General features: G+C 47.8%; 1 protein-coding gene across 2 annotated transcripts; it reads right to left on the bottom strand.

Moving 5' to 3' along the window:
• Positions 1 to 61118: 61118 nt before the first annotated feature.
• Positions 61119 to 202418, bottom strand: LOC134948755 (tumor necrosis factor ligand superfamily member 10-like). Of its 2 annotated transcripts, none has more exons than XM_063936955.1 (5): positions 201927 to 202418; positions 150002 to 150163; positions 98685 to 98721; positions 95178 to 95279; positions 61119 to 65531 (listed from the first exon to the last, which is right to left on the bottom strand). In XM_063936955.1, exons 1-5 carry the CDS (start codon positions 202155 to 202157, stop codon positions 65074 to 65076), a joined length of 990 nt encoding a protein of 329 aa, XP_063793025.1. In that variant the 5' UTR covers positions 202158 to 202418; the 3' UTR covers positions 61119 to 65073. The 2 variants fall into 2 exon arrangements, with proteins under 2 accessions (XP_063793025.1, XP_063793026.1); XM_063936956.1 differs by having other exon boundaries at positions 61119 to 65528.
• Between the last annotated feature and the right edge of the window lie 85940 nt (positions 202419 to 288358).

Here is a 288358-nt window from a genome sequence, read left to right as displayed (position 1 = left end):
CGTCTCAAACCTGGACGACGCGACTCGCCCTACTGCCTCGATGACGGCCGGCAAACACGCCGCATCGATGGGCCGCCTCCTATCTGGTGGCGACGGCGCAACTCGCGCCCACCCTTTCATTGCTTTCCGCAGAACATCGCTTTTTGTTACGTCAGGGACGCCTCGCAGCTTGCAGAAAAACGAAATGCCTGCTAAATACCGCGAAACCACTGCTCGTGACCTACCGGAGACGTAAAGCTGCCACATAAAAGAAAGCATCAGCCGATGCCTGCTCTTACCTTGATGCCGACGCCCCCGGACAAACTCCTCCCATTCACTCCAAGCTTGTCCGTACGCCTTGAGCGTGGCCGGCGCGATTGACCGCAACGCTAAACCCTCCAGTCCGGTCCGATCACCTGCCAAACATAACCGGGACAGTGAAAACCTTGTTCTTCGGCCTCAGGTGCCAAACCCCAAAATCTCTCCCACTGTCCACGCGACAACGCGTCTGCGATTTCGTTTTCCAACCCGGGCACGTGCTGCGCCCGGAATCAAAGGTTCCTACGCAAGCAAGTCAAAAGCAATTGTCCAAGAACCCGTAGTACCACCAGCGATTTCGCCCTTTGGTTATTAATCGCATGTACCACGCCCAGATTATCGCACCTGAACACTATGCTGCGGTTAGCCAACCGATCGCCCCAAACTTCCAGCGCTACCATAATGGGAAAAAGCTCCAGCAGCACCAGATCCCTTGTAAGACCCTCGCTATGCCAACTCGCCGGCCAAGATGCCGCACACCACGATCCCTCCAGAAAACAGCCGAATCCAGAGGAACCTGCAGCATCGGTAAAAAGCTGCAAACTCTCGCTGTCAACGGCTGGCGCTTGCCATATGCTCACCCCGTTGAAATCCTCCAGGAATGAAGCCCAGACGGCCAAATCCCTTTTTAACTCAGAGGACAATCGAACGAAATGATGCGGCCTGGCACACCCCGCTGTTGCCCTTTCGAGCTTCCGGCAGAAAACCCTGCCCATCGGTATCACCCGACAAGCAAAGTTCAGCATGCCCAGCAAGGACTGAGCCTGCCGCAGCGTGACTTTACGCGAGCCGTTGAAACGGCAAATAGTTTCGCGGAGCTTTGACACTTTGTCCTGGGGCAGGCGACACTCTCCCGCCACGGTGTCAATTTCAATCCCCAAAAATGATAGACAGGAGGCCGGACCCTCCGTTTTATCCCTGGCTACCGGAACACCGAAGTGGTAAAAAAGGGCTCGCGTGCTAAACAGCAAGTCGCCGCATCTTGTGCCAGTAGCCGGCCCCGCGCACAGGAAATCATCGAGGTAATGCGCAACCCCGTGGCCGCCTGACGCAGACTCCACGCACCAATGAAGAAAAGTGCTAAAGCGCTCGAAAAACGAGCATGAAACGGAACATCCCATCGGCAGACATTTGTCGATGAAATACTCCGCCCCAATCCGGAAACCCATAAAACGAAATGAGTCCGGATGCAATGGCAGTAATCTAAAAGCTGACTCAACATCAATCTTAGCCATGAGGGCCCCGCTCCCGTAGCTGCGGACCATCCCTAGCGCCTCGTCAAATGACTGATACACCACCGAGCAATGAGCCGGTGGTATTGCGTCGTTGACCGATGCCCCTGGCGGGTAAGAAAGATGCTGAATGAGCCGGAAGGCGCCCGGAGTCTTCTTTGGTACCACCCCAACCGGGGAGATGACCAAGTCATCCACCGGGGGTGACTTAAACGGCCCCTCCATCCTGCCCAACCTGACCTCCTTATCTACTTTTTCCCGTAACACAGTCGGCAAGGCTCGGGCGGATTGAAGGTTCTTGTGCGCACACACGGACACTTCGCTTGCAACAGGCAAGCGGAAACCGAACTTAAAACCGTCTAACAAAAACTTTGCATCCCTTTTATTAGGATAAAGACTCAACCATTTACCCATAGTTTCCAACTTAACTGGCGTTGGTGCCCTGCTGAGCGGTCCCGCTCGCGGCCTGCTTAGGGTAGGGTTGTTTCCCCCGATTGCCTTGTCGTCCCCCTTTGAAACAAGAGGAGGCTGGGTGGGTTCCACCGCACTGCTGGCAAGAGTGGGTTTCCCCCGCGAAAACGGCACTGTTTGCCAAATGAACATGTTCCGCTGTTAAAAGCGAAGCATTTCCCCCGAGGGGCAGACCGCCCGCCCATGCGAACGGCCAATCCGCCTGTCTTGGCGAATCCCCCGTCCGCGCCCGTTCCCTGCGCTGACGACCCCCCGCGGCGCCCCCCCGTTCCCTGTTTCAGGGTCTCATCCTCCCGCTGGGATGCCCGGGTCACTTTGAGCCAGACCTCCACGTCTTTGAACCCAAAGTCCATGACCCGTAACCCGTCCTGCTTCTCCCGAAACTCCTGGTCATATCACCGCCATTCCGAACCCGAGGATGTGCGCTGCATGTCGTGCACGAGATGAAGGTACCGGATGATATTCATGTGCTCTTCCGGCCTGTCCTCCAAATAGCAAGCCGCAAACACCCAAAATCCGGCCAGCCAGTTATCAAAAGACCTGAAAGCTTCCGCCCCCATGCCCTTCGTAGCGGCCGCCGCTTTGTAATCCTTCTTCATGGCCTTAGTCAAACCAAATAAGTCTACAAAGTCACCCCTACGTATCTTTTTGCGGCAGCTATCTCGCAGGCCCCGCATCACTGCGGTGTACTCGCAGCGCACTACCCCCGGAAGATCTCGCCTCTTCTTAGCCCTACGCTCCTCTTCACTAATTCGCCTGCGCCGCTTACGCCTCTTCTGCTGCTTTGCCGCCCTTTTGGCAAGTTTCTCGGCCTCCTTCCTTGCCCTAGCAGTACTATCAGCGTCGGACGCTTGCGACGCGAAAGAGGAGGATGAGGAGGAGGACGAAGAGCTACGCGAACTCGAGCTCGCGGTGGAATTTGATAAAGACTGCACCAACTCACCGGATGCCGTCGACCTCTCCGACTCGGATTGTTCGTCGTCTTCATTCCAATCATCGTCCACCGCGAAGTCTGCCGAGTCCCTTTCACCTTGTTCCTCTGTGGAAGACAAAACAAAAGAGGGCCCGGCCCGCGCATGCGGCGCACACCGGGCACCCCGTGTGGAATGCGCAGTGGCCGAGTCTCCCTGCCGCTCACGGTCTGATCCTAGCTCCAGCTCCGCCGCGGCAGCCCCCAGCTCTCGGCAGGCTCGTGCCACTCGCTGCGCCGCTGATGCCCTGACATTGCCTGACCCCCTGCGTCCCGCAGCTTGGCCGGAATCCGCCGTTGCCCTGGGGGAGGCCACTGCAGCCAATGGCCCAAGAGCCTGCACCACCGTGGCCAGCGCCGACGCTATGGCCCCAGGAGGATCCCATGCGGCACGACCCCCGGAAGCGCCGCCCAAAGGACGACCGGTCCTTGGTTGGGCGCGAGCCCGCGCCCCCTGACCGCCCGACGCGCCCCGGGGGTCCCGCCCTTCATGCTCCAACCCGAAGGCAAGAGCCCCCCGGCCGGCCCAGTGGCTCTCCCTCTCCGATCCTTCCCCTTCCCTATCCAGGGAAGGAGAAGAATCCCCTGATCCTGGGGAGGACCTGCTGACGCGCGCATCGGCCCGGGCCGCGGCCCTGCGGCCGCTGACCCATTCTCTGTCACCCCTCCTGCCGCGGGCCCCGCTGCGTCCTGCGACGGTGCCAGGGACCTGCTGCCCCCCCGCGCGTGCTCCCCCGCGCGTCACCTGACCAGCGGAGGGTGCACCCGCATGCTGCTGGCTGCCACCCCTTGCCGGTCCTGCTGTGCCCCCGTCATTTATATTGCTGACCATGCTCCCAGCGCTGCCTCCTTGAGGCACACGCTGCACCCCCCTCAACCTGTCTCTCCCCCTGCCGAACTCCGGCATCCGGGGAGAAGAAGAGGTTGATCTCTGCCCCCGTTGATCCTGCAATGCTGGCGCCGCTGCGCGCGCACGTGCGCGGCCAGCGGCGCCCGGAGCGAGCGTGGGCGCGCGCGCACCTCGAGCGCGCGCCCCACGTCCACCCGCCAACGGCCTCCCGGACTGCTCCTCCTGTTCGGCCGCCGCGCGAGGCTCCTGAATAGTCCCCGCGCGGCGACCGCCAGCTCCCTGCAACGTCCTCTCCCCCCGCCCGGCCCGAACAGCCGACCGCGGCGGGGAAGGAGAGACTGTGCCTGCTGCACACTGGCGCCCCCCGCGGCGCGCACGCGCGCGCCCGCGGGCGCCCGCCATGAACCCGGGCTCGGCGGCTCCCGGCGGGGACGGCCGCCGCCCGCCGACACTCGAGCGGCCTGCAGGGACCCCTGGTCCCCCACGCCGCCCTCGTCTGGCCGGAGTGCCCGACTCGGCACCCGGCGGCGAGTCCGCCCGGGCCCCGCCAGCGCTGCCTGTGGGCGCATCTGATGAGGCCCTAGGGGACGGAGCCCCGTCCCCCACACCGCCCACCGCCGCCTCAGGGCCCGCTCGGCCGTCCGACCCACGGAACCGAGCCGGGGCCCTTAGCACGCGCTGGGGGCGAGCGGCCATACCAGCAGCCACAAATACTTTAGTTATAATTAAAATAGTAAGGGACCCCTGGGATACTGGAGAGGAGAGTACCAAAGAGAGGGGGCAGTATATCCTAGTGACACAGCAAGCGTACCACAATAACAAGATTTGCTGGCACTGCAGCACTCACCAAAACCAGATCACCAAGAGACTTAAGATGGCTTCACCTTCCCTATATATATCAAGCCCTACCCTTAAAGAAGGCTGTACTTTCCTCACAGCTAGGTCCACCCCTCCCCAGATGTTTAACTCTTTTCTCTCCTATGCAGTCAATACTCTCTTCTTCTGTGTCTACTGACACTGCTGTCATGCCTTTAATCTACTTCTGATTTTATTGATTTTTCATTCTACTAACCCCTTTTAACCTTATATGTAAAAGGAGGGGTAGCACACACTACATACAGCACAGTACAGGGAGGGAGCACACACTACATACAGCACAGTACAGGGAGGGAGCACACACTACATACAGCACAGTACAGGGAGGGGGAGCACACACTGCATACAGCACAGTACAGGGAGGGGGAGCACACACTGCATACAGCACAGTACAGGGAGGGGGAGCACACACTACATACAGTACAGGGAGGGGGAGCACACACTACATACAGTATAGGTGTGATAGCCCACTAGTATTAGGTATGCAAGATCTGCAGTCACTGTGTATAGTACATCACCCTTACCTTGCCCCGGCTGGTCATGGGTTCAGGCACAGTTACCAGAGTGTCCCCTGAAGAATCAGGTCTTTAACTACAAGTACATTGTGGGTGTGGACTACAGGTGTCGGTGCAGCGCATAAAGAATTGGGCGCCATCCCATCTCAGATAAACAGCATAAAGTTTATTCAAACATCAAACAGGGAGATTGCAGGGATAACTTGTGAACACTCCTCCAGCACAAAGCATAAGTTACAGTGGATCACACATCAGGGCACCTCCTCCAGCGCATCGCTTAGTCGCAGCGCCATATACATGGCAAACAGCATTACGTACCAGGGCATTCTGTGACCAGTAGTGCTACACATCAGGTGACCGTCTCTCTCTCTCTCTTACTTAGCGAGGATTCTTTTCCTTGGGGGCGCTTACTCACGCCGCGTGGCTTTCCGACCACTGCACCCAGATACCTCTCGAGATACTTTTCCATGGGGGCGCTTACTCACGCCGCGTGGCTTCCGACCACTTCACCTAGATACCTCTTGAGACTCACACCATTAGCACACTTTTCTCCTGGCATCACCCTTTCGCTGGATTCTGCATACTGCTGCTCTCACACTGCGATGTCTCCCTCTGTCATCAAGTGCTTTGCTGTGGCTGGCATCACTCCCCACCTAAACATGTGGAGAGCCCTCACTGGGGCTACATCTTTCTTTCTAAATCCACCTCACTGTCTGCTCACTCTCCTCATTGACTGTCCTCCTCCTAGGCTGCTGCAGGACAACCTTTTTATAACCCTGCATTCCCAGGTACACATTCTATCTGGGATTTCCCGCTCTGTGTTTCCCGCTCTCAGTTTCCCGCTCTGAGTCTGCAAATGAGTGAGTCATGTCCTTTGCATTTTGCAGACTAATCTGTATAGCTATGAGCTGTGCTGTTAACTCCTTCTGTGCTGCAAGCCGTAGGCTGCTGGCACAGTGCTATGCAACTCCAGCAAACATTTTACTTTTATTAAAGTCATGCTGGCACCTGTAGTGCCACAGTTGATTTGGGCTGCAGTTTCAGGGTATCACATGCACCCCTGCTGAAATCTTGCGTGTCCTCACGCAACAGCAGTTTTCAACATAACATATAATGACAGTACATGTGACAAAAAAACAACAATCACATATTCAGGAAAACATGGCATGTCAAACATCACATTACATACACATCACATATTCTGTTGCGGTTTTCAAACGAGTTACAGTCCAGAGTCACATGTGATAGTAAAATGTTCCAGACATCTTGTGGCAATTGCGCCAAACACAGAGAACCTGCCCTCGCCTGCCCTTGTCTCCCCCCACGTCTGGGTCAAAAGAGACAGGTGGCTCTCGTGGGCCCCTCCCATTAAACAAGTTTCTCCAACTTTAGGAAAATAGATATAGGGGACTACATTCCCCTTGCGATCCTTGGCTCTTTCGGACACTCAGAAATGGCCAAACACAGTGCCCCCAAGGGTGTTGCTCCGACCGGGTGCACTGCATAGTCCCGATGTCCTGTTACATGAGTTCCACCTCCACAAATATTGCCCTTAGAGCCCCACGTTGGTAACCATGGTTGCTCGTATCCTGTTCGCGGACGCCAAATGTGATAGCCCACTAGTATTAGGTATGCAAGATCTACAGTCACTGTGTATAGTACATCACCCTTACCTTGCCCCGGCTGGTCATGGGTTCAGGCACAGTTACCAGAGGGTCCCCTGAAGAATCAGGTCTTTAACTACAAGTACATTGTGGGTGTGGACTACTGGTGTCGGTGCAGCGCATAAAGAATTGGGCGCCATCCCATCTCAGATAAACAGCATAAAGTTTATTCAAACATCAAACAGGGAGATTGCAGGGATAACTTGTGAACACTCCTCCAGCACAAAGCATAAGTTACAGTGGATCACACATCAGGGCACCTCCTCCAGCGCATCGCTTAGTCGCAGCGCCATATACATGGCAAACAGCATTACGTACCAGGGCATTCTGTGACCAGTAGTGCTACACATCAGGTGACCGTCTCTCTCTCTCTCTTACTTAGCGAGGATTCTTTTCCTTGGGGGCGCTTACTCACGCCGCGTGGCTTTCCGCCCACTGCACCCAGATACCTCTCGAGATACTTTTCCATGGGGGCGCTTACTCACACCGCGTGGCTTCCGACCACTTCACCCAGATACCTCTTGAGACTCACACCATTAGCACACTTTTCTCCTGGCATCACCCTTTCGCTGGATTCTGCATACTGCTGCTCTCACACTGCGATGTCTCCCTCTGTCATCAAGTGCTTTGCTGTGGCTGGCATCACTCCCCACCTAAACATGTGGAGAGCCCTCACTGGGGCTACATCTTCTTTCTAAATCCACCTCACTGTCTGCTCACTCTCCTCATTGACTGTCCTCCTCCTAGGCTGCTGCAGGACAACCTTTTTATAACCCTGCATTCCCAGGTACACATTCTATCTGGGATTTCCCGCTCTGTGTTTCCCGCTCTCAGTTTCCCGCTCTGAGTCTGCAAATGAGTGAGTCATGTCCTTTGTATTTTGCAGACTAATCTGTATAGCTATGAGCTGTGCTGTTAACTCCTTCTGTGCTGCAAGCCGTAGGCTGCTGGCACAGTGCTATGCAACTCCAGCAAACATTTTACTTTTATTAAAGTCATGCTGGCACCTGTAGTGCCACAGTTGATTTGGGCTGCAGTTTCAGGGTATCACATAGGGAGGGAGCACACACTACATACAGTACAGGGAGGGAGCACACACTACATACAGCACAGTACAGGGAGGGAGCACACACTACATACTGCACAGTACAGGGAGGGAGCACACACTACATACAGTACAGGGAGGGAGCACACACTACATACAGCACAGTACAGGGAGGGAGCACACACTACATACAGCACAGTACAGGGAAGGAGCACACACTACATACAGCACAGTACAGGGAGGGAGCACACACTACATACTGCACATTACAGGGAGGGGAAGCGCACACTACATACAGCACAGTACAGGGAGGGAGCACACACTACATACAGCACAGTACAGGGAGGGAGCATACACTACATACAGCACAGTACAAGGAGAGAGCACACGCTACATACAGCACAGTACAGTACAGAGAGGGAGCACACACTACATACAGCACAGTACAGGGAGGGAGCACACACTACATACAGCACAGTACAGGGAGGGAGCATACACTACATACAGCACAGTACAGGGAGGGAGCACACACTACATACAGCACAGTACAGGGAGGGAGCACACACTACATACAGCACAGTACAGGGAGGGAGCACACACTACATACAGCACAGTACAGGGAGGGAGCACACACTACATACAGCACAGGGAGGGAGCACACACTACCTACAGCACAGTACAGGGAGGGTGCACACACTACCTACAGCACTGTACAGGGAGGGAGCACACACTACCTACAGCACAGTACAGGGAGGGAGCGCACACTACCTACAGCACAGTACAGGGAGGGGGAGCACACTACATACAGCACAGTACAGGGAGGGGGAGCACACTACATACAGCACAGTACAGGGAGGGAGCACACACTACATACAGCACAGCCACGGAAGGAACACACACTACATACAGCACAGTACAGGGAGGGAGCACACACTACATACAGTACAGGGAGGGGGAGCACACTACATACAGCACAGAGAGGGAGCACAGACTACATACAGCACAGCATAGGTAGGGAGCACACACTACATACTGCACAGTACAGAGAGGGGGAGCACACACTACATACAGCACAGTACAGGGAGGGAGCACACACTACATACAGCACAGTACAGGGAGGGAGCACACACTACATACAGTACAGTACAGGGAGGGAGCACACACTACATACAGCACAGTACAGGGAGGGAGCACACACTACATACAGCACAGTACAGGGAGGGAGCACACACTACATACAGCACAGTACAGGGAGGGAGCACACACTACATACAGCACAGTACAGGGAGGGAGCGCACACTACATACAGTACAGTACAGGGAGGGAGCACACACACTACATACAGCACAGTACAGGGAGGGAGCACACACTACATACTGCACAGTACAGGGAGGGAGCACACACTACATACAGTACAGGGAGGGAGCACACACTACATAGTCCCGATGTCCTGTTACATGAGTTCCACCTCCACAAATATTGCCCTTAGAGCCCCACGTTGGTAACCATGGTTGCTCGTATCCTGTTCGCGGACGCCAAATGTGATAGCCCACTAGTATTAGGTATGCAAGATCTGCAGTCACTGTGTATAGTACATCACCCTTACCTTGCCCCGGCTGGTCATGGGTTCAGGCACAGTTACCAGAGGGACCCCTGAAGAATCAGGTCTTTAACTACAAGTACATTGTGGGTGTGGACTACAGGTGTCGGTGCAGCGCATAAAGAATTGGGCGCCATCCCATCTCAGATAAACAGCATAAAGTTTATTCAAACATCAAACAAGGAGATTGCAGGGATAACTTGTGAACACTCCTCCAGCACAAAGCATAAGTTACAGTGGATCACACATCAGGGCACCTCCTCCAGCGCATCGCTTAGTCGCAGCGGTATATACATGGCAAACAGCATTACGTACCAGGGCATTCTGTGACCAGTAGTGCTACACATCAGGTGACCGTCTCTCTCTCTCTCTTACTTAGCGAGGATTCTTTTCCTTGGGGGCGCTTACTCACGCCGCGTGGCTTTCCGCCCACTGCACCCAGATACCTCTTGAGACTCACACCATTAGCACACTTTTCTCCTGGCATCACCCTTTCGCTGGATTCTGCATACTGCTGCTCTCACACTGCGATGTCTCCCTCTGTCATCAAGTGCTTTGCTGTGGCTGGCATCACTCCCCACCTAAACATGTGGAGAGCCCTCACTGGGGCTACATCTTCTTTCTAAATCCACCTCACTGTCTGCTCACTCTCCTCATTGACTGTCGTCCTCCTCCTAGGCTGCTGCAGGACAACCTTTTTATAACCCTGCATTCCCAGGTACACATTCTATCTGGGATTTCCCGCTCTGTGTTTCCCGCTCTCAGTTTCCCGCTCTGAGTCTGCAAATGAGTGAGTCATGTCCTTTGTATTTTGCAGACTAATCTGTATAGCTATGAGCTGTGCTGTTAACTCCTTCTGTGCTGCAAGCCGTAGGCTGCTGGCACAGTGCTATGCAACTCCAGCAAACATTTTACTTTTATTAAAGTCATGCTGGCACCTGTAGTGCCACAGTTGATTTGGGCTGCAGTTTCAGGGTATCACATAGGGAGGGAGCACACACTACATACAGTACAGGGAGGGAGCACACACTACATACAGCACAGTACAGGGAGGGAGCACACACTACATACTGCACAGTACAGGGAGGGAGCACACACTACATACAGTACAGGGAGGGAGCACACACTACATACAGCACAGTACAGGGAGGGAGCACACACTACATACAGCACAGTACAGGGAAGGAGCACACACTACATACAGCACAGTACAGGGAGGGAGCACACACTACATACTGCACATTACAGGGAGGGGAAGCGCACACTACATACAGCACAGTACAGGGAGGGAGCACACACTACATACAGCACAGTACAGGGAGGGAGCATACACTACATACAGCACAGTACAAGGAGAGAGCACACGCTACATACAGCACAGTACAGTACAGAGAGGGAGCACACACTACATACAGCACAGTACAGGGAGGGAGCACACACTACATACAGCACAGTACAGGGAGGGAGCATACACTACATACAGCACAGTACAGGGAGGGAGCACACACTACATACAGCACAGTACAGGGAGGGAGCACACACTACATACAGCACAGTACAGGGAGGGAGCACACACTACATACAGCACAGTACAGGGAGGGAGCACACACTACATACAGCACAGGGAGGGAGCACACACTACCTACAGCACAGTACAGGGAGGGAGCACACACTACCTACAGCACAGTACAGGGAGGGAGCACACACTACCTACAGCACAGTACAGGGAGGGAGCGCACACTACCTACAGCACAGTACAGGGAGGGGGAGCACACTACATACAGCACAGTACAGGGAGGGGGAGCACACTACATACAGCACAGTACAGGGAGGGAGCACACACTACATACAGCACAGCCACGGAAGGAACACACACTACATACAGCACAGTACAGGGAGGGAGCACACACTACATACAGTACAGGGAGGGGGAGCACACTACATACAGCACAGAGAGGGAGCACAGACTACATACAGCACAGCATAGGTAGGGAGCACACACTACATACTGCACAGTACAGGGAGGGGGAGCACACACTACATACAGCACAGTACAGGGAGGGAGCACACACTACATACAGCACAGTACAGGGAGGGAGCACACACTACATACAGTACAGTACAGGGAGGGAGCACACACTACATACAGCACAGTACAGGGAGGGAGCACACACTACATACAGCACAGTACAGGGAGGGAGCACACACTACATACAGCACAGTACAGGGAGGGAGCACACACTACATACAGCACAGTACAGGGAGGGAGCGCACACTACATACAGTACAGTACAGGGAGGGAGCACACACTACATACAGCACAGTACAGGGAGGGAGCACACACTACATACTGCACAGTACAGGGAGGGAGCACACACTACATACAGTACAGGGAGGGAGCACACACTACATAGTCCCGATGTCCTGTTACATGAGTTCCACCTCCACAAATATTGCCCTTAGAGCCCCACGTTGGTAACCATGGTTGCTCGTATCCTGTTCGCGGACGCCAAATGTGATAGCCCACTAGTATTAGGTATGCAAGATCTACAGTCACTGTGTATAGTACATCACCCTTACCTTGCCCCGGCTGGTCATGGGTTCAGGCACAGTTACCAGAGGGTCCCCTGAAGAATCAGGTCTTTAACTACAAGTACATTGTGGGTGTGGACTACAGGTGTCGGTGCAGCGCATAAAGAATTGGGCGCCATCCCATCTCAGATAAACAGCATAAAGTTTATTCAAACATCAAACAGGGAGATTGCAGGGATAACTTGTGAACACTCCTCCAGCACAAAGCATAAGTTACAGTGGATCACACATCAGGGCACCTCCTCCAGCGCATCGCTTAGTCGCAGCGGCATATACATGGCAAACAGCATTACGTACCAGGGCATTCTGTGACCAGTAGTGCTACACATCAGGTGACCGTCTCTCTCTCTCTCTTACTTAGCGAGGATTCTTTTCCTTGGGGGCGCTTACTCACGCCGCGTGGCTTTCCGCCCACTGCACCCAGATACCTCTCGAGATACTTTTCCATGGGGGGCGCTTACTCACGCCGCGTGGCTTCCGACCACTTCACCCAGATACCTCTTGAGACTCACACCATTAGCACACTTTTCTCCTGGCATCACCCTTTCGCTGGATTCTGCATACTGCTGCTCTCACACTGCGATGTCTCCCTCTGTCATCAAGTGCTTTGCTGTGGCTGGCATCACTCCCCACCTAAACATGTGGAGAGCCCTCACTGGGGCTACATCTTCTTTCTAAATCCACCTCACTGTCTGCTCACTCTCCTCATTGACTGTCCTCCTCCTAGGCTGCTGCAGGACAACCTTTTTATAACCCTGCATTCCCAGGTACACATTCTATCTGGGATTTCCCGCTCTGTGTTTCCCGCTCTCAGTTTCCCGCTCTGAGTCTGCAAATGAGTGAGTCATGTCCTTTGTATTTTGCAGACTAATCTGTATAGCTATGAGCTGTGCTGTTAACTCCTTCTGTGCTGCAAGCCGTAGGCTGCTGGCACAGTGCTATGCAACTCCAGCAAACATTTTACTTTTATTAAAGTCATGCTGGCACCTGTAGTGCCACAGTTGATTTGGGCTGCAGTTTCAGGGTATCACATAGGGAGGGAGCACACACTACATACAGTACAGGGAGGGAGCACACACTACATACAGCACAGTACAGGGAGGGAGCACACACTACATACTGCACAGTACAGGGAGGGAGCACACACTACATACAGTACAGGGAGGGAGCACACACTACATACAGCACAGTACAGGGAGGGAGCACACACTACATACAGCACAGTACAGGGAAGGAGCACACACTACATACAGCACAGTACAGGGAGGGAGCACACACTACATACTGCACATTACAGGGAGGGGAAGCGCACACTACATACAGCACAGTACAGGGAGGGAGCACACACTACATACAGCACAGTACAGGGAGGGAGCATACACTACATACAGCACAGTACAAGGAGAGAGCACACGCTACATACAGCACAGTACAGTACAGAGAGGGAGCACACACTACATACAGCACAGTACAGGGAGGGAGCACACACTACATACAGCACAGTACAGGGAGGGAGCATACACTACATACAGCACAGTACAGGGAGGGAGCACACACTACATACAGCACAGTACAGGGAGGGAGCACACACTACATACAGCACAGTACAGGGAGGGAGCACACACTACATACAGCACAGTACAGGGAGGGAGCACACACTACATACAGCACAGGGAGGGAGCACACACTACCTACAGCACAGTACAGGGAGGGAGCACACACTACCTACAGCACAGTACAGGGAGGGAGCACACACTACCTACAGCACAGTACAGGGAGGGAGCGCACACTACCTACAGCACAGTACAGGGAGGGGGAGCACACTACATACAGCACAGTACAGGGAGGGGGAGCACACTACATACAGCACAGTACAGGGAGGGAGCACACACTACATACAGCACAGCCACGGAAGGAACACACACTACATACAGCACAGTACAGGGAGGGAGCACACACTACATACAGTACAGGGAGGGGGAGCACACTACATACAGCACAGAGAGGGAGCACAGACTACATACAGCACAGCATAGGTAGGGAGCACACACTACATACTGCACAGTACAGGGAGGGGGAGCACACACTACATACAGCACAGTACAGGGAGGGAGCACACACTACATACAGCACAGTACAGGGAGGGAGCACACACTACATACAGTACAGTACAGGGAGGGAGCACACACTACATACAGCACAGTACAGGGAGGGAGCACACACTACATACAGCACAGTACAGGGAGGGAGCACACACTACATACAGCACAGTACAGGGAGGGAGCACACACTACATACAGCACAGTACAGGGAGGGAGCGCACACTACATACAGTACAGTACAGGGAGGGAGCACACACTACATACAGCACAGTACAGGGAGGGAGCACACACTACATACTGCACAGTACAGGGAGGGAGCACACACTACATACAGTACAGGGAGGGAGCACACACTACATACAGCACAGTACAGGGAGGGAGCACACACTACATACAGCACAGTACAGGGAAGGAGCACACACTACATACAGCACAGTACAGGGAGGGAGCACACACTACATACTGCACAGTACAGGGAGGGGAAGCGCACACTACATACAGCACAGTACAGGGAGGGAGCACACACTACATACAGCACAGTACAGGGAGGGAGCATACACTACATTCAGCACAGTACAGGGAGGGAGCACACACTACATACAGCACAGTACAGTACAGAGAGGGAGCACACACTACATACAGTACAGTACAGGGAGGGAGCATAAACTACATACAGCACAGTACAGGGAGGGAGCACACACTACATACAGTACAGTACAGGGAGGGAGCACACACTACATACAGCACAGTACATGGAGGCAGCACACACTACATACAGCACAGTATAGGGAGGGAGCAACATGCAGCACAGTACAGGGAGGGGGAGCACACTACACACACAGCACAATACAGGGAGGGAGCACACACTACATACAGCACAGTACAGGGAGGGAGCACATACTACATACAGCACAGTACAGAGAGGGAGCACACACAAGTAGTGAAACACAGACACGGGACCAGTGCAGCAGAATCTGTCCCAATGGCCAATCCTCCCCTGATTACATACATAGCCACCATATTATTACACGAATAGCACCACATTACACGTATAGCACCGCATTATGGTGGTCATTCCGAGTTGTTCGCTCGCTAGCAGTTTTTAGCAGCTGTGCAAACGCTAAGCCGCCTCCCACTGGGAGTGTATTTTAGCTTAGCAGAAGTGCGAACGAAAGGATCGCAGAGTGGCGGCAAACTTTTTTTGTGCAGTTTTAGAGTTGCTCAATACCTACTCAGCGCTTGCGATCACTTCAGACTGTTCAGTTCCTGTTTTGACGTCACGAACACGCCCTGCGTTCGCCCAGCCATGTCTGCATTTTTCCTGGCACGCCTGCCTTTTTCCGAACACTCCCTGAAAACGGTCAATTGACACCCAGAAACGCCCACTTCTTGTCAATCACTCTGCGGCCAGCAGTGCGACTGAAAAGCTTCGCTAGACCTTGTGTGAAACTACATCGTTTGTTGCAATTGTACGGCGCGCGTGCGCATTGCGCCGCATACGCATGCGCATAAGTGCCATTTTTTTGCCTCATCACTGCACAGCGAACGAATGCAGCTAGCGATCAACTCGGAATGACCACCTACATATATAGCACGCCCCTTAAACGTATAGCATTGCATTACACAAATAACACCACATAACACAAATAGCACTGTATTATGCAAATAGCACCACATTACACATATAGCACCACATTACATGTATAGCACAGCACTACACATATAGCTCCGCATTATACAAATAACACCACATAACACGAATAGCACCACATTACACATATAGTACCTCACTACATGTATAGCACATCATTACATGTATAGCACCACACTACACGTATAGCACCGCATTATACAAATAACACCACATAACACAAATAGCACCACATTACATGTATAGCACCAAATTATACAATTAACACCACATAACACAAATAGCACCACATTACACGTATAGCACCAACTTATACAAATAACAACACATAACATGAATAGCACCACATTACACGAATAGCACCACATTACATGTATAGCACCAAATTATACAAATAGCACCACATTACACGAATAGCACCACATTACACGTATAGCACCGCATTATACAAATAGCACCACATTACATATGTAGCCACTGCATTACATAAATAGGCTCATCATCATGGACAGACATTGGGCAGCTATAGGGCTGAAGGACTTTGCATTAGAGATTGTCCCAGGGCTGGCTGTGACTTAGTGCAGCCTGATCAGCTGACATCCTGAGAACAAGATACACCCTGCTCCTGTCCAGTCCCCAAACCATACACTGTGACCCTAACTCTTACACCATAATGATAATGCAAATAATGTAATTAAAAATACCCTCTCTGACGGGTCCCCTTCAGTGCTCGGATGCCACTCTGGCCAGTCCAGTGAGAGTGTGGAAGCTAAGGTGGCGGCGGGTATAGAAAACCCTTCTCCGACCATCGCTAAGCTGCTGCTCCCGGGCTCATTGAAGAGACCTTTGGCCTGGGCCAGAGAGAGGATGCTGCTGGGCTGGTTAACTTTCTCCAAGTCCCCCGTTGGTAGAACAGCTTCACCACTTTTCACGGCTAGTGGCACCCGGAAGTCCTTTCTAGCCTAACTTCCGGATTGCATTCCAATGAACCGCAAGTACTGGAAATAGTGTGAGCTAGCCCAGCCTGAGTGTGAAACAGCCTGGCTGAGGGGGATATGGGACCGGCCCATCGGAATCTGTCATGATGTCCTGGTGGGCCAATCCGCCCCTGCCATGGAGCCACAGGAGGGACATAGGGAGGCTGAATCCATAAGACACCCTGAGTGAATGTATGAATGTCAGGTATAGACCCAAATTTTCTCTGAAACCATACTGACAAGGCAGATATGTGAACCTTGATGGAGGCCAGAAAAAGGCCTAAGTCCAGGCCTCTTTGCAAAAAAGTTAGGATTCTGGAAGTTCTGAATCTGTATGCTTCATAATTCTTATCAGCATGCCAGGTGAAGTAAGAATTCCATACCCTGTAATAAACAGATGCCAGTTTGCAGGCTTTTAACATAGTTTGGATGACCGCCTCAGAGAATCCTTTGGCTCTCAGGAGTGATGCCTCAAGAGCCACGCCGTCAAAGCCAAAGAGTGTTGCTCCAACACCGCACCCCATCCCATCAGACTGGCGTCCGTTGACAGCAGGACCCAGTCGGAGATCCAGAAGGGATGGCCCCTGCTCAATTGCTGGTCCTGTAGCCACCAGGTCAGCAACAGACGAACCTCCAGAGTCAAAATGATCATGTGAGATCTGATCCGATGAGGTAAGCCGTCCAACTTGGAAAGGATTAACTTTGCAGAGGACGAGAATGAAATTGAGCGTACTGTACTATGTCGAAAGCTGACACCATCAGGCCAAGTACTTGCCAAGTACTTACCGACTGTGTCGACACTCTTGGGTGACAAAGGAAGCATCTTATCCTGTCTTGAAGTCTCAGGACTTTTTCTGGAGACAAAAACAGTCGTTGACTGTGTGTATCCAGGAGTGCCCCCAGGTGCACCATGTTCTGAGCTGACCAGCGAGGATTTCTTCCAATTGATGAGCCACCCGTGGGCTTGTAGGAAGCTTACCGTCAGTTGTAGATGACTGAAGAGGACATTGTGGGAATTTGCCAGAATCAGCACGTCGGCCAGATGTGGCAGGATCCAGACTCCCTGGCAACGGAGATGGGCCGTTATTACGGCCATGATCTTGGCGAAGATCCAAAGAGCAATAGCCAGTCCAAATAGCAGATCCTATTAAATATTTGGGCAAAAAGCGAGCGCTTAATAAAAGCTCTTAGTGGCACCTGAAAAGAAATTGGGTTAAAACCATGATGTTTACAGCTATTTCTAGGAGCTTGTTTGCAGTGTTGCAGATGGAGCTTTGCCTGTGAACCTAACTTTCCCTACCTTCACGTTAGCCACGGGATTCCTCAGCCGGGCGGCTGTCCGTGGCTGTTTGTTGTAGCCGCATCTCACCACCGCTGCGTCCAGCGGGGGAGCGATGAGGCAGGGGAGCCAGAAGATAACGTCATGCAAGGTCCGCTGGGTTCACTGGGCAGCAGTTGTAGTTTGTCCTCTGTAGAGAAACCTCTTATCCACCAACGCGTTTTGTGCTATACAAAGCACTTTTTCAAGGTTGGATTGTTTTAAAAAATTGTGTCTATTTATACCTAAACTTTATTGTTCATTACGAAAAAAATAGAAGTTCTAATGCGGAAGTGAACTCAAAATAGCGGGAATCACATGTAGATCCCTAATTATTCCTTCTTTATTTAGAAATGGTCAATATAAAAATATATAAAAATTATATATATATATATATATATATATATATATATATATATATATAGCAAACAAAACAGGTGCCACATTCTACATGATACAAGTTTGTTATAAGTGAAAAAAGTGTAAAAAAGTGTTCTTCATAAAAAAATGTTGTTCATAAAAAAACCATTCAGTTCTATGTCAATATTAATGTCCCAGTGGTTGCAATGTTTTCAACTCGAATATCCATCTACTTTAATTTTTCTTCAATTCTGTCGTTAATCTCCTCCTCTCCAATTTTTTCTTATTTTCTGATAGTGGAGGTTGCCAATAGCAAACCACAGATACTGCAATACGTATATGCAGGTACGCATCCTGTATATCAAGGGATACCGTATAGTCTACGGGTTCCATTGCCAGTTTAATTGAGCGCAGTGTTTCTATACGGAACTTGGAAACTCTCACAAACAGTGATTTGAGTTTGAGTATAAGCCGGAAAGACCCATTGGGTTTCGGAACTAAAAACAGGGACGAGCAGTAACCTCTTCCTTTCTGGGCCAGAGGAACCGGCACTACCACTGCTGTATTCAGTAGAGAACGCACAATCTTTTGCAAAGCTTGGTGTAGGGGACGTCTCTTGAAGGAGACTGTGTACCCGTGAGAGACAACTTCTCGCACCCATGCGTCCGAAGTGGTCATTAACCAGACCTGGGTGAACTTCAGAAGTCGGGCTCCCACCCTGGGGTCCCCCAGGGGGAGGCCCGCACCGTCATGCGGCAGGCTTGTCTTGTTTAGAAGCAGGCTGACGGGCCGCTCAGTACTGCTTTGCCTTGTGCTTAGTGGTTTTGGGAGTCTCGGGTATGCCTGACCTTTTGCTTTCCCTTGAGGCCAAAGAGAACGAAAAGTGGTACCTTTAGCCTCCTGCGCAGAAGGATTAGTATTTAGGAGAAAGCCAGTGTTAGCAGCCGCCAATTCAGACACAATTTTATTTAGGTCTTCCACAAACAAAATGTCCCCCTTAAAGGGGAGTACCGGCAAGGTCTTTTTGGAGTCTAGGTCCACCTTCCATGACCCCAACCACAGAATACGGTGAGCCAGGACAGACATAGTCGATGCCTTGGCTGCCAACAAACCCGCCTTAGAGGACGCCTCTTGAATGTAATAGGCGGCGGTGGTAATGTGAGACAGGTATTGTCTGGCATTGTCAGCTATATCCTCGGGCAGCTCTTCTGCTAATGCCTGAACCCATGCTTCAATTCCTTTTGCAGCACAAGAGGCCGCAATAGTGGGTCTATGTACGGCACCTGGTTATAATGGCACAGGTGGTCCCATAGGGGGCGTAAGGCGTTCCACCAGAGTACCCAGTAGGTTTGTGAATGCAGCCCAGGGTTGCTCCTGGTTGGTTACAGGAGCTGCGACCTGACTGGGAGAAGTATGATACATAGTACACAGATCATCATACACAGCTTCCCTCTCTGGTAAATCTTTGGCGCATACTCTGCATGATGCAGGAGCGTCCACAAACTTACTGCCCTTCTTATTAGACACTGTACACAAATGCAACAACAGAGCTAATTAGTACGATAAAGCAAGACAGAGTACAATACCTGCGAATAAATCCTTTAGTATGTGACTGTAGACACAGTACACAACACCAGCAAATAAATCCAGTATTATGTGACTGAGTACACAGTAGAATACACGTAATAGGTAAATACTGTGACAAACTATATATATGACCCTGACGCACCAAGGGGTAAATTTACTAAGATGTGAGTTCTATTTAAGATGGGATGTTGCCCATAGCAACCAAACAGATTTCAGGTATTATCTTCTAGAAGGTGCTAGATAAATGAGAAGTAGAATGTGATTGGTTGCTAAGGGCAACATCCCATCTTAAACAGAACTCCCATCTTAGTAAATTTACCCCCTAGTCCCTTAGGGTACAAAATATAGTGATAGATATGGGGGTAATTCCAAGTTGATCGCAGCAGGATTTTTGATAGCAACTGGGCAAAACCATGTGCACTACAGGGGGGGCAGATATAACATGTGCAGAAAGAGTTAGATTTGGGTGGGTTATTTTTATTTCTGTGCAGGGTAAATACTGGCTGCTTTATTTTTACACTGCAAATTAGATTGCAGATTGAACACACCACACCCAAATCTAACTCTCTCTGCACATGTTATATCTGCCTCCCCTGCAGTGCACATGGTTTTGCCCAGTTGCTATCAAAAATCCTGCTGCGATCAACTTGGAATTACCCCCAGATATATCTGGGAAACACTGAAAGTGAAACCACACAGCAGATACAGGCATATATAGTCACAGGCACTGCAGATAATTATTATGACAATAAAACTGCACTGGACTAGTATATATATATATATATATATATATATATATATATATATAACACAACATGGTCCTGGGCCAGAGGTATATATCAGGATAATTGTACAATATATCCTGTAATAGGTACACTTTTTCTTAACTAATGCTGTCTGTATAAAGACATATAGAATACTCAAGTGTTTGTAAAGTCACAGCGCTGTATACAGGCGGCTTTACAAGGGAGACCTTACCCTGCAGTCCCAGAGACTAGCCGCAACTATGCTTATAAGATTGGGCTCAGTGTCTCAGTCAGGGAGTGAGGGAGAGTGTGAGGCAGCTCCAGGGCGGGAAAATCTGCAGTAGATGTTGCCCTGGGCCGGGGAGAGGCTACATGTCAAGCGCCAGCTCCCTTATGCTGGACTTCCACCCCAGGTACTAGCGAGCCTTATTAAATGGGGCATTAGTACACCCAACCTGGTGGTCTAGTGGGATCCCTGCTTGGTGACAGTGTTTATGCCAGCACCGCGACCCGTCTGCCTAGGTCGCGGCTGGAACGCGATTTAATGGCAGGTCCCACCTGGGGGACCCTCTTACCTCCTCCCCGTAGCAGCCACGTGAACCAGGAGAGTGACTGCGACCATGTGCCTAAAGCTGGAGCCAAAGGTGTATCTAGGGCTCCGGGCGCCCCTGGAAAAGTAAGGGACTGGCGCCCCCCATATTTGAAATAGGGAAGGTGCATGTGCAAAAAAGGGACATGATCTTGTGGGAAAGGGGCATGACCATACAATAGCTCCCCCAATTCAAATTATGCTACACAGTAGTAACCCTTATACACGTCATGCCCACACAGTAGCAGTTCCCTTTACACATTATGCCCACACAGTAATTCTTATAACACTGAGGAGACATCAGCAGTGCCTGGCCTGGCTGAGAAGACAATGCCACCCAAGGCCAGATAGTATAATCAAATCGTAGTGCAAAGAAGTGCAGTGCAGCGCACTACCAAGTGGTGCAAGTAAAAAAAAATTCTTACTGGTACTGTATGCGCACCCCAAAAAATGGGTGTGGCCACATGGGACGTGGCCAATGAAAATGGGGGCGTGATACACATGTGACCCAAATAGTGCAGTGCCAGATACACATATGCCCCCACAGTGCCAGATATGACCCCACATTGCTAGATATGCCCCCACAGTGCCAGATATGCCCTTACATTGCCAGATACACATGCCCCCACGGTGCCAGATATGCCCTCATAGTGCCAGATATGCCCCCACAGTGCCAGATATGCCCCCAGCAGCGCAACTCACCATTGTTGATGCTGCTGCTGCCTGGGGCCGGCACTGTCTGCTGCTGCTGTCGGGGAGAAGAGAGAGCAGCACAGGCCCTCTCCTCCCTCAGTCTGGTCTCCTCCTGCGGCGGCGGCATCCTGTAGCTCAGATTCTGGTACCGGTCCGCGAGCCAATCAGAGCTTGTGGTCCGGCAGCGGTGGCTCCTGATTGGCTGCTGGTCCGCAAGCTCTGATTGGCTCATGAACGGGCGTTTTAGTACATGCCGCCGCAGCCGCCGGACTCAAAGGGGGGAGAAACCGCTGGTCTACGGACTGAAGGGGGCAGGAGAGGAGAGGCGCATGCTGCGCTCTCCTCTCCCCGACAGCAGCAGCAGACAGTGCCTGCAAGGTGGCGTACCAGCTGGGAATTTCCTACTGGTACGCAGTACCGCCATACTTGCAGCACTGGCACTACCTAACTCTCCTATTCAAATGTACATAGCTGTAGTCTCCCCTCAGCCATAGCTCCCACTAGAACACAGCACATAGGGGGTCATTCCGAGCTGATCGCACGTAGCAACTTTTCGTGCTCGTGCGATCAACCTGACACCGTGTATGGGGGAGTGTATTTTAGCATAGCAGGGCTGCGAACGCTTGTGTAGTCCTGCTATGCTAAAAATTTTCAAGTAAAACAAGACCAGGGCTGCAGTTACTCACCCAGTGCGACGGATCCAGCTATGAAGGTCCCGGTCCTGACGTCAGACATCCGCCTTCCAAACACCTCGTCACGCCTGCGTTGGACTCCCCACGCCTGGAAAATGGTGAGTATCCGCCCCGAAATGCCTCCCGCCTGTCCGTCTTCTTGCGATCGCTGCTGCGATCACATTTCTCGCTGGCGGCGGCGTTGCCCGGCCGAGATCGTCGCCAGCCAACGACGCGCGTGCACAATGCATCCGCCGCGCATGCGCATTTCCGACCCGTTCGCACCACAGCGAAGAACCGATGCGTGCGAACGGGTCAGAATGACCCCCATAGTTATTTCCCACTCCCAGCACATAGCCATAGTCCCCTCCCAGTAAATAACGATAGCCTCCCCACCTCTCCAAGCAATAGCCATAGTCCCACCAGCACATAGCCGTAGTCTCCACCTCTCCCAACACAGTCATACAGTAGTCCCCACCCCCCTCCCATCACATAACAATAGTTCCCTGCCAGCATAGATAGCCATAGTCCCCCTCCCTGCACATAGCCCCTCACCTCCCCAAGTACATAGCCATAGTCCCCATCCCCCTCCCAGCACATAGCTGTAGTCCACCCTTAGCACATAGTAGTAGTCTCCCCCACTCCCAGTACATACATAGACTCCCCACACAGCACATAGCCCTAGTCCCCACCCCACTACATCCGAGCAGATAACCGTAGTGTCTGGCAATACCTGCTGTGCCGAGCTGCCTGGGATGGAGTGTGGAGGATCGCCCAGCAGGCAGGAGCTGGTGCCGGTGTCCGGCACCGCACCAAAATACGTGAAGACACTGAAAATAAACTACAGCTCCCAGCAGCCCTTGCCACCGGGATCTCCCGACAACAAGGGTTGCTGGGAGTTGTAGTTTATTTTCAGTTTCTTCCCTGTAGTGCATTGCGGTGCCGGACACCGGCGCCAGCTCCTGCCTGCTGGGCGATCCTCCACACTCCATCCCAGGCAGCTCGGCACAGCAGGTATTGCCAGACACTGCAGCTGAAGGGATTCCACCCGTTGGCCGAGTGTGGCACCGTCGGGCGGCGCCCCCTGCTCGGCTGGCACCCCTGGCGAGTGCCATCCTGGCCAATGGGTAGATACGCCCCTGGCTGGAGCGTCTCTGCCGCAAGTACCCGGGAGCAGGCCGCAGGTTTATGCAATGCCATTTGGGAGGTGATGGAGCTGCAGTGCTGAAGTGTCACCATGACATACAGTGCCGATAGACCATTTTTGAAGAAATTTTCTGTCAGAATAAGCTTTTTCAGGGTTGCCCAGTGCAGCCCACCTGTTAAGTGACCTGGTGCTGCAGACACCAACTGAAAACTGAGCTCACACTCACAGTGCCTGGAGACAGGGTTATAGAAGAGGCCCCAATGCATCCTGGGACAGCCTAAAGCTTTAGCCTGTTGGTGCCTCTGGATCAAGATCCACTCTACACTCCGATGTTTCCCTGTGGAAACCAATGTAACCTGCTGCAGAAATATAAATGTACTAGGTGCTTCATCGCGCCCTACGGGCGCTCTTCACACCGTTGCAAGGGGCTACGCCCCGTTAACCCCTGCATGCCTTTCTGGGGTTCAATATTTGTATTATATGGAGTATTACCTGCATTCCTTTGTTAGTGGGTAAATATTGCACAATGAAAGGGCGTGCGATGGTGAAGAAGGCGCAGCCCCTTGCGACGGCGTGAACAGCACCTGCAGGGAACGATGTACAGAATGTAGTGGGTGCGGGGGGGACTGCGGATGGCGGAGGGTGTCTGTAGATGCTGCGGGTGGAGGGGGGCGGAAGCGGGGGGGAGGCCGGATGGGGAAGGGTCGGGAGGTGCTGAGGGTGGGGGAGAGGCAGAGGAGTGGGGGCTGCAGATGGGGGAGGGTTCCGGAGGCACTGCAGGTGGGGGAGGGGCAGGGGTGCCACGGGTGGGGGAGGGGCAGGTGCAGGGATGTTGCGGATGGGTGAAGGGTTCCGGAGGTGCTGTGGGATGGGAAGGGGCGGGGGTGACGGGGGTGGGGTATTGGGTCCGGAGGCGCCATGGGTGGGGGAGGGGCAGGTGCAGGTGGTGCGGCAGATGGGGAAGGGGGTCCGGAGGTGCTGCAGGTGGTGGAGGGGCAGGTGCAGGGGTGGGGTAGAGTGGGTGAGGGGGGACCGTGGATGGAGGAGGGTGTCTGCGGGTGGAGGGGGGGCAGGTGTGGGGGGCGACATATATGGGGGGTGGATGGTGGAGGGGGTCTGGAGGTGCTGTGGGTGGTGGAGGGGTGGCATAGTGGGAGCCGCCGGTGGTGGAGGGGGTCTGGAGACACAGCATGTGGGGGAGGGGTGGAGTGCCGCATGTGGTGGTGGGGAAGGTGCGGTGCATTGGGGAGGGGTCTGGAGGCGCTGCGGGTACTATACCTGGCAAAAAGGTAGTTGGAGGGTATGCAGTAACAGGGCCAGGACAGGGGTGACAGGGTCAGAACAGGGGTGACGGGGCCAGGACAGGGGTGACAGGGTCAGAACAGGGGTGACGGGGCCAGGACAAGGGTGACGGGGCAAGGACAGGGGTGACGGGGCAAGGACAGGGGCGACGGGACCAGGACAGAAATGACAGGGACAGGATAGGGGTGACAGGGCTAGGGTAGGAGCGGCAGGACAAGGACAGGGGTGACAGGGCCGAGATAGGGTTGACAGGGCAAGCACAGGGGTGACAGGGCCAGGATAAGGGTGACAGGGCCAGGATAAGGGTGAAAGGGCCAGGATAAGGGTGACAGGGCAAGGCCAGGGGTAACAGGGCAAGGCCAGGGGTGACAGGGACATGACAGAACACAGGGCACGGGAGAGATTGGTATCAGGGACAAAACAGTGGTGACAGACAGATGTGTCTTACCGGAGTCACTGCTGCTGGCTGCTGCTGTTCCACTCCAACCTGTTGGGATCTGCTGCTGGTGGAGACTTGGCATGGCTGACTCTCTCAGGCTGGAGTCCTGCTTCCTCTGCCCATCCGCATCCCTCCCCCCCCCACCTCAGTCACACACCGCGGACCTCGCGCGGCTGCCGGGCACTGTGGTAAGGGGAGACTGGGAGTGACTGATTAGCCCCCAGGAGGCGCTGCGGCTGGAGGAAGGAGGGGGTCATAGCATGCACGCGGCGCGTACCTCGCGGCTGCCGGGCACTGTGGTAAGGGGAGACTGGGAGTGACTGGTTAGCCCCCAGGAGACGCTGCCGCTGGAGGGAGAAGGGGGTCGGAGCCTGCAAGCAGCGCGGACTTCTGCAGCACTGCCCGCCGGCTAAAGTGTGAGGAGCTGGGTGCACTTCACTGCAGGCGGCAGCACTGCAGGTAGCGGTGGGGTTGCTGGGGCTGGAGATAACAGAGGCGGTACGGAACCTGCACAGCGGCAGGTGCCCCACAAAACTGCAGCTAAGAAGCGTGGAGTGTGCCAGAAAGTGACGCTCCTCCGCACCAGAGAGCCCTTGCTGAGTATGCTGATGTGGGGGGTCAAGCACACAGTGAGCCGGTGCCCGTCTGTCTGTACGGCTTACCCCCTCACACACCCCCATACCTCCCAACTGTCCCGATTTTTGCGGGACAGTCCCATTTTTTTGGGACTGTCCCGCTGTCCCACCCGCGGGCCGCAGTATCCCACGGTGGGGAGGGGGCAGTTGGGAAGCTCCTGTACTCGCTGTTCTGCTTAGTAGAGCAGCGGTGAATAGACGCTGTGCGCATGCGCACAGCGTCTATTTAGTGGAGACAGGGAGAGGGGACATCAAGGGGTACGGATTAAGAGGGGGTTCCGGCAGCAGAGCCGTATTAAGGAGGGGGCCCAGAGCCGGCCTTAGGCATAGGCAAACTAGGCAATTGCCTAGGGCATCTGGTATGCCTAGGGGCACAAGCAGCTTCTGCTGATTAAAATGATGGAGGTCATTCCGAGTTGTTCGCTCGGTAAAAATCTTCGCATCGCAGCGATTTTCCGCTTAATGCGCATGCGCAATGTCCGCACTGCGACTGCGCCAAGTAAATTTGCTATGCAGTTAGGATTTTTACTCACGGCTTTTTCATCGTTCTGGCGATCGTAATGTGATTGACAGGAAATGGGTGTTACTGGGCGGAAACAGGACGTTTTATGGGCGTGTGGGAAAAAACGCTACCGTTTCCGGAAAAAACGCAGGAGTGGCTGGAGAAACAGAGGAGTGTCTGGGCGAACGCTGGGTGTGTTTGTGACGTCAAACCAGGAACGACAAGCACTGAACTGATCGCAGATGCCGAGTAAGTCTGGAGCTACTCAGAAACTGCTACGAGGTGTGTAATTGCAACATTGCGAATACATCGTTCGCATTTTTAAGATGCTAAGATTCACTCCCAGTAGGCGGCGGCTTAGCATGAGCAAATCTGCTAAAATCCGCTTGCGAGCGAACAACTCGGAATGAGGGCCGATATGCGGCATGCCTATATTCTGTGTGCAGCATTTCGTATGCAATTACAGACACAGTCGCACACAATATATAGGCATGCTGCATATCATTTTAATCAGCAGAAGCTGCTTGTGCATCCTAGCCACATAGCAATGGAAATAAGCATTTTCATAAAAAAATAGGCACCCGACGTTAGCAGAGCTGCCAGTTGACTCACTCCAGGAACTATGGGGGTCATTCCGAGTTGTTCGCTCGCAAGCCGTTTTTAGCAGCTTTGCACACGCTAAGCCTACGCCTACTGGGAGTGAATCTTAGCATAGTAAAATTGCGAACGATGTATTCGCAATATTGCGATTACACACCTCGTAGCAGTTTCTGAGTAGCTTCAGACTTACTCGGCATCTGCGATCAGTTCAGTGCTTGTCGTTCCTGGTTTGACGTCACAAACACTCCCAGCGTTCGCCCAGACACTCCTCCGTTTCTCCGGCCACTCCTGCGTTTTTTCCGGAAACGGTAGCGTTTTTTCCCACACGCCCATAAAACGGCCTGTTTCCGCCCAGAAACACCCATTTCCTGTCAATCACATTACGATCGCCAGACCGATGAAAAAGCCGTGAGTAAAATTACTAAGTGCATAGCAAATTTACTTGGCGCAGTCGCAGTGCGGACATTGCGCATGCGCATTAAGCGGAAAATCGCTGCGATGCGAAGATTTTTACCGAGCGAACAACTCGGAATGAGGGCCTATATGTGTCATTATTTGTATAAGGGCATTAATAATGTGTAACATAAGTGTAAGGGGAACTATGCGTGTCATTATGTGCATAAGGGCACTAATAATGTGCAGCATATGTGTAAGGGACATTATGTGTGTCATTATGTGTATAAGGGCATTAACAATGTGAGGTATATGTGTAAGCGAAATTATGTGTATAAGGGCATTAATAAGGGTTGGCATAATGTGTAAGCCGCACTATATAAGGACATTATAAGGACATTAATAATGTGTGTCATGTGTAAGGGGCATTACTGTGTGGTATTATGTGTATAAATGCATTACCAATGTGTGGCATTGTGCGTATAAGGTGCTCTACTGTGTGGCGTAACGTATAGAAAGGGCACTACTGTGTGGTCTAATGTGAAAAAGGAGCAATATGGTGTGGTGTAATGAGAATAAAGAGCAATATGGTGCAATTCAGTATGATGTTATGTGAATGAGGGGCACTGCTGTGAGAAGTAACGTATACAAAGGTAAATTGGTACTACTGTGTGATGTAATGTGAATAAGGGACACTATCATATGGTAAATTGTGAATAAAGTTGCACTACTGTGAGGCATAATTTGAACTGGGGGTACTATTGTGTGGCCATGCCCCTTGCCAGCAAAAACACATACCTTCTTGGGCTGTGCGCCGAATGTGCGCACTGTTCTTATTTAAATTACAGGGGGTAGGAAAACAAAAAAAGGACTGCTATGGTTGGGGGGTGATGGTGCTGGGAAAGGGGTGCAGGGTCAGAGGCGGAACTAGCGGTGGTGCTAGGGGGCACCAGCCAAAATCTTGCCTAGGGCATCATATTGGTTAGGGCCGGCTCTGAGGGGGCCCAGGGGGCCCCACAATTTTAGCACCACCCCACCCCCCACCCCGGCTGGAGTAGCTCTGTCCCAGCTCTGAAGCTCCCCCGTCCTGCCAGTAACAGCAGCAGCATTGTCCTACAGTCAGCACACGCTGCTGCGTGTTGGCAGGTCTGTGGTGTTGCAGGGAGGCAGAAGCCTCCCTGCTTTCTTCTGCCTGTGCGGGTATGTAGGGGGGGTGTCTGGATTTACCCCTAGCTGAAGGGACAAAATCCCATGTAAAAAATAAAATAAAAAAATCATGGAATTTGCATAAGAGGGCGTGGCCACACGGGCCGCGATTAGACCACGCCCCCAACCCCACAGCAGGCACAGCAATGAGATGACTCAAGTGCCCTGAGCCCCCCAGACTCATAATCTGCCCCTGGGGGCATGCCAGCAGCTCACAGAGCGCTGGGCATGCCCCCTCACTGACGAAAACGGGGGCGTGGCTCATGATTGTGGGTCCTCCCGCGAAGCCACCCCCCTTTTCGTTGACCACGCCCCCTTTTTGGTGTGTGTGTGTGTGTGTGTCCCTCATTCTGCCTAAAGAAAGCTGGGAGGTATGCACCCCTGTCTGCCTGAAGAAAGCTGGAAGGTATGCACCCCTGCCTGTGCCATGCCCATACCATCTGCTTCTGCTCCTAGTCTCCTATAGATTTGCCCAGATCTGTGACTCATTTGACTAACTCCGCCCAGTGTTGTGACTCCGCCCAGCGTTAGCAAATGAAGTACAAAGTCACAGATCTGGGCTATTATATAGGAGATTTGCTCCCCTTCCATTGCAACACGGTTTGTTCCAGACACAAAGGGGGTCATTCCGAGTTGATCGCACGTAGTAACTTTTTGCTGCTCGTGCGATCAATTAGACGCCGCCTATGGGGGAGTGTATTTTAGCATAGCAAGGCTGCGATCGCTTGTGCAGCCCTGCTATGCTAAAAAAAGTTTTGTGCAGAACAAGACTAGCCCTGCAGTTACTTACCCTGTGCGATTAATCCAGCAATGAAGGTCCCGCAATTGACGTCAGACATCCGCCCTCCAAACACCTCGACACACCTGCATTCGGATCTCCATGCCCGGAAAACGGTGAGTAGACGCCCCGATCCGCCTCCCGCCTGTCAATCTTCTTGCGATCCACGCTGCGACTGCTTTCTTCGTTCCCGGCATCGTTGCCCAGTGAATGCCGTCGCTGAGCAACAACACACCTGCGCATTGCGTCCGCCGCACATGCGCAGAACCAACCCGTTGTTGCCTTATAGGTAATTGTCTGCACTTAGTATAATATTAGGGCAATGGATATTGTCTGAATCAAAATATAATTCATTATAAATAGGCGATGTTACCATAGTGGACAGTATACTGGATATATATAGTAAGGAATAGATATGAAATAAGTTTGAATATATGAGGTAATGTTTAGCTGATTTAAGAGATTAGGTTTGTGTATGTGTTTATATAGATATACTGTATATTTGTGTTTTACAGCAAGATGGTAAAAAATAGTGTAGGGAACAGGTTTATTCTGCTCTAGTCATAAATAAGGCCAGAGAGGTTACAGTAAGATCAAGAGTCATTGTAGAGAAAAGGTATTAGGCCATAAATGATAATAGGTATGTGACAGAGCTCTGTTGGTCATTGGAATTCACAGGTGTGCTTACAGTAGATCAGAATCTACTGGTTTGTCTATTGTCCAGTGAAGGTTAAAAGCTAGGGAGTATAAATTAACTACTATGAAAAGAGATCACATCCATTGATAAAACATTGTGTAACCGACCCCAGGAAAACTTGTCAATACAACAGAACTTTGGATGAAAAGACATTCCAGATTTTACAATACTATACTTGCTTAAGGCAGTGTGGACACCACACTTTTATGACACCATGCCTCCGTGAACAGGACACGACAGCCCAGTTCAATGTTTGTTTTATTACACCTTGGAATCTGACAAACCTATAATTACCTATTCCATTGGAAACTATGAGAATATGATAGTTTGAATTGGTAAAATATGAGATAAAAGGACCAGACTTGTAGTTAGGAGTTAGAAGGAAGAGGGAGAGGGAGAAGAAGAAGGAGAAGGAAGGAAGTCAGTCAGGAGGAGAAGTCATGGAGAACATGCAGAAGGAATGATTCTTGGGATGGCAATCTTTAACTTGCAAGTATACATTTTATGTTAGCAATTGAAACTGTTTGTGAAACTTATGTCATGTTGTTTTATGTTATGTAACGAAGGAAGCATATATAATTATAATTAGTATATATATCACTACTGTGTATATCTTATTCTGTACGATTTGATCTGCCTGTAAATAAAGAATCATATAAAAAGAGCGGTAATATTCAAGCTTGAACTCTCTTTAAGGAATCTTAACTTAATAACTTCATAAGTCATATGTATAAGGACTGCATATATGTATCAGCCAATTAGTTTGTAAGCCTGACATAATATATTTGCAGATATATATGATAAATGCATATTAATTGAAATATATCCATATATTAAATACCATATATGATATATTAAATATTAATATTCATAAATATGATTCCATAAATCAATATTGGCGACCACGAATTGGACTTGTTATTACTGAATCTGATTATCTGATTTATAATATTTATGAGGAGTAGCAAATGCTATAAGCTGGCTACCAAATCTGCAGAATCACGGTGGGGATGTATCTATGAAAATTTATTACCATTGTGTAATGTCAATTTTGTATTCTGTATAACCTAGGATAAATGTGTTAGTGCAATATACGTTATTTTAACTAACATAATATCTATTAGGAAGCAGCACCAAAGGCTATAAGCCTGCTGGCAAAATACAAGATCACAGTGGAATAGGTTACAAATGAGAATAAAGAATTTAAAGGCCTAGAATAGAAAATGTGCACAGTGGAAAAGAGTATTTCCAAATAAATGTATAAATGTACCAGGTATTAGAGTTTAACCTTAAGACACCGGTCAATCTTAAGGAGAGGATACCTTCAGTACTAAAAACAAAGAATATATAAATTTAGCATTGAAATGTTAAAAATGCAAAAGTTTTCTGTAGCATTTAGAAAAATGCGCAGAACTGCGGCTCTAGAAGCCAAACAGAAATGTAAAGAAGAATCAGGTTCACGTCTTCGTAAGGCGTGCCTGACCATTAATGCAAAAATGCATTCGTTATTTAAGTCCCTTAAACAGAAAAATAAACAGAAAAAGTTTGGGGCAGAAGCGAAAAGCCTGACAGTTTGTAATCAAATTGTCAAGATCTCTGATGAAGAGATAACATCCAGCAAGCAAGCTGAGATAGAAACACCAAACAGGAATAGTGTTGAGGTATGTGAAACTCTGTACACAGAGTCTACAGGAGTCAGAAATGACTTAATCAGTCAAGATCCTAAAATTAAGGAAAGTTACATGTTGCAGGACTGCATCAATGTGCAGCGCATGGAGTCTGCTATGGTCACACAGACCACCAGCAGAACAGCCTCTGTGGTAAAGGAAGAAAGTAGCAATGTGCCGGATGTGTCTATCATCAGACAGCACATTAATGTAAAGGAGGTAGCAGCAATAGGAGATGTCCCCTATACTGTGTCTAGTAAGGGGGAAGATCATTGTAACTCAGATTATGAGTATTCTGCTGAATACACTCTCAGAGTTCCCAATGTAAATGAAGAATTTGTTATGCCCTTAGGCAAAGGTGAATTGTCAGCAGATTTAAACACTGATAGCAGCAGTACAGTGCACACAGGGGTGGGGAAGTTCCCCATGGTGAAAACTCCCATGGCAACCAGAGTTGCAAACCTTGAAATGTATTCACCTGGAAACATGTTTAAAGGGAAAATCCATGAAATTAATTCAGGAATGCATGTTTACAAACAAAGTTCCCAAACTTATGTAACCCCCACAGAGCACTCAGAGACTTCTAGTGATGGTGCAAATGTTTGCATGCTCTCAGAGAGACCACATGCAGAGTGTCATTCTGCAAACCACACACCAATTAACAATGACAAAAAGGATCACCAGGATGAAAATGTTTTTATGCCCTGGTGCCATAACCATTTTATTACAGGTGTGGAAAGACAGAAAGCCCTGGGACCTGCAATACATATTTGGCAAAGTTTAACAAGTTTCTCTCCCCACAAAAGTAGGTTTTTTCAGAAGCTCCAAGATTCTTCCAAACTAAGGAGCCACACCAAGCAGCAAACGCTATGGTTAAAGACAGTCTGGGACCAGGCTGCATCACAAGGGAGTATGGTCACAAGTGAATACGGTAGTATCATTCCTTTACTTGTTAGATCCAATGAAGCCATTGTTTGCTTTGATGTTCAAACAGCCACAGTTTCCAAATTAAACCTGCATCATATCTGCAGCGACAATTGTGCTGTCATTGACACACAATGTGACAGGAAAGATTGGCACAGGCCAGAAACAATTGTTTGTTTGTTATTCAATCGTTAAAAGACACATTTGTAAATTCTGTACCTGATAACATGCAGCAGATAGGACAGAATGCATAGCAAGCTATGTTAAATCACTGTATAAATATCTGTGATAGTCATTGTCTGTATTTTTGTTTGATTCATAGTAATCCTGGCAACCTGTATACAGAATGGTGCAAGACTCCAAAAAGACTCCAATTTACAAGGGAAAAGGTCTTCATTAACCCTTTCATCGCTGCTATCCAGCAAAATCTACATAGCATCCCTAAAGACTGATATATGGACAAATCCTCAAGGAGTTTTCTAGTTTCACAAGAAAGGGGAATGTTTTCATTAACCTTTTCATCACAAGTAATCATTACTTGTCTTTCAAACTACATGTACACTCCCAAAACAGTGTACAGCACATCTCATCACTGTGATTATACAGAACTGTCTCATCCCTTCATATACCTTAATCACATATATGTAAACATTTGTCTGATATATATATATATATTATGTAATTGTATTATATACCTTGTAAATATTTTATGTTTTTTTAATATTACACAGTAGATACTACCTATGCTTCCTTCGTAAAAGCTTCAAAAGTAATTAAATATCTAATACAGGATGGTATACCGCGTTATAACAAATTGGGCCGAGATTATTAAGTGGGATGAATAATTCTCTTAATAAAGACTGTCACAAGTCTAAGATAATTATTTGTAGCATAACAGGGTCACTGTATATGCACATGGCTGCATATAAAATAATATTGGATGGAATTAGATATATTTAAAGCCATTCCTAAATGATATTTAATATCTGTTTGAAGCAAAATTATATTCATTTATTGTATTGATAGGATGTTACTATATACACATCAAAAGCATTTTAAATAATTATTAGTCAAAATATAGGTAGGATAGAAAACGCCTTTATATGGGTTAAACTGGTATAAGTTTATGTAAGATTGAGATGTATAAATAGGTACAAGGTAGAATAAGGAGATTTAAGACTGCATGGTAATTTATTCAGTGAGGAAATACAGAACAGAGTAGGTGTACTACTCACAGCCATTTGTGGTACTATTGCCCGAAGACAATTAAGACCTACTATTAACAAGCAAGGAAAGAAAGAAAGAAAGAAAAAAAAAAAAAAAGACTGTTTCATATATGCCTGTTCTATTCAAAATCACAACCTGTTTGTGCAAAAGCAATATGGACACTGGTCACAACTGCGGCATTGGATAAACGCAAAGGAAACAGAACTGCTAAAGACTGTATAAAGACTATTACTATTACTGAGGGTCGTCACAAGTACTGAATGTTCAAGACACAGCACTCGACGTACACAGCCCTCTGCCTCAAACAGCGAAATGGCAAGCAAAGGAGCAGCTGCTACGAAGAATTCTACTTCTAGTAATGGTGCAAATGTTGCAAACGCAAGGCCATAATGCAAACGCAAGGCATCTCCAATTGCAAGCAAACCACGCAGATGACAGTCTTATCCCAGTAAATTGCTACATACAAGAACAGCAAAAATGTCCAAACGTACTGATCCAGATACAGAAAAAAGGTCTACAATTGGGCTATGGTATTCCAAATGTCTGTAGAAATTAGTTTTCCTCATGAATACTGAATAAAAACCTCAGTTTTGTCTGCTTTAGTTAAAAAGTAGAATAAGGTTAGGTAAGCTAAGAATTTTTATAGATTTTTAAAATCACAATGGTTATTATTATTACACTTATGGTATATATTATGGTTACAACGAAAGTTATGTTTGAAGGAATATTTTGAAATGTATTTGGAAGCAATTACGCTAGTTTAATGTGTGGCCAATCAAAAGAATTTCTCATGGCCACAAGGGGGCGACTGTTGCCTTATAGGTAATTGTCTGCACTTAGTATAATATTAGGGCAATGGATATTGTCTGAATCAAAATATAATTCATTATAAATAGGCGATGTTACCATAGTGGACAGTATACTGGATATATATAGTAAGGAATAGATATGAAATAAGTTTGAATATATGAGGTAATGTTTAGCTGATTTAAGAGATTAGGTTTGTGTATGTGTTTATATAGATATACTGTATATTTGTGTTTTACAGCAAGATGGTAAAAAATAGTGTAGGGAACAGGTTTATTCTGCTCTAGTCATAAATAAGGCCAGAGAGGTTACAGTAAGATCAAGAGTCATTGTAGAGAAAAGGTATTAGGCCATAAATGATAATAGGTATGTGACAGAGCTCTGTTGGTCATTGGAATTCACAGGTGTGCTTACAGTAGATCAGAATCTACTGGTTTGTCTATTGTCCAGTGAAGGTTAAAAGCTAGGGAGTATAAATTAACTACTATGAAAAGAGATCACATCCATTGATAAAACATTGTGTAACCGACCCCAGGAAAACTTGTCAATACAACAGAACTTTGGATGAAAAGACATTCCAGATTTTACAATACTATACTTGCTTAAGGCAGTGTGGACACCACACTTTTATGACACCATGCCTCCGTGAACAGGACACGACAGCCCAGTTCAATGTTTGTTTTATTACACCTTGGAATCTGACAAACCTATAATTACCTATTCCATTGGAAACTATGAGAATATGATAGTTTGAATTGGTAAAATATGAGATAAAAGGACCAGACTTGTAGTTAGGAGTTAGAAGGAAGAGGGAGAGGGAGAAGAAGAAGGAGAAGGAAGGAAGTCAGTCAGGAGGAGAAGTCATGGAGAACATGCAGAAGGAATGATTCTTGGGATGGCAATCTTTAACTTGCAAGTATACATTTTATGTTAGCAATTGAAACTGTTTGTGAAACTTATGTCATGTTGTTTTATGTTATGTAACGAAGGAAGCATATATAATTATAATTAGTATATATATCACTACTGTGTATATCTTATTCTGTACGATTTGATCTGCCTGTAAATAAAGAATCATATAAAAAGAGCGGTAATATTCAAGCTTGAACTCTCTTTAAGGAATCTTAACTTAATAACTTCATAAGTCATATGTATAAGGACTGCATATATGTATCAGCCAATTAGTTTGTAAGCCTGACATAATATATTTGCAGATATATATGATAAATGCATATTAATTGAAATATATCCATATATTAAATACCATATATGATATATTAAATATTAATATTCATAAATATGATTCCATAAATCAATACCGTTTGCACCGCTGCTATGAACCGCAGTGTGCGAACGGGTCGAAATGACCCCCAAAGTTACTTGCTTTTTTTTTTTTTTTTGTTTTACTTACAAACATGAATTAGGCCCCAAGTAGGCTTTGTAAGATGAAGACAAGCCACAGACAACACCCAAAGGGTCTTTAACTTTATTGAATACATACAGAAAAGTATACAATGCTTTTTGCTTCTATCGTTAGATGGCGAAAAGGCCAGTGGCGTAACTACTGCCCCCGCAGTCCTCGCGGTGGCTTGGGGGCGAGGGGCTGCGGGGGCGCCACTGACTTAGAACAGATTGACATGCGGACGAGCGTCCGCATGTCAATCTGCGGTCTCCTCTCCCTCCCTGCTGTGTTGGAGGGACACGGAACGCACATCGCGCGTCTCTCCTGTGTCCCTCCCTGGCCCTCCCCCGGCCGGTCTAAGGAAGTGCCGTTCGTGAGGCCTGATTGGCTCACGAACCGGCACTTCTTTTATTAGACCAGCCGGGGGGAGAGCCAGGAGGGACGCAGGAGAGACGCGCGATGCGCTCCGTGTCCCTCCAACACGGGGGGGGGGGGGGGGAGCAGGGAGCAGGCACTTGGGGCATATACCTGGCACTGTGGGGGGAAGATCTGGCACTTGGGGCATATACCTGGCACTGTGGGAGGAAGATCTGGCACTTGGGGCATATACCTGGCACTGTGGGGGGCAGATCTGGCACTGGGGGCATATACCTGGCACTGTGGGGGGGAAGATCTGGCACTGGGGGCATATACCTGGCACTGTGGGGGGAAGATCTGGCACTGGGGGCATATACCTGGCACTGTGGGGGGAAGATCTGGCACTGGGGGCATATACCTGGCACTGTGGGGGCAGATCTGGCACTGGGGGCATATACCTGGCACTGTGGGGGCAGATCTGGCACTGGGGGCATATACCTGGCACTGTGGGGGGGAGATCTGGCACTGGAGGCATATACCTGGCACTCTGGGGGAATATCTAGCACTGGGGGCATATACCTGGCACTGTGGGGGAATATTTGGCACTGGGGGGAGCAGGCACTGAGGGGGCATATGTGGCACTGTGGGGGAATATTTGGCACTGGGGGGAGCAGGCACTGAGGGGGCATATGTGGCACAGGGGGGGGGGGTATATGTGGCACTTGGGGCATGTACCTGGCACTGTGGGGGAATATCTGGCACTAGGGGCATATACCTGGCACTGTGGGGGAATATCTGGCACTGGGGGCATATGTGGCACTAGGAGCATGGCCCTAGCAACAAGCACTACCCCCTAGCAACGAGCATGACACCCAGTGCATGAAACCCCTGGCAACGAGCATGACACCCTGAGCATGAAAACCCCTGGCACCGTGCATGGAACCAAGAGCATGAAACCCCTGGCAACGAGCAGGTAATTTAAAAGTAATTAGAAGCCTTACTGTAGAACTTAATGTGTAATGGGCATTACGGTGTGTGTCATAATGTATCAGGCATTACGGTGTGTTGTATACTATATCACGGGCATTGTGGTATGTGGTATAATGTCTCAGGATCATTGTGGTGTGTGTCATACTGTGTCACAGACATTGTATGTGCTATAATGTATCAGGGGCATTGCAGTGTGTAGCATAATGTATAACGGGCATTGCGATTCCTGTCATAATGTGTCACAGGCATTACGGTGTGTGGCATAATGTGTCTGGGGCATTACAGTGTGTGCATATTGTGTCATGTGCATTATTGTGTGTGGAATAATGTCTAAGGGCCATTGCAGTATGTGGAATAATGTATACTGGGCATTACTATAAGGAGGAAAAATGACAAATAATGTAAGGGGCATGAATCAGGATTATTTTTCTTTCCTGTGGTGGCCAACGTCTGGGCGTGCAGGTTGCAAAACTGGGGTATAAGGTAGTCTTTTCCTGCAATGCCACGCCCTCCACGCAAAGCCACGCCCATTTCAACAAAGCCACACACCCTTTTTCTACCTTTGCTAGTGCCAATTACGGGGGGTATGGGGGGGGGGGGGGGGGGGGGCGCCGAAGGATTTTTTGGCTTGGGGGAGAAAAATTTCTAGTTACGCCACTGGAAAAGGCATTTGACTGCCTTCACTGGCTGTATCTTCAAACAACATTACTGACATTTGGCTTTACTATAAATATACTGAACTCAGTTCTTGCCCTACTGTATGTACAAATACCACAGCCAGGGTGGATTCATATTGGGTGTTTTCCCCCATATCAAATGGTACTAGACAGGGATGTCCCCTTTCTATTGATGTATTTACTAGAAATAGAACCATTTGCTTGTATGGTTAGAATTTCTACTTTAATTCTAGGTGTTTCAATATCTTCTTCCATGCACAAAATATGTTTATTCACAGATGATGTATGACCCTGAATCTTCACACCCGGTGTTACATGATATCATAGGTTCAGTGCAGCTTTTTTATATAACCTTAACACCTCAAACATAAAGGCACTGGCCTTTAATATTGGGGAGACAAACTAAAACTACATACAATTATAATTGGAAAATGCATCATCCTTTGTATCTGGATATCAACATTACTAAACATAAGGCTGACTTGGCCAAAGAGAATTTTCAATCCACTTCTTAGGCAGGTGTATGTTCTGGCGAAAGCGTTGGTCAGGTTTCAGAGCTATTGGTTAGGAAGACTGTTCTTCCAAAACTGATGTACTTATAATAATTTAGGGAGGGCATTCATTTTTATTGCATTAAGCCTTCCAATCCAAGATATATATATATATATATATATATATATATATAGATAATGATTTCCAGGCCGATATGTCGTGTTGAAGCCGCCTAAGAAGGGGAGTGTCATTGGCCCGGTATAAGTGAGAGTATTGCTTGGTGACATGAATTCCGAAGTAACGGATCTGGTTGGGCCGCCATTGGAAATTATAAGTGGATTCTAAACTCAGTCATATTTGGCGTGGGATGTGGAGGGATAATGTCTCGGATTTCCCCTTGTTGATTTTGTAACCTGAAAGGGCACCGAATCTGCTTAGTTCTTGCATCATGGGAGGAAGAGAGATTGTAGGATCGGTTATAGTAAAAAGTACATCATCTGCAAATAATGATATTTTGTATTGTTGATTACTCAGGGAGACACCGGAAATGTCACTGTTGGCTCTAATTCGTGCTGCTAATGGTTCAATGCAGAGTGCAAAAAGTAAAGGTAAAAGGGGGCATCCCTGCCTAGTTCCGTTTCTCAATGTGAAACTCGCAGAGCAAATGCCATTGGACCACTGAGGAGGTGTTGTGATATAGGGGATGGATAGCATGAAGAAAACGGCCACCAAGGCCAAAAGCTTAAAGGGTGTGGAACAGAAATGACCAAGAAACTCGGTCAAATGCTTTCTCTACATCCATCGCCATGATCACCGAAGATAGTTGAGACCGGTTAATGTAGTGGATCAGATTGATGGTCCTACTGGTGTTGTCTAGCCCTTGGCGATAAACAGATGTACTTATTTTGTACAATACCTTACATCAACATGCTATCTAGATTCTGTTCATAAGTCGATCTTAAAATATATATGAAAAAGTAAGTCCCTAAAACTGGCATTTTCAAGATTGTTTAGGTCCAAAAAACATGGGGGCCTGGTGGTCCCAAGCTTGCCAGACTATCAAGTGGCTCGTTTAGTGACTCAACTCAGCGACTGTTCGGTAGCACCTGGCATAAAATCATGAGTTGATCTAGAAAAAGTGTTTGTTATGGACCCCCAGACAGATACGTCCTTTAACTACTAACACTCCTCAAGCTATTCTTGATTACCTTAAAACGTGGGATAAATAAGTGTCTTTGAGCAACGGGTTAGGGCTCTTGTTAGGTTGAATCCCGATAGTAACCACAACTCATGGTGCAATAAGGGAATATATCAAATTGCAGACATATTGCAGGGATATTCAGTTATTTTGTTTGCCACATTACAGGCACTGTTTAATCTGCCGACAGGCGAATATTTCACATAAAATGCATATCCATCATTTGATATCTGGAAGCTTAGGACATAGGTCTCTAGTGAACCTCCGCCACCAGATTTAACACTTTTAGTGGAGGGTTTTTGGAATTTGGTCACACCTCCCAGGGCAGGTTTTTATTTTTTTTTAACTGCGCGTTGCCAGGGGTTTCATGCGCATTGCCAGGGTTTTCATGCGCGTTGCCAGGGGTTTCACGCGCTGTGTCATGCTTTTTGACAGGGGTTTTATGCTCTGGGATCCATGCTTGTTGCCACGGGGATTGCTCGTTGCCTTAGGGAATGCTTGTTGCCTAGGGGTAGCTAGGGATGGCCATCCAGGCTTGGACTGGCCCACAGGGGTACAGGGGAAACCACCGGTAGGCCCCACTGCCTGGCGGCCCACTTCCTGTTCTAAGGATCAGGTTCCAGACTGTGCACTTGAATTATACATTATACATATGTTACCTTATACTGTACTATAGTGCATTTTCTAGAGTGCATTGCTGATAAGTTATCTGGTACATTATCATGCATGCAGCAGCTGAATTTACTGTGTATATTTATGAAAGGCCCAGACATTGCACGCTCTGATCATTGGTCAAACCAATGAGGCGGCAGGCTACACCCCCTCTGCAGACTGGCTACACCTCTAAACATGGGCCCCTACCACTGCATTCCCCCGGTGGGCCCTACATGCACCAGTCCGACACTGTGGCCATCGACCATTGATGATTTAAAATCATCGTATGTCTATGACTGATGTCGAATACTTTTACTATCGATGGGGGAGAACCAGATGGTTTCCCACCATCAATGGTTCAGTGCTACCGAATTGATTTTTTTTCTTCTAAAAGTGTCAGGGCACTGAGCTTAGCTCAGGGCACTGAGCTTAGGTGGGCAAAACTATGTGCACTACAGGTGGGGCAGATATAACATTTGCAGAGAGAGTTAGATTTGGGTGGCTTATTTTGTCTTTGTGCAGGGTAATTACTGGCTGCTTTATTTTTACACTGCAATTTAGATTTCAGATTGAACACACCCCTCCCAAATCTAACTCTCTCTGCACATGTTATATCTGCCCCCCCCCCCCCTGCAGTGCACATGGTTTTGCCCAACTGCTAACAAACTTGCTGCTGCGGTCAGATCTGAATTAGGCCCACAGTCTTTAACACGGGGCCTAATTCAAAACTGACCGCTGCTGTGCATTTTCGCAGAGCAGCCGATCAGGTCTGAACTGCGTCGGCGCCGCACTGTGCCGGCGCATGCCAGACAACCCATGGCCATCTCAGCCCAGCGATTGCCTCTGCCTGATTGACAGTTTGGCAGGGATTTTGGGGGCGCGGTCCGGGCAACGCAAATGGGTCCGGACCATGCGGGGCGAGCCGCGGCGGCTGCATGAGATCACACGCAGCCGCTACGACCTGGACAGCAACGGGTAGCTCCCTGCCAGCGCGCATGAGCTGCGCAGGTAGGGAGCTACTCATCAAGTACAAAAACATCGCCACTGTGCGATGCTTTAGTACTTGTGTGGGGGAGGGGGGAGGGCCAGACATGCGAGGCGGACTAGCCCTGTGCTGGGCGTCCCCCCGCATGTCTTAGTAACTGATCTTAGCCGTTCAATCAGGTCTGAATTAGGCCCACTATCTGCAATAATCTGTATTCCAGATATACAGAACTGCTACTACGGACTGAGTCCAATTGTTCAGCACAAATAGCAGATAAACATGTCCCTAGTGTGTATGTAGATTGATTCTATTCAGTGTGTTAATAGTACATCTCAAGCACTCACGTTTCATACGCTCCAGTTCAAGGCAGTTCTACCCAACAAACTCAGAACCTGACATCTATATTCTGTTTCCTCATTCTCCCCCAGGCCTTCTCTTCCCTGTTCTCCCTTAGTCCTCCTCTTTTTCATTCTCCCATATCTTCTGCTTCCTCATTCTCATCCATTGTTCTCTTCTTCATTATCCCCTTAGTCACAGATTTGACTAATGAACTTTTCACACTTAGGGCTTTGAAAATGTCAGCGACACATTCACAAGAAATAGGTTTTCATTATTAGGACATTGTTTAACAGCTGTGATGGCCAATTCAGAACATAAAAACTGATCATTGCTATTGTTCCACATTGTAGAGTGATAGAATGCCAGTTATGCAACAGTAAGTAATTAGATCAGTGGTTCTCAAACTTGGACCACAAACAGTTCATGTGGATCACCTGTGGATCTTGAAATGTAACAGTTGGTCGTACACCTGTACCCAGCTAGGTGACCTGGAAAACGTGAACTGTTTGGGGTCTTGAGGACCAAGTTTGAGAACTTGTGACTTAGATCATAGAGCCATGCTTACCTTCTCAATAAAGTAGAACATCACCTGGAACATGTCAGACTGCCTAAAGGGTCACTTTATTGATGCAATATGGGGTTTCTCTCTGCTGAACGGAGTTGCTGTTGTTGTCAAACAATATTACAGTAATCATCGTTGAAATTTAAATAATTATCAAAGCAAAGTAAAATCATTGTGTGTTTCTTTAATTCTTACCATACCTGCAAATGTTGAATAAACGGTACTGTGGCCTGAGCCCTGGTGTCCCAAAAATTATTTTCGGGATGACCAAGATTTCCAGATTTGTAGGGGGAGGCTGGAGAAGTGGCCATGATGTGTGGGTGGAAGACACCAGTCATGTCGTCAATAACAGAGGACAGAAGACAGGAAGTACTGGGCTGGGTCATGTGACGCAAGTCAGGTCAGGCTGGAATGTAGTATCCAACGAATGGGTTTGAGCGGAGGTGGCAGAGGCCACTGACGAAAGAAGATGTGGAGGAAGGATATAGGGGGTAATTCAGATCTGATTGCTGGGCTGTGTATTTTGCTGTACTGCGATCAGATAGCCGCCGCCTACAGGGGGAGGGGAAAAGCCTGTGCAAGTGTGCGTTTGTTTCTGTAGCAGAGCTGTACAAAAATCAGTTTGTGCAGTCTCTGCGCAGCCCAGGACTCACTCAGCCGTTGTGATAGAATTCTACTGATCGCGGCCGGAGCTGACATCAGACACCCTCCCTCAAAACGCCTGAGCCTGTCTGCGTTTTTCCGGACACTCCTGGAAAACGGTCAGTTGAAACCCACTAACGGCCATTTCCGTGCGTTCATTTTTTTGCTCCATCTCGTCACTGGGCACCAATGCCCGTTGCTGTTGTGTGACGCACCGGCGCATTGCGGCTTAGGCGCATGCGCAGTTCGGATCTGATCGCACGCTGTGCGAAAATGCACAACAGTGATCAGATCTGAATTACCCCCATAGTTCCTCCTCATGGACTTCCAGGGTAGAACGATAGGCACACTATGACACTGGAAAGAAATAACTGTTGCTGTGAAGTTAGGGAGCGTGCTTACTGTAGCAAGAAGATAATAATTGCAAAGGCTGGTACTAGATTACTGCAGCTTGGAGATAATATTTATGAAGACTGAGAGTTGGATAACTGTGACTAGAGGGCTATAATCGTGAAGACTGGACACTGGATGACTATGACTTGGACACTGGAACTGTAAAGACAGGTTACTTGATAGCTGGGAGTTATAGACTACAACTGTGAAGACTGGGTACTTGATGACTGGGACTTGGAGACAATATCTGTGTAGACTGTAGTTGCTGCAGGTCAAAGACAAGAATTAAGAGAACTGGATACTTGGAAAACGTGACTTAAGAACTCAGACTTTGAAATTGTAATCTTTGAAGACATGACTGAAGAACTCAGACTTTGAAACTGGATTCTTGGAAGACGTGACTGAAGAACTCAGACTATGAAAACTGAACTTTTGGCAACTGGGCAGAGATCCCAAGGAACCACCAACAGCACCGGATTACCGGCAGATTCCACCTGGCAAGCTAGTAGCCGCGGGAAGCGGCGCCGGACTCTGGATCAGACTACGGAGAGAAGCGGAGAAGCGGAATGACGAGCAGATGACCAAGGCAGGAGACTTCCAGGGACTCAAAGCACTGAGCAACCTAATGCCCACAGGAGCACAGAGCAGAAGCACCTTTCAGGAAGAGCAACAGTGTTTGATTCAAAGCCAACCCCTTTTAAAAGGGGAAGCACTGCTATTGGCTACACTGCATGCACTAGTCTCCAACATGGCAGCTCCCATAACTGCAGACATATAAGAGAAAGCTCCTTTTCCCTGCTGAATCCCTGCTCACTGAGCTCCAATGCCCACTCCAGCAGCCTCCATCAGTCTTGTTGCTGCCCCTCACACAGAGCAGCAACTGGCTGCCTGCAGCCCATGCACTGCCAAGACCCGGACAGGGAGACCACGGAACCCAGCATTGACGGTAAGACCCCGAAACCTGACAACGCATCACCGACACCCATGGTCCCTGGTGCCATGACGTCAGCTGCAGTGATTTTCTTGCCGCCCACAAGGAAAATTAAGTATTTGAAGTATAATAAACAAGCCACGAGCAAGTGAATGTTGGGAGTTTTCTTTCAGGAATGCTGTGTTTTTATTCTTTCCATTTATTTATACAGGTTGAGTATCCCTTATCCAAAATGCTTGGGACCAGAGGTATTTTGGATATCGGATTTTTCCGCATTTTGGAATAATTGCATACTATAATGAGATATCATGGCGATGGGACCCAAGTCTAAGCACAGAATGCATTTATGTTACATATACACCTTATACACACAGCCTGAAGGTAATTTTAGCCAATATTTTTTATGACTTTGTGCATTCAAATATTTTGTGTGCATACACACAATTCATTTATGTTTCATATACACCTTATACACACAGCCTGAAGGTCATTTAAAACTATAATTTTAATAACTTTGTGTATTAAATAAAGTTTGTGTTCACTGAGCCATCAGAAAACAAAATTTTCACTATCTCAGTCTCACTCAAAAAGTTCTGTATTTCGGAATATTCCGTATTTCGGAATATTTGGATATGGGATACTCAACCTGTATTTATGTAGAGACTTAAAGCAGCCTTCTGATTATTTTAATCTTCAGTGTAATTGTTTGTTATCAGGAAAAGTCTTTTACACATAAGGGCCATACTCACGTGGGAGATGTGGGGGGAGATGTGTGCTGAGCGAACCGCCAATCTAGCATCAGCAATAGCGACGCGCGGGGCAGCGCATCGCTATCGCTGTGGGGGGTACACACGGAGAGATCAGTGCTTAACTTCTAAGCAATATAGCCAGATTGCTTAGATTTTAAGCATGGATCTCTCCGTGAGTACCCCCCTGAACGGGTTGCCTTTGACCAGAAGCTGACAGTAGCTGTTCCAGGAGGGACAAAATGCTTTGTTCATGGACTTCCCTTAATTTCTGATTGCCATCACCTGTGGTGAAAAACCTTTCTTATCAATTAATTCATTCAACACAGGTGAGAGCCATCATAAATTAAGATTGAAGTTCAGGACCAGAGCATTTTGTCCCTTCTGGAAAGGGTCATGTTCGGACTCAGAGGTACGCAAAGGCGCCATAAGCAGCCAATCTGTCTCATACAGTATATAACATACAATGGGGGGAATTTAAATGTTTGAAAAGTCGGTTGGGTGTCTGTTTTTTTCCTGTCTATTAGATAGGAAAAAAACAGACACCCCACTGACTTTTCAAACAATTGAATCTCCCCCAATGTATCTCTCCTGCAATTACCTAAATTAATCTAAATGATTACAGATATCACTATAGACAATAATCAGAAACTACTTGACTGAAAGAGAATGGTCAACAGGATGACATTTATTTTTCTTCTACGCTACTCCATGGCAGCCATTACTCTGGGATTTATCCCTACTCCTAGATTTTAGACAGGAAGTTTTTTCTATTTTAGGCTCCGCCCCTCTGGGAATATAGGTCCGACCGCCCCTGGCTTCCCCAGTCTTTTTCCTGTCTCCTTAGATAGTGACAGTGTAGTTGTTTGTTATTTTTCAAATATGAGGCTTACCAGGATTTTTCCCGGCCTAATGCGCCTCTGTGAGCCGCGGCTGGAAGGGGTTTGGCACCCGGGACCCATGGAGGAGCATTGTATTACTGCCTGTGGCAGTACAAATAATGGATGGAACATATATAATTACTGCCTGTGGCAGTACAAATGTGAATGCTGCTACTTTAATGAAAAACTATAATTACTGCCTGTGGTAGTAGAAATAGTTGGCACCGCTATATACCTGTGGCCTGTGAGGTGAAAACGTTGCCGCCCGGATGATGAGCCCTGTGTCTCCGCTCCCATGGCCGCTGGTGACCGCCGAGGTGCTGGAGCTGGAGGGCGGAAGCAGCTCTGAGCCTGGAGGGCGGATGCAGCGCTGGATGCGGCGGGCGGAAGTGCGCGGCCGAAATCCCGGAAGTGCCGCGATTCAGTCTGCGCATGCGCCGCCCGGAGGCTGAGAGTCAGAGAGGAATAAAGATGGCGCGGTCCACCGCTGAGAGTGAGAGAGAAGCAGAGGTTAGTGTTCCCAGATATAAGGGAATAAATAAGAATTGGGAAAGAATTACTGAAGATTTTGTCAGCATGGATAAAGAGATGTCTCCCTCCACGCCTACATGTGCCCAGGAATGGTAAGCAGTCTCATTTAGGGCACTTATTATGTTATGTAGTTAGGGTGTTTAGGATATTATTTGCTTTGGTTGCAGTGTGTCTGAAGTTCCTAGGAAAAGAACATGTAAAAAGAAGCATCATTTGGCTTGTTCTGGATGTAGAAAAAGCTTTTCTGGAGATAAACATAGCAAGTTATGTGATGATTGTGAAGCATCCCAGGGCCAATCTAAGCAAATTCAGGATCTGATGGAATGGATGAAAAAGTCATTTGTAACAAAGGATGAATTAAAGGAGCTTCAGGGGGCTAAAAGGTCCAGGTCGCAGACAAGTTTAGATGTTGCAGAGGATTCGGATAGTCTCGTTGTATTGGATTATGCTGATAGTCCCTCTCCGGCAGAGTCGGAGGAGGCTCAGGAGCCAGATAGGTTGTTTAATTTGGATATAGTGGATAGCTTACTCAAGCATATGTACTATAGAGCTTTAAATATTAAGGATGAAGCACAGGAGGATGATGCTCAGGATCCTTTATTTGAGGATAGGATTAAGAGAAGCCAATGTTTTCCGGTGCATAAAGTGCTGAAGGAGATTATGTCAGTGCAGTGGCAGACTGCGGACAAGCGTCTCAATTATATGAAAAGGTTGGAGCGTATGTTTCCGGTACATGATGAGGAATTTATTAAATGGTGCGATTTGCCTAAAGTGGATGCTGCAGTAGCAGAAGTTGTTTCCAAAACCACCATCCTGTTGGAAGACGGTGCGGTGCTTAAGGATGCAATGGACAAGAAGGTTGAGAGTTCCTTGAAAAAAGTCCACAAAGCATCAGCAGTGACGCTAAAGGCTGGGGTAGCGATGGCGTCAACAACCAGAACCCTGAGACTGTGGGGGAACAACCTGAATCGTGATTTGGAGGATCAGGTATCCAGACATCACCTGCAGAAAGACCTGGCCGTGATACTGAAGGCGGTGGAATATCTGTGTGAGGCCTCTCTTGAGGTAGTAGAGTATGCGGCAAAATCATTAGCAGCAGGTGTAGCGGCTAGAAGGTCACTGTGGCTGAGTACCTGGACAGCAGACGTCCACTCAAAAAATAGATTGGTAGCTCTTCCTTATGAAGGATCTCGCCTCTTCGGAAGTAAGCTGGAGTCCATAATCAATGTCATGTCAGGCGGTAAATCCGCGAAGCTGCCATATGATAGAAAGGCAAGGTTTAGGGCTTCTTCACCTAAGCAGCAGTTTAAGGAAGCCAGATCATACAGGCCAGGTAGGCAGTATGGTAGATACACTCCAACGACTACCAGGCAGTCCTTTCGTCAGTCTGGCAGAAGAGGAAATAGAAAATTCTGACTATATGATGCCCCGGAGTGCTGTGCCAGTAGGAGGCAGATTAATGAAATTTGCGGATCAGTGGCAGGAGTAAACTCAGGAAGCCTGGGTATTAAAAGTAATCTCCCAGGGTTATCGCATAGAATTTATAAAGAAGCCGACGGGGCGGAATTTTGTAAAGTAAAAAATTCTAACGTCAAAAGAACAGATAATAGCCTTTCAGGATATTCTAAAAAACCTCATCAAAACACATGCAGTTGTAAAGGTACCAGTGGCAGAGGAGAGAAGAGGTTTTTATTCCAGGATGTTCTTGATTCAGAAACCATCAGGGGAATTCAGGGCAATTCTGGATTTAAGAAGTTTAAACAAATTTCTTATAAAGAAACGGTTTCACATGGAAACATTGAAGACCATATTATTAGGGATAAAGCAGGAAGACTTTATGGCCTCTATAGATCTGAAAGACGCCTACTTTCATGTGCCAATTCACAGGGACGACCAGAGGTTTCTAAGGTTTTACGTCCTTGGAAAACATCTTCAATTCACCTGCCTGCCGTTCGGCCTGTCTTCCTCACCAAGAGTTTTCACGAAAGTGCTTCTAGCTCTAGTGGCACATATGAGAGTGACGGGCATAGCATTGTGGCCGTACCTGGACGATTTGCTGATTTGTGCAAGTGCGAAAGCGATTCTAATAGCAACGGTACAGAAGACTCTTCAGATTCTTCAGGCTCATGGTTGGCTAGTGAACTGGAAGAAGAGCAAGCTAGATCCAACACAAGGTCTTCAGTTCCTAGGAGTTTGGATAGATTCAAAGAAGTACACGGTAGCATTGTCAGAAGACCGATGCAAAAAGATTCAAGATCTCTCATCCCTGGTTCAGGTAGAGCACAGCATTTCACTCCATCTGGGCCTGCGTCTTGTGGGGATGTTGTTTTCTACGATAGAAGTAGTACCCTGGGCCAGGTGGAAAATGAGAACGTTCCAGTGGGACATAATCAGAGCGGTCCGTATAGGCAGAGACCTAGACCACAAGATAATCCTCACTCAAGGAGCAAAGTAGTCCCTGGATTGGTGGATAGACCAGAGTCTAAGTCAGAGGTCAGTGTCTTTAGCGCAACCCAAGTACGCTGTCTTGACAACAGATGCAAGTGCCACAGGTTGGGGAGGTCATCTGTTAAGTCACACATGCCAGGGGTCATGGTCCACCCAAGAAAAACTCATATCTTCCAACAAGCGAGAAATGAGGGCAGTGTGGAATTCGATACGTTGTTTTCAGACGTTGCTGGTGCAGTCTCATCTGAGAGTGTTCTCGGACAATATGACAGTCGTGGCATATTTAAACCGACAAGGAGGTACCAGAAGTCGAGATCTATGGGTGGAAGTAGCAAAGATTTTGGATTGGGCAGTACAAAATCTAAAGTCCATAACAGCCCTTCATGTGCCAGGAGAGTCCAACTTAGTGGCGGATTACCTGAGCAGACACGATGTATTACCAGGAGAATGGGAGCTGAATCCTCAAGTGTTCCACTTAATAACACAGAGGTTTGGGTACCCTCAGATAGACCTGATGGCCACCTCCCAGAATACGAAAGTGGAACATTTCTTTTCAAGGTACCGGTCCCCAAAATCCAGCGGGACAGATGCTCTCTCCCAGAGGTGGAACTTCAGTCTCAGTTATGTGTTCCCTCCACTACCAATGATACCTCGAGTTCTACGGAAAATCAGAGAGGAGAAAGCGGTAGTTATAATAGTTCTACCCCATTGGCCAAACAGAGTGTGGTTTCCCACAGTCCTCAGAATGGCGATACAGGGTCCATGGATCTTACCGGTAGAACCAGAGTTACTACGACAAGGACCAGTCTGTCATCCGAACCCACAGAGTCTTCATTTGATGGCGTGGAAGTTGAGAGGTCAATCCTGAAAAGTAAAGGCCTTTCAGAACAGGTTGTCACCTTACTTATGAAAGCAAGGAAGAACATCTCTTCAAAATCCTATTATAGAGTGTGGAGAAAGTTTGGCGATTGGTTGGGAGATGACGCCGAAATCGCTAAGGTTGAAGTTCCGCAGGTACTGCAGTTTCTAAGCGAAGGTTTTCAGATGGGACTTGCAGTATCAACCATCAAGGTGCAAATATCAGCCTTAAGTATATTGCTGGATAGGAAGTTGTCGGAGGATAACCTGGTACAGAGATTCTGTCAAGCCATCAAGAGGGAACGTCCTAGAGTCAGATCAGTTATGCCAACCTGGGATCTGAACCTTGTTCTGAATACGCTGATGGATTCACCTTTCGAACCTCTGCGGGAAATCTCTTTAAAAATGCTTACCTGGAAAGTAGTTTTCCTCACAGCAATAACCTCGGCGAGAAAGGTTGGAGAACTACAGGCTCTCTGGGCTGAGGAGCCCTACCTGAATATTCTTCCAGACAGAATAATATTAAGGAATAATCCTGATTTTCTGCCAAAAGTAGTATCAAACTTCCATATGAGTCAAGAGATCATTCTACCATCTTTCTTTCCGTACCCAACGGATGATTTCGAAGAAAGACTGCATATGCTGGATGTCTTGCGGGCAGTCTCTATATACTTAGAGAGAGTGAAAGACTTCCGGAAAGTTAAGAATCTGTTCGTTCTACACTCTGGTGTCAAAAAAGGTGAATCACCTTCTAAAAACACGATTGCTAGGTGGATCACGGAATTGATTGCATTCACCTATCAAGAAAATGGTCGACCAGTTCCAGACCACATTAAGGCACACTCTACGAGGGCTGTGGCTACATCCTGGGCAAGAAGAGCGCAGGTGTCGATAAAAGAGATATGTACGGCAGCGACATGGTCGTCCATCCATACATTCACCAGACACTATGGCTTAGATGTCTCTGGTGGTCACTTTGGAGAAGCAGTACTGAAGGAGGCAACTGCATAAAAATTTACTTTAAGCATTATTTGGGCTCTGTGTGGTTTATTTCCCTCCCTACTAGGATGCTTTGGTATATCCCAGAGTAATGGCTGCCATGGAGTAGCGTAGAAGAAAGTAGCAAATTATACTTACCGATAATTTCATTTCTTCGAGATACTCCATGGCAGCCTAGTTTTTCCCACCTCAATATATCTTTGTTTTTTTTTTTTTCTTAGGCTCCGTTAAGGAGACACTCAAAGACTGGGGAAGCCAGGGGCGGTCGGACCTATATTCCCAGAGGGGCGGAGCCTAAAATAGAAAAAACTTCCTGTCTAAAATCTAGGAGTAGGGATAAATCCCAGAGTAATGGCTGCCATGGAGTATCTCGAAGAAATGAAATTATCGGTAAGTATAATTTGCTACTATCCACATCAGCATCTTCATACATATGTCCTTTGCAGATAAGGCTTATATCATGAGTAAAGAATGAGATGAATTGTCCAGGGAGAAGGGTGGTGTTCTCTAGCTTTGATAAACTGTGAACTTTAAATTCTCCAACAATGTCCAAAATCTATGTACAGCATGCATTTTGCATACACAGCAATATAATTCACATATTATGGTGTTTATGTAATAGGGGGGCAGATGTATTAACCTGGAGAAGGCATAAGGAAGTGATAGACCAGTGATATGTGCAAGGTGATAAAGGCACCAGCCAATCAGCTCCTAACTGTTAATTTACATATTGGAGCTGATTGGCTGGTGCCTTTATCACCTTGCACATATCAATGGTTTATCACTTCCTTATGCCTTCTCCAGGTTAATACATCTGCCCCAGGGTGTGGTGCGGGTTGACTGCACTGGTGGAATTCCCGCAGATGTGACCCAGTTTTTTTATTTTTCAAATATAGCAACCCTAGTGCAGACTCACTAGAATCTCATCGGAGCTTGCATTTCACAGGTCCCATAGTATTATTCATTTGGCCTGTACACTGTCAATCAAGCTTATATTAATGATTTACTGCTTACAGTTAGGCTATTACCACTGCAATCACAGCCACATAACATATGATACATTGAATAGAAAATCTTTGGAACACTTCTCAGCGGGCACAGCTTTAACATTTACCATTACATGACCATTGAGGATGTTCACGACTTACATTTGTTATTTCAGACAGGGTTCGGTCATCTTGAGCAAGTAGGGAATTGACTGATTTCACTTGTAATGATAAGTGATTTATGTGGTCTATGTTTCAAATGTAGCCCAATGACACCAATATCCCTTGTCATAAATGTTGACACAGACCATTCCGGTCACTGATCCACCATGAGTCCAAGATGATGTGGTCCTTGGCCTGCTAAAAAGATGGGATGCGGTTAGCTGACCGGCGCTCAGGATCCCGACGGTCAGCATGCCGACGCCGAGAACCTGAGTGCTTGAGAATCCGGCACACCTATAGAGTGGGAATAGAACCTGTGGCGAGCGCAGTGAGCCCAGCAGGGGCTTAGTTGTGCCCCCCACAGGCATTCTGTAGCCGGGATCCCAGGGTTGGTATGCTGACCGCTGGGATCCCAGCAGCCAGTTATGCAGCCCCAACCCCAGAAGACGCAGTGCTTACAACTCATGGAGAGAAAGGATAGTACAGTAAGAGGTACATTTACTAAGTAGTGATAAGAGCTGAGAAGTGAGCCAGTGGAGAAATTTCCCCATCAACCAATCAGCAGCTCTGTATCATTTTATAGTATGCAAATTATAGATGTTACTTCAGTGCTGATTGGTTGCCATGGGCAACTTCTCCACTGGCTCACTTCTCCACTCTTATCACTGATTAGTAAATGTACCTCTAAGTATGGTATGGCATAAACACAGTCAGGGACTGTAACCAAGTAGCGACTGTCCAATCTGTGGGTCCGGGGAGGTCCTGGATGTGATAAGTGTGTGGCTGGGTAGTGCAGGAAGGAGTAGGGTAGAATCTTGTCTAAGCGAATAATGTTTTTTGTGTTTTTTGGTAATTGTTAATTATATGTGGCCACTGATAACAATAAGGAGAGAGTATTGACTGCATAGGAGAGAAAAGAGTTAAACATCTGGGGAGGGGTGGACCTAGCTGTGAGGAAAGTACAGCCTTCTTTAGGGGGAGGGCTTGATATATATAGGGAAGGTGAAGCCATCTTAAGTCTCTTGGTGATTTGGTTTAGGTAAGTGCTGCAGTGCCAGCTAATCTTACTATTGGGTGACTCTTGCTGTTCACTGGTGTATAGTGTGCCCTGTCTTTGGTACTCTCCTCTCCAGTATCCCCTTGTTATTTAATTCAGATAGGCTTCTGTGGCTCATGCACTAAGCACCTGGACTGCAGTGCACACAGTCACAAGATCAAGTCACACCACAGCCTACAGTTATTCAGCCACCTTTATTCACTTAACCCTCCCGGTATTTGTGTCTGCGGGCATGTCCGCTCGCCCCCAGCGCGTGCTAAGGGCCCCGGCTCGTTACCGTGGGTCGGACGGCAGAGCGGGCCCTGAGGCGGCGGTGGGCGGCGTGAGGGACGGGGCTCCGTCCCCTAGGGCCTCATCAAATGCGGCCGCAGGCAGCGCTGGCGGGGCCCGGGCGGACTCGCCGCCGGGTGCCGAGTCGGGCACTCCGGCCAGACGGGGGCGGCGTGGGGGACCAGGGGTCCCTGCAGGCCGCTCGAGCATCGGCGGGCGGCGGCCGTCCCCGCCGGGAGCTGATGAGCCCGGGATCATGGCGGGCGCCCGCGGGCGCGCGCATACGCGCCGCGGGGGGCGCCCAAGAGCGGCAGACACTGTCTCTCCTTCCTCGCCGCGGTCGGCCGTTCGGGCCGGGCGGGGGGAGAGGACGTTGGAGGGAGCTGGCGGTCGCCGCGCGGGGACTATTCAGGAGCCTCGCGTGGCGGCCGGGGAAGAGGAGCAGTCCGGGAGGTTGTTGGCGGGAGGACGTGGGACGCGCGCTCGAGGTGCGCGCGCGCCCACGCTCGCTCCGGACGCCGCTGGCCGCGCACGTGCGCGCGCAGCGGCGCCAGCTTTACTCAGGTCACCCTCTTCTTCTCCCTAGCTGCCGGAGTTCGGCAGGGGGAGAGGCCATATTAGGGGGGTGCAGCGGATGCCTCGGGGAGGCAGCGCTGGGCACATGGACAGGGCATTAAGTGATGGGGGCACAACAAGACCGGCAAGGGGTGGCCGCCAGCAGCATGCGGGTGCACTCTCCGCTGGTCAGGTGACACGCGGGGGAGCTCGCGCGGGGGGGCAGCAGGTCCCTGTGACCGTCGCAGGACGCAGCGGGTCCCGCGGCAGGAGGGTAGATAGGGAATGGGTCAGCGGCCGCAGGGCCGCGGCCCGGGCCGCTGCGCACGACAGCGGGTCCTCCCCGGGACCGGGGGATTCTTCTGCTTCCCTGGATAGGGAAGGGGAAGGATCGGAGAGGGAGAGCGGCTGGGCCGGCCGGGGGGCTCTTGCCTTCGGGTTGGAGCATGAGGGGCAGGGTCCCCTGGGCGCGTCGGGCGGTCGGTGGGCGCGGGCTCGCGCCCAATCAAGGACCGGTCGTCCTTCGGGCGGCGTCTCCGGGGGTCGCGCCGCATGGGATCCTCCTGGGGCCATGGCGTCGGCACTGGCCACGGTGGTGGAGGCTCTTGGGCCATTAGCTGCAGTGGCCTCCCCTAGGGCGACGGCGGATTTCGGCCAGGCAACGGGACGCAGGCGGTCAGGCAATGGCAGGGCATCAGCGGCGCAGCGAGTGGCACGAGCCTGCCGAGAGCTGGGGGCTGCCGCGGCGGAACTGGAGCTAGGATCAGACCGTGAGAGGCAGGGGAACACGGTCACTGCGCATTCCACACGGGGTGCCCGGCGTGCGCCGCATGCGCGGGCCGGGCCCTCTTTTGTTTTGTCTTCCACAGAGGACCAAGGTGAAAGGGATTCGGCAGACTTCGCGGATGACGACGATTGGAATGAAGACGACGAACAATCCGGGTCGGAGAGGTCGACGGCATCCGGTGAGTTGGTACAGTCTATTTCAATTTCCACCGCAAGCTCGAGTTCGCGTAGCTCTTCGTCCTCCTCCTCATCCTCCTCATTGGCGTCGCAAGCGTCCGACGCTGATAGTGCTGCTAGGGCAAGGAAGGAGGCCGAGAAACTTGCCAAAAGGGCAGCAAAACAGCAGAAAAGGCGTAAGCGGCGCAGGCGAATTAGTGAAGAGGAGCGTAGGGCAAAGAAGAGGCGAGACCTGCCGGGGGTAGTGCGCTGCGAGTACACCGCAGTTATGCGGGGGCTGCGAGACAGCTGCCGCAAAAAGATACGTAGGGGTGACTTTGTGGACTTATTCGGTTTGACTAAGGCCATGAAGAAGGATTACAAAGCGGCGGCCGCTGCGAAGGGCATGGGGGCAGAAGCTTTCAGGTCTTTTGATAACTGGCTGGCCGGATTTTGGGTGTTTGCGGCTTGCTATTTGGAGGATAGGCCGGAAGAACACATGAATATCATCCGGTACCTTCATCTCGTGCACGACATGCAGCGCACATCCTCGGGCTCGGAATGGCGGCGATATGACCAAGAGTTTCGGGAGAAGCAGGACGGGTTACGGGTCATGGACTTTGGGTTCAAAGACGTGGAGGTCTGGCTCAAAGTGACCCGGGCATCCCAGCGGGAGGAAGAGACCCAGAAGCAGGGAACGGGTGGGCGCCGCGGGGGGTCGTCAGCGCAGGGAACGGGCGCGGACGGGGGATTTACCAAGACAGGCGGGTTGGCCGTTCGCCTGGGCGGGCGGTCTGCCCCTCGGGGGAAATGTTTCGCTTTTAACAGCGGAACATGTTCATTTGGCAAACAGTGTCGTTTTCGCCACTCTTGCCAGCAGTGCGGTGGAACCCACCCAGCCTCCTCTTGTTTCAAAGGGGGACGACAAGGCAATCGGGGGAAACAACCCTACCCTAAGCAGGCCGCGAGCGGGACCGCTCAGCAGAGCACCAACGCCAGTTAAGTTGGAAACTATGGGTAAATGGTTGGGTCTGTATCCTAATAAAAGGGATGCAAAGTTTTTGTTAGACGGTTTTAAGTTCGGTTTTCTCTTGCCTGTTGCAAGCGAAGTGTCAGTGCGCGCGCACAGGAACCTTCAGTCCGCCCGAGCCTTGCCGTCTGTGTTACGGGAGAAAGTGGATAAGGAGGTCAGGTTGGGCAGGATGGAGGGGCCGTTTAAGTCACCCCCGGTGGATGACTTGGTCATCTCCCCGGTCGGGGTGGTTCCAAAGAAGACTCCGGGCGCTTTTCGGCTCATTCAGCATCTTTCTTACCCGCCAGGGGCATCGGTCAACGACGCAATACCACCGGCTCATTGCTCGGTGGTGTATCAGTCATTTGACGAGGCGCTGGAGATGGTCCGCAGCTGGGGAGCGGGGCCCTCATGGCTAAGATTGATGTTGAGTCAGCCTTTAGATTAATGCCATTGCATCCGGACTCATTTCGCTTTATGGGTTTTCGGATTGGGGCGGAGTATTTCATCGACAAATGTCTGCCGATGGGATGTTCCGTTTCATGCTCGTTTTTCGAGCGCTTTAGCACTTTTCTTCATTGGTGCGTGGAGTCTGCGTCAGGCGGTCACGGGATGGCACATTACCTCGATGATTTCCTGTGTGCGGGGCCGGCTACTGACACAAGATGCGGCGACTTGCTGTTTAGCACACGAGCCCTTTTTTACCACTTCGGTGTCCCGGTAGCCAGGGATAAAACGGAGGGTCCGGCCTCCTGTCTATCATTTTTGGGGATTGAAATTGACACCGTGGCGGGAGAGTGTCGCCTGCCCCAAGACAAAGTGTCAAAGCTCCGCGAAACTATTTGCCGTTTCAGCGGCTCGCGTAAAGTCACGCTGCGGCAGGCGCAGTCCTTGCTGGGCATGCTGAATTTTGCTTGTCGGGTGATACCGATGGGCAGGGTTTTCTGCCGGAAGCTCGAAAGGGCAACAGCGGGGTGTGCCAGGCCGCATCATTTCGTTCGATTGTCCTCGGAATTAAAAAGGGATTTGGCCGTCTGGGCTTCGTTCCTGGAGGATTTCAACGGGGTGAGCATATGGCAAGCGCCAGCCGTGGACAGCGAGAGTTTGCAGCTTTTTACTGATGCTGCAGGTGCCTCTGGATTCGGTTGTTTTCTGGAGGGATCGTGGTGCGCGGCATCTTGGCCGGCAAACTGGCATAGCGAGGGTCTTACAAGAGATCTGGTGCTGCTGGAGCTTTTTCCCATTATGGTAGCGTTGGAAGTTTGGGGCGATCGGTTAGCTAACCGCAGCATAGTGTTCAGGTGCGATAATCTGGGCGTGGTACATGCGATTAATAACCAGAGGGCGAAATCGCTAGTGGTACTGCGGGTACTTGGGCAATTGCTTTTGACATGCTTGCGTAGGAACCTATGGTTCCGAGCGCAGCACGTGCCCGGTTTGGAAAACGGAATCGCAGACGCGTTGTCGCGTGGACAGTGGGAGAGATTTTGGGATTTGGCACCTGAGGCCGAAGAGCAAGGTTTTCACTGTCCTGGTTATGTTTGGCAGGTGATCGGGCCGGACTGGAGGGTCTAGCGTTGCGGTCAATCGCGCCGGCCACGCTCAAGGTGTACGGACAAGCTTGGAGTGAATGGGAGGAGTTTGTCCAGGGGCGTCAGCATCAAGGTAAGAGCAGGCATAGGCTGATGCTTTCTTTTATGTGGGAGCTGTACGTCTCCGGTAGGTCACGAGCAGTGGTTTCGCGGTATTTGGCAGGCATATCGTTTTTCTGCAAGCTGCGAGGCGTCCCTGACGTAACAAAAAGCGAGGTTCTGCGGAAGGCAATGAAAGGGTGGGCGCGAGTCGCGCCGTCGCCACCGGATAGGAGGCGGCCCATCGATGCGGCGTTGTTGCCGGCCGTCATCGAGGCAGTTGGGCGAGTCGCGTCGTCCAAGTTTGAGACGCTTTTGTTTAGTTTGGCGTTCTCTATGGCTTACCACGGGGCCTTTCGAGTTTCTGAGTTGGTAGCGCCTTCCAAGAGAGCAGATTCGCGCATGCTGGTCGGAGACGTAGTAGTGGGTGAGAGGTCCTTGCTGTGCAGGTTGCGACGCTCCAAGACGGATCAAGTGGGGAGAGGACGCTGGGTTACAATGGTCCCAGCGCTGGAGGAGAGCGTTTGCCCGGTGGGGCTGGCAAGGCAATACGTGGTGGTGCGACCCGTTAAGGAGGGGTCTTGGCTGTTGCATTATGATGGGCTGCCAGTCACGAAATACCAGTTTCGATGGATGCTGAGTCGCTGTTTGGCGGGCTTGGGCCTCCCACCCACTGCTTTCGGTACCCATTCCTTTCGCATTGGCGCAGCGACGTCGGCTGCTGCGGCGGGTTGCTCCAGAACTGAAATACAGGCGGTGGGGCGATGGAAGTCGTCAAGCTATAGACGATATATTCGCCCCGTCACATGAGCGGTCGGTTTGCGCTTGGTGCTTTGTTTAAATTTGCAATGTATTATGTTGTTACAGTTCTGTGAATTTATGGTTGTGCGCCTGTTGATGTTACCCCTTTTGTTTTGTTTTATCCTACTCAGGGATTAGCTACTCGCCGTTGCTGGCATGAGTCGGCAGCGGGGGTCTGGAGTTATTTGCGATTTTTTGCCTGACTTGACGGACTGAATTCTAATCTACAATTCGGCTAATTTGGTCTAATCAGAGTCCCTCAGCAGGTCTTTACGTTTCACCTCCAGCTGAGTTATTACATGTGTTTCCCATTTTATACCCCCCCCCCCCTGTTTTTTTATTTTGTTTGTTTTATTTGATCTTTCCCCTTTGTGTCTTTAATTGCGCTTTTAAATTGGCTACGAAACATGGTGCAGTCGGCTAGGCCGTGACTGCTACAATAGCGAGATCTAAAGTTTTCTTTTTTGGCAGATCCTTCAGTATAAACAATTAATAAGCCTCTTAGTAATCAATTCTACCCCTCTTTTTCCCTTCAGGATGGTTTGACGACAATTTGACCATTTGGGTGGTTGGCCACTCTTACATTTATTGGGCGGCCAGGTTTGTGGCCTCGGAAGGGTCTCAGGCATTGCTTGGAGTACAGGGTGTCAGATGGCTTGGCTGGCGAGGAATGATGTGGGGTGAGCTGAGGAGTAGGTTAGTGAGTCAGGCCAGCAAGCATGGAGTCCCTAAGGTGTTGGTTGTCCATCTAGGTGGCAACGACTTGGGGAAGAGGACATCCTTGGATCTGCGGTGGGCCATGATACAGGATCTGGCAAGGGTGACCGCGGCATGGACCAATTGTGTGTTGGTTTTTTCCATGATGGTGCCAAGATTGTGTTGGAGGGGTGTGGCGGATGGTCGCCAGATTGATGAGGCCCGGAAAAAGGTGAACGGAGCGGTGGCAAAGTGGGTGCTGTCCCACGGTGGGAGGGTGGTTCGCCACCCGAGGATACGGTTCAGAGACAGCCACCTTTTCCGGCGCGATGGAGTACATCTATCCAATGAGGGGATGATGTTTTTTCTGGAGGATCTAGGTTTCGCTTTGCAGGAGTTAGGGTAGGTTTATGGTGGCGGTGCGAAAGACTGTTGGGGATGAGTCTTTCGCTGTTGGCGGAAAAGAACGGCAGTTTGGTATTGTAGGGAAAACTGTAGTGTTTTACAGTTTGTTGTGGTTTAGGTGCACTCACCTCCATCGACTTATGGCCGCTTGACCACCCGTCCGGGAAGGCAGCGGCAGGGCACCCAGGAGCGGTGGGTAGTCACTGTGGGGGTTGAGTTGTCACCTATTACCGGTTTATGGTAAGTTTTTAGTAAATTTATAGGGTTAAGTTATTTAAGGTTAATTTAGATTAATTGAGCCGTTCTTTTGGGCCGCCACCATATGCCAGCTGGAGCGGCATATTAAATTAATCTCTTTATTTACAGGTTTCCTAATGGTTAGGGACAAATAAATAGCTAGCAATTTTCTGCCAAAATTCAAGTCTCAGTGTCGTTATTTCTGGTTCTTGGTTATGAATGCTTTACTTTCAAAGAAAGGGGTCCACCAAATATCACTAAGATGTTTAGGAGAGAGTATTGACTGCATAGGAGAGAAAAGAGTTAAACATCTGGGGAGGGGTGGACCTAGCTGTGAGGAAAGTACAGCCTTCTTTAGGGGGAGGGCTTGATATATATAGGGAAGGTGAAGCCATCTTAAGTCTCTTGGTGATTTGGTTTCCCACCCTCCCGCCCTGGTAGTTGGAAATTTTGGCACGTGGTGCTTTGGCTTTAAAGTTGTTGGCTGTTTTCGTTGGCTATTTATTGGCGGAAAAGAACGGCAGTTTGGTATTGTAGGGAAAACTGTAGTGTTTTACAGTTTGTTGTGGTTTAGGTGCACTCACCTCCATCGACTTATGGCCGCTTGACCACCCGTCCGGGAAGGCAGCGGCAGGGCACCCAGGAGCGGTGGGTAGTCACTGTGGGGGTTGAGTTGTCACCTATTACCGGTTTATGGTAAGTTTTTAGTAAATTTATAGGGTTAAGTTATTTAAGGTTAATTTAGATTAATTGAGCCGTTCTTTTGGGCCGCCACCATATGCCAGCTGGAGCGGCATATTAAATTAATCTCTTTATTTACAGGTTTCCTAATGGTTAGGGACAAATAAATAGCTAGCAATTTTCTGCCAAAATTCAAGTCTCAGTGTCGTTATTTCTGGTTCTTGGTTATGAATGCTTTACTTTCAAAGAAAGGGGTCCACCAAATATCACTAAGATGTTTATGACAGGTGAGTGAAGTCCATGTTTGGAGTGGCACACGTATATTCACCAAGAACCCTTTTATGCTGTTCTTACTCTGCTCCAATTTCTTCCTTTTTTTCTAGCATCCATCCTGTTTCATAAGCGTAACTGTAATGATACAAACTAAATAACTCACAAAATACAGTATATTACAAATAAATCACATAATACAGTATATAAGGTTTATTCACAAAATACAAAATCCTTCATATATGAGCGCAGAAAAACTGCAAACAATGCAAAAAGTTTCATGTTTTTTTTTTCCAAACATAACCTGCAGATGGCACCACAATTATTGAAATTACAGTATTATATGAATCAAAGTGATTATAGAGAATAAAAAATTCAAATATGAAGCAATAACAGATTCATGTAAAATTAGTGACAGCTTCAAAAGTAATGTGCATGATATGCATCTACATGCAGGAGAAATGATGGTGCCTTGGAAGGAAATTAATCACTGTGATTACAGAGATTGCACATTCAACATGTTTATCTAAATGCCAATCATTACGAGGCCTTAACCTAAGGCTGGATACACACCTGGCCGACGGATCCACCAACCAATGCAGTGATTGGCAAGGTATATGTACAAACGATCCTGTGCATACACACTTACCAATCTCGGAGATGCTGGGCACGCCCCCAAGCACTCCCTGCACTGTGAATAGATGCAACGGTGGGTGTTCCCCCTAACTCCCCCCCCCCCCCCCCCCCTTCCCTTTCCATCGTAGGACACTGCAGCCCGCAGGTGGTACAGTTGGGAGGTATGATATTGGGTGTATATACCTGCCAATCCGCTAATTGTATATCATTCATAGATCAATTGAATTATACATCGACCATTGTGTACCTAGCTTTAGGTATTCCATAAGGTAAGGTACAGTATGAAGCAATTTGTGCATAAAAGATCATTCAATCATAAATCTAAACAATAACAATGACACTTGTACATAAACATTTAATAGCTGAAAAAAATAGCCTGCTTACTTCAGGACTCTCATTGTTTTTTATTGTTTTTATTGACAGCGTGAATAGGAAGTTTGCACAATGGGGGTCCGCCCCGCATGTCAGTGCCGCCCCCCCCCCCTCCCCAGAAATGCAAAAGCATTTGAGGAGTAACTCCCGGTCAGCGCAGCTCCTGCGGCTGGCCAGGAGAACCTCTTTGCTGCCCGGGTCGCAGCGGCTGCGTGTGACGTCACGCAGCCGCTGCGGCCCGCCCCCTCAACGGTCCGGCCACACCTGCGTTGGCCGGACTGTGCCCCCTAAACGGCGGCTCAATGCTGTCGTCCAGCCCCCTCCCACCCAGCGACCGCCTCTGCCTGTCAATCAGGCAGAGGCAATCGCTAGGCAACGACGGCCTTCGGCCGTCTGGCATATGCGGACGCACTGCGGCATCAGCGCACTGCGGCGCTGGTGCATGCGCAATTCCGACCCGACCGCTGCGATAAACTGCAGCGAGCGATCGGGTCGGAATGACCCCCAATAACCTTATTTTTATTTTATTTTTTTACTCCATTAAGAAAATCACTTGCATAAAAAAACAAAATCAGATTTACAATGTTCAGCATAGAATCATGGACAGATTTAGGAGCCAGGTTAAAAAAGCTCAATCTGGGTTTCTTCCAGAGAGGAGACAAAATAAGTATGTAAAGTGTAATAGGGTTACACCCACAGGTCAAAACGTTATTGAAGTATTGAGCAGGCACTGAAATAATCCATACACTACAGCTACACTATTGTTATCATACTTATCTCTTATATCTTATTTACTCTACTCTACTCAGTATTTAGGTATATCCATGGCTCAGCACAGATGGTTAAATCAAATTGACTTAGGTGCTAATTAAGTCACCAGTGGCCAAGCATGGATACATTTATAACCTGGACCATTGGGGTGCCTTGAGGATTGCGTTTGGGAACCTCTATCTTAAGGCCTCCTCTCCAAACTCTACTGGCCACTTCACGGGGAAGAGGCCGGGCTGTCATGTCACCAGGTCCTGCATCAAAATGACGCAATTTATGGGGCTATGGGTAGGGGGCGTGGCTGAATGATGTGAGTCACATAGGCATCTTAATCATAGGTGCAATGTGTGCGGTGCACATGGGCCCCTGGGTCCAGGGGGCCCCACAACGCACACATTGCAACCATATTGTTTTAATACTCACCTTTCCGGGGTCCTGCAATTGGCGCTACAGCTGCACCAATGACAGTAAAAAATCGCTCCCAAAATGTCCACCGTGCATGCGCAGTAGATAATTTGTCTCCAGACCATGACGTGCGTAGAATACTCCGCCATTGTGCCAGAGCCTATGGAGCCGTTGAGAGGAGGGGGCCCACCCGGAGTCAGCACATGGGTTCCTTCCTCTCTTAAAACGCCCCTGGGGAGTCGCATCATTTAGTGCACCTGCTCCATAATAACTGCAAATCCTGGATATAGGGGTTTATTTACTAAGCCTTGGATGGAGATATAGTCACCGGAGATAAAGTATCAGCCAATCACCTCCTGTCATTTTTCAAACACAGCCTGTGGTATAGCAGTTAGGAGCCGATTGGCTGGTACTTTATCTCCAGCAACTTTATCTCTATCCAAGGCTTAGTAAATAGACCCCATAGTCTCCTCGTCCTGTCCGCTTCACTAGGAAGCGGTCGGGATGTGGGAGATCTGGCTACTTTTCCGTGAGTGTGGAAGATACCTTAAAAATCTGAAGTCTCCCGCAATTTGTGGGAGAGTAGGCAAGTATGTTGTTATTAATGCTACTAGAGCAAAGGAAAACAAACTGTGGTTTTGGAGATAGGCAGATAAAGCCATACATGTTTAGAAACACATGCTATTACATGCCGAACGCTTTGGAAATACATGGTAATAAGGGAGGCGGTCAAGATCCCACTGGACGGGATCCCGGCGGTTGAAATACCGACACCGGAATCCCGACCAGTACAATCCCGACATATTCTCCCTCCGTGGATGTCCACGACACCCATAGAGGGAGAATATAATAGTGTGCCGAGTGTGGTGAGCGAAGCGAGCTCGCAAGGGGCCGCGTTCCGCTCGCCACCCCTGTCGGGATTGTGTGGTCGGGATTCCGGCGTTGGGATTTCGACCGCCGGGATCCCGTCCAGCGGGATTTAGTACTGATCCCGGTAATAAGGCTTACCTCCCACCTGTCCCGATTATCGCAGGACAGTCCCGTTTTTTACAGGCACTGTCCCACCTGCGGACTACAGTGTTCTGCAGTGGGGGGTGGGCAGTTGGGAGACCCCCCTGTCACTTGTGCTCTGCTCAGCGGTGAATAGACGATGTGCGCATGCACACAGTGTCTATTCACGGGCAATAGGGACTTGGGGCACATCAGGCAGCTCACAGAGCACTGGGCATGCCCCCACAATGACAAAATGGGGGCGTAACTTGCAATCGTGGCACTTACCACAAGGCCACACATTCTAGCTGCAAGGCCATGCCCCCTCATTTCAGGCACACATCCGCGGCATGCGCAGGTGTCCCTCTCCAACACTGGCAGAAGTTGGGAGGTATGATAATGCATTATTTTAAAATCAGGATATATACTTTGTTCTGCAATGGGGGTTACACCTGTGAACTTACCATTCAGAGAAGGCATTTGCTTAGCCCTTCGGATTGGACTAAAAAGGTTTTTATATATTCCCTAAATCTGGTTCCTTAACAGGCTTAAAGTTTGATCATGTTACATCTTGTAAAATAAACCCCCCAATGTTATACACATGAAATTCAAGTGATGTGAATGGCCATGCTACATATTTTTGCTTTAGCAGTGATTGCAGAAATGCTGATTATCTTCATCCAACTCTCATATTCACAGTGTAAGCTGTACAAGGAAGTCACGAACAGTATGACAGTAGCTCAACCATGTACACTATTTTGTTTCACTGACAGCCAGGTATGTTTATAGAAGTACTTGTCATCTATTTCCCTTTAGTGACTAAACCAGTGAATTAATATGAAGTCACCAGTATGAAGCTTTGCAATATTCAGTAATGTTGGAAGATTCTTCATGACTCAAAAATCTACATATATCAATCAACAATAAAAGTGATTTCCTTCCTGTAGACTTTAAACTTTGTATTTTGCTTCCTGTGGGAGTATCATGCATCCAGTCTGAAAGCCCCAAAAAAGCTGGATGTTTCATCACCATGGAGCATATCAAGAGAGGAAACAGTCACAAACAGCTCATCCCCAAACCTCAATTCAAAAATGCCTGCCTGGTGCACAGAGTGGAGTCCATATTGTGCATTGGGTGCCCAGCACTTTGTTCCGACTCCTTTGAGAAGCAGAAGTGGTGTGGCATAGGCTGTTTTCTTATTTACACATTGTACCAGCTGCTGTCCCAGGTTAGTACTGGTCTTTTGGTTCTGAGGGTAACGGAAATAAATTTGAGAATATACATAGTATTTTCCATCCTGGAGTATTTTGAGGCGACCATCTTGATAACTCATATTTTGCATATGGGCCAAGGGGCTATTAGAATGTTTAAATTCCCACTGACGGATGGGGTTGCGGCAGGATTGGGAAGTGGCTTCATCAATTTTAGTGTTTTGTGCTGCTGAGAAAAAGCAAAACAATAATATATCTTATGAGCATTGATTTGATAATGTAGAAATTTTTTTTTACCCCATCATAACATTCCAGTTAAAATAACAGATCTAAGCATCTACCTTCTGTTTTGCTAGAAGTTTGTGAACCCTTTCTAATTTTCTGAATTTCTGCTTAAATGTGACTATTAACCTAAATCTTAACTAACAAGAAGACTTTAGCATAACTCTAGATATACAGTTGTATGAGAACATTTCTATATATGAAAATATTTTACCAATTTACCATATAGCTGCTCCAAAAATAGGAGAGGGCAAACCTCCTAGGAAAAAGACAACCAAAACATAGAACACTGATATACCAGGGACGTGCGGTGAGATAAATGGCTCAGGAGGCACTGGCTAGTTAGTACCAAAGCCAGATTTACACACAATATATGTGCCAAAGGGTTCATGTGGGCATTATACACAGGTGCAGCAGTATATACTGCTGGATATTTGGTGAGTTTTGATCAGAGATGTGCAGAAAAGGTAGGCGCCATAGACTTTTTACTCCAGAGTTTTGACTATAAAAATGATTGGAATAATACAAAGAAGATATTTCCAACATATTCTTTTTATTCTACTTGTACTTTATATAGTCAAAACTCTGGCTTATACCATACGTTAGTATGACAGGAAAGGCTCTGCCTCCCCCCACAGCATGTCACTGTGATATTATTTATTTATTTATTACCAGTTATTTCTGCTGCAGTGGTCTCCACAAGTCTGGACAATGGGGTGTAGAGTAGGATCTTGATCCGAGGCACCAACAGGCTCAAAGCTTTGACTGTTCCCAGAATGCACAGCGCCGCCTCCTCTATAACCCCGCCTCCCAGCACAGGAGCTCAATTTGTCAGTTGGTGCTGAAGAAAGCAGGCACTTAACAGGTGTTATTTAATATAGGATTTTCATAAAGATATACTGTATTACGTATTTTTCTCTGTGATTTAGTCACCATATCTCTCCTTTATCTCTGCTGGTGCTGACTACACTACCCAGGGGTTTGGGTTTAGTGATATAGTGCTGCTAATAATTGTACTGTGTTACCTCATATTGCAAGTTATATCATGTCTGCTTCTGAGGGTAACGGTTCTGGGGCGGAACACACTGCTGGTGTTGCTGAAGCCACAGGCACATATGGGGAGAATATAGCAGCTGTGGGCTCTGGTTCTGGGGGCTCCTTGCCCCCCAGTGGGACTGTGGCAACGGAGGCACATACTGACCCTCCGTGGGCCGCTTTTTCTACGCTTCTGCATACGCTAGTTCATAAACTAACACGCCCTATGGGACCCCCAATGCCGGTACAACCGTATGTGGTCCCTGCAGCTAACCCGCCGTGGGCGGACGATTTATCTGCTCAATTAAAGAAGTTGAACCAGTCCCTGACTACTAAAAAGTCTGACCAACGCTCGCCTAGGTCCAAGAGGTCCTCTAAGCGAGCGCTCGTCTCCTCACAATCCACTGCTGTCACTGACACCTCGTCTGATGAAGACAGCACATACACTGACCCCACAGGTTCTGACTCAGATACGGCTGATGGGGAGGGTAGTTCACATGTGGATGTTCCTGATCTTTTGGAGGCTATTAAGTCAATTCTGCAGATTACGGATGATCCCGAGCCTTCCGTTCCTCCTAAGAAACCAGATAGGTTCAAGCGTCAGAAGGTGATTAAACAAGTTTTACCTCACTCTGACCACCTAGTGGATATATACGTCAGGAACCCCTGGCAAAGCCCGGGTACGAAGTTTGTGCCTCAAAAGAAGATGCTGGCTCGCTATCCCCTCGCGCCAGAGCTGTCTAAGAATTGGGAAACGCCTCCTCCAGTAGACTCACATGTGGCTAGGATGGTGGTTTCCTCAACTCTACCTGTCACTACCGTCACGTCTCTAAAAGAGCCTACGGATAAACGTGTCGAGTGTTGTCTAAAAGCGATTTACACCCTTACGGGTGCTGCACAAAGGCCCACTATTGCAGCTACATGGGCGGCAGAGGCTATTGAAGCATGGGCCTTGGAGTTAGAGGCTGAAATCTCCTCTGACCATGCTAGACAATGCTTGTCATATATTGTCACAGCTTCTCGCTATATTAAAGAGGCGGCTTCTGATGCCGGTATCCTAGCAGCCAAGGCCTCTACTACATCAGTCCTGGCTCGCAGGATATTGTGGCTGAGATCCTGGTCTGTGGATCTGGACTCTAGAAAAACCCTGGAGGTACTCCCTTTCAAGGGGGATATTCTGTTTGGGGAGGACTTTAATAAGATAGTGGCTGACTTGGCTACTGCCAAAACTGCCTGTCTGCCTAATACAGCTCCTTCTGTTTCGAAGGCCAAAGGCACGTCCTTTCGTCCTTCAGGTAAAGCAAAAGGTCAGGCGTACCACAAGCAGGCCCGCACTTCCAAACCTGGTAAGCCGAAGCCAAAAAGCCTGGGCTGCCCGTCAGCCAGCAGCCAAGACCGATAAGCCTGCCGCATGACGGGGCGGGCCTCCCTCTGGGGGATCCCAGGGTGGGGGGCCGGCTTCTAGGGTATACCCAGGAATGGTTGTAGACCACTTCAGATGCCTGGGTACGGGAAGTCGTCACTCGAGGTTACGCCATAGCCTTCAAAAACCGACCCCCTCATCGATTTTGCCAGACAGACGTCCCATCGGTCCAGACAAAAGCAAACACTCTGCATTTGGTGGTACAGACCCTCCTGGATACAGGAGTCGTAGTACAGGTGCCTCTTGCTCTGCGGGGCCGGGGGTACTATTCTCCGCTGTTTCTAGCCCCGAAACCGAATAGGTCTTCCCGGCCCATTCTCAACCTCAAGGCACTGAACAAATTTGTGAAGGTTTCCAAGTTCCGTATGGAAACCCTTCACTCTATAGTTCTGGCCTTGGAACCTGGGGACTACAAGGTCTCCCTGGACATACAGGATGCTTACCTGTATATTCCTATAGCAGTGTCACATCAACAATACCTGAGGTTCGCTATTGGCAAACTCCATTACCAGTTTCGGGCGTTACCTTTTGGTTTAACAACTGCTCCGCGAGTCTTCACCAAAGTTATGGCGGTGATGACGGTGGTACTCCGTCGTCAAGGGGTCAGGATCCTGCCGTATCTGGATGACTTGTTAATCCTGGCAAATTCCCCAGATCTTCTCCTGCGTCATCTGGATATGACGGTCCGGTTTCTACAAGCCCACGGGTGGCTCATCAACTGGAAGAAATCCTCCCTGGTCCCTGCTCAAAGCATGGTGCATCTGGGAGCGCTGTTGGACACTCACAACCAGAGGTTGTTCTTGTCTCAGGAGAAAGTCCTGAAACTTCAGGACAGGATTCGTTGCTTCCTTTCTTGTCCGCAAGTGTCGATACATTTGGCAATGCAGGTGCTGTGTTAGGCGCCGGGGTCCGCTCGTCGGTGCGGCCCGGCGCCTAGCAACCAGGGACGCCGTGCGCGTACAGCCGCCGGCTCCCTGGCAACGCTAGACGCCGGGCGCACGGAGCCGCACGGACCCTAGCAACGGGGACGCCACTTACGGACTGCGTTTCCCCGTTGCTGGGTTCAATTTAATTAATAGGTATCTGTTTTCCTGGCCATGCAGCTTGGCAGCTGTATGGCATCTAATCCAATCAGCCTCCAAACAGCTGATTGGAGGACTCCCTGTTAAATACACTTCCTGGGCTTCTCACAGAGGCCGGTAATAGCTTCCTGCATGCTGAATCTGTTTGCTGTGAGTGTTTCCAGTCCTGCTGTATCCGGTCGTTCCTGTTCTCAGTTGTCCTGTACTCGGAAGTCGTCATCTGTTCCTGGAGTCCTGACTGAGCACCTTTTGAACATCCAGTGGTGTTCGTGAGTCACGGCGTAGCCGTGCGTTGCGGCTTGGGCCGCTTTATTATTTGTCATTTATTATTTGTGTTTCGGAGCTTTTGCGGAGGATTCCGCTCCCACAGATCCACTCTGGTATCCAGCGGTGCTGGGTAGGAGTACGGACTAGTGGATTTTGGTTGTCCTTTTCCCTGGCGGGTTACCGCACATACCTCAGGTTTAGTCAGTTAGCTTGTAGCCCCTGGCCTGGTTGTTTAGTCAGAGGGCCCCTTGTTATCACCCTGTCTCGGATTTCCCTTTGTCTCCCATTAAGACCTGAGGGGGCATCGGAGTTGGGCAGACATAATCCGCCCTTCAGACGCGGCTGCCATGGGCTCAAGCAACCATAGTCTCGCAGGGGATTTCTGACAACACGGGCGAGACAACGGAGTTAGGGCGCCAGGGGCTACTTTCTATTCCCGCTCCCTTCCCCAGCATTCCGTTCCAGTACTCCGGTCCTTGCAATAGGACCACCTCAGACCAGAGTGCTGGAATCATAACATGCTGGGCCTCATGGTGTCAGCATTCGACATGGTGGAGTATGCTCAATTCCATTCTCGCCCCCTCCAGAAGCTGATTCTAGCCAAGTGGGATGGCCTGCCTCACCGGATCAGGTCTCACATGATCTCTTTGACTCCGGAGGTCCGTCTGTCGCTGCTCTGGTGGCTCCTGGACCGACAATTGTGCAGAGGCCGTCCCTTCTGGATATCCAACTGGGTCCTGTTGATGACAGATGCCAGTCTAAGAGGTTGGGGCGCGGTGCTGGAGCAGCACTCCTTGCAGGGTCGGTGGACCAAGGAGGAATCTCTCCTCTCGATCAACATTCTGGAATTGCGGGCGGCCTTCAATGCGTTGAACCTAGCCCAGCATTTGATTCAGAACCGTCCTGTTCAAGTACAGTCAGACAACGCCACCATAGTGGCTTACATAAATCATCAAGACGGCACTCGAAGCCGTTTGGCAATGAAGTAAGCCTCACGGATTCTACGTTGGGCAGAACGCCATCTATCGGCAATATCGGCAATATTCATTCCGGGAGTCCTGAATTGGGAAGCGGACTTTCTCAGTCGTCAGGACGTGCATGCCGGCGAGTGGGGCCTCCATCCAGAAGTGTTTCAACTCCTCGTGGAAAGGTGGGGTCTTCCAGATGTGGATCTGATGGCGTCTCGACACAATCACAAGGTTCCGGTCTTCGGAGCAAGGACAAGGGATCCTCAAGCAGCATTCGTGGATGCGCTGGCAGTGCCGTGAAGGTTTCGGCTGCCATACATGTTCCCTCGGGTGTCACTCCTGCCCAGGGTAATTCGGAAGTTCAAGCAAGAAAAAGGAAATCTGCTTCTCATAGCTCCGGCGTGGCCCAGATGGCACTGGTTCTCAGATCTGCAAGGCATATCGTCAGAGCGTCCACTTCTACTTCCACAACGCCCAGACCTCCTCGTTCAGGGCCCCTGTGTCTACCAGGACCTAGCCCGGCTGTCTTTGACGGCGTGGCTCTTGAAGCTTCCGTCTTAAGAGCTAGGGGTTTTTCTGAAGAGGTCATTAAAACTATGTTGCGGGCCCGGAAACCGGCCTCTGCTCGGATTTACCATCAGGTCTGGCATTCCTACTTTGTTTGGTGCGCATTTAACCATTATGACGCTTCCAAGTTTAGTACAGCCAAACTTTTGGCTTTTCTACAGCAGGGCCTAGATTTAGGCCTGCGTCTGGCCTCCCTCAAGGTTCATATTTCTACCTTGTCGGTGTGGTTTCAGAGAAAAATTGCGACTTTACCTGATGTTCATATTTTCACTCAGGGTGTGTTGCGTATCCAACTTCCCTATGTCCCCCCTGTGGCTCCTTGGGACTTGTCGGTGGTTCTGGAGGCGTTACAGGAGCCTCCATTTGAACCTCTTGGTTCAAGCTGACCCTTAAGGTTGTGTTCTTGCTGGCTATTGCCTCTGCTAGAAGAGTGTCGGATTTGGGTGCCTTGTCTTGTAGTTCCCCATATCTGGTTTTTCACCGTGACCGGGCGGTTCTTAGAACTCGTCCCGGATATTTACCTAAGGTGGTTTCTTCGTTCCACCTTAATAAGGAGATTGTGGTTCCAGCTTTTGTTTCTCCTGATTTGTCTCCCAAAGAGTGGTCTTTGGATGTAGTACGGGCTCTCCGTATCTATGTGAAGAGAACTGCTTCTATTCGAAAGTCTGATTCTCTCTTTGTTTTGTTTGGATTTCACAAACATGGCTGGCCTGCTCACAAGCAGACCCTGGCGAGGTGGATTAGAATGGTGATTGCGCATGCTTATGTGAAGGCTGGTCTGTCAGCTCCTGTTCACATTACGGCCCATTCTACTCGGTCTGTTGGACCTTCTTGGGCGGCCCAACGTGGTGCAACCCTTGACCAATTGTGCTAGGCGGCTACGTGGTCCTCCGGTAACACGTTCATAAGGTTCTATGCCTTCGATACTGCCGTTTCCCAGGATGCTTCCTTTGGACGCCGGGTTCTTGTGCCCGCGACAGTGCTTTACCTCCCATAAGGAACTGCTTTAGGACATCCCCATTGTCCAGACTTGTGGAGCCCAGTGTACCCCGCAGCAGAAAACAAGTTTGATGGTAAGAACTTACCCTTGTTAAAGCTCTTTCTGCGAGGTACACTGGGCTCCACAAGGCGCCCACCCTGACGCACTTAGCTTCTTTGGGTTGATATGGCATTAGCCGCTGACACTTCTCTTGTCGTGAGAGTGTGGTGTATGTGGCTACTAAGCGTTGTCGTCTCTTTTCCTGCTACTGCATTGGGCTGGTCAACTAAACTGAGCTCCTGTGCTGGGAGGCGGGGTTATAGAGGAGGCGGCGCTGTGCATTCTGGGAACAGTCAAAGCTTTTAGCCTGTTGGTGCCTCGGATCAAGATCCTACTCTACACCCCATTGTCCAGACTTGTGGAGCCCAGTGTACCTCGCAGAAAGAGTTTTAACAAGGGTAAGTTCTTACCATAAAACTTGTTTTATATAGCGCACACATATTCCGCAGTGCTGTACAGAGAATATTTGCCCATTCACATCAGTCCCTGCCACAGTGGAACTTACAATCTATATTCCTTATTACATGTACACACAGACACATTCACACTAGGGTTAATTTTGTTGGGAGCCAATTAACCTACCAGTATATTTTTGGATTGTGGGTGGAAACCGGGGTACCTGGAGGAAACCCATGCAATATATATACAGTACAGTAGTCACAAATAATCACTGGTGAACCAATTTATAAATGACACATAAAATGTATGTCCTGCTAAGGATTTTTTGGATTACTGATCTGTCTTTAATCCTTCTATGATCCCTGATCACTATATAAACGTTAATATTGCTATGTTTATATGTGATGTCTATGTGTATGGTGTGAATATCATGTTTTTATTGTTTTTACTGAGTCAAATTGCTGTTACATATGAGTTTGTTCATCAGTGATTATTTTAGACTATATCAGTGCTCCATATGTTCTGTTGGTTTGGTTGTTTAAATCATAACAAGAGATAAAGAAAATTGTACATAAATAATAACACACAAAAGCATATACTTTTCCATTCCCTAATTGGTCAAAATGACCAAGCATTACATTTCTCTGTCAGAAAAAAGTAAACTGGTGTGACCACTTTGAGCAGTGACAACTTTAATCAAACGTTTATGGTAATTGTCAATTAGTCCCGCACAAGACCCTGGAGAAGTTTTGGCCCATTCCACCTTACAGGACTGTTTCAATTTATGGATATTTGTGGTCTTTCTTGTATGAACACTCCACTTTAGGTCATGTCACCACATTTTTGTTGGATTAAGGTCTGGCTATGACTCAATCATTCTAAAACATGTAAATCATGTAAAACATTGACTCAATCATTCTAAAACATGTAAATCATGTAAAACATTTTTGTTCCACCATTTTTTGTAGAATGAATTGTGCGTATGCGGTTGTTGTCTTGCTGCAAGACCCACCTTTGGTTTAGCTTCAGTTCATGGATGAACACCCTGGCATTCACCTGTAGAATTTGCCGGCACAATCCAGAATTCATAGTTCCAGTAAATATAGCAAACTGTCCTGGTCCTGTGTCAGCAAAATAGCCCCAAACCTTGTATAACATTTGGGATGAGCAGTGGCGTAAGTTCATCCCAGACGCCCGGAGGCATGATAAATGTTGGTGCCCCCCTACATATACACACACTTACCATATGTAACATAGTAACATAGTATCTGAGGTTGAAAAAATAAGAATTTACTCACCGGTAATTCTATTTCTCGTAGTCCGTAGTGGATGCTGGGGACTCCGTAAGGACCATGGGGAATAGACGGGCTCCGCAGGAGACTGGGCACTCTAAAGAAAGATTCAGGACTATCTGGTGTGCAGTGGCTCCTCCCCCTATGACCCTCCTCCAAGCCTCAGGAACTGTGCCCGGAAGAGCTGACACAATAAGGAAGGATTTTTGAATCCCGGGTAAGACTCATACCAGCCACACCAATCACACCATATAACTCGTGATAGGAACCCCGGTTAACAGTATGATAACAATGGAGCCTCTGAACAGATGGCTCGCAATAACAACCCGATTATAGTAACAATAACTATTTACAAGTATTGCAGACAATCCGCACTTGGGATGGGCGCCCAGCATCCACTACGGACTACGAGAAATAGAATTACCGGTGAGTAAATTCTTATTTTCTCTGACGTCCTAGTGGATGCTGGGGACTCCGTAAGGACCATGGGGATTATACCAAAGCTCCCAAACGGGCGGGAGAGTGCGGATGACTCTGCAGCACCGAATGAGAGAACTCCAGGTCCTCCTCAGCCAGGGTATCAAATTTGTAGAATTTTGCAAACGTGGTTGCCCCTGAGCAAGTAGCAGCTCGGCAAAGTTGTAAAGCCGAGACCCCTCGGGCAGCCGCCCAAGATGAGCCCACCTTCCTTGTGGAATGGGCTTTTACTGATTTAGGCTGCGGTAATCCCACCGCAGAATGCGCCAGCTGAATAGTGCTACAAATCCAGCGCGCGATAGACTGCTTAGAAGCAGGAGCACCCAGCTTGTTGGGTGCATACAGGATAAACAGCGAGTCAGTCTTCCTGACTCCAGCCGTCCTGGAAACATACATTTTCAGGGCCCTGACTACGTCTAGTAACTTGGAATCCTCCAAGTCCCTAGTAGCCGCAGGCACCACAATAGGTTGGTTCAAGTGAAAAGCCGAGACCACCTTCGGGAGCAACTGAGGACGAGTCCTCAACTCTGCCCTATCCATATGGAAAATCAGATAAGGACTTTTACAAGACAAAGCCGCCAATTCTGATACTCGCCTGGCCGAAGCCAGGGCCAACAACATGACCACTTTCCACGTGAGATATTTCAAATCCACAGTCTTAAGTGGCTCGAACCAATGTGATTTCAGGAATTCCAAAACCACATTGAGATCCCAAGGTGCCACTGGGGGCACAAAAGGAGGCTGAATATGCAGAACTCCTTTGACAAACGTCTGAACTTCAGGCAGTGAAGCCAGTTCTTTTTGGAAGAAAATCGACAGAGCCGAAATCTGGACCTTAATGGACCCCAATTTGAGGCCCAACGTCACCCCTGCTTGCAAGAAATGCAGGAATCGACCCAGCTGAAATTCCTCCGTCGGGGCCTTCTTGGCCTCACACCACGCAACATATTTTCGCCAAATGCGGTGATAACGTTTTGCGGTGACATTCTTCCTGGCTTTGATCAGGGTAGGGATGACCTCCTCCGGAATGCCCTTTTCCTTTAGGATCCGGTGTTCAACCGCCATGCCGTCAAACGTAGCCGCGGTAAGTCTTGGAACAGACAGGGTCCCTGCTGCAGCAGGTCTTGTCTGAGCGGCAGAGGCCAAGGGTCCTCTGCAAGCATCTCTTGAAGTTCCGGGTACCAAGCTCTTCTTGGCCAATCCGGAACCACGAGTATAGTTTTCACTCCTCGCTTTCTTATTATTCTCAGTACCTTGGGGATGAGAGGCAGAGGAGGAAACACATAAACCGACTGGTACATCCACGGTGTCACTAGAGCGTCCACAGCGATCGCCTGAGGGTCCCTTGACCTGGCGCAATATCTTTTCAACTTTTTGTTGAGGCGGGACGCCATCATGTCCACCTTTTGGTCTTTCCCAACGGTCTACCAGCATTTGGAAGACTTCTGGATGAAGTCCCCATTCTCCCGGGTGGAGGTCGTGCCTGCTGAGGAAGTCTGCTTCCCAGTTGTCCACTCCCGGAATGAACACTGCTGTCAGTGCCAACACATGATTCTCTGCCCATCGGAGAATCCTTGTGGCTTCTGCCATCGCCATCCTGCTTCTTGTGCCGCCCTGTCTGTTTACATGGGCGACCGCCGTGATGTTGTCTGATTGGATCAGTACCGGCTGGTTCTGAAGCAGGGGCCTTGCTTGGCTTAGGGCATTGTAAATGGCCCTTAGCTCCAGAATATTTATGTGAAGCGAAATCTCCCGATTTGACCACAGTCCTTGGAAATTTCTTCCCTGTGTGACTGCACCCCAGCCCCGAAGGCTGGCATCCGTGGTCACCAGGACCCAGTCCTGTATTCCGAATCTGCGGCCCTCTAGTAGATGAGCCCCCTGCAGCCACCACAGCAGCGACACCCTGGTCCTTGCCGACAGGGTTAATCACTGTTGCATCTGGAGATGGGACCCGGACCATTTGTCCAACAGGTCCCACTGGAACGTCCTTGCGTGGAACCTTCCGAATGGGATTGCTTCGTACGAAGCTACCATTTTTCCCAGGACTCGTGTGCATTGATGTACCGACACCTGTCCTGGTTTTAGGGTGTCTTTGACTAGAGATGACAACTCCTCTGCTTTTTCCACTGGAAGAAACACTCTTTTCTGGTCTGTGTCCAGAATCATTCCCAGGAACAGAAGACGTGTCGTCGGGACCAGCTGTGACTTTGGAATATTGAGAATCCAGCCGTGCTGTTGTAGCACTTCCCGAGAAAGTGCTACCCCCACTACCAACTGTTCTTTGGACCTCGCCTTTATCAGGAGATCGTCCAAGTATGGGATAATTAAAACTCCCTTCTTGCGAAGGAGTATCATCATTTCGGCCATTACCTTGGTAAAGACCCTCGGTGCCGTGGATAACCCAAACGGCAGCGTCTGGAACTGATAGTGACAGTCCTGTACCACAAATCTGAGGTACTCCTGGTGCGGAGGGTAAATAGGGACATGCAGGTAGGCATCCTTGATGTCCAGGGAGACCATGTAATCCCCCTCGTCCAGGCTCGCAATAACCGCCCTGAGCGATTCCATCTTGAACTTGAACCTTTTGATATAAGTGTTCAAGGCTTTTAAATTTAAGATGGGTCTCACCGAACCGTCCGGTTTCGGTACCACAAACATTGTGGAATAGTAACCCTTTCCCTGTTGAAGGAGGGGTACCTTGACAATCACTTGCTGTGAATATAGTTTTTGAATAGCCACCAACACTGCCTCCCTGGCAGAGGGAGTTGCCGGTAAGGCAGATTTTAGGAAACGGCAGGGGGGAGACGTCTCGAATTCCAGCCTGTACCCCTGAGACACTACTTGAAGGACCCAGGGATCCACCTGTGAGAGAGCCCACTGTGTGCTGAAATTCCTGAGACGGGCCCCCACCGTACCCGGGTCCGCCTGAGCAGCCCCAGCGTCATGCTGTGGACTTACCGGACGCAGGGGAGGACTTCTGCTCTTGGGAACTAGCTGTGTGCTGCAGCTTTTTCCCCCTACCTCTGCCCCTCGGCAGAAAGGATGAGCCTCTAGCCCTCTTATTTTTCTGGGGCCGAAAGGACTGTACCTGATAATACGGTGCTTTCTTTTGCTGTGGGGTAGCCTGTGGCAAAAAGGTCGATTTCCCAGCAGTAGCTGTGGAAACAAGGTCTGACAGACCATCCCCAAAAAGTTCCACCCCTTTATAGGGCAAAACTTCCATGTGCCGCTTCGAGTCGGCATCGCCTGACCATTGCCGAGTCCATAACCCCCTTCTGGCGGCAATGGACATAGCGCTTATTTTTGATGCCAGCCGGCAAATATCCCTCTGTGCATCACGCATGTATAAGACGGCGTCTTTTATATGCTCTATCGTCAGCAAAATATTGTCCCTATCCATGGTATCAATGTTATCCGACAGGGAATCTGACCACGCAGCTGCAGCACTGCACTTCCAAGCCGATGCAATAGCGGGTCTCAATATAATGCCGGTGTGTGTGTATATAGCTTTAAGGGTATTTTCCTGCTTTCTATCAGCAGGTTCCTTTAGGGCGGCCGTATCCGGAGACGGTAGTGCCACCTTTTTTGATAAGCGTGTCAGCGCTTTATCTACCCTAGGGGGTGTTTCCCAACGTGACCTATCCTCTGGCAGGAAAGGGTACGCTGCCAATAACCGTTTAGAAACTATTAATTTCTTATCTGGGGAAGACCACGCTTCCTCACACACCTCATTTAATTCCTCAGATGCAGGAAAAACTACTGGTAGTTTTTTCTCACCAAACATAATACCCTTTTTTGTGGTACCTGGGGTATTATCAGAAATGTGTAATACATTTTTCATTGCCTCAATCATGTAACGGGTGGACCTATTGGAGGGTACACTAGTCTCATCGTCGTCGACACTGGAGTCGGTATCCGTGTCGACATCTGTATCTGTCATCTGAGGTAGCGGGCGTTTTACAGCCCCTGATGACATTTGAGACGCTTGGACAGGCACAAGCTGAGAAGCCGGCTGTCCTATGTCGTCAAACCTTTTATGTAAGGAGCTGACACTGTCACGTAATTCCTTCCATAAGTCCATCCACACAGGTGTCGACCCCGCAGGGGGTGACATCACATTCACAGGCATTTGCTCTGCCTCCACATCATTATCCTCATCATACATGTCGATACAGCAGTACCGACACACAGCACACACACAGGGAATGCTCTGACAGAGGACAGGACCCCACAAAGCCCTTTGGGGAGACAGAGGGAGAGTATGCCAGCACACACCAGAGCGCTATATATCACAGGGATATCACCTTATAAAAAAGTGTTTTCCCTTATAGCTGCATATATATTGTATACTGCGCCTAAATTGTGCCCCCCCTCTCTTTTTTACCCTTTCTGTAGTGCAGGACTGCAGGGAAGAGCCAGGGAGCGATCCTTCCAGCGAAGCTGTGAGGGAAAATGGCGCCAGTGTGCTGAGGGAGAAGGCCCCGCCCCTTTTTCGGCGGGCTTTCTCCCGCTATTTTAAAACGTCTGGCAGGGGTTAATTTACACCTATATAGCCCCTGGGGCTATATATGGTGTTAGTTTGCCAGCCAAGGTGTATATTATTGCTGCTCAGGGCGCCCCCCCCAGCGCCCTGCACCCATTAGTGACCGAAGTGTGTGGTGTGCATGAGGAGCAATGGCGCACAGCTGCAGTGCTGTGCGCTACCTTGGAGGAAGACAGAAGTCTTCAGCCGCCGATTTTCCGGACCTTCTTGCTTCTGGCTCTGTAAGGGGGACGGCGGCGTGGCTCCGGGAACGGACGACGAGGTCGGGTCCTGTGTTCGATCCCTCTGGAGCTAATGGTGTCCAGTAGCCTAAGAAGCCCAAGCTACCACCAGTTAGGTAGGTTCGCTTCTTCTCCCCTTAGTCCCTCGCTGCAGTGAGCCTGTTGCCAGCAGGTCTCACTGTAAAATAAAAAACCTAAACTATACTTTCTTTCTAGGAGCTAAGGAGAGCCCCTAGTGTGCATCCAGCTCGGCCGGGCACAGAAATCTAACTGAGGCTTGGAGGAGGGTCATAGGGGGAGGAGCCAGTGCACACCAGATAGTCCTGAATCTTTCTTTAGAGTGCCCAGTCTCCTGCGGAGCCCGTCTATTCCCCATGGTCCTTACGGAGTCCCCAGCATCCACTAGGACGTCAGAGAAAAGACAATTGTCCATCGAGTTCAACCTATTTGTGGTCTCCTATGCATGATGATTTGACAAAAATTTCTGACTGATGCTGCTGTCAGCCGTTCCGTTTTATCCCTATTTATAGTAACTATAATGCATGACTATGCACCATACCCCTGGATATCCTTATCCATTAGGAATTTATCTAACCCATTCTTAAAGGTGTTGACAGATTCCGCCATTACAACTCCCTCGGGCAGGGAATTCCAAACACGTATTGTCCTTACCGTGAAAAAGCCTTTACGCCGTATTGTGCGGAATCTCCTCTCCTCTAACCTGAGCGAGTGTCCACGAGTCCTCTGTGTTGATCTAACCAAAAACAGGTCCCGCGCAAGCTCTGTGTATTGTCCCCTTATATATTTGTAGATGTTGATCATATCCCCTCTTAGTCTCCGCTTTTCCAATGTAAACATGCCTAGTCTTTCAAGCCTTTCCTTGTATTCCATCGTCTCCATGCCCTTAATTAGTTTGGTCGCCCTCCTCTGTACCTTTTCAAGCTCCAGGATATCCTTTTTGTAGTACGGTGCCCAGAATTGTACACAGTATTCAAGGTGTGGCCTCACAAGTGATTTATATAACGGGAGTATAATACTGTCGTCCCTAGCATCAATACCCCGTTTTATGCATGCTAATATCTTATTAGCCTTCTTTGCTGCAGTCCTACTTTGGGTACTACTGCTTAGCTTGCTATCTATGAGGACACCTAAGTCCTTTTCCAGTACAGAATCCCCTAATTTTACTCCATTTAGTAGGTAGGTGTAATTTTTGTTCTTGTTACCACAGTGCATTACCTTACACTTGTCTGTGTTGAAGCGCATTCGGCTGCCCATGCTTCTAATTTAACTAAGTCATTCTGAAGAGACTCGGCATCCTCCTCTGTATTTATAGCCTTACACAATTTGGTATCATCTGCAAAAATTGACACCATGCTCTCTAGACCTTCTGTTAGGTTGTTAATGAAAATATTGAACAATAGCGGACCTAATACTGAGCCTTGCGGCACACCACTTAGCACTTCAGTCCAAGTTGAAAAAGATCCATTAACCACAACGCGCTGCTCCCTGTTATCTAACCAGTTTTTGACCCAAGTGCATATTGTGCTTCCTAGCCCTGATTCTTGTAGCTTGTAGATAAGTCTCATGTGTGGTACAGTATCGAACGCTTTGGCAAAGTCTAAAAAGATTACATCCACGTCTTTACCCTGATCTAGGTTTGCGCTTACTGTTTCATAAAAGCCAAGTAAGTTGGTTTGACAGGATCTGTCCTTCATAAACCCATGTTGATTCCTTTTAATGACCTTATTGACTTCAAGGAACTTCTGAATACTATCTCTTAGAATACCTTCCAATACTTTCCCCACTATAGATGTAAGACTAACTGGACTATAATTACCTGGTTCAGCTTTACTTCCCTTTTTGAATATAGGCACTACTTCCGCTATACGCCAGTCTTTGGGAACCATACCTGATATAACTGAATCCTTAAAGATCAAAGATAGCGGTTTTGCCAGTTCAGAGTGAAGCTCCATTAGAACCCTTGGGTGAATACCATCGGGCCCTGGTGATTTATTAATCTTTAAATGTTTTAATCGGTCACAGACTACTTCCTCGCTTAAATAAGTACCTATCAGTGGGATATTCTCATTATTGAGATTGTGTGTCAGTCCCTGAAATGGGTCCTCTCTAGTGAATACTGTTGAAAAAAACTCATTTAGTGTGTCCGCTATGTCATTATCATTTTTGCTTAAGACTCCCAACTTGTCTTTTAAAGGGCCTATACTCTCCTTCTTTAATCTCTTGCTATTAATGTATTTAAAGAATTTTTTGGGATTCGCTTTGCTTTCCTTTGTAACTATCCAGCACTCAGAGTGAACAGTAGTAGCGTGCTCAGGTACCTTTCCCAATAGTAATATAGATACACATACAAAGTGGACGCACTCCAAGTCAGTCATTACAATAAAACAGACACCAGCAGACCTTTATAGTACACCTACATTGCTCCCTCACCCGCCAAACACCTCATTCACTTAAAAACAAACACACGCCTCTTTCACTTAAACATACACATGCCGCTTTCACTTTAACACACAAACGCCTTTCACTTAAACACACACAAGCCTCTTTCACTTAAAAACACACATATGCCTCTCACACACACATGCCTCCTTCACTTAAAAACACACACCCATGCCTCCTTCACTCAAAAAAAAAAAAAAACACACACACACACGCCGCTTTCACTTAAACACACACACATGCCTCTCACTTACACACACACACATGCCTCTCACACACACAAAGACACATTCAGAAACAGACACCCCTCCATATATTTGTAAGGTAGCGTGTACCCAGACCAGGTGTGTGCTCTGTACATAGTCCTGTAGAAATGCTCAAATGCCTCCTTTAATCCTTGCCTCTCACACACATGCCTCTCACTTACACACACACATGCTTCACACACACACACACACACACACACACACACACACACACACACACACACACATGCCTCTTGCTTACACACACACACACACACACACACACACACACATATGACTCACACGCACACACAAATGCCTCTCATTTACACACACACCACCTCTCACACACATGCCTCTCTCTATGACACGCACACACACACGCATGCCTCTCACTTACACACACACGCCTCTCACTTACACACACATGCCTCGCACACACACACACACACACACATGCCTCTCACTTATACACACACATGCCTCACACACACACTCAACACAGTGCTTTCAACATTTATTAAAGCCCCCCCAGCACAGCCAACTACACCTTCCAACACACAGTGCAGCTTGAGGCAAGTGCTGCCAGTGCCTACCTTTGGCTATCAACAATCTGACAGAGGAACAGAGAGCTTCACTCGGCTGGCTTGCTTAACTGGAAGGTCCCGGGAGGAGCTGTGCTCTGGAGCTCCCCCTAGCTGCAGCCAGTGCCAGCTGTCTGTATATACAGGAGGCAGCTTCCATGTCACTGACACAGCTCCTCCGTCTGCAAGAATGATAAAAAAAAAAAAAGTAGCAACGAGCAATCGTTAGGCAGCGGGAGACAATGGAGGAGCAGTGCCAACTTGAGGTCAGGAGCCCGGCGGCAGCCAACTCCACTGCCTCCCACAGTTCCGCCACTGGGGATGAGGTTCTTTTGCAGCAATGCAGTATTTGGTCTCCGCTGCCGCATGCTGTCTCACCTGTCCCATTGCTCCGGTCCCTGATGCCATTGTGGTTTCTCCATTCTGGCAGGCCGCATCTTTCCAGCTACGATCACGTCCCTTCTGCCCCCAGACATCAGCAGAGATCCCAGCTTCCATGGGCGGCATTTCCTATCGATGCTGGCCTCTGGAAGCCACCATGTTGAAGCCGGTCAGCTGACTGCTGTACCACCAATGGAGGCTCAGGATTCTTCCCAGAGCAATCACATCCAATCATAGGGAAGCCGGGGGGTATAAAGGGATCATTCATGCATACAGCACAGGCCAGTGCAATGTTGTTTTCAGCCTAGCAGGGTGTATTCTGCATTAAGACTCCAAGTGTGGCTTTTATCTCTCATTACTCCTGGCTCCAGTATTCCAGTTCAATCCGGTATCTCTAGAGTTCCAGTTCAATCCCGATGACTCCAGCATTCCGATTCAATCCCGATGACCCCAGTATTCCGGTTCAATCTCAGTGTCTGCAGTATTCTAGTTCAATCCCAGTGACTTCAGTATTCTGGTTCAGTCCCAGTGACTTCAGTATTCCGGTTCAGTCCCAGTGACTCTAGTATTCGGGTTCAATCCCGGTGTTTCCAGTATTCGGGTTCAATCCCAGTGACTCTAGTATTCTGGTTTAGTCCAGGTATTTCCAGTATTCGGGTTCAATCCCAGTGACTCTAGTATTCTGGGTCAATCCCGGTGTTTCCAGTATTCGGGTTCAATCCCAGTGGCTCTAGTATTCTGGTTCAGTCCCGATGACTCTAGTATTCCAGTTCAATGCCGGTGTTTCCAGTATTCAGGTTCAATCCCAGTGACTACAGTATGCTGGTACATAACAGGTATCAGTACCACTTGAGATCTGGACTCTCATGACTATGTCTTCATTGTGAGTGACTGCTCCAAGATCAGTCCAATATCAGTTATAGTAATTTCTATTGATCCACTATCTTGCTCTAGCGCATGAGTAGAAATTAAACCGACCTCACAGTTTCTGTCCAGACTCTGTTCCAGCCAAAACCTTATGTCTGGTTCCAAAGATAAACACAGTCATGACAGTTTGCACTGGGGCCAAGGATCCAGCAGGCAGTGCAGGAATGGGAACAGACCTTCTGCAGAACATTTTAGCTCATCTAAAGGGTCTAGAGTCGACACAATGGCAGCTGGCTCAAGGTCTATAAGGAATTTCTGCTAATCAAGATAACCTCCAAGTTACTATGTCAGGACCTGGGTCTCCATCGCATCCTAACCATTCTGCCAATAGATCTCTGACTTCTCAGCATCTACAAGCTGTTTCAAAACACATGATCCCCTATGTACGTTGGCTTCCTTCTGAGGAATGTTTTGCCAGTTCAGAGAGAGAGAGCTAGCCATGGTTCAAGCTTTCCAAAGCTGAACACCAGCAATGCAGGGAGTCCCATCTCTGCCTTTACTGTGTAAATTTTGACCACTTCATTAAAGATTATACACTTTGCAAGCCAAGGCTCAAGTCTTAGTATCATAGTATTTCGGTCTCCAAACCACCTCAGGGAGAGAGGGGATGTGGTTGACGTGCAAAAGGTTGATAGGGTCAAAAGGTCGACATGGAAAAGGTAGACAGCAGAGAATGTTGACAGGTACAAAAGGTCGACATGAAAATGGTTGAGACAAAAAAGGTCCACACAAGCTTTTTTTTTTTTTAGTGGCATGTTATATGCTTCACCATATCTGAGCCAAATTACTGGAAACGTGTACCCTCGCTTGCTTGCTTCACTCGTCCCGCTTTGGCAAAGATTATTATTCCCAATCGTAGTTCACGTGGATGGTAAATTATGAAAAAGTGAGGGGAAAAATGAAAGAACTTACCATACAGTATGTGTCGACAATTGTCCTGTCGACATTTAGAACCTGTCGACCTTTTGCATGTAGACCTATTGACTGTCTTTTTACTGTAGATCTATCAACTGGGAGGCAGAGCGAAAGAGAGTGATGGGGGGTTGTCAAAGAGAGAGAAAGGGTGTCAGGGAGAGAGGGGAGTGAGAAGAGAGGTAGACAGTGGGTATCAGGAGGAGAGAGTGGGAGGGGTCAGGGAGAGAGAAAGGGTGTTGGAGCAAGAAAGAGAGAGATGAGCAAGAGAGAGTGGGTGTCAGGGAGAGAGAAAAGCTGTTGGAACGAGAGAAAGAGAGAGAGAAGCAAGAGAGTGGGTGTCAGGGTGGAAAGGAAAGAGGGATGAGAGAGGGTAGAAAGAGAGAGGAGGTGTTGGACTGAGTGAGAGAGAGAGAGTATCAGGGACAGAGAGGGGATAGAAAGAAGTAGAGAGTGGAGAAAAAGAGAGAAGGGAGCAAGAGGGAGATAGACAGGGTGTCAGGTAGAGAAGGAGGGTGAGCAAGTGAGAGGGGATCAAGAAAGATAGTGCATCTGGGAAAGAGAGAGAGAAAGACAGAGAGGTATATTTACTAAAAGTGCAGGTTTTTAGAAGTGGAGATTCTAGCTATTAATTTCTAGCAGGTGCTAAATAAATGATAAGTAGAATCTGATTGGTTGCTATGGGCAACATGTCCACTTCTAAAAACTCAAACTTTAGTAAATATACCCCAGAGAGAGGGAGGGGGAGTGAGCAGTAGAGAGAGAGAAAGTGTGTCAGGAAGAGAGACAGAGAGGGAGAGGGAGCGAACAGGAGAGAAGGTCAAGGGGAGAAAGAGAAGGAGAGAGAGAGAGAGGGGAGAGAGAGGCGCAAGAGAGAAGGAGGGAGGGAGAGCGAGCAGGAGAGACATTACCTGTTACAGGCTACAGCACAGTTGGGTCTCTGATGGGGTGGGGGCAGGCACTTCATCGCACTAGGCTCGGCCCCCTTCTCAATACACCCACGAATTGCAGCAATGCACTGCTGCCGGGAGCCAGCCAGGTAGGGTCAGAGTGGGCCAGGTCAGGGCAATGTTTGGCGTAGTGTGGAGTGCCCAAATGTGTGGGGGCCCTTGGGCAACTGCCCCATCCACTCCGCCTGTAATCTGACACTGAAGTGACTAGTGTAATATCAGACCTCCAACCCTGGTGACAAATGTGTAAAACAGATCTCTAGCCCTGGTGATGAATATAGAAAACAGACCCTCAATCCCAGTGACTTGTAACACAGTGTCTACAGTATCTCTGCCTAAAATAAATGTTCATTACATTCGATGGATGATAAAACAGAACTTGAAGATACATGCTGTTCTGTGTATAATGTTTAGATTAATAAGCATTTGTATTATATCATATCTGTCAAAGAGGTAAACACATAATATTACTTAATCAAGACACATACATTTAGTTTCTTTAAATGAAGAGCCTACTGTAGATGTAGCAAATTTTCCAGAAGGACTCAGTCATTTGCATGTCCTCATAATGTTATTACAACAATTCTTGATTTGAATGATGCAGCTCTAGATACCGCTCTTATCAAGGGCCCCATACACTAGGACGATAATGTCCGATTTCATCCAATTTTGGGCATTCGGACCGAAATATTGGGTGAAATCGGGCATTTTGGATGTGTGTTCCCATGAGGGTCGGATCGGCTCCCCCAGATCGTTAGTGCTGCAGTCGTGATATGTCAGTTCCCGCAGGCATGGATGGGATCGCATACGATATATCGCATGCAAAATGTTCCAAATCGTATGGAATCGAATGGAAGCTCCCGGTACCGTTCAAGGGAAATCGCCTCTGACTTCAGCCTCAGACATACCGTAGTAGTGTATGGGGCCCTTCACACACACAAACACACACGCACATCCCTTCCCCACCCCTACACAAAAGTACTGTGAATTGGCACTTCCACCACACAAACCTCCCGCCTGTTGGAGGTCCTGAAATTCGTAAACTTCTGCAATCCCCTTTCCCCTGCACTTGAATCGGCCTTGCACCCATACCTTATCTGCAGGATGCAGACTGCTGCCACCCCATCTGAGGATGAAGGAGCAGAACTGGCCATCCCCCAAACCCCTGCTATATAGGTGTTAGGCGCGGCGGTCTTCGGCCGTGCCCTGACTGAGCAGCGGTCACGGCCACCGCGCCTCTCTCCTTCCCTGTCCCCCGCACGGCGCCTAGCAACGCCAGGATGCCGTGCGCACGATAGCCGCCGGGTCCCTGGCAACGCAGGACGCCGTGCGTGCAGGGCCGCCGGGTGCATAGCAACGGGGACGCCACAGGTGGAGAATAGTTAATTAGGTTGCTCGTGCAGCAGGGCAGCTGCACGGCAACTAGTAATTAGGGTCTGGGGGCTGGTCCTGCTGGCCCTCCTGTTATTGGCCAGCAGGGCCTTTTTATGTGAGCCAGCACACTGCAGCCCCGCCGGTGATAGCTTCTTGTATGCTGTTCCTGCCTTGCAGAACTCTGTTCCTGTCAGCCGTGTTTGGTGGATCTTGCTCCTGCCCTTTGGTACTTTGGAGGTCCGAAGCCGGTCCTGGGAATCCTTCTAGTCCTTGCGAACCTCTTTGTCATCTGGGGTTCTCGCCCGGTTTCGTAAATAGCGGCTGCTGCTGCGTGTTGCGGCCTATGCCACTTAGTGTTTACTTTACTGTGAATTGGTGCATTTGCGGAGGTTTCCGCTTTCACTGTCCTCCCCGGAACTCGGCGGTGCCGTGTAGGAGAGTGGACAGTGGTTTCTTTGTAGTTCTTTTCCTTTGGCGGCGTGCCGCACATACGTTTAGTTTTTAGGTAGTTTATAGCCCCTAGCGTGGTTGTTTCAGTTAGAGGTCCCCTTGTTATTACCCTGTCTCAGTTCACGCCTTGTCTCTCTTTAAGACCTGAGGGGGCATCGGAGTTGGGCAGACCTAATCCGCCCTTCAAACGCGGCTGCCATGGGCCCAAGAAACCATAGTCGTTCAGGCGTGAATTGATAACACGGGTAAGACAACGGAGGTAGGGTGCTAGTGGCTATTTCCTTCCCATTTCCCAATCCCAGCATTCCGTCTTGGTGCTCAGGACTCACTACATAAGATCTCCCCTGTCCTGAGCATCAGGATCGTAACATTATCACCGGCCCACATAAAAAAAAAGGGGGTTTAATTTTTTCCGTTGTATTGGTGGGCCTAGAAATTCGGCCTCATGAATCCGGCAGGTTTAGGGCCAAACCCCAGTCAGCTTTTGGTTAACCAAATACAGGAATTAACTCAGATGGTTCAGGACCTTACTCTTCGGGTGAGATCGCAGGAAGATCTTTTGCGAGCCTCCCCGAGTATGGTTCTAGAACCAAAGATGCATTTACCTGACCGTTTTTCGGGTAACCGAAAGGATTTTTTTAATTTTAAGGAAGCTTGTAAGCTTTATTTTCGTTTAAGGCCCCGTTCCTCTGGTACTGAGTCTCAGCGGGTCGGGATTGTGATGTCTCTACTTCAGGGTGATCCACAGACCTGGGAGTTTGGGCTAAGAGCGGATGATGCTGCTTTGTTATGAGTAGACGCCTTTTTTAAATCCTTAGGCCTCTTATATGACGACCCAGATAGAGAAGCATCAGCTGAGAGTCACCTGCGTGCCCTTAAGCAAGGCAAAAATCCAGCAGAGGTGTATTGTACCGAATTTCGCCGTTGGTCGAACGACTGTGGCTGGAATGACCCGGCCCTGCGCAGTCAGTTTCGCCTCGGTCTGTCGGAAGTGATTAAAGACAGTCTCCTTCAGTACCCCGCTTCTGAGACTCTAGACAAACTCATGGAGCTCGCTATTAAAATTGATCGTCGTCTCCGAGAGCGGAGGGCTGAAAGAGGAACAACTTTTAGGCCTAATCCATGTGTATATACTTTTCCTGAGGACGTCAAGGAGCCCATGCAAATGGGTCTCTCCCGGCTGTCCCCAGAGGAAAGAACCAGAAGGTTAAGTTCTGGTCTTTGTTTGTATTGTGGTGGTAAGGGACATATCGCACGTAACTGCCCGAACAAGTCGGGAAACGCTCTGACCAAGTGAATTGTGAGGGGGTTCACTTGGGTCTGCAGTTAATCTCCTCTAATAATTCTCTATTAGTTCCGGTAAAGATTTCCTTTGGCAGCCTCAGTTCGTTGGTGTCGGCCTTCGTCGACAGTGGAGCTGCAGGAAATTTTATGGATTTAGCTTGGGCTAAGGCTTTAGGCGTTCCACTGATACCCTTAGATAGACGTATCACCATGCACGGCTTGGATGGGGGTCCGCTTTCCAATGGGGTTATTACTCACCGCACACCTCCAGTATTGCTGACAATGGGGGCCCTACATTCAGAAGAAATAGAATTTTACCTTACACATTGTCCGGCAGTTCCAGTAGTTTTGGGTCACCCCTGGCTTGCCTTTCATAATCCCACCATAGATTGGCGGTCTGGGGAGATTTCCCAATGGGGTCCTTTTTGTGTTAAGGAGTGTATTTCCCATCCTGTCCGGGTTGCGGCAGTTACCCCAGAACTTATTCCTCTGGAATATCAGGATTTTGCTGATGTGTTCTCCAAGGGTAATGCGGACGTTCTGCCTCCCCATCGGTCCTATGACTGCGCTATAGATTTAGTTCCCAGGGCCACTTTACCTAAGGGGAGATTATATGCCCTCTCCGGGCCAGAAACCACGGCTATGGATAATTATATCCAGGAAAGCCTGAAAAAAGGCTTCATTAGGCCTTCGAAATCTCCTTTGAGTGCAGGATTCTTTTTTGTTGAGAAAAAAGATGGGTCGCTCAGACCATGTATTGATTTTCGGGCTCTGAATAAAATTTCTGTTAAAAACACCTACCCTTTGCCTTTGATTTCAGTACTTTTTGATCAGTTACGCTCTGCCGTTATCTTCTCAAAAATTGATCTTAGAGGAGCTTACAATCTCATCCGAATAAGATCTGGGGATGAGTGGAAGACGGCTTTCAGCACACAGTCGGGTCATTATGAATACCTGGTGATGCCCTTTGGGCTGTCAAATGCTCCTGCGGTATTTCAAGACCTCATCAATGATGTTCTTCGTGACTTTCTTGGAAAGTTCGTTGTCGTTTATTTAGACGACATTTTGATTTATTCTGAGTCTATGGAACAACATATTACCCATGTGCGTCTGGTTCTTCAAAAACTACGGGAGAATCATTTATACGCAAAACTAGAGAAATGTGATTTTCACATTACGGAAGTGTCCTTCTTGGGGTATATTATTTCTCCCCAGGGATTTTTCATGGAACCGAAAAAACTCCAGGCCATCCTTAATTGGGCGCAACCCACAAATTTAAAAGCAATTCAGCGCTTTTTAGGGTTTGCAAACTATTATAGGCGGTTCATTCATACCTTTTCTGATTTGGTCGCTCCTATAGTAGCATTGACTAAAAAAGGAGCGGACCCTTCCAATTGGTCGCCTGCAGCCGAGTCTGGCAGGCCTTTGTCTCGGCTCCTGTTCTCAGGCACCCTAACTCGGAGCTCCCCTTTATAGTCGAGGTAGATGCCTCAGAGGTTGGAGTGGGGGCTATCCTATCTCAGGAAGATCCGGAGTCTCAGTAATTACACTCTTGTGCCTTCATGTCCAGGAAATTCTCCTCCGCAGAATCCAACTATGACGTTGGTAATCGAGAATTGCTGGCAGTTAAATGGGCTTTCGAGGAGTGGAGGCATTGGCTGGAGGGAGCTAGGCATACTATTACAGTGTTTACTGACCATAAGAACCTGCAGTATATTGAGTCAGCTAAACGGCTTAATGCTCGGCAGGCACGTTGGGCTTTGTTTTTTACTCGTTTCAGGTTTATTATCACCTTCAGGCCCGGTTCCAAAAATACTAAAGCTGATGCCCTGTCACGTTGTTTTCTTCCGGTTCACAATAACCATCCTGCTACTACCCCCATAGTTCCATCATCTGTCATCCGGGCAGGCCTCACACAGGATTTATTTACTCAGTTAGTCCAGCTTCAACAGCAGGCTCCTAAACCGACTCCTGCTGATCGTCTCTTTGTCCCTGAATTTCTGAGAGGCACTGTTTTAGCTGAGTTTCACGACAACAAAGTCTCTGGTCATCCAGGTATCACTAAGACCTTGGAGTTAGTCTCTCGCTCGGTGTGGTGGCCTAGTCTTTCTAAAGATGTAAGGGAATTTGTCCATTCCTGTCAGGTTTGTGCACGGCATAAGGTTCCTCGTTCATTGCCGATCGGGCAACTCGTACCTTTAGCCGTTCCTCTCAGGCCATGGTCACATATATCCATGGATTTCGTGGTGGACCTTCCTCTTTCAGCCGGATTTCAAGTCATTTGGGTGGTAGTAGATCGTTTTAGTAAGATGGCTCATTTCATTGCTCTTCCCCGATTACCCTCTGCTCAAGGGTTGGCAGTCTTGTTTCTCCGTCATGTGTTCAGGCTCCATGGGTTGCCCAGGGATATTGTCTCTGATCGGGGTCCGCAATTCATTGCTCGTTTCTGGAAACGTTTTTGTGCCTCATTAAATATGAAACTCTCTTTAACATCTGGGTACCATCCACAATCTAACGGACAAACCGAACGAGTTAACCAGTCATTAAAACAGTATTTACGGTTGTATTCGGCCAAACTCCAGAATGATTGGTCTGAATTTCTTCCGTTAGCCGAATTTGCTTATAATAACTCTTGTCATTCTTCCACCAAGGAGTCCCCATTTTTTTCAGTTTTTGGCTTTCATCCTAGAGCCAACTCATTTTTTCCTCATTCTCCAGTCTCCTCGTTGACCTCAACCTCCCATCTCAGAACAATTTGGAGAAAGGTGCACCTTGCCTTGAGAAAAGCTGCCTTCCGAGAAAATAAATTTTCTGATAGGCTCCGACGTCCTTGCACTTTTAAGGTGGGAGATAAGGTATGGTTGTCAACTCGCAACATCAAGCTCTGACAACCTTCGGCTAGATTGGGACCCAAATTTATTGGACCATTCCTTATCATTAAGAAGGTCAATCCAGTTGCTTTTCGGCTATGCTTGCCGAGATCTCTCAAAATTGGCAATACTTTTCACTGTTCTCTTTTGAAACAGTATTTTTCTTCCAGGAGATTTTCTCGGAGGACTTCCCAGCTTCCCAGGGTAGATCTCCGGTGGATGTTCAGGGGCAACAAGAGTTCTTGGTGGAGAAGGTTTTAGATTCTAAGTTTTCTCGGGGTTGGCTCTATTTTTTGGTCCACTGGAAAGGTTATGGCCCTGAAGAAAGATCTTGGGTGTTGGATAAAGATTTACATGCTCCCAAGCTGAAGAGGATTTTCTTTCAGGAGTTTCCTCAGAAACCTGGCTCTAGGGGTTCTTTAACCCCTCCTCAAGGGGGGGGGTACTGTTAGGCGCGGCGGTCTTCGGCCGTGCCCTGACTGAGCAGCGGTCACGGCCGCCGCGCCTCTCTCCTTCCCTGTCCCCCGCATGGCGCCTAGCAACGCCAGGACGCCGTGCGCACGATAGCCGCCGGGTCCCTGGCAACGCAGGACGCCGTGCGCGCAGGGCCGCCGGGTGCATAGCAACATTGCTAAGAAAAGTTAATTAGGTTGCTCGTGCAGCAGGGCAGCTGCACGGCAACTAGTAATTAGGGTCTGGGGGCTGGTCCTGCTGGCCCTCCTGTTATTGGCCAGCAGGGCCTTTTTATGTGAGCCAGCACACTGCAGCCCCGCCGGTGATAGCTTCTTGTATGCTGTTCCTGCCTTGCAGAACTCTGTTCCTGTCAGCCGTGTTTGGTGGATCTTGCTCCCTGCTCTTTGGTACTTTGGAGGTCCGAAGCCGGTCCTGGGAATCCTTCTAGTCCTTGCGAACCTCTTTGTCATCTGGGGTTCTCGTCCGGTTTCGTGAGTAGCGGCTGCTGCCGCGTGTTGCGGCCTATGCCGCTTAGTGTTTACTTTACTGTGAATTGGTGCATTTGCAGAGGTTTCCGCTTTCACTGTCCTCCCCGGAACTCGGCGGTGCCGTGTAGGGAAGTGGACAGTGGTTTCTTTCTAGTACTTTTCCTTTGGCGGCGTGCCGCACATACGTCTAGTTTTTAGGTAGTTTATAGCCCCTAGCGTGGTTGTTTCAGTTAGAGGTCCCCTTGTTATTACCCTGTCTCAGTTCACGCCTTGTCTCTCTTTAAGACCTGAGGGGGCATCGGAGTTGGGCAGACCTAATCCGCCCTTCAAACGCGGCTGCCATGGGCCCAAGAAACCATAGTCGTTCAGGCGTGAATTGATAACACGGGTAAGACAACGGAGGTAGGGTGCTAGGGGCTATTTCCTTCCCATTTCCCAATCCCAGCATTCCGTCTTGGTGCTCAGGACTCACTACATAAGATCTCCCCTGTCCTGAGCATCAGGATCGTAACAATAGGATGGACATATAGCTCCTACTGAGCCCAGCACTATGCGTAGGTTATGGCATAAGGCAGAGTGGGGGAATAGCAGTAGGAGATAAGAGGACAGTTTGAATAACTTGGGAAGACAGGAGAAAAGGGTAAAGAACAGGGGGCATTCTCTGTCTGAAACCATAGGCATGCACAGCACTTTTCATTAAAGTGTGCACCCACAGAAAGAGGCATGTCTAGCACCACTCAGGGCTGTGTCTACCATGATTTCCAAGTCTTCAATTCCATCTTCAATCTCATGATCCTTTCCTCTCAGTCTCCTCACATATCCTGCCCCACCCAATCTTCCCCAATATTACCATATCCCCCATCAATCCCCCAACTGGGATGTGGTCCTGTGACCAGCGCTCAGGATCCTGGTGGTCAGCATGCCGATGCCGGAATCCTGACCAATCACAATGCCGCCCGACGGAATGCTAACACACAGGGTCTATTCCCACTCGTGGGTGTCCATGACACCCATAAAGTGGGAATAGAACCTGTGGCAAGCGCTGCGAGCCATCGAGCCTGCGGCATGGTGAGACCGCAAGGGGCTCTGTTGCGCTCGCCACCCCCCCTCCCCACACACCCCCTCTCATCCCTGCGGCATGCTGCTGCCAGGATCCCACAGTCGGTATGCTGACCGCTGGGAGCCCAGGCTCCGGCAACGCGTTGCCAACCCCCCAGCTCCATTACCTCACTGACCTGTGACCATATTATGCCACACAATAGTGCACTCATCATATTATGCCAAATACAACTGGACGGTGTAGTTTATATAGGCCCTCATTCCGAGTTGTTCGCTCGCAAGCTGCTTTTAGCAGATTTACTCACGCTAAGCCGCCGCCTACTGGGAGTGAATCTTAGCTTCTTAAAATTGCGAACGACGTATTCGCAATATTGCGATTACACCTCTCTTAGCAGTTTCTGAGTAGCTCCAGACTTACTCGGCATCTGCGATCAGTTCAGTGCTTGTCGTTCCTGGTTTGACGTCACAAACACACCCAGCGTTCGCCCAGACACTCCCCCGTTTCTCCAGCCACTCCCGCGTTTTTCCCAGACACGGTAGAGTTTTTCCGCACACACCCATAAAACGTCCAGTTTCCGCCCAGTAACACCCACTTCCTGTCAATCACACTACGATCACCAGAACGATGAAAAAGCCGTGAGTAAAATTCCAAACTGCATAGCAAATTTACTTGGCGCAGTCGCACTGCGGACATTGCGCATGCGCACTAAGCGGAAAATCGCTGCAATGCGAAAAAAATTACCGAGCGAACAACTCGGAATGACCCCCATAGTACATTTAAATCTGAATGCACTGCTTAATTTTCTGTCCCTCTAATGGAGGAGATAATTAGGGCACAAAGTGAAGGGCAGGTCACAGTGTCGGACTGGGGCATGAAGGGCCCACCGGTGGAATGCAGGGGCCCATGTTTAGGGGTGTGGCCAGTCTCCAGAGGGGGTGTGGCCAGCCACCACAGATGTTTGGCTAACCATTATAGAGAGCATAGTCTGGGCCCCTTTATAAATATAGTAAACACTGCTAGTGCATGCATGATAATAACCTAGATTAATAACAGCAGTGACTGTAGAAAATACACCTTAGTCCTGTACAGTATAAGGTAACATATGTATAATGTATAATTCAAGCGCACAGTCTCGAATCTGATTCCTAGAGGAGGTGGTACCCCAGGTAGTTGACCCACCAGGGGTTTCCCCAGTACCCCTGTGGGCCGGTCCAAAACTGGCTGTACATCTACATCTTGTGAGTCATTGTGTCAGTTACTCACTAAAATTCATCTCATAGGAATGCCGGCTGCACAATTACATTGCAGAAAAACACAGATAAAGTCTGACATTAGGGTGTGCCTGGGCATATTTAAATTGTGGAAGAATAGGGAGAACTCCCATTGCCGCTGCATTGAAACACCGGCAACGGCAGCCCAACTCGCAGACTTCACCCGGTCGATTTGCACACCCCCCCCTATCGGATAGCATAGACTTTTGAGCGAGATTCTGCTGCCATAAAGTGCGGCAAGAGGCATGTTAATTCGGCGCAGCGAGTCTGTTCACCGACAACTGAATTCCCCCTTAAATGTGCACACCAAATGGTGAACTGGTAGGAAAAGGGTAAGAACAGCATGTGACAGGGTGAACAGGAAAAGATACGAGGAACAGGGAAATACAGTAGTTTCCCCATGTTCCTCCAATTTGCCCCAGATATGGGGAGACGAGAGCTTAGAGAGATGGTCAAAGGAAGCCGGAGAAAACAGAGAGAGAGAGAGAGTAGGGGAAGATAAGTGAAATCTATGTACAATAGCTACGACTGTCATAAATACTAGTTTAGATATATTTTTACAATTTACCTGGAACAGAAGTATTTTGAAGTATGAGATGAGCTGATGTCTTTGTAAAGAGTCCTCTTGGTATCACTATGCCAGAGTTGTTTAAGAAACTTTTTGCAGCTTCTAAAACAATGGAAAAGAAAAGCATGTTATAGTCTCAGTTATGACCTCTCTCCTTTTCTTCACATGCAAAATGCGGAAAGCCATAATGCTTCATTTAAAAATAACAAAACTCAGATGCAGTACAACTTTTATTGGTGATGGGGTTTGCAGAAGAGAATTTCAACTAGGCTGATGGGGAAAAATGGGCAGACAGAAGGCATTCCTTGGCAAGTACATAGTCGGCACAATGGTGCACCTGTTTTATGGCGCAGTGCAAAACATGATATGTAATACAGGCACGTCCTTATTAGTAGAAATCCATAACTAAAGCCTTGATAAAGATCCCATTGAAACAGCTGCTGTTGGCAGGAAAGTTTATTCATTTAGTTATGGACTTCTAGTTATAAAACAAATTGTCTTTTTTTTTTTTTTTTGCAACAGTGTGCGCTGGAACCTTGTGTTTTTATTAGAATTAATGGGGTCGATTCAATTCAGCGACAGTTGAACAGTTGAATTAGCTCCCGACGCTATTCAATTCAGCTAAAGTTAAGTCAGAGAATGCCCGTTCTCGCGGACTTAACAGGTTGTTTTGTCAGGAGAACGGGCATTCTCCGACTTAACTACCCGCGGCGATGCTGATTCCCGACAGAATCAGCCTCGCGCCGGCCGCGCGGCAGCCCTTTTGTCGGTTTTCTTCTCTGTCGGGGGTGAGAGAAGAATTCCCGACAATTGAGGGTAACTAGTCGCTGTATTGAATAGCGCCGGGAGCTAATTCCCGGGGCTATTCAACTGTTGCTAAATTGAATCGACCCCAATGTTCTATATCTACTTTTTTTCCTGCACCAAAAATGTCAAGGATTTATAAACAGTGACTGAGCATTTCATAGAGATGTACTGAATTTTAATTTGTCTCCTGGCAAACTTTCTTAACTTTGCAAACTTAGAGGAATATTACGTAAAGGATCGTTTGCTCTCAAATGTAAATATGATTAAGTGCAAAACACGCCGGTATTTGCACTTAAAATTTGTGCCACTTAATAAGTTAAGGTCAAGTTGATTCTTTGTAAGCCTTTGTCAAAACAGCCCGACAACATTCTAAACAAGTGTTGACCTACAGGTTTTCATTTACACACTGCCCCTTCTCGCCAACTTCTCCCTCCAGTTTTCAGTGATTTGTCCTCTGGGCACCATCTTTTCTCTGAAATGCCCCCATTTTCTCCATAACATGTGCCCCTGCTCACCAGCTTTCCCATAACATGCTCATTGACATTTCTTTTACATACCCCTTGCCCACCAGCTTTACTTACATGACCCCACTTCTCCCTCACTTACCCCTCTTTCTCTTGAGCTTCTCCCTCATATGTGCCCTCCTCATTAGCTTATTCCAATACGCCAATCTTCTCTCCACTCGACACTTTTTCTAATCTAATTTTCCTCCATACCTCTCAGCTACATGGGAAGTCACTAAATCGGAGTACTTTTTTATGGGAAGCATTTGATATCCCGGCTGTCGGGATCCTGACGCTCAGCATACCGGTGCCGGAATACCGACAACTATTCTCCCTCTTGGGGTGTCCATGACAGCCCTAGAGGTAGAATAAATAGCGTGCCACAGTGCCCGCAAGGGGCTCTTTTGCACTCGCCCCACTGCCAGCATTCCGGCAGTCGGGATCCCGGCACCGGTATGCTGGGCACCGGGATCCCGGCAGCCAGGATATCGTAGTAGACCCCGTTTTTAATTCCCCTAATGTAAGCCAGGCTCAATTCAATAAAAACTTATCAACCATGTCCATTATTTGGCAACACTCAACCACGCTCAAAGGCCTCAGTGTAAGAACTGTGTAACTACAACATTAACATGACATAGTGAAACCAGTCAGTATTTTTTAGTAGAGATGAGCGGGTTCGGTTTCACTCGGACTTACTCGGATCTCAAAACGACATCTTATTGGCTAACGGATGTCATGTGTTTTGGATAGCCAATAAGAAAAATCCGGATAAAACCGAACTGGCGTTAATTCTGGTGTTACAGCCGAACCTGCTCATCTCTATTTTTTAGTATTTTTAAACTTTTCTGGTGTAATTGTATGAAAGTGGAGGTTCCGAAGTCATGGGAGTTTTTAATTTTTATGTTACATCTACACTTTTTTCGCACAATACACATTTTTTTTCTCCTCTCTGTGACCTTAGGTTCTTTTCTAGTTTGGCATCTTCCCAGAGTAGAGATTACCTTGAAGACCTCTGGGACGATCATCTAGATGCATTTGTACAAAACCAAAGTACTTTGAGCTGCCCATCTAGGGAGCTTTATAAACGAGATCTACAGAGAACATGGTAGCTATAATCACAGTGAATAATGGCTGACATAATGTATTCCTTGGACTTTCTAATGCAGGCGTGGCCAACCTATGGCTATCCAGCTGTTATAAAACTACAAGTTCCATCATGCTTTGCCACAGTTTTGCTATTAGGGAATGTTAAAACTGTGGCAGGGCATGCTGGGATGTGCACAACATCTGGAGAGCCACAGATTGGCCAGGCCTGCTCTAATGTATGACAATTAATAGTTGTATTATATAACATAATACAATAACTGAACTGTTGGCCATTACTGCTCAATCACACACAAAAGTATTTTAATAACAATGACAAATACATGCTTGCAATTGGCCTCCGACGACTGGACCTTTGACTTTGCCCATTCTGCTGTTGTCAGAGAAGATTTCTTCAATTGGGTTTTCTGTAGTAAGCTCTACACAGTGACAGATAACACTGCACGATATGAACGTTCTCATTCATTTATGAACGAGAACTCGTTCATATCGTGCAGTGTGTGGGCACCAACGATGAACGATGCGAGGCCCCGCGCTCCTTCATCATTGGTGCCCCGTCGCTTATGCATGCAGGCAAATATGGACGAGATTGTCTGTATTAGCATGCATTGCTATGGTGCCGGGTGACGGGGGGAGTGAGGAAACTTCACTCTCGCCGTCACCTCCCCCCCACCGCCGGTTCGCCCGTCTGCCGTATCGGCGGTCGGGAAGCTCGGCGGCGGGTCACCCAGTCTGTAGGGCCCTTTAGTTTCTCTTCATTTGGACTCCAACCAATGAATTAATATTTATTTAATTTATTCAAGTAGGGATTGAGGGCTTTGGGGTGTCTTATTCAATTAAAATTCTAGCCCACCAAGAAACTAGAGGGGCAATGCGGGTTTTTTTTTTTTTTGGGGGGGGGGGGGGGGGGGCGGGGGGCTGGTTGAATAATTCAGGAGGGTCATACTGACCATTGTTCACTATCAAAGAATGAGACCAGTATTAAATACCTTGGTAGTTTTATAGCGATTGGGATAATTTTTACAGCAACACTTTTAATAACAACAATTTGATCAAATATTTAAATCTAGGAAAATGTCACCTCTTTACTCACCTCTCCTTGCTGTTCTCTGTATAGCATTTTCTGTTACCTACAGATGAAACATACAGTAATGTCAGACGCATAGATAAAAGATGAGGACCTGATTGTATAGAATGTACTTGATAAATTCTACCTCAAAGTTTATTGGTTGCTATGAGTAACTTCACCACTGGATCCTGTCCCCATTATTTACACTGTTTGATAGATCAACCCCTATGTCCTTTAACTAGAATTTATGGTGTAACACAGCAGTATAGTATGATGCATAAAAAAGTGATGTACTGTACCTCTTTAGACAGGTGGGTCTACACAAAATACTAAATCTTTCTTCATACCTGACTTATTACTGGAAAACAGTACTTCCTAAAGGAATCAATGAATTAAGCCTTCAAAAACTGATTTTGAAAACTACAAATAATATTTCCTCCAATAATTAGCATGTACAATGCACTATGTGGTGCAAGAACATTTATAGGGGAGAATAAATAGAGTGCAAGTTTGTATAGTACCTATTTTTTACAAAATTTGCTGCTGGATTATATATGGCACTCCTAACAACTATAACTACTTGCCTGGTGCCTTTCCAATAATATGATATAGTGCATGTTTGGAGGGATGGCCCTCCAGGACTATATAATGAATAGTAAAATCCAGACAAAGCCGGTAGTGTTACATCAACGCTTCAGAGCGTTAGCTCTTTCAATGAGACTTAACATTACCGACTCTGGTTTTTACAATTCTTTATGTTGTCCTGGGATGCCGTCCCTCCAAACATGCACAATATATTAGTATAGAATAGTATGTACTCTGATGAAGGAATACATTTCCGAAATATTAGTACTGTACATGTGGATAGTACAGTGTTTCATTTGCCTCTATGAAGTCCGTTGAGTGCCGGCTCCACACTGTTTGTCATTGAAAGTCTCTGGAAGGCACCAGGGCCATTGCTGCTTTTTGTTAGAGTGCCAGTCACTACGTGTCCTTTAACTTATAAAAAGACTATCAGAATGTCTAAAGTATAAAACATTCATTTATTATAAAATTATAGAGACAGCACAATATGAAACCAATGTCACAGAAATTGTTTCAATACAATACAAAAAACACCCCTATTAGGTATGGTTTACTTAAAAGATAAGGTGCACAGCCATAGAAAATAAAATCACTTAAAAATTACATGACATAAGAGACATAAAAGATCCACAGAATAAATATCTTTAGGGGCGCCCCGAAATGCCAGGTCTTGCCCCCCCTCCCCCTCCGCAATACAGCGATGCACTCGCATGTTTAGGGTTGCCCTCTGCCTATGCAGCCTAGCTGCTAAGGCAAATGGCTTGCTGCCATGTTTCAGGTTACAGCGGCTGCGGCGCACCCTGCAAACAGTCCGGACATGTCTGTATTGTCCAGACCGCGGCCCCAAATGCCACCGCAAGACCCCTAAAACGCCACCATGACACTCCCTCCCCGCGAACGTCTCTGCCTGTCAATCAGGCACAGGTTTTCATATGTGTTAGATGCCGTTGCATCTCACAGTGTGCGCATGTGCAGTGTGGCTTATGTGCGTGTGTACACTGCAGAGGGCTTCAGCATGTGAATGCTGTCGGAGCAGCGTTCTATGCTGAATTAGGCCCTATATGTACAATCTTGCAGTAAACTGCCCCAGTAAATGATTTTAAAATGTTGGCAACTATTGTATAACAAAGCATTATTTTTTTTTGTTATTTAGTAATTAAAATATATAGAATTGATAGGAAATGCAATATATCTATACAAATACTGTATCTGTGAAGTTGTGATGTCAGAAAGCCAGATCTACCATGTAAACACAGAACTTGAATAGTTGCGATTCTACAGTATGTGATTCATTAAGATACAATGGGGGGAATTCAAATGTTTGAAAAGTCAGTGTGGTGTCTGTTTTGGTATCTGTATTTTTCCTATCTAATAGACAGGAAAAAATAGACACCCAACCGACTTTAAGTTTTCAAACATTTGAATTCCCTTCTATATATGCAACGTTAGTAGATTTTACACCCTGTCATTCTTCCAATAGGGACATTAGGGGCATGCCTTGCCGGGAAGGGGCATATCAAAACTGATGCCCCTTTCTCTCTCTCCCAATACATATATATATATATATATATATATATAGTGTGAAGATGTGGCGGCGGCACTCAACCAGACTTAGCAACTGCAGTTAATAGATTTATTATGCCAACATGTTTCGGGGATTAGACCCCGTCCTCAGGGCCGTTTTGTCTGGCCCTGAGGACGGGGTCTAATCCCCGAAACATGTTGGCATAATAAATCTATTAACTGCAGTTGCTAAGTCTGGTTGAGTGCCGCCGCCACATCTTCACACTACATAGTGGAAGGGAGCTTCCACCAGGAGGGCACCGCAGCAAATACATCACCTATAAGGGGAGTGCCGGGACTATTTGCAATTTATATATATATATATATATATATATATATATACATACACAGTATATACACTGCTCAAAAAAATAAAGGGAACACTTAAACAACACAATGTAACTCCAAGTCAATCACACTTCTGTGAAATCAAACTGTCATATATAATATATATAATATATATATATATATATATATGTGTGTGTATGTATATATATATATATATATATATATATATATATATATATACATACATACATACACAGTATATACACTGCTCAAAAAATAAAGGGAACACTTAAACAACACAATGTAACTCCAAGTCAATCACACTTCTGTGAAATCAAACTGTCCACTTAGGAAGCAACACTGATTGACAATCAATTTCACATGCTGTTGTGCAAATGGAATAGACAACAGGTGGGAATTATAGGCAATTAGCAAGACACCCCCAATAAAGGAGTTGTTCTGCAGGTGGTGACCACAGACCACTTCTCAGCTCCTATGCTTTCTGGCTGATGTTTTGGTCACTTTTGAAAGCTGACGGTGCTTTCACTCTAGTGGTAGCATGAGACGGAGTCTACAACCCACATAAGTGGCTCAGGTAGTGCAGCTCATCCAGGATGGCACATCAATGCGAGCGGTGGCAATAAGGTTTGCTGTGTCTGTCAGCGTAGTGTCCAGAGCATGGAGGCGCTACCAGGAGACAGGCCAGTACATCAGGAGACGTGGAGGAGGCTGTAGGAGGGCAACAACCCAGCAGCAGGACCGCTACCTCCGCCTTTGTGCAAGGATGAACAGGAGGAGCACTGCCAGAGCCCTGCAAAATGACCTCCAGCAAGCCACAAATGTGCATTTGTCTACTCAAACGATCAGAAACAGACTCCATGAGGGTGGTATGAGGGCCCGACGTCCACAGGTGGGGGTTGTGCTTACAGCCCAACACCATGCAGGACGTTTGGCATTTGCCAGAGAACACCAAGATTGGCAAATTCGCCACTGTTGCCCTGTGCTCTTCACAGATGAAAGCAGGTTCTCACTGAGCACATGTGACAGACGTGTCAGAGTCTGGAGATGCCAAGGAGAACGTTCTGCTGCCTGCAACATCCTCCAGCATGACCGGTTTGGCAGTGGGTCAGTAATGGTGTGGGGTGGCATTTCTTTGGGGGGGCCGCACAGCCCTCCATGTGCTCGCCAGAGGTAGCCTGACTGCTATTAGGTACTGAGATGAGATCCTCAGACCCCTTGTGAGACCATATGCTGGTGCGGTTGGCCCTGGGTTCCTCCTAATGCAAGACAATGCTAGACCTCATGTGGCTGGAGTCCATTGATGCTATGGACTGGCCCGCCCGTTCCCCAGACCTGAATCCAATTGAGCACATCTGGGACATCATGTCTCGCTCCATCCACCAACGTGGCGTTGCACCACAGACTGTCCAGGAGTTGGCGGATGCTTTAGTCCAGGTCTGGGAGGAGATCCCTCAGGAGACCATCCACCACCTCATCAGGAGCATGCCCAGGCGTTGTAGCGAGGTCATACAGGCACGTGGAGGCCACACACACTACTGAGACTCATTTTGACTTGTTTTAAGGACATTACATCAAGGTTGGATCAGCCTGTAGTGTGTTTTTCCACTTTAATTTTGAGTGTGACTCCAAATCCAGAGCTCCATGGGTTAATAAATTTGATTTCCATTGAAAATTTTTGTGTGATTTTGTTGTCAGCACATTCAACTATGTAAAGAACAAAGTATTTAATAAGAATATTTCATTCATTCAGATCTAGGATGTGTTTTTTTAGTGTTCCCTTTATTTTTTGGAGCAATATATATATATATATATATATATATATAGAGAGAGAGAGAGAGAGAGAGAGAGAGAGATACAGAAATATCTGTATATATGCATAACAATGTATAGGGCAGGCGCTTAATAAGTCAAATAATATTGAAAGACAAACATTGCTTTAATATAAAAGATAGAGACCTAAACAGCGATGATAAGAAAATTACACAATATAGTAGTTCAGAGAGAGAATTAAAAAAGATATTCACAAACAATTGCCAGATTTTACAGCTATGAAAGCAATGATATCAAAAATTCATCTAAAACCAGTGGGCCCCAAGATTGAAAATACAAGAAGTTTTCTGACAGACCTACAAGTCTTTTACCTTGCAGTAATTGCAAGGTTTGCCCTATGGCAGAAAAGGGGAAAGAAATAGACAAAGAACCTGCTGATAAAATCACTAGATACATTTGCTTTATGAAATGCAACTCTCCATTGTAGTCAACTCGCTCATCACTAGTCAATATATTGACACCGAACCCTTGGTGTGATCTGATATTTATGTGTTGTGATCTTATTATTTTATTGGATTACTGGGGGCCAGGAATAAAACAGCTACTGTAAAGGGCTGTATTCACGGCCCGATTTAGGGAGAGATGTCGCTCAGCACGGCACGATGTGTGCTGAGTGTGCGCGGGGGGCCACTCATATCACCCAGCAGGTGAAATAAGCGGGCTGCTAGATTAAACCTACATGCAGGTCAATCTAGCACCAGCGATAGCGATGCGCGAGGCTGCGGATCGCTATCGCTGTGGGGGTACACACAGAGAGCTCACTGCTTAAAATCTAAGCAATCTAGACAGATTGTTTCGATTTTAAGCAGCAATCGCTCCGTGAGTACCCCCCTTAAGAAACTGAATTTACTTTTAATCTTATTTGATAGCAGGACTACACAGAGCTTTAGGAGAAAGAAGATACTGTATAATTTTACATTACTCTGCAGAGCATTCACCTTGCTTTTATTGAAATATGTGGTTTTCATGGTGTCTGTATTTACTCTCTTATCTAGTGACCCTGAGTGTTGAGGAAAATCTAATTGTATTAATTTATTTATAATTATGTATTTATTACAAATTATTTATAGTGCACACTGTTTTCGCAGCTCTTTACAGAGAATATTTGGTCATTGACATCAGTCCCTGCCCCAGTGGAGCTTACACTCTATATTCCCTACCACATGTACACGCACACATATACACGCTAGGGTTAATTTTACCAGTATATTGGGAGGAAACCCACGCAAGCACAGGGAGACTATACAGACTCCACACAGTTAGGGCCATGGTGGAAATCAAACCCATGACCTCAGTCTTGTGAAGAAGTAATGCTAACCATTACACTGTCCATGCTGTTTTCATGCAGCTCCACTGAAGTTTCTATATGTGGCATATCCAGGGGCGGATTGAGATGGAAAACCAGACCGGGAAATTTATGGAAGCAGCCTTAATGGGGGTGTGGTTGATGAGGGGGTGGGGTCTGTTGAGGGGTGCAGGATCCCTCCTCATCGGGCTTGATTGTATGCAATTGTGGCCTTCCTTGTGTCTTTTGCTGCAGTAGGGACTGTGACCAGGGACGGATTGGGAACTAAAGGTGGCTCTGTAAACTTTTGTAGGTGGCCCGACATGGGCCCTCATTCCGAGTTGATCGCTCGGTATTTTTCATCGCATCGCAGTGAAATTCCGCTTAGTACGCATGCGCAATATTCGCACTGCGACTGCGCCAAGTAATTTTACAATGGAGATAGTATTTTTACTCACGGCTTTTTCATCGCTCCGGCGATCGTAATGTGATTGACAGGAAATGGGTGTTACTGGGCGGAAACAGGCCGTTTTATGGGCGTGCGGGAAAAAACGCTACCGTTTCCGGAAAAAACGCAGGAGTGGCCGGGGAAACGGGGGAGTGTCTGGGCGAACGCTGGGTGTGTTTGTGACGTCAAAACAGGAACGACAAGCACTGAACTGATCGCACAGGCAGAGTAAGTCTGAAGCTACTCTGAAACTGCTAAGTAGTTAGTAATCGCAATATTGCGAATACATCGGTCGCAATTTTAAGAAGCTAAGATTGACTCCCAGTAGGCGGCGGCTTAGCGTGTGTAACTCTGCTAAAATCGCCTTGCGAGCGATCAACTCGGAATGAGGGCCATGGGCAGCACAAGAGGTATAACATTATACATAGTTGCCTACCCGCCCTCATCCTGTAGGAGACTCCCTGAAATAGCAGCAATCTCCCTCACTCCCTGAATAGACCAGAAATCTCCCTGATTACACTTATGCCTATTTTGCAGCTGTTACATTCTTGGGGGGAGGGGGAAAGAAATTAGAGATACATACATTCAAATGGGCTCATCAGTGACATATCCCTGCATTGGTTAGAAGGCACAATGATCCCTATGGCTACATGCATTTTAATTAATTTTTCTCGAGGCCACTTACAGTATATGGAACCTCCTTTAAAACACAATACACAAACAAATCCTGCAAATATCAGTGTCTTTTCTTCAACAAGTAGATCTTACTAACTTTGGGGCTCATTTACATTTTGATGTAAGTAATTTTTATGAGACGCCTCTCAGATGTAGCAGTAAACGTCCGCGCTGATAGGTGTTACTTTCACAATCTCGTTGAAGTGCTTTTTCAAAAGTAGGCAAGTATTATAACATACCGTGTAGCCATGGCAGCGTCACTTGATGGCAGAGGTGCTGTACTGTAGAGATGGAATAACAGATTGAATGGGGACAATGCAGTGTACATAATGGTCTATTTACTAAGCCTTGGACGGAGATAAACTGGACAGAGATAAAGCACCAGCCAATCAGTTCCAAACTGCCATGTCACAGCCTGGGTTTGAAAAATGACAGGAGCTGATTGGCTAGTACTTTATCTCCATCTATCTCCATCTATTTTTTCTCCATCCAAGGCTTAGTAAATAGATCCATGAGTGTGGTGGGCTGGCTGTCATGTGGGGGGTGGGGCCACATGACCACACAAAACAGCCCCTACAAACACATCGGCCTACCAGGCATCTTCCTAGAGAGCCTTATAGCCAATCCGCCCCTGGGCATATCCAATTAAACTAATGGATTAATGCACAGGGAAAAGCTCCATGTTTAAAGCCCAGAGCAATTCAATTACTCTGCATTTTCCCACATGCGGCAAAACGCTAGGGGAAGCATTGGAACCAATGGATTCTGTGTAAAAGTGCTGGAATCTATGGCATTTCCCATGCATTAAAACCCAGCCTGTGCATTTACGGTGGAATTTTCCTGAGGTTATGCGCAAGGCTGCTGGACCTGCAATAATTGTATAGGTCCAAGTCGACAAGTAGCCAATTGGATTTGCCCCTATTTATTCAGTAACTGAAATCAGCAGAGTCAGTTAGAACATGAACAACTTGCACTTTTGCGAGGTAAAATCCATGGTAAAGTTCATAACAATGGGCCTAATTCAGACCTGAACACTGTTGTGCGAATTCACAAGGCAGACGATTATCGATTGACTGCGCATGCAGGGGCGGATCCAGAAAAAAATGACAGGGGGGGCACCATGATAGGGGAAGGGGAGAATGTCTGTGGTACCAGTTGTATTTGCACGCACCTTCGGCACGCGTGCTTACAGTAAAGGGCGGTGGTATCACTACAAGGGGCATGACCTCACAAGATATGCAATCCCCATAAACCACACCCCTCATTATAGTCACACTGGGAGGTACACACAAAAAACAAGGCCATTCCACTTACCTGCTTGCTATGCTGTGGGTCTTTTGTCTCCTAGTCGATGACCGATCCTTTCGGATGACTGTTCCAAGTAATGGCGGCCTGGCTCCTCTCCACAGCCTGTGCATTATAGTCAGTTGTAAAAATAAAGCGGAGATGTCCAGCTCACAGCACTCCCCCTTCAATAACCACAACACCCCCCACCAGTCCCTTCAATGTCCACACCACAGCACTTTCACGGCCCCTTCAATGTCTTCTCTGCCTCACTGACAGCAGCACATCTCTGCCTCACTGACAGCAGCACATCTCTGCCTCACTGACAGCAGCACATCTCTGCCTCACTGACAGCAGCACATCTCTGCCTCACTAACAGCAGCACATCCCCGCCTCACTGACAACAGCACATCCCCCCCTCACTGACAACGGCACATCCCCGCCTCACTGAGAGCGGCTCATCCCCGCCCCACTGACAGCGGCGCATCCCCGCCTCACTGACAGCAGCACATTACTGCCTCACTGACAGCGATGCATCCCCGCCTCACTGACAACAGCGCATCACTGCCTCACTGACAGCAGCACATTTCCGCCTCACTGACAGCAGCACATCTCCGCCTCACTGACAACAGCGCATCACTGCCTCACTGACAGCAGCACATTTCCGCCTCACTGACAGCAGCACATCTCCGCCTCACTGACAACGGCACATCCCCGCCTCACTGAGAGCGGCTCATCCCCGCCCCACTGACAGCGGCGCATCACCACCTCACTGACAGCAGCACATTACTGCCTCACTGACAGCGATGTATCCCCGCCTCACTGACAACAGCGCATCACTGCCTCACTGACAGCAGCACATTTCCGCCTCACTGACAGCAGCACATCTCCGCCTCACTGACAACAGCGCATCACTGCCTCACTGACAGCAGCACATTTCCGCCTCACTGACAGCAGCACATCTCCGCCTCACTGACAACAGCGCATCACTGCCTCACTGACAGCAGCACATCTCCGCCTCACTGACAACAGCACATCACTGCCTCACTGAGCGCAATTTAAATAAAAAATGTATGTGTGTAGTGGGCATGTGTGCAGTATTATGTGTACAAGGGGTATGTGTGCAGTAGGCGTAAGTGTTGTGGGCATATGTGTAATAGTGGGCATGTGTGCAGTATGCAAGTGGGCATGTGTGCAGTATGTATGTGCGCAGTGGGCATGTGTGCAGTATGTATGTGTGCAGTTGGCATGTGTGCAGTATGTATGTGTGCAGTGGGCATGTGTGCAGTATGTATGTGTGCAGTTGGCATGTGTGCAGTATGTATGTGTGCAGTGGGCATGTGTGCAGTATGTATGTGTGCAGTGGGCATGTGTGCAGTATGTATGTGTGCAGTGGGCATATGTGCAGTGGACATGTGTGCAGTATGTATGTGTGCAGTGGGCAGGTGTGCAGTATGTATGTGTTCAGTGGGCATGTGTGCAGTATGTATGTGTGCAGTGGGCATATGTGCAGTGGACATGTGTGCAGTATGTATGTGTGCAGTGGGCAGGTGTGCAGTATGTATGTGTTCAGTGGGCATGTGTGCAGTATGTATGTGTGCAGTGGCGGAAGTGCAGTGGGAACGTGTGCAGTATGTATGTGTGCAGTGGGCATGTGTGCAGTATGTATGTGTGACTGTGCAACATACATGTATGTGTGAAATATATGTATATAGAGCTTCAGCATGTTCTGACAGCCAGTGAGGGGTTAGTTCTGCACCAGAGTGCACACACGCTGCCATCTGGGTGTGACAGGGAAGATATACAGCACATTAGTTGGCTCTGGCTACAGGCTTTCTGCAGCCAGAACACAGGGTTATCAGCCCAGGGTCACAGCCCATAAAACGGAGCTGTATTATGGGGTCAGCGCACAGACTCACAGTACTGCGGAGCTAACAGTCACATCAAAGTTCCTGTCAACCAAGTACCAGCGTGTGTCACATATTTACAGCCTCCTAACACAGTGTAGTGTCACAGCCTCAGCACATTGCTGTCACTGCTGCAACTCACCAGTGTCAGTGTGCGAGGCCAGCTCCGCTCCAGTCTCATGCTGAGCTGACGCCTCCACAGGGCTCCGAGCCCTGTCAGCATGCATTTGAATAGTCCAGCCCACCTAATGATAGGCACAACAGCTGACCTATCTTCACTCCTGCAGCTGTGTGCCTGCTTGTTCTTGTAGAGGAGACAGAGCTGGAGGCAGACCCGGGGAGGAGCCATCACGGAAGTAGTCAGTTAACGCTGCCTGATCGCTGCAGTGCTGCTGCCCACGTTTGGAAGAAAAAAGTGCTAGAAATGACAGGGGGGGGGGCACGGGCCTGTGTGCCCCTCCCCTGGATCCGCCACTGTGCGCATGCATATGGATCGTAGCACGCACGCGCAAGGCCAAACTGCAAAATAATCCAGCGTCCTTTTTGTGCGCTAGGTATACGTAAGTTGATTGACAGGAAGCGGACATTTGGGGGTGGTAATTGGCCCGTTTTCTGGGAGTGTCGGTAAAAATGCAGGCGTTCCCAAGCATTTACAGGCAGGGTCTGTGACGTCAGCTCTGGCCCCGTACAGCCTGTTCCTATTGCACTGTAGGAGTAGGTCCTGGGCTATGCACAGACTGGAAAAATCATTCAATGGTGAGTTGCGAACGGATTTGCAGCTGACCTGCATTTGCAAAGCTTTTCGCATTCTGTCTGGGTGGCAACTATCTGATGCAAACCTCTACAAATTTGCAGAGGAGCAATCAGGTCTGAATTAGGCCCAATATATCTACTGCTGAACCTGTTTTATGAAATCTGGTATTACTGAGAAAGGCAAGACAGCATCAGTTTGTGTCTGATTAAATATTTGCTCAGGGTGATGGCCAGAGCTGGCAAGATTACCATATATCTTATGTAAGATAGGTTCTTGAGAAAATTGTGCACAAACCTGCAAAACTTATATAGTTTGGCTGGATGTAAAAATGAGCTGCGTAGGGTGAGATTGTACATATGTAAAATTGTAATGCTGGGTATACACATTGCAACTATCTGCCAAATCCACCCGATATCAGCGGATCAGCCAAATAATTGCAGCGTGCATGTGGCCGACTGGCCCGAAAATATTGAAAAATTTTCAAGTGTCCGGTCGGCCGCATCGGGCAATGTATGCCCTACCGCAGCTGAATAACGGACATTTCTCCTATTTCTTCATATGGGAAGGAACTGGGAAACGTCTCCACCCAGGGGGCTGAGCACCGATATCATGTGACATGCACTGCAACAGATCTAACCGTGTATGTCCCGAATATCGGCAGGGTCAAATAAAATGCCTGTCAGCAGTTAAAAGCTAGACATTTAACACTTAAAACAGAGACAGCCTTGTTCACCAATTTTCAAAAGTTACATACATTAATACCTATATTAAAATGAGCAGAATATATGGAGAAATGTACAGTGCAGTGTGGATTTAATCAGTATAAAATACTCCAAATTGAGGTAATTTTTTGGCAAAACAAAACAACATATTACATTTATTTCTTCTTATCTATTTGCTGAAATTCCAGAAATGCTTTATCAAGGGTCAAAAAGAATTCAACACACCCTTCCCTCCTTTATTCACCATAACAGACCTTGACAGAAAACAAGCAGAACTCTATGGCCTTCAATACTGTATGTTCAAAAATATTTTTTTTAAACTTGTATTTATTGAAGCAACGTGTTATATAATCCGCATTGTACAAAATTGAGAATAAAGTGTGCACAAATGTTTCATGCGACAATAAAATTACAATTATTACATACTGCTGTTGAATATGTATGTTATTCATCGGAACTATGGATCTCAATTGCCAGTACAAATATTTCCAGGTATACAGAGTGAAAATACAGCAATCCATCTCCAACAGATTAACATAATATTCCTAGACATAATATTCCTTGACATCCAAAAACAGAGCAAGAATACAAAAAAATACACAATTCAAATAAAGATAAACAAAAAGAAGAAGGTTGTCCGTGCTCGTGTCCCCTCCCCCGGAGACTCTGCTGTAATAAACATTACAAGGTAACCGGTTGATCACCTTCCAGTGTCCTGGTCATACACCACAAAATCAAATAAGTCTGTGTTCAAAAATATTTTGATATATAATAAAAACAGTTTTATGACTGCTAACCATGGTAATACAAATTTAGCAAGCTTAAAAAAAAGAGTAAAAACACATAAATTCAAGTTATTCCATTAGGATCATATAGAATAAGGCTCCCAAATGTACATCCCTAACCCCTTGTTTGACAGTCTCTCATAAACCACCATTTTAGGAAACCAACATTCTTGCATAGACAGTAAAGTCTGACGGGTTGATTCAGATCTGATCGCTGGTCTGCAAACTTTGCTGTCCTGCGCTCAAATAGTCTCCACCTCCAGGGGGAGTGTATATACCCCGTACAAGTGTGCGATCCTATGTGACTGTACGCCGAGCTGCTAAAATCCCCTTTGTGCAGTCTCTGTGCAGCACAGGACTTACTCTTACAGTGTGATGAGAAGAGGCTGATCGGGGACGGAGCTGACATCACCCCCCCCCCCTGAAAATGCTTGGGAATGCCTGCGCTTTTTCCAGACACTCCCAATAAACGCTCAGTTGCCACCCACAAACTGCCTCTTCCCGCGCAATCGGATTTTTCGCACCATCCAGTCACTGACCAGCGATGCCCTTTGTTTTTATCCGACGCACGTGCGTATTGCGGTGCATATGCATTCGCAATTAGGACCTGAACGCCTGCCGTGCAAAAACGCACTGCAGCGATCAGATCTGAATCACCCTCTGAACCCACTGAGGGACTGGATTCCTGTAGTGCATTTGTAATACCCTGCGGTTGGCAGGTATTTCTAAGTGGTTGGGAGAGATATCACAGATATGTGACAGACCTTTTCCCTAAAGTGTTCTCCGCTGTACCTTGTCTGTAGTACCTTGCTCAGAGAGGTAGGATAGATTGATACACAACAGGAATGAGACAGCAATTCCAACAGGATGTCTTTTTGTTGAAAAGCAATGAACTCTGGATTAAGGAGGATCATTAGTTATTTGTCAAAAATGAGACAATCACAAGAATAAGATGGCATCCAAGAGGATTAGTTGACATTAGTTTACAGAATGCAGGAAAATGTAGTAATTCAATAAGACAATCAATTTAATCACAGATATATGCATATTACAATAACACAAAATAATGAGGGTGAGTAGGAGAGTTATGAAAAATTATTCTCAGAGACAGTTTCAATATTCCTAACTTTCCCTAATAATTATGTTTCTATCTTCAGATGCAAATTACGTTGGAGCTCTCTTTTGATCCTGAAGTGCCACAGTTTTGCAATGGAGTGGTAACGGCACTTGGAAGGCAGATTAGTCCTGGGTTTTAATAGAAATGTCACTGTGAGTCAGTTATGCAAAAAGGATATAGATAGCCAGGGTATCCTAGTGCCTCTAACAAAAGCAGCTTACTCTGTAGTAAAGGTTCCTTGGATAGGTTAACTCAGTCTTTCTTTCTTAAATAACTTAATATTCCTTGGATAAATAACTCAGTCCTTTTACTCCTTGAACTGGCTAAATGTCTCTCAAGCTCTTCTTAGAAAGTGTGTCTCTGTCCTGATAACTGTATTCAAATAAGGGACTAGTCTGTAAGCTGTAGTTTTAGGGCCTGGTGACAACCCTTTTCTCCATACAATAATGAGCAGTGTGTGTAACCAAGGGACAATTGGGCCTGGCACTTGCCTGCTTACAGCACACCACACCAACAGTTTCTGTGTACTCACTCCGATCTTCTGCTGTAGTTACTTCCACTGGCTGGCCCCATCTCAGCGGTTCTCAGCGTTACAAGATGGCTGCGGCATCAGCACATTTCAATAGGCCTGGTAGTGTCCGGTTCCTGGCTGTGATGTCTCATGCCCGCTCTCTGGTTCTCTGCACTCCAGTAGCACTTCAGCTCTGCAGCACTGCTCTCCACCACCCAGCATGGCCACTCCGTTTGCTCCGCCTTGTCAGCTTCAGTTCCTCTCAGTGTGTCCTGCACTACAATGGCTTCCTCATGACTCCACCTTTTTCTCCACACAAGGCTCCTCTGCTCCCAGAATCCCTTGTAAAATCAGCGCTCATCAGCTGGAACATGTGACCAGACTCTGGTCCGACCCTAATCCCTGCTGTACCAGCATGACACTTGTCGAAGTAAAAAAATATTACATAGAGAGAACATACAGACTCCACACATTATGAATCGCTATGCTTGCAAATACGCGCAGCGAGCACAGCAATATATGGTAACATATGCATTTAAACAGACATGCCACAGAGATAGATTCGACACATATTTCATACAGCACATAATTATAACATATCAAGCGCCAGACATCATAATGTTTTAAATGTATTTAATGGAGTAACGTCATGTATGTGTATTATTGGAATGAAGCAAAATGGACATGTCGTATTTGGTATTAAAGCAACCAGATTAATGTGTATATCAATTTGATGCCTGTTATTAAGTTGTAGCTCATTGCAACAAGTAGATATGATTAAATGTATGAAAGCTAAAGTCACTCTTATTAGAACAATGGATTTCCTGGAAGATAGCATGCCTGACCAGTGGCTATCTCCTGTAATTTGTCCATCAAGGCTGAACCTTGTTTGCATGTGAACTGACCTTAAACAAAAGCCCTCACACTGACCAGTGACTCATCATGAATGAGAAAGTTCCCTCCCCTAGACTAGTCTGTGCACTTCCCCAAACTACATAGTACATAGCTGATTGCAGACACTAGAGAGCTCTCTGTTCTTTTTCCCCTGGGTCCTGAGAGAGATGGAGTGTTGGTAATATTTTGCTTCTGATAGCTGGAGTTGAGACACAGCTAAAGATGGAGGAACTGGAGCATAGAAAGCATTGAGCAAAATATGGTAATTGTATCGCTGGCCATGTATGTATTTGATTTAGTTTGTATTAACTGCTTACTGTATAAATTGTAACCATGTAACTATATATATACTGTACATTGTGATATATTGAATACATATCCTTTTAATAACAAATATATACATCGATGAGCTTTGGAACTCAGACAATGTGTGCGTGTATTGTTTTCTCTTAAGGGATGTAGCGTTTTGCGATGTACAGCGCACTTTTATCGTATATGGAAATAAGATGCGCCTGGCGTCCGCAGTATATATTAGAGTGGCCATTTTAAATATTTGTTAGAAAGCAATTTGGTATTTACACACTGTAAGTCACTTTTAAAGAGCACACACACAACTTTCCGGGGTGCCATACACTGTCAGACCATATTTGCCTACTTTTGAAAAAGCATTTCAGGGAGATTGTGAAAGTAAAACTTATTAGCGTTTATGTTTACTGCTACATCTGAGAGGCATGTCATGAAAATTACTTACATCCAATTGTAAATGAGCCCTAAAGTTAATAAGATCTACTTTTTGAAGAAAAGACACTGATATTTTTTAGGATTTTTTTGTTTATTGTGTTTTACAAGAGGTTCCATATACTGTACTGTAAGTGGCCATGAGAAACCTTGTTTAAAATGCATGTAGCCATAGGGATCATTGTGCCTTATAACCAATGCAGGGAAATGGCACTGATGATCCATTTGAATGTATGTATCTCTGATTTCTTCCCCCCCCCCCCCAAGAATGTAACAGCTGCATAACGGGGGTCAGGTGCAATCAGAGAGATTGCTGGTCCATTCAGGGAGATTGCTGCTATTTCAGGGAGTCTCCTGCAGAATGAGGGAGGGTAGGCAACTATGTGTCAGACAAATGGACATTCTTCTAACATCTCTGCTTGTCATCAGCTTCATCTAAACAATAAAATATCACCAAATAGTCCACAGGCGCTGATGTAATTCACCATAGACAGAAATCCTCAATGTAAAAAACTGTCCTTTTTCCTTTGGTTAAACACCTTGGAGGGAATTCAAATGTTTGAAAAGTCGGTTGGGTATCTGTTTTTTCCTGTCTGTGAGATAGGACAAAAACAGACACCCAACTGACTTTTCAAACAATTAAATCTTCCCCCTTATGTCTCCAAACGCATAACAAAAAACAAAGAAAGATACAACAGCGTAATATTGCAACAAAAGTGATTTCTGTATAAAGCTATATAGATGAGAGTTGTACCAAGAGGCATAGTCAACTGGTGTAGTAGATAACAGTCGCAAAAGCTGGAGGAGGTTACACCTTAATAGTACTTTATTCCACCTCTTACTTCACTCCAGATAGCTTCAGATTCTCATTGACATGACAGAAATCACTGATATAGTGTAACACCGTTTTATTCCACATAAAAATATACAAATATGGGATATAACTTTGACTCTCACCGTGTGGAGTTGTCTACACAGAAAAAGTAGACTAACAAGGTATGGGATTAATAAACCAGGCATCCCCGGAACCAGTCTGTTCTAGTATGTCCCGTAGTACAAATTCCTTTGGAAGAAAGTTCTATTAAGGTGTAACTTTCTCCAGCTTATGCGACTGTTGTCTACTATACCAGTAGACTATTCGAGTCTCATCTATATAGATTTATACAGAAATCAATTTTGTTGCAATATTACACTACTGTATCTTTCTTTGTTTTTTCTAGATGTTTGGAAACATAGGGGTATATGAAATTGCGGTCGAATTCCCGAAAATGTCGAAAAATGGGACATTTTCGCCCCCAAAAAAAATTTGACAATGCAATTCAGTACTTTTCGTCAAAAAAACGGACTTTCCAAGTTCGACTTTTTGAAATTAGACATTTGTCAAATTCGACATTTCTGCAATGGTACAAAAGCAGCAATTCGACAAAAGTATATTCAATTGAAGTTTGGAAATTCAACAACAGTGCTTTTAGACAGTAAATTCGTCATTTTCAATCCGCCACACTTTGGTGGCGGAATCTAATAAAAGAATTTAAAAACATGTTTTTTTTGGTGTTTTTTTTTATTGGTAATAGCATATCTATTTATATTAGAAGGGATTAGGTACTTGGTTTGTCTATTTTGGAGGCACAAGTATTATTTATATATTTTTTAAAATATTATTATTATTATTATTATTATTATTATTTTTTTTTTAAATGGAATGGTAAAAATCAGAAAAAAAATTGCGTGGGGTCCTCCCTCCTAAGCATAACCAGCCTCGGGCTCTTCGAGCCGGTCCTGGTTCTAAAAATCCGGGGAAAAAACTGACAGGGGATCCCCCGTATTTTTAAAACCAGCACTGGGCTCTGCGCCTGGTGCAAAAAATACGGGGGACAAAAAGCGTAGGGGTCCCCCGTATCTTTTACACCAGCATCGGGCTCCACTAGCTGGACAGATAATGCCACAGTCGGGGGTCACTTTTATACAGCGCCCTGCGGCCGTGGCATTAAATATCCAACTAGTCAACCCTGGCCGGGGTACCCTGGGGGAGTGGGAACCCCTTCAATCAAGGGGTCCCCCCCAGCCACCCAAGGGCCAGGGGTGAAGCCTGAGGCTGTCCCCCCATCCAAGGGCTGCGGATGGGGGCCTGATAGCCTTGAGAAAAATGAAAGAATATTGTTTTTTCCAGAAGAACTACAAGTCCCAGCAAGTCTCCCCCGCAAGCTGGTACTTGGAGAACCACAAGTACCAGCATGCGGGTGGAAAAACGGGCCTGCTGGAGGGGGGACTCCACGCAAAAAATTGCCGCGATTCAGTGTTTAACTGAAGGAACTGAAGGAAAACGGACAGTTTTTTTCCATTGAGGATTTCTGTCTATGATGAATTACATTTGCGCCTATGGACTATTTGGTGATATTATATTGTTTGTTGATTGCTCAGTGGTGGTGATATGTTATCTTTCCAGCTGGTTCATGCTAGGCCGCTATCTATAGCGCACTCGTTTTATTTCCAGTTTATACAATTTATATGATTCATCTCATTGCACAACTTTGCTATAAAATGTTTATACTAGTTCTTATTATATGGATGCAGCATTTTTCCTTGATGTAAGTTTAGCAATCCAGCAAACCCTGGTGGGCATGCTGGACTGCGTTACAATAACCCTGCCCATTTCAATAATAGACATGCAGAGTTAAGAACAAAGGGGCAGATTCTGAAATGGGAATTGTCGAAGTCAAAAATATTACATAGAGAGAACATACAGACTCCACACATTATGAGTCGCTAAGCTTGCAAATACGCGCAGCGCGCACTGCAATATATGTTAACATATGCATTTACACAGACATACCACAAAGATAGATTCGACACATATTTCATACAGCACATAAATTGAACATATCAAGCGCCAGACATCATAATGTTTTAAATTATATAATGGAGTAACGTCATGGATGTGTATTATTGGAGCGGAGAAAGATGGACATGTCGTGCTTGGTGTCAAAGTAATCAGATTAATGAGTATGTTAATTTGGTGCTTGTGATTAAGTTGTAGCTCATTGCAATAATTAGTTATGATTATATGTAGGAATATGAAGTCACTTTTACTGGAACAAAAGGATTCTCAAAGGAGCATGTGATAGACAGGAAACCCGAGACCAGCAACCTTAAACAAAAGCCCTCACACTGACCAGTGACTCATCATGAATGAGAAATTTCCCTCCCCTAGACTAATAACAAGAGATCTGTGCACGCCCCCAAGAGACTCAGTGTATAGGTGATCACACACAGAGCCGGCTGTCCTTTTTGTCCCAGATGCTGAGCGAGATGGAGTGTTGGTAATATTTTGCTGCTGTTAGCTGGAGTTGAGACACAGCTAAAGATGGAGGAACTGGAGCGATTATAAAGTGCATTGAGGGAGATGGTGATGTATTACTGGCCGTGTCTGTATTTGAATTAGTTTGTAATAACTGCTTACTGTATAAACTGTAACCATGTAACTATATATATATATATATATATATATACTGTACATTGTGATATATTGAATACCTATCCTTTTAATAACAACTATATACATCAATGAGCTTTGGAACTCAGATAATGTGTGGGTGTATTGTTTTTCTCTTATTGGATGCAGTGTTTTGCGATGTATAGCGCACATTCATAGCACATGGTAATAAGATGCACAGGCGTTCACAGTGTATAATAGAGCTGGCATTTGAAATATTTGTTAGAAAATAATTTGACTTGCACAGATGGGGGCTACGTCCGCAATATCACGTTCTTAATGATTTCACTGTACATATACCGCTGTGGTCGACCAGGTAACGATGGACGCATAGCGGCATATTGACGAATTACATCCATGTGTTCTGTTGTGTTACCAGTAAGGCGCTGATATAAAATTCAAGGGACAGTGAGTTTCTCACAAGATTTAAAATGCTACAGCTGTTATGAGCCACGGCTGTGGCTCATTCCTGTTTTGCATGTCAGTTAGGTATTTTATGTTATTCTTCTGTTCATGTTCCCCGTGGGTGTCATGGGGTGCTCGGAACTCACCCTTAAGGAGGGGATACTGTTATGAACCACAGGTAGTGGTTCATTCCTATTTTATGTTTATTAGTTGTTTCGCAGGCCAGGATTTCCCGTTGCTTTGTTTAAGAGTACTCTTGGTTGCTGCCGCTGGTGAGTCTGTGTAATTGCAGCTTGTTCCCATGTGTTCAGCCTCACCTGGCTGCTAGTTGCATCTTGTCAGTTTGGAGTCATGCAACAGGGCAGCTGCATGTGATTATTAATTAGGCCTCTCTGTTATATGCTGGCTCAGTGCTATTCACAGACGCTGGTGATATTTCTGGGTTTCCAGTCTGCTTGAGTTCTGAGCTTGGTTCCTGCTAGTTCCTGAGCTTCCTGTGTCGATTCCTGTGTCAGTCCCTGTGTCGATTCCTATGTCTGATCCCGTGTCCTGCCGTGAGGCGTTCCTGTCCTGAGGTCCAGTACCTTTGCCTGTGCCTGGTCAAGTTTCTGGCTTCTTGGTGTCCACCGGTCTGTCGTTTGGGATTCTGCCTGTCCTCCAGTTCTGAGAGTCTGTGTCAACAGCATTGGGAGTTCCTGTCCATTTGCCAGTATTCGTACCGGTTCCGTGAGTAGCGGCACTGCCGCGTCCGTCGGCCTAGGCCGCTGTATTCCCTTATTATTTCTGTCACTGGTGTTTTGCAGAGGGTTCTGCTTATGCTGTCACCGCCGGTACACAAAAGTATTGTGTCGGCGTGTGGTCAGCATTTCCTTTGTTGTTCTTTTCCTTTGGCGGCAAGCCGCACATACTTTGGTTTTGGGTTTGTTAGTAGCCCCTGGCCTTGTTGTTTAGTCAGAGGGCCCCTTGTTATCACCCTGTCTCGGTTCACTCTTTGTCTCTCATTAAGACCTGAGGGGGCATCGAAGTTGGGCAGACGTAATCCGCCCTTCAAACGCGGCTGCCATGGGCTCAAGCAACCATAGTCTCGCAAGAGTGTACTGACAGCACGGGCGAGACAACGGAGATAGGGCGCCAGGGGCTATTCCCTTTCCATTCCCCTTTCCCAGCATTACGTCCTGGTGCTCTGGACTCGCTTCATAACATCTCCCTTGTTCTGAGCACCAGGAACCTAACATTATCACCAGCCCAACCACCAAAAAGAAATAAAACTTTTTTTCTTTTTTGGCCCAGTCCAGTGTCTAGTCTAGAATCCAGTCCTGTCTAGAATTCAGTGTGCAGAATCCAATCCGGTGTTTAGAATCCAGTCCGGTGTTTAGAATCCAGTCCGGTGTTTAAAAAAAAACAGTCTTGTTTTGTTTAGCAAAAATTTAGTCTTGCCTTGTCTAGTCTTGTCTTGTCTTGTCTAGTTTTAAATCCTCCTATGTCTACTATGCACGCCCTGCAGGCATCTCTCTCAGCCCTGAACTCTGCTTTCAGTGCTTTAAGACCAGAGCGACTAAGTTTTGCAGCAATCATTTAAGCAACTGCAAAACCTTCTGATTAAAATCTTGCTCATCTTGCCAGAAGTCGTTGAAAGTACATCTATCTCTAAAGAGACTCTTGTTCACAGTATGGTGACAAGAGAATCCTCTGGTTTAATTGAAGAGAAAAGGTTTAAAAGTTTTCTGCAGCCCAGCCTCTCAGAAGAGGAGCGTCTGCGTCGCAGAAACTTAAACTTATGCCTATATTGTGGGGGTTTAGGACACTATCTGCAGACCTGTGAGTTGCGCAAGCCAAAGTGTGGTGACGAGTCTTGCCCTCTGGCCAAGTTGAGTCAGGATACAAGACCTACTCCTGTCTCAACTGTGGCAGAGGTACTTGTCACACAACCCACACTAAAAAGCTCTCTGTCCTATAATTGGGGTCCTTGGGCAAGGGAGCCCCATTATAGATTCAGGAATCAAAAGAGAATGTTTCTCTCCTCTCTTGAGGTTCCTGTTGAAGAGTTGCAGGTTCCTGGAGTGGTGCCCGTTGCCCAGGGTCCTGGAGTGGTGCCCGTTGCCCAGGGTCCTGGAGTGGTGCCCGTTGCCCAGGGTCCTGGAGAGGTGCCCGATGCTCAGGATGCTGGAGCGGTACCCGATGCCCAGAGTGCTGGAGCGGTACCCGATGCCCAGAGTGCTGGAGCGGTACCCGATGCCCAGAGTGCTGGAGCGGTACCCGATGCTCTAGCTTATAGAGGGACATCAAATATTATAGCTCAGGTTTCCATACCAGAAGGGGTCTTAGAAGCTGTTACCCCAGGTAGGGACTTGAAGAGCGCAACCCCAGAAAGGGTATCTGAAACCATAGTTCTAGAAGGGAACTCGAGAAGCAAAACCCCAGAAGGGATCTTTGAAGTAATATCCCCAAGTGGGGTCTCGAGAGACGCAGCCTCTAAGAAGGGTCTAGAGGTCGCTTCCCCAGGAAAGAACTTAAGAGGTGTAGCATTAGTGGAGGTGCTGAAGGTTATAGCTTCAGCAAAAGTCCCGGAAGTCATAGTCCCGGGAGAAGTTTCGATAATTATCGACTCAGTGAGGGAGGCCGATGGCTCGGTCCCAGTGGGGGAGGCTGACGGCTCGGTCCCAGTAAAAGAATCTGAGGTGCTGACCCCAGCGCGGTTCCCGGAGGCCACTGCCCCAGCCGGGTTCCCGGAGGCCACTGCCCCAGCGGGGTTCCCGAAGGCCACTGCCCCGGGTGGGGTTCAGAAAGTCACTGCCCCGGGTGGGGTTCAGAAAGTCACTGCCCCGGGTGGGGTTCAGAAAGTCACTGCCCCGTGTGGGGTTCAGAAAGTCACTGCCCCGTGTGGGGTTCAGAAAGTCACTGCCCCGGGTGGGGTTCAGAGAGTCTCAGCCTCGAGTAAGGTCAATAGTGGCCAGGTCCTAGCAAAGCACTCCAGTCAGTCAGATGGGAAGGAAACAGATCCTAACTCTGATGTCTCAACATCCATAATCTTTGATGGGGACTTAGCCCAATTTCTGGCGCTTTACAAACACTATTACATTATTATGTTGTCTAGACCATTTCTGGGCATCACTTCAGAGAACATTGTGCTTTATCTGATTTATTCTTTTAGAGGAGAGCCTTTTGAGTGGGCGACCAGCCTAATGAAAGCTGAAGATCCCATTCTTCAGGATCCCCCAGCATTCAGTGATGCAATTATTAAAAGATATGGTTCCAAAGAAATTGGTTCAGGTTCCTCTAAGTCACCCGTCTTGTCTGCTGAGAGTCCACCAAATACTGTAAACTCGGCACAAGAGTCCCAGCCCGTTGTTTTGACTGCAGGATGTGCTTTTCTGACTTCTTCTTCTTCTAATAATAGTACTTTGCCAGAAAGTTCAGCTCCCAAGGATAAGAAACCTGTCTCTTATTTGAACGCAGCCTTGCTGGGTGGTACCATCAGTTCAGACAATGTTTGGGGAATTACCTTAGTCAGACCTAAAGAGCTTTGTAAAAAGAAGAAGAAGAAAAAGAAATAATTTTTGACTCTTGCCTTGATATAAAAAAAAATAAAAATTTTTTTTCCTTATCTTGTGTCCAGTGGCCACCGTCAGGGGGAGGGCACTGTTACAAGCTGTGGTTGCAGCTTGTTTCTGTTTTCGTGTCTGTTAGACCAGTGTGTCAGGTTTTTTTTTGTATCCCTTGTTTTGGATAGTCTGTATTTTGGGGTCTTTTGACCCCTCCTCAAGGGGGGGGGGGGTACTGTTATGAGCCACGGCTGTGACTCATTCCTGTTTTGCATGTCAGTTAGGTATTTTATGTTATTCTTCTGTTCATGTTCCCCGTGGGTGTCATGGGGTGCTCGGAACTCACCCTTAAGGAGGGGATACTGTTATGAACCACAGGTAGTGTTTCATTCCTATTTTATGTTTATTAGTTGTTTCGCAGGCCAGGATTTCCCGTTGCTTTGTTTAAGAGTGCTCTTGGTTGCTGCCGCTGGTGAGTCTGTGTAATTGCAGCTTGTTCCCATGTGTTTAGCCTCACCTGGCTGCTAGTTGCATCTTGTCAGTTTGGAGTTATGCAACAGGGCAGCTGCATGTGATTATTAATTAGGCATCTCTGTTATATGCTGGCTCAGTGCTATTCACAGACGCTGGTGATATTTCTGGGTTTCCAGTCTGCTTGAGTTCTGAGCTTGGTTCCTGCTAGTTCCTGAGCTTCCTGTGTCGATTCCTGTGTCAGTCCCTGTGTCGATTCCTATGTCTGATCCCGTGTCCTGCCGTGAGGCGTTCCTGTCCTGAGGTCCAGTACCTTTGCCTGTGCCTGGTCAAGTTTCTGGCTTCTTGGTGTCCACCGGTCTGTCGTTTGGGATTCTGCCTGTCCTCCAGTTCTGAGAGTCTGTGTCAACAGCATTGGGAGTTCCTGTCCGTTTGCCAGTATTCGTACCGGTTCCGTGAGTAGCGGCACTGCCGCGTCCGTCGGCCTAGGCCGCTGTATTCCCTTATTATTTCTGTCACTGGTGTTTTGCAGAGGGTTCTGCTTATGCTGTCACCGCCGGTACACAAAAGTATTGTGTCGGCGTGTGGTCAGCATTTCCTTTGTTGTTCTTTTCCTATGGCGGCAAGCCGCACATACTTTGGTTTTAGGTTTGTTAGTAGCCCCTGGCCTTGTTGTTTAGTCAGAGGGCCCCTTGTTATCACCGTGTCTCGGTTCACTCTTTGTCTCTCATTAAGACCTGAGGGGGCATCGAAGTTGGGCAGACGTAATCCGCCCTTCAAACGCGGCTGCCATGGGCTCAAGCAACCATAGTCTCGCAAGAGTGTACTGACAGCACGGGCGAGACAACGGAGATAGGGCGCCAGGGGCTATTCCCTTTCCATTCCCCTTTCCCAGCATTACGTCCTGGTGCTCTGGACTCGCTTCATAACATCTCCCTTGTTCTGAGCACCAGGAACCTAACAACAGCGTATTTTTATTGTTACAAAACAAAGGTCAAATAAGTCATATTGCATTTGATTCAGATTGGATTGTTTATCTGTTAACAGATTTAAAGTACAGTTAAAAGTTGCTGCATAGCCATAATATAGCTGTGTTAGCATGCTGAGAAAATTTGTATATTTTTAAACACAGGCCTAAAGTAACTTTTGGTGCTTGTGTGGAGTGTGATTTCTTTGTGACAAAAGAGCTGCATGGTCTGTCCTCCATTTTGGACTAGCCACATGGCCTGTTCACCATCTTGTGCAAGCCACATGGATGTGGAAGGGGGAGGAGCAGTGGCCATTTTAGGAAGGTCACTTTCTAAATAGCTGATTTTCAGTCTGGTCAGAACAATCAGTTTCCTTTGTCACAAAGTTTCCACATATCTACAAATCCAGCACCATTTATAGGTTACAAATGAATTTATTTAACCCATGCCATAGTCAATTACAAATAGTTTCAATTGGACCTAGTGAGAGTAAATATTTGATGTAAGAGAATTACACACAGGAAAAAAAAGAAAAAAAAGGTTTTTTTTTCTTTCTTTTCTTCCAAGATTTGTGGAGTCTGTTTACTAGGGTAGGATAGCCATTGAAATGCTAATTAACTTGTGTAACTATTTTTTTTTTAGTAGTGCAAGGCAAATATCTTTGATATGCAAATTAGAGGCAGTGAAGAGGTGAAGTGTCTCACAGGAGTGCAGTAAATGGTATATATATATATATATATATATATATATGTATATATATAATATTATTATAATTATGTGTATATTTATGTCAGTGTATGTTCTGTAAGATAGCTATCCAATCTGAATCATATCATTTAAATGATAGATTATTGCAGTCATTATAGATCTGTGTGAAATCGGATACATTTGTTTGCTATATAGAATACATTTGAAATAGTGTATTAAGGGTGTAATCGTAAAACACAAAACGCAAGTCCGGCCTGGTCACTTAGGTTTATATGGAAAAAATTGTGTGTTGTGTTTGTGAGCGATAGTAGCTTTTATTGCTCACATTTATAGAGACTGTGTGGTTTGTTGAGTTGCGGATGCACGTTTGTACACGTGGTACGGACAAAGTACAGGAGCTTACATGTGGCGCAAGGTCACACACGTGACGTAAAGGCACGCACAGTCGCGTGGTTACACAAGGTTGCGTAGGATTGCGGGCGCAAGGTATAAATCACACGATAGTTGTTCAATTAAAGGCGGGATAGTATACATTTAATACTATAGCACATAACTGTCCGATTTCAAAAGCAGATTAGTGTAAGACTTTGTTTAAACGGTACTGCCTCTGGGTTAAAACCATCAATCGAAGGGAGTGATAATTTCTGTACAGAAAAGAAAAACACTGTGTATTCGAGTGAGTGAAAGCAGGAGTGGATGTATTGAACCCCGAGGAGAATTTGGGATCCTATAGTGAACTTTGAGTTAGTAGAGGCTCAGTGGCATAGGGTTCGCAACCCTACGTATTGTCTAGGTGGTCTAGGTGAACTAGGTGGTCTAAGTGGTCTAGGTGAACTAGGTGGTCTAAAGTGGTCTAGGTGTTTCAGGTGACAGTGATCGTAGGGCGGATAGATAACAAGTATCTATACGCTGTGCGACTGAACCACACGTCCGTGTGCTCTACACAGCACAACGTGATATTATTGTGTCATATGCGCTGTGGGGAGCACACATAAATGTGATTGTGTAAACAAGGGTTTTTTCACTTTACAGGAAATATCCCTGGTGGGCTTCCACTGGAAAGGGTGAGCAATAGTTATTGAAGTTTTCTATTTTTCACCCTACAAAAATTCCAGTGGAAAGACACAGAAAAGGAATTTTTCACTGCCTCTCTCAGGAAAATAATCCAAGAGAGCCTCCACCAAAAGAAATTGCGGTGCTGTAAAGTCTTATAGGAGCCCTAGGTTGGGTACATTGCCTTCCACTATTAACTGTGTATCGTAGTACTGGCCGACGTGGGTGAGAGCAGGTGAAGAGTACTCTGAGATATTTCACCGTCTGCTTGCAATGTGTATTTTGGTGGTGTTTGTGGGAAAGGACCCACAATGGGAGCCAGTTGCTCAAGTGAGAGACGTTCAGTAGCCAGGGTTCAGGCAGAAGAGGTGCGGCCCAGAGGGTCAGCGAGGTTTATTATGTGTGAGAAATATGGTCCATGCACGAAGGCTTTTTGCAATGAATGGGTGCTACTGCTGAAGATAGGGCATCATTCCCTGGGGTTGGTGAGTTTGATCCTGAGGTATTGCAGGTGGTATGTCTAACCAAAGTCATATAAGACAAGTACGGAAATATAAGAACTGTTTGAACTTGTAGCAACAATAAACAAGTTAAAAAAAAAGAAAGCAAGTACACCGCCATATGTAGATGTGGAAGCAGTTACGGCCAGCGTACAAACTATAGAAAATAATAAAAATAATAAAAATATGAATGTAACCTATATATGTACTAATGAATGTCGAAGTTTTATTTAGGAGGAGAAGGCGACCTGACTGGTTTCAGCCATTTCTCATGCACTCAGAGGAGTATCCAACCGGTAAAAGAAGAGCAGTAGCCTGCGGGAGAAGTGGCTGAGACCAGTGGAACTGGTAAGTATGGTATCATTCGTGTACATATATATTAAAACCCAAAAATAAAATAAAAATCAAGAAAGTAACGTCAGAAATGGAGAAAAACCTGTCCGCACAATAGTATTTGCCAGTAGGAAAGCGGACAGAGACAGGGTAACCCCGGGGTATTTCTTTTAGTTACCATATTAGAAGTATTCATTCCTAGTAATGCCCCTAGTCAAGATGAGTTTAGAAATGTTTGTTGGACCATGTACAGACCCTTAATACGGAATGAGAAGGATTGAATGAATACTTCGCATGACCTAGAAGCTTGTTAATTTTTTTTTTGTCTTTTGCAGTAATAGAAAATTCTCCGTCTGGATAAGATCACTGGTAAACACTAATTCAGCAAATGGGAGGAACGAAAGAAGTGCAACATTACCCTTTGACAAAAGACCTGCTGAAGTTACGATTGGGCCCCTACAATGCTAAACCCTTTCCTATCCTTCTTTTTCCTAACAGAAATGGCCCCTGACTAACGTAACAGAGTTTTTGTTAAATGTGAAATACATATATTGTACTCCCGCTCAGGAAGTACAAGGTATGTTAGATACCCTCAAAGACTAATGTTGCATTACACTGTTCTAGATTCATGTCCATCACAGGTAGAGGAAATTATCTCACAAATACCGGGTTCCCTTTGGACCAAAGATGGACAGGACACTGGATTGATGGCTGAAGTAGTCCCAGTAGTGACACAGCATGCACAAGCTTTAAGGGGGGGGTAGACAAAGTAGGTAATCAATTCCCCGTAGTGCCCAATCCAGTTGTCATTTTAATAAAATCCTCTCCACCTCTACAAACTCTACTGTCACCAACCTCTATTCTGTTTCTCCACAGTTTCCTCTTCATCTTTTGCATTCACACAGGGTGGTACAATACATGGACCCGATTACAGTTCAAACACTACATGCCTAATTGGTCCTTCAGAGTTCTGCCCAAACCCAGTATATCTCACCAGCATGATAACACCAGTATTACTGCAGTGTGCCTTGTCATGCACAAAGGATGGAGGAAGGATGAGAATACTGGTGAAGGGAAATTTTGTATAGACACTGATATGCCCGTTGGTGAACGCAGACATGATATTTTCTTCTTCTTGCTCTCCTCTAGAGATGTTTTTTTTTTCTTTTTTTTTGAGTTATGCTCATGGTACTCTACATTGCAAACACACAACAGATAAATTAAGATACAAATTTGTGTTCCCTACAGGAAAAGGAGGTCTGGAAGTCGAAGGGGTATGGTTAGGAGTCCCCAGGACTCTGGAGAGATGGACAAGGTAAGCCAGTGGCCCCCAGGATGTATCTCCCCAGCCTAGCTGAGGCGGCATATGGTCTGACTCACCATAAGGAAGGTATGTGCAAATTGGTAAGAGCTTACTGGCGTGTACCAGGGTTCTCTTCTCAGGCAAGCAGGAAAGCAATGACCTGCCTTACTTGCATGAGGAAGAACATTTGGTAAGGTAGTACTAACAGAGCCATCCCATATCCCTCCTGCAGACAGACCTTTTCAGGTAATACAAATCGATTTCGTACAGTTAACACCCTTTAGGAATTACTGTTATGTATTGCTGTGCACTGATGTTTTCTCAAACCGGGTAGAGGCATTTCCTGCTGCCACGGATGCTGCTGTGTTTACCGCAAAGAAAATTGTGCAGAAATTTGTGTGTAGATATGGTACCCCTAGAAGTAGGAGCAAAGTGATACTGGACTATTGTGGTCATAGACACTGCCACTAGTATTATGTAGCATCGGAACCACTCCCAGATCTTCACTTAACGAATCACCCTCTTTGAATTTTTTTTTTTTTAGTTTTTGGAAGACAACCTCATGTCATGATTGATCCGCACAATGATCAGAAATACACCAATGAGGTGACAGTACAGTACCTTATCGAGATGAGCCAGCATTTGATAACTTGACAAAAGAACTTGAAACTGTTGATTCCTGGTATGCCAAATACTAACTGTCTTGATTGTGAACCAAGAGACTGTGTGATTGTTCTTACGCTCAGGTTGCCTAATAGACAGGTGGGAAGGACCATACCAAGTTTTGTTGACAGCACTATCCCAGTGAAAGTAGCCGAGAGAGAGACTTGGGTCCACGATTCCCATTGCAGGAAAGTCGGTAGTCCGGAAGGAACTCGTAAATGGAGTGAGATCGCAAAAGTATCACCAGAGAGTCTGTTCCGTGAAGACTGAGAGGCGGCACTGTTGAACACTACCTGAGTGTACTAAAGGATTACAGAAAGACCAGTCATTGTAATTGATTTGCTATGGACAAGAGTTGTTTTGTTCTATTTTTTTTCTTTCCTCTTTCCCGCTGACAAACATTTTTTTCAGGACATTCTATTTTTGAAAGGTTTTTCATGAGGAGTCGAGTGTGGGACTGGAATTGGTTTTGGAGGTAGGAGTGATATCCTCATAGAATCCCATGATTAGCCTATCAGTTTGTTAAAGCCATAGAAAAATCAAAGGTCTAGTAGTTACGGAGTTTGGAGGTAACGTGATAGGCTTTTGTCTGAAGAATACTGTATTTTGTAGTTATTGTGACCCCATATTTGAAGATGAGTGCATCAAGAGATGTCAGTCTAGCAATAAGGTGACAGACATCCCTTGAGTGATTACCACTCACTAGTGGGTAAGGTCTTAAACCAAACGGAATGTTGGATGTGCTCACAGGTACCTCTAAGACGAAAAGATGCAGGATTAGGGCCATATTTTTTTCTTTTAGAGTTAGCTGAGGTACTTGAATTACACGGAAGGGGGAGGGGACCGGTGGACAAAGAGTATAATATAACTAGACCCCCTAGCCTTAAGATCCACCAGTACCATAGATAAATCCTTGGTATGTTTAAATCTCACCAATTTCAGGAAATTGGGAGGTAATCAGGAACAATCAGAAAATGGCTATTCACACATAGCAGATAAAGAGCTCATTAATATATGTGGAAGAAAGGTTTATGAGTGGCTCTCCCCGAACTCCAAAGGTTTATGTTATCTAGGAAGGACACTACTTATAACCCTTGTTCAATGATGAAACAGACCTAGCATACGTTCCAGAAATGGAAACAATGTTCAGAAAATGATAGGAATATGTAAATCATGAAAATGTTATATGTCACTTTCACAATTTGTTTGTGTTTTCTCCCTCTACCCAGCAGAACCTCAATCGAATCCGAACATCAGTGTACAAAGACGTAGGTATATGTATGTGTGAAATGTTCGTTCAAATCAGACATTATAGGCCATAGCACTGCCCCAGCATACTCTATAGGTTGAATGTTGTCCCACACCCAACTAGTGGTCCCGTGACCGCCGAGTGCATATAGAGGATGTCTCGTCCTCCTCCCTGTCTTCCCCAAATACACACAAGTGTCTGATTTGCAAAATGAATACATACTTGTGTCTAGGTCACCGATTATTGTAAGCTTGCAAATACGCGCAGCGCGCACCGCAATATATGGTAACATACGCATTTACACAGACATGCCACAAAGATAGATTCAACACATATTTCATACAGCACATAAATTGAACATATCAAGCGCCAGACATCATAATATTTTAAATTATATAATGGAGTAACGTCATGTATGTGTATTATTGGAGCGGAGCAAGATGGACATGTCGTGCTTGGTGTCAAAGTAATCAGATTAATGAGTGTGTTAATTTGGTGCTTGTGATTAAGTTGTAGCTCATTGCAACAATTAGTTATGATTTAATGTAGGAATATGAAGTCACTTTTACTTGAACAAAAGGATTCTCAAAGGAGCATGTGATAGACAGGAAACCCGAGACCAGCAACCTTGAACAAAAGCCCTCACACTGACCAGTGACTCATCATGAATGAGAGAGTTCCCTCCCCTAGACTAATAACAAGAGATCTGTGCACGTCCCCAAGAGACTCAGTGTATAGGTGATCACACACAGAGCCGGCTGCCCTTTTTGTCCCAGATGCTGAGCGAGATGGAATGTTGGTAATATTTTGCTGCTGTTAGTTGGAGTTGAGACACAGCTAAAGATGGAGAAACTGGAGTGATTATAAAGTGCATTGAGGGAGATGGTGATGTATTACTAGCCGTGTCTGTATTTGAATTAGTTTGTAATAACTGCTTACTGTATAAACTGTAACTATATATATATACTGTACATTGTGATATATTGAATACCTATCCTTTTAATAACAAATATATACATCAATGAGCTTTGTGTCAGGAATCGACTCACCACGGTGACATCTGTCCGCCGCTGCGGACTCCGTCCTGGGTCCCTGCGTTCATCTGTCGTCCGCGTCTCTGCCATCGGACGCCATCCTGGGCCTGGGAGCGCTCCTGTGATAGCGGGCGTGTAGCACGCCGCGTTCCCGCTAGGCCGCGGCATGGGCGCCGCCATGACAGCCTCCAGCAGTCAGCATACGGCGGCCAATCCGGTGCTTGGCCGCACCCACTTTTCCTCACTCCACCAATGACTGTGTAACAAGGGGTATATATGAAGCTGCAGGATCAGTCTGCAGGCATCCTGAACTTTGTGTCACTCCTGCGACTCATGTGTAAGGATCTGGTTCCTGTTTCCTCCGTGTACCTGGATACCTACCTGCTGTTCCGTGTTCCTGGCTATCTACTTAAGACTCTGTACTCCTGGTTACTTCTCACAGCTCCGTGGAACTACAAGCCCCAGCAATACCTGCTTCCATCTACAGGCTTCACACTCACCACCATCTCTGTGTGCTTCAGCCTAGCAGTAGAGACTGACTCCAGGTGTGTTCCATCTCTCCACCTGTGATGCAGCTTGCATGCTGCCAGTGCCTCATCACCTGCACTGTGGACATAGTCAGACTCCTGCCTCTGCTACCAGGTTTGCCATACAACACCATCTCTGCTGGTTCCATGTTTTAATCTGCTCTGGTTCCCATACCAGAATATTCTCTGCCAAGTTATCACTCATCTGTTATCATCACTACCGGTTATCATTTCATCAGTCACCATTCATTCTGTTACCATAGACTTTCAGCTGCCACGCTGTACAATTGACATTTGCATTTCCTACTGTTATTTTCTGCTGCCGTTTTGTGAACCATCTGTCTAATAAATATCATTGCGCTCATGCGCAGAAACATAATCCAGCCTCCTCGTTTTCTCCCATCCACCTCCACTGACCCACTAGCGCCCCCTCCGGGGACACAGACAAAACCAAGTCTGACAGTAAGTTCAGGATCGATGGACTCGGACGGTGGACGGAGTGTGGGGTCAGAGGCCTTGCAAAATCTGGTCTCCCGTTTGGATGGTCAAGAGGCTGCGCAGCAGCAGATGTTCCAGTTCCTGCAAGGGATGTCCTCCCGGATAGATACACTACAGCAATCCCTGCCTAGTGTACACACTCCTACAGTTCCTGTTACTCCAGCACCTGCCAGTACTGTGAGTCCTTCTATGCCGGCTGCATCAGCTCCAGTGTCACGTCTGCACCTGCCCGTGCCAAGCAAGTATGATGGCAGCCCAAAGTTATGTCGCGGGTTTCTCAACCAATGTGAAATCCAGTTTGAATTGTTGTCACATAATTTCCCCACGTCAAGATCCAAGGTTGCCTACATCATCTCTCTACTTTCTGGATCTGCTTTGAGTTGGGTGTCTCCTCTGTGGGAACGTGCCGACCCTCTGATTAACAACTATGCAGAATTCGTGTCAACCTTCAGACGGATCTTTGACGAGCCTGGTCGTGCAACATCAGCTTCTGCCGACCTAATCCAACTTCGTCAAGGTACCCGTAGTATGGGACAATATGTCATCCAGTTCCAGACGTTGGCCGCAGAGATTCAGTGGAACAATCAAGCCCTGGTAGCAGCTTTCTGGCATGGACTCTCTGATCGGATCAAGGACGAACTGGCAACCCGCGATCTTCCTGTACAATTGTCCGATTTAATTTCCTTGTGCATCAAGTTGGACTCTCGCATCCGCGAACGCAACAATGAACGTGCTCGGAGTGAGCCACGCAGATCAAGGATGATACCTTCCGTACAGTTCCAGTCTCCACCTTCTGATGAGCCTATGCAAATAAATAGGTCCCGCCTAACTCCTGAGGAGCGGTCAAGAAGACTTCGTGAGAGACTATGTCTTTATTGTGCGGCTGCAGGTCACCAGATTAATTCCTGCACAGTGCGTTCGGGAAACGCCAGATCCTGACTTGTAAAGGAGGAGTCAAGTTGGGATCTTCTAGACAAGCTCCTTCTAATCAAGACCTTATCCTTCCTGTGACTTTAGAGACTTCAGTTGGGCTTCAGTCTGCATCAGCATTAGTGGACTGTGGAGCCGCAGGAAATTTCATCACCCAAGCTGCGGTAAATAAATTTTGCTTGCCTGTATGTGAACTTTCTTACCCAGTCTACATTACCGCCGTGGATGGTAGCCGAATCTCCAAGGGGAATATTTCTCACCAAACTGCACCAGTGGTTTTGGGAGTTGGGTTCCTACACTCAGAATTAATAAAGTTCTTAGTCATTCCTCAAGCCACCCAGGAGATCGTTTTGGGCATGCCCTGGCTCCAGCTACACAATCCACAGTTTGACTGGTCAACGTTACAACTTACTTCATGGGGTTCACATTGCCATCAGTCCTGTTTAGCCCAAGTTTGTCCAATCAAGTCTACTGAAGTAAAAACCCAGTCAAGTCTTCCTGCGGCTTATCAAGATTTCTCTGATGTCTTCAGTGAAAAAGCCGCGGATGTCCTGCCGCCCCATAGAGAATGGGATTGTCCCATCGATCTCCTTCCTGGCAAGAAGCCACCTAGGGGGCGTACCTACCCGTTATCTGTTCCCGAAACTGAAGCGATGAGCGACTACATCAGGGAGAATTTACAGAAGGGATTCATTCGTCCTTCATCATCACCCGCTGGTGCAGGCTTCTTCTTTGTTAAAAAGAAGGATGGAGGACTGCGTCCATGCATTGACTACCGGGGTCTCAATGACATTACCATTAAAAATAGTTATCCATTACCACTCATTACCGAATTATTTGACAGAGTTAAAGGAGCCCGCATCTTCACCAAGCTAGATCTCCGCGGTGCCTACAACCTCATCAGAATCCGGAGTGGTGACGAATGGAAGACAGCTTTTAACACTCGAGATGGTCATTACGAGTACCTGGTAATGCCATTCGGGTTGAGTAATGCCCCAGCAGTGTTCCAACACTTTGTGAACGAAATCTTCCGTGACGTTCTGTATAAATACCTCGTTGTTTATCTGGATGATATCCTCATCTTCTCTCAAGATCTTCCCTCTCATCGTCTACAAGTCCGTGAAGTCCTCCGACGTCTTCGTGAGAACCGGCTCTACGGTAATCTATCCAAGTGTACCTTTGAAGTTTCCTCTATACCCTTCCTGGGATATATAATTTCCGGATCGGATCTCCAGATGGACCCGACAAAGTTGGAAGCCATTGCCAATTGGTCCATTCCAAATTCTCTCAAGTCTATTCAGCGGTTCCTGGGATTTGCCAACTACTATAGGAAATTTATTCGGGGATTCTCCACTCTCATCGCTCCTATTACCAACTTAACTCGGAAAGGGGCAGACCATTCCAACTGGTCAGAAGAGGCTTTAGCGGCCTTCCAGAAAATCAAGCTGGCCTTTATGTCTGCTCCAGTTCTGTCCCAGCCAGATGTAAACAGACCGTTCGAGTTGGAGGTGGATGCCTCTACAGTTGGAGTTGGAGCTGTTCTCTCCCAGAAGGGAACTGATGGGAAAATCCACCCCTGTGGATTTTATTCTCGTAAATTCCTCCCTGCAGAAGCTAACTATTCCGTTGGAGATCAAGAACTACTGGCGATTAAGCTAGCCCTCGAGGAATGGAGGTATCTCCTGGAAGGGGCCAAACATCCGTTCAACATCTACACGGATCATAAAAATCTGCTATATTTAAAGGCAGCCCAGTGCCTTAATCCTCGCCAGTCCAGGTGGGCTATGTTTTTCTCACGTTTTAACTTTAAGCTTCATTTCCGCCCAGGTTCGCAGAATGTTAAAGCTGACGCCTTATCCCGATCTATGGAATCCGTAGAGGAAACGTCTGACTCAGTTCCACATTCCATCCTGAGTCCAGTGGTATTTGCTGCATCTCAAGTCTCCCCAGCTCCTCCTCCTGGTAAGACTTTTGTTTCCCCAGAACTCCGTCCCAAGTTGCTGTCTTGGGCCCATCAATCCAAGTTCACTGGTCATCCCGGTGTTCTGAAAACCTTCAAGTTCCTCTCTGAGACATACTGGTGGCCAAAGATGAAAGCTGACATCAAGGATTTCGTGGCATCCTGTCCTAAGTGTGTGCAGCACAAGACTCCTCGTCAGTCTCCAGCAGGTCAGTTACAACCATTGTCTGTTCCTAGTCGCCCTTGGTCACACCTGTCCATGGACTTTATCTCCGACCTTCCTCCTTCTCAAGGATACAATACCATCTGGGTTGTAGTGGACAGATTTACCAAGATGGCCCATTTTGTTCCTCTCCAGGGTCTCCCTTCTGCCCCAAAACTCGCCCAAATCTTCCTACGGGAGATTTTCCGCTTACATGGTCTACCCTCAGAAATAATATCCGACCGAGGTGTACAGTTTGTAGCGAGGTTTTGGAGGGCTCTCTGTTCTGCCATGCAGGTTAAACTGAAGTTCTCGTCATCTTACCACCCTCAGACGAATGGGCAGACAGAGAGGGTAAATCAAGAACTAGAGACATTTTTAAGGTTGTATGTTTCATCTTCTCAGGATGACTGGTTTGATCTGCTCCCATGGGCCGAGTTTGCCCACAACTTCCGCTACCACACTGCTACTGAGACAACTCCATTCTTTGCAGTGTATGGGCAACATCCTCGTGTTCCAGATTTCCAAGAACTCCCTCACATGGATGTTCCTGCTGCCACTACTGCCCTGAGTCAGTTTTCTTCAATCTGGAGGAAGATTCACACTTCTCTCAAAAAGGCCTCCAGCCGGTATAAATACTTTGCTGATTGCAAAAGACGTGCAGTTCCTAGCCTGAAACCTGGGGACAAGGTTTGGCTGTCTACCCGGAACCTCCGTCTTAGGGTCCCGTCTATGAAATTTGCACCACGTTTCATTGGTCCCTTTCCTGTCGAAAGAGTCATCAACCCTGTGGCCTACAAGCTGAAGTTACCACCTTCTCTGCGAATACCTAATGCTTTTCATGTTTCTCTCCTCAGACCTTTAGTCCTGAATCGTTTCCAAAGAGCTCTTCCAGTTGGTCCCAAAGTTCGAACTCAGCGGGGCGTGGAGTTCGAGATTGGCAAGATTCTGGATTCCCGTTGCCGGTATGGACGTCTTCAATACCTTGTCGATTGGTCCGGTTATGGCCCAGAGGAGAGAAGTTGGGTAAATTCGTTGGATGTCCATGCTCCAAGGTTGGTCCGTGTCTTCCATAACACTCATCCTTCCAAGCCACGTGGGTGTTCGGTGCCCACCCTTAAAGGGGGGGGTACTGTCAGGAATCGACTCACCACGGTGACATCTGTCCGCCGCTGCGGACTCCGTCCTGGGTCCCTGCGTTCATCTGTCGTCCGCGTCTCTGCCATCGGACGCCATCCTGGGCCTGGGAGCGCTCCTGTGATAGCGGGCGTGTAGCACGCCGCGTTCCCGCTAGGCCGCGGCATGGGCGCCGCCATGACAGCCTCCAGCAGTCAGCATACGGCGGCCAATCCGGTGCTTGGCCGCACCCACTTTTCCTCACTCCACCAATGACTGTGTAACAAGGGGTATATATGAAGCTGCAGGATCAGTCTGCAGGCATCCTGAACTTTGTGTCACTCCTGCGACTCATGTGTAAGGATCTGGTTCCTGTTTCCTCCGTGTACCTGGATACCTACCTGCTGTTCCGTGTTCCTGGCTATCTACTTAAGACTCTGTACTCCTGGTTACTTCTCACAGCTCCGTGGAACTACAAGCCCCAGCAATACCTGCTTCCATCTACAGGCTTCACACTCACCACCATCTCTGTGTGCTTCAGCCTAGCAGTAGAGACTGACTCCAGGTGTGTTCCATCTCTCCACCTGTGATGCAGCTTGCATGCTGCCAGTGCCTCATCACCTGCACTGTGGACATAGTCAGACTCCTGCCTCTGCTACCAGGTTTGCCATACAACACCATCTCTGCTGGTTCCATGTTTTAATCTGCTCTGGTTCCCATACCAGAATATTCTCTGCCAAGTTATCACTCATCTGTTATCATCACTACCGGTTATCATTTCATCAGTCACCATTCATTCTGTTACCATAGACTTTCAGCTGCCACGCTGTACAATTGACATTTGCATTTCCTACTGTTATTTTCTGCTGCCGTTTTGTGAACCATCTGTCTAATAAATATCATTGCGCTCATGCGCAGAAACATAATCCAGCCTCCTCGTTTTCTCCCATCCACCTCCACTGACCCACTAGCGCCCCCTCCGGGGACACAGACACAACCAAGTCTGACACTTTGGATCTCAGATAATGTGTAGGTGTATTGTTTTTCTCTTATGGGATGCAGTGTTTTGCAATGTATAGCGCACATTCATAGCACATGGTAATAAGATGCGCAGGCGTCCACAGTATATAATAGAGCTGGCATTTTAAATATTTGTTAGAAAATAATTGACTTGCACAGAGTGTATATTCAAAAAATCAAGTAACTAGACAATGCAAGTATATTTATGATTTTTTACATGCAGGGTAAGTACTATATGCTGTTGTATTTAGCCCAAGCCCACAAATGATTGACAGCTTTATTTTTACATTACAATTTAGATTTGAGCTAGAACATGCCTCTCCAAATCTAAACCTCTCTGTACTTTTTTTAATCTGTCCCACCTACAAGGCAATATGGTTTTACCAGGTGCAGTGCTTCTGGTGCTCATATGCATAGGGACCTGGTAGTTAGATCCTCAATGGGGATCTTTGGACACTGGTGGGGTGGGGGGACTTTATGGGGTATATTTACTACGGTGCAGTTTATAGAAGTGGAGATGTTGCTCATAGAAACCAATCAAATTCCAGCTATTATCTTCTAGAAGGTGCTAGATAAATAAGTAGAATCTGATTGGTTGCCATTGGCAACTTCTACACTTTTATAACCCCACACCTTATTAAATATACCCCTATTTCACTGGGATTCTATTACAACTAGGGAGAGGGGGATATTAGCACTTGGGCTCTGTTGCCACTGGAAGGATGGGGAGGGGGGATTTAGTAATGTAGTATCGGGACATATGGACAGGAGAGCAAGATACCCCATAAGGCATTTTATTTAAGTAAAACATTTAAAACATTTACAAAAATATATTCTTAGCTTAATTATTATTCTAACTTGACAATTTCTAAGCTTTTTGGGGGGAATATTAGGCAATAAGACTTTGATAAATCAGAGATAAACAATATAAAATGAATTGCTATTCATCAGGGAAAAACCTAAACTGCTAAATAATAAATAGGCAAAGAACAAAATCATTTGGCAAGCTCCTATGTGGATAAATTATGTTTAATGAAAAAAATTACAATGTGATTTGACTGCTGCATCATTGTGGGCAAATACTAATAACTCACACCTAAACAAACCAAAATAAATAAATAGACTGAAGCGCTGTCAATTACACATTTAAAAATATTTAAAAAATGCATCATTTCAATATGCATCATTTTTAACACCAGCCGAGTGATGTTCTAATTGTATTTTTATTGTTATTTACGGTGTCATTTTTTAAAAATAAGAATTTACTTACCGATAATTCTATTTCTCGTAGTCCGTAGTGGATGCTGGGACTTCCGTAAGGACCATGGGGAATAGCGGCTCCGCAGGAGACTGGGCACAAAAAGTAAAAGCTTTAGACTAGCTGGTGTGCACTGGCTCCTCCCCCTATGACCCTCCTCCAAGCCTCAGTTAGGATACTGTGCCCGGACGAGCGTACATAATAAGGAAGGATTTTGAATCCCGGGTAAGACTCATACCAGCCACACCAATCACACCGTACAACCTGTGATCTGAACCCAGTTAACAGTATGATAAACGTAGGAGCCTCTGAAAAGATGGCTCACAACAATAAACAACCCGATTTTTTTGTAACAATAACTATATACAAGTATTGCAGACAATCCGCACTTGGGATGGGCGCCCAGCATCCACTACGGACTACGAGAAATAGAATTATCGGTAAGTAAATTCTTATTTTCTCTGACGTCCTAGTGGATGCTGGGACTTCCGTAAGGACCATGGGGATTATACCAAAGCTCCCAAACGGGCGGGAGAGTGCGGATGACTCTGCAGCACCGAATGAGAGAACTCCAGGTCCTCCTCAGCCAGGGTATCAAATTTGTAGAATTTAGCAAACGTGTTTGCCCCTGACCAAGTAGCTGCTCGGCAAAGTTGTAAAGCCGAGACCCCTCGGGCAGCCGCCCAAGATGAGCCCACCTTCCTTGTGGAATGGGCTTTAACAGATTTTGGCTGTGGCAGGCCTGCCACAGAATGTGCAAGCTGAATTGTATTACAAATCCAACGAGCAATCGTCTGCTTAGAAGCAGGAGCACCCAGCTTGTTGGGTGCATACAGTATAAACAGCGAGTCAGATTTTCTGACTCCAGCCGTCCTGGAAACATATATTTTCAGGGCCCTGACTACGTCCAGCAACTTGGAGTCCTCCAAGTCCCTAGTAGCCGCAGGTACCACAATAGGTTGGTTCATGCTGAAACCACCTTAGGGAGAAATTGAGGACGAGTCCTCAATTCCGCCCTATCCGAATGAAATATCAGGTAAGGGCTTTTATAGGATAAAGCCGCCAATTCTGATACGCGCCTGGCTGAAGCCAGGGCTAACAGCATTACCACTTTCCATGTGAGATATTTTAAATCCACTGTGGCAAGTGGTTCGAACCAATGTGATTTTAGGAATCCCAAAACCACATTGAGATCCCAGGGTGCCACTGGAGGCACAAAGGGAGGCTGTATATGCAGTACCCCCTTTACAAAAGTCTGGACTTCAGGAACTGAAGCCAGTTCCTTCTGGAAGAAGATCGACAGGGCCGAAATTTGAACCTTAAGGGATCCTAATTTTAGGCCCATAGACAATCCTGCTTGCAGGAAATGCAGGAAACGACCCAGTTGAAATTCCTCTGTAGGGGCCTTCTTGGCCTCACACCACGCAACATATTTCCGCCAAATGCGGTGATAATGTTTTGCGGTTACATCCTTCCTGGCTTTGATCAGGGTAGGGATGACTTCATCTGGAATGCCTTTTTCCTTCAGGATCCGGCGTTCAACCACCATGCCGTCAAACGCAGCCGCGGTAAGTCTTGGAACAGGCAAGGTCCCTGCTGAATCAGGTCCTTTCTTAGAGGTAGAGGCCACGGGTCCTCCGTGAGCATCTCTTGCAGCTCCGGGTACCAAGTTCTTCTTGGCCAATCCGGAGCCACGAGTATAGTTCTTACTCCTCTCCTTCTTATGATTCTCAGTACTTTTGGTATGAGAGGCAGAGGAGGGAACACATACACCGACTGGAACACCCACGGTGTTACCAGAGCGTCCACCGCTATTGCCTGAGGGTCCCTTGACCTGGCGCAATATCTGTCCAGTTTCTTGTTGAGACGGGACGCCATCATGTCCACCTTTGGTTTTTCCCAACGGTTTACAATCACTTGGAAGACTTCTGGATGAAGTCCCCACTCCCCCGGGTGGAGGTCGTGTCTGCTGAGGAAGTCTGCTTCCCAGTTGTCCACTCCCGGAATGAACACTGCTGACAGTGCTATCACATGATTTTCCGCCCAGCGGAGAATCCTTGCAGCTTCTGCCATTGCCCTCCTGCTTCTTGTGCCGCCCTGTCTGTTTACGTGGGCGACAGCCGTGATGTTGTCCGACTGGATCAATACCGGTTGCCCCTGAAGCAGAGGCCTTGCTTGACTTAGGGCATTGTAAATGGCCCTTAGTTCTAGGATATTTATGTGAAGAGACGTTTCCATGCTTGACCACAAGCCCTGGAAATTTTTTCCCTGTGTGACTGCTCCCCAGCCTTTCAGGCTGGCATCCGTGGTCACCAGCATCCAATCCTGAATGCCGAATCTGCGGCCCTCTAGAAGATGAGCCCTCTGTAACCACCACAGGAGAGACACCCTTGTCCTTGGAGATAGGGTTATCTGCTGATGCATCTGAAGATGCGATCCGGACCATTTGTCCAGCAGATCCCACTGAAAAGTTCTTGCATGGAATCTTCCGAATGGAATCGCTTCGTAAGAAGCCACCATTTTTCCCAGGACTCTCGTGTATTGATGCACTGACACTTGTCCTGGTTTTAGGAGGTTCCTGACTAGCTCGGATAACTCCCTGGCCTTCTCCTCCGGGAGAAAAACCTTTTTCTGGACTGTGTCCAGAATCATCCCTAGGAACAGTAGACGTGTTGTTGGAATCAGCTGTGATTTTGGGATATTTAGAATCCACCCGTGCTGACGTAGCACTACTTGAGATAGTGCTACTCCGACCTCTAACTGTTCCCTGGACCTTGCCCTTATCAGGAGATCGTCCAAGTAAGGGATAATTAATACGCCTTCTCTTCGAAGAAGAATCATCATTTCGGCCATTACCTTGGTAAAGACCCGTGGTGCCGTGGACAATCCAAACGGCATTGTCCCGTGGTGCCGTGGACAATCCAAACGGCAGCGTCTGAAACTGATAATGACAGTTTTGTATCACAAACCTGAGGTACCCTTGGTGAGAAGGGTAGATTGGGACATGGAGATAAGCATCTTTGATGTCTAGAGATACCATATAGTCCCCTTCTTCCAGGTTCGCTATCACTGCTCTGAGTGACTCCATCTTGAATTTGAACCTTTTTATGTAAGTGTTCAAAGATTTTAGATTTAAAATTGGTCTCACCGAGCCGTCCGGCTTCGGTACCACAAACAGCGTGGAATAATACCCCTTTCCCTGTTGTAGGAGGGGTACCTTGATTATCACCTGCTGGGAATACAGCTTGTGAATAGCTTCCAATACTGCCTCCCTGTCGGAGGGAGACGTTGGTAGAGCAGACTTCAGGAACCGGCGAGGGGGAGACGTCTCGAATTCCAATTTGTACCCCTGTGATACTACCTGCAGGATCCGTCCACTTGCGAGTGAGCCCACTGCGCGCTGAATTTCTTGAGACGACCCCCCACCGTGCCTGAGTCCGCATGTAGAGCCCCAGCGTCATGCTGAAGACTTGGCAGAAGCGGGGGAGGGCTTCTGCTCCTGGGAAGAGGCTGCCTGGTGTAGTCTTTTTCCCCTTCCTCTGCCCCGAGGCAGAAATGAGCGGCCTTTTTCCCGCTTGCCCTTATAGGGACGAAAGGACTGAGTTTGAAAAGACGGTGTCTTTTTCTGCTGAGAGGTGACCTGGGGTAAAAAGGTGGATTTTCCAGCCGTTGCCGTGGCCACCAGGTCCGATAGACCGACCCCAAATAACTCCTCCCCTTTATACGGCAATACTTCCATATGTCGTTTGGAATCCGCATCACCTGACCACTGTCGCGTCCATAACGTTCTTCTGGCATAAATGGACATCGCACTCACTCTAGATGCCAGGGTGCAAATATCCCTCTGTGCATCTCGCATATACAGTAATGCATCCTTTAAATGCTCTATAGTTAATAATATACTGTCCCTATCCAGGGTATCAATATTTTCAGTCAGGGAATCCGACCAAGCCACTCCAGCGCTGCACATCCAGGCTGAGGCGATTGCTGGTCGCAGTATAACACCGGTATGTGTGTATATACCTTTTAGGATATTTTCCAGCCTTCTATCAGCTGGTTCCTTGAGGGCGGCCGTATCAGGAGACGGTAACGCCACTTGTTTTGATAAGCGTGTGAGCGCCTTATCTACCCTAGGGGGTGTTTCCCAACGTGCCCTAACCTCTGGCGGGAAAGGGTATAGTGCCAATAATTTATTAGAAATCAGCAGTTTTTTATCGGGGGAAACCCACGCTTTATCACACACCTCATTTAATTCATCTGATTCAGGAAAAACTACTGGTAGTTTTTTCACACCCCACATAATACCCTTTTTTGTGGTACTTGTAGTGTCAGAAATGTTCAATGCCTCCTTCATTGCCGTGATCATGTAACGTGTGGCCCTACTGGACATTACGTTTGTCTCCTCACCGTCGACACTGGATTCAGTATCCGTGTCTGGGTCTGTGTCGACCATCTGAGGTAACGGGCGTTTTAGCGCTCCTGACGGTGTCTGAGACGCCTGAACAGGCACTAATTGGTTTGCCGGCTGTCTCATGTCGTCAACAGTTTTTTGCAAAGTGCTGACATTGTCACGTAATTCTTTAAATACGACCATCCAATCAGGTGTCGACTCCCTAGGGGGTGACATCACTAACACAGGCAATTGCTCTGCTTCCACATCATTTTCCTCCTCATACATGTCGACACAATCGTACCGACACCCAGCACACACACAGGGAATGCTCTGATAGAGGACAGGACCCCACGAGCCCTTTGGGGAGACAGAGGGAGAGTTTGCCAGCACACACCAGAGCGCTATATATATACAGGGATAACCTTATATAAGTGTTTCTCCCTTTATAGCTGCTGTTTTATATTTGCTGCCAATAGTGCCCCCCCTCTCTTGTTTTACCCTGATTCTTGTAGCAGGACTGCAGGGGAGAGTCAGGGAGCCGTCCTTCCAGCGGAGCTGTGAAAGAAAATGGCGCTTGTGTGCTGAGGAGAAAGGCTCCGCCCCCTTCACGGCGGCCTTTTCTCCCGCTTTTTTCAGGAAAACTAGCAGGGGTTAAATGCATCCATATAGCCCAGGAGCTATATGTGATGCATTTCTTTAGCCATATAAGGTTTTTTATAGTGTTTTATTGCGTCTCAGGGCGCTCCCCCCCAGCGCCCTGCACCCTCAGTGACCGGAGTGTGAAGTGTGCTGAGAGCAATGGCGCACAGCTGCAGTGCTGTGCGCTACCTTATTTGAAGACAGGAACGTCTTCTGCCGCCGCTTTCTCCGGACCTCTTCGCTCTTCTGGCTCTGTAAGGGGGCCGGCGGCGCGGCTCCGGGACCCATCCAGGCTGAACCTGTGATCGTCCCTCTGGAGCTAATGTCCAGTAGCCAAGAAGCCCAATCCACTCTGCACGCAGTGAGTTCGCTTCTTCTCCCCTTAGTCCCACGATGCAGTGAGCCTGTTGCCAGCAGGACTCACTGAAAATAAAAAACCTATTTAAACTTTTACTTCTAAGCAGCTCAGGAGAGCCACCTAGCCAGCACCCTTCTCGTTCGGGCACAAAAATCTAACTGAGGCTTGGAGGAGGGTCATAGGGGGAGGAGCCAGTGCACACCAGCTAGTCTAAAGCTTTTACTTTTTGTGCCCAGTCTCCTGCGGAGCCGCTATTCCCCATGGTCCTTACGGAAGTCCCAGCATCCACTAGGACGTCAGAGAAAAACTATTATTAAATATGTAAATTACATATAGCTTCAATCCACTTTTCTCTAACGTCCTAGTGGATGCTGGGGACTCCGTAAGGACCATGGGGAATAGCGGGCTCCGCAGGAGACTGGGCACTCTAAAGAAAGATTTAGTACTATCTGGTGTGCACTGGCTCCTCCCTCTATGCCCCTCCTCCAGACCTCAGTTAGAATCTGTGCCCGGCCGAGCTGGGTGCTCCTAGTGGGCTCTGCTGAGCTTGCTAGAAAAGAAAGTATTTTGTTAGGTTTTCTATTTTCAGAGAGCTTCTGCTGGCAACAGACTCTCTGCTACGAGGGACTGAGGGGAGAGAAGCAAACCTACTCACGGCAGCTAGGTAGCGCTTCTTAGGCTACTGGACACCATTAGCTCCAGAGGGATCGAACACAGGTACCTAACCTTGATCGTCCGTTCCCGGAGCCGTGCCGCCGCCCCCCTCGCAGAGCCAGATGAACAGAAGCAGCAGAAGCATGAAGACATCGAAATCGGCGGCTGAAGACTCCTGTCTTCACTTAAGGTAGCGCACAGCACTGCAGCTGTGCGCCATTGCTCCCACAGCACACCGCCCACTCCGGTCACTGTAGGGTGCAGGGCGCAGGGGGGGGCGCCCTGGGCAGCAATTAAGTACCTTTTTGGCAAAAAGAGACATATATACAGTCTGGGACTGTATATATGTCCGAGCCCCCGCCATTTTTTTACACATTAAAGCGGGACAGAAGCCCGCCGCTGAGGGGGCGGGGCCTTCTTTCTCAGCACACCAGCGCCATTTTCTCTTCACAGCTCCGCTGGAAGGACGCTCCCCAGGCTCTCCCCTGCAGTATACAGGTGCATTAAAGGGTAAAAAAGAGAGGGGGGGCACTTAAATTTAGGCGCAGTATATATATATTAACAGCAGCTACAGGGTAAACACTAAGGTACAGTGTAATCCCTGGGTTATATAGCGCTGGGGTGTGTGCTGGCATACTCTCTCTGTCTCCCCAAAAGCCTTTGTGGGGTCCTGTCCTCAGTCAGAGCATTCCCTGTGTGTGTGCTGTGTGTCGGTACGCCTGTGTCGACATGTTTGATGAGGAAGGATACGTGGAGGCAGAACAAGTGCAGCTGAGTGTGGTGTCGCCGCCGACGGTGCCGACACCTGATTGGATGGATATGTGGAAGGTGTTAAATGATAATGTAAACTCCTTGCATAACAGATTGGATAAAACTGTAACCGGGGGACAGTCAGGGTTGAAACCCATGCCTGATCCTACAGCGCAGAGGCCGTCAGGGTCTCAAAAGCGCACACTATCCCAGATAGTCGACACAGATGTCGACACGGAATCTGACTCCAGTGTCGATGACGATGAGGCAAAGTTGCAGCCTAAAATGACTAAAGCCATCCGCTACATGATTGTAGCTATGAAGGATGTATTACACATTTCTGAGGAAAATCCTGTCCCTGACAAGAGGATTTATATGTATGGGGAGAAAAAGCATGAAGTGACTTTTCCCCCTTCACATGAATTAAATGAATTATGTGAAAAAGCGTGGGATTCCCCTGACAGGAAGGTGATAGTTTCCAAGAGATTACTTATGGCGTATCCTTTCCCGCCAACGGACAGGTTACGCTGGGAATCCTCCCCAAGGGTAGACAAGGCGTTGACACGCTTGTCCAAGAAGGTGGCCCTGCCGTCTCCGGATACGGCCGCCCTAAAGGATCCTGCGGATAGAAAGCAGGAAGCTATCCTGATGTCTGTTTATACACATTCTGGCACACTGCTGAGGCCAGCAATTGCTTCGGCCTGGATGTGTAGTGCGGTAGCTGCATGGACGGATTCTCTGTCTGAGGAGTTAGATACCCTGGACAGGGACACTGTTCTACTGATCCTGGCACATATCAAGGACGCGGTCCTATATATGCGGGATGCCCAGAGGGACATTTGCCTGCTGGGCTCTAGAGTTAACGCAATGTCCATTTCTGCCAGAAATGTCTTATGGACTCGGCAATGGACAGGGGATACCGACTCTAAAAAACACATGGAGGTTTTACCTTATAAGGGTGAGTAATTGTTTGGGGACGGTCTCTCGGACCTAGTTTCCACAGCTACGGCTGGGAAGTCAAATTTCTTGCCTTATGTCCCTCCACAACCTAAGAAAGCACTGTATTACCAAATGCAGTCCTTTCGTTCTCAGAGGAGCAAGAAGGTCAGAGGTGCGTCCTTTCTTGCCAGAGGCAGGGGTAGAGGAAAAAAGCTGCACCATGCAGCTAGTTCCCAGGAACAAAAGTCTTCCCCGGCTTCCACTAAATCCACCGCATGACGCTGGGGCTCCACAGGCGGAGCCAGGAGCAGTGGGGGCGTGTCTCCGACATTTCAGCCACCAGTGGGTTCGCTCACAGGTGGATCCTTGGGCTATACAAATTGTGTCTCAGGGATACAAGCTGGAATTCGAGGTGATGCCCCCTCACCGTTACCTAAAATCGGCCTTACCAACTTCCCCCATGGAAAGGGAGATAGTGTTCGGGCGGTTCGGTCAGACCCATTTTAAATTTAAAATCCCTGAACATTTATCTGAAGAAATTCAGGTTCAAAATGGAATCGCTCAGAGTGGTCATTGCAAGCCTGGAGGAAGGGGATTTTATGGTGTCTCTGGACATCAAGGATGCTTACTTGCATGTCCCAATTTATCAGCCTCATCAGGAGAACCTCAGGTTTGTGGTACGGGACTGTCATTACCAATTCCAGACGTTGCCGTTTGGCCTGTCCACGGCACCGAGAGTTTTTACCAAGGTGATGGCGGAAATGATGGTGCTCCTTCGGAAGCAAGGGGTTACAATTATCCCATACTTGGACGATCTCCTCATAAAGGCGAGGTCCAGGGAGCAGTTGCTGATCAGCGTAGCACACTCTCAGGAAGTGTTGCGTCAACACGGCTGGATTCTGAACATTCCAAAGTCGCAGCTGATTCCTGCGACGCGTCTGCCCTTCCTGGGCATGATTCTGGACACAGACCAGAAGAAGGTGTTTCTCCCGGAGGAGAAGGCTCAGGAGCTCGTGACTCTGGTCAGAGACCTCCTAAAGCCGAAACAGGTGTCGGTGCATCGCTGCACGCGAGTCCTGGGAAAGATGGTGGCGTCATACGAAGCCATTCCCTTCGGCAGGTTCCATGCGAGGATCTTTCAGTGGGATCTGCTGGACAAGTGGTCTGGATCGCATCTTCAGATGCATCGGATGATCACCCTGTCCCCCAGGGCCAGGGTGTCTCTTCTATGGTGGCTACAAGGTGCTCACCTCCTCGAGGGCCGCAGATTCGGCATACAGGACTAGGTCCTGGTGACCACGGATGCAAGCCTCCGAGGGTGGGAGGCAGTCACGCAAGGAAGAAACTTCCAAGGGTTGTGGTCAAGTCAGGAGACTTGTCTGCACATCAATATCCTGGAACTAAGGGCCATATACAATGCCCTGAGTCAAGCGGAGCCTCTGCTTCGAAACCAACCAGTGCTGATTCAGTCAGACAACATCACGGCAGTGGCCCATGTAAACCGCCAGGGCGGCACAAGAAGCAGGGTGGCAATGGCAGAAGCCATCAGGATTCTTCGGTGGGCGGAGAATCATGTACTAGCACTGTCAGCAGTGTTCATTCCGGGAGTGGACAACTGGGAAGCAGACTTCCTCAGCAGACACGACCTCCACCCGGGAGAGTGGGGACTTCATCAAGAAGTCTTCACGCAGATTGCAAATCGATGGGAACTGCCACAGGTGGACATGATGGCGTCCCGTCTCAACAAAAAGCTAAAAAGATATTGCGCCAGGTCAAGGGACCCTCAGGCGATAGCTGTGGACGCACTAGTAACACCGTGGGTGTTCCAGTCGGTCTATGTGTTTCCTCCTCTTCCTCTCATACCAAAGGTGCTGAGAATTGTAAGATAAAGAGGAGTGAGAACAATACTCATTGTTCCGGATTGGCCAAGAAGGACTTGGTACCCGGAATTGCAAGAAATGCTCACAGAGGACCCATGGCCTCTGCCTCTCAGACAGGACCTGTTACAACAAGGGCCCTGTCTGTTCCAAGACTTACCGCGGCTGCATTTGACGGCATGGCGGTTGAACACCGGATCCTAGCAGAAAAGGGCATTCCGGAAGCAGTTATTCCTACGCTGATAAAGGCTAGGAAGGACGTGACAGCAAAACATTATCACCGTATATGGCGAAAATATGTTGCTTGGTGCGAGGCCAGGAAGGCCCCTACAGAGGAATTCCAGCTGGGTAGATTCCTGCACTTCCTACAGTCAGGTGTGACTATGGGCCTAAAATTAGGGTCCATAAAGGTCCAGATTTCGGCCCTATCCATTTTCTTTCAAAAAGAACTGGCTTCACTGCCTGAGGTTCAGACGTTTGTTAAGGGGGTGCTGCATATTCAGCCTCCTTTTGTGCCACCAGTGGCACCTTGGGATCTTAACGTGGTATTGGCTTTCCTGAAATCCCACTGGTTTGAGCCACTTAAGACGGTGGAGCTAAAGTATCTCACGTGGAAAGTGGTCATGCTGTTGGCCCTAGCCTCAGCTAGGCGTGTGTCAGAGAATTGGCGGCTTTGTCATGTAAAAGCCCCTATCTGGTTTTTCATATGGACAGGGCAGAATTGCGAACTCGTCCGCAGTTTCTGCCAAAGGTGGTGTCATCTTTTCATCTGAACCAACCCATTGTGGTGCCTGCGGCTACTCGTGGCTTGGAGGATTCCAAGTTGCTTGATGTAGTCAGGGCTTTGAAGATCTATGTTGCCAGGACGGCTGGAGTCAGGAAGACTGACTCGCTGTTTATCCTGTATGCATCCAACAAGCTGGGTGCTCCTGCTTCAAAGCAAACCATTGCTCGCTGGATCTGTAACACGATTCAGCAGGCTCATTCTGCGGCTGGATTGCCGCATCCAAAATCAGTAAAAGCCCATTCCACAAGGAAGGTGGTCTCTTCTTGGGCGGCTGCCCGAGGGGTCTCGGCATTACAGCTTTGCCGAGCTGCTACTTGGTCGGGTTCAAACACATTTGCAAAGTTCAACAAGTTTGATACCCTGGCTGAGGAGGACCTGGTGTTTGCCAATTCGGTGCTGCAGAGTCATCCGCACTCTCCCGCCCGTTTGGGAGCTTTGGTATAATCCCCATGGTCCTTACGGAGTCCCCAGCATCCACTAGGACGTTAGAGAAAATAAGAATTTACTCACCGGTAAATCTATTTCTCGTAGTCCGTAGTGGATGCTGGGCGCCCGTCCCAAGTGCGGACTTTCTGCAATACGTGTATATAGTTATTGCTTAATAAAGGGTTATGTTATGTTGGCATCCATTGGTTGATGCGCTGTTGTTTGTTCATACTGTTAACTGGGTAAGTTTATCACAAGTTGTACGGTGTGATTGGTGTGGCTGGTATGAGTCTTACCCTGGATTCCAAAATCCTTTCCTTGTAATGTCAGCTCTTCCGGGCACAGTTTCCTTAACTGAGGTCTGGAGGAGGGGCATAGAGGGAGGAGCCAGTGCACACCAGATAGTACTAAATCTTTCTTTAGAGTGCCCAGTCTCCTGCGGAGCCCGCTATTCCCCATGGTCCTTACGGAGTCCCCAGCATCCACTACGGACTACGAGAAATAGAATTACCGGTGAGTAAATTCTTATTATTTCTTTTGGTTTAAATAATAAATAGGCCCTCTTTTGTTTTGCAACTAAGTTAACATACTATTCAAATAAGTAGCTTACTTAACCACTTAACTGATGATTTTTTTCTCCAAAAACCGCTCAGAAATTGAAATTTTTTTATGACTGAATTAGGTAAAGGACATGAATTTAACCCTATTCAAAATGATTTTAGTTAAAAAAAAGCCAAAAAAAAAAAAAAATATATATATATATATATATATATATTTAATAATAATAATAATAATATTATTTTTTCAAACATCGGAACATCGAGACCATCGGAACATCGGAAACATCGCAACTTTAGTCTTTAGAGACCGGACAGCTGCCAGGTACACAGGGGCGGCTTGGGGGCGATGATTTACACTTCACAGCGGCTGCTATTGTCTGCAGCCGCTGGGGGATCCGGCCGTGATGACCGATCAGCCGTGATCGGCATCACAGCAATCAGTAGGGGAGAATGCAGGGAGGCTGAAGAACCTTCCGGTCCCTCTGACAGCTGCAGCGGGGAAAAGTTTTCCTTCCCTGCCGCTGTTAACACAGTTTATCTGACTGGTCGCATCCTGTGCGACCAGGTCAGATAAAGCACTTGCAGTCATCTGATGCGATCATGCCAGGCAAGTGGTTAAGCTCTGTACACACAGTGAGATTTTTACTATCTTCTATTTTGACTTTGCGATTTCCCCTGAACTCCCCGGAGTCCTGAACCACCGATATCGAGTATCTTTACTTGAGATTTTGACTGTGAGATTTTGACTAAGTGCCAATTTTGTTTATACTATGTACTAGATAGTACACAATATAGTCAAGATTAACGTGCCTTCACAGTCTATTTTTTCTTGCGATATCGACCCGCCGGAGTGCGCATCGGTATTGCAGCTGGCTAAATGCAGTGCGATTTGCACTAACTTTCCTTGCGATTTTGACTATATACTCAAAATCGAAAGGATAAATCTCACTGTGTGTACACACCTTAACACCTACTGTATGTATAATTTTTTCAAATTGTACTCCAGCTTCCTAGCAGAACAATGGCCTCATATAATTAAATCCGGAAAGCCTGCCAGCTGATGGGAGCTCAACATGTCAGAATTACACACACATTATACTACAGGACTGCAAAATTCAAAGCTTACAAGAACAAGTTCGGTAATAGGTTATCATCCTTCTGCCAGCCCAGGAGTGAAAGTAAAATGCGAGTTCCCCTGTAGTTCTGTTTGCAGGCAAACTCTCCATACTTATGAAGGAAATGGTCTGTTTCTTATTGAAGTAAAGGTTATAGAGGTAACAATGAAAGATTGCCATGGAACAGTGCCATGTGTACTCACCTGTGTTACGTAAGATGTTATGCTCCTTGCAAGCTTTTGGCAAGATTCACTTGGTAGCAGTCCATCCCTCTCAAATTCCGAAGGGTCAGATATATCTTCCATTCTGTTGATAATTTGGAGGCACCGCAGCTCTTCTGACATTCCCTGAGTTTGTGCCTTCAGCTGGGAGAAATAGAGATAGTAAAATAAATATTTTCTCTTCTATGGCATGTAGTCAGCATACAAGTACATAATTCTGTGTTGTCCCAATAAAATAAGTCTGTCTGCTTGTATTTACCTAAGCTGGCAATCTCGATGTGTCAGTAGTCAAATAGTGTCTGTCTAGTATCTACAGATTGCAGGAACAGCTTACTAACTGGCAAATACTGTACATCAATACACCTTGTACAGAATGCTCAATGCAGGTACAAATCATAATTAAAATATTTTCTAGAGAGATCTTCCCTCATTTGTTTAATTTATACTCCCCAACAGATAATGCGATGAAATTCAATAAATTATGCATTCTCTTATTATAAAAACAAAACACAGTATAGGGTTGAGTTAAATACATAATAAGAGGTGCTACTGTACCGAGACTTGTAGATGGTAGAGATGAGCGCCTGAAAATTTTCGGGTTTTGTGTTTTGGTTTTGGGTTCGGTTCCGCGGCCGTGTTTTGGGTTCGAACGCGTTTTGGCAAAACCTCACCGAATTTTTTTTGTCGGATTCGGGTGTGTTTTGGATTCGGGTGTTTTTGTCAAAAAACACTAAAAAACAGCTTAAATCATAGAATTTGGGGGTCATTTTGATCCCAAAGTATTATTAACCTCAAAAACCATAATTTACACTCATTTTCAGTCTATTCTGAATACCTCACACCTCACAATATTATTTTTAGTCCTAAAATTTGCACCGAGGTCGCTGTGTGAGTAAGATAAGCGACCCTAGTGGCCGACACAAACACCGGGCCCATCTAGGAGTGGCACTGCAGTGTCACGCAGGATGTCCCTTCCAAAAAACCCTCCCCAAACAGCACATGACGCAAAGAAAAAAAGAGGCGCAATGAGGTAGCTGTGTGAGTAAGATTAGCGACCCTAGTGGCCGACACAAACACCGGGCCCATCTAGGAGTGGCACTGCAGTGTCACGCAGGATGGCCCTTCCAAAAAACCCTCCCCAAACAGCACATGACGCAAAGAAAAAAAGAGGCGCAATGAGGTAGCTGTGTGAGTAAGATTAGCGACCCTAGTGGCCGACACAAACACCGGGCCCATCTAGGAGTGGCACTGCAGTGTCACGCAGGATGTCCCTTCCAAAAACCCTCCCCAAACAGCACATGACGCAAAGAAAAAAAGAGGCGCAATGAGGTAGCTGTGTGAGTAAGATTAGCGACCCTAGTGGCCGACACAAACACCGGGCCCATCTAGGAGTGGCACTGCAGTGTCACGCAGGATGTCCCTTCCAAAAAACCCTCCCCAAACAGCACATGACGCAAAGAAAAAAAGAGGCGCAATGAGGTAGCTGACTGTGTGAGTAAGATTAGCGACCCTAGTGGCCGACACAAACACCGGGCCCATCTAGGAGTGGCACTGCAGTGTCACGCAGGATGTCCCTTCCAAAAAACCCTCCCCAATCAGCACATGATGCAAAGAAAAAGAAAAGAAAAAAGAGGTGCAAGATGGAATTGTCCTTGGGCCCTCCCACCCACCCTTATGTTGTATAAACAAAACAGGACATGCACACTTTAACCAACCCATCATTTCAGTGACAGGGTCTGCCACACGACTGTGACTGATATGACGGGTTGGTTTGGACCCCCCCCAAAAAAGAAGCAATTAATCTCTCCTTGCACAAACTGGCTCTACAGAGGCAAGATGTCCACCTCATCTTCACCCTCCGATATATCACCGTGTACATCCCCCTCCTCACAGATTATCAATTCGTCCCCACTGGAATCCACCATCTCAGCTCCCTGTGTACTTTGTGGAGGCAATTGCTGCTGGTCAATGTCTCCGCGGAGGAATTGATTATAATTCATTTTAATGAACATCATCTTCTCCACATTTTCTGGATGTAACCTCGTACGCCGATTGCTGACAAGGTGAGCGGCGGCACTAAACACTCTTTCGGAGTACACACTTGTGGGAGGGCAACTTAGGTAGAATAAAGCCAGTTTGTGCAAGGGCCTCCAAATTGCCTCTTTTTCCTGCCAGTATAAGTACGGACTGTGTGACGTGCCTACTTGGATGCGGTCACTCATATAATCCTCCACCATTCTATCAATGTTGAGAGAATCATATGCAGTGACAGTAGACGACATGTCCGTAATCGTTGTCAGGTCCTTCAGTCCGGACCAGATGTCAGCATCAGCAGTCGCTCCAGACTGCCCTGCATCACCGCCAGCGGGTGGGCTCGGAATTCTGAGCCTTTTCCTCGCACCCCCAGTTGCGGGAGAATGTGAAGGAGGAGATGTTGACAGGTCGCGTTCCGCTTGACTTGACAATTTTGTCACCAGCAGGTCTTTCAACCCCAGCAGACTTGTGTCTGCCGGAAAGAGAGATCCAAGGTAGGCTTTAAATCTAGGATCGAGCACGGTGGCCAAAATGTAGTGCTCTGATTTCAACAGATTGACCACCCGTGAATCCTTGTTAAGCGAATTAAGGGCTGCATCCACAAGTCCCACATGCCTAGCGGAATCGCTCCCTTTTAGCTCCTTCTTCAATGCCTCCAGCTTCTTCTGCAAAAGCCTGATGAGGGGAATGACCTGACTCAGGCTGGCAGTGTCTGAACTGACTTCACGTGTGGCAAGTTCAAAGGGCATCAGAACCTTGCACAACGTTGAAATCATTCTCCACTGCACTTGAGACAGGTGCATTCCACCTCCTATATCGTGCTCAATTGTATAGGCTTGAATGGCCTTTTGCTGCTCCTCCAACCTCTGAAGCATATAGAGGGTTGAATTCCACCTCGTTACCACTTCTTGCTTCAGATGATGGCAGGGCAGGTTCAGTAGTTTTTGGTGGTGCTCCAGTCTTCTGTACGTGGTGCCTGTACGCCGAAAGTGTCCCGCAATTCTTCTGGCCACCGACAGCATCTCTTGCACGCCCCTGTCGTTTTTTAAAAAATTCTGCACCACCAAATTCTAGGTATGTGCAAAACATGGGACGTGCTGGAATTTGCCCATATTTAATGCACACACAATATTGCTGGCGTTGTCCGATGCCACAAATCCACAGGAGAGTCCAATTGGGGTAAGCCATTCCGCGATGATCTTCCTCAGTTGCCGTAAGAGGTTTTCAGCTGTGTGCGTATTCTGGAAAGCGGTGATACAAAGCGTAGCCTGCCTAGGAAAGAGTTGGCGTTTGCGAGATGCTGCTACTGGTGCCGCCGCTGCTGTTCTTGCGGCGGGAGTCCATACATCTACCCAGTGGGCTGTCACAGTCATATAGTCCTGACCCTGCCCTGCTCCACTTGTCCACATGTCCGTGGTTAAGTGGACATTGGGTACAACTGCATTTTTTAGGACACTGGTGAGTCTTTTTCTGACGTCCGTGTACATTCTCGGTATCGCCTGCCTAGAGAAGTGGAACCTAGATGGTATTTGGTAACGGGGGCACACTGCCTCAATAAATTGTCTAGTTCCCTGTGAACTAACGGCGGATACCGGACGCACGTCTAACACCAACATAGTTGTCAAGGCCTCAGTTATCCGCTTTGCAGTAGGATGACTGCTGTGATATTTCATCTTCCTCGCAAAGGACTGTTGAACAGTCAATTGCTTACTGGAAGTAGTACAAGTGGGCTTACGACTTCCCCTCTGGGATGACCATCGACTCCCAGCGGCAACAACAGCAGCGCCAGCAGCAGTAGGCGTTACACGCAAGGATGCATCGGAGGAATCCCAGGCAGGAGAGGACTCGTCAGAATTGCCAGTGACATGGCCTGCAGGACTATTGGCATTCCTGGGGAAGGAGGAAATTGACACTGAGGGAGTTGGTGGGGTGGTTTGCGTGAGCTTGGTTACAAGAGGAAGGGATTTACTGGTCAGTGGACTGCTTCCGCTGTCACCCAAAGTTTTTGAACTTGTCACTGACTTATTATGAATGCGCTGCAGGTGACGTATAAGGGAGGATGTTCCGAGGTGGTTAACGTCCTTACCCCTACTTATTACAGCTTGACAAAGGGAACACACGGCTTGACACCTGTTGTCCGCATTTCTGGTGAAATACCTCCACACCGAAGAGCTGATTTTTTTGGTATTTTCACCTGGCATGTCAACGGCCATATTCCTCCCACGGACAACAGGTGTCTCCCCGGGTGCCTGACTTAAACAAACCACCTCACCATCAGAATCCTCCTGGTCAATTTCCTCCCCAGCGCCAGCAACACCCATATCCTCCTCATCCTGGTGTACTTCAACACTGACATCTTCAATCTGACTATCAGGAACTGGACTGCGGGTGCTCCTTCCAGCACTTGCAGGGGGCGTGCAAATGGTGGAAGGCGCATGCTCTTCACGTCCAGTGTTGGGAAGGTCAGGCATCGCAACCGACACAATTGGACTCTCCTTGTGGATTTGGGATTTCGAAGAATGCACAGTTCTTTGCTGTGCTGCTTTTGCCAGCTTGAGTCTTTTCATTTTTCTAGCGAGAGGCTGAGTGCTTCCATCCTCATGTGAAGCTGAACCACTAGCCATGAACATAGGCCAGGGCCTCAGCCGTTCCTTGCCACTCCGTGTGGTAAATGGCATATTGGCAAGTTTACGCTTCTCCTCCGACAATTTTATTTTAGGTTTTGGAGTCCTTTTTTTTCTGATATTTGGTGTTTTGGATTTGACATGCTCTGTACTATGACATTGGGCATCGGCCTTGGCAGACGACGTTGCTGGCATTTCATTGTCTCGGCCATGACTAGTGGCAGCAGCTTCAGCACGAGGTGGAAGTGGATCTTGATCTTTCCCTAATTTTGGAACCTCAACATTTTTGTTCTCCATATTTTAATAGGCACAACTAAAAGGCACCTCAGGTAAACAATGGAGATGGATACTAGTATACAATTATGGACTGCCTGCCGACTGCAGACACAGAGGTAGCCACAGCCGTGAACTACCGTACTGTACTGTGTCTGCAGCTAATATAGACTGGTTGATAAAGAGAAGATGTCTATGTAACTATGTATGTATAAAGAAGACTGAAAAAAATCCACGGTTAGGTGGTATACAATTATGGACGGACTGCCTGCCGAGTGCAGACACAGAGGTAGCCACAGCCGTGAACTACCGTACTGTACTGTGTCTGCAGCTAATATAGACTGGTTGATAAAGAGAAGATGTCTATGTAACTATGTATGTATAAAGAAGAATGAAAAAAAACCACGGTTAGGTGGTATACAATTATGGACGGACTGCCTGCCGAGTGCAGACACAGAGGTAGCCACAGCCGTGGACTACAGTACTGTACTGTGTCTGCAGCTAATATAGACTGGTTGATAAAGAGAAGATGTCTATGTAACTATGTATGTATAAAGAAGAATGAAAAAAATCCACGGTTAGGTGGTATTACAATTATGGACGGACTGCCTGCCGAGTGCAGAGACACAGAGGTAGCCACAGCCGTGAACTACCGTACTGTGTCTGCTGCGACTGGATGATAAATGATATAAAAAATATATATATATCACTACTGCAGCCGGACAGGTATATATTATATATTATATAATGACGGACCTGCTGGACACTGTCTGTCAGCAGAATGAGTTTTATTTTTATAGAATAAAAAAAAAAACAACACACAAGTGAAGTCACACGACGAGTGTTTAACTTTTTCAGGCAATCACAATATAAGTATACTACTAACTATACTGGTGGTCAGTGTGGTCAGGTCACTGGTCAGTCACACTGGCAGTGGCACTCCTGCAGCAAAAGTGTGCACTGTTTAATTTTAATATAATATGTACTCCTGGCTCCTGCTATAACCTATAACTGGCACTGCAGTAGTGCTCCCCAGTCTCCCCCACAATTATAAGCTGTGTGAGCTGAGCAGTCAGACAGATATATAATATATATAGATGATGCAGCACACTGGCCTGAGCCTGAGCAGTGCACACAGATATGGTATGTGACTGACTGAGTCACTGTGTGTATCGCTTTTTTCAGGCAGAGAACGGATATATTAAATAAACTGCACTGTGTGTCTGGTGGTCACTCACTATATAATATATTATGTACTCCTGGCTCCTGCTATAACCTATAACTGGCACTGCAGTAGTGCTCCCCAGTCTCCCCCACAATTATAAGCTGTGTGAGCTGAGCAGTCAGACAGATATATATAATATTATATATAGATAATAGATGATGCAGCACACTGGCCTGAGCCTGAGCAGTGCACACAGATATGGTATGTGACTGACTGAGTCACTGTGTGTATCGCTTTTTTCAGGCAGAGAACGGATATATTAAATAAACTGCACTGTGTGTCTGGTGGTCACTCACTATATAATATATTATGTACTCCTGGCTCCTGCTATAACCTATAACTGGCACTGCAGTAGTGCTCCCCAGTCTCCCCCACAATTATAAGCTGTGTGAGCTGAGCAGTCAGACAGATATATATAATATTATATATAGATAATAGATGATGCAGCACACTGGCCTGAGCCTGAGCAGTGCACACAGATATGGTATGTGACTGACTGAGTCACTGTGTGTATCGCTTTTTTCAGGCAGAGAACGGATATATTAAATAAACTGCACTGTGTGTCTGGTGGTCACTCACTATATAATATATTATGTACTCCTGGCTCCTGCTATAACCTATAACTGGCACTGCAGTAGTGCTCCCCAGTCTCCCCCACAATTATAAGCTGTGTGAGCTGAGCAGTCAGACAGATATATATAATATTATATATAGATAATAGATGATGCAGCACACTGGCCTGAGCCTGAGCAGTGCACACAGATATGGTATGTGACTGAGTCACTGTGTGCTGTGTATCGCTTTTTTCAGGCAGAGAACGGATTATAAAGTAAACTGCACTGTCCTCACTAGTAAACTCTCTCCACTCAGTCTCTACACTTCTACAGTAACAGTACTCCTCCTAGTCAGCTCCAGTAAATCTCTCTCAGTCTCTTATAATCTAAATGGAGAGGACGCCAGCCACGTCCTCTCCCTATCAATCTCAATGCACGTGTGAAAATGGCGGCGACGCGCGGCTCCTTATATAGAATCCGAGTCTCGCGATAGAATCCGAGCCTCGCGAGAATCCGACAGCGTCATGATGACGTTCGGGCGCGCTCGGGTTAACCGAGCAAGGCGGGAAGATCCGAGTCGCTCGGACCCGTGAAAAAAAACATGAAGTTCTGGCGGGTTCGGATTCAGAGAAACCGAACCCGCTCATCTCTAGTAGATGGGCTTGCATTTTTGAGCAAACATATGCTAAGAGACCTTATTATTACTTCATGTTAAATTGTAGAGTTTATTATAATTCTGATTATGGAGTATTCTTAGTGTTTGAAGCATGCACCTGCATGTTTTTTTCTGTGTGGCACTAAAAATCTCAGCATGGTAACACCTCTTATGTGTGAAATTAGGATGTGCAGTCTGCTCCCCTCTGTATTTGTGTATATATTGTACACTTGAAGGTGAGACTCCTTCTTTCTGGACTAGCACCCCACCCGTCTGCCCGTGGGTGATTTTAATTAGTGTGTGTCCTTGTATTGCAGTCTACACATTAGAATGGGCACTATGAAAGGCAGCGGTGCAAGTGGGCGGGTACGGGTGGGTACGACGTACCCTTAAGAATTTAGCTGTGGGTACACCGCAGCATGCGCCTCTCCTGCCCCTCAGTGTCTACCTTCAATTCGGCACCGGCCCGTGAGCCAATCAGCTCGCAGACCGGCAGCCAAGGCTCCTGATTGGCTGCCGGACCGCGAGCCTTGATTGGCTGACGGATCGGCGCCTAATTGAAGGTAGACACCCGCACTGCCGCCGGAGACTGAGGGGCAGAGAGGGCACTGTGAGGACATATGTACCTGGCACTGGGGGCATATCTGGCACTGGGGGCATATCTGTATCTGGCCTGGGGGCATATCTGTATCTGGCACTGGGGGCATATCTGGCACTGGGGGCATTTCTGTATCTGGCACTGGGGGCATAAAAGGCACTGTGGGGGCAATTCTGTATCTGGCACTGGGGCATATCTGACACTGGGGGACGTGTGTATCTGGCACGAGGTCATTTCTGGATCTGGCACTGGGGGCATATCTGGCACTGGGGGCATCAATGTATCTGGCACTGTGGGAGCATTTCTGTATCCCGCACTGGGGGCATATCTGGCACTGGGGGGACATGTGTATCTGGCACTGGGGGCATTTCTGTATCTCGCACTGGGGCATATCTGGCACTGTGGGGGCATTTGTGTATCTGGCACTGGGGGCAGGGCCGGCAAGAGAAATCTTGGGGCCCGGTACACCAATTTCTCCGGGGCCCCCCACCCTGCCTTGACTCCCCCCCCCTTATAAAGCACAAAGTCGCTGTAAAAAAATTATATATATATATATACACACACACACACACACACACACACACTGTATATATATATATATATATAAAATATACAGTATATATATTATAATTTATACATATATATATACACACATATATATATATATATATATAGTCCTTGTATGGGCGGCATACAGGGACCATATACACAGATGCAGATCTGAGGGGAGGGCACCGGAGCAAGGTGAACGGAAGTCCGGAGTGTCAGGGACATTTTTTGCATATACACACATTTATATAGAATAATATGGCAGTACCTTGACATAGTATACAGTATGACGGGCTGTGAGGGTGCCATCCAGGCACGTAGGGAGCAGGGTTGGACAGAGGTAGTGTTGCGGGCAGCTGCTATAAGGAGCCCTGACTCACACAGTCAGTGTAGCCTGTGTTTGCTGCTCTGCTGCCCGGCTCTTCAGAGGCAGCGGCAGCAGATCGTCAGACAGGGACGGGGCGGCAGAGAGGCATGCCGCAAGCATAATGAAGGCAACAAAGCGAAGACCAACCAGACCAAGCAAGTGATGGGGCCCCCCTGAAGCTCGGGGCCCGGGAGGGTTGTCCCCTTTGACCCCCCCTGTCGCCGGGCCTGACTGGGGGCAATGTATATCTGACACAGTGGGGGCATTTGTGATCTTACACTGTGGGGCAATGTATATCTGGCACTCTGGGGGCATTTGTGTATCTGGCACTCTGGGGGCATTTGTGTATCTGGCACTCTGGGGGCATTTGTGTATCTGGCACTGTGGGGCAATGTGTATCTGGCACTGTGAGGCAAGGTATATCTAGCACTGTGGGGCAATGTGTATCTGGCACTGTGGGGCAATGTGTATCTGGAACTGTGGGGCAATGTGTATCTGGCACTGTGGGGCAATGTGTATCTGGCACTGTGAGGCAACGTGTATCTGGCACTATTGGGGTCATATGTGTATCTGCCCCCCCCATATATGTATCACACCCCCATTTTCATTGGCCATGCCCCATGTGGCATTTGGCCACACCCATTTTTTTTGTACGTGGGTGCCTTAGGCGCGCTCACACAGTACCTGTAAGAATTTTTTTCTACTTGCACCACTGATGAAAGGTAAGTCCTAGATAAATGTATGTGATGTATTAGGCATATAGGGACCCACCTGATAAAGGTTCAACTTGTCATGGTAGGTGGGCTCGCATTTTTAGCTAAACATATGCTAAGAATCCTTATTATGTTTACTGTTTCAAGCGTACACCTGCATTTTTCTTTTTTCTGTGTTACATTTATTCCAGACAAGAGACTTTAGTCAGCCAGCAATTTTATGTTGACTATAATATACATGTATAGTGCCATTTATATAAAGAGACACTATATAACAGTAAACACTAGTGGACTAGTGCACACACTGAGATTTAGGGGTCCTTTATTATAGAGCCTTTTCCATGTGATAAGATCCTTTATTGCGCAAGTTATAAAAAATATACTAGTGATACTCAGCTGCATAAAGAAGGAAATACCAGGCACATCTGCAAGATCATAAAAATCACATACAGTACTCAGACTCTAACCTCTAATACACAAGAACACTGATAAGGAACTCATAGGTATTCAGTGGAGAAAAACTCTTTTGTCAAATAACATTTTCAATGCAATAAAATCTTTATTATAGCTAAATAAGTGTGTAAAGTGGATGCTTTATCAGAGGCGTAACAAGGGCGGGGCGAGCAGGGCATGTGCCCTGGGCGCTGTGACAGGTTCAGCAGAGAGGGGCGCCGCCAGGCAGGGGAATGTATGTACTATACTATGCAGTGGAGTGTCTGCAGGGGTGCGTGCAGGGCCAGCGCTAAGCGGTCAGCTAGGTGAGCAAAGCAGTGAGGGAAGCACCGGGCAGTCGAGGCGCCATCTATGCTCCACTGTTGTCCACTCAGTTGCTGCGACTGTCACTCAAAGCACTGCAGCGCTGATCCTTATCATGCATCCTAAACCCCCTACACACACATGCTAATGTGTGTACATCATCCATCCCCCTACCGCTGGTGCTCCCCCTCCAACTGCTCACTGGTGTACTGTACAGAGTCGTCCGTCCGTCCCCCCTCCCCAGCTCAAGGGTGCACAGCGCGTCCTCCACCTCCTGTGATCGCGGGTACACAGCGATGAGCGCACCCCCCTCTACTGTGATCGCGGGTGCACAGCGCACCTCCCCCCCCCCTTCTTGTGATCGCGGGTGCACAGCGCACCCCCCCCCCTCCTGAGGTCACGGGGGCGCACAGCGCACCCCCCCCCCCCTCCTGTGATCGCGGGTGCACAGTGCTGAGCGCACCCCCCCTCCTGTGATCGCGGGCGCACAGTGCTGAGCGCACCCCCCCTCCTGTGATCGCGTGTGCAAAGCGCACCCCCCCTCCTGTGATCGCGGGTTTCACTCCTCTGGTCATCATGGGTGCATAGCTTACCCCCCCCCCCCCCCTCCCGCGATCGCAAGTGTCCCTTCCTGCTCATGGGTGTCCTCTCACGATTGCTGATGCTTCAGCGCACCTCAATCCCCCCTCACATTGGGTGCACAGTTTCCTCCCCCTCACGCGATTGTGAGTGCAGTGCCCCCTTCCCCTGATCCCGAGTTCACAGTGTCCCCCCCTCAAGTGGATTCCTTAATAGTAGCAGGCATTGTTACATGAGGGAATGCTTACATTTATGCATTAAAAGTACATTACACTATTTATAAATATATATGACTAATGGCTTTACTGAAAAATAATTATATCTGTATACGTAGTGTGTTATCCCTCTAAATAAATGTTTCACAGCTGCTTGAATTCATTAATTGGGAGCTTTAACATATTCCTCTAAAGCAGTCATGTCAAACTCGTGGCCCTCCAGCTATTGTGAAACTACAAGCCCCAGCATGCTTTGCCAGCACACCTTCCACTGATCAGCTGGTAAAGCATGCTGGGACTTGTAGTTTCACAACAGCTGGATGACCATGAGTTTGACATGCCTGCTCTAACATATACTTACAGTATAATTCTTTAAAGAGACTATATGAATAAAAGCACAAGCAAATTATTTGGATATGCTTATCGTATTAAGCTGGGTACACACTACAAATTCGGTGAGGGAGCCAGCATCGGGAAGTGCATGCACACTTGCCAATGCAGCAAGAAACGGAGCGGTGGCGGCCATGCTACATTCAGTAGCATGGCCCATGCTAACGACATCCCCCATCAACCCTGCATGTAGGGCCGATGGAGGATATTGCTGACAAACCGCAGGAGCACGCATTGTCAGTGATATAGTGGGTATACACTAGGCCAGAGATTTTCAACCTTTTACAACTCGTGGCACACTGAACAAGACCTAAATATTGCCAAGGCACATTCAAATATAATGCTGATGCATGGTGCAGTTGCGTGTCCTAGGATGGCAGGATTCGGCGGACATTATTGCTGTAGTGCCTCACCAGCCTCTGACCTCACCGCACGCCACTGGCCCGAACGTCATCATCCCGCTGTCGGATTCTCGCGAGATTCGTATTCTATATAAGGAGCCGCGCGTCGCCGCCATTTTCACTCGTGCTTTGGAGATGATAGCGACAGGACGTGGCTGCGTTCTCTCAGTTTCTGTGTTCAGTGTGCTGCAAATATCTGTGCTCAGTGTGCTGCAAATATCTGTGCTCAGTGTGCTTGCAAATATCTGTGCTCAGTGTGCTGAAAATATCTACGTTCTCTGCCTGAAAAATGCTCATTATCTGTGCTGCATTGTAGTATATAGTAGGAGGACAGTGCAGAATTTTGCTGTGACCACCAGTATATACAGGGGCGGATCCAGAAGAAAATGATAGGGGGGGCATCATGGAAGGGGAAGTACATTTGCGTGCGGCTTCGGTGCATGTGAGGTGGCGCTTCTTATACAATGCCCACAGTTGTAGCGCTCATTATGCAATGTCCACTGTACTGGTAGTGCCCCTTATATAGACCCCATAGTAGTGGTGCCCCTTATGCAATGCCCCTATTGCCCCCAGTAGTAATGTTGCCTGTAGTAATGCCCGCAGTCATATAGTGAGTGTGGCCAATTAAAATGAACGTGATACACAGACATATGCCCCCAATTGTGCAGTGCCAAATCCACAATTGCCCCCACAGTGCCAGATCCACAATTGCCCCCACAGTGCCAGAACCACAAATGCCCCCACAGTGCCAGATCCACAAATGCCCCCACAGTGCCAGATCCACAAATGCCCCCACAGTGCTAGATCCAAAAATGCCCCCACAGTGCCAGATCCAAAATTGCCCCTACAGTGCCAGATCCAAAAATGCCCCCACAGTGCCAGATCCAAAAATGCCCCTACAGTGCCAGATCCAAAAATGCCCCTACAGTGCCTGATCCAAAAATGCCCCCACAGTGTCAGGTATACAAATGCCCCCATAGTGCCAGGTAAACAATTGCCCTCACAGTGCCAGGTATACAATTGCCCTCACAGTGCCAGGTATACAAATGCCCCCACATCAGTTCTGCAGCTGCTTACCGCTGCTGCTTCTCTGCCCGGCTGGCTCTGAGGGTGTCAGGAGAAGAGCGCGGCTATGTCTGGCGGCGTGTAGGACTTCAAACTAGCCGCCAGTTCGTGAGCCAATCAGAGCTCGCGGACCGGCGGCTCCTGATTGGCTGCCAGTCCACGAGCTCTGATTGGCTCACGAACCGGCGGCTGGTTTGAAGTCCGCAACACGCCGCCAGATAGCCGCGCTCTCCTCCTGACAGCTGAGACACGCTGCCGCCGGACTGAGCGGCAGCGTGTCTCAGTGACACAAGCGGGAACGGGACGGATGGGGCCACAAATGACGGGGGGGGGGGGGCACGGGCCTGAGTGCCCCCCCTGGATCCGCCACTGAGTATATATATATATAGCAGTACGGTACAGTAGTCCACTGCTCTACCTCTGTGTCGTCAAGTATACTATCCATCCATACCTGTGCTGCATTTTAGTTGTGCGCAGTATATAGTAGGAGGACAGTGCAGAATTTTGCTGACCACCAGTATATATATAGCAGTACGGTACAGTAGTCCACTGCTCTACCTCTGTGTCGTCAAGTATACTATCCATCCATACCTGTGATGCATTTTAGTTGTGCGCAGTATATAGTAGGAGGACAGTGCAGAATTTTGCTGACCACCAGTATATATATAGCAGTATGGTACAGTAGTCCACTGCTCTACCTCTGTGTCGTCAAGTATACTATCTATCCATACCTGTGCTGCATTTTAGTTGTGCGCAGTATATAGTAGGAGGACAGTGCAGAATTTTGCTGACCACTAGTATATATATAGCAGTACGGTACAGTAGGCCATTGCTATTGATATATTACTGGCATATAATTCCACACATTAAAAAATGGAGAACAAAAATGTGGAGGGTAAAATAGGGAAAGATCAAGATCCACTTCCACCTCGTGCTGAAGCTGCTGCCACTAGTCATGGCCGAGATGATGAAATGCCATCAACGTCGTCTGCCAAGGCCGATGCCCAATGTCATAGTAGAGAGCATGTAAAATCCAAAAAACAAAAGTTCAGTAAAATGACCCAAAAATCTAAATTAAAAGCGTCTGATGAGAAGCGTAAACTTGCCAATATGCCATTTACGACATGGAGTGGCAAGGAACGGCTGAGGCCCTGGCCTATGTTCATGGCTAGTGGTTCAGATTCACATGAGGATGGAAGCACTCATCCTCTCGCTAGAAAAATGAAAAGATTTAACCTGGCAAAAGCACAGCAAAGAACTGTGCACTCTTCTAAATCACAAATCCCCAAGGAGAGTCCAATTGTGTCGGTTGAGATGCCTGACCTTCCCAACACTGGACGGGAAGAGGTGGCGCCTTCCACCATTTGCACGCCCCCTGCAAGTGCTGGAAGGAGCACTCGCAGTCCAGTTCCTGATAGTCAAATTGAAGATGTCACTGTTGAAGTACACCAGGATGAGGATATGGGTGTTGCTGGCGCTGAGGAGGAAATTGACAAGGAGGATTCTGAAGGTGAGGTGGTTTGTTTAAGTCAGGCACCCGGGGAGACACCTGTTGTCCGTGGGACGAATATGGCCATTGACATGCCTGGTCAAAATACAAAAATTATTTTAACAGAAATGCGGACAACATTTGTCAAGCCATGTGTTGCCTTTGTCAAGCTGTAATAAGTAGGGGTAAGGATGTTAACCATCTAGGAACATCCTCCCTTATACGTCACCTGGAGCGCATTCATCAGAAGTCATTGACAAGTTCAAAAACTTTGGGTGACAGCGGAAGCAGTCCACTGACAACTAAATCCCATCCTCTTGTAACCAAGCTCCTGCAAACCACACCACCAACTCCCTCAGTGTCAATTTCCTCCTTAGACAGGAAAGCCAATAGTCCTGCAGGCCATGTCACTGTCAAGTCTGATGAGTCCTCTCCTGCCTGGGATTCCTCCGATGCATCCTTGAGTGTAACGCCTACTGCTGCTGGCGCTGCTGTTGTTGCTGCTGGGAGTCGATCATCATCACAGAGGGGAAGTCGGAAGACCACTTGTACTACTTCCAGTAAGCAATTGACTGTCCAACAGTCCTTTGCGAGGAAGATGAAATATCACAGCAGTCATCCTGCTGCAAAGCAGATAACTCAGGCCTTGGCAGCCTGGGTGGTGTTAAACGTGTGTCCGGTATCCACCGTTAATTCACAGGGAATTAGACAATTTATTGAGTTAGTGTGTCCCCGGTACCAAATACCATCTAGGTTCCACTTCTCTAGGCAGGCGATACCGAGAATGTACACAGACGTCAGAAAAAGAGTCACCAGTGTCCTAAAAAATGCAGTTGTACCCAATGTCCACTTAACCACGGACATGTGGACAAGTGGAGCAGGGCAGACTCAGGACTATATGACTGTGGACAGCCCACTGGGTAGATGTATTGCCTCCCACAGCAAGAACAGCAGCAGCAGCACCAGTAGCAGCATCTCGCAAATGCCAACTCGTTCCTAGGCAGGCTACGCTTTGTAACACCGCTTTCCATAAGAGGCACACAGCTGACAACCTCTTACGGAAACTGAGGAACATCATCGCAGAATGGCTTACCGCAATTGGACTCTCCTGGGGATTTGTGACATCGGACAACGCCAGCAATATTGTGCGTGCATTACATGTGGGCAAATTCCAGCACGTCCCATGTTTTGCACATACATTGAATTTGGTGGTGCAGAATTATTTAAAAAACGACAGGGGCGTGCAAGAGATGCTGTCGGTGGCCCGAAGAATTGCGGGCCACTTTCGGCATTCAGCCACCGCGTGCCTAAGACTGGAGCACCAGCAAACACTCCTGAACCTGCCCCGCCATCATCTGAAGCAAGAGGTGGTAACGAGGTGGAATTCAACCCTCTATATGCTTCAGAGAATGGAGGAGCAGCAAAAGGTAATTCAAGCCTATACATCTGCCCACGATATAGGCAAAGGAGGGGGAATGCACCTGACTCAAGCGCAGTGGAGAATGATTTCAACGTTGTGCAAGGTTCTGCAACCCTTTGAACTTGCCACACGTGAAGTCAGTTCAGACACTGCCAGGTCATTCCCCTCATCAGGCTTTTGCAGAAGAAGCTGGAGAGATTGAAGGAGGAGCTAAAATGGAGCGATTCCGCTAGGCATGTGGGACTTGTGGATGGAGCCCTTAATTCGCTTAACCAGGATTCACGGGTGGTCAATCTGTTGAAATCAGAGCACTACATTTTGGCCACCGTGCTCGATCCTAGGTTTAAAACCTACGTTGTATCTCGCTTTCTGGCAGACACAAGTCTGCAGGGGTGCAAAGACCTACTGGTGAGACACTTGTCAAGTCAAGCGGAACGTGACCCGTCAACAGCTCCTCCTTCACATTCTCCTGCAACTGGGGCTGCGAGGAAAAGGCTAAGAATTCCGAGCCCACCCGCTGGTGGTGATGCAGGGCAGTCTGGAGCGAGTGCTGACATCTGGTCCAGACTGAAGGACCTGCCAACGATTACTGACATGTCGTCTACTGTCACTGCATATGATTCTGTCACCATTGAAAGAGTGGTGGAGGATTATATGAGTGACCGCATCCAAGTAGGCACGTCAGACAGTCCTTACGTATACTGGCAGGAAAAAGGCAATTTGGAGGCCCTTGCACAAACTGGCTTTATTTTATCTAAGTTGCCCCCCCCCCCCTCCAGTGTGTACTCCGAAAGAGTGTTTAGTGCAGCTGCTCACCTTGTCAGCAATCGGCGTACGAGGTTACTTCCAGAAAATGTGGAGAAGATGATGTTCATCAAAATGAATTATAATCAATTCCTCCGTGGAGACATTTACCAGCAATTGCCTCCAGAAAGTACACAGGGACCTGAGATGGTGGATTCCAGTGGGGACGAATTAATACTCTGTGAGGAGGGGGGTGTACACAGTGAAAGGGGTGAGGAATCGGAGGATGAGGAGGAGGTGGACATCTTGCCTCTGTAGAGCTAGTTTGTGCAAGGAGAGATTGATTGCTTCTTTTTTGGTGGGGGCCCAAACCAACCAGTCATTTTAGTCACAGTCGTGTGGCAGACCCTGACGCTGAAATGATGGGTTTGTTAAAGTGTGCATGTCCTGTTTATACAACATAAGGGTGGGTGCGAGGGCCCAAGGACAATTCCATCTTGCACCTCTTTTTTCTTTAATTTATCTTTGCATCATGTGCTGTTTGGGGACTATTTTTTGAAGTGCCATCCTGTCTGACACTGCAGTGCCACTCCTAGATGGGCCAGGTGTTTGTGTCGGCCACTTGGGTCGCTTAGCTTAGCCATCCAGCTACCTCATTGAACCTCTTTTTTTCTTTGCCTCATGTGCTGTTTGGGGACTATTTTTTGAAGTGCCATCCTGCCTGACACTGCAGTGCCACTCCTAGATGGGCCAGGTGTTTGTGTCTGCCACTTGGGTCGCTTAGCTTAGTCATCCAGCGACCTCGGTGCAAATTGTAGGACTAAAAATAATATTGTGAGGTGTGAGGTGTTCAGAATAGACTGGAAATGAGTGGAAATTATGGTTATTGAGGTTAATAATACTATGGGATCAAAATGACCCCAAAATTCTATGATTTAAGCTGTTTTTGAGGGGTTTTTGTAAAAAAACACCCGAATCCAAAACACACCCGAATCCGACAAAAATTTTTCAGGGAGGTTTTGCCAAAACGCGTCCGAATCCAAAACACGGCCGCGGAACCGAATCCAAGACCAAAACACAAAATCCGAAAAATTTCCGGTGCACATCACTAGACCCTGGAAGCACCAGCAGTGCTCTTTGGCAGCCAAGGAACTCAGTGAACTACAGTGACATCAAACTTTGCAAGACTGTGTTTAGCCCAGACTGAGCCGAAGCTGCCGTGACGCTGCCATCAGCAGCTCTTCCTCAGCGTTTCCCCGTGCTGCGGTGGTGAAGTAATGCCGGACCGGCTCATGTGAGAACAGCAACGAGAGATGACAGATATAATGAGCATGCATGAAACAAATAGAGGCTCAAGTTATATATAGATATATGTATATTTTTTAATCACTAACAGACACCTTTTAGTAGTGCATTTGTTTGTTTAACCTGTTGAAGCTTGATATTGATTAGGTTATGTGCAACACTTCTACTTCCATGGTTCTTCCCTCTTTCACACAATCTAGTTTTAAGGTACCAAATGCCTGTCATTTATTCAAGATACACTGCTTCATTTAGATTGTTTGTACGCAAAATATTTTATAGATATGGTACATCATTTTATTTACATGAACATTGCCTGGTGCCGTGGTGTGTGTGTGTGTGTGGGGGGGGGAAATCTCCAGGAATCGATGATTCATGGGGTGGCAACCTTAGCCACAATACATGTCAAATATAATATATTCCCCATGCATAACAATCAATCATTGTTGTAAGCCCCTTAATGAATTGGCAAGGTGAAATTGAGTCCTATCACTGGTGAACAATTATTATTTTACCAGCCCTATCACTGGTAAAATCCCATTTCTGGGCTTCTACGCATGCATACTATGCTCATGCATATACACCACTATGGAGGCTACTCTTATCACTCGAGCCAGTATCACTAGGGCAGTTGGGTATGGCTAATAAATAGGTCTGAAAGCCAATATGGGGGTTTATACATAACTCAGACTACTAATGGAGGTTAAAGGAGGTTTCTTGTTTTTCTAATCCATTTTAGTGACTCACTAACCAATGAAAAAATAACAGAGTGGCATAAGGTGCCCAGAACACAGCCCAGGAGTCATAGAAGTAGGGTTAATTTTTAACGCAGGTTGAGACACTGAAATTACTCAGCAGCAGTCAAAACCAGTCTAGTCAAACACAGGCCAGACAACAGCTTGACTCATAGAAATCACCCGCAATCAGCAACTCAGCACACAAGGGGCCATGCAGTCCAAGCTCAAAGATCTCTAAGTTTACAAGCAAGTACAAGCAAAAAAAGAAACAAATGCATGACAGTCTGAACATAGGGCCTTATTCATGTTTATATGCAATGCCGATATTTTCGCATTGGAGTGATTATCAGCAGACTGCGCATGTCCTGTGGTTGCACCGCGCATGTGCCAAGGTACCTAGGTGTGTGCCGATGGTGCCTTGCCCACAACGCACATGCACTGAAGGCCAGTGGCGTGCAGTGAGGTCAATGGCTGGCAGGGCTGTAACTAGTAACTGTAATTTGCCCACAGCGCAAATGGACTGTGGGCGCACCATCTGTCAGCACACCCCTCACCCACATGGCCGCTATCTCCAGCCCAACTCACTCCCGCTGGCGCCTGTCTCCCGTCTCCTGCTTCCGTTGCTGCAGGGGACTCAGGAGCGCTGGCTCAGTATGCAGGCAGCGGCGGGCAATCAGGCCGATCGTCCGTAGCACTGCCGCTGCAATCATCTCGCTAACGCAGTCTAATCTGACGGCGCCCACTTACCACTATCAACTCCTCAGCATCCAGACTTCGCTGACTCGGCCCTCTGGTCTCCGCGGCTTCATTTCACAGCGTCCCAACTTCTGCACTGATCAGCAGCAGCAGCGGTCTGTTCTCAAACATAGTTGCGGCGATGGCTCCCTTACCTTACCCCTGGAAGTCACAGACTTGTCGGTGCCGAGAGCAACTGCATCACGCCGGGGGAGCGGCCGCTGGGGAGAGAGGATGGAAGAGCAGCAGCTCTGGCTCTTGGGACATAAATGTTCGCCTCTGGATGCCGATCGCCACCCCCTGCAGCTCGGGAGAGACTGCACTGTGAGGAGCTGACAGCTGGGGGAGGAGAAGGAGGACTCGGGCAGGAAGGAGAAGAAGAGAGGCCTGCCAGCTGGTCACAGTTAAGTATAATACTTACGCACACACACTCACTCTCTCACACACACTCTCACTCTCTCACACATTCTCTCACTCTCACACACACACACACACACACACACACACACACACACACACACACACACACACACACTCTCTCTCTCTCTCTCTCTCAATCTCTCATTCATGTAAAAAGGGGGACTCTGCTTCCTAATGTGTAAAATGAGAGATGCTGTTTCTTGCACACAGCGCTAAAATGTCTAGTTACGGCACTGGTGGCTGGTGAGGCACTGCAGCCATAATGTTCGCTGAGTCCAGCTGATGATCTCTACCACTGCCGAGCTGATACCCGCTACCACCCCCAAGCCGATGCCAGTTACCGCCGACATCCCTGATGCGTCAGCTTGTGCAGGTGAGGGATCTTTTCAGATCCCTCTCCGCTGTCAGAGACAGACAGACAGACAGACAGACAGAGGATGTGAGAGGATGGTGGAAAGACACACATAGAGGAAAGAGGCAGACAGACAGACAGAGGATGTGAGAGGATGGTGGAAAGACACACATAGAGGAAGAGGCAGACAGACAGAGGATGTGAGAGGATGGTGGAAAGAGACACATAAAGGAAAGAGACAGGCGACAGAGGATGTGAGAGGATGGTGGAAAGATACATAGAGGAAAGAGACAGACAGGCAGACAGAGGATGTGAGAGGATGATGGAAAGAGACACATAGAGGAAAGAGACAGACAGGCAGACAGACAGAGGATGTGAGAGGATGATGGAAAGAGATACATAGAGGAAAGAGACAGGCAGAGGATGTGAGAGGATGGTGGAAAGAGACACACAGAGGAAAGAGACAGACAGGCAGAGGATGTGAGAGGATGGTGGAAAGAGACACACAGAGGAAAGAGACAGACAGGCAGACAGACAGAGGATGAGAGAGGATGGTGGAAAGAGACACATAGAGGAAAGAGACAGGCAGAGGATGTGAGAGGATAGTGGAAAGAGACACACAGAGGAAAGAGACATAGAGGATGGTGGAAACAGATTTTACTGTAGCTTGTGACTAAAGGACCAGTGACCACTACACAATCAGATCACCGATCGCAGTAGCGGCCAAATGGCCCTGCGCACAGTGTGAACCAGCCCAGCAGAAGGGGGCATGGGACCGACCTGGGGGGGACTAGCTTGGCGCCCAATGTCACAGGCACACAGTGCTACAGATCACCTTGGATCCAACACTGTCCCAGATGTGCTAGGCAATTGCTAGGGGCCGGCTCTGGGAGGGTGGGGGTGGGGGGGGGGTCACTGTGGCTGTACACATGCCCCCTTCCTCACATAGAACCTTTCTGACAGGCAGACTCAGCAGCGGTCACTCCTTGCAACAAAGCCCTCTCACCCTGCGGGGCTCCCAGCACCTGTAGAGATCCTCGCTGTCACAGAGTCCGACCATGGATCCATGAACCTCCCCTCCATGACACTCCTGGCTCACCTGGACACCCGTCGGTGGTGCAGTTTACAGAGAGGATCTGGATAGGGTGCAAACAACTCTGTAATCAGGCACCCTCCTAACTATGGCGCCCGCGCCTTACACAGCCTTGTATGCAGAACCGGCCCTAACCAATTTGATGCCCAAGGCAAGCTTTTGGCTGGTGGCCCCTAGCACTGCTGCTAGTTCCGCTTCTAACCCAGCAGTCCTCTCCCAGCAAAGCAGCTGTAATGCAGCAGCACAGATTAGCAGCAGCCAGGAACACCCATCACCCCTCATCCATAGCGACCCTCATTTTAGTGCCCTATGACATAAAGAGCATTGGTGACCCCATATTTGAAATAGGGACAGTGTGCTTCGCAGGCCAAAAACTGGTGATATTACACCACACTGGTAACGCTCCTTGTTGACATTACACCATACCGTAACAATCCTTGTTGACATTACACATACCGTATCGCTCATTATTCACATTACACCACACAGTAGTGCCCATTATACACATTACGCCACACAGTATTAGCACCTACTGTACACATAATACCCCACATTAGTAATGACATAATGCACATAATGCTACTCAGTAATGCCCCACATTAGTAATGCTGTGATGTGGGATGGCGCAATGGCTAGAGGGAGACAGTATCACTGTTTCTGCAAAGGCACATGGGAGGAGTGCAGCTGGTCATGCACAGCTGCCCTACTCCCGTGGGCATATTTTATGCTCCTCGCTGCCCTCACTTACTGCTCTTGGAGTCCTGGTTTGTAAGCTCCTGCTGCTGCCGGTCCCCAGCTGTGCTGCCTGACTGGAGCTGAGAGCTCTGATCCCGGTAGCCAGGCTGAAGCAGAACCTGATGGGTCTAGCAAGTGGTGGACCCAGGTGCAAAAATATATATCCCCCCCCCCCCCCCCAGTAGAGAAAAGAGAAGTACAAGGCACTTAATAACAGGCTGCTATCAGTGAACGTGCTTAATCCACACAGAGCTTCCGCCACATGCTTCCTTCCTTGTGTGTTCTAAATGCCCCCAGTGTCTCCCTGACATCCCATCACAACAGCAGAGTGTTCCCTACATCCCCACTATACATCACATCACTGCACTAAATCTCTTCTCTGCATGCCTAATATGTAAAATAGGGGACTCTGCCTGCCTAATGTGCAAAAAAAAAGAAAAAGGGGGACTCTGCCTGCCTAATGTGTAAAAGTGAGCTCTGCCTGCCGTACTGTATAAAAGGGAGCTCTGCCTGCCGTAATGTGTAAAAGGGAGCTCTGTGGCCACACCCCTTCCCCATGAAGCCACGCCCCTATATTTTTGCCGCCGCCTGCGGCGCGCACTGCCCCTTCATTGTATATGGGGAAGAGGGCGCCGATGCTGTTTCTTGCACACAGCGCTAAAATGTCTGAATACGGCACTGCACTGACATTTTATAATCAAATTGATTGACAGGAAGGGAACATTTGGCGGAGGTAATGTGAGAATGGCGTCAAAAACAAAGACATATAATTTCTGTTTTCAAGGCGTGTATCTGCCTTCAGCTGCAATCATCTACGTACAGAAACATGGCTCCAGCATTGTTACTGCTGAGGCCAATCTACATAACCTTAGGTCATCCATAGGAGACGATGTTCCTTGTTGTTGCATCGGTGCTGCGTATATGTGTACACAATTGCTAAAAACTTTGTGATGGCTCCGGTGGGCATCTATCTTCTTTCCTGGGCAACAGCTTCACTTGCAATGATTCGTAGTTCTGTCTAAGAAAATGCAGCTGTGTATGCATTTACGTACAAACATGAATAAGGGCCTTAGCAGCATAGGTTCCAGGTGACAATGACTACATAAAATAGCTTGTATTGTCTCACTCTCACTTGCTAGTTGATGTATCAATCAGTGGAAAGAATGAAGAAGAGGACCAGTGTTGAAGTTGCCAATATCAACCAATCAGCTCTGTGGCAGCATTTATCAAGTTACTGTATAAATGGGTGGTCTTCAGTATGCCGACTGACGGGATCCCGGCGCACAGTATACCGGCGCCGAGATCCCGACAGCCGGCATACAGACACTTATTCTCCCTCGTGGGGGTCCACGACCCCCCTGGAGGGAGAATAAAATAGCGTGGCGCGCTTAGTGCGCCACCGTGCCCGTAGCGTGGCGAGCGCAGCGAGCCCGCAAGGGGCTCATTTGCGCTCGCCACACTGTCAGTAAGCCGGCGGTCGGGCTCCCGGCGCCGGTATGCAGGTCGCCGGGAGCCCGACCGTCGGCATATCGTAGTGAACCCGTATAAATGGTAGGTAGATAATGTTGGTTGTTATTGGCAACTTCTCCACTCTTTTCACTGTCTGATACATCAACCCCATAAGGGCAGGGGTGGAGCTGCCAGAGACAATGGAGACAGTGGCCGCCTCACTATTGTCTCAGGGCCCGAAGCCCTCGCTCAGTGTCCTGTACTGATATGACAGAGAAGCCAAGTGCCAATCAGCTTCAGTGGTGCTCCTGTTACATGTTAACAGGTAAAACTGTGTGGCTGGATGTGTTCTGGGGCCAGAGTGGACATGATGTGAGCGAGAAGGAGGTGCTAGTGCACCGCAGAACTGATTGCTTCTCCAGTCACTACACAAAGGGACATACAGTACAAGAGGCGGTATGTACCAGTGGCAAACGCAGGATTTGCATGGGGGGTTTCCAAAACTGGGTGGAGCCAATCACGGGGGTGGGGACTTAGGTGACCCAGTATATGCTGGGTCCGTAAAACTAGTGTGTGTGTGTGTGTATATATATATACATATCTACACATATATAGGGTTCACTATGGTATGCCGGCGGACAGGCTCCCGGCGACCAGCATACCGGCGCCGGGAGCCCGACCGCCGGCTTACCGACAGTGTGGCGAGCGCAAATGAGCCCCTTGCGTCCTCGCTGCGCTCGCCACGCTACGGGCACTATTTTATTCTCCCTCCAGGGGGGGCGTGGACCCCCACGAGGGAGAACAATTGTCGGTATGCCGGCTGTCGGGATCCCGGCGCCGGTATACTGTGCGCCGGGATCCCGTCAGTCGGCATACTGAAGACCACCCCATATATATATCGTGTGTGTGTGTGTGTGTGTATATATATATATATACACACACACACACACACACACACACACATAGCATATTAAACATGCATGTATATATATATATATATACACATACAGTACACGTATATATACACATGTATATATATCATATGTGTGTGTTTGTATGTATGTATGTATGTATGTATGTATATACATGTGTATATATGTATGCACATGGATATATATGTACAATAAAATAAAGTAAACTTTTATTGCACTTACAAGTGCCACCAGGAAGACAGCAGGCTGCAGAGGACGCTAGACAGCCATTAATAATACTCATGCAGCTAAAAAAGGGGAGGGGGGTTTCTGGGTGCTCGGAAACTCCCCCTGGGTGCGCCACTGTGTACTAAAGCAGAAATGTGATAAAAACCCATTTTCTGGGATTTTAGCGCATTTCCAATTGTACTAAAGACGTGTCACACGGGCTCTACCTATAGTAGCCTATGGGCTTCTTTCCACTTTGCGCTGTATGAGGGATCCGATTGGATACCTCACAGCATGCTCCACTGCTGCCACAGATGGACTCCTGGGTCATAAACCCGGAAGTTCAGGGATGGTGGAGTCAGGGCCGGTTCTAGACCTTGCGGCGCCCAGGGCGAAAATTTCCTTTGGTGCCCCGCCCCCACCCCGAGACGGCAAAATAGGGTTAGTGCGCGCGTAAAGAATGCCCCCTGCAGCTGTGCCCCCAGTAGCTGTTATGCCCCCTGCAGCTGTGCCCCCATTAGGTGTGGCCACAGTAGTTGTGCCCCCTGCAGCTGTGCCCCCATTAGTTGTGGCCCCAGTAGTTGTGGCCCCAGTAGTTGTGCCCCCTGCAGCTGTGCCCCCCATTAGTTGTGGCCCCAGTAGTTGTGCCCCCCCCCCCCCTTAGTGTCCCCCTGCAGCTGTGCCCCATTAGTTGTGGCCCCAGTAGTTGTGCCCCCCTTAGTGTGCCCCCTGCAGCTGTGCCCCAATTAGTTGTGGCCCCAGTAGTTGTGCCCCCTTAGTGTGCCCCCATTAGTTGTGCCCACAAGCAGCTATTGTAACCACTTCCCAGACAGACAGACAAAGAGATAACAGGACACTGCTTGCAAACGTAAAATCTAAAATACAGTATTCCTATAAAAACATGCACATTCTCAGGTAATATAACCATCAACATCTATTCATTTTACTGTTGCTTTCCTCTTTCCTATATGTGGATATCTGAATTGATATTTTATGTGTAAAAGTTTGGCAAAACTATATGCAATATTTATACTAATAGGGCTTCTACTGAATCACAATAACAGCTAGTACCTGTAATTGTTAGAATTAAACATTTTAGCATATAAACTACAGTTGCCATCAGTGCTAGACTAATTACTGTGGTATAATACTTTACTGCCCTAGCGATACTGGCTGAAGTGGTAAGAGTAGCCTCTGTAATGATGCACATGCATAAGTAGGCTTACTTGTGTAGAAGCCCACAATTAGGATTCCGAGTAGTGTCGGGATTCCGGCGTCTGTCACATGACTGGTGGCATTCCGACCGCTGGGATGCTGACCTTATCCATCATTACAGAACATACAGAAGGGGGAACTGAGTAGCACAACAAAGGAAAAACAAAGGGAGGAGGGAACAAGTGCTCATATTGGCAAGCACCAATGGGGAAAACATAATTGGGGGTAAGGAGTTCAGGGTGGTTCATAAGTGTAGAAACATCCTTATAAGAAGGAAATGAGCAAGGAAATATTAATCCAGTGTCTACACATGTGATATGGGAGTGGGGGAAAACTTTTTAGGGTATGTTACAGTAAAGCGGCCATCTTGAAGTTGTCCATCTTGGATGCAACTCTAATTTTATAATTGGGAAGGTAGTCTTGTGTCATACACTATCAGACACACTTATGGACCACCCTGTACATTATAATAATAAATTATGGGGGCAAGTTAAGGAGCATATTATAATAATAACTAATGGGAGGCGTAAGGGGAGTATTACATTAATTACAATTGCACTTGATGGGCCAAGTGGCTCTTATCTGATGGCAAATTCTCAGCTAATCCTTCTTTCATTTTATAGGAACTGAGAAGAGAAGAGCCATGAAAGATGAATTGTCAATCATAACTGCCATTAAAGAAGAATCTTCAATCATTACCATCCTCAATAACCCCCCCCCCCCCCCCCCCCATTTTCTTTCTTTTTTTTTTTTAGAAACATACTTCTAGGGACTTTGTGTGATCTATTGAAAATAAAAAATAAATCTGATTTTCCGGCATCAAGCAAAATCTACTGGATGAATTTGGATCGTGTTATCACTATTGTATAGCTTAGTGACCGAGAAAGAAACTATGGTAAAGTCTCGATGTGACATCAGGGCATACTTACCGACATTCTGGCTGCTCTCTGCGGGAGAGAGCAGCCAGGTTGGCTTAAAAGGCGGGCCGGGGAGCGCTCTGACGTAAGGAGGGGTGGACCGGAAGCGGGACGGGGGTGGAGCAAGGGCGGGATGGGGGCAGGGTTACGGTTACGCCTCCTTTAAGCCACAACCCCGCTCTGTAATGCCGCGATCACCGGCATTACACTGCAGGGGGCGTGGCTAGGATAACACGATTCAGCAAGAATCGCATCATCGACTGCCCGGACCGCCCACTTTACACACAAAGTGGGCGGACAGGCAGGGGGACCCCTCAAATCAGGAGACTTGCCTGCTCTTCCGGGGGGCTGGGAGGGTCACCCAATTTTGGGGAGCCTCCCGGCCATTCCGGGAGAGTAGGTAAGTATGCATCAGGGGAGCAATAAAGGAAAAACCAGATGCTTGACACTCGGCGTGTGCAGTGTGCAGGCTCCGCAAGTTAAAATTATTGTATGTATAATTTTTATATAATAAGATTTTACTTACCGGTAAATCTATTTCTCGTAGTCCGTAGAGGATGCTGGGGATTCCGTAAGGACCATGGGGATAGACGGGCTCCGCAGGAGACATGGGCACTTTAAGAAAGAATTTAGATTCTGGTGTGCTCTGGCTTCTCCCTCTATGCCCCTCCTCCAGACCTCAGTTAGAGAAACTGTGCCCAGAGGAGATGGACAGTACAAGGAAAGGATTTTGTTAATCCAAGGGCAAGACTCATACCAGCCACACCAATCACACCGTATAACTTGTGATAACTACCCAGTTAACAGTATGAAAACAACATATCATCAGTGCAAGACCGATGCAACTATAACGTAACCCTTATTGAAGCAATAACTATATACAAGTATTGCAGAAGAAGTCCGCACTTGGGACGGGCGCCCAGCATCCTCTACGGACTACGAGAAATAGATTTACCGGTAAGTAAAATCTTATTTTCTCTAACGTCCTAGAGGATGCTGGGGACTCCGTAAGGACCATGGGGATTATACCAAAGCTCCCAAACGGGCGGGAGAGTGCGGATGACTCTGCAGCACCGATTGAGCAAACATGAGGTCCTCCTCAGCCAGGGTATCAAACCTATAGAATTTTGCAAAAGTGTTTGAACCCGACCAAGTAGCAGCTCGACACAGCTGTAGTGCCGAGACCCCCCGGGCAGCCGCCCAAGAAGAGCCCACCTTCCTAGTGGAATGGGCCTTGACCGATTTTGGTAACGGCAAGCCAGCCGTAGAATGCGCTTGCTGAATCGTGTTACAAATCCAGCGAGCAATAGTTTGCTTTGAAGCAGGGGCACCAATCTTGTTGGATGCATACAGGACAAACAGCGCTTCAGTTTTCCTGACTCTAGCCGTTCTGGCCACGTAAATTTTCGAAGCCCTGACCACATCAAGTAACTTGGAATCCTCCAAGTCACGTGTAGCCACAGGCACCACAATAGGTTGGGTCATATGAAAAGATGATACCACTTTCGGCAGAAATTGTGAACGGGTCCGCAATTCTGCTCTATCCATATGGAAAACCAGATAGGGGGTTTTATGTGACAAAGCCGCTAATTCTGACACACGTCTAGCCGAAGCTAATAACATGACCACCTTCCACGTGAGATATTTTAACTCCGCCGTTTTAAGTGGTTCAAACCAGTGTGACTTTAGGAAACTTAACACCACGTTAAGATCCCAAGGTGCCACCGGAGGCACAAAAGGAGGCTGATTACGCAGCACTCCTTTTACAAACGTCTGAACTTCTGGTAGAGAAGCCAACTCTTTTTGAAAGAAAGTGGATAGGGCCGAAATCTGAACCTTAATGGAGCCTAAGTATTAGGCCCAAATTCACTCCAGTTTGTAGGAAGTGAAGGAAACGGCCCAGATGGAATTCTTCCGTAGGAGCATTCCTGGCCTCACACCAAGAAACATATTTTCGCCATATACGGTGATAATGTTAAGATGTCACGTCCTTCCTAGCCTTTATCAGCGTAGGAATGACCTCATCCGGAATGCCTTTTTCCGCTAGGATCCGGCGTTCAACCGCCATGCCGTCAAACGCAGCCGCGGTAAGTCTTGGAACCAACATGGGCCCTGTTGCAACAGGTCCTGGCTTAGAGGAAGAGGCCACGGATTTTCTGTAAGCATTTCCTGCAGATCCGGATACCAGATCCTTCGTGGCCAATCTGGAACAATGAGGATTGTTCTCACTCCTCCTTTTTTCTTATTATTCGCAACCCTTGGGTATGAGAGGAAGAGGAGGAAAAACATAGACTGACTGGAACACCCAAGGGCGTCTACCGCTACTGCCTGAGGGTCTCTTGACCAGGCGCAATAACTCTGCAGCTTTTTGTAGAGGCAGGACGCCATCCTGTCTATCTGTGGCAGTCCCCACCGAACTGCAATCTGTGCGAAGACTTCCTGATGAAGTCTCCACTCTCCAGGACGTATGTCTGGTGAGGAAGTCTGCTTCCCAGTTGTTCACTTCCGGAATGAACACTGTTGACAGTGCTCTTACATGATTCTCCGCCCAGCGAAGAATTCTGGTGGCTTTCGCCATCGCCACTCTGCTCCTTGTGCCGCCTTGGCGGTTTACATGAGTTACTGCGGTGACGTTGTCTGACTGGATCAGAACCAGTTGGTCGCGAAGAAAGGTCTCCGCTTGACGTAGGGCGTTGTATATGACCCTTAGTTCCAATATGTTGATGTGAAGACAAGTCTCTTGACTTGACCAAAGACCTTGGAAATATCTTCCCTGTGTGACTGCTCCCTAGCCTCGGAGGCTCGCGTCCGTGGTCACCAGGATCTAGTCCTGAATGCCGAATCTGCGGCCCTCTAGAAGGTGAGCACTCTGCAGCCACCACAGGAGAGATAGCCTGGCCCTGGGGGATAGGGTGATCAACTGATGAATCTGTAGATGTGACCTGGACCACTTGTCCAGTAGGTCCCATTGGAAAGTCCTCGCATGGAACCTGCTGAAGGGAATGTTTTTCCCAGGACTCGAGTGCAGTGATGCACTGACACCTGTCTTGGTTTCAATAGGTCCCTGACTAGAGTCATGAGTTCCTGGGCCTTCTCTATCTGAAGGAACACCCATTTCTGGTCTGTATCCAGAATCATACCCAAGAAGGGCAGACGAGTTATAGGAACCAACTGTGACCTCGGGAAATTGAGAATCCAGTCGTGTTGCTGTGACACCTTCAGCGAAAGTGACACGCTGTTCAACAACTGCTCTTTTGATCTCGCCCTTATTAGGAGATCGTCCAAGTATGGGACAACTGTGACTCCTTGCTTGCGTAGGAGCACCATTATTTCCGCCAATTACCCTGAAATTGGTCATGACAATCCTGTACCGCAATTGTCAGGTACGCCTGATGGGGTGGATAAATGGGAACATGAAGGTATGCAGCCTTTATGTTTAGATACACCATCAAATCCCCCCCTTCCAGGCTGGCGATGATCGCTCTGGGCGATTCCACTTTAAATTTTAACCTTTTCCCGTATAGGTTCAGAGATTTTAATTTTAAAAATAGGTCTGACCGAACCGTACGGTTTCGGGACTACAGCCAAGGTTGAGTCATATCGCCTTCCTTGTTGCAGGAGGGGAACCTTGAGCATCACCTGTTGGAGATACAATGTGTGAATTGTATTTAATATTATCTCCCTTCCTGGGGGAGAAGCCGGTAGGTCCGATAAAGGAAAAACCGGCGAGGAGGCACCTTTCGAATTCCAGCTTGTAACCCTGAGAAACAATTTTTTACTGCCCCGGGAACCACCTGTGAGTGAACTCAGATGTGGCTGAAGAGTCGAAGACGTGCTCCCACTGGGGCGGACTCCCTTAGCGGAGTTCCAGCGTCATGCGTTGGATGTAGTAGAGGCCGGGGAGGACTTCTGTTCCTGGGAACTAGCTGTGCCCTGTACCCTTACCTCTGGTAAGAAAGGACGCTCCTCGTACTTTCTTGTTATTCTGCGACCGAAAGGACTGCATTTGATAATGTCGTGCTTTCTTAGGCTGTGAGGGAATATAAGGCAAAAGATCAGAATTACCAGCTATAGCTGTGGAGACCAGGTCCGAGAGCCCTTCTCCACACAATTCCTCAGCCTTGTAAGGTAAACCTTCCATATGCCTCTTTTAGTCGGCATCACCTGTCCATTGCATGTTCCACAGGACACTTCTAGCAGAAATCGACATAGCATTGACTTTAAAACCCAGTAGACTAATGTCTCTTTGGGCATGTCTTATATATATATATATATATATATATATAAGACAGCATCTTTTATATATATATATATATATATATATATATACTAGGGTCAATACCATGGTATCCTTATCTAGGGTTTCAATCTCCGCTGATAAGGTATCTGTCCACGCTGCTACAGCGCTATAAACCCATGCCGACACAATCGCCGGTCTGAGTAGTGTACCAGAATGTGTGTAAATGGACTTCAAAGTACTTTTACTGCAAGCTATCTGCAGGATCCCTGAGGATAGCTGTTAAGTCAGCGCTACCTTTTGGGTAAACGTGACAAAGCTTTGTCCACCCTAGGGGAAGATTCCCATCGTATCCTGGCCCTAGTAGGGAAAGGATACTCCCTGAGAATTCTTTTTGGGAAGCTGCAGCTTCTTGTCTGGAGATTCCCGCTCTTTTTCTTCATGGGAGGAGGGAAATTTACCTCAGCTTTCTTCCCCTTAAACATGTGTACCCTCGTGTCAGGGACAGATGAGTCATCAGTGATATGCAAAACATCTTTTATTACAATAATCATATATTGAATACTTTTCTGCCAGTTTTGGCTGTAACTTTGCATTATCGTAATCGACACTGGAGTCAGACTCCTTGTCGATATCAGTGTCTATTATTTTGGATAGTGAGCATTGTGAGACTCTGAAGGTCTCTGCGACATAGGGACAGACCTGTGTAGATTCACTGTCTGTTCTCTAATCTTTTGTGCAATAAATTTACCTCAGCACTTTATTTCACATATCCAATCAGGTGTCGGCGTTGTCGACGGAGACACCACTCACACACACATTTGCTCCATCTCCTCTTAAGGAGAGCCTTTTACCTCAGACATGTCGACACACACGTACCGACACACCACACACTCAGGGAATGCTCATCTGAAGACAGTTTCCCCACAATGCCCTTTGGAGAGACAGAGAGAGAGTATGCCAGCACACACCCCAGCGCTATATGACCCAGGAAAAAACACAGCAATTTAATGTTTACCCAGTAGCGCTGTTATTATCTGCGCCAAATTATGTGCCCCCCCCCCCTCTTCTTTAAAATCCTCTCTTCTACCGTGGTATAAGCAGGGGAGAGTCCGGGGAGCTTCCTCTCAGCGGTGCTGTGGAGAAAAACATGGCGCTGGTGAGTGCTGAGGGTGAAGCCCCGCCCCCTCGACGGCGGGCTTCTGTCCCGCTAAAAGTGTAAAATTGGCGGGGGCTCATGCATATATACAGTGTCCAGCTGCATATATGCTCCTTTTGCCAAATAAGAGGTTTATATTACTGCCCAGGGCCCCCCCTCCCCCTGCGCCCTGCACCCTTACAGTGACCGGAGTATGTGAGGTGTGTGGGAGCAATGGCGCACAGCTGCAGTGCTGTGCGTTACCTCAGTGAAGATCATGAAGTCTTCTGCCGCCTCTGAAGTCTTCTTTTCTTCTCATACTCACCCGGCTTCTATCTTCCGGCTCTGCGAGGGGGACGGCGGCGCGGCTCCGGGACGGACGGCGAGGGTGAGATCCTGCTTACCAATCCCTCTGGAGCTAATGGTGTCCAGTAGCCTAAGAAGCAGGACCTAGCTTCAGAGAGTAGGGCTGCTTCTCTCCCCTCAGTCCCACGATGCAGGGAGTCTGTTGCCAGCAGAGCTCCCTGAAAATAAAAAACCTAACAAAATACTTTCTGTCAGTAAACTCAGGAGAGCTCACTGAAAAGCACCCAGCTCGCCTGGGCACAGTATCAAACTGAGGTCTGGAGGAGGGGCATAGAGGGAGGAGCCAGTGCACACCAGGAACTAAATTCTTTCTTAAAGTGCCCATGTCTCCTGCGGAGCCCGTCTATCCCCATGGTCCTTACGGAGTCCCCAGCATCCTCTAGGACGTTAGAGAAATATATTTATTGCACACCACAAAAACTTTCAGAGCTGCAGGCGTAGATCTCAGGACCAGTGCAGTTTTACGTGGATTGCTCATGCTCACAAGTAAGTAGCCCCAAGCATCTTTTTGTGTTAATCCCTGAAGCAAAAACTGCAAATATTGTTTACACAGAAATGTTGTGATCAATGTGTACAATATAAAATATACATAACAATATTAGATGGCACTACTGTCTTTGTAAAATTAGTTCCACTGAGCAATAGCAGACATCCACGCAAGCGAAGCTGTGGGAAAACGCTAGTATAACACAAAATCTTTGCTCTGATTGCCTTTTTTAATAGGTAATATGTAAACAATTAAAGAAGGTAATATGCTGAAGCATATCATTTTTTGTACAAGTTCATGTTACCAGCAATATACAGTAGGAAGACATTTATCAGTGTGACCTCCCAAAGGAAGTTAACAGTATTGTTTAACTTCCTCTGCAACATAACACAGTATTTTATTTTGGTGGGTTTTTTCTTCCAGCCAAGAGTCCTATTATGTTTGGTTTTCTGCTCCCATTTTAAGGAGAATATCTATCAAAGGTTCAATCTCTTATATTTATGTGGTTTACAGTATATGGCGATTTTCAGGTCACCTATGTACTGTACTCCACTAAACATCTCAAAAAATGACCATACATTTCATAATAACTGAAATCATTGTGAAGAGTACAGGAGGAAGAATCTATAATAGGGTCATTTGCAAAATTCATACTGGTGAGTTTGCCTAAGATGAGTGATATTTCCTATTCATAGGAAAAGTAAAATAAAAAGATGAAACACTATTGTGGAACTACAAGTCCCGGGAATGCCCTAGCAGTAAATGCTTGGATATGTTGGCATTTGTTGGAAAGGTTTGCAGTAGCATTTGTTGTTAGCGTTGTTATGCCACCATCCTCATTGATTTTAATGAGGTAGAGGTTAGTACGTGCTTCCACATTCCAAAGGCAAAGGCATGGGGACCATGAAAGCAGGCAAATCTTCCCATATTTTATTTTCAGGTTGAATCTTTAAAAAGACATTATTACCCATTTTTGTCCCCAAATCAATCTTCACCTCTGTCATGGTGAACATAATACCTACTTTTATCCTTGCAATTGTAACAACAAATAATTTGCATGAACAATAGGGGTGCCAGACAGTGTTGCTCAATATACATGCTCAGCAGACACACATTTTTTATTCACATACTGTAGCTAGTCAGGTAAGAGAGGGAGGTCTACGTACCATTAGGAGATAAGAGACAAAAACGCTAGAAGCAGAGAAATCCCTGTACTGTACATACCGCTTCTCGATATGTGCTACTGGATTTTCTCAGCAGTTCTGCTGCCTGCACTAGCTAGATCTGTTATTTTCATGACGCTATAGGCTTCTATGGCATCTCTAAGTGTCACAGATGTTAATGAGGGGTCTACTTAATTACCTACTCCTGTCTTTTCCATCATCGGCATTACATCCCCATGCTGGCGTTATCTGACTCCACTTGATTGAAGTAATGCCATCAGGTTGACAGGCCAGGCTTCATCTTGCACAGCAGAGCGGCACAGTGGTCACGTGATGGAGGTGAAAGTTCACCAATCATCAAGTGAAGCAATCTTTACTGGTGGATGGGTTCGTGTTGAGATGTTGCCCATAGCAAACGGCTTCTACTTATCATTTATCTAGCACATTCTAGAAGATAATAGCTAGATTGGTTGCTATGGGCAACATCTCCACTTCTAAAAACCTGTACTATAGTACATATACCCCAGAGAGTTAAAGCAATCTCCACTGAGAGGGTGCGTTTTCATTCATCCCTCTTACAGCACTGAAACAGAAAGAAGCCTATAGGCTTCTACAGGGCTACTCCAGCTTTTGCTGGCATTACCCTCCACATCGGAAACCTCGGTGGCCGGGTGTTCGTACATATGGCAAATGCAGTAAAACCCCCGAAAACTGTGTTTTTACACCATTTACCCGTTACTACATCCCAGAGTAGCTAGAGTACCAACCAATTAGCTCCTAGCTGTAATTTTTCAAACATAGCCTGTAAGATTGCAGTTAGGAGCTGATTGGCTAGTACAGTGTACTTTATCTCCATCCACTGTATCTCTCTCCAAGGCTTAGTACATAGACCCCTTTATCTTACTCCACTATGGACAGGATGCATGACAAGTCACATGTAGAATGTGATGCATCCCATCACTCATTGTAGGCATAACAGCATTTATTTTATTTTTATGTTTTTTTGCAAATTGAGTTTTTATTAATAAAGAGATAACAGTATACAGCACAATGGAATTGCAAGTAATACAAATATTCTTATAGCAGAAGCTGTCGTTCCAATCGTAGACTAAGAATACAAGAAACAAAAGCAATGTATGAGTATGACATCATTAGCCCACTTAGCTAGAGACATTAATCTGTATTATCTTCAAATATTAATAACAAGGAAAATAGAACATACAAGAAGCATAAAGGACCAAGAAAGAAAGGGAAAGAAAAGGAAAAGAGAAAGAAAGAAGAACCGCCATCGCCATCACAGCCCTAAGGTGTCGTAGGGATGGAGCGTAGCACAGAAGTTTTGTATTCCTGCGTTCCCTTGAATTACAGCCAATCAAACCAGACGGCTGTGAATCGAGACACAGACTGTTCGGAAGAAGCCGTCAAGTCTTCCATTGCCATATAGTGATCGATTCTTTGGAACCATCTGGTAATGGGAGGCTGTACCTGAGATCTCCAGAAGCACGGAATGGTCGCTCTAGCAGCATTCATTAAATGTCGCAATAGGGAGTTTTTAAACTAGGATAATGGTAGGTCAATTAAATTAAGTAACCAAAACTCAGGTGTCTCAGGTATTGGGAGTCCTGTGATACGCCTGGTAATAGAATTAACCTGTTGCCAGAAGGAAGCCAGTCCCGGGCACCGCCACCATATATGGCAAGGAGTGCCACGAGGCTGGCCACACCTCCAGCAGACATCCGAAACACTCGGAAACATGTGGTGGACTCAATCTGGACATCTATACCATCTCGACACCACTTTGTATTGTGTCTCCAAACCTTGGAGTGAAGGAGAACTAGCAAATGTGAACTGAAAAATGCGCGACCATTGGTCAGAGGTCAACTCTCTACCCAGGTCCTCATGCCATGCCGTAACGAATGCCAGGGGTTGAGTGGGAGTGTTCGAAAGGCATTGTCTGTACAATAAAGATATTAGATGCCGTGGCAAATTCTCTGAGAGACACAAGGATTAAAAAATCGTTGGTCTCCATCCCACCGCACGAGCTAGTGTCGCAGTAACGTAATGCCGAATTTGTAAGTAAGCCCAAAAAGAATTAGGCGGTAGGTTAAAAGATCGTTGCAAGTCTGCGAAGGGATGGAATCCCGACGAACCAATCAGGTGACTCAACCGAGATATGCCAGCTTTAGCCCACACTGAGGACTGAGACAAGGAGAGGGGGTTCGCGGGTAGGTCAGGGTTAAATAATAAAAGTGTCGGCAAGGAGGGACTCGGACTAAAAGAGTCTAAGTACCTAAATTTCCTCCATACCTTAAGGGTCGAGTCTAGGGTGGTGTGCTTTATGCGCGGGATTTTTTTAAGCCAGGGGAGAATAAATAAGGGGGTGCCCGCAGTCATTTCAGCTATTGATGGCCATTGCTTAGTATAGGGAGATCTGGACATGTCAATAACTCTGGACAAATGCACAGCGTAATAATAGCTAATAAAATGAGGTAGTTGTAAACCACCTTCTCTACGAGTACGGGTCAGTGTGAATTGGGAAAGCCGGTGCCCCCTCCGCCCCCAAATGAAACGACCAACAGATGACTGTAAAGTAGTGAAAAAGGAAGTTGGTAGTGTTATAGGCAACGTTTGCAGCAGATACAGAACTTTAGGAAGGATCGTCATCTTTACCGTGTTAATCCTGCCCAGCCAAGTAAATTGAAGTGCAGACCATTTATTAAAATCCGTGGTAATCTTATGCAGTAATGGAAGGAAATTTACCCGGTATAAGTCAGTGAGGTCTTTAGTCAAGAGAACTCCTAAGTACTTTAGCTGAGTAGGATGCCACTGAAACGTAAACGAATCTCGGATGCCTTCCAGTACTCGTGCAGGCGTTGAAATATTCAAGGCCACCGATTTAGTGTAATTTACCTTGAAATTAGAAAGCAAGTTGAACCTATTGAATTCTTGCATAAGCGCTGGAAGGGAAGTTACCGGGTACGTCAATGTAGCCAAAAGGTCGTCCGCATATAGTGCCAATTTGTGTTCCCGCTTTCCCGCCCATACGCCGTGAATATTTGGATTGGCCTGAATTGCTCTCGCAAGTGCCTCCATGCAGAGAACAAATATAAGCGGGGACAGGGGGCATCCTTGTCTTGTTCCGTTTCGTATCATAAAGGGAGCAGAGATGGCACCATTCACACGGACCCTAGCCGATGGCAACTTATAAAGAGCCAATATACGACTAAGACAGGTCGGACCCAGACCCATGTGCTCAAGAAGACCTTCCATGAACTGCCAATCTATCCTGTCAAAGGCCTTCTCCGCGTCAGTGGACAGGAGGACCATATGGGAGGACCCGCTTTGAGCAAGGTGGATGAGATCAATAACTTTGGAAGTGTTATCTTTAGCCTCTCGTCCCAGTATAAATCCCACCTGGTCCCCATGAACCACCTGCGGGAGAAGGCGGCCCAAACGGCCCGCAAGCAGTTTGGTAAAGAGTTTAATGTCGCAATTGAGGAGGGAAATAGGTCGGTAGCTCGAGCACTGGGTGGGGTCCTTACCCTCTTTTGGGATTACAGTTATATGTGCTTCCAAGGCCTGCGGAGAAAAGCCTTTCTCGGCAGAGATGGCATTGCACGCCTTCAAGAAGAGGGGCAACAAGGATTGTTTAAAGGCTTTATAGTATCCGACTGGGAAACCATCCGGGCCTGGACTCTTCCCAGTCGGTGTAGCTGCCAAGGCTGTTTCCAGCTCTTCTAGAGTAAAGGGTTGTTCCAGGGTATCCAAGTCTGACTCAGGAAGTTTTGGAAATTCAACTTCCGCCAGGTATCTCTGTATCAATACCCTCAGATCAGAGGCAGCCTGAGGGGTTTGATCCTTTCTAAGATTATAGAGGGACTCGTAATAATTTTGGAAGGAATGAGCAATCTGAGGCAATGTATTTACAGCACGTCCCCCCGGCCCATGAACGGAGCGAACATAAGACTGCAGTCTTTGGGCCCTTAATGCCCTAGCGAGCATAGCACCTGGTTTGTTGCCCCACAAATAAAATTTATGGCGACATTTGGTCATTCCTAATTTAGTTTTATCCCATAAAATTTTATTAAGGGCTTGACGAGCCTCAGTTAGTTTGAGAAAAACCCCTGCATCAAGGGAGGACTGGTGCGAGGCCTCTAAAGTCGCTATTCGTTCAATGAGCTGCAGCCTCTGTGCCATTCGCTCTTTCTTGAGCTGAGAGCCAAGCTGTATACATCTTCTCCGAACTACACATTTGTGTGCCTCCCAAATTGTGACTGCACTAACATCTGGGGTATCATTTGTCGCAATATAGTCTGAGATGGCGGAGGTGAGTTTAGCCTTTAAACAAGGATCCTGCGTCAAGGAATTATTAAACCTCCATGACCATGGTGTGGTGGGGGCTGGTGAAAGTGCAACAGAGATATATACCCGGGGCATGGTCTGACCATGTGATGTGCCCAATTGCACTTGAAGGAAATAAGTGTAAAAATCTATGCTCAACTAAGAAGTAGTCTGGGCGTGAGTACATATTGTGAGGAGGAGAAAAGAAAGTGTAATCCTTTCCCGTCGGATGTTGAGTTCTCCATAAGTCCATCAACTGAAACTCACAAAGAAGTCGGCTCACCCGACGGTGATCCCGTGTCAGCCGTCTAGACAGGGAAGGTGAACAGTCTATCCCCGGGTCTAAGGACCAGTTAAAGTCGCCCCCCACAATCAGACGCCCTTCTTTAATGGGCTCTAGTTGTCGCAGTATTTTGGTGAAAAACTGTCTTTGGCGTTGATTAGGAGCGTATATATTAACAAGAGTATAGACCTGGTTATGTATTGTGCATTTAACAACCTGGCACCGACCTTCTTCCAGAATCAGGTGAGAGACATCCGTGACCGGGACCCGGCGTGCCACTAATATCGCTACCCCCAGAGATTTATTGACAGCGTTATTGTTACAAAAAAACCTGGGGATAATGATAATTTCCTAATTTAGGGGAGGCTTGGCTTTTAAAATGGGTCTCCTGGAGAAAAGCAATGTCTATGCGCTCCGCCCATAACTCCCGTAGCAAAGTGGACCGCTGTTCGGGAATATTAAGTCCCTTCACGTTGAAGGAACATAGCCTAAGGTCAGAAGACATTAGGAAGGCTGAATTTGTTGCAATAAATAGTGGAAAACTGCTCTAATCAAGCTGGTAACAATCCCCAGGTGCTGCGGGAGGGGGTTACTCTAGACAAGAAATACAAAAGGGATTTTTCCCACGCACTCTGCTGGCTGTTAGTAAGAAGAACTATATACTATGTAATAATAGGAAATTTAGAGCTCTTCGTTACATTTGTTTTGCAAAAGATATGATAAGCCTCCAGGCCACTTCACGGCTGCTCTATTGCTGGAGGTCCCTAACTAAGCATAGGTCCAAGGCTTGGACCCCACAAAGTCGGCTCAGGCCCGACCACCCCAGGGCAGCACACCATTGAAATACTAAAGTGTTAATATGTGTTAAGAAAGAAGCAGAAGCTATGGGTTAGAAAGTGCTACAAAAATAAGGGTGTTAATAAAATACTCAAAAGAGTAATATTAGTGAAAAAATAGGAGTGTTACATAAGTGCTAAATAAATAATATGGCATGCTACCCCAAGGTGGCACAGCCCCACCAGACCCGGGGGGTACCACTCCCCAAACCCATACACAGCATAATAATAATAACATCCACTATGGGTCATACAATTGCTTAATATATGGCCACATGATAATGGCACATACAGAACATATCCAGATTGAGAGCTAGTTTACCTGGAGGCACCCCTGTATCCTCCAAATGGCACTACAGGATCCTATTATTACATAGTATATAGTTCTTCTTACTAACAGCCAGCAGAGTGCGTGGGAAAAATCCCTTTTGTATTTCTAGGCTGAATTTGTTGTCTACAATGAGCAATAAAGGTAACATTGACTTACCGAAAATGCGAGGAAGGTACAGGGTCCGATCGCATTGGGTACCTCGGGCTGCAATGGAGATAGGCGGAGAGACCAAGAAAAAAGGGGAAGGGAGAAAGAGCAAGAAAAAGAAAAGCACAGGGAGAAAGACCAACACAGAGAACATAGAACTATATGACAATAATATTACGTCTTGTAGAATGGCAATTTCACCGCCATTAAGTCGTAGGGAGGTCATACCCACGACTTAAGAGCCAAAACAGGCAGGCGGCCTGACCCAACTGGGGCACAGTAGTGACAACACAACCTCGGGACAAGAGTAGAACAGTGTGTAACCAAGGAGACTCCAGAAACAACCATCTGACATCATTATTATACATACAAGGGTCCCCCTATCTTGTAGTAAACGCAGTGGGGACAATCATCTCTATCTAAACAATTGAAAATAAAAAAATAGAATAAAATCTTATAGAAAGCAATAGAATGCAACAGATCCAAACAACAGGAGTGTCAGGGAAAGGGAAGGGGTGGAAGCATGCAAAGGCAATATCACTAAGTGATTAAACTTTAAAGCAGAATCTCTGGTGTGGAGGAAGAGCAATGGCCTAGCGTTGCGCTCCCGGATTGGCTCTACCAGACATCGAAGGACCAAGCAGAGCCGCTCAAAACTAAGCTTTATCAAACAACTTTATATCAAAGAGAAATGTTATATATCAAGTCCCAGCCTCACCATTATTCGGAGGCGACCGAGTCGAACCCCGTTTCCTGTTGCTGACTGGGGTCCAGGATGCCCGTGGGGCTGGAGGCTTCAGAGGATCAAAATGGTGATAAGATTGTGTCCAATCCGATAAGGCAGGTTTAGGTATAGACAGTGTAGAACAAAAATTATCCAAGTCGTCTGGCGTGTGCAAGAAAACCTGTCTTCCCTCAAAGGTGGCTTGAATATTAAAGGGAAAGCCCCATCGGAATCGTATACCCTTCTCTTTAAGAGCCTCTGTCAGGGGCTTAAGAGATCGACGTTGCTGGAGCGTAGACCATGACAGGTCTGGAAAGATCTGAATCACATTCTTATCGAATTCCAATCGATCTAGTTTGTGGGCTTTAGTAAGAATCTCCTCCTTTATGTGATAGTAATGAAGACGACATATAACATCTCTGGGAGCCTCAGAAGAAAGACCTTTCGGGCGTAGTGCTCTGTGAGCCCTATCAAACAGTATGGTGTTGTCCGGATTTGCATCAATGATCTCATTGAAGATCTTAGTAAGGGCGTCAGCAATCCCCGGACCCTGGACATCTTCCGGTAACCCCCTGACGCGTACGTTGTTTCTCCGACCTCTGTTGTCAAGGTCGTCTTGTCGACGCCAGAGAGCCCTCAGTTTTGAGCCTGAAGTGCAACAGTATCGCAGAGCTTCCATTGAAATGAGGAAACTTCATCGACGTGGTCTTCCATATCTGAAACTCGATGGGATATTTGAGAGATATCTGCCTGAAGTACGGAGATCTCAGATTTGACCGTGTCACGTATCTTTTGTTCCAGATCCAGAAAGTCTCTTTTGGTAGGCAGATCTTTTTTGGTAGGAAGTGAACGCAAGTAGGTCAAAACATCAGCCATAGAGGCTTCAGGCCCCTTGTCCAACGGTGAAGAGTCGTCTCCCACCATCCCTCCGATGTCAGCAGGAGAGCCAGACACAGAGGATGATGAATGGGTGTCCTCGCTCTCAGTGTCCGGTTGAAGATAGCAAAACAAATTAGATTGTAGGGACTTGTCACCAGATTTCTTAACTGCAGATGATTTCCCTCCCCTCTTAGTTTTCCCCATCAGCAGATGTTATACACAATAATATACAGTAAAACAGAGGAAAGTAACATAGGTGGATCAGAAGCACTCCATATCTGACTTGTAGAGTCCCCGTTGTGGTACGAGTGTCCCGGGCTATGTCATCAGCCACTAGACCCCATTGTATGCGGGTGATTCAGGGGGTCATGGCATGGGGCAAAGGTCTAATTCAAGGCATTAGAGCTGCAGGGGGGAGGTCTGAGTAGGCTGTGAAACAAATTGGCAGGTGTCAGTCAGTAAATGCACCTAAACACCAGGCACCCCAGGGAGCAGTTGAAGGTGGATGCAGCTAAAATAGTGCAGCAGCACTGGGTGTGTAGTAAACTTATTGAAGTGAGATAACCCGAGCCAGGGAGATCTCAGTCTCTGTGCAGCCAGTGTGTGCTGTTAGATGAGAGTTAAGATGGCCGCCGCAGCAAGGACAGGCAGGGAGACACAGTGCTGCGTCTGGGACAAGCAGGCTCTTAGAAGGATCCCCCCTAATGGAGAGGTACCTGAGGGTCCAGGGAGGATCTCTATGTCATGGGGAGGTTGAGGGACGTCCACAGGGCACCGCAAGGGTTCCGCCGCGGCCGCGCACCGGCCTGGAGCCTCCCTCCGGGCCATCTCCAGACTCAAGGCCCCGGCTTCAATACTCGATGTAGGCCGCACTGCCGGAAAAGCCCGTACGGGCACGCCACTGCACGGGGCCACACTGCAGGTCACTCTCTGCCGTGGCCAGGCCTCAGGGGGGCAGTCAGATCCGGGTTGGACAGCAGGAGAACGGGTATTGGGATAAAATATGCAGGAGCCCTGCTGCTGCACGTCTGCCAAGGGTTACAGCCAGGCCACGCCCCCATAACAGCATTTATTAACGCTGTATGCTTGAAGAAAATCACAAAGGTCAGCTCTCATGGTAAGAGTTGTCCCTTGCGATAGGACTTTAGGGTATACGTCCCAGGAGTCCTTCTGCGCACGCGTCGCGTGCCGCATGTGCAGCGTGATTTGCTGCTGGGAATTCAGTTGGATCCCTCTCAGGGGGAAACACTAAAAGAAACCCATTGGCTTCTATAATGTAACACTGTAAATGGCATTGCCCACCGCATCCAAGTTCCGGAATGTATTGCATACCGGAGCTAGGTGCATATGTGGTAAAATAAGCTTCGGTGCATCCCACCCTAAATCACTCTTAAAGGCTCACCCAAACTGAGTACTGTGCAGATGTACTAAGCTTTGGAAAGTGATAAAGTGGGTGATGATAAAGTATGAACCAATGAGCCCCTAACTGCCATGTTACAGGCTGTATTTGAAAAGTGACAGTGACAAGCTGATTGGTTGGTACTTTATATCCGTTCACTTTGTCTCTTTCCAAGGCTTAGTACACAGACCCCATAATCAGAATAAGGTTTACTGTATGTGAGTTAGGGGTGTGGTTGTGCAGATCTGCTGAGTAAAAACAATATTTTATTCCCACACATTTGAATTTTGTCCAAATTCTGTCTGGATAACGCTTGAGAGGTTTGAAAGGCCATCCCATAAAATTGGCAAGACTAATTCTTTTCTAATGAACGAATAGGCAAGCAATACTTGCTCTTACTAAGGCCCAAGTCGATGGAAACATAGATAGATTGACATAGATATAGCAACTAGAAGCTAGAAAAACCTAGAAGCCCTTTGCAATACTAATCGGATATATAAGTACATATGAGATTAGCATCGGGGCGGTAAGTGGCGGGATGCAGACCCGGCGCTACCCGCTCAGCAAAGGGATGCAGTCCAGGTAGACGCTCTCCCTGCCCTGCATCCCCGCTGCTGCTGCGCTGCCTTTCCCGCTGCTGCTGCCGGCTGCTATGCCTGTCACATTGTGACAGGCAGCAGCGCTGGCAGTTTTAAGCGTCCTCTCCCCCTCCCTGACTGTGTGACAGGCAGCGCGGAGTGTTCAAGTTCACTCTGCAGGAAGACCCAAAAAGGGGGCAGGGCTACACGGAACGGAGGGGTGGAGATACAAAGGATCATGCTGATCATGAGGAGGAACAGCCTGGAAGATGGACCGCTCCGGCCAACCAGACTTCCTTTTGGTAAGAAGATGTAAAGAGAGCGAGTGAGCTTGAGAAAGTGTATGTGTGTATCTATGTGTGTGTGTGTGTGTGTGTGTGTTTGTGTGTGTGTATCTGTTTGTGTATGTGTGACTGGGTGGGCAAAATGTGTGTAAGCGGCACTACAACAGGTGGAATTTTGTGTAAGCGGCACTACTAAGAGGGCATTTTGTGTAAGCGGCACTACAACAGGTGGAATTTTGTGTAAGTGGCACTACTAAGGGGGCATTTTGTGTAAGCGGCACTACTACAGGGGGGATTTTGTGTAAGCGGCACTACTACAGGGGGGATTTTGTGTAAGCGGCACTACTACAGGGGGATTTTGTGTATAAGAAGCAATACTACGTACGGTGTTATGTGAATAAGATTGTGCTACTGTGGCGTAATTTAAAATGGGGGTACTATTGTGTGACCATGCCCCTTCAGTGTAAGACCACACCCCTTTTTTGGTGTGCACCAAAGGCGTGCGCTGTCCGTTTGTAAAGTATGGGAGGGTGCAAATTTATAGTTTGCAGGGGGGCGCCGAACACCCTAGCACCAGCCCTGGCGGGATGTACCACTCAAATACAGTACCATGCCTAATCTTAATGTGGATGCTTGCATTGCTACAATGTATATCACTGTATATTTCAAGGGACCTTACACACACACTCAGGGGGTAATTCAGATGTGATCGTAGATGTGCTAGATCTAGCACATCTCTGACATGCGGGGGGACGCCCGGCACAGGGCTAGTCCACCCCGCATGTCAGGCCCTAATTCCCCCCCCCCTGCACAAGTACAAAAGCATCACACAGCAGCAATGCTTTTGCACCTGGTGAGTAGCTTGCCGCTACCCGCCGCGTCCCGGGTCGCAGCGGCTGCGTGTGACGTCACTCAGCCACTGCGGCCCGCCCCTCAATAGTCCGGACACGCCTGCGGTGTCTGGATCGCGCCCTGCCCACGGTGTTCTAACGACATTGGCATGCCCCCTCTGGCCCCGCCTCTGCCTGTCAATCACGCAGAGGCGATCGCAGCCCAGAGATGCTGATAGCATCTCACTGGGTTCCCGAGTGCACGTGCACACTTCACATAGGGATTCAGACTGCGATCGCTGCCGCTGCAGTGATCCAGTCTTAATTACCCCCTTAATCAGATGTTCATTCCTCAAATAAGGCCAAGTAATTCTCCCACACCCATGCCACAAAATAAGGCCACTGTGCATTACAGAACAATTAAACTGAAAATCAGGTTACTGAGTCAACAATATTGTTTCTAGATCAGTGTGGTCTGACTATTAATGTTAGATGAACCTTATAATTAAACAAATATGTTATTACAAGCGATATAATACTGTGCTAGCATTACATTTACTGAAGGTGATCATACTCTTAGCCTACAACTTTATATTTAGTATCAGCTATATTAGTATTAACAGTTTCTAATATAGTGCAGCAAATTCTGTTCCGCTTTAAAAATTGGACTCAACAATGATAAAACAAAACTGGGTAATAACAGACAGAGGTAGGAGGGCCCTGATATATATACTAAGAGGCTGAGTTATCAAAGAGTTTTATCACATGCAACAAATCTTAAAAATTGATTGCGTATGATAAATGGTGCTCCAGCCAATCAGCTCCCAACTGTCATTTTTCAAACACATAACAGTTAAGAGCTGACTGTCTGTAGCATCATTTATCATACGCAACGAGTTTTAAAACTCATTGCGTATGATAAAACTTGTTGATGAATCAGCCCCGCAGTTTCTCAGAGGAGCATATGCACTAATCCTTGGAGAGAGATATGTACCAAATAATCAGCTCCTCACTGTAATTTTTTAAACCTAGCCTGTAACATAGTAGTTAGGAGCTGATTGGTTGGTAATTAATTTCACTCCACTTTATTACTCTCTAAGGCTTATTACATCTCCCACTCTATCAGTAAAGTCTCAAATCAAAGTATTTTGAAAAATAATTGACAGACCGGAATAAGAAAGTACCATCAGGTAAGTTTACTATGCAGCATTTTTCAAGGCTGCCATGTCCTCTGTGTTTTGTAATTACTAGAGATGTGCGCCAGACCAGTTTTGCTGGTTTTGGTTCTAATTCGTCATCTGTCTTTGGTTTTTGATTTTGCCCGTGACTGGTTTGGTTTTGGTTTTGGATTTTTTCCAAAAATAATTTAAAAAACTAAAATTCCATAAATTGGGCCTATTTTTGTTCATAGAGTATTATTAACCTCAATAACATTAATTTCCACTCATTTCCAATCTATTTTGACCACCTCACAGTTCACAATATTGTTTTCATCCTCTTTCGGCCACAGGCTGCAGCAAGCTGGCTTGTTACTAAGTGACCGAGCTGCAGGAGAAACATACTGCAGTTTATAGCACATCTAAGAAACGAAATGAAAAGTGGTCCAAGATGGAATTGTCCTTGAACAAAGTCACACTGGAGTACAGCATACTGGGGTGCAGTGCGCAGAACAGTACAAACAAATTATACAATAAAAATTTTCTTTTTTAACTGGCAGTTCGGCTCACAATGTGTGGAATCAGACCACTTTTTTACACATGCGCACTGGGATACAGAACATACTAGGGTGCAGAGTACTGGGGTGCAGTGCGCAGAACGCAGAACAGTGCAAACAAATTATATAACAATATGTTTCCCCCCGAGTGATGAAAATGTGATTAAGTCACAAGACCGCATCCCATCCCGTGAGGACATGCCCTCTTTAAGGTGGCACATGCCACTGTGTCACAAAGCATAGTGACGCCCATGCAGTCATACACATACATACAGTAACATACACACATACAGTCATACACGTAACACGCACACACACGCACACACACACACACACACACACACACACACACACACACACACACACACACACACACACTCACTCACTCACTCACTCACTCACTCACTCACTCACTCACTCACTCACACTCACTCACTCACACACAGTTACAGTCACACACACAGTCATACACAGTGGCATATCTATATTGGGCGCAGTGTGTGCGGTGCACATGGGCCTCTTGGGTCCAGGGAAGCCGACACCGCACACGCTGCACCAGTTGTTTAGTACTCACCTCTCCAGAGTCCAGCAGTGCTACGGCAGCCCTGCATAATCACTGTGAAAATGGTGTGGCAGACATTTTCCCAGAGTTTTGAGCATGCACAGTAGGGGGATTCGCCAGTAAAATGGCCACTGAGCCATTCTCTCGGAGCCCTGTGCATGCACAGTTGACTTTACAGTCTACTAGTGCCTGGGGCCATGACACAGACTACGCTGTCTGACTGCCGACGAGAGAGAGGAGGGGGCCCTAGTTGGAGACTACACATGGGCCCCCTCCTCTCTTCATATATATATATAAATATGTATATTTGTACAGTCAGACACACATACATAGTTACACACTTATACACATACATATAGTCACACATACATAGTCACACACTATACACATTCATTCATACATACATACATACATACATACATACATAAAGACAGTGCCCCACCCCAAGTCTATCTTACCTTATAGTCTGCCTGCTGGGTCAGCTCTACTAAACGGTGAGCTCTGAAGCAATCTTATACCCCTTTCACACCAGCCTAGATTCCCAGGATTATTCCCGGGTCGTCCCAGGTCTAGTGCTGGTGTTAAAGGGTCCCGGGCCAAAATCCCGGAATTTCTGTCTAGGCATTTTAACCCTGCAAAGTAGCAGGATTGTTCCCGGGATCATCCCGGGTTACTCTCCGGTGTCAACGGTGCAGGGACATGTCTCTCCTTCCCGGGTTGCCTCTGCTCATGCTGATTGGATATGCTGGAGAGCTTCCTGGTGATGTCATCTTTGTGGGCCTAAAAAGGCCATTCTGATGACATTCTCATATAAATGCAGTACCAACCCAGGATCAGTATAAAAGGTGACGACCCGGGACGACCTGGGTCAAAAGGCTGGTGCAAAAGGGTGCCAACCCGGGAATGCCCTGGCATAATCCCGGGACCGTATTCCCGGGTAAATCCCTGTATTTCTGGTGTGAAAGGGGTATAACTAATGCCTTCATAGAAACTACTCTAGGTAAAGTTCTATAACAAGAACATTTTTCATTCTTTACTAAATGAGATAAATACAAAGAGAGAGTAGGTTGTATCACACATTTGGTAATTGTATTATTTTGCTTGCAAAAGAAAATCATGTTTTGAAAATGTAGAAATGTGCAGTCACAAGGCAACAACTCCAGTCTTTGTAAGTTTAGAGCACTTAGAACAAGATAATTAATTTAAATGACATCACAACAGTTTACATATAAGTGTTGTGCATATTGTAGCTTCTCTTCTAACTGGACAGTTGCAAGTTTTCCGTTGTTTTCATTATATTCTTGTGCTATTAAACAATGGACCTGATTCAGAGATACAGCATACACAATGCATTTACAACTGAAATTTGTATGCAGCTGTTGTGTGAAAATATGAAAATACCACTGCTGCCTGGATTGCGTATAAGGATGCAGCATTTGTCGCAGACAAGTCAGTTATTGCAGTTCTAAACAGCCCAATGGTATCGCAGCATGGCTGCAGTAAGATATTGCAGCTACATACGGGATCGCAGTTGCAGCCTAAAACACGCCCCCAAAACTGGCTCAACACACCTGTGTTTTTGTCACCACTCCCTGTTACCTCCCCCATTTCCCTGTCAATCACTTTGCTTATAATTCCTCTCTGTGATCCCCTTCGCAAGACCATCGCTACATTTACATTGATGTTCAATTAAAAACACATCTGTACAGTAAAACAAAATGTTTTAAATGTAACATTTGATAAACTGAGATACTGTAAAACCTATTCCATCATGTACAGTATGTTATGATGCAGTATTTTAAGGGTTGATTTAACTATCAGTGAGAAGCCTAAACTGCTGTCCATATAGAGCTCTGGGCCTGATTGAAAAGTGGTCGCAACTTTGATGTTGTCGCAACTGAGCGGTCATCGGCAGACTATGCATGCATCACAGCCACCGTGCACACGTGCCAAGATACCTTTGTGATGCCGCTCGCAATAATGAATCAGTCATAGAGCGATTGACAGGAAGAGGCCACTTGGGGAAGCTAATGAGGTGTGTTTGCAAAAAATGCAGGCATGTCATGACCATTTTCAGGGTGTCTTGACATGCAACTGCAATGTCGTATGCATAAAACATGGCGCCAGCATCGAAACTCCTGCGGCCATTCTGCTGCGCAGCCGTGGAGGCAGTCAGGGAGTCGATGTTCCCTCAACTGAGCATGTTCTGATGGCTTCGGCAGGCATCTCTGTTCACTTGTGGGCGTTTTCTACATTTGCGATGACTCGCAGTTCTGTTACTGAAAAGAATCGCTACTGCGTCGGCATTGAGACCACATCTGAATCGGGCCCTTTATGAGTGTCAATTAACAAGCAGCAAAAAGCCACGGATTTCAACACTTTTTGCTTTTTTTTTGCATGTATAAGTGTTTTCGCCATAGCTCGAAAATTGGGGCTATGGAACTTTTTGCAACTTATGAGTCCAAAAATGAAGGGTTATTTTTGCATGTTTTGTTAAAAACACCATCTCATGACCTTTGCTTACACAAAGTCTTGGGCAGTCTGATCGTTGTTGCATTTTTCATAATGTTTACTGTGCATGTGCAGCTTTTCGGCCCATGAATACCAGGCCTATTAGTTAAAGCACATGTACAGCCTTATCGCCTCGCACATGTGCACACTACCAGTACCAAATGCCATTAAGGCCATTAATTGCTTTTCACAAAAGTCTTCACTGTGACTTTTTTGCTCTCCAAAAACTGTCCTGACAGGAGGAAGAGGCAGGGCCAGATTAACAATGGTGCGGATGGAGCTCCAGCTCCAGGCGTTCACATAAAATAGGCCCTTCTTTATAGAAGCATGAAAATGACCAGCCATCAGCTGCCACATAGTTGGCCATAAATTATAACCATTAAGAATAAATTTCTATTTTTCTCAGAAATTGATGAAATGTGTATATTTTTACATAATTAGGGAGACATTGGGGCTTATACTGTTGTTAGTGTACTCTCCCATATGGCTCTGGCCACACCCACACAGCACTTGTCACACCTCCCCGATTCTCACAATGGGCCCCTGAATATCTTCAGTCCCAATATAATGGGCTTGATATATTATGGGATTGATTCAGAGTTGTATGCAGACGATGCCAAGGATATTTCTTTTGCCACAGTCACGTCAGCACCTTTATGCTCACGCCCCTATAAAACCCTTCCATGGTGTATATCTGTGCATCCGAATGTGCATGGTACAGTATGTGCCCACCCAGAGGCATCACGGGGTGTGGTGACACCCGGTGCGCACCCTTGTTATCCCATTGCGCCGGAGGTCCGCTTGCGGTAAAAAGGGGCATGGCTGTAAATAAAGGGGGCGTGGTCTAGGGGGATCATCACTCCAGGGGCGTGCCAAGCATCTCCGGAGATGCTGGGCTGTACTGGGCTGCCCCCGGAGACTATCTCCCAGCGCTGTCAGCTCCTCTTCTATGACAGAAGCCAGTTGCTGTAGCAGACTTTCACACTGCAGCACCTGGCTCCTGTCACTGCGGAGGAGCCCACATTTTGGTGTCACCCCTTCCAGGAGTCACACCCGGGTGCAGGCCGCACCCCCCTTGTGACGCCACTGTGCCCACCCGCAGCATCTATATACACTGCATTATCTTTAGACTCACCACCGTTTGCACCATCAAAACTTGCACCAGTCTTATGGCAGGTGCAGTTTCTCTGTCAGAATATGACCTCCTAGGAGAGCGTCTTTGTACGCACCTGCTTTCAGTGACACACCCGTAATACGCCTCTGACACTCCCATTGGATGCAACATCTCCGTTTGTCTTTTTAGCTACAACCCTTTTACATCCTAGTCACCATTCAGTAACTCCTCTCACATTTCCCATTAGCGTGCAGCCAGATGTGAACTGTGACTCAGTAGTGTACTCAGACTCGGTACATATGCATGGTGCAACTGAGACGCAGGCGGCGAAGAAAAATCACTTCCCATTTGCGTGAATATCGCCATAGCATGCAACTCTAAATTAGGCCCAATGTAAGTAAAAAATGCCTATGCAGAACACTGTATACAGTATTGTACCTGGAGAAATTGTGTGACGTAAAAAGGTAGTGTAAGATCAGAAAGATGGACATAATGGTGGTCATTCCGAGTTGATCGCAGCCAGCAACTTTTTGCTGCTGCTGCTGCAATCAACTAGTCCACGCCTATGGGGGAGTGTATTTCAAGTAAAACAAGACTAGCCCTGGACATACTTACCCTGTGCGACGATCTCAGCGATGCTGGGGCCGGCTTTGACGTCAGACATCCGCCCTCCGTTCTCCTGGACACGCCTTTGTTTTCTTCTCCACTCCCTGAAAACGTCTGGCAACGGTCCGGTGACGCCCAGGTACACCTTCTTTCTGTCAATCTTCTTGGCTCTGCGACCGCTTTCTTCGGTGTCCTGGACGTAACCCGGTGACCCCTGTCACCGGGCAACGTCGCGCATGTGTAGTGCAGCCGCTGCGCATGCGCATTCCGGACCCGTTCACACCGCAGCGACAAACCACTGCGTGCGAACGGGTCGGAATGACCCCCAATGACACAAGGAATGACAAACCATGCAAAAATTCTGGAAAAAGTAAAAATGCTATTTGACTCTCCCAGAACACTAAATAAAACACAAACCAATACACAGAATATATGTTTTCTGTGTCACAGTGTCTAAACCTTTCTTTTATTGATTGTACAATGTACAAGGAAACTTAAGCAGTTCATAGTCCACATACTGCAGCAGATCACTAGAGCACAACATAGCAACTTATAGACAACACACTTGCACACAGGTATTTATAATAACATTAGTGCAACATGTGAATAATGAATATATGCAATAAACATACCTTGGAAATGGACATGCTGAAGTAGACATAAAGGCCAGTACAGCAGGCAACTTGCAATACCACGATAAAGAGGAAAGCCACTAACACCCAAAGGGGGCTAATCCCCTTCCCCAACAGCACTTTCTCTCCAGGCTCTTTACAGCATTCTTCCCTGTCCCCAGCTCGGAGCATGCTGGCTGCAGAGTCATTGCTGTCTGTGCGATAGTATTGCTGTGTGCCTTGGTTTGTCATGTTCTTACAGTGGTTTTGATTCTGCTTTTTGTTCCAGATTCTCCCTAAAACTGAGCACGCTATTGCATTTATTTAGTATCTTATATATGGCTTCCTTTTTGCATTGCTTCGTTCCCTGATATTCCCTACCACTACATTGTTCCCTTCCTAATGTTTACATTACTGTTTTACTCTATTTAAGCTCCTTTCTATAACCCTTTCCACCTCCCTCTTACCACCTTTCCTTTCACCACTCGTAACCAGTCTGGATATAAACAGCAAATTCCGAAAGAGAAATAACTGGTTATGGGAGGGACCAGATTTATTTTCTCTCTTTTTCCTGGTCAGAGATATTAAAAGAATTAGCTTAACCCGCCCTACTTTGCACAGTCCAAAGTCACCCTACTGGTTTCTCATTTTCATGAGAAGAAGTGAGAAAGGTTTAAAAACTAGAGATTTTATATAAAATACAAGATATATATATATATATATATATATATATAAAAAAAAAAATATATATATATATATATATATATATATAAAAGAGCCACTAATACATTTTAAAAACTATTTGGAAAGGTTTAGGAGTATATAAAAATGTTATATTTAAGATTGGAGTCTATTTCTAAAATACATTCTGCCTAAATTACTATTTTTGCTTTATTATAGCATTTTTAAATTTCACAGGTATTTATTATTCTGGTCTGAGGGCCAGAGTGTGGTATTCCATTAATTTAGAATACGACATTGCTAGACAACATCGATGTTACTGATGTTTTTACCATCAGTAACAAAACATTGATAGCTCTGAAACATTGGTCACAGACAGGGCCGGATTAACAATGGGGCAGATGGAGCTGCAGATCCAGGCCCCTCATTGAAAATAGGCCCATGGGATCTCTGCAATGCAGTCAGCCAGTGTTGACAGGAGAGAAGACTTTTCTCCTGTCATCACTCATCAACAGCAAATGCCTCCCTCCCGGCTACAAACTCCTCCTATCACCTCTGGACCGCCCGCAGCCATGCACAACTGGTCCCCTTCCCTGGGTTTCTTGAAGCTCAGATACCTTGATATGATAAGCTCCACCCAGATGGCGATAAGACCTGCCCCCTGGACGGCCTGCCGCTGTGTTTCTCAGACTGCCCGAAGCTCCGCCCCATGCTGTCTATATCTCTGTCCCCGGCTGCTCCACTCCTTCCACATTGAGGCTGGAGCCACCCCTTCCTTTCCACAGGAAGCCAGAAGCTCCGCCCATAGATATGATTAGCTACGCCCCCTGTAAGTTAGCAGTGTGTCTCCTCTTCATCTGAAGTCCTGCTCATTCAGCTGCTGTCAGTCCTGTTCCTCTCCTTCTCCATTGCTGCCAAACAGTGGTGTGAACTTTGTGGAGTGGTCTGCAGCTGCAGTGGCTCTACAGAGAGAGGTACCTACTGGCAATATCTAGTAGTGGATACTATTGAGGTACAGTTAGAGGTAGAGGTGTAACAAGGGCAGGGGGAGGAGCCCTCATGCCCTGGGCCCATGGTAGACCCGACAGAGGGACTGTGGCACCGCCGGCAAGAGCAGTGTACATCCAGTGGAGTGTGATTCTGCAGGGTATTTGTTTACATAATGTACTTTGTACTCCACGTCCCAGTGCTCACGACCATCCGGGGTTGCCTGTGGGGTATGGGTAGATGCCACTGGATCAATGGGAGTAGGGCCTTCCATAAGAAGGCGGGATGTAGCTCCCTCCTGGCCAATAGAAGCCAGGAGGGGCGGGATTCAAGTAGGCAAACTTCTGAGGCAGCGTATTTGGTGGGTGGGCAGATGCCAATGAAGCTGCAAACAAATGTCTTCATAGCCTACGTGGGCTGGTGCCAGAGCGGGACTTGATGGGTAGTGGTGTGACATGCGCCAAACTTGCAGAGTACGGTGGTAAGGGAAGGTAGCGCAGTACAGTGGTGTGGGAAGGTAGTGCAGTAATGTGGTGTGGGAAAGTAGCACAGTACGGTGATGTGGGAAGGTAGCGCAATATGGTGGTGTGGGAAGGTAGCGCAATATGGTGGTGTGGGAAGGTAGCACAATATGGTGGTGTAGGAAGGTAGCGCAGTACAGTCGTGTGGGAAGGTAGTGCAGTAATGTATAGGAAGGTAGGGCAATACGGTGGTGTTGGAAGGTAGAGCAGTAATGTGGTGTGGGAAGTAGCGCAGTAATTGGTGTGGGAAGGTAGCGCAGTAATGTGGTGTGGGAAGGTAGTGTAGTAATGTGGTGTGCGAAGGTAGTACAGTACGGTGGTGTGGGAAGGTAGCGTAGTAATGTGGTGTGGGAAGGTAGCTCAGTACGATGGTGTGGGAAGGTAGCGCAGTACAGAGGTGTGGGAAGGTAGCGCAGTAATGTGTGGGAAGGTAGCGCAGTACGGTGGTGTGGAAAAGTAGCGCAGTATGGTGGTGTGGGAAGGCAAAGCAGTAATGTGGTGTGGGAAGTAGTGCAGTAATGTGGTGTGGGAAGGTAGCTCAGTACGATGGTGTGGGAAGGTAGCGCAGTAATGTGTGGGAAGGTAGCGCAGTACGGTGGTGTGGGAAAGAAGCGCAGTATGGTGGTGTGGGAAGGCAAAGCAGTAATGTGGTGTGGGAAGTAGTGCAGTAATGTGGTGTGGGAAGGTAGCGTAGTAATGTGGTGTGGGAAGGTAGCGTAGTACGGTGGTGTGGGAAAGTTGCGCAGTACGGTGGTGTGGTAAGGTAGTGTAGTAATGTGGTGTGGGAAGGTAGCGCAGTAATGTGGTGTGGGAAGGTGGTGCAGTATGCAGGTGTGGGAAGGTAGCGCAATATGGTGGTGTGGGAAGGTAGCGTAATAGGGTGGTGTGGGATGGTAGCGCAGTGCAGTGGTGTGTAAAAATGTACTGCAGTAATGTGGTGTGGGAAGGTAGCGCAATACGCTGGTGTGGGAAGGTAGCGCAGTACGGTGGTGTGGGAAGGTAGGGCAGTAAAGTGGTGTGGGAAGGTAGTGCAGTAAAGTGGTGTGGGAAGGTAGTGCAGTACGGTGATGTGGGAAGGTAGCGCAATATGGCGGTGTGGGAAGGTCGCACAATATGGTGGTGTGGGAAGGTAGCGCAGTATGGTTGTGTGGGAAAGTAGTGCAGTAATGTGGTGTGGGAAGGTAGCGCAATACGCTGGTGTGGGAGGGTAGAACAGTACGGTGGTGTGGGTAGGTAGTGCAGTAATGTGGTGTGGGAAGGTAGCGCAATATGGTGGTGTGGGAAGGTAGCGCAATATGGTGGTGTGGGAAGGTAGCGCAATATGGTGGTGTGGGAAGGTAGCGCAATATAGTGGAGAGGGAAGGTAGCACAGTATGGTGGTGTGGGAAGGTAGCGCAGTACGGTGGTGTGGGAAGATAGCGCAATATGGTGGTGTGGGAAGGTAGAGCAATATGGTGATGTGAGAAGGTAGCAGAGTATGGTGGTGTGGGAAGGTAACGCAGTAATGTGGTGTGGGAAGGTAGCGCAGTAATGTTGTGTGGGAAGGTAGCGTAGTAATGTGGTGTGGGAAGGTAGTGCAGTATGGTGGTGTGGGAAAGTAGCGCAGTACATTTGTGTGGGAAGGTAGCGTAGTAATGTGGTGTCGGAAGGTAGCGTAGTAATGTGGTGTGAGTAGGTAGTGCAGTAATGTGGTGTGGGAAGGTAGCGCAGTACGGTGGTGTGGGAAGGCAGTGCAGTATGGTGGTGTGGGAAGGTAGCGCAGTATGGTGGTGTGGGAAGGTAATAATGTGGTGTGGGAAGTTAGGTGTAGTGTGGGAATGTAGTCCTTAGAGGTAGTGCATTGAAATAGTGTGGAGATGTTGTGTGGGAAGGTAGCGTCGTGATATACTGCAGGAATGTAGTGTGAATAAGTAGTAAAGTGATATAGTGTGGGTATGTAGTGTGGGGAAGTAGCACAGTGATGTAGTGCAGGAAAGTAGCTTAGTGATGTAGTGTGGGGAGGTAGTGCAGTGAACGGTATGTCACCACACACCCCTACCCACTCATAAGAACTTCTCTATAACACTTATCACACTACCTGCGACGGCACATAATAGGCCCTTCCTAAATCTCAGCTCCAGGCCCATGTGAGCCTTAATCTGGCACTGAGCAAGGTCATTTTTGAATTCAAACACTTTCAACATATTTGTTGTGATTGGTAGAGTTCCACATCTGCTCCACCACTAGCCCTAATCTGAGCCTCAAGGGCCCTACACATGAATAGATCCGCCGCCGAGCTGCCCGACGGCGGATACGGCTGACGGGCGACCCGGCGGCGGGGAAGCAGTGACGGGGGGAGTGAACTTTCTTCACTCCCCCCATCACCCGGCTCCGTAGAAGTGCAGGCAAATATGGACAAGATCGTCCATATTGGCCTGCATGCACAGCCGACGGGGCACCAGCGATGAATGAGCCTCCACACTGCACGATATGTATCTTTTGAATCTAAACTAGTCACAATATTACCATCCTGTAAAGAAATGCAAACCTCAAGAAAATGTACCTGCATATTGCTCATAGTCATTGCAAGTTTTATCGGACTATCTTTACTGTTATGACATTTAATCAAATTTTTCAAATCCTCTCTGGGTCCCCTCCAGAGAAGCAGGAGATAGTCAATGTACTGTGTGTACATGACGATCCTACTGGCAATGTTGGGGTCACCAAAGAAGATAGACTCTTCTACATCAAACATAAAAATATTGGAGTACGATGGGGCCGCAATCGACCCCATTGCACACCCAATTAGTTGAAGATAAAATGTATTATCATACAAGAAAAAAAATTGTTAGTATTAACTGAAGCATTTCATTATAAAGTCCAAACAAGGCCCCACATATAATAGATGACCATCAAGAAATCTGTGCACTGCAGCAAGTCCCTGTATTTGCGGGATAACAGTATACAAGCTCTGTACATCCATACTGCATAGCCAGATCTCGCCCTCCATTGTTGGTAAAATAATAAATTTTGTAAGTAATGTAGAGGTATCAAGCAGGTATCTGGGGTGCGCCCTGATACACGGCTGCATAAATAAGTCCAAGTACACCACCACGGCATCATATAGTGACCCATTAGCTGCCATATCGGGGCAGCCAGGCAGCTGAACAAGCGACTTGTGAACCTTAGGTGTAGTGTACATAATAGGTACTATAGGATGTTCCGGGATCATGGCTTTGCAGTTTAGCTGAAATGACATCTGTACTTGCTGCACAATATGTACTAGATCTTTAAAAAAAATATTTGCTGGGTTAGCTGGAAGTAACCTATATGTGACCATATCTGATACTTGTCTTTCAATTTCAGCCTTATAGGCCACCATATCCTGAATTATCAGGGCACCCCCTTTATCCGCAGGCCGAAATACAATTGGATTGTTGTCCACCAATACTTGTAGAGCTGTGTATTCCTCTCTAGTTAAGTTGTAACGGGATTCACATGGCTGGCGGGTCAAGTTGGTAACTACAGTATCCATGAGCCGCATATAGGTCTTTATTGATGCATTAAAAGATTAGGGTTCAAATGTTGAACGTGGTTGTAATTTCAATAGTTGTTGTGGCAATTTCTAAGTTGAAGCATCCAATGATTGGGTGTTTTGGCAAAAACCTCACGTAGCTTAAGTTGACAGTGCAAATTCTGGCGTTCAAATTGCCATTGAAAATTGTCGAACTTAGTTGTGGGTACAAAGGAGAGGCTTTCAGAAAGGACTCTTTCCTCTGTAGCAGAGAGTTCATAACTGGACAAATTGATGATTCGGTTTTCGGATGGAGAGAACACCTTTTGCCATGACCTCTTCCATGGTGATGACATCATCAATGGCTGGGACTGAGGGCCAGTGTCTCCAAAAGCTGCCACAGACAAGTCAGCCTACCAGGAATCTTCCTGGTGAGCCCTATAGCCAATACGTTCCTGGGCAACTATGTATAACACGTATACTGTTCAGGGTAATACAACTTCACAACTGTCCCAATCAACATTCTGAGTCAAATTTGTGCCTTTGGCACTCTTCCAATCTGGGCCATTTTAACAGCATTGTGGGCCCTCTGTAAAAAAATACACTGGGACCCCTACTCTCCCATTCACGGAAATAAAGAAAAAATAAATATATCAGAACATTCTCCTCCTGCGGTCCTAAGTCATCTCTCGACATGCTTTCATACAATGAATGGCTGTCAGCATTTTGATTGGTGGATAGCTCCAGCCATCCGCTAATCAGCATGCTTACAAGCCATTCAACCATTCATTGTCTGTCTGTAAGCTGGTAGAGAATGGTGCACTCTGATTGGTGGTTAGCTCTAACCATCCACCAATCAGTACGCTGTCAGCCAGGGGTGCTTTAAGAGAGGAGAAGGCATGGGCGCGTTAAAAGAGGAAGAGGCCCATGCACGGTCTCCTCCGTCTGGCCCGCCTCTTCTCTGCTGGTGGCCGGCAGCGGAGCAGCAATGTAGAGAGTCTGAGCATACGCAGATCTCCAGGAAAATGGTGTGGTGGCCATTTTCCCTGCAATTTCTGCAGTGGTGCTGACATCAGCGCTAGACTCTGTAGGGGTAAGTATTCAAAAACTGGTGCAGCGCGTGCGGTGTGGGCCCCTTGTACTCAGGAGCCGTGTGCATCGCACACAATTCACCAATTATAAATAAGCCAGTGCTGCAGCATTTTCTACCTGCCTACCAAGAAGCTCCTCAGGCTCATGGGCCTAGGCACCATGGGCTTTCTAAGGGCCTCCAAGCAGGGAAGGCCTGCTCTAAGGTCCCTAGAAAGCAGCGTGTGCACAGTGTGCCTGTACAAAAAGAAAAAGAAAAAGAAAAAAGTACGATCTCACTTTTGCGCTCAATGTCCAGAAAATTCAGTTTTGCCACAGTGGACCGATGTAGTTCATTCAATATGAAAAAGAAAAAAATGCAACATAGTATAATACTGCATTGAGACCAGATCTTTCACCACTGTGTAATACAGGGAATGGAAATGTGGATATAGTCCCAAAACTGGAAAGTTCAAGCTTCCACCTCTTTTTCAAGGCACCCAACGTGATATGCAGGATTTATGGTGATGGACGCTTACATGTAAGCTTACTTCTGTAAGACGTGATGAAAACTCATAAAGGTTTCTTTTGTTGGCCTTACGATCACTTCATATAGGTAGATGGACCCCAATATCCCTCGTAACAAATCAAAGCCAGAGATACAATCCAATTAGGACAAGGACACTCTTTATTAGAGTACAAACAAAAGAGTGAACAGAAAAAAACCATACCATGTGGGAAAAGGCAGGATGATGTTGATAGCCAATAGCAATGGGTCCGGATACCAATAGCTATTTATCCCCCACTATGGATAGTCAAATCTGTCACCCACAACAACACACTGTGTCGACGCGTTTCGACGCTATGCAGCGTCTTTTTCAAGATTCACAGTGTGTAATCACTAGAAATACAAGTTGAAATTAGGTCCCACTTGACCAATAATAAACATACAGTGATTCCATATATTTTCTAAAACATACTGACATTGTTATTTAACTCTTTCTAAACAACATTTTCCTATTTTAAAAACTGATGATATTTACCAACAGTCATAGAGAGTTTTGACTTCATTATAAAACTATTCAAACAAACTTAAGCATCAAACCAGTTACATACCCCTGGAGTGCAGCGTGTCCTGTCTGTTCAGGTAGAGAACTAACATGATTGTAATCATGTGTTTTATATAGGCAATGGTCTGATTGGTGTAAATTCAATCAACCAATCAGAGTTAAAATAGGCAGATGACTGGCACTTTTATAAGCCAATGTGTATTCACATTCACAGCTGATCGTTAGTGTGTAATCACTAGAAATACAAGTTGAAAATAGGTCCCACTTGACCAATAATGAACATACACTGATTCCATATATTTTCTAAAACATACTAACATTGTTATTTAACTCTTTCTAAACAACATTTTTCCTATTTTAAAAACTGATGATATTTACCAACAGTCATAGAAAGTTTTGACTTCATTATAAAACTATTCAAACAAACTTAAGCATCAAACCGGTTACATACCCCTGGAGTGCAGCGTGTCCTGTCTGTTCAGGTAGAGAACAAACATGATTGTAATCATGTGTTTTATATAGGCAATGGTCTGATTGGTGTAAATTCAATCAACCAATCAGAGTTAAAATAGGCAGATGACTGGCACTTTTATAAGCCAATGTGTATTCACATTCACAGCTGATCGTTAGACCTTTTCATAAATTGCGGGTCATGTGACTCACGTGTCACGTGATGGCCCTGCATAACATGACTGATATTTCCCTAGTGTTCGATGACGCGCATTACGTTAATTAGAGATGAGCGGGTTCGGTTCCTCGGAATCCGAACCCGCCCGAACTTCATGTTTTTTTTCACGGGTCCGAGCGACTCGGATCTTCCCGCCTTGCTCGGTTAACCCGAGCGCGCCCGAACGTCATCATGACGCTGTCGGATTCTCGCGAGACTCGGATTCTATATAAGGAGCCGCGCGTCGCCGCCATTTTCACACGTGCATTGAGATTGATAGGGAGAGGACGTGGCTGGCGTCCTCTCCATTTAGATTAGAAGAGAGAGAGTGAGATTGATTTGAGACAGAGACACTTGATTTACTGGAGCTTAGGAGTACTGTAGAGAGTGCAGAGTTTAGTAGTGACTGACCACAGTGACCACCAGACAGTGCAGTTTTATTTAATATAATCCGTTCTCTGCCTGAAAAAAACGATACACAGTGACTCAGTCACATACCATATCTGTGTGCACTGCTCAGCCCAGTGTGCTGCATCATCTATGTATATATCTGACTGTGCTCACACAGCTTATAATTGTGGGGGAGACTGGGGAGCAGTGCCAGTTATAGGTTATAGCAGGAGCCAGGAGTACATATTATTAAAATTAAACAGTGCACACTTTTGCTGCAGGAGTGCCACTGCCAGTGTGACTGACCAGTGACCTGACCACACTGACCACCAGTATAGTTAGTAGTATACTATATTGTGATTGCCTGAAAAAGTTAAACACTCGTCGTGTGACTTGTGTGGTGTTTTTTTTTTTATTCTATAAAAAACTCATTCTGCTGACAGACAGTGTCCAGCAGGTCCGTCATTATATAATCTATACCTGTCCGGCTGCAGTAGTGATATATATATATTTTTTATATCATTATTTATCATCCAGTCGCAGCAGACACAGTACGGTAGTTCACGGCTGTAGCTACCTCTGTGTCGGCACTCGGCAGTCCATCCATAATTGTATACCACCTACCCGTGGTTTTTTTTTCTTTCTTCTTTATACATACATACTACATCTCTTTATCAACCAGTCTATATTAGCAGCAGACACAGTACAGTAGTCCACGGCTGTAGCTACCTCTGTGTCGGCACTCGGCAGTCCATCCATAATTGTATACCACCTACCCGTGGTTTTTTTTTCTTTCTTCTTTATACATACATACTACATCTCTTTATCAACCAGTCTATATTAGCAGCAGACACAGTACAGTACGGTAGTCCACGGCTGTAGCTACCTCTGTGTCGGCACTCGGCAGTCCGTCCATAATTGTATACCACCTACCCGTGGTTTTTTTTTCTTTCTTCTTTATACATACATACTACATCTCTTTATCAACCAGTCTATATTAGCAGCAGACACAGTACAGTAGTCCACGGCTGTAGCTACCTCTGTGTCGGCACTCGGCAGTCCATCCATAATTGTATACCACCTACCCGTGGTTTTTTTTTCTTTCTTCTTTATACATACATACTACATCTCTTTATCAACCAGTCTATATTAGCAGCAGACACAGTACAGTACGGTAGTCCACGGCTGTAGCTACCTCTGTGTCGGCACTCGGCAGTCCGTCCATAATTGTATACCACCTACCCGTGGTTTTTCTTTCTTTCTTCTTTATACATACATACTACATCTCTTTATCAACCAGTCTATATTAGCAGCAGACACAGTACAGTAGTCCACGGCTGTAGCTACCTCTGTGTCGGCACTCGGCAGTCCATCCATAATTGTATACCACCTACCCGTGGTTTTTTTTTCTTTCTTCTTTATACATACATACTACATCTCTTTATCAACCAGTCTATATTAGCAGCAGACACAGTACAGTACGGTAGTCCACGGCTGTAGCTACCTCTGTGTCGGCACTCGGCAGTCCGTCCATAATTGTATACCACCTACCCGTGGTTTTTTTTTCTTGCTTCTTTATACATACTACATCTCATTATCATCCAGTCTATATTAGCAGCAGACACAGTACAGTACGGTAGTCCACGGCTGTAGCTACCTCTGTGTCGGCACTCGGCAGTCCGTCCATAATTGTATACCACCTACCCGTGGTTTTTTTCTTTCTTTCTTCTTTATACATACTACATCTCATTATCAACCAGTCTATATTAGCAGCAGACACAGTACGGTAGTCCACGGCTGTAGCTACCTCTGTGTCGGCACTCGGCAGTCCGTCCATAATTGTATACCACCTACCCGTGGTTTTTTTTTTTCTTTCTTCTTTATACATACTACATCTCATTATCAACCAGTCTATATTAGCAGCAGACACAGTACGGTAGTCCACGGCTGTAGCTACCTCTGTGTCGGCACTCGGCAGTCCATCCATAATTGTATACCACCTACCCGTGGTTTTTTTTTCTTTCTTCTTTATACATACATACTACATCTCATTATCATCCAGTCTATATTAGCAGCAGACACAGTACAGTACAATAGTCCACGGCTGTAGCTACCTCTGTGTCGGCACTCGGCAGTCCATCCATAATTGTATACTAGTATCCATCCATCTCCATTGTTTACCTGAGGTGCCTTTTAGTTGTGCCTATTAAAATATGGAGAACAAAAATGTTGAGGTTCCAAAATTAGGGAAAGATCAAGATCCACTTCCACCTCGTGCTGAAGCTGCTGCCACTAGTCATGGCCGAGACGATGAAATGCCAGCAACGTCGTCTGCCAAGGCCGATGCCCAATGTCATAGTACAGAGCATGTCAAATCCAAAACACCAAATATCAGTAAAAAAAGGACTCCAAAACCTAAAATAAAATTGTCGGAGGAGAAGCGTAAACTTGCCAATATGCCATTTACCACACGGAGTGGCAAGGAACGGCTGAGGCCCTGGCCTATGTTCATGGCTAGTGGTTCAGCTTCACATGAGGATGGAAGCACTCAGCCTCTCGCTAGAAAACTGAAAAGACTCAAGCTGGCAAAAGCACCGCAAAGAACTGTGCGTTCTTCCAAATCCACAAGGAGAGTCCAATTGTGTCGGTTGCGATGCCTGACCTTCCCAACACTGGACGTGAAGAGCATGCGCCTTCCACCATTTGCACGCCCCCTGCAAGTGCTGGAAGGAGCACCCGCAGTCCAGTTCCTGATAGTCAGATTGAAGATGTCAGTGTTGAAGTACACCAGGATGAGGAGGATATGGGTGTTGCTGGCGCTGGGGAGGAAATTGACCAGGAGGATTCTGATGGTGAGGTGGTTTGTTTAAGTAAGGCACCCAGGGAGACACCTGTTGTCCGTGGGAGGAATATGGCCGTTGACATGCCTGGTGAAAATACCAAAAAAATCAGCTCTTCGGTGTGGAAGTATTTCACCAGAAATGCGGACAACTTTTGTCAAGCCGTGTGTTCCCTTTGTCAAGCTGTAATAAGTAGGGGTAAGGACGTTAACCACCTCGGAACATCCTCCCTTATACGTCACCTGCAGCGCATTCATAATAAGTCAGTGACAAGTTCAAAAACTTTGGGCGACAGCGGAAGCAGTCCACTGACCAGTAAATCCCTTCCTCTTGTAACCAAGCTCACGCAAACCACCCCACCAACTCCCTCAGTGTCAATTTCCTCCTTCCCCAGGAATGCCAATAGTCCTGCATGCCATGTCACTGGCAATTCTGACGAGTCCTCTCCTGCCTGGGATTCCTCCGATGCATCCTTGCGTGTAACGCCTACTGCTGCTGGCGCTGCTGTTGTTGCTGCTGGGAGTCGATGGTCATCCCAGAGGGGAAGTCGTAAGCCCACTTGTACTACTTCCAGTAAGCAATTGACTGTCCAACAGTCCTTTGCGAGGAAGATGAAATATCACAGCAGTCATCCTGCTGCAAAGCGGATAACTGAGGCCTTGACAACTATGTTGGTGTTAGACGTGCGTCCGGTATCCGCCGTTAGTTCACAGGGAACTAGACAATTTATTGAGGCAGTGTGCCCCCGTTACCAAATACCATCTAGGTTCCACTTCTGTAGGCAGGCGATACCGAGAATGTACACGGACGTCAGAAAAAGACTCACCAGTGTCCTAAAAAATGCAGTTGTACCCAATGTCCACTTAACCACGGACATGTGGACAAGTGGAGCAGGGCAGGGTCAGGACTATATGACTGTGACAGCCCACTGGGTAGATGTATGGACTCCCGCCGCAAGAACAGCAGCGGCGGCACCAGTAGCAGCATCTCGCAAGCGCCAACTCTTTCCTAGGCAGGCTACGCTTTGTATCACCGCTTTCCAGAATACGCACACAGCTAAAAACCTCTTACGGCAACTGAGGAAGATCATCGCAGAATGGCTTACCCCAATTGGACTCTCCTGTGGATTTGTGGCATCGGACAACGCCAGCAATATTGTGTGTGCATTAAATATGGGCAAATTCCAGCACGTCCCATGTTTTGCACATACCTTGAATTTGGTGGTGCAGAATTTTTTAAAAAACGACAGGGGCGTGCAAGAGATGCTGTCGGTGGCCAGAAGAATTGCGGGACACTTTCGGCGTACAGGCACCACGTACAGAAGACTGGAGCACCACCAAAAACTACTGAACCTGCCCTGCCATCATCTGAAGCAAGAAGTGGTAACGAGGTGGAATTCAACCCTCTATATGCTTCAGAGGTTGGAGGAGCAGCAAAAGTCCATTCAAGCCTATACAATTGAGCACGATATAGGAGGTGGAATGCACCTGTCTCAAGTGCAGTGGAGAATGATTTCAACGTTGTGCAAGGTTCTGATGCCCTTTGAACTTGCCACACGTGAAGTCAGTTCAGACACTGCCAGCCTGAGTCAGGTCATTCCCCTCATCAGGCTTTTGCAGAAGAAGCTGGAGACATTGAAGGAGGAGCTAACACGGAGCGATTCCGCTAGGCATGTGGGACTTGTGGATGGAGCCCTTAATTCGCTTAACAAGGATTCACGGGTGGTCAATCTGTTGAAATCAGAGCACTACATTTTGGCCACCGTGCTCGATCCTAGATTTAAAACCTACCTTGGATCTCTCTTTCCGGCAGACACAAGTCTGCTGGAGTTGAAAGACCTGCTGGTGAGAAAATTGTCAAGTCAAGCGGAACGCGACCTGTCAACATCTCCTCCTTCACATTCTCCCGCAACTGGGGGTGCGAGGAAAAGGCTCAGAATTCCGAGCCCACCCGCTGGCGGTGATGCAGGGCAGTCTGGAGCGACTGCTGATGCTGACATCTGGTCCGGACTGAAGGACCTGACAACGATTACGGACATGTCGTCTACTGTCACTGCATATGATTCTCTCAACATTGAAAGAATGGTGGAGGATTATATGAGTGACCGCATCCAAGTAGGCACGTCACACAGTCCGTACTTATACTGGCAGGAAAAAGAGGCAATTTGGAGGCCCTTGCACAAACTGGCTTTATTCTACCTAAGTTGCCCTCCCACAAGTGTGTACTCCGAAAGAGTGTTTAGTGCCGCCGCTCACCTTGTCAGCAATCGGCGTACGAGGTTACATCCAGAAAATGTGGAGAAGATGATGTTCATTAAAATGAATTATAATCAATTCCTCCGCGGAGACATTGACCAGCAGCAATTGCCTCCACAAAGTACACAGGGAGCTGAGATGGTGGATTCCAGTGGGGACGAATTGATAATCTGTGAGGAGGGGGATGTACACGGTGATATATCGGAGGATGATGATGAGGTGGACATCTTGCCTCTGTAGAGCCAGTTTGTGCAAGGAGAGATTAATTGCTTCTTTTTTGGGGGGGGTCCAAACCAACCCGTCATATCAGTCACAGTCGTGTGGCAGACCCTGTCACTGAAATGATGGGTTGGTTAAAGTGTGCATGTCCTGTTTATACAACATAAGGGTGGGTGGGAGGGCCCAAGGACAATTCCATCTTGCACCTCTTTTTTCTTTTATTTTTCTTTGCGTCATGTGCTGTTTGGGGAGGGTTTTTTGGAAGGGCCATCCTGCGTGACACTGCAGTGCCACTCCTAGATGGGCCCGGTGTTTGTGTCGGCCACTAGGGTCGCTTATCTTACTCACACAGTCAGCTACCTCATTGCGCCTCTTTTTTTCTTTGCGTCATGTGCTGTTTGGGGAGGGTTTTTTGGAAGGGCCATCCTGCGTGACACTGCAGTGCCACTCCTAGATGGGCCCGGTGTTTGTGTCGGCCACTAGGGTCGCTTATCTTACTCACACAGTCAGCTACCTCATTGCGCCTCTTTTTTTCTTTGCGTCATGTGCTGTTTGGGGAGGGTTTTTTGGAAGGGCCATCCTGCGTGACACTGCAGTGCCACTCCTAGATGGGCCCGGTGTTTGTGTCGGCCACTAGGGTCGCTTATCTTACTCACACAGTCAGCTACCTCATTGCGCCTCTTTTTTTCTTTGCGTCATGTGCTGTTTGGGGAGGGTTTTTTGGAAGGGACATCCTGCGTGACACTGCAGTGCCACTCCTAGATGGGCCCGGTGTTTGTGTCGGCCACTAAGGTCGCTTATCTTACTCACACAGTCAGCTACCTCATTGCGCCTCTTTTTTTCTTTGCGTCATGTGCTGTTTGGGGAGGGTTTTTTGGAAGGGACATCCTGCGTGACACTGCAGTGCCACTCCTAGATGGGCCCGGTGTTTGTGTCGGCCACTAGGGTCGCTTATCTTACTCACACAGCGACCTCGGTGCAAATTTTAGGACTAAAAATAATATTGTGAGGTGTGAGGTATTCAGAATAGACTGAAAATGAGTGTAAATTATGGTTTTTGAGGTTAATAATACTTTGGGATCAAAATGACCCCCAAATTCTATGATTTAAGCTGTTTTTTAGGGTTTTTTGAAAAAAACACCCGAATCCAAAACACACCCGAATCCGACAAAAAAAATTCGGTGAGGTTTTGCCAAAACGCGGTCGAACCCAAAACACGGCCGCGGAACCGAACCCAAAACCAAAACACAAAACCCGAAAAATTTCCGGCGCTCATCTCTAACGTTAATACGCACGCGCGTCATCGCGTCAAAGTCTTTCTGCAGATATATCGCAATAACACGAACGCGATTACCGCAGTTAAACATGTGACCACCACACGTGACCGAAGCACTATGACGCGCATCACGTCAGTGCACTGGTCCGTGACAGTGTCCGCTTTTTTACATTTAACCAGTGGTACACACTGTTGGCAATCAGAACTAACTGGTGTGCAGTCCCATTATGTGGACTCAAACATGCGCTGCAATTATCTAGAATGCAACTTCATACATACTGCGATCTACATTGGTACCATACTGATCACCTGACCATGAGATGACAGCGGTTTGTTTACATCACATGTAAAGATACAGGGTATGTTGGTTTGGGTAATGCTGTTTCCTAATTTCATAATTCAAAACATAACATTTTAAGGAACATATTATAAACAGATACAAAAAATAAAACATATTTATAAAAACCACCTTATTTCGAAATCGTGGTTTAAACCAAGCGGCGAAAAGCTATTAAAATCAAATATATTTTTCATTTCAGATCTGGCTAATCTGTTGTCTCTATCTCTGGTCCTCCAATTGTTCTTGATCCATTTTATAGCACAAAAGCTTTTTAAACCTTTCAGAGAGTTCTCATGTTTGTCTTTAAAATGTAGGGAAAAAGGGTGATTTTCATTCCCCTTCAAAATATTCCTGACATGTTCTGCCCATCTGATTTTAACTTGTCGTTTTGTTTTGCCAATGTATAATAAATTACACTTACAGACAATGGCATAGACAACATAATCCGTGTGACATGTAATAAAATCATCTATCCTGACTTTTTTCTGTCTCCATATAAACTGCGTCACCTTAGATTCAGTACTAGGGCAGGCTTTGCACTTCCTACATTCCCCACAACGGTAGAAGCCCTTATTTCTAGGTAAAAACCTTTTTCCGTCCATGGGTAGAGCACTGCTAACCAAAGTATTTTTAATATTGGGAGCTCTTTTATATGTGAAACGTGGTTTCTGTGGCAAAATCTTAAATAGAATCTCATCTTTGAGAAGAATATTCCAATTTTTCTTCACTATTCCCTCAATTCTCTTATATTGCTTGTTGAATTGAGTGTGGAATGACAAGGGGAAGTTTCGAGTGCGTGTTTTTTCTTTCCTCTCTAATAATACTGATCTTTCAACTTCTTCTACCTCCTTTGAGATCTTATCTAATGTGGATACGTCGTATCCTTTGGTTGCAAAATTGGACACCATTAGACTCGCTTGTTCTTTGTATTTCTCTTTACTAGAACAATTCCTCCGTACCCTAAGTAATTGGCTTTTGGGTACGTTGGTGAGCCAAATAGGTAGATGATTACTGTCTAGAGGTATGTATGTATTACAGTCGGTTGGCTTGGTGTAATTGCTTGTCACCAGACTCCCGTCCTCTACTGTTATATTAAGATCCAGGAAATTAACGTTGGATTTACTGATGGAAAAGGACAAATGAATATTTAATTCATTATCATTAAGGTATCTACAAAAATCTTGGAGGTCACCTTCTTCTCCTTTCCACACAAAGAGAATATCATCGATGTACCGCCACCAGTGCACCAGGCTCGCACCCCAGCCATGACCAGCCCAAATATGGGACTCCTCCCACTTGGACATGAAGAGATTGGCATAGCTGGGTGCGAACCTGGTGCCCATGGCGGTACCGACGAGTTGTTTATAAAAAAAGTCCATCAAAATTGAAATAATTGTTTCTAAGTATAAAAGAAATACCATCCAAAATGAACTGAGTAAGGGAACTGTCAAGGTGTTCATCTACTAATGTAGACCTGATTGCATCTAAACCAGCATCATGGGAAATTATCGTATAAAGTGAGGAGACATCAGCGGTGATTAGAAAACAATCATCATCCCAATGTACCCCCAAGAGATGATTCAATATATCTCTGGTATCCTTAAGGTGTGATCGTCCCTTTGTTACAAATGGTTGTAATTGGTAATCTATGTAAGCCGAAAGATTAGAGGTAATTGCATTGGTACCTGCCACTATTGGCCTACCTGGGGGGTTATCAATACATTTAGGAACCTTTGGCAAAAGGTATAACACTGGGATAGAGAAATTCTCATTCACCAAATATTGAGCAGTATTATCGTCAATGACATTTAAATCTACATATTGACTAATGAGATTATCATATGCCTTAAAAATACTAGAAGAGGGGTCACTTTTCAGCCTAACATAGGTATCCCCGTCATTTAATTGACGGAGTCCTTCTTTGATGTAGTTTTCCTTACTCATGATTACTATGCCTCCTCCCTTATCAGCTGCCTTCAAAACAATATCAGTGTTATCCTGCAGGTTTTTTAAACACTCACGTTCTTTTTTATTTAGATTATTCCTTTTGTTGGGAACAGCATCCCTAAATTGATTGAAATCATTAAGGACACTTTTATAAAAAGTGTCAACAAAACAGCCTCTGCTGTGTGTGGGATTAAACACAGATTTTCGTCTGAATTTGGGTGCATTCTCATCAACTTCGTCCTGTATCTTGTCATCGAAAAATCGCTTTAGTGACAGATTGCGGACGAATTTCTGCAAGTCTACGTATAGGTTGAAATGGTTGATGTCATTAGTTGGGCAAAATTTAAACCCCTTTTTGAGAACATTGGTCTCTATCTCATTAAGTACATAGCTACTGAGATTAAAGATTTTAACCCCTGTCTCAATATTTGATTCAACGCTTGACCCTGAAGTGGATGCAATGTTTTCACATATTTGTTCTCTATCAACCCCTATCTTCTTTCTCTTCTTTTTGTTTCTTTTCTTTCCACCCCTCTTTCCTCTTTTGCGTCTGGAGTTACTACTGATGATTTTTCTATCCCCTAATGGTATCTCCTCTGAAACTGGGTATTCTCCAAAAAATGATGGTTGATTGATCTTCCATCAAGATCAGTAGATGATCGTGTCTCATTGGGCCTATTTTGTACCCAGGATGTCCTATTTATAACATTCCTATCTTTATAGTTGTTTGGTGCTCTATTACGGGCCCATTGTTCAGCAGCATTCTCACCTGTAGGATTATAATCTTTTTTATGTGTATGCTCTCTCCTTCTTAAGGGATAATTCCTAGAGGGGGACCACCTTGCTGAAAATTTAGTGTTAGGGTACCTGGTTTTTTTATTCCATCTAGACCGATTATCAGCACTCTGAAAACGTCTCCCAGCCCTTTCAGGTATGGGAACATTAACCTCTGTCTCCTGTTTATTAGCCTCTTCATTTCTAGTTTTTTTGGCATTTTTATCTCTCAAAAAAATTTTCTTTTTTTTATTGACTAGCTCCCTTTCACTTTTTTGGATTTTAAAGATGGTTCTATCTTCTAACCTTTTGTATTCATCCATATTTTTAAAAGGAGTAATTAGTCCCTCATGCTGTGTGATCTGTTCTTCCAACTGCTTCAACTCACCTTTTCTTTCTTGGATGATTAATTCCATCAGTGCGAAGGAGCAGTTGGAGACAATATGATCCCATTTATTTTTGAAACTTTCAGAGATATCTATAAAGGATGCCTTTTTATCAATTAGCAACCCCTTAGGTATTAGACGGTTCGCTATATAATGCTCCAAAGTCACGACCTCCCACCAAACCTTATTCTCCTTTAATAGAACACTCTCCAGTTTATTCATTAGGTTATCAAGGGTTAGATCGTCCGAACTGTCTAAAGTCGGATTTGCATTTTCTGAGAAAATATTACTTAATAAACCATTACGTTTATTCCTATGATGGAACATGCTGTCGCCTGAGAGGAAAAAAGGTGTGAGTACAAAGCAATAAGAAAATAATTCCTCTCTGGGCGCCGCAAATGAGCTGCACAGGAAAGTACTAAATAGAACACCAATCTATACAACCTTGTAGAAAAAGAAAAAAGTACGATCTCACTTTTGCGCTCAATGTCCAGAAAATTCAGTTTTGCCACAGTGGACCGATGTAGTTCATTCAATATGAAAAAGAAAAAAATGCAACATAGTATAATACTGCATTGAGACCAGATCTTTCACCACTGTGTAATACAGGGAATGGAAATGTGGATATAGTCCCAAAACTGGAAAGTTCAAGCTTCCACCTCTTTTTCAAGGCACCCAATGTGATATGCAGGATTTATGGTGATGGACGCTTACATGTAAGCTTACTTCTGTAAGACGTGATGAAAACTCATAAAGGTTTCTTTTGTTGGCCTTACGATCACTTCATATAGGTAGATGGACCCCAATATCCCTCGTAACAAATCAAAGCCAGAGATACAATCCAATTAGGACAAGGACACTCTTTATTAGAGTACAAACAAAAGAGTGAACAGAAAAAAACCATACCATGTGGGAAAAGGCAGGATGATGTTGATAGCCAATAGCAATGGGTCCGGATACCAATAGCTATTTATCCCCCACTATGGATAGTCAAATCTGTCACCCACAACAACACACTGTGTCGACGCGTTTCGACGCTATGCAGCGTCTTTTTCAAGATTCACAGTGTGTAATCACTAGAAATACAAGTTGAAATTAGGTCCCACTTGACCAATAATAAACATACAGTGATTCCATATATTTTCTAAAACATACTGACATTGTTATTTAACTCTTTCTAAACAACATTTTCCTATTTTAAAAACTGATGATGGTTTAAACCACGATTTCGAAATAAGGTGGTTTTTATAAATATGTTTTATTTTTTGTATCTGTTTATAATATGTTCCTTAAAATGTTATGTTTTGAATTATGAAATTAGGAAACAGCATTACCCAAACCAACATACCCTGTATCTTTACATGTGATGTAAACAAACCGCTGTCATCTCATGGTCAGGTGATCAGTATGGTACCAATGTAGATCGCAGTATGTATGAAGTTGCATTCTAGATAATTGCAGCGCATGTTTGAGTCCACATAATGGGACTGCACACCAGTTAGTTCTGATTGCCAACAGTGTGTACCACTGGTTAAATGTAAAAAAGCGGACACTGTCACGGACCAGTGCACTGACGTGATGCGCGTCATAGAGCTTCGGTCACGTGTGGTGGTCACATGTTTAACTGCGGTAATCGCGTTCGTGTTATTGCGATATATCTGCAGAAAGACTTTGACGCGATGACGCGCGTGCGTATTAACGTAATGCGCGTCATCGAACACTAGGGAAATATCAGTCATGTTATGCAGGGCCATCACGTGACACGTGAGTCACATGACCCGCAATTTATGAAAAGGTCTAACGATCAGCTGTGAATGTGAATACACATTGGCTTATAAAAGTGCCAGTCATCTGCCTATTTTAACTCTGATTGGTTGATTGAATTTACACCAATCAGACCATTGCCTATATAAAACACATGATTACAATCATGTTTGTTCTCTACCTGAACAGACAGGACACGCTGCACTCCAGGGGTATGTAACCGGTTTGATGCTTAAGTTTGTTTGAATAGTTTTATAATGAAGTCAAAACTTTCTATGACTGTTGGTAAATATCATCAGTTTTTAAAATAGGAAAAATGTTGTTTAGAAAGAGTTAAATAACAATGTTAGTATGTTTTAGAAAATATATGGAATCACTGTATGTTCATTATTGGTCAAGTGGGACCTATTTTCAACTTGTATTTCTAGTGATTACACACTAACGATCAGCTGTGAATGTGAATACACATTGGCTTATAAAAGTGCCAGTCATCTGCCTATTTTAACTCTGATTGGTTGATTGAATTTACACCAATCAGACCATTGCCTATATAAAACACATGATTACAATCATGTTTGTTCTCTACCTGAACAGACAGGACACGCTGCACTCCAGGGGTATGTAACTGGTTTGATGCTTAAGTTTGTTTGAATAGTTTTATAATGAAGTCAAAACTCTCTATGACTGTTGGTAAATATCATCAGTTTTTAAAATAGGAAAATGTTGTTTAGAAAGAGTTAAATAACAATGTCAGTATGTTTTAGAAAATATATGGAATCACTGTATGTTTATTATTGGTCAAGTGGGACCTAATTTCAACTTGTATTTCTAGTGATTACACACTGTGAATCTTGAAAAAGACGCTGCATAGCGTCGAAACGCGTCGACACAGTGTGTTGTTGTGGGTGACAGATTTGACTATCCATAGTGGGGGATAAATAGCTATTGGTATCCGGACCCATTGCTATTGGCTATCAACATCATCCTGCCTTTTCCCACATGGTATGGTTTTTTTCTGTTCACTCTTTTGTTTGTACTCTAATAAAGAGTGTCCTTGTCCTAATTGGATTGTATCTCTGGCTTTGATTTGTTACGAGGGATATTGGGGTCCATCTACCTATATGAAGTGATCGTAAGGCCAACAAAAGAAACCTTTATGAGTTTTCATCACGTCTTACAGAAGTAAGCTTACATGTAAGCGTCCATCACCATAAATCCTGCATATCACGTTGGGTGCCTTGAAAAAGAGGTGGAAGCTTGAACTTTCCAGTTTTGGGACTATATCCACATTTCCATTCCCTGTATTACACAGTGGTGAAAGATCTGGTCTCAATGCAGTATTATACTATGTTGCATTTTTTTCTTTTTCATATTGAATGAACTACATCGGTCCACTGTGGCAAAACTGAATTTTCTGGACATTGAGCGCAAAAGTGAGATCGTACTTTTTTTTTTTCTACAAGGTTGTATAGATTGGTGTTCTATTTAGTACTTTCCTGTGCAGCTCATTTGCGGCGCCCAGAGAGGAATTATTTTCTTATTACAGTGTGCCTGTACGTTTAGATGATCCTGCTTCCAGTTAGAATGTAAGCTCTCTCATGAGAAGAGCTCTCTCTCTCTCTCTCTCTGTGTTCTGTTTTCATGTTTCCATTTATTTTATTATAACATCTACGTATCTCTTATATATATTGTATGCCCTGTTCTCCCTATTGCCTGATTTAGGAGGCACTCTGTCCAACGATGCAGGACCCATTCTGCATATGGGTAGTACAGGCCCTGTGCATGCACACTACATTGGAGATCAATGTAATCCATTGGTTTGGGTAAATCTCTGAATCAAGCCCTATGTCCCTAATTGAGATTTCTCAAAAGCAGAATAAGGGTTCCGTTTCGATTTAAACAGACATGGAAGGGTAATTCAGGTTTGTTAGCAAACCAAAAATGCACACTAATGGGCAAAACCATGTTGCACTGCAGGTGAGGCAGATATAACATGTGCAGAGAGAGTTAGATTTGGGTGGGTTATATTGTTTCTGTGCAGGGTAAATACTGGCTGCTTTATTTTTACACTGCAATTTAGATTTCAGTTTGAACACACCCCACCCAAATCTATCTCTCTCTGCACGTTACATCTGCCCCACCTGCAGTAAAACATGGTTTTGCCCATTAGTGTGCTATTTTGGTTTGCTAACAAATTGAATAACCCCCATAGTTAGTTATCAAGGAAATGTTTGTTTTATTTGCTCCCTTTCTGTGTTATGAGAAACAATGCTACCCAGAAAGTGTATCATTTTTCTTAATGGTTTTTATAAAAGTTTTTGAGTTTTTCTGGGAGGGGAGAGAATCAATAAATGGCAGCATTAGTAACTGGACTAGCGAAGTGCTCCTCTACTTGAATCACATTCCCATTACTTATTCAATATAGTTTAAATATTATCCAGAAAGTTTAATATCAACCTTTTTAAGGGGTCCCCTCCCAATTAATATACATTTAACGGCAATACAAGAAAAAACTAATATAATATATTTTAATAAAATACTTGATGGTTTAAAATGTTATTTCTATTTTCCTTACAAAATGATACAGTTTTTCCTAACTCTTACGTACTTGGGAAAGCATTGAGGCTGGTAGTGTAGGCTACACACTAGGCCCTTGATTTTCAGCCCCAAGCCAACATTTTCCTAATGCAGATTATACCAGAGGACAAATAAGAGAGGATGCCGCCCGGGTGTCTTCAGTCACTATGTTGGCCACACAAGAAAAACAGTGCCAGGATTCCGTCATAGTTAAAAAGCTTACAGCAGTGAGGTGCAGTGAAGTCATAAAATGTCTATCGTAGACAGTGACGTGCGGTGGGGTTGCCTCCTGAGCCATTTAGCTCACCGCACGTCCCTGATCGTAGACTATCCTGCATTCATACGCATATTCCAAACATACTCTAAAGAAATAACTGACACTGACAACTGAAATAATTTTGCCAAATAAAACTGTCAGCTTTATTAATCAGAAATGGTATGGTGGCAAGGAGGGACAGCCTATTTAAATCAAGTCCCTATTTAGTCTGACCTCTACACCTTTTATTGTGGCTGACTAAAACAACGTCTAAATTCCAAACCACAAGAAGAGGCAAGGGCCCAACTTCAGCCCTGCCTCCATCGCATCACAAGGGGCAATATGGGGCCATTTGCCACCCCTTGTGCTGATTAACCTTTACCAGGAATACCGTGGCCAACTCAAGGTATTCCCCAACTGCAAACCAAAAGGTGCTCAGGTGTCTACCCACTCCACCGGAGACCGAAGCCCATCTGGTCCGATGCTACTCCGGCCCCCGTTATGGATCAAACTCCACCACCTTCTCACCTCCTGATCACCTATAAACCCTTTTTAACTACAGCCACAATTTCAGGCCGTCCCAACCTGCCACAGTTTCAATGAAACCCTTCCACCATACCTCTAACCTTAACAACTCCACTTACTCCTTCTCCAAAACTCCTGCTACCTATCTGCTATTTTCCCAACTATAGACAGAGGACATCAAGTCCTCTAGAAAAATTTCCATACCCCTCAAATTTAAATGAACACCATCGGCCATGTAAATTTGAGAGGTAGAAACCGAAATGGAGTGATGCGGGACCACAAACCCACAGTTCTCACTCACGGCCCGGCCCGCCAACTCTATGGTGGCCGGCCTATCCGCACCTCTCCACACTAAACGTGGTCCAACCATTCCACGCTTAGGAAGGGTAACCTGTTTTGTAGGCTAACTAGAGCCCTAACCATGGTTTTCCAGAGGTCCAGACCAGACCTTTTGGTCAAGTCATTTTCCCCGGCATGGAACACCACTCTCAATGGGCATTCCGACCTCTGAAGCTGCTGCCAAAATAGGGGCATGACTTGCTCCCACCGCAGGCCCCTCACACTGATCTACCTGATCAGCTCCGCTTCAGGGGACTGTAGGCACTCCAACCTTGATCTTTCACCATGAAAGACATATGAGTGCCCCACAATACAGATTAGGCACTCATCCAAACGCCAATCTGAAAAATATAAAAATCAATATTCAAACAATAATCATAAAACAAAAAACTAAACAAAATAACCTAAAGCCAACCTCACCTACCAAAGAACCTCCAATTAAACCCATTATTACCTTTCTAATGTGGTGCCTTTTAACAGTTAAACTATTTTAATTTGAACTCTAAGATGACATATTTGAAAAGGTATGGGGGGGATATGATGAATCAGACTTGACGAGAGGCGAAAAACACACCTGTCAAGCGGGTGTAAACCCCTGGTGTAAACCCCTGGGCTTAAGGCACTTGACAGGATAAAAAAATTCCTCAAGACCCCCAAATATGGCGTGTGGTTAAAACCTCAAGTCTGATTTAATTACCAATGGTCAAAACCTTATATATTTCCAAAATACATCAGACTTCCACCTACCAAGAACTCTAATTTGCTCGCTCGAACAACCCTCTGCAGCTGCTGATGTCGCAGCACCTTTTCTCCTAGTCCGTAGAGGTTTCTGGGGTCCACTTCATGACCATGGGGTATAGATGGGTCTGCAGGAGTCATGGGCACTCTTAAGACTTTTCATTGGGTGTGAACTTGCTCCTCCCTCTATGCCCCTCTTCCAGACCTCAGTTATAGGAACTGTGCCCAGGGAGACGGACATTTCGAGGAAAGAATTTACTTTAAACTAGTGGTGAGATACATACCAGCTCACACCTCAACCATACCGCACAACATGGCATTCAACAGAACATACGCCAACAGGCATGAACCAGTTACAGCAACATGCTGAAACTAATATAACACAACTTGTGTAACTCTAATAACAAAACTGCAGGTAAAGTACGCACTGGGAAGGGCGCCCAGCATCCTCTACGGACTAGGAGAAAAGGATTTACTGGTAGGTATCAAAATCCTGTTTTCTCATACGTCCTAGAGGATGCTGGGGTCCACTTCATGACCATGGGGTTTATACCAAAGCTCCAGTACAGGCGGGAGAGTGCGGCTGACCCTGCAGCACCGATTGACCGAACTTGAAACCTTCATCGGCAAAGGTGTCAAACTTGTAGAATTTAGCAAATGTGTTTGACCCCGACCAAGTAGCTGCTCGGCAAAGTTGCAATGTCAAGACCCCCCGGGCAGCCGCCCAGGATGAGCCCACCTTCCTAGTGGAATGGGCCTTCACCGACGTCGGTAACGGCAATCCAGCCATAGTATGAGCGTGCTGAATCATACTTCTGATCCAACGCACAATAGTCTGCTTGGAAGCAGGACACCCAATCTTATTGGGAGCATACAGGACAAACAAAGACTCTGTTTTCTGTATTCGAGCTGTTCTAGCGACATAAATCTTCAAAGCCCTAACCACATCTAGAGACTTTGACTCAGTGAACGTGTCAGTAACTACTGGCACCACAATAAGTTGGTTTATGTGGAAAGATGAAAACCACCTTCGGAAGAAAATGTTGACGAGTCTTCAACTCTGCCCTATCTTCATGGAAGATCAGGTAAGGGCTCTTGTGAGACAAGGCCCCCAATTCAGACACCCGCCGCGCAGATGCCAATGCAAAAAGCATCACCATTTTCCAAGTGAGAAACTTCAACTCTATCTCCTGTAGAGGCTCAAACCAATCTGATTGAAGGAACTGCAACACCACGCTAAGGTCCCATGGTGCCACTGGAGGCACAAATGGAGGCTGGATGTGCAGAACCCCTTTCACGAAGGTCTAAACCTCTGAAAGAGAGGCCAAATGTTTTTGGAAGAACACTGACAAGGCCGAAATCTGGACCTTGATTGATCCCAATCGAAGGCCCGCCTCCACACCAGCCTGCAGAAAATGGAGAAAACATCCCAACTCAAACTCTTCCGTAGGAGCCTTCTTGGATTCACACCAAGGCACATATTTTCTCCAAATACGGTGGTAATGTTTCTACGTTACTCCTTTCCTGGCCTGAATAAGGGTGGGGATGACTTCCTTGGAAACACCCTTTCGGGCTAGGATCCGGCGCTCAACAGCCATGCTGTCAAACGTAGCCGCGGTAAGTCTTGATACACGCATGGCCCCTGCTGCAGCAGGTCCTCGCGAAGAGGAAGAGGCCGAGGATCTTCTATGAGCAACTCCTGAAGATCTGGGTACCAAGCCCTCCTTGGCCAGTCTGGGGCAATGAAGATTGCTCGAACTCTTGTTCTTCTTATGATCCTGAGCAATTTTGGGATCAGCGGAAGTGGAGGGAAGACATACACTGACCGGAACACCCACTGGGCCACCAGCGCATCCACTGCTATTGCTTGAGGGTCCCTCGACCTGGAACAATATTTCTGAAGCTTCTTGTTGAGACAAGATGCCATCATGTCTACTTGAGGAACTCCCCAAAGACTTGTCACCTCTGTGAAGACTTCTTGGTGTAGGCCCCACTCTCCTGGATGGAGATCGTGTCTGCTGAGGAAGTCTGCTTCCCAGTTGTCTACTCCCGGAATGAAAATTGCCGACAGAGCCGTTACATGTCTTTCTGCCCAGAGGAGGATCTTTGTCACCTCTGCCATCGCCGCTCTGCTTTTCGTACCGCCCTGCCTGTTTATGTACGCGACTGCTGTTACATTGTCCGACTGCATCTGCACGGGATGATCTCGAAGAAGATGTACCGCTTGTTGAAGGCCGTTGTAAATGGCTCTCAATTCCAGCACGTTTATGTGAAGGCAGGCTTCCTGACTTGACCATTTTCCCTGGAAGCTTTCTCCCTGTGTGACAGCTCCCCAGCCTCGGAGACTTGCATCCGTGGTTACCAGGAGCCAGTCCTGAATCCCGAACCTGCGTCCCTCTATTAGGTGAGAACTGTGTAGCCACCACAGGAGCAAAATCCTGGCTTTTGATAACAGGATTATCTTCCGGTGCATGTGTAGGTGGGATCCCGACCACTTGTCCAACAGGTCCCACTGGAATACCCTGGCATGGAACCTGCCAAACTGTATGGCCTCGTAGGCCGCCACCATCTTCCCCAACAACCGAATGCACTGATGGATCGACACACTCGATGGTTTCAATATCCGTTTTATCAATTTCCATATTTCCAGAGCCTTTTCCACCGGAAGAAATACTCTCTGAACTTCTGTGTCCAGAATCATCCCGAGAAAAGACAATCTTGTCGTCGGTTCCAACTGTGACTTTGGATAATTTATGATCCAACCGTGTTGTTGGAGTATTGACAGAGAGAGTGTGATGTTTCGTAACAACTGCTCCTTGGATCTCGGCTTTATCAATAGATCGTCTAGATAAGGAATTATATTGACTCCTTTTTGACTCAGGAGAACCATCATCTCAGCCATCACCTTGGTGAATACCCTCGGCACCGTGGAGAGACCGAAAGGTAACGTCTGGAATTGGTAATGGCAATCCTGAACCGCGAATCTCAGATAAGCCTGGTGAGGAGGATAAATGGGAACATGCAGGTAAGCATCTTTTATGTCTACAGACACCATGTAGTCCCCCTCCTCCAGACTGGAAATCACTGCCCTCAGTGATTCCATTTTGAACTTGAATCGTTTCAAGTAGAGATTAAGATTTTTCAGGTTTAGGATCGGTCTGACCGAGCCGTCCGGCTTCGGAACTACAAAAAGGCTTGAATAAAACCCCCTCCCCTTGTTGTGACAAAGGTACCAGGACTATGACCTGATCCTGACATAATTTTTGGATTGCTGCTGTAACTGCTTCCCTTTCTGGAAGAGAAGCTGGCAAGGTTGATTTGAAAAATCGGCATGGGGGAACGTCTTGAAACTCCAGCTTGTATCCCTGGGACACTATTTGCAACACCCAGGGATCCAGGCCAGACAGAATCCAACCTTGGCTGAACAGTTTGAGACGTGCCCCCACCCGAGCACCCTCCCGCAAAGGAGCCCCAGCGTCATGCTGAAGATTTGGCAGAAGTAGGGGTAGACTTCTGCTCCTGGGAACCTGAAGCTGCTGTGGACTTCTTTTCCTTTCCCCTTCCCCTACCCGCAAAGAAGGCGGAACCTCTCGCTTTTTTGTATTTATTGGGCCGAAAGGACTGCATGTGCGGGTGATATTTGTTTTTTTTCCGGTGCAGGCGCATAGGGAAAAAATGTCCTCTTACCCGCGGTAGCTGCCGAGACTAACGCATCCAGTTCATCGCCAAATAAGGCCTCACCTTTATATGGGAGAGCCTCCATATTTCTTTTGGAATCTGCATCCGCGTTCCACTGGCGAATCCACAATGCCCGCCGAGCCGATACTGCCATGGTAGCGGCTTGTGAACTCAAGAGTCCAATATCTTTCATCACTTCTAGCATGTATGCGGCAGCATCTTGGATATTCCCTAACTTAAGGAGTATCTCATCTTTATCAATCGTGTCAATTTCTGATGACACGCTTTCTGACCATATTTCAATAGCGCGACTCACCCATGCGCAAGCAATTGTGGGCCTGAGCAGCGTACCATTGGCAACATAAATGGATTTCAATGTAGTTTCCATCTTTCGGTCTACCGGCTCTTTTAGTGAAGCCGTGCCAGGTGCAGGGAGAATTACCTTCTTTGTCAACCTGGACAGTGCACTGTCTAACACAGGGGGTGACTCCCATTTTTTCCTGTCCTCCACCGGGAAAGGATAAGCTATCTGAATTCTCTTGGAAATACGAAATTTCTTTTCGGGATTCACCCACATCCCCAAAAGAGTATATTAGCTCGTGGGAAGGAGGGAAAGTGACCTTAGATTTATTTTCTTTACAGAAATAAGCCTTCTCCTGAGGTACAGGGGTGGCTTCCGTGACTTCCAGAACTTCCCTTATAGCCACAATCATATATTGAATATTTTTTTTCCAATTTATGATCTATTTCTCTGGAGTCACTATCGTCGACAGAAGAATCAGTGTCTGTGTCGGTATCAGTATTCACAATATTCGCAAATGGTCTCTTATGTGACCCAGAGGGGTCGCCTGCAGATGGAAGAACAGAGCCCTGAAAAATCACATCCTCCACAGATTTTCTCCAGCACTCACATGAGATTTAGACTGATCTAATCTCCTATTGATATGATGCATACTATCACGTATTTCTTTCACCCATGCAAGCTCTTGGTGTGCCGGCAGCACCACCGCATTACACTTCTGTGTCCCTAAAATGGTTTCCTCCGGGGAGGAACTCCCTGCCTCTGACATGTCATACACACGTGTACAACACACCCACACAGTCACACTGGGTCTTATAGGGGACAGACCCACAGTAAAATCTGTCAGAGGGACACAGTTTAGGAGCAGCCAGTTCACAACCCCAGCGCCAGTATCTAATGCCTGTGAACACAGAATGCCCACTGACATGCAGCGCTTTTTACACAGTAAAACACACTTGTAAAGCACCAAATTCGCTTGTGACCCCCCTGTTTTGCACCCTGATACTTGTAGTCAGAAGTGAAGGAGGACCAGCGATGTCTCTGCAGCCTGAGAAGAGAGAAAATGGCACTGAGCAGTGTGCTGGCTGCCTGAGGAAGAAGCTCCGCCCTTTTTATCTCAGAAACGTTTGATAATATTTACACTGGCGGGGGTAGGGCTGTGCCTGGGCATCTTATGCCCTCTTTTTGCCAGTTTATAGAGGTGTTTTTGCTGCACAGGGTGCCGCCCCCCGCACCCTGCAGTGCCTGTATGTGTGGGCAGCAATGGCGTGCTGCGCTCCCGCCAGCCGCGCTGTACCTCAGCCGTCACTTTTCTTGATAGAAGATCTGTCTTCTTCTACTCACCTGTCTTCTAACTTCTGGCTCTGTGAGGGGGGTGACGGCGTGCTGTGGGAGTGAGCATTTAGACACGGCTAGCGTTCAGTACCCTTCAGGAGCTAATGGTGTCCTGTCAGCCATAAGCAGAGCCATGAAACTCTTCAGGAAGTTGGTTCCTACTTCTGCCCCCTCAGTCCCACGAAGCAGGGAGTCTGTTGCCAGCAGTTCTCCCTGAAAATAAAAAAACCTAACATAAATCTTTTCAGAGAAACTCTAGTAGAGAGTAGAGATCCTCAGAGTGCATCCAGTCTGCCTGGGCACATTTCTAAAACTGAGGTCTGGAGGAGGGGCATAGAGGAAGGAGCCAGTTCACACCCAATGAAAAGTCTTAAGAGTGCCCATGGCTCCTGCGGAACCGTCTATACCCCATGGTCATGAAGTGGACCCCAGCATCCTCTAGGACGTATGAGAAAGAAAAAACAATTCTTCCTATGGCGTGGCACTAATGGAGCAGCACAAGATAGTACAAATATAGGTCACCACAACCCAAACATATATAGCCAAAGAAAAAGGTACAATCTCACTTTGCGCTCCAAATAGTCCAACAGTATAGTTGATTCTCAGTATGCTGGTTCCACAGTAAAGTCGAATAACACGTCATTCAATGATGATCACATAAAAAAAGAACAGACATACAATAGCGTAATACTGCAAGCATACACAGTTCCACCCACGGTGTACGTAGGAGAGAATACAGGTGTTGCTTCCCAGGTATATGTTGCAAGCAAATCCCAGTGTTCACTACACTGGTCATCATCTTAATAAAGACGCCGCAGTGCGTCAAACGCGTAGAGACAGCATACCGGCATACTATCCCTATGCTGCAACCAGGGACCTGGAACATCAGTCCCCGTTCTCAACTATTCCCTTGCCAGTGTTACTGGGTAAATCTCGATATCCATAAAGCTCCTCAAAGCCACCCAACACCCTTTACCCAGCTGATCAGTTTTGGAACGCTGCACTTTGCACCATAAAACTCCATCTTTCAGCAACACATGCTCAAGAAGCATGGATGACATTGCTTTTTTTGATGCTGCCACCAATTCACTGACTCAAAAAGCCCCAAAGAAGGCCATAATGAAACACAAGCTAAATAAAAATGCTTCGTAATCAGACACACAGACCTCTTGCAATACAACCACCATGCGCCGCAACATTGACATTTTTATTGGTCTGCATGAATCCTGTACAGGGGGCATAGCTCGTGCCCACCCTTTCAATACTTTAGCTAAAAAGAAGGATTTAGTGAAATCATGCAGGTCTTTAAGCCTCAAGAAATAAGATAACGCAGACAGTAAAGGGGGCTACAGACCATCTCGACTTGCCTTCGTTAAAACATTCCCAAACATAATCCAACAACATCACATCTTACCTTGGTCTCGACGCATGCAGACATATCTCTCCCACTCTTTCACCGCTGCTCTATACGCTCGAGGAGTGGAAGGTGCCAAAGACCTTAGAGCTAAGCCCTCCAATCCGGCCGTATCACCTGCCAGGCATAAGACGGGCAAGGGTAACCAGATACATTCGCATCCGGCGCTAACACCCTAAACCTGTGCCACTCAAAACATGATAAAGCATTTGCCATGCCATTTTGAATGCTTGGAACATGCCTAGTGCAAAAGTTAATTTTCCACTGTAAACAACGCAGAACAATCTGACCCAACAACCGCAAAACAGGTAGACCAGACGCTTTTTGCCTGTTAATCGCCTTCCCACCCCCAAATTATCGCACCAAAAAACTACTGAAACATTGGCCAACACCTTGTGCCACAACTCCAACGCAACCATGACTGGGAATAACTCTAACAACAATAGATTCCCTGTTAGGCCTTCATCAAACCATGCTTTGGGTCAGGGGGAAGCACACCACCTACCCTCCAGGTAAGCCCCAAAACACAAAGAACCAGAGGCATCGGTGAATAACTGCAACTCTCAACATTGGATCTGTGTTCAGTCTGCCAAATGCGAATACCATTGAAATCCAACAAAAACTCTTCTAAAATGTGCAAATCCCTACAAATTTCTTTAGATAAACAAATAAAATGACTGGGCTTCCTAACACCAGCTGTTGCTCTTTCCAACTTCCTGCTAAAAACCTTACCCATTGGGATAACCCTGCAAGCAAAATTAAGCAACCCCAACAATGATTGAGCCTGCTTCAATGTCACTTTACCATTAGCCAATGCCACCATTATATCATCTCTCAAGAGCCCTACTTTTTCCATGAGCAAATGACAGCAACCCATAACCGTGTCAATTTCAATACCTAAGAAGGTCAAAACCGATATAGGGCCAACTGTCTTTTCATCAGCTACCGGAACCACAAACTCAGAAAACAATGACAAGGCATTCACTAAATTACTACCACAACTATCAGACTCAGCCGGGCCCATGAACAAAAAATCATCTAAGTAATGGACAATTCCAGACTCGCCTGACTATTCCGTAATTCACCAATGCAAAAAACTACTAAACTTTTCAAAATAAGAACAAGATATAGAACAACCCATAGGCAGACATTTATTTACATAGAATCCATCTGCAAGGAGAAAACCCAAATAGTGAAAAAAATTCTGGATCAATGGGCAATAGACGAAAAGCCGACTCCATGTCAATTTTACTCATCAAAGCTCCTCTACCAAATGACCTAACTTTAGCCAAGGCATCTTCGAAAGACTGATAAACTACCATGCTCAAAGCCTCCGGAATGGCATAATTTACTGAAGACCCAAGTGAACATGACAAATGCTGAATTAATCTAAACTTTCTCAGAGTCTTCTTAGGAACAACTCCCACTGGGGACAAAATCAAGGCCCTACCATTCTACCCAGAGAAACCTCTTTATCCACTTTTTCTTTAGAATTTCTGGAAACTACTCAGCCGAGTGCAAATTTCTAAACACACCTGAAAAAACCTGACCCTCGACAGACAAAGGGAAGCCCTTAGAAAAACCCAACCTTAACAAATCAGCATCTTCCCTGTATGGGTAATGGTCTAACCAAGAGGACAATTTATTCAACCTCACTGGAGTAGGAGCCCTACTCAGTACTGGCAACTGCGGGGGTGCGGTTCTGCTGTCTGCTGACACCTCCTCTACCACCTGAGGACCGCGTGCACTCTCTAATGGGATGTGACCCCCCACAGCAGATACAAACATGCCGGAAAAAACATCTTGACCCTAGGGTGCATTGGCCATTATTAGAAGCATAGCACCTATCCTGACTACTCTTCCCTGAAGTCCACCTACTACTGGCACCCCCACGCTTTTCACTCACCGCTTCAGAAACACCCTTCTGTGGTTGTGAAACATCTACAAAAATGTCAACATCTTTCTTTCCAAAATCCATAACAGCTCTACCATGATGCTTCCTGCAAAACTCCTCATCATAAATCCTCCAAGCTAGCCCATGCCCTGATCTCGCTAATTCATGTAACAAATACATATATTTGATTACGTTCAAATGCTCCTGTGGTCTAGTAACGCCAAATAACAATCTGCAAAAACCAACATACCATTTTGCCAATTCGAATATGATATACTAGATGCTTCATCGCGCCCTACGGGCGCTCTTCACACCGTCGCAAGGGGCTACGCCCCGTTAACCCCTGCATGCCTTTCTGGGGTTCAATATTTGTATTATATGGAGTATTACCTGCATTCCTTTGTTAGTGGGTAAATATTGCACAATGAAAGGGCGTGCGATGGTGAAAGAGGTGCAGCCCCTTGCGACGGCGTGAACAGCACCTGCAGGGAACGATGTACAGAATGTAGTGGGTGCGGGGGGGACTGCGGATGGGGGAGGGTGTCTGTAGATGCTGCGGGTGGAGGGGGGGGCGGAAGCGGGGGGGAGGCCGGATGGGGAAGGGTCGGGAGGCGCTGAGGGTGAGGGAGAGGCAGAGGAGTGGGGGCTGCAGATGGGGGAGGGTTCCAGAGGCACTGCAGGTGGGGGAGGGGCAGGGGTGCCACGGGTGGGGGAGGGGCAGGGGCAGGGATGTTGCGGATGGGTGAAGGGTTCCAGAGGTGCTGTGGGATGGGAAGGGGCGGGGGTGCCGGGGGTGGGGTAGGGGGTCCGGAGGCGCCATGGGTGGGGGAGGGGCAGGTGCAGGTGGTGCGGCGGATGGGGAAGGGGGTCCGGAGGCGCTGCAGGTGGTGGAGGGGTAGGTGCAGGGGTGCCGTGGGTGGGGTAGGAGTGGGTGAGGGGGGGACCGCGGATGGAGGAGGGTGTCTGCGGGTGGAGGGGGGGCAGGTGTGGGGGGAGACATATATGGGGGGTGGATGGTGGAGGGGGTCTGGAGGTGCTGTGGGTGGTGGAGGGGCGGCGTAGTGGGAGCCGCCGTTGGTGTAGGAGGTCTGGAGACACAGCGTGTGGGGGAGAGGTGGAGTGCCGCATGTGGTGGTGGGGAAGGTGCGGAGGTGTGGTGCATTGGGGAGGGGTCTGGAGGCGCTGCGGGTACTATACCTGGCAAAAAGGTAGTTGGAGGGTATGCAGTAACAGGGCCAGGACAGGGGTGACAGGGTCAGAACAGGGGTGACGGGGCCAGGACAGGGGTGACAGGGTCAGAACAGGGGTGACGGGGCCAGGACAGGGGTGATGGGGCAAGGACAGGGGTGACGGGGCAAGGACAGGGGCGACGGGGCCAGGACAGAAATGACAGGGACAGGATAGGGGTGACAGGCCTAGGGTAGGGGCGGCAGGACCAGGACAGGGGTGACAGGGCCGGGATAGGGTTGACAGGGCAAGCACAGGGGTGACAGGGCCAGGATAAGGGTGACAGGGCCAGGATAAGGGTGAAAGGACCAGGATAAGGGTGACAGGGCAAGGCCAGGGGTGACAGGGACATGACAGAACACAGGGCACGGGAGAGATTGGTATCAGGGACAAAACAGTGGTGACAGACAGATGTGTCTTACCGAAGTCACTGCTGCTGGCTGCTGCTGTTCCACTCCAACCTGTTGGGATCTGCTGCTGGTGGAGACTTGGCATGGCTGACTCTCTCAGGCTGGAGTCCTGCTTCCTCTGCCCATCCGCATCCCTCCCCCCCACCTCAGTCACACACCGCGGACCTCGTGCTGCTGCCGGGCACTGTGGTAAGGGGAGACTGGGAGTGACTGGTTAGCCCCCAGGAGACGCTGCGGCTGGAGGGAGGAGGGCGTCATAGCATGCACACGGCGCGGACCTCGCGGCTGCCGGGCACTGTGGTAAGGGGAGACTGGGAGTGACTGGTTAGCCCCCAGGAGACGCTGTGGCTGGAGGGGGTCATAGCATGCATGCAGCGCGGACCTCGCGGCTGCCGGGCACTGTGGAAAGGGGAGACTGGGAGTGACTGGTTAGCCCCCAGGAGACGCTGCGGCTGGAGGGAGGAGGGCGTCATAGCATGCACGCGGCGCGGACCTCGCGGCTGCCGGGCACTGTGGTAAGGGGAGACTGGGAGTGACTGGTTAGCCCCCAGGAGACGCTGTGGCTGGAGGGGGTCATAGCATGCATGCGGCGCGGACCTCGCGGCTGCCGGGCACTGTGGAAAGGGGAGACTGGGAGTGACTGGTTAGCCCCCAGGAGACGCTGCGGCTGGAGGGAGGAGGGGGTCGGAGCCTGCAAGCAGCGCAGACTTCTGCAGCACTGCCCGCCGGCTAAAGTGTGAGGAGCTGGGTGCACCTCACTGCAGGCGGCAGCACTGCAGGTAGCAGTGGGGTTGCTGGGGCAGGAGATAACAGAGGCGGTACGGAACCTGCACAGCGGCAGGTGCCCCACAAAACTGCAGCTAAGAAGCGTGGAGTGTGCCAGAAAGTGACGCTCCTCAGCGCCAGAGAGCCCCTGCTGAGTATGCTAATGTGGGGGGTCAAGCACACAGTGAGCCGGTGCCCGTCTGTCTGTACGGCTTAGCCCCTCACACACCCCCATACCTCCCAACTGTCCCGATTTTTGCGGGACAGTCCCATTTTTTTTGGTCTGTCCCGCTGTCCCACCCGCGGGCCGCAGTATCCCACGGTGGGGGGGTGGGGGGGCAGTTGGGAAGCTCCTGTACTCGCTGTTCTGCTTAGCAGAGCAGCGGTGAATAGGCGCTGTGCGCATGCACACAGCGTCTATTTAGTGGAGACAGGGAGAGGGGACATCAAGGGGTACGGATTAAGAGGGGGTTCTGGCAGCAGAGCCGTATTAAGGAGGGGGCCCAGGGGGTACGTACCGCGGGCCCCACAGTTTTATGGCCCCCCCCCCGGCTGGAGTAGCTCTGTCCCAGCTCTGAAGCTCCCCCGTCCTGCCAGTAACAGCAGCAGCATTGTGCTACAGTCAGCACACGCTGCTGCGTGTTGGCAGGTCTGTGGTGTTGCAGGGAGGCAGAAGCCTCCCTCCTTTCTTCTGCCTGTGCGGGTGTGTAGGGGGGGTGTCTGGATTTACCCCTAGCTGAGGGGACAAAATCCCATGTAAATGTAAAAAAAAATAAAAAATCCTGGAATTTGCATAAGAGGGCGTGGCCACACGGCCCACAATTAGGCCACGCCCCCAAACCCACAGCAGGCACAGCAATGAGATGACTCAAGTGCCCTGGGCCCCCCAGACTCATAATCTGCCCCTGGGGGAATGCCAGCAGCTCACAGAGCGCTGGGCATGCCCCCTCACTGACGAAAACGGGGGCGTGGCTCGTGATCGTGGGTCCTCCCACGAAGCCACACCCCATTTTCGTTGGCCACGCCCCTTTTCGCTCTGTGTGTGTGTCCCTCATTCTGCCTAAAGAAAGCTGGGAGGTATGCACCCCTGTCTGCCTGAAGAAAGCTGGGAGGTATGCACCCCTGCCTGTGCCATGCCCATACCATCTGCTTCTGTTCCTAGTCTCCTATAGATTTGCCCAGATCTGTGACTCATTTGACTTACTCCGCCCAGTGTTGTGACTCCGCCCAGCGTTAGCAAATGAAGCACAAAGTCACAGATCTGGGCTATTATATAGGAGATATACCTCCTCACCTATACCCGATTTCTTTTTGGCTGCAGCTAACACCTTCTTAGCTTTTCTCGTTAATGCAAACATGTTAACATATCTGCCCTCGTGTATGCGATCCTTAATTCTGGGCCGGACCTCCCTTAAAACAGCCATATTAGCACATTGCAGCGAATCTTCAGGACCCTCCTCCGAAGACATGCTAGAACTGCTGTGTTTGCACTTCCTTTTATGTTTTTTCTTACAACCACTACAGTCACTATACCCCGAATCTGAGGACTCCAAAGATGTGGATGAACCACTCTCCTTCCTGCGCCTGCAGCTTATCCGCAGCTTTTTGTTTGCATGATTTCTCTGTAACCATTAACTTATTAAAAGAGCTGGCTTCCGCACTCTCCAGACACGCCTCAATATCATAAACAGACTCACCATCACACCTTCCGCCATCATCCTGAGTGGACTCGACCGCGTCCGCTAACTCTTCTGAATGCTCCTGCAGATCGGGAACAATCACGGACTCTGCAGAGAAATACAAGGAGACACATCCATTAGACACTCATCAACAATCTCCTGACCATCCCTTTCCTTGCACGCTCCTGCACGTGAACCAGCAGCCACTGTTTCCTTTACACTGTCCTCATTAATCCTAGTGTACATCTTCCCTATCAAAACTCTCCCCCCTGCATGACCGGCTGTAAGAACGGCGACAAGAGCTGATATCACTGAGGTGCAAATGGACGCCACCTCAGATGAATTCCAGCCAGCACCTTTCCACCCCCCAGCCTGGCAACTGCACCCTGAATGCACCACATCTGCGCATGACTGCCCAGGGACCGTGAGCCTACCTGGTGTCCCTTCAGAAATAACAGTTCTGCCCCTCACACTCGAGTTCAAAGGCTCAACTCTCCGCAGTGCACCAGCATAAGATCGGCTTGATGTAGCCGCTCGCTGACCAACTTTCCTAGTACCTTCATTGCGACCCCACAGACTGGCCCTTTCCCCACTACTAACTCCATTGGATGCTCTCAATCCTTGCACCGCTATTTGTTTACATGTTCCCCGAGCTTCCCCAGACTGCTCACCTCTGGAAAGTCCGGACCTGCCACGAACACCTCTGACCACCACGGTCCCCCACAGGCCCGCAGGGCGACCACAACAAACCTCCAGAACATGCAATCCTGAGGTAACCCCTCTTGAGGCTACCGCACCACGCATCACCCCACTCCGTGAATCATCCAAAGCGCCAATACTGCGAGACATAACACCATCCAGTTGTACTTCCACAGCAGTAACTCTGTCCCCGCTATGTCTGCCACTAGAGCATGTCACAGACGTGCTGGTCATGCGACCTTTGTGTGACGCAGCTCCGCCCATCACCAAAGCTCTCTCTGGAGGTCGAGCCCGACTCCTGGCGGTGGTCCTACCACCCACATTAGCTACACCTCACCGTTTTCACTGCACAGTCCTACCCTGCAACACTGGCTCCGCGATACCCATTACTCCGTTTTCCATAAAGTGGAGAGGGGGGCCCACAGCATGGCTGGGCCTCGGCATATTAAGTAAAGAATAGATTAGATAAAGGAAAGATTAGAGAAAAAAGGGGGGAAAATAGAGAAAAGTAAAGTACGAAAGGAAATTGAAAAGAAAATACAATAAATTCACAATTGCAAGCAATTCAGTACAGCACAAACATAGAGCACTTCACTGTTCAATTTTCCTGAGGAAAAGATGCAGAATCTAATCAATCCTCGACTCATAAATACTAAGCTAAGCCCCTCCTATAACCTAACTAATCAGCATGCCCATAGGTCAACCTGTTACCAAAGTAACCCTACAACTGTCCTTGCTGCTTCATGTCACTATGGACATATGAAATGTCCTCCATTCTCTATCTCTGGGGGGGCACTGGCCAGTATCAGAGCCAGATTTACACACACACACACACACACACACACACACACACACACACACACACACACACACACACACACACACACACGTGGTGAGTTTTGATTATAAAATTATTAGGATAATAAAAAGATGATATGAATAATACAAAGAAAGATGATATTTATAAGTTTGAAATATAATATTTGTATTATTCTAATTATTTTTATAGTATAACTCTGGAGTATACTGGAGTATGACAGCCTACCCTGACCGCACATCACTGACTTACAACATTTTATCTGTGCACACATTAATACTTTAAACCTGCTGCTTAAAGAGCCTGTTTACTGTTACAACTCCGGCACTGTTAATAAGTTGTTAATAGCATGTCGGGATCCCTGTGCTGGCTTTCTTGTTGACTAGAGTCATTGTCCAAATAGGGGTATATTCAATTGCTGTCAGGTCCTTTCCGACAATGGATTGACATTGTCAGAAACTGGGCTAACCCCTTTTGGGTTTGGCCCCGCTTCCGACAATACACGCGGCTAGGCAGCTGAAGCATACCCTCCAACATTTTACACATGAAAAACGGTACAAATTAGGAAAGGGGGTGTGCCCATGGGTAAAATGGGCGTGGCTATGCTCCCTTTCCTATTCTTTCGATCTTAATTTGGAGAGTCAAAAATCGGTACAAATCTCTTTTTGGCAGGTACAGACCATAAAAAAGGTACTGTACTTGCCGCCGATCCATGTGTATTCTGACAGCATTCCGACAACTCAGATTTCCCAACTTGTCGGAAAAACTGAGCCCGGATTGAATAAACTATTCCAGTCGGAAACGGACGTCTTTCCGACAAGACGGCAGTTTCCGACTCTAATTGAATATACCCCATAGTGACTGTCAGCATAGTTACTGTAGACTAGCCATATCGATCCCAGTAAGAGAATATGCAATGCTGCTGTACAGAGGTTTGGTAAAAAAATTAACACTACATTTGAGAACATCTGTGCAGTGAGAGAGAAATAGGAAGAAATGCAGGAATATAAGAAACTCCCAGGAGATTACTGTAATGTGTTACAGCTGTGATTCAAGAAAGATTTCCCCTCTAGTTTACCTCATGATTAACTCCTGAATAACTGTTACTAATATAATGCTTCTGTTGTTTATTCTTAAAAAATCCCAAAATAAATAAAAATAACACTATTGGAGAAAAAAAAAGACACAATAACGTTAGTTATGCCTCTGAGAATTCCAAAAACTGGCTAATGTAAATATTTAGGTATTGTAGTAGAGCTGCTAAAATACGTTAAATGGTTGGGATATTGGATCAGGCTTGAGATACATTTTACAATACCCTTATTTTCCTTACCTGAGAGTGGTTAATGCAAACAAAACATTTCTTACCTGGAACATAGGGAGAATGATTAAATGTATCCATGGGTGTCTGTCTGTCTGTCTGTCTGTCTGTCTGTCTGTCTATCTATCTATCTATCTATCTATCTATCTATCTATCTATCTATCAGTGGCGTAACTAGGCATTTTAGCGCTGTGTGCAAGAAACGACAGTGGCGCCCCCCCCCATGTAAGATTGCGGTAGTGCGCGCCGCAGGCGCGCAAAAATTTTCTAGGGGCGTGGCTTCATGGGGAAGGGGCGTGGCAGCAAAATAATAGCAATTCATACTACGGTGCACAGTAGTCTACATTATTCAAATTACGCTGCACAGTAGCGCCACTACACCAGGTAGAGCCCCTTTTATACATTACAGCAGACAGTGTCCCCCTTTTTACACATTGCGGCAGCCAGTCCCCCTTTTTACACATTGCGGCAGCCAGGACCCCTTATTACACATTGCGGCAGCCAGGCCCCCTTTTTACACATTGTGGCAGATAGACCCTTTTTACACATTGCGGCAGCCAGTCCCCCTTTTTACACGTTGCAGCAGATAGACCCTTTTTACACATTGCGGCAGCCAGTCCCCCTTTTTACACATTACAGCAGCCAATCTCCCTTTTAACACATTGCGGCAGCCGGTCCTCCTTTTTACACATTGCGGCAGCCAGGACCCCTTTTTACACATTGCGGCAGCCAGGCCCCCTTTTTACACATTGCGGCAGCCAGGCCGCCTTTTTACACATTGCGACAGCCAGTCCCCCTTTTTACACATTGCGGCAGCCAGTCCCCCTTTTTACACATTGCAGCAGCCAGTCCCATTTCTTACACATTGCAGCAGCCAGTCCCCCTTTTTACACATTGCAACAGCCAGTCCCATTTTTTACACATTGCGGCAGCCAGTCCCATTTTACACATTGCGGCAGCCAGTCCCTCTTTTTACACATTGCAGCAGCCAGTCCCCCTTTTTACACATTGCAGCAGCCAGTCCCCCTTTTTACACATTGCAGCAGCCAGTCCCATTTTTTACACATTGCGGCAGCCAGTCCCATTTTACACATTGCGGCAGCCAGTCCCATTTTTTACACATTGCGGCAACCAGTCCCATTTTACACATTGCGGCAGCCAGTCCCATTTTACACATTGCGGCAGCCAGTCCCATTTTTTACACATTGCGGCAGCCAGTCCCATTTTTTACACATTGCGGCAGCCAGTCCCATTTTTTACACATTGCGGCAGCCAGTCCCATTTTACACATTGCGGCAGCCAGTCCCATTTTTTACACATTGCGGCAGCCAGTCCCATTTTACACATTGCGGCAGCCAGTCCCATTTTTTTTTTTTTCAAAACAATGTTTATTGAAGAAAGGTAGAGATAGATGTACAAAATTCCATGTCTGGATTCATAGTGGAGAGGTACAAATAACAGAAATACGAGGTAGGTCAGGATCATACAATAAAGTCTCGGTATGTGGAAAATACATGTATAATTACATATAGTACATGTAAGAATTTGGTAGTAAATGATATCTATAGGATATATTCCACTCCTATTGTCTAGGGTTACCATTTTGCTTAGTGAAATGTGAGATCTGGTATTAAAGAGACATGAAGGTATCTAGTGGAAGTAAAGACTTGTAATAAGCCTCAGTATCTGACCATATAGACCCTTAGCAGTTGAGAGACCACTACAGACAAGGAGAAAGAAAACAGAAATTGAAGAGATAATAACCCTTCTTCAAATAATTTTCTATTTTATAAAGAAGATTGGTTAGGTAGAAAAATCGAATTCGTATAGATTGTAGAGGGAAGAGAAATGAGAGGAGAAAGAAAGAAAAAGAGGGGGTGGGAGATGGAAGGGAAGGGGGGGGGGTGGACAAGACATGAAGACAGGACAACATCGTTCTCTAAAGGGAAAACCATACCATAAGGTTGTCAGGTTGGATATATGTCCTGTGGACTGCGATAAGTAGACATTATTTACCGGCTCAACACATTTCAAGCTTAACATAGTTAATAACATTAATCAATCTGTCTATACAAATACCAAGTGGTGGGTTCGAAAATTTTCTGGATTCTGAGCTGAGTGGCATTATCAAAGCTTTGTATAACAGTTTCCCATTTCCTATAGAATCTAGGGGCCCCTGACTCTATATCCGGTACTAGAGCCTGTCGCTCGTAAAATATGTTGTTTAGCAGAGAGGTTCTCATTTCTGTAATAGATGGAGGTTGTCTGTGTAACCAATGGGTGAGGATTAATTTTTTAGCGATAGTGAGGATAACTGTCAGGGCAGGTATAATCTTCTGTTTGTGTGGTCCCAGGTCCCAATCTGAAAAGCAGTAAAATAGACATGCGGTAGGGAGCTTGGTGATTCGAACTGAAAAGATATCATTAACATGGTTTATCAGTTTGTCCCAGAAAGTTCTTATTTTCCTGCAGTCCCAGAAGTTATGATAGTATGTGGCCTCAGCCATCCCACATTTAAAACATCGACCCGTAGAGGCCAGGGTGAAATAGGAATGCTGTTTCGGGGAGATGTAGGCTCTATTTAAGAATTTGAGGTGCGTTTCCTGCAAAGCTGCGGATTTTAAATATTTAAATGTGGGGGACAGTTTGGACATAAGTACCGACATAGCCGGGAAATCAGGTATGTCCCGCTGCCAGCGCGAGTGGAGAGCACTTTGCAAGGGTGTTTTCCCTGAGTCTATGAGAATAGAATATAAATTACGCAGCCTATATCCTATGGTCAGATTAAAACGCAAGAGAGGGGTAAGAGGGTCAATGGCCGTATCAAGGGCCATTCCAGGTGGTAACGACTGTGCAAAATGACGGGATTGGAGGTACATATAAAATTGGGAGTTGGGTAGACCATATCTATCTGATAATGCAGAGAAAGAGTAGAGCTTACCCCCAGGGTCAAAGATATCTCGAATGCACGAGATGCCCTTCTCTTTCCACGTCAAGTAAGCACGGCCGTCCAAACCAGGAGGAAATTGTGGGTTGCCCCAAAAGGTGGTGTAAGGGGAGTTAGAGGAATTCCTGTGCAATCGTTTATTGATAGATTTCCAGGCTTTATAAGTGTCATGAAAGAGTATGTTGGATTTTATATGGGAAGGAATCAGTGAGGTAGGTGCATGAAGGAGAGCAGCTGGGGAGAAAGGATGGAAAAGGTGTTCCTCTATGTTGGGGAGAGTATATACGGAACCACCAGAAAACCAATCCACCATGTATCGATACATAGCTGCATTTGAAAAAGCAGAGATGTCTGGCATCCCAAAACCACCCTCCGGCCTCGGCAGTCGCAAAATATGGCGGGATACCCTAGATTTCTTTTTTGCCCAGATAAATCTTGTAAACAGGGAGTCAAATCGTTGGATATCTGACTTGGAAAGTTGCAAGGGAAGCATTTGGAGGACATAGGATAATTTGGGGAAAATAAAGCTTTTAATAACCACTACCCTACCAGACAATGATAGAGGTAAATCCATCCATCCGTTCAATAATTTCTCCGCCGAGGAGTATATCTGGTGGAAATTAGCAGAGTATAGGGCGTCCAGATTAGGGGGAATCATGATGCCTAAGTATTTAAGTGGAGAGCGGCAAATTGTGAATTGTGTCAGCGTGGGGGATAGAAGGTTTGTGGAGTGACCAGGGCCTAGAGGGAGGAGGCGTGACTTGTCATAGTTCACGCGAAATCCCGAGAAAGAGCTAAAATTATCTATAATGTGCTTTATAGCAGGGATGGAAAATTGGGGGTTAGAGATAAATAAAAGCATGTCATCGGCAAATAGACTGAGTTTCACTTCAGTCGACCCAACACCAATACCAGTATATTCTAGAGACATGCGCAGTGCAGTGGCTAGGGGTTCTATAGCTATAGCAAATAGAAGAGGTGAAAGGGGGCAACCTTGTCTGGTCCCTCTATGGAGGGGGATGGGAGAGGACATATAATTGTTAGAGAGGATTTGAGAGGAAGAGTCATGATAGAGAAGACGTACTGCATGGATGAAGGCCTCCGGGAATCCAAACCTGTGCATGGTGTCAAAAAGGTGATCCCATGTGACTAGGTCAAAAGCCTTCTCAGCATCAAGGGAGAGAAGGGCATAGGGGTTCTGGTCTCCCGAGGTCTCCAACCACTGCATGACAGTCAGTATCTTACGCACATTCACCGTAGAGTGGCGCCCCCAAATAAACCCTGTCTGGTCTTCCTGGATCAGAGAGGGCAAGAGAAGCTTTACCCGGTCTGCCAAGATCTTGGTATATATCTTGTAATCCGTATTCAATAAGGATATAGGTCTATATGAACTGGGAAGCAGGGGGTTTCTCCCTGGTTTATGGAGGATTTTTAGAATCGCAGCGTTGAAGTATAGTGGAGGAGGTGTTCCGGACAACAGCAAGTTGAATAGTTTACAAAGGGGTTTGACCAATTGAGGGGCCAGTATTTTATAGTATTCATTGGTTAGACCGTCAGGTCCAGGGGTTTTGTTTGGTTTCAAACAGTGAATTGCATGGAGCACCTCCTCCTCAGTAATGGGGTTCAGTAGGGGTTGGGATGAGGTAGAAGATAGAGAGGGAAGCGTAAGGGAAGACCAGAAAGAGTGTTGTTGTTGGCAATCAATAGAGGGTTCAGAATATAGTGAGGAATAAAAAGACTGCAGAACCTCAGACACCTGGTCACAATCATGTACCACAGTGCCGTCAGCCCTAGTTAGAGCATGGATAAGTGTTGGGGGATGTTGACCTTTCAGGAGATTTGAAAGCAATCGACTAGATCGATTGCCGAATTTATGAAATCTACATTGAGACATAAATGTTAATTTAGATTCGGTTTGGGTTAAGAGTTTGTCAAAAAGGGATTTCTGTTCATGGTAGAGTTTTCTGGTAATTGGGGTGGGGGACTGCGTGAACGCTTGGTAGGCGTCAGTAAGTTTAGATTGACCATCAAGGTACAGAGCTTGTGTGTCTTTCTTATGTTTGGAGGTGAAGGAGATGATAGCACCTCTTAGTACTGTCTTAGACGTCTGCCAGAACAGGAGCGGTGATTCCTTCTCTGCAGTTATATTACAATGTGTGAAGTCAGCCCATGATGCCTCCAGCATATTTCTAAATTGAATGGAATTGGTCAGGTGGGATGGGAAGCGCCATTGTCTGACAGGGCCTCTATTGGGGAAGGTGGCGAGAGCCATCCAGCAGACCGCATGATCCGACAAGGACACCGGTTCAATTTCAGAAGTTTGCACCCTGGTAAACATAGAAGCCGAGATGAGCAGATAATCGATTCTCGACAGTGTACCATGAGCAGCCGATAAACAAGTGTATTCACGGTCGACTGGATGACAGGCTCGCCACACGTCCACCAAGTGCAGCTGTGACATTAGATATGGTAAACCATATTTGGGAGTATAACGGCTAGATCTGGATTTGGTGTTCCTATCAAGAGCATTGGATACAGTAGAGTTAAAGTCACCTGCGAGTATCACCTGTTTATGAGAGTGTGGGTGCAGTTTAGCGGCAATGGACAGAAAAAAGGGTTGGGGATCGATATTGGGGGCGTATACATTACACAGTAGAAAGCGTGAGTCATCTAGAGTGGCGTCTACAATGAGGTATCTGCCTTCAGTATCAGATTGGGAGGAGTGAAGGTCTACTTGGACGGAGCGTCTAATCAAAATGAGTACCCCACGGGCCTTGGCAGTAAATGGGGCGGACGCCAGCACTCTCCAGCCCAGGCAATTGAGCTTGTCAATCTCAGGGGGAAGGAGATGAGACTCCTGGAGGAATGCAACATCTACATGTAGTTTAGATAAGTAAAGTAAGATTTTCTTCCTCTTTATGGGGGAGTGGAAGCCACCTACATTATATGTGCAAATTTTTAAACTGGTCATCATTCTGCTGAAGAAAGGTATGGTTCATAGCAATAAATAAAACCGATAATATCATATCTACAAAATACATTGCTATCATGGACACAGAAAACCAACAGGACAAGACACAGAGAGGAGAGAACAATGGGTAGAAAAAGTGGGGGAAAGTAAAGCAAAGGATCCAGAAAAGAATGGATCAAAGGATTAGCATCAAAAGTGCACTTCAGGTACAAAGATAATCTAAATTGACCTATAGTTCACCAATTGGAGAACCAGATAAGAACTCCAGGCTTGCCCCAGCCCTGGTACTGAGAAATAATAAGCATAGCTTATATATGGCATAAACAAAACATAACTTAGAATAATATGTGGAAAACTTTAGGTGAAAGGCGCCTTAAAAGAAGGATCCCATTCAGAATGGGATTAATGATGAAATGGCACCCGCCATAGCATTTACGCCGGTAAGAGAGGCGTCTCCTCCCACCAATAATTTCAAGAACTTCTAGCGATTAACAGCTATAACATAAACAGATATATCAAAGTAATAGAGTAATCGCCAGTAAAGGAGGAGATAACCACGCTAAGGAATTTTATAGCCGTGGTTAGCAGTCAGGAGTCGAGTCCGTTGAGGGCTGGCGCAGTGAGGAACGGCCGTTCTCCTCTTCCAGTAGATATGCTTCCGCATCAGCCACGGTGGAGAAGTCTGTAAATGAAGATCCTTTGAACAGGCGTAATCGTGCTGGGTATATAAGAGCGAATTTTCTATTTGCTTTTGCTAGGCGGGAACAAAGTGGGGTGAATTCACGTCGTGCCCTGGCCACCTCTGCCGAATAATCTTGGAAGATAAAAATCTTCACATCGTTCCATTGTAAGTTCCGCTTACGGCGAGATGCAGACCAGATGGTGTCTTTGTGGATGTAATTTAGACAACGGAAAATAACAGCTCGGGGTCGGGAATCCTGCGTAGGCCTTGCAGGACCAATGCGATGGGCCCTCTCCACAATCATACCCGTGCAGGAATCTTGGATATCAAGCAGATCTGGCAGCGTGTCTTGTATGACGGAAAGGAGTGCTGGCCCTTTAAGGGCTTCGGGTAGCCCAACAACCCTCAGATTATTTCGACGTGATCTATTCTCGAGATCGTCGACCTTATTAAGAAGCTGGTAATGGGATTTCTGAAGAAAGGCGCACTGTTCCTTTAAATCGGCAACGTCATGAAATGTCTCCCCAAGGCGCTGTTCATTAGCCTGCACCCGTTTGGAAAGCTGTTTAAACTGTGATTTGATGTCATGCACTGCCTGTGTGACTTTGGCAGCATGAGATTCCATAATAGGATTAATGGAGTCCTGAATTGCCTTTACCATGTCAGAGTATGTAATTGGGCCCTCAGCCTGCTCTGTAGTCTTATTAGACTTCTGTGTAGAGGGGGCAGCATGTACAGGGAGAGCTGTGTTCACAGAGGAGTCAGAGGAGGAATGTAACTCACGATCTGTGTGTATTTGCTGCTGCTGCGGATGTGTCTGCTGTCCGGCGGCCATCTTGGATTCCCCTTTCGTTTTTGCAGGACGTTGTTTGAGGGGCTTAGCCGCTTCTGGGGCGGCCAGGAAGCGCTCCATCAGGTGCCAGAGGTGTTCTCACAGGCAGGTGAGCGGTTCTGGAGCGGGCTGTAACGCTATGTGCAGCGTACGGGCTAGCGCGGGCTGGGGCGGCACACGGAGCTCACACTGCTGCTGCTGCACGCATCGGCGCCGTACCCGGAACCAGTCCCATTTTTTACACATTGCGGCAGCCAGTCCCATTTTACACATTGCGGCAGCCAGTCCCATTTTTTACACATTGCGGCAACCAGTCCCATTTTACACATTGCGGCAGCCAGTCCCATTTTACACATTGCGGCAGCCAGTCCCATTTTTTACACATTGCGGCAGCCAGTCCCATTTTTTACACATTGCGGCAGCCAGTCCCATTTTACACATTGCGGCAGCCAGTTCCATTTTTTACACATTGCGGCAGCCAGTCCCATTTTACATATTGCGGCAGCCAGTCCCAGTTTTTACACATTGCGGCAGGCGGTGTCCGAGAGAGAGAGAGAGAGAGAGAGAGAGAGAGAGGGGGGGTATACTTACCTTCTCCCCGCTGACAGGCTCCTCGTGCAGCTCCCTCGGTGCAGGCAGTGAGGTGAGAAGAAGGAGGAGGGAGGGGGAGCAGGGAGCCGCAGCAGCGCTATGTTATTGGTAGTAAGCGCCGCTGCAGCATCCCCCTCTCCTTCCGTATTGGCTGCTGGGCAGCCAATACGGAAGGAGAGGGGGATGCTGCAGCGGCGCGTACTACCAATAACATAGCGCTGCTGCGGCTCCCTGCTCCCCCTCCCTCCTCCTTCTCCGCTGCCCGGCGCTGGCTGATGTCTTCTAACTTCACAGCGCGGCGCACGGCGCAGAGACTTAGAGGCGGAATGTAATGAGTCAATTTGACTCATTACATGCCGCTGGCCGTGCGCCCTCAGGGCAACTGCGCTGTGTGCCAAGCCCACTTGGCACACACGTAGTTACGGCCCTGCTATCTATCTATCTATCTCCTATATAATAGCCCAGATCTGGGACTTTGTGCTTCATTTGCTAACGCTGGGCGGAGTCACAACACTGGGCGGAGCTAGTCAAATGAGTCACAGATCTGGGCAAATCTATAGGAGTCTAGGAACAGAAGCAGATGGTATGGGCATGGCACAGGCAGGGGTGCATACCTCCCAGCTTTCTTCAGGCAGACAGGGGTGCATACCTCCCAGCTTTCTTTAGGCAGAATGAGACACACACACACACACACACACACAGAGTGAAAAGGGGGCGTGGTCAACGAAAAGGGTGTGTGGCTTCGCGGGAGGACCCACGATCACGAGCCACGCCCCCGTTTTCGTCAGTGAGGGGGCATGCCCAGCGCTCTGTGAGCTGCTGGCATTCCCCCAGGGGCAGATTATGAGTCTGGGGGGCCCAGGGCATTTGAGTCATCTCATTGCTGTGCCTGCTGTGGGTTTGGGGGCGTGGCCTAATCACGGACCGAGTGGCCACGCCCTCTTATGCAAATTCCAGGATTTTTTATTTTTTTTTACATGGGATTTTGTCCCCTCAGCTAGGGGTAAATCCAGACACCCCCCCTACACACCCGCACAGGCAGAAGAAAGGAGGAAGGCTTCTGCCTCCCTGCAACACCACAGACCTGCCAACACGCAGCAGCGTGTGCTGACTGTAGCACAATGCTGCTGCTGTTACTGGCAGGACGGGGGAGCTTCAGAGCTGGGACAGAGCTACTCCAGCCGGGGGGGGGCCCATAAAACTGTGGGGCCCGCGGTACGTACCCCCTGGGCCCCCTCCTTAATACGGCTCTGCTGCCAGAACCCCCTCTTAATCCGTACCCCTTGATGTCCCCTCTCCCTGTTTCCACTAAATAGACGCTGTGCGCATGCGCACAGCGCCTATTCACCGCTGCTCTGCTAAGCAGAACAGCGAGTACAGGAGCTTCCCAACTGCCCCCCACCGTGGGATACTGCGGCCCGCGGGTGGGACAGCGGGACAGACCCAAAAAAATGGGACTGTACCGCGAAAATCGGGACAGTTGGGAGGTATGGGGGTGTGTGAGGGGGTAAGCCGTACAGACAGATGGGCACCGGCTCACTGTGTGCTTGACCCCCCACATCAGCATACCCAGCAGGGGCTCTCTGGCGCGGAGGAGCGTCACTTTCTGGCACACTCCACGCTTCTTAGCTGCAGTCTTATGGGGCACCTGCCGCTGTGCAGGTTCCGTACCGCCTCTGTTATCTCCAGCCCCAGCAATCCCACCGCTACCTGCAGTGCTGCCGCCTGCAGTGAGGTGCACCCAGCTCCTCACACTTTAGCTGGCGGGCAGTGCTGTAGAAGTCCGTGCTGCTTGCAGGCTCCGACCCCCTCCTCCCTCCAGCCGTAGCGTCTCCTGGGGGCTAACCAGTCACTCCCAGTCTCCCCTTACCACAGTGCCCGGCAGCCGCGCGAGGTCCGCGGTGTGTGACTGAGGTGGGGGGGAAGGATGCGGATGGGCAGAGGAAGCAGGACTCCAGCCTGAGAGAGTCAGCCATGCCAAATCTCCACCAGCAGCAGATCCCAACAGGTTGGAGTGGAACAGCAGCAGCCAGCAGCAGTGACTTCGGTAAGACACATCTGTCTGTCACCACTGTTTTGTCCCTGATACCAATATCTCCCGTGCCCTGTGTTCTGTCATGTCCCTGTCACCCCTGGCCTTGCCCTGTCACCCCTGGCCTTGCCCTGTCACCCTTATCCTGGTCCTTTCACCCTTATCCTGGCCCTGTCACCCTTATCCTGGCCCTGTCACCCTTATCCTGGCCCTGTCACCCCTGTGCTTGCCCTGTCAACCCTATCCCGGCCCTGTCACCCCTGTCCTGGTCCTGTCGCCCCTACCCTAGCCCTGTCACCCCTATCCTGTCCCTGTCATTTCTGTCCTGGCTCCGTCGCCCCTGTCCTTGCCCCGTCACCCCTGTCCTTGCCCCGTCACCCCTGTCCTGGCCCCGTCACCCCTGTTCTGACCCTGTCACCCCTGTCCTGGCCCCGTCACCCCTGTTCTGACCCTGTCACCCCTGTCCTGGCCCTGTTACTGCATACCCTCCAACTACCTTTTTGCCAGGTATAGTACCCGCAGCGCCTCCATACCCCTCCCCAATGCACCACACCTCCGCACCTTCCCCACCACCATATGCGGCACTCCACCCCTCCCCCACACGCTGTGTCTCCAGACCCCCTACACCAACGGCGGCTCCCACTATGCCGCCCCTCGACCACCCACAGCACCTCCAGACCCCCTCCACCATCCAACCCCCATATATGTCTCCCCCCACACCTCCCCCCCTCCACCCGCAGACACCCTCCTCCATCCGCGGTCCCCCCTCACCCACTCCTACCCCACCCACGGCACCCCTGCACCTACCCCTCCACCACCTGCAGCGCCTCCGGACCCCCTTCCCCATCCGCCGCTCCACCTGCACCTGCCCCTCCCCCACCCATGGCGCCTCCGGACCCCCTACCCCACCCCCGGCACCCCCGCCCCTTCCCATCCCACAGCACCTCTGGAACCCTTCACCCATCCGCAACATCCCTGCACCTGCCCCTCCCCTACCCGTGGCACCCCTGCCCCTCCCCCACCTGCAGTGCCTCCGGAACCCTCCCCCATCTGCAGCCCCCACTCCTCTGCCTCTCCCCCACCCTCAGCACCTCCCGACCCTTCGCCATCCGGCCTCCCCCCTGCTTCCGCCCTCCCTCCACCCGCAGCATCTACAGACACCCTCCCCCATCCGCAGTCCCCCCCGCACCAACTACATTCTGTACATCGTTCCCTGCAGGTGCTGTTCACGCCGTCGCAAGGGCTGCACCTCCTTCACCATTGCACGCCCTTTTATTGTGCAATATTTACCCACTAACAAAGGAATGCAGGTAATACTCCATATAATACAAATATTGAACCCCAGAAAGGCATGCAGGGGTTAACGGGGCATAGCCCCTTGCGACGGTGTGAAGAGCGCCCGTAGGGAGCGATGAAGCACCTAGTAATAATAATAATAATAATAATAATAATAATATTTGTATATCACTTTTCCTCTAATAGGACTTTAAAGACCGGATTCAAATGCCCCTAGCCGCCCCCGACGATCGCGCACGCCCGCTGCTATTCTAATGTTGCTGCTGATGGGGGCAACAAGTTTGTTTTTGCCATTTAATAAATAAGCCCCAGTAGTGTCACAATATCCTAAAATCCATGATCCAGACTTGTGTAGGGGCGTAAACAGAACTTCATGGGCCCCATAGCAAAATCTGGAAAGGGCACAGTTCCTCTCTATGCTCTACACCCCTTTGTGCTGCTCTACACCCCTTTGCTCTCCATCCCTTTGTGCTTCTCAACACTCTTCTGTACTCTTCTACTTTCCTCTGTGCTTCTCTACATCTCATCATCATCATCATCATAATAATAATAATATTTATATATCACTTTTCTCTTAATAGGACCCAAAGGGCCAGATTCAAATGTCCCCCTACCTCCCGCGATCGCTGGCTCCTATTGTAATGTTGCAGCTGATGGGCACAACAAGTTCATTTCAACTCGCTACCCCGGGGAGGAGTGAGCTGAAATGCACGTAAAGAGACACGATTGGGCATCCAAACGGGTCTTTTCACGCTCTGCGCACATAAAACCCGAGTGTAATGGGTGCAATCAGCGAGATAACTGGGGGCATTTGAATATCACCCCTCTATCTCCCGTCACTTTAGACAGGAGATCAGGGGTGCAATAAGATTTTAATTCCCCCCAAAGTGCTTTACATTTGTCTGTACAGCACAGAATACAAAACAAGTTTGACAATGGATATTAATGAAATGCTTGAGTATACTGCTGTACACCACTCCTCTACATCACTTTATACTGCTTTGCATCCCTCTGTGTGTCTCTAGACCCTTCTTCGCGCCTCTGCTTCCCTCTGTACTGGTCTCAGAGGCGACTTACCGCTAGGCAACATAGGCACACGCTTAGGACCCGACGAGTACCAGGGGGCCAGGGCTGGACGCAGGCACCAAGTCACCGATGGTGAGGGAGCAGAGCTGCAGGGGGCCAGAACTCTTTTTAAAAATACATGATCTGAGCTGTCCAGCCCCAGCAGCTGCCAACGCACATTGATTGGACAGCTGCCACTGTGAGCCTGCCCCAATGCACGTCGACAGTCTAGGTAGAGCCTCATCCTCTCCTGCACTGTGTTGTGCATGTGACAAACACGGAGCGTGGAGAAAGGAGCCCAGAGGACTGTGTGCGTGCTGCCCCAAGTGATTATTGCAGACATGAGTACTGTCTTTAGTCTGTGTGTGTAGCAATAGCGCTCCACAATCAATGTGTCTCGGACGGGGGCGAGGGGAGGGGGTGTTCGCGAGGGTGTGTATGATTCGGCTATGGGACTGATGGTGGGTGTCAGCAGTATGGGTGGGGGATGTTCGCGAGGGGTGTGTGATTGGGCTATGTGATGGCTGGGGGGTGTCAGCAGAATGGGGGGGGGGATGTTCGCGAGGGGGGTGTGATTGGGCTATGTGATGGCTGGAGGGTGTCAGCAGAATGGGGGGGGGGGGTGCCTGCCAGGGTGCTGCTGCCAGGACACTGCTGCCATTACAGTTTAGAGCTACAGAGCCACAAGAAGTGTCTGTGAGTTGGGGGGGAAGAGGGGGGTTATGAGAGGTGAGGTGCCTGCCAGTGCTGCCTTTACAGTTGAGAGCAATATGCTCAGACACCAACATCCAGTAGTGGTGATGGGGGGGAGCGGGGAATCGTCTGGCTTGAATCCTGTAATATGTATAAAGGGCTGTACCTGGTGCAGTGTGTATAATGTGTGAATGCTGATTATTTAACAGGACAGAAAGCTATACCTTAATACACTTTAATTCAAGCCATTGCGGCCGCTGTATGTAATCCTTATCCTACATACTTTTTACACAGATAGCGTTCAAAGGCCCGTACCCTGTATGCACTTTGCGTACTCATGCCGCGATGGACGTACACAGTACACGCAGTGCATACACTCACACACGGACACGCTGAGAGCACAATGCAGCTACACGTGTGATAGTAATATACCTTAAACCTTAGCAGGAAATGGGACACGACACCAAATTGTATTTCAAAACTATGTTGGGGTCCAGCCCACCAACGGTTATCTTTACTAGCAGGGGGTTACAAGAATAATACAATACAATAAGTGAAAAAGGCTACAGTCAATGGTACATACGTTTGTTCGCCTGCGCTTCCCGGTCCGATCCTCAATCATCAAGGTAGATGATCTTCAGAGATTGTGTGTGACCGGGCCTGCAGCTGGCTTTTTATACATTTGTCCAAAACCTAACACAATGGAAACTGTAATCTCTTTGTCTATTGGTCACTGGGATGGTCATTTACAGTACAGGAGAGGTCATAGGTCTGTTTGAATAGGTGGGTGATGTCTGGTCCAGGTGCACTTGCAGATGTGCTCCACTGGGTTCCCGCCGAATATCAGGAGTACAGTAAATACAGTTGATATTAATATTCTGCTCCTGCGCATAACTATTCGTAGGAGCGTGCGATCTTCTGCAAACTAACACCGGAATATTGCTCTTAAAATACCCTACAGTTGGATACCAAACACCACCTCCTAACCTAATTCTGTCCCCTCCTATCCTGTAAAGGTGAATCCCTATGTTATCATACCCTTTAAGCAAATGTAACTCGCTGGTGTGGTGCATGTAGACTATGGGGTATATTTACTAAAATTCGTATTTTTCAGAATGAGGTTAAAGTTCAAACATGAATGACATTGCAAGTGTAAATTTGCAACTTTTTGAATTTATTACGACTAATTTACTAAGCTGTCGTATTCTGCATTTTCGTGTTTTCCGATGTCGATGTCATTCGTATTTTTTGGCAGTGTTTTACAGGAGTGAATAGTAAAACACTGCCGACATTAACACAATGAATCTCGGCCGGATCTGTGAGATCCGTGCAGGGCTTCATTGTGAACCTTTCGTAAAAAAAATAACATTGTTACAAATCTAAAAAAAAAATGCGTGGGTTCCCCCCCCCCCCTAAGCAAAACCAGCATCGGGCTCTTTGAGACGGTCCTGGTTGACAAAATATGGGGGGGGGAAATTACAGGGGTTCCCCCATATTTCATAAACCAGCACCGGGCTCTGCGCCTGGCCCTGGTTCCAAAAATACGGGGGTCAAAAAGCGTAGGGGTCCCCCGTATTTTTTAAACCAACACCGGGCTCCACTAGCCAGGTACATAATGCCACAGCCGGGGGACACTTTTATACTGGTCCCTGCGGCCCTGGCATTACATACCCAACTAGTCACCCCTGGCCGGGGTACCCTGGAATAGTGGGAACCCCTTAAATCAAGGGGTCCTCCCCTCCAGCCACCCAAGGGCCAGGGGTGAAGCCCGAGGCTGTCCCCCCCATCCAAGGGCGGTGTATGGGGGGCTGATAGCCTTGTGTAAAAAATGTGAATATTGCTTTTAGTAGCAGTATTACAAGTACCAGCAAGCCTCCCCGAAAGCTGGTACTTGGAAAACCACAAGTACCAGCATACGGTGGAAAACCGGGCCCGCTGGTACCTGTAGTACTACTACTAAAAAAATACCCCCAAAAAAACAGGACACACACACCGTGACAGTATAAGTTTATTACATACATGCACACCTCCAAACATACATACTTACCTATGTTCACACGAGGCTCGGTCCTCTTCTCCATGTAGAATCCTTGGGGGACCTGTGAAAAAAATTATACTCACATAATCCAGTGTAGATTCTGTCCTTTGTATAATCCACGTACTTGGCAAAGCAAAAAAACGGAAACCCTACCATGCACTGAAAGGGGCCCCGTGTTTACACATGGGACCCCTTTCCCCGACTGCCAGGACCCCTCCTGACTCCTGTCAAAGAGAGTCCCTTCAGCCAATCAGGGAGCGCCACGTCGTGGCACTCTCCTGATTGGCTGTGTGCTCCTGTAGTGTCTGTCAGGCTGCACATGGCAGAGATACAATGTTGCGCCTATGCGCTCCATTGTATCCAATGGTGGGAACTTTGCGGTCAGCGGTTGACCGAAAGATGGGGGGGACAGCCTCGGGCTTCACCCCTGGCCCTTGGGTGGCTGGAGGGGGGGGACCCCTTGATTTAAGGGATTCCCACTCCTCCAGGGTACCCCGGCCAGGGGTGACTAGTTGGGTATGTAATGCCAGGGCCGCAGGGACCAGTATAAAAGTGTCCCCCGGCTGTGGCATTATGTAGCTGGGTAGTGGAGCCCGGTGCTGGTTTCAAAAATACGGGGGACCCCTACGCTTTTTGTCCCCCGTATTTTTGAAACCAGGACCAGGCGCAGAGCCCGGTGCTGGTTGTTGAAATATGGGGGAACCCCTGACATTTTTCCCCCCATATTTTTTCAACCAGGACCGTCTCAAAGAGCCCGAGGCTGGTTTTGCTTAGGAGGGGGTCCCCACGCATTTTTTTCCAGAAAATGTAACACTTTCCCACCCCTTCCCACTGATAAACATGCACGGATCTCATGGATCCGTGCATGCCTATCAGAACACGGTAAAAAAAAGCAGGTCTGTTTTAAATCTACTTTTTTTTTTACGATTTGTATTTTTTCACGGCAGTGTTTGGCTATTGCCGGCAGTGTTCGTGAAATACACTATTTAGTAAATTACCGAGTTGTATCAAAAAACAGTCGTATTTGACCGATGGTGTATTCATTCGTATTTTTTTTCTTGGACTTCCAAAAAAATCCGAATGCCCTCATCACTGCCGAGATTTGAGTTTAGTAAATTCCCGAGATGACACTTTGAAGAAAAAACACCATCTCGGTCAAAATCGGGAGTTTAGTAAATATACCCCTACTAGGTGCTTCATCGCGCCCTACGGGCGCTCTTCACACCGTCGCAAGGGGCTACGCCCCGTTTACCCCTGCATGCCTTTCTGGAGTTCAATATTTGTATTATATGGAGTATTACCTGCATTCCTTTGTTAGTGGTAAATATTGCACAATGAAAGGGCGTGCGATGATGAAGGAGGTGCAGCCCCTTGCGACGGCGTGAACAGCACCTGCAGGGAACGATGTACAGAATGTAGTGGGTGCGGGGGGGACTGCGGATGGGGGAGGGTGTCTGTAGATGCTGCGGGTGGAGGGAGGGCGGAAGCGGGGGGGGAGGCCGGATGGGGAAGGGTCGGGAGGTGCTGAGGGTGGGGAAGAGGCAGAGGAGTGGGGGCTGCAGATGGGGGAGGGTTCCGGAAGGGCACTGCAGGTGGGGGAGGGGCAGGGGTGCCACGGGTGGGGGAGGGGCAGGTGCAGGGATGTTGCAGATGGGTGAAGGGTTCCAGAGGTGCTGTGGGATGGGAAGGGGCGGGGGTGCCGGGGGTGGGGTAGGGGGTCCAGAGGCGCCATGGGTGGGGGAGGGGCAGGTGCAGGTGGAGCGGCGGATGGGGAAGGGGGTCCGGAGGCGCTGCAGGTGGTGGAGGGGTAGGTGCAGGGGTGCCGTGGGTGGGGTAGGAGTGGGTGAAGGGGGGAACGCGGATGGAGGAGGGTGTCTGCGGGTGGAGAGGGGGCAGGTGTGGGGGGAGACATATATGGGGGGTGGATGGTGGAGGGGGTCTGGAGGTGCTGTGGGTGGTGGAGGGGCGGTGTAGTGGGAGCCGCCGTTGGTGTAGGGGGTCTGGAGACACAGCGTGTGGGGGAGGGGTGGAGTGCCGCATATGGTGGTGGTGGGGAAGGTGCGGAGGTGTGGTGCATTGGGGAGGGGTCTGGAGGCGCTGCGGGTACTATACCTGGCAAAAAGGTAGTTGGAGGGTATGCAGTAACAGGGTCAGAACAGGGGTGACGGGGCCAGGACAGGGGTGACAGGGTCAGAACAGGGGTGACGGGGCCAGGACAGGGGTGATGGGGCAAGGACAGGGGTGATGGGGCAAGGACAGGGGCAACGGGGCCAGGACAGAAATGACAGGGACAGGATAGGGGTGACAGGGCTAGGGTAGGGGCGGCAGGACCAGGACAGGGGTGACAGGGCCGGGATAGGGTTGACAGGGCAAGCACAGGGGTGACAGGGCCAGGATAAGGGTGACAGGGCCAGGATAAGGGTGAAAGGACAGGGACATGACAGAACACAGGGCACGGGAGATATTGGTATCAGGGACAAAACAGTGGTGACAGACAGATGTGTCTTACCGAAGTCACTGCTGCTGGCTGCTGCTGTTCCACTCCAACCTGTTGGGATCTGCTGCTGGTGGAGACTTGGCATGGCTAACTCTCCCAGGCTGGAGTCCTGCTTCCTCTGCCCATCCGCATCCCTCCCCCCCACCTCAGTCACACACCGCGGACCTCGCGCGGCTGCCGGGCACTGTAATAAGGGGAGACTGGGAGTGACTGGTTAGCCCCCAGGAGACGCTGTGGCTGGAGGGGGTCATAGCATGCACGCGGCGCGTACCTCGCGGCTGCCGGGCACTGTGGTAAGGGGAGACTGGGAGTGACTGGTTAGCCCCCAGGAGACGCTGCGGTTGGAGGGAGGAGGGGGTCGGAGCCTGCAAGCAGCGCAGACTTCTGCAGCACTGCCCGCCGGCTAAAGTGTGAGGAGCTGGCTGCACCTCACTGCAGGCGGCAGCACTGCAGGTAGCGGTGGGGTTGCTGGGGCTGGAGATTACAGAGGCGGTACGGAACCTGCACAGCGGCAGGTGCCCCACAAGACTGCAGCTAAGAAGCGTGGAGTGTGCCAGAAAGTGGCGCTCCTCCACGCCAGAGAGCCCCTGCTGAGTATGCTGATGTGGGGGGTCAAGCACACAGTGAGCCGGTGCCCGACTGTCTGTACGGCTTACCCCCTCACACACCCCCATACCTCCCAACTGTCCCGATTTTCGCGGGACAGTCCCATTTTTTTGAGTCTGTCCCGCTGTCCCACCCGCGGGCCGCAGTATCCCACGGTGGGGGGGGGCAGTTGGGAAGCTCCAGTACTCGCTGTTCTGCTTAGCAGAGCAGCGGTGAATAGGCGCTGTGCGCATGCGCACAGCGTCTATTTAGTGGAGACAGGGAGAGGGGACATCAAGGGGTACGGATTAAGAGGGGGTTCTGGCAGCAGAGCCGTATTAAGGAGGGGGCCCAGGAAGTACGTACCGCGGGCCCCACAGTTTTATGGGCCCCCCTGGCTGTAGTAGCTCTGTCCCAGCTCTGAAGCTCCCCCATCCTGCCAGTAACAGCAGCAGCATTGTCCTACAGTCAGCACACGCTGCTGCGTGTTGGCAGGTCTGTGGTGTTGCAGGGAGGCAGAAGCCTCCCTCCTTTCATCTGCCTGTGCGGGTGTGTAGGGGGGGTGTCTGGATTTACCCCTAGCTGAGGGGACAAAATCCCATGTAAAAATAAATAAAAAATCCTGGAATTTGCATAAGAGGGCGTGGCCACACGGTCCACGATTAGGCAACGCCCCAAAACCCACAGCAGGCACAGCAATGAGATGACTCAAGTGCCCTGGGCCCCCCAGACTCATAATCTGCCCCTGGGGGAATGCCAGCAGCTCACAGAGCGCTGGGCATGCCCCCTCACTGATGAAAACGGGGGCGTGGCTCGTGATTGTGGGTCCTCCCGTAAAGCCACACCCCATTTCGTTGACCACGCCCCCTTTTCGCTCTGTGTGTGTGTGTGTGTGTCCCTCATTCTGCCTAAAGAAAGCTGGGAGGTATGCACCCCTGCCTGCCTGAAGAAAGCTGGGAGGTATGCACCCCTGCCTGTGCCATGCCCATACCATCTGCTTCTGTTCCTAGTCTCCTATAGATTTGCCCAGATCTGTGACTCATTTGACTAACTCCGCCCAGTGTTGTGACTCCGCCCAGCGTTAGCAAATGAAGCACAAAGTCACAGATCTGGGTTATTATATAGGAGATGTGTACATTGTGTACTATGTGGATTAAATATGTAATGTGTTTTTATGGCTTTTCCATGCGATTACAAATACTACCGTAATTACTCATACCACGCGCTAATACGCAGGACCGCGGGAGCGATCATACGCAACTTGCGAATATGCGCACGCACAGCAGAACAAGTACACGCATGGAGGCCATCTGTGTGTAGTTTGTACGTGATGTGTGTACTGAAATATTTTTGACTTCGACAGTCCACCCTTTGGCAGTCATCAATAACTGCCACACTTTACTACTAAACAGAAAATATTATCTACACAATATACACAAGTTTGGATGATCGGGGGAGAGTTGTATGGGAAATGTATAACTTAGTGGGATAGTAAAAGCATGTATGTATGAATCAATGTCTGAGGGGCATGTATCATCGTGCCGTATATGTTCTAAATAAGCTTCGAGGTATTGCGAAGTATACATTAAATATTTCTCATCCCGTATTAAGGGTCTGTACTTGGGCAAACAAACACTACCGAACTTCATTCGGGCTAGGGCTTTTAGTCCCTCGCCTCTTTGGCTTCTAGTACCAACAAAAGGGGAGCACATTTAGTTGATGATATATGGAGGGGGAACATATGTGAGTGCTAGTATATGTGGATAACACCTGTCGACTATGTGTGCCATTAACTGGAGATTGCAGAGATGAAGATAAGACACATATATAAAAACTAGGTGCTTCATCTCGCCCTACGGGCGCTCTTCACACCGTCGCAAGGGGCTACGCCCCGTTAACCCCTGCATGCCTTTCTGGGGTTCAATATTTGTATTATATGGAGTATTACCTGCATTCCTTTGTTAGTGGGTAAATATTGCACAATGAAAGGGCGTGCGATGGTGAAGGAGGTGCAGCCCCTTGCGACGGCGTGAACAGCACCTGCAGGGAACGATGTACAGAATGTAGTTGGTGCGGGGGGGACTGCGGATGGGGGAGGGTGTCTGTAGATGCTGCGGGTGGAGGGAGGGCGGAAGCAGGGGGGAGGCTGGATGGCGAAGGGTCGGGAGGTGCTGAGGGTGGGGGAGAGGCAGAGGAGTGGGGGCTGCAGATGGGGGAGGGTTCCAAAGGCACTGCAGGTGGGGGAGGGGCAGGGGTGCCACGGGTGGGGGAGGGGCAGGTGCAGGGATGTTGCGGATGGGTGAAGGGTTCCAGAGGTGCTGTGGGATGGGAAGGGGCGGGGGTGCCGGGGGTGGGGTAGGGGGTCCGGAGGCGCCATGGGTGGGGGAGGGGCAGGTGCAGGTGGAGCGGCGGATGGGGAAGGGGGTCCGGAGGCGCTGCAGGTGGTGGAGGGGTAGGTGCAGGGGTGCCGTGGGTGGGGTAGGAGTGGGTGAGGGGGGACCGCGGATGGAGGAGGGTGTCTGCGGGTGGAGGGGGTGAAGGTGTGGGGAAAGACATATATGGGGGGTGGATGGTGGAGGGGGTCTGGAGGTGCTGTGGGTGGTCGAGGGGCGGCGTAGTGGGAGCCGCCGTTGGTGTAGGGGGTCTGGAGACACAGCGTGTGGGAGAGGGGTGGAGTGCCGCATGTGGTGGTGGGGAAGGTGCGGAGGTGTGGTGCATTGGGGAGGGGTATGGAGGCGCTGCGGGTACTATACCTGGCAAAAAGGTAGTTGGAGGGTATGCAGTAACAGGGCCAGGACAGGGGTGACAGGGTCAGAACAGGGGTGACGGGGCCAGGACAGGGGTGACAGGGTCAGAACAGGGGTGACGGGGCCAGGACAGGGGTGACGGGGCAAGGACAGGGGTGACGGGGCAAGGACAGGGACGACGGGGCCAGGACAGACATGACAGGGACAGGATAGGGGTGACAGGGCTAGGGTAGGGGCGGCAGGACCAGGACAGGGGTGACAGGGCCGGGATAGGGTTGACAGGTCAAGCACAGGGGTGACAGGGCCAGGATAAGGGTGACAGGGCCAGGATAAGGGTGAAAGGACCAGGATAAGGGTGACAGGGCAAGGCCAGGGGTGACAGGGCAAGGCCAGGGGTGACAGGGACATGACAGAACACAGGGCACGGGAGATATTGGTATCAGGGACAAAACAGTGGTGACAGACAGATGTGTCTTACCGAAGTCACTGCTGCTGGCTGCTGCTGTTCCACTCCAACCTATTGGGATCTGCTGCTGGTGGAGATTTGGCATGGCTGACTCTCTCAGGCTGGAGTCCTGCTTCCTCTGCCCATCCGCATCCCACCTCAGTCACACACCGCGGACCTCGCGCGGCTGCCGGGCACTGTGGTAAGGGGAGACTGGGAGTGACTGGTTAGCCCCCAGGAGACGCTGCGGCTGGAGGGCGTCATAGCATGCACGCGGCGCGGACCTCGCGGCTGCCGGGCACTGTGGTAAGGGGAGACTGGGAGTGACTGGTTAGCCCCCAGGAGACGCTGCGGCTGGAGGGAGGAGGGCGTCATACTGTAGCATGCACGCGGCGCGGACCTCGCGGCTGCCGGGCACTGTGGTAAGGGGAGACTGGGAGTGACTGGTTAGCCCCCAGGAGACGCTGCGGCTGGAGGGAGGAGGGGGTCGGAGCCTGCAAGCAGCACGGACTTCTGCAGCACTGCCCGCCGGCTAAAGTGTGAGGAGCTGGGTGCACCTCACTGCAGGCGGCAGCACTGCAGGTAGCAGTGGGATTGCTGGGGCTGGAGATAACAGAGGCGGTACGGAACCTGCACAGCGGCAGGTGCCCCATAAGACTGCAGCTAAGAAGCGTGGAGTGTGCCAGAAAGTGACGCTCCTCTGCGCCAGAGAGCCCCTGCTGAGTATGCTGATGTGGGGGGTCAAGCACACAGTGAGCCGGTGCCCTTCTGTCTGTACGGCTTACCCCCTCACACCCCCCCATACCTCCCAACTGTCCCGATTTTCGCGGGACAGTCCCATTTTTTTGGGTCTGTCCCGCTGTCCCACCCGCGGGCCGCAGTATCCCACGGTGGGGGGCAGTTGGGAAGCTCCTGTACTCGCTGTTCTGCTTAGCAGAGCAGCGGTGAATAGGCGCTGTGCGCATGCGCACAGCGTCTATTTAGTGGAGACAGGGAGAGGGGACATCAAGGGGTACGGATTAAGAGGGGGTTCTGGCAGCAGAGCCGTATTAAGGAGGGGGCCCAGGGGGTACGTACCGCGGGCCCCACAGTTTTATGCCCCCCCCCCCAGCTGGAGTAGCTCTGTCCCAGCTCTGAAGCTCCCCCGTCCTGCCAGTAACAGCAGCAGCATTGTCCTACAGTCAGCACACGCTGCAGCGTGTTGGCAGGTCTGTGGTGTTGCAGGGAGGCAGAAGCCTCCCTCCTTTCTTCTGCCTGTGCGGGTGTGTAGGGGGGGTGTCTGGATTTACCCCTAGCTAAGGGGACAAAATCCCATGTAAAAAAAAATCAAAAAAATCCTGGAATTTGCATAAGAGGGCGTGACCACACGGTCCGTGATTAGGCCACGCCCCCAAACCCACAGCAGGCACAGCAATGAGATGACTCAAGTGCCCTGGGCCCCCCAGACTCATAATCTGCCCCATGGGGAATGCCAGCAGCTCACAGAGCGCTGGGCATGCCCCCTCACTGCCGAAAACGGGAGCGTGGCTCGTGATCGTGGGTCCTCCAGCGAAGCCACACCCCCTTTTCGTTGACCACGCCCCCTTTTCACTCTGTGTGTGTGTGTGTGTGTCCCTCATTCTGCCTAAAGAAAGCTGGGAGGTATGGACCCCTGTCTGCCTGAAGAAAGCTGGGAGGTATGCACCCCTGCCTGTGCCATGCCCATACCATCTGCTTCTGTTCCTAGTCTCCTATAGATTTGCCCAGATCTGTGACTCATTTGACTAACTCCGCCCAGCGTTAGCAAATGAAGCACAAAGTCACAGATCTGAGCTATTATATAGGAGATGCATTCACATAAACATTGGGTAGGGCTGACGTCTTTTCTGGTTGGATGTTTCTGGGTAAAGGGGGAAACAGAGAAAAATGGTGAAAGAAACAGGCCATGAAATTCATTTGCAATCCTTATCATAACGCTGTCTCTATGGATGGATCATAAATCAAATCTGCTGCTGTAACAACGCCCTCGCTCCTTAGACTCATCAAATTTGTGCTGCGCTTGCGCAGCGTCAGAATTCGAACACACCTAAATATCAACCCAATAATTATGACGACACCTAGGATACACAGGAGAAACTTTCCTACACTTGCAATTACATTCTGCACCCACTCTCCTAATCCAGAAAACCATTTGAGTGGGTTTAACCATGAGACCCAGCCGGTCAATTCATTACCCACAGCCGTCAAGGTAAGATTGTGTCTCCTCCTGAACTCCCACTTCAACTGCAAGATCTCGTCCATCCTTTGATCGATGATCTCCGTGGGGTCGTCAGTGCTGTTCGTAATGTACGTACAGCACTTCACAGCATATTGAGTTGCTAAAGTGACACAGTACCCACCCGTCACAGCCGTGACATAATTCAGGACCATCCTGTGCTGGACCAACTCCATCTTGTATGCTTGTAATTCCCTGCCCATATACCTAAAGGTGTCATCATACATGTCAGTGATATTATCTATCAAGTTCGCAAGCGCATGGATGTACTTAAAATTTATAATTCCTCTGGCAGTACGGGTGATGTCTAATGCGAGAAGAATTTGAATCCCGGTGGACTCATGGATCAAATCAGAGACTGCGTGCTCTGCCCTATCTATGATGATGTGTTCATAGTGGGTATGAGTATAAGGAGTCTGAGCGTTGCGGTGAATGTCTTTCATTTTATCGTGCTCTAAGGTCATGACCTCTGGTAGTACCCTTCCAATGTAACACAATCCCTCAGAGCTCGGAGTGAGCCACCTGTATGCTTTTCTCCCACATATGAAACAGGCATAATCTGGGAGAACATAAGGGACAGAATGTAACAACACCATATTGCTAATTTTCCAGGTAAAGAAACCAATCCCCAGTTCTCTCATCTGCTCAGTATAAGTATCAGGCTGGATGATGTGGGCACAATACCCCGGCGATACTTTTCCAACCTACATGGTCTTGCTTCCACGTGTATACCTATACCGAAAATCCTCCCACTGTTGGCTATCTTGCGTACAAGTTCAGAGTCAATAGGTATCCTATCAGCTCTGTGTGAGAAGGTCATTGTCTCGTTATTCCAGGTCACTTCCCAATTTCCGGGTTTTCGGAAATTGGAAACATTAAAGCATATTAGTTATCTGTCTACATGATACTAGTGGAGCTTCAAACTAGGGGGCCTAGATATATTGAATTTCTTGTCCACCGGTCTCCCACCCCATAATTCGAGTACCTCATCTAACCTTAAAGGATATGGCACTAATCCCGACTTACTCTGTCCTTGAGGTACTTGGGAGAACACCCAACATTTTGTCTGGTTTAAGACCTTACCCACTAATGAGTGGTAATCACTCAACGGATGTCGGTCCATATCGATATTAATGTTGGACTGACATCTCTGGATGCACCCATCTTCGACTGTGTTCTCGCAGTATCTACAAATACAATATTCATCGGACAATAACCCCTCACAGTGCCTCCAAGCTCAATGACTACCAGATCGCTTACTGATACCAGCCTTTACTTGAGTGATGTGCTGCTCCTGAGATCCTACAAATTTGTACTCGCCATCAGAACCCATTCCAGATCCTTACTCGACCTCTCTGGGACCCTCACCAAAACAAATTGTCCTGAGCAAAAACAGTATTACTAGCAGAACCCAAAACGCAGTCTCTTGTGATAGATCCATTTTGTTGGGGGAAAGAAGGAAAATAAGGAGGAGAAAAGAAAGGAAAATGGTGGGGGGGGTTGAAAAAAGAAAATGGTGCGACAACCTTCCTTGATCTTGTTGCTCTCCGCACTCAGGTACCGTTCAACAGTCCTGCCTCCCAGCTTTCCCAGAATAGACTCTCTAGTGATATGAGGTTCTCTTCACCTTGCTCTTTGTCACGCGTTTTCTCCGGGTCAGCGACCTTCTTGCAGTGGGACGAGTGGACCCAAGTCTCTCTTTCGGCGACCTTTAATGCTGTTGTGCTGGTTAACAAGACTTGGTACGGTCCTTCCCACCTGTCTATGAGGCAACCTGAGCGTAGAAAATTTTGTATCATCAAATAATCCCCAGGCTCAATGTCATGACAATTACTGTTCGGTAGGTCAGGAATCACCAGCTTTAGATTTCTTTGTTGATTTCTCAGCTGCTGGCTCATCCTAACCAAATATTTCACAGTTATTTCATTATTGCATTTCAAATCATCCTGGGGGTCTATCATTACATGAGGTTGTCGACCAAAAAGAATTTCAAAGGGTGATAGGTTAAGTGGTGACCTGGGAGTGGTTCTGATGCTGTACAACACTAGTGGCAAAGCTTATGGCCACAACAATCCAGTTTCAGCCATCACCTGGCTCAGCTTGTTCTTAATAGTGCTGATCATTCTCCACCTTTGCACTCGCCTGTGGCCGGTACGGAGTATGCAGCTTGCTATTAATTCCCATTAGTTTGCACATGACCTGAAAGACTTCACCTGTAAAATGGGTACCCCTATCACTTTCAATCATTCTAGGGATACCATATCTGCACACAAATTCCTGCACTATTTTCTTTGCAGTGAACACGGCAGTATTTGTGGCAGCAGGGAACGCTTCTACCCAGTTGGAAAACATATCAATACATACTAACACATATTTAAAATTCCTACAGGGTGGTAACTGTATGAAGTCGATTTGTATTACCTGAAAAGGTCCATCTGTAGGAGGGATATGGGATGGCTCCATTGGTATTGTCTTACTAATATTCTTCCTCAAGCAAATAAGACATGTCATTGCTCTCTTATCTGCATGAGAAGAGAATCCTGGCGCACTCCAGTAGGCTCTTACCAGCTTGCACATACCCTCTTTGCCAAGATGAGTTAGACCGTGTGCCGCCTCAGCTAGACTTGGAAGATATGCTATGGGGGCCACTGGCTTACCGTGTCCATCTGTCCAAAGTCCTGAGGACTCCTGACCATACCCCTTCGACTTCCAGACCGCCTTTTCCTGTAGGGAACACAAATTTTGCATTTCTATTAGCTGCTGTGTGTTGACCGTGTTAAATGTCATCAGTGATGTGATGTTCGTCTGTATGGTGGTGCTTGCTGCTGATTTAGCTGCTTTGTCTGCCCGGCTGTTACCAAGTGATATTGGGTCTTGGTTGTAAGTGTGTGCTTTACACTTGATAACAGCCACTCTGTCTGGTTCTTGTATTGCTGTCAGAAGCCTTTTGATGTGGGATGCATGCGCTACAGGTGTGCCAGCTGCCGTCATGAAATTTCTGAGGTGCCACAGGGTCCCAAAATCATGCACCACTCCAAAGGCGTACCTAGAGTCCGTGTATATATTAGCTGACTTACCTTTGGCCAACTCACATGCTCTGGTTAGGGCAACCAGCTCAGCAACTTGTGCTGAGTGAGGTGGGACAAGGGGTTCAGCTTCTATGATACCTTCGTCATCTACAACTGCATATCCGGTGCACAGGTCTCCCAATTCCGTCTGTCTGTGGCAACTACCGTCAGTGTAGAAGGTAAAGTCTACTCCTTCCAGTGGGTTGTCACTGATGTCAGGTCTCGCAGTGAAAGTTTGGTTCAGGTATTCCATACAATCATGAGTATCAGTATCTGCACTAAATCCTCCTTCACCATTATTCTCATCCTCCACCCTTTGTGCCTGTCCAGGCACACTTGGCAAGTAGGTTGCAGGATTTAGTGAGCTGCATCTCTTAATGGTGATGTTTACAGGGGCCATCAGTGATAATTCCCACTTTGTAAACCGAGCAGATGAGACATGTCTGGTTTGGGCGGAGTTTAGTAAGGCTGATACTGCATGAGGTGTATGAATGGTCAAGTCGTGTCCTAACACTACGTCCTCGCTTTTACTTACCAGCAAAGCTATCACTGCAACACTTCGCAAGCAAGTGGGGAGAGACCGTGCTACAGTGTCTAACTGTGCACTGTAGTAGGCTGCCGGTCTGCTGGCATCACCATGTCTCTGTGTTAAAACTCCTGCCGCGCACCCAGAACTTTCAGTACCCTACAATTCAAAGGGCTTCTCATAATCTGGCATACCTAATGCAGGTGCTTGTGATAAACACTGTTTGAGTCTCTCAAACGCCAGTTCGGACTCATCTGTGTGAGAGATCCGTTCCGGTTTGTTCGAAGAGACCAGTTCTTGCAGAGGTAAAGGCAGTATGGAGCACTCTGAAATCCAGTTATGACAGTACCCACACATTCCGAGGAAAGTGCGGACCTGTTGCTGAGTTTGTGGCAGAGTCATGTTGCGAATCGCCTGTATTCTATCAGCGGTGAGGTGTCTAAGTCCTTGCGTCAAGCAGTGTCCCAAGTATTTAACCCTGATCCGGCACAACTGCAACTTATCTTTTGAACCCTTGTGTCCTGTCTGTTAAAGATGAAACAGAAGCTGTTTAGTATCTTTCACGGACGACTCGAGTGAGTCAGAACACAACAACAAGTCATCGACATACTGTATTAGCACTGACCCACTCTCAGGTTGAAAAGATTGCAAACAATCATGTAAGGCCTGGGAGAAAATACTTGGGCTGTCAATGAAACCTTGGGGAAGACGAGTCCAGGTGTACTGTACTCCCCTGTACGTAAAAGCAAAAAGGTATTGGCTGTCAGGGTGAACAGGGACAGAAAAGAAAGTGGAGCAGAGATCAATGACCGTGAAGAATTTTGCGGTAGGGGGAATTTGCATAAGGATGACAGCTGGATTGGGCACTACGGGGAATTGAATCTCAACTATTTTGTTTATCCCCCTTAAATCCTGCACTAGCCTATAACCCATCCCCCCACTCTTTTTCACAGGGAAGATGGGGCTATTGGCGGTGCTGGACGTCCTGACTAGGATGCCCTGCTGTAGCAGCCGCTCTATGACAGGGTACACTCCTAACTCTACCTCTGGCTTCAGAGGATATTGAGGGATTTTTGGAGCTATCCTGCCATCTTTTACTTGTACTGCTACTGGAGCTACATTCGCCATCAATCCAGTGTCCTGTCCATCTTTGGTCCAAAGGGAACCCGGTATTTGTGAGATCATTTCCGGAGCTGATGCTGCCAACAGGAAAGAATGTTTGGTTTGCAAGGGCCATATCGTAATCTCTGCAGGTCTACTCAAAGGGTATTGTTGCACTGTTCCTGTTACTCCCATTGCCGAAATCGTTTTTCCCGTGGTTTTCACACCTGATGTGGAATTCAACACTGACCTGGCCGCCCCTGTATGTACAAGAAAAGGTAATGGTACACCAGCTACATCAACCATGACCTCAGGTTCCTTTCCAAGGCTAGCAATCAACTTCACTGGCTGTAGACTACAGGTGTGGCCTGACCTCTATTGTGTAGTGGGACCTTCCTGCAGCGCATTGGCAGCTACGATATGTGAGGGGGATAACTGAGAGTTTTCGGAGGTCTGCCAGTCCCTCCTAGGTGGGTACCTCCGTGTTTCCCCTCTATGTGGTCCCTGTTCCCAACTATGTGTGTTATAGCGTGGTTCGTATCCTGGTCTAGGGGCTCTGTATACATTATGTGTCCCTTTATTTCTACATTCCCTTGAGTAATGTCCTTCCTTCTGGCAATTGTAGCATACTATTACACGTGACTTACCATCAGGGGTCTGGGGTTTTGGCTGATGTGGTTTTGCTGTAAGAGCCTGTATACTTACTGTCATCAGCCTATCCCCTTGCGACTCCCTGTGTTTACTGATATTCCGATCGTGCTCGATAGCGGACTCTCTCAACGCAGCCACCGAGATACCTCTCCAGTTAGGTAGAGAGGTTTGCACCCTAGTCCTCAGTGTTTCCTTTAAACCATCCATTAACACAGAGACAACTACCTCCCTGTGATGTGCATTGTCCTTAATGTCCTCGATCCCAGTGTATCTAGCTATTTCCTGCAGTGCTCGATGGAAATATTCAGATGCCATTTCACCTTACTTTTGTCTTATGGAGAAGATTTTATTCCATTTAACAATAGTAGGGAAATACACTCCTAATTGCAGATTGATTTGCTTTACGTTCTCCTGATTGTACTCATCAGTGAGAGGTACTTCTGCATCTAACTTACAATCCGTTATGAATTTCATGATGTCAATATTTGAGGGTAGACACATCCGTAGCACTGTTTGCCAATCTTTGTTTGTGGGCTCATGGGCGTTACCTAACTCTCTAATGAATTTCTGGCATCCGACTAGATCTTTTCTGGGATCGGGGAATTCTGACATGAATTACCTTAACTCTGCTCGGGACCAGGGACAATGCATGGCAATGTTCCTGATGGGAGTTACTCCCTGATTGTCAGTTCTCCCGTTGGGAACTGCAATCACCCTGACAGGATTTAATTTAACTACATCATTTTGGCTTGACTCTATAATGCGGGGAGCTATAGTCTCCGCATAGTGTATGGTGCCGTTCTAACCTGTGGACATAACCTCACTTACCCCTCCGCTGGGGGGCATCGCTACAACCCTTGGTGGTTGGGCCGTGCCCACCTGAGTATTTTGTATGGTGGCTACTAGAGAGAGTGCCGATATCATGCTGGGCTCATCTTCCTGCTCACAGTCCTGGGGAAAATTTAAAACGGGATACATCTGGCAAGGGTTAGGGTTAACACATGGATAATTTACTTTCCTATCCTTTACCAATGCACCATTGCTTGTAGCCAATTTCTCCCCATCAACATATGGTGGTGGTGGTGCGGTCGCCCTTGCTTTCCCGCTAGGTTTGGAACCTGCTGTGCGAGCCAATTCCCTCTGCACATCACCCTCTTGCTGCCACAAGTTTAAACAATCTGTATGTCTAATCCTTTGTTTTCTGGATTTTATCAGACATATCCTAATACTTATGTTCTGTACTACCTCTGGTTCAAAGCTGCCGATCCTAGGGAATGATACCCTATCTTCTGAAGTCATACGTACCCATTCAGAACAAAAAGTCTCCGCGTGTGGACCATATTTCCCACACATAATAAACCTTGCTGACCCCTTGGGCCGCGGCTCTTCAACCTGAACCCTGGCTACCATACGTCCACCGCTTGTGCAATTGGATCCCATTGCGGACTTTTTCCTTTTACCTAATCCCCAATGCACGACACGAATAGATGGTGAAAGTTCTTCGAGCGCTGTCACCCACTCCTTCTCCGCTGATGTACCACGACTCACTCCAATAGTGACCACCGCGTACCCAGTGGGGACCCTAACTGGTTTCTACTCACTGGAAGTTTTAGGAGTGACTTACCTTTTCCAGTGAATATCCACCGTTGGAGATTTTCCTGAGAGAGACCAGCGAAAACTCCCTATGTTCTTATACACAAATCAAGCTTGCGTATGCTCTACACGGCGCTAATGATACCGCGGTTTTGTGCAAAAAGTTCGCACAAGGGTATCAAATTGCGTCACGTATCGCACCCACAAACACGCAGTCCAATCGCACAGCATATAGGTACTTGTTACCTATCCGCTCTACGACCACTGGAGTCAAATATACAAGCTGCGATCCTCAGACGGAGCGTAACAAAAAACCTTTTACTTGAATACTACACAATGCACAATTCCCTATTACGCTCCTCTGCAAATCTCCTCACGATTTGCATACTTTACTATCTATACTAACGTGAGTCAGCCGCCTCACGCCGCCAAGCGTCCACTTACTTGGTGTACCAACGACGGGATCCCGAATTCCATGGGTTCAAATCCACTCACTCCGCTTTCAGCTCACACAAATACACAGGGGTAAATTTACTAAGATTCGTATTTTCCCGTTTCAGGTCAAAGTTCAATCACGAATGACATCGAAAGTGTAAAACTGCAACTTTTTGAATTTGTTACGATGGATTTACTAAGCTGTCGTATTCGGGTTTTTCTTTTCTTCCGATGTCGATGTCATTCGTGTTTTTTTTGTGTTTTTTACGGCAGTGATTAGCAAAACACTGCCGACTTTTTTACAATTAATCTCGGCCGGATCTGTGTGATCCGTGCTGGGGTTCTATTTTTTTTTTTTTTTAATTAAACACTGTAAAATTTATAAAAAAAATTGCGTGGGGTCCCCCCTCCTAAGCATAACCAGCCTCGGGCTCTTTGAGCCGATCCTGGTTGCCGAAATATGGGAAAAAAAATGACAGGGGTTCCCCCATATTTAAGCAACCAGCATCGGGCTCTGCGCCTGGTCCTGGTCCCAAAAATACGGGGGACAAAAAGAGTAGGGGTCCCCCGTATTTTTAAAACCAGCACCGGGCTCCACTAGCTGGACAGATAATGCCACAGCCGGGGGTCACTTTTATATAGTGCCCTGCGGCCGTGGCATCAAAAATCCAACTAGTCACTCCTGGCCGGGGTACCCTGGGGGAGTGGGGACCCCTTCAATCAAGGGGTCCCCCCCCCAGCCACCCAAGGGCCAGGGGTGAAGCCCGAGGCTGTCCCCCCCATCCAATGGGCTGATAGCCTTTGTTGTAAAAGAAAAGATATTGTTTTTGGTAGCAGTACTACAAGGCCCAGCAAGCCTCCCCCGCATGCTGGTACTTGGAGAACCACAAGTACCAGCATGCGACGGAAAAACGGGCCCGCTGGTACCTGTAGTACTACTACTAAAAAAATACCCAAAAAAAGACAAGACACACACACCGTGAAAGTATAATTTTATTACATACATACACACATACATACATACTTACCTTAAGTTCCCACGCAGGTCGGTCCTCTTCTCCAGTAGAATCCAAGGGGTACCTGTTGAAGAAATTATACTCACGAGATCCAGGGGTCCAGGCTCCTCGGGAAATCCAGGGGTAATCCACGTACTTGAAAAAAATAACAAAACGGTGTCCCGACCACGAACTGAAAGGGGACCCATGTTTGCACATGGGTCACCTTTCCACGAATGCCAGAAACCCACTTTGACTTCTGTCTAAGTGGGTTTCTTCAGCCAATCAGGGAGCGCCACGTTGTAGCACTCTCCTGATCAGCTGTGTGCTCCTGTCCTCACTGACAGGCAGCACACGGCAGTGTTACAATGTAGCGCCTATGCGCTACATTGTAACCAATGCTGGGAACTTTCTGCTCAGCGGTGACGTCACTTTAGGTCAACCGCAGGGCAGAAAGTTCCCATCATTGGTTACAATGTAGCGCATAGGCGCTACATTGTAACACTGCCGTGTGCTGCCTTTCAGTTCGTGGTCGGGACACCGTTTTTTTTTTTTTTTCAAGTACGTGGACCTGCGTGGGAACTTAAGGTAAGTATGTATGTATGTATGTGTGTATGTATGTAATAAAATTATACTTTCACGGTGTGTGTGTCTTGTCTTTTTTTGGGTATTTTTTTAGTAGTAGTACTACAGGTACCAGCGGGCCCGTTTTTCCGTCGCATGCTGGTACTTGTGGTTCTCCAAGTACCAGCATGCGGGGGAGGCTTGCTGGGCCTTGTAGTACTGCTACTAAAAACAATATCTTTTCTTTTACAACAAAGACTATCAGCCTCCCCATCCGCAGCCCATTGGATGGGGGGGGACAGCCTCGGGCTTCACCCCTGGCCCTTGGGTGGCTGGGGGGGGGGGGACCCCTTGATTGAAGGGGTCCCCACTCCCCCAGGGTACCCCGGCCAGGGGTGACTAGATGGATTTTTGATGCCACGGCCGCAGGGCACTATATAAAAGTGACCCCCGGCTGTGGCATTATCTGTCCAGCTAGTGGAGCCCGGTGCTGGTTTTAAAAATACGGGGGACCCCTACTCTTTTTGTCCCCCGTATTTTTGGAACCAGGACCAGGCGCAGAGCCCGATGCTGGTTGCTTAAATATGGGGGAACCCCTGTCATTTTTTTTCCCATATTTCGGCAACCAGGATCGGCTCAAAGAGCCCGAGGCTGGTTATGCTTAGGAGGGGGGACCCCACGCAATTTTTTTGAAACAACAAGCACTTTCCCACCCCTTCCCACTGATATACATGCACGGATCTCATGGATCCGTGCATGCCTATCCAATCACGAATAAAAAAAAAAGGTCTGTTTTTTTTTAGCACTTTTTTACGAGTTGTAATTTTTCACGGCAGTGTTTGTTTTTTTTTTGCTTTGCACTTCTTAGTAAATGACCGAGATTCATACTTAAACAGCCGCGTTTTGACCGATGGTGTATTCATTCGTAATTTTTTACTTGGACTTGCAAAAAATTACGAATGCCCTCATCTCTGCCGTGATTAGTGCTTAGTAAATTACCGAGATGACACTTTGATGAAAAAACGGCATCTCGGTCAAAATCGGGAGCTTAGTAAATTTCCCCCACAGTGTTTTTCTGTACAGAAAATTTCCACTCTTTCTGATTAGCAGCTTTACCCCAGAGGCAGTACAGTTTAGACAAAAGTCTTATACTAATCTGCTTTTGAAATCGGATATTACTGTGCTATTTGTATTTAAGGTATACTATCCCACCTTAATTGAACAACTATCGTGTGATTCTATTACGCGCACGCAACCCTATGCAAGCTTGCGTAATCACGCAACCGTGCATACCTTTATGCCACGTGTGCGGCCTTGCGCCACGTGCACATTTTTGTACGCTGTCCTCACGTACCGTACCACGTGTACCGACTTGCGTACGCAATAAAACAAATCACACAACTTCGATAAATGTGAGCAATAAAAACTACTATTGCCCACTAAACACAACCCACACTTGTTCTGTGTAAACCGTAACGACTAGGCTAGAACTGCGTTTTGTGTTTTACAATTATGCCCTTAATATACTATATCAAATTTATCTATATAACACACAAATGTATCCGATTTCACACAGATCTAAACTGATCTAAAAATCTATACCTTGTGGCAACAATATGTGAGAGGGTATGCAAAGTATCGGTACCCTTTGTGTACGCTTTTGGCGCCCAAAAAAATTACAGATTTTTAAATAGCTTTTTTCTGTTTACCTCCGGATTCTATCAGCACCTCTGCTGACTAGACAGAGCATACGCAATCTAACAGCACACAAATAGGGTTTTAAAACATCCAGCAACCAGAAAAAGGTTTAACGTAAAGATGTATTTCCACCCTTTGCTGATAGATTAAAGTCTGCTATGATCTGTTTTTCTGTGTGTGAAAAAACGGATCGAGCCCCCAATTGTGAATATTGATTATTTAACAGGACAGAAAGCTATACCTTAATACACTTTATTTCAAGCCGCTGCGGCCGCTGTATGTAATCCTTATCTTACGTACTTTTTACACAGATAGCGTACAAAGGCCCGTACCCTGTATCCACTTTGCGCACTCACGCCGCGATGGATGTACACAGTACACGCAGTGCATACACTCACACACGGACACGCTGAGAGCACAATGCAGCGGGTGTAGTATGGTATGCCGGCGCCCGGGCTCCCGGCGACCAGCATACCGGCGCTGGGAGCCTGACCGCCGGCATACTGACAGTGTGATGAGCGCAAATGAGCCCCTTGCGGGCACGGTGGCGCGCTACGTGTGCCACGCTATTTTATTCTCCCTCCAGGGGGGTCGTGGAACCCCACGAGGGAGAATATATGTCGGTATGCCGGGTGTCGGGATTCCGGCACCGGTATACTGTGTGCCGGGATCCCAACATGCGGCATACTGAAGACCACCCCAATGCAGCTACACTTGTGATAGTAATATACCTTAAACCTTAGCAGGAAATGGGACACGACACTAAATTGTATTTCAAAACTATGTTGGGGTCCAACCCACCAACGGTTATCTTTATTAGCAGGGGGTTACAAGAATAATACAATACAATACAATAAGAAAAAAAGGCTACAGTCAATGGTACATACATTTGTTCGCCTGCGCTTCCCGGTCCGATCCTCAATCATCAAGGTAGATGATCTTCAGAGATTGTGTGTGACCGGACCTGCAGCTGGCTTTTTATACATTTGTCCAAAACCTAACACAATGGAAACTGTAATCTCTTTGTCTATTGGTCACTGGGATGGTCATTTACAGTACAGGAGAGGTCATAGGTCTGTTTGAATAGGTGGGCGATGTCTGGTCCAGGTGCACTTGCAGATGTTCTCCACTGGGTTCCCGCCGAATATCAGGAGTACAGTAAATACAGTTGATATTAATATTCTGCTCCTGCGCATAACTATTCGCAGGAGCGTGCGATCTTCTGCAAACTAACACCGGAATATTGCTCTTAAAATACCCTACAGCTGGATACCAAACACCACCTCCTAACCTAATTCTGTCCCCTCCTATCCTGTAAAGGTGAATCCCTTTGTTATCATACCCTTTAAGCAAATATAACTCGCTGGTGTGGTGCATGTAGACTATGTGTACATTGTGTACTATGTGGATTAAATATGTAATGTGTTTTTATGGCTTTTCCATGCGATTACAAACACTACCGTAATTACTCATACCACGTGCTAATACGCAGGACCGCGGGAGCGATCATACGCAACTTGCGAATATGCGCACTCACGTCAGAACAAGTACGCGCACGGAGGCCATCTGTGTGTAGTTTGTACGTGATGTGTGTACTGAAATATTTTCGACTTCGTCAAATGGCTGTACCTGGAGCAATGTATATAATGGCTGTACCTGGCGCAATGTGTATAATGGCTGTACCTGGCAAAATGTGTATAATGGCTGTACCTGGCGCAATGTGTATAATGGTGCTGTTCCTGGCACAATGTGTATAATGGCTGTACCTGGCGTAATGTGAATAATGGCTGTAACTGGTGCAATGTGTATAATGGCTGTACCTAGCGCAATGTGTATAATGGTGCTGTACCTTGCATAATGTGTACAATGGTGCTGTACCTGGCGTAATGTGTATAATGGTGCTGTACCTGGCGCAATGTGTATAATTGCTGTACCTGGCGCAATGTGTATAATGGCTGTACCTGGTGCAATGTGTATAATGGTGCTGCACCTGGCGTAATGTGTATAATGGCTGTACCTGGCGCAATGTGTATAATGGCTGTATCTGGCGCAATGTGTATAATGGCTGTACCTGGCGTAATGTGTATAATGGTGCTGTACCTTGTGTAATGTGTATAATGGTGCTGTCCCTTGTGTAATGTGTATAATGGTGCTGTACCTGGCACAATGTGTATAATGGTGCTGTACCTGGCGCAATGTGTATAATAGATGTACCAGGCGTAATGTGTATAATGGTGCTGTATCTGGCGTAATGTGTATAATGGTGCTGTACCTGGTGTAATGTTATAATGGTGCTGTATCTGGCATAATGTGCATCATGGTGCTGTACCTGCCATAATGTGTATAAGCAGCTCTGCCTGGCACAGGGGCAAATTCAGTATGAATCGCAAGTAGTGATTCATACAGAATTTTTGCTGAGGGGCCACGGGCGCATGCACAGCAGGCTCTACTGTGCATGCGCCCGCAATTTCTGCATGGGGCTGCAGAAATTACGATCGCCTCTGCCTGTCAATCAGGCAGAGGCGGTCACGGTGCGGGAGGGGGGCGCAACGCTCCGTTTTCTGGGTGGAAACGGAGCATTGCGGGGGCATGCCAGCCCAAATGGTGGGCTGGTACGCGCAAACGGGGGGGTTTCGGAGTGCAGCCGCAGCGGCTACGTGACGTCACACGCAGCCACTGGAACAACAAAAATGGCGCCGGGACTCCTGCAGCCGCAGCTAGGCTGCGCCGGCAGGAGTAATCCTTAATTTCTGCTAACAAGCAGAAATTGCGTGCTGTTCGCAATTTCTGCTTGAAACAGGGGGGGAGGCGCCGGTCAGCATGCTGGGCAGCCCCCAGCATGCGTGCTAACCTTACTGAATTGGCCCCATAATGTGTATAATGTGCTGTACTTGGCGTAATGTGTATAAATGATATGCATAGGCGTGCGCACGGGGGGTGCCTGGTGCGCACAGGCACCCCCTAATGTCCGGCACCTCCCACGCACCACGCATGTTGCAACATGATGACAGCCGAGCTGTGATCAGAGGCCAGGCTGTAGGCAGGCCCAGCGCATCCCTCTCTGCAAGGGTATGCAAAGCAGGGAGGCGCTCTCCCCGCTTTGCTAACCTGGCTACTGTCTGCCGCAGTGCTGCGGCGCTGTGCCTGTCAAACTTCATGACAGGCAGCAGCACCAGTGATCCCTCTCACCCGCTGATCTTTGTCCCGTCCCTCCCTTCTTGTCCGCTCCGTGTGTCGTCACGCCGCAATGGCATCACATGTGTGCCATTGCGAAGGGCTCTGCGTGGGTGCCACTGACGGGAGGCGCCATTTGCACTGGATCCTCTTGACTAATGGAGTGCTGCCTGGAAGAGGAGCCGCCGCAGAGTCTGAGTACAGTAAGTGAACTTATGGGGAGGGGAGGAACACCATAACCAATACAGTGGTGTGTCTGTGGGAGAACTTAATGGACACAAAAGGGGGGGTGGGGATAATAATGGACAAAGGGGGATACATAGTAAATGACACGGAAGGGGGGGGCACATAATAATGGTCAAGGTGGACTAATGAAGAACACATAAAGGAGGCATAATAATGGATATGGGGGGGCTAATAATGGACACTGAGGGGAGACATAATAATGGGCAGGGGGGGGATACTAATAATAGACACAGTGGGAGAGGTATAATAATGGACACTGAGGGGAGGCATAATAATGGGCAGGGGGGAAACACACTAATAATAGACACAGTGGAAGAGGTATAATAATTGGCACAGAGGGGAGGCATAATAATGGGCAGGGGGGATGGGACACTAATAATAGACACAGTGGGAGAGGTATAATAATGGGCACAGAGGGGAGGCATAATAATGGGCAGGGGGGATGGGACACTAATAATAGACACAGTGGGAGAGGTATAATAATGGGCACAGAGGGGAGGCATAATAATGGGCAGGGGGGAGGGGAATACTAATAATAGACACAGTGGGAGAGGTATAATAATGGACACTGAGGGGAGGCATAATAATGGGCAGGGGACACACACACTAATAATAGACACAGTGGGAGAGGTATAATAATTGGCACAGAGAGGAGGCATAATAATGGGCAGGGGGGACGGGACACTAATAATAGACACAGTGGGAGAGGTATAATAATGGGCACAGAGGGAGGCATAATAATGGAAAGAGGGAGGACACATAATAATGGACAAAGGTGGGGCATAATGGACAGAGGGGGCCGCATAGTAGTAATGGACACAGACAGAGGCGTAACAAGGGCGGGGCGAGCAGGGCATGTGCCCTGGGCGAGCAGGGCATGTGCCCTGGGCGCTGTGACAGGTTCAGCAGAGAGGGGCGCCGCCAGGCAGGGGAATGTATGTACTATACTATGCAGTGGAGTGTCTGCAGGGGTGCGTGCAGGGCCAGCGCTAAGCGGTCAGCTAGTTGAGCAAAGCAGTGAGGGAAGCACCGGGCAGTCGAGGCGCCATCTATGCTCCACTGCTGTCCACTCAGTTGCTGCGACTGTCACTCAAAGCCAGGCTTGGACTGGCCCACAAGGGTACAGGCGAAACCACCGGTGGGCCCTACTGCCTGGGATCCACCCCCTCCTCTAGGGATCAGGTTTCAGACTGTGCTGTTACTGATCTAGTACATTATCATGCATGCACTACACTATTTACTGTATATATTTATCTAGGGGACCAACACTTGCAAAATGGTTAGGCATCTAGAGACTGGCCACACCCCTAAACATGGGCCCCTACCACTGCATTCCCCCGATGGGCCCTACATGCCTCAGTCCGACACTGCTCAAAGCACTGCAGCGCTGATCCTTATCATGCATCCTAAACCCCCTACACACACATGCTAATGTGTGTACATCATCCATCCCCCTACCGCTGGTGCTCCCCCTCCAACTGCTCACTGGTGTACTGTACAGAGTCGTCCGTCCGTCCCCCCACCCCAGCTCAAGGGTGCACAGCGCGTCCTCCACCTCCTGTGATCGCGGGTACACAGCGCTGAGCGCACTCCCCTCTCCTGTGAACGCGGGTGCACAGCGCACCCCCCCTTCCTGTGATCGCGGGTGCACAGCGCACCCCCCTCCTGAGGTCGCGGGCGCAGAGCGCACCCCCCCCTCCTGTGATCGCGGGTGCACAGCGCTGAGCGCACCCCCCCTCCTGTGATCGCGGGCGCACAGTGCTGAGCGCATCCCCCTCCTGTGATCACGTGTGCAAAGCGCACCCCCCCTCCTGTGATCGCGGGTGCCACTCCTCTGGTCATCATGGGTGCATAGCTTACCCCCCCCCTCCCGTGATCGCAAGTGTCCCTTCCTGCTCATGGGTGTCCTCTCACGATTGCTGATGCTTCAGCGCACCTCAATCCACCCTCACATTGGGTGCACAGTTTTCTCCCCCTCACGCGATTGTGAGTGCAGTGCCCCCCTCCCCTGATCCCGAGTTCACAGCGTCCCCCCTCAAGTGGATTCCTTAACTTTACTGCACCTTCAATCCACCTGGTAGGTGTATAAGACCTTTACAAATGTATGGAAATTATATTTTCATGTTTGCTGACTTCCTCTGTGACAGCTGTTGCATGTCACCCCCCCCCCCCTTCACGTGCGCCCAGTGCACCCCCCCTCCTCCTGCTTATGGGTGCACAGAAACCCTCCCACGATCGCGTGTGCCCCCCTCCCCCCGCTCATAGGTGCACAGCGTCCGTCCCCCCTATGCTCACAGGTGCACAGCACCCCCCCTGCTCCTGTATGTACGACATTCCCCCTTCCCCCTGCTCATAGGTGCACATCATCCCCCCCCCCCCCGTTCCCCTTCTTGCGATCACAGGTACCCAGGGGCAAACACAGGATTTTGAAAAGGGGGTTTCCGATTAATTTAGAGTTCTCTCACAGCCACTATGTCACCCCCCCCTTGCGTCACCCCCCTCCTCTGTGTCCTGTCTCAGTCACTGTCATACCCCCCCCCCCCCCTTCTCTGTGTTCTCTCCTGGTCACTGTGTCACACCCCCCCCCTCTGTATTCTGTCCCAATTACTGTGTCACCACCACCCACCCCCATGTTCTGTCCCAGTCACTGTGTCACCCCCTTGTGTTCTGTTCTAGTTACTGTCAGCCCTCACCCTGTCTTCTTTCCAAGTTACTTTGTCAAACCTTCCCCGGGTGTTTTCCCTGCCACTGTGCCACCCTCCGCTGGATTCCCTGCAACCTGTTGGATGCAGCTTCCCCATCGACCAGCAGCAGCTGCAGCTTGTTCTGTGTCGGTGGTGCATTACGGTCTCCTACCTCTGGTCTGCTGGTGTGCGGGTACAGGTGCCTCACCCCTTCCCCTCCATGCCTCTCCCCAGCGTCACCTACTGCTGTCACCCACTGCCTCTTTCCATCCTCACCTACTGCTGTCACATACCCTCCAACTGTACCCTTTTAATAGGTACAGTACCTTTTTTTCATGGTCTGTACCGATTTTTGGCTCTCCAAACTTCCATTGAAAGTATAGGAAAAGGGGCGTGACCACGCCCCTTTACCCGCGGCCACGCCCCTTTTTCGGATTTGTACCGATTTTTCAGTGTAAAATGGCCCTCATTCCGAGTTGTTCGCTCGCAAGGCGATTTTAGCAGAGTTGCTCACGCTAAGCCGCCGCCTACTGGGAGTGAATCTTAGCATCTTAAAATTGCGACCGAAGTATTCGCAATATTGCGATTACACACCTCGTAGCAGTTTCTGAGTAGCTTCAGACTTACTCGGCATTTGCGATCAGTTCAGTGGTTGTCGTTCCTGGTTTGACGTCACAAACACTCCCAGCGTTCGCCCAGACACTCCTCCGTTTCTCCGGCCACTCCTGCGTTTTTTCCGGAAACGGTAGCGTTTTTTCCCACACGCCCATAAAACGGCCTGTTTCCGCCCAGTAACACCCATTTCCTGTCAATCACATTACGATCGCCAGACCGATGAAAAAGCCGTGAGTAAAAATCCTAACTGCATAGCAAATTTACTTGGCGCAGTCGCAGTGCGGACATTGCGCATGCGCATTAAGCGGAAAATCGCTGCGATGCGAAGATTTTTACCGAGCGAACAACTCGGAATGAGGGCCAATGTTGGAGGGTATGCTGTCATCCGCTGCCTCTCCACAGCGCACCCTACTGCCTCTCTACAGCACCTCCTACTGTGTCACCCACTGACTTTCCCCAGCATAACCCACTGCATCTCCATAGTGTCACATACTGCAGTCTCCCACTGCCTCTCCCCAGTGTCACCTACTGCGTGTCACCCACTGCCTCTCCCCAGTGTCACCTACTGCGTGTCACCCACTGCCTCTCCCCAGTGTCACCTACTGCGTGTCACCCACTGCCTCTCCCCAGTGTCACCTACTGCGTGTCACCCACTGCCTCTCCCCAGTGTCACCTACTGCGTGTCACCCACTGCCTCTCCCCAGTGTCACCTACTGCGTGTCACCCTCTGCCTCTCCCCAGTGTCACCTACTGCGTGTCACCCACTGCCTCTCCCCAGTGTCACCTACTGCCTGTCACCCACTGTCTCTCCCCAGCATCTCCCACTATGTCACCCACTGCCTCTCCCGAGCGTCACCCACTGCCTCTTCCTAGCATCACATACTGCTGTCACCCTCTGCCTCTCCCCAGTGTAACCTACTGCGTGTCACCCACTGCCTCTCCCCAGTATCACCTACTGCGTGTCACCCACTGCCTCTCCCCAGTGTCACCTACTGCCTGTCACCCACTGTCTCTCCCCAGCATCTCCCACTATGTCACCCACTGCCTCTCCTGAGCGTCACCCACTGCCTCTTCCTAGCATCACCTACTGCGTGTCACCCACTGCCTCTTTCCATCCTCACCTACTGCTGTCATCCGCTGCCTCTCCACAGCGCACCCTACTGTGTCACCCACTGACTTTCCCCAGCATAACCCACTGCATCTCCATAGTGTCACATACTGCAGTCTCCCACTGCCTCTCTCCAGTGTCACCTACTGCGTGTCACCCACTGCCTCTCCCCAGTGTCACCTACTGCGTGTCACCCACTGCCTCTCCCCAGTGTCACCTACTGCGTGTCACCCACTGCCTCTCCCCAGTGTCACCTACTGCGTGTCACCCACTGCCTCTCCCCAGTGTCACCTACTGCGTGTCACCCACTGCCTCTCCCCAGTGTCACCTACTGCCTGTCACCCACTGTCTCTCCCCAGCATCTCCCACTATGTCACCCACTGCTTCTCCCCAGTGTCACCCACTGGCTCTCCCTAGCGTCACAATCTATGGTCACCCACTTCCTCTCCCAAGCGTCACCTACTGACTGTCACCCACTGCCTCTCCCCAGAATCACCTACTGTGCGTCACCCACTGCCTCTCCCCAGCGTCACCCACTGGCTCTCCCTAGCGTCACAATCTGTGGTCACCCACTTCCTCTCCCAAGCGTCACCCACTGGCTCTCCCTAGCGTCACAATCTGTGGTCACCCACTTCCTCTCCCAAGCGTCACCTACTGACTGTCACCCACTGCCTCTCCCCAGCATCACCCACTGCCTCTCCCCAGCATCACCTACTGTGCGTCATCCACTGCCTCTCCCCAGCGTCACCCACTGGCTCTCCCTAGCGTCACAATCTGTGGTCACCCACTGCCTCTCCCCAGCGTCACCCACTGGCTCTCCCTAGCGTCACAATCTGTGGTCACCCACTTCCTCTCCCAAGCGTCACCTACTGACTGTCACCCACTGCCTCTCCCCAGCATCACCCACTGCCTCTCCCCAGCATCACCTACTGTGCGTCACTCGCTGCCTCTCCCTAGCGTCACAATCTGTGGTCACCCACTTCCTCTCCCAAGCGTCACCTACTGACTGTCACCCACTGCCTCTCCCCAGCATCAACCACTGCCTCTCCCCAGCATCACCTACTGTGCGTCACCCACTGCCTCTCCTCAGTGTCACCTACTGTCTCACCCACTGTCTCTCCCCAGCATCTCCCACTGTGTCACCCGCTGCCTCTCCCCAGTGTCACCCATTGCCTCTCCCATTTGTAGAAGGGCAAAAATATATAGTTTGCAGGGGGCACTAAACACCCTAGAACCAGCCCTGGGTTCGTGGGTATGGATAGACGCCACCGGGCCAATAAGAGAAAGGATTTTATAAGGAGGTAGCATCCGACCGGCCAATAGGAGCAGGATGGGGCGGGGATTTGGGATACAGCTGCCAGCCAGATACAGCCTCATTGGCTGGGCGGGGTGTCGAGAAGCCATCATAGGTTTCAAAATCCCAAACAGAATCTGCATGGTTGGTGCCCTAGCGGGGCTGATGGGTGGCATGACAAGTGTACAAAACTGGGGGCCGCAGTGAGGAGGACTGAGGAGGAGTAGGAGGACCCAGAGACTCTCATCTCAACTGTTGTGTCTGCCTCCCTAGGATTTTATATTGCAATGTCTGTCTACTCTTAGGAGCCTGGCCCTGGAGGGCAGCTGTAAGTAAACTCTGCAGTGCACAGATGAGTATAATTGATTTGCCTGTCTCTGTCTGTCTCCAGTGTCTTCTATGTTAAGGACCTTAAGGTGGATGGTGGTCAAAATGGGCACTACTACTGTGTGGCATAATGTGTAATGGCCACTAATACTCCGTGGCGTAACGTGTACATGGGGTGCTACAGTACTGCTGTGTTGCGTAACGTGTGCATGGGGTACTACTACCATGTGGCATGATGTGCATAATGGGTACGACTACTGTGTGGCATAATGGACACTACTACTGTTTTGGCATAATGTATATAATTGGTATTACTACTGTGTGGTATAATGGGCACTACTACTCTGTGGCGTACCGTGTACATGGGGTACTACTACTACTGTGTGGCGTAACATATGGGGTACTACTACCATGTGGCATGATGTGTATAATGGGTACTACTACTGTGTGGCATAAGGTATACTACTACAGTTTGGCATGCGTATAATGGGTACTACTAATGTGTGTCATAATGTGTATAATGGGCTCAACTACTCTGTGGTGTAACGTGTACATGGGGTACTACTACTGTGTGGCATAACTTGTATATTGGGTACTACTACTATGTGGCATGTTTATAATTTTTAAAAAGCCACCCTGGGGCCACCCCTTTCTTTAATAATAAAAAAAAATGCACCAGGCCTTGCTTAAGAAATATAAAAAAAGAGCCCCACTCCGTTCTTATTTATTTAAAAAGCGTGGAGCCATGGCCCCTTCCCAGTCAGCCACACACCCTTTTTGGGAATGCATGGCACACTCAATGACGCTCTGCCCAGCCCTCATTCTAGCAGGAACACTAGATTATGTATCTACAGTTTAGAAGATTTCTAATTTTCTATCGTGCTTTTACAGAAAAAAAAATTCTGCGTGTGTTGGTGGGGAGGGGTAGGGGGGGGGGGGGGGCGCGCCGTTTCTCATCTTGCCTTGGGCTCCAAAAACCATAATAATAGACATGGGGGGAGATACAACGCAGAAATCAAGAGCAGACAGTTATTGCTTGCTAGTATCATCTATTCCTTGTGGTATAGACTATACTTATCTTCAAATATAAATCGTTATATAGTGACAATTAAGGCTATTTCACACACTCAGGTTTTGGTCGGATGGCAAAAAGCCAGACAAACTGTCCAGTTTTTTACCGTCTGGCAGGTCCTTACACACACACAACGGTTTTGTGCCTTGTTTAAAACTGTGCGCATGTGTAGTAGCAGCGGCACAAGAACCCGGGGGGGGGGGGGGGGGGGGAGAACACATTCACACACACACTCCAGGGACGGCACGGCCCAGCAGCCGTCCTCTTTAGTGGATAGATGTGGCTGCTACACTGCGACCATGCCGCCTCCGTGCCGTGTGAAAGAAGTCATCTGGCATAAGTATTGATTACAATCCCGGCACGGCAAACAACCATCCGGGAGTTTGCTGTGACGGTCAAAACCGGAGCGTGTGAATTAGCCCTTAGACTGCAGCTAGTCAGATGGCCCCACACAAAACACAATATAAAGGGGGAATGCGCAAAATATTGTAGGTATATATCTGCTTGTTGATAAAATTGATATGAGGCTTCTCTTTATACAAATAAAACAATATTTATTATCTTGAACACTTACAAAAATTCACATAGACATGTATAAAAACACAAATTTAAAGGCCTTTTCAGCTAAATTTGCTTAATTAGGTTAGATTAAAACTCAAATGATTGGCCCCCTAAATCTCCCATACTTTTCAGAACGGCCCTCTCAAAATCAGATTATAGATGGTGGGGGGTGCTACGGGTGGGATGTGTGTGTGTGGGGGAGGGGGGCCCACCACTCTCTAGTTCCGCCACTGGTTCAGGGATAGGTTGGGGAAGTGTAAGCAGCGATAGGGTGCAGTGGCAGCTAGGACTCGGGGTTATGCCGTAGTGAACAGTCATTTTATTTCTCTGGGGTTTATTATATCTACTTGTATTATTAGGAACTAAGGAGAAATTAGATTAGGCCATGCGATTTTACTGAGAGAATGTAAAAT

Source organism: Pseudophryne corroboree, chromosome 8 (assembly GCF_028390025.1).
Source record: "Pseudophryne corroboree isolate aPseCor3 chromosome 8, aPseCor3.hap2, whole genome shotgun sequence".
NCBI classification, from domain to species: Eukaryota; Metazoa; Chordata; class Amphibia; order Anura; family Myobatrachidae; genus Pseudophryne; species Pseudophryne corroboree.
The sequence above is the reverse complement of the archived record's forward strand: the minus strand, read 5'-3'. Positions and strand labels throughout refer to the sequence as shown.

Bases quoted from the DNA above. Each gene is read 5' to 3' on its own strand.
- LOC134948755 (XM_063936955.1), bottom strand. From the start codon at position 202,157: ATGACAAACCAAGGCACACAGCAATACTATCGCACAGACAGCAATGAC. The intron at 150,164-201,926 runs GTATGTTTATTG...TATTTCTCCCAG, and splicing joins TCAGCATGTCCATTTCCAAG to CTGAAGGCACAAACTCAGGG. The intron at 98,722-150,001 runs GTGAGTACACAT...TTTCATCTGTAG, and splicing joins TAACATCTTACGTAACACAG to GTAACAGAAAATGCTATACA.